Source organism: Ctenopharyngodon idella, chromosome 15, assembly GCF_019924925.1.
Source record: "Ctenopharyngodon idella isolate HZGC_01 chromosome 15, HZGC01, whole genome shotgun sequence".
In the NCBI taxonomy this organism is placed as follows: domain Eukaryota; kingdom Metazoa; phylum Chordata; class Actinopteri; order Cypriniformes; family Xenocyprididae; genus Ctenopharyngodon; species Ctenopharyngodon idella.
This window is the reverse complement of record NC_067234.1, coordinates 23,471,913-23,760,270: the sequence shown is the minus strand read 5'-3', so window position 1 is coordinate 23,760,270 and position 288,358 is coordinate 23,471,913. Positions and strand designations below refer to the sequence as shown.

Here is a 288,358-nt window from a genome sequence, read left to right as displayed (position 1 = left end):
ATGCTCAGATGGGAAAGCACTCTCTGTGGATGCTGCGCACTGCCTGAAGAGCGCAATGGAAAAAAGATGAAGAGATGTGGTCGGTTGAAGGCATGTAGGTCTGGCATGAAGCTGCTCACTTAGTGTACTCCAAACTGTAGCTCTTGTGTAACTAAGCGAAGAATCTGAAGACTAAAATGTAACTTTTTTTATTTTCAGTAAAATCAATGTAATATATTTTTGTTCAATAATATTTTTTCTTTTTTATTTAGTATTTTGGGAGAATTTTATGCCACTATTTAATATTTATGCAATAATTATGATCAATTTTTTTCCCATTGAAAATAATAAAAAAAATTCCCGTTTTTTCCCCTATTTTTTATTTTGCAATTTAAGCTGTATTTCATGTTAAAATATAAGAGACAAGACCTTTAAAATCCAATTTTTGAAGGCAGATTAGTGTCATCTGGTAGGAGTAAAAAAAAACAAACAAAAAAAACAAACAAACAAACAAACAAAAAAACCCATCTGTAATGCCATGGTTTAACCACTAGATTCCTATACAGCTCTATATAAAGAGGCTTGTAAATTCTGTTTTTAGACGTAAAAACATACTTTTATTAGGTTGTGTATGTGGCTATATATTTAGACATTCTCAAAGACTATTTTTTGTCATGGCTTAGATATTTTTTGTTTGAAATGTTGATTTGAAGTGTCAGTGTTTTTCCATTAATTTTACTACAGTCAAACCTGAATGCAGAGAAAGACATTTTGTTATATATAACATTCAAAATTCATATGTATAATAAAGTGTGTGTGTCTGTTTTGTACTGTTTTGATGTTTTAGAGTGTAACCCCTTCCTTGCTGTCCATTTTTTTTACAGCTTTCTTTTACTGCTTTGTGGATGAATTATTGATTTTATTTTACGCATTTGCAAAAACTTGCTTTGTGTTACAGTCACAACAGTTCATATGTTTGGGGGTGGGGTGTGGAGTGTGTCTATTTTGCACTCTTGATATTTTAGAGTGTCTTGTTTCTGCATTGTGGCTGATTTGTAGATTGTACCCCCAAAAAAATTGCTTTCTTTTTTCATATGTTCCGTATTTTCATTTCATGTCACTTCCTATGGCCATCATTTCTGACCATGAACAACACAACAACAACCATTTAGCTTATTTATTCTTTTTTTTTTTTTTTTTGGTGGTCACATATAGCAACTGCCACAAAAGTCACTGACTTTCATACCATTTCGATGAAGTAGCAATCTTTAAAAATTCTAAACATTTAGTTTTTTTGGGCCTAAAATGACCAAACACCACCAGAGGGTTAATTTGTCCAGTGATTTTTTTTATTTAAAAAAAAAAGTTTTATATTATATTATATTATATTATATTATATTATAACATAACATATTATAACATATTATATTATAACATTATATTATAACATCACATTTATTTAGGTTTATGCTTAAAACAAACTTAATTCAATACAAGTTTACACTTTATTTTACAGTACCGTAGTTACATTGTAATTACTCAAATTAGTACTGAGTTCTATTAATTAACTACATGTACTTTTTTGTTTGGTTTGGTTTAGGGTTAGTTGTAATTATGCATAATTACTATAGTAAGTACATGTTGTAATGTGTAACTACGGCACTAAAATAAAGTGTTACCCAATATTTTTTGAGAAAAGTCTGAAAAATAATTGGCACCATTTGTCAAGTAAAAAATGTTAAACGAGAAAAAAAAAATACTAACAAAAAAAACTATTCTTTCAAACTTTTTCAATGCTTGGGGGTTGGCTTGCTTTCATAGTCCTGAAGTGTCAAGTTTAGAGAGGTGCTGGATTGTTTTGAAAGGTGGATGACAACATTCAGCTCTTCAAAATGACAGCACTGTGGGCTGGAGGGAGACCACGGATTAATGGTAGATACATCTCTGAATGGAAAGACATGATGGTGCTTTTTGGAATGTAGATGTTCCACCACATGCGATCTACTCTCTCATATTGCTGAGGTTCATTTAAAGGATTTCCCCTGAATATAATATTCTGTACACGCTGAAGGAGAAGAAATTTGTAATTGGTTTATAAGAAAGTAAGGAAATGTGGTAAAGACGCTTGCAGCGAGTCCTGGCTGTTGTAAGGTAATAACAGCTTTCTAGTTCCTGCCTTGAGGCGCTGTGGATTATTCATCAGTGGAATTGAAGTTGAGCTTAAAAGTACAGGGACAAAGAGAGAGAGGGGGGGAGATGATGAGCTTTTTCACTAGCTAGTTGGTTATCGTCTTTGAGCTGCATGCTCAGAGACCTCCACCTGGTGGTAAGCACTGAGCTCCATACTGTGCTTCTCAAAACTGGGTCTGTTCTGATATAGGATCATGAATAGAGGGGGAAAAATTAAAATAATAATTATTTCAGCTAAATATGAAAAAATAGCAGTCATTTGCTGCACAGAGGTTGCAGCATGTTTCGTATATCATACAGTGGAACAATAAACAAATGTCTCCTTATCAGCTGTTTGCCGTTACTGAACTCAGTTTGCACGACATCCGTGATCTCAAAGCCTAAGGCCTCTGTTTCATATCCAAAGACGCCCAACTTCAGAGGATGTTATTGAAGAAAACATCACACATGTTTAAGATCTGTCCCTGCAGCACGCCGCATATGTGCTGCAGCATACAGACACATATCTAAACAGGAAATTGAGGGGCAGATGAAAAATCCTGCCATTTCTGTGTGTATATGATTATGGCCACAGACAAACACAGCAATCGATGTGGCTGACTAAATAGCTTCTTCCAATTTTAGACCTTGCCACAAAAATGTTGCGAAGTAGAGGAATGTGAAAATGAACTGGGCTCTAGAACGTGACTTAAAATAGCATTGTGTGGGCAGAAATTCTCCCACCCAATGTAATTAAGACTCAAAAATTATGCAACATTTCTAGAGCTCTAAACACACAAATTGAATTAAAAAAAAAAAAAAAAAAGCAAACTTGATGAACATTGCTATTTTCAAATCAAATATTTTCCCATGTCCAAGGAACTTGCTCATAAAATGCTATTCGGAACTTTGTTTTTAGCATCAAAGCTAATCTTGCTAATACACCAAGGATGCATCTTAAACCACTCCCTAGTTCAGCAGTCAGGGCACTAATCAGGAAGTCAGCCATTTTAAGGCCTGTCTAAAATCGCAAAATCCTTCCAATGAACTGAAACATTTGCTCTCTAAAAAGTCCCACAATGCACCCTAAAAACCAGAGAGAATAGATGCTCACCATGTTCCCTTAACTGAAATTCTAAAGAACAAAACATAAATCGTTCGAACCAACTCAATAGGTAGCTAGTTTATAATTAATTTACAGCAGAAATGTTGCAAGGATATGTAACAACCAAAGTATTTATCAATGTACTTTAATTAGCTTTAAAAAAAAAAAGAGTTATGTCAGAAAGATATCAGTGCTGCTGTTGTTCATAAATACCAGTAGTGACGTTGTACAACAAAGATGTTGTAATGGCACCGAAAATAGTCATCAGTCATCAGAATTTGTGTACAAGATATACAATTCACAACCTAGGGAGCTAGAGAGCTGATTGAGACGCACCCTAGCATTTTGGGATTCCTTAAAGTGCTGCATAAAATCTGTGGTATGCTGGTTTCTCCATCACTCATTGTGTTGAGAAAGGCAGAGGCTTGGTTACAAGCTAATAACCGGCAGACCACCTGCACAGAGAAAACACATGGGCAAAGGTCACCAGAACACCATCAAAGGCCTCTGTGTGCATGCTCATGTCAACGTCAGTGAAATATATAACCCTGAGATAAGAATCCAAGAGCAAAAAAAGAGCTGTATTGTTGACAACCAGCCAGAGAAGGTGGGGTTACACATTCCTACACTGGAAAAAAATACAGTTTAAGATGATAGTTGTGTTTTGGAACATAGCTAGTTTCTAACAGGTCTAATGAGTTGATAATTTGCCAGTTTTTAACAGGTTGACCATGTCCCAAAAATACAGCTTGACTACCTTAATTTGGTGCAAGGAAACCAGCTATCATGTTCCAAAACATTGGATTCCCAGCAGGGTAAATACTGACACAAATACATGACTTTACAGCACCTCTAATTGTATCAACATCAATGATAATTCACTCATCAATGATATGAGTGGGCACTGGGAGATCACACTACAAGACTTCCCCTAAACAGTAGTGAGGAAGCATGACAAACAAACAGGATGGCAGAAGAAGAGGATCACTGCTGATTGTTGAGTCTATATGTAGACTTCCTATCAGAGAGAGTTTCCTGTGGGATGAGGCAGTCAGAGAATGGCACATCACTCTTCATTTCTCCTCACAGAGGCAAATGTCAAACAATTTCAAAAATCTTCAATTTAATAATCTTTTTTTGCTTGTAAATTCATAAACCACATGGAATTGAAAAAAATAATGATTGTTCCAAACACTTTACCTCGTCTTCCACTCATCAAACAAAGTCATTTGACCATTTTTAAACTCATTATGCATAATTTCCTCTCAAATCAGCAAAGGTAAATTTAAATAAATAATTCCTGGACCTACTCATAACTCAAAATACAAAAAGTACAGTGGAAGCCAGTTTCACTATTGCAGAAATGAACCACATTACAAAATTGAAGGTCACATTATGAGATACTATAATGCTCCAGTTGTAAGATATGAAGTCAGAATTATGAGAAATAGTTGTACTTGCAGGATAAAGTCACAATTGTGAGATATAAAGTCAAAATTCCAAGAAATGAAGTCTCAGATGTAAGTAATAAACTCACAATTGCAAAGTTGAAAGCCACATTATTATAAATAAAGTCACATAATGAGCACTACAGTTCTGAGATTTATTAACTTATATCTGAGGTAATAAGTCACAGTTATTTTAGGTAGAAATAGTATAGCTTGAAGAGTGTGTTTTTTGAGAGCACATTGACTTTCAGGTGCAAATAATGCATCATCAGACTAATAATTTCCTGGCTTGAAGGCTACTATTGAGAGTGAGTCACTCTTTCTCTGGTCTGTTGAGGGGGCTGCAAAGGGCAGGGGCTCAAGTGAACACAATATTCCAACAGGCACTTGCTCAAATGTTCCGTTGACTTTGGCTGTTTGTTTCCTAAAGACACTGGGCTCAACAGGCATTCCAGTACAGCCGGCACAAAGAGCTCTTTTCACCGTGTTTAATCCTTGCAGAGGAGTGGCGAAGGGGCCTGGCTCTCCTCCACTGAGGACCACAAGACCCGAACTCCAAATTCATAGACAAGCACCCACACAGACCAAAAAAGCATGCAGAAAAGCCCTGTTTAACAGAGTCAGAGTTCAAGATTTAATTCTATATTTTTATACGCAAAGAATTGATTTACCTTTGCAAAGATGTTGATGAAGCCAGCACATAACACATTACACATGCTTGTATCCTCTGAACAGAAGCTCCATGATCAGTTCTTCAAAATCTCCAATGTCTGGTCCAAAGCCCAATGCCACCAAATCCAGATAAAAAGCTTTGTTTTGCACTTCTGTCATTTAAAAATCTTGGATCAGAAAGAGATTCACATGACTGTATGATATCAGACCTTGTTCAGGTGCGGCAAGCATCGTCAATGCCTTCGGTGCCAGTGAGCGACCCTCAACGCCTTGGCAAAACTCCTCAGACCATCTCTTTAATCTCCATTCAAAAATGTGAGAAGCTCAAAGCCAAGAATTTCACCTCAGCTGGAAAGTGGCTAGCACACAGGGACTCAAAGCCACAGAAGGAGAATGACGTCAACACCTTCTTTTGCTGTGCTATTAAAAGCTGTTGAGATACAATGGGTTGCTGCCAAAGCCTGACTCCTGACTCTGGGTCCCGTCTCTCCACACTCTTCCAGACATCAGATGATCTATGCACGAGAACTATGCACCGAAACCATGTTGTCTACCAAAGCTGGTCTACAGTGTGTATTCCCAGAGTTCTTCCCAGAGAGTAACTGAAGGAGGGCTGTGAGTTAGTAAATGGGAGGAGGTGGATGCAGAGCAAAGGAAACAGCTTTGGAAATCTCTTGGCCTAATGGAAATATTGTCAACAACCTCCTTCCTCCAGCCCTTCTTTTGTCTCAGACTCAGAAAAAGATGGAATACACTATACAACTAGCTGCTGAAAGCCCAAGCCAAGATATTGGACAGTCAGAGTGGACATCTTTTGATGGGCATAAACCCTGATCTTTTAGCTTCAGCTCAGATTTTAAAAGTTGTGAAGTGAATTCCAGCCTTAAGTAAATATTTTGCTGTTTTAGTATAAATGCATGAGGTAGACAGTGAGAAAAAGGAATGACATCACCCAAATTACACAGCTTTTCCAGCCACCACCTTTTGACCGCAGCTGGAGCCATACTTTCTTCTGACCTGACATTATGCAAGTCCGATAACAAATACATTTCATAAAATGACCCTGGCTCCATTTCCATGAGAGCTCTTTCAAATCCCAAATGAAATTCTGTGCACGGCTGCTGAGCACAGGAGAGTTAGCAGTGAATAATGATGCTCAGGAAAATGTGTTTAAGTGTCTGGAGGATATCTCAGACAGAGAGAGGAAGAGCAAGAGCAGGAGATGGGAAAGATCAGCTTGGAAAATCGGTCGTGAAGTGCAGATGTTATCGTTGGGCCACACACACATACGCACATCCTTGTTACATTTTTGGAAAATTCAAAACTCACTGCCGTGTTGATGCTAGGAGGTTGTTACTCAATAGTTGATTTCTGGCATGGTGCTATGCGGTTGCTGGGGTGTTTCTGTGTAGTTGCGTAGATGTTCGGAGATGCTATGTGGCTGCTACAGTGTTCTGAGACACTGTTCTGAAAGTAATAGCATGTGTATGTGCTACAGACATGATGCACAATTTGATGTAAACTACAATTAAAAGTCGTTCACACAGATCATTCTTTGCATTCCACTGTGCTGCTTTTCCATAGTTTTTCCTGTGTAAACATGCCTAAAATTAACACTCTGTTTCCCACTCGCTGTGGGAAGATTTCTGTGTTCAAACATCCAAAGTGTGCATCCAGAAAGACGTGTCTCAGACAGCACGTGAATATTGAATTTAGTCTCCTTTTGCTTGAAAGAACAAATGAACACAAAGTATCCTAGTAAACAGCCAGATATGTCTTAATGAAAGTAACTAGTTGAGAAAGAAAACGCATGTGTAAAGTATCAGTATATTGGATCCATGCAAGTCTTAAAGTGACAGCAGCCTAATAATCCTACTGCTGTTTTTGTTGTTAATGTTAATCAAACAACAAAAGACAAAGAGAAAACCACTCACTGCTTTTGTCTGAATAACTTTTTAACTTGAATAAGGATTAATCTATGTTTAATTTATACAGTGAATACTATGTAGTGTTATTTTACATTTCATTACTTTATTAAATTTCTGTACCTGAAAACTACTGTTAGACCTACCTGAAAAGTACAGTTTATTTAATTTGTATTTTTGTTCTGTTTTTGTGCTATTACTGACTGTTTATTTGTCTTTAATAATGTTTTAAATTTATATTAGTTAGGCTAGTAGTTTTAGCTGGTATCAAAATTACAATAGAGAGTTTTGAATTTTCACTGGTATCTATTTTGGTGTCATTAATGCCTGTTTTTGCAAAAAAAAAAAAAAAAAAAAAAAACAGTTTCATGGCCAGTAAAAGTATTTATGGCTGGTAAATTTTCTTAAGTTACCAGCCATTGGCAGCTGTGGTAAAAAGTTAGTTTTAGGCCCTGGCTAGAAGGACGTTTAACTATTGTGCTCGCGTCTTGTGTCTTTTGCAGTATATTGCTAATGACAGCATTCTAAAAACACATTACTTAAAGGTGCAGTGTGTAAATTTTAGCGCCATCTAGCGGTGAGGTTGCGAACTACAAGTAACGGCGTACACCCCTCCCTTTCAGAAAAGCTACGGTGGCCGTCTGGCTGTCGTTGTCTGAGAAAGCAGAGAGTAGCTTGTGTGAAGCAATGAGGTTTCTTCTTACTTCTAACAAAGAACGGTCTCTGCTCCTAATAAACCAGACGACGACTACTACTACTACTACTACTACTACTACTACTACGTGCGTATTTAACGTAGAACAACATAGTGACGAAACGTGCTCTGTAGTGTTTGTCCGTTTAGGGCTACTGTAGAAACATGCCGGCGCATAATGGCGACTTGGCATGGAGGGTGTATGTGATAGAAATGGCTCATTCTAAGGTAATAAAAACATAACGGTTCATTATGTAAGGTCTTTATGTACCACTGAAAACAGTTATGTATATTATATTGCATTTCTGTCAATAGATCCTCCCAAATTTTACACATTGCACCTTTAAGATAAAAGAAGTTCAATTTAAAAAACAAAAACATTTTCTGTGTGAATGGCCCCTTACGCACTTCAGTTAAATATTTAGTTCGAAGCAAACCGTAGTAATGAGCAACATCAATCGTTATGCTTGCCTTAGCAAACACGACTAATGAATGTGTCTGTATCCCACTTCCAAGCAAATCAATTCCAGCAATCACTGCGTTCTGAAAGATTCCAATAAAACACACGGTCATTGGCAGGGACTGTGTGATTTCAGCCCATTCTCATTTCTTTGGAAACAGAAATGACCTGGACAACAGAGGCTTGATTATCAAAACCAGTGGAGCATTTTTCACTCACCACTGACCCTCCAAAGTGATCATGGAAAGGCCCCACACTCCCCCTCTGCCTGTTTCTCTGTACTGGCTCAATGGGCTGCTCTGTTTTGGGTGGGAGATCAGGAGGAGAGAGAACTACTAACGTGGCACTTCCAGTGTGGTGCCTCTGGTCTCTTTCCATCTGTCCTCCTCTCAGTAAATGAAAGGTGAGGAACAGATCTAGTCTCTTCCTTGCTTTCTCACCATTTCTGTTGTTTTCTTGAGGCCATTGGCTGTAGTCTGAGATTCTCACAATATGGGTTACGTTGTGTCTTCAGCTCTGATAAAAACAAGGACATTTGTCTGCATTTGGCAGTGAAAAACTTTCAGGATCTCATGCCATATCTGCTGTGCAAAACATCATTCCACATGGACTCAGTCTAATATTTCTTTAAAAAGCAATGGTTTCTAAAAATAACCTATTGGATTTGACTGGACCAGGTTTTTGGATCAGAATCTCACAAATCCTGCCAAGAACATTTCCAGGTCATTTCACCTCAACATCAAGACACAAAATTAGTAATTATATATTATATACATAAAATGAAGCTTATTTTAAGATTTTGTTTGCATTATGACATTATTTTCATGACAATTATTCAAATATTTATACATCATGTTAGTATTTCTTGTACGGTCTTTAGTTTAATGTCTTTATAAATAAAAACATTTTATTACAGTATCTCTTATTGCGATACAGTAAGAAAATGTGTGAGAGTAATGACAATCTAATTAAAATCTCAGCTAAGAATAATGAAAATGATAAATAAAAAATAATAATTAAAAAGTATTAAGTAATATCCAGATGCATAATACAAATTTGAAGGGAATTTGCATAATTGCCACAAAATTGTGGATGCAACAACAAAACCAAAACAGTAAAAATTAAAATTTAATGGGAATTTATGGGGAATTTGAAGGGAAAATGGAAATAAGAATTTGAGGGGAATTTGCAAAACTGTCACAAAAAAAATATCAAAAGGGAAAATGAAAAAAAAAAAACCTAAACCCCCAAAAAGTTTGGCTACTTTTTAATAATTAACAGAATTTTTTTTTTTTTTTTCCTTTTGACTGTGGAGAAATTGGACATGTTATTGACAGGTTTCATGATATTCAACATTTTTAAAATCTTAAAAAAAAAAAATAGATTGCGTGACATGGACACAAGTTCTTAATATCCAACAACAGACACGTTTTTAAGTTCAAAACATTTGAAAATAATCAAAATAGTTGCACTTGTGCAGTTATTATAAAGCTATCGTTCACCAAGTAAAGTTTTTAAAATAGTATAAAAAGTGAAGTTTCTTACAAGTCCTTACCTGTAAGAACTTTCTGGCAGCCTATTAAACAAGACCCTCTGTAGGAAAACACATGGCTTCTCTCATGAACAAGACATTATGAAGATGGATAGAGTCTTGAAGATGGTATGCAAGGTTCTTTCTGGCACATTCGAACAACCATCACAGACACAAAGCAGATTCTCCTGCCCAGCACGGGACAAAAGTCGTCTCCCACTGTGACTGTCTCTCTCTTCCCCTCTCACTCGTTCAGCCTTCCTGTTCTGTCAACCACTCCTAGCCTGACACAAGGCACTCATTCTTTCAGTCAAAGAACTCCTCACTTGTTCACTAACCTTGCAGAGACCCCTGCTGCAAAAGTAAGTCCATTTCAGGAAAGGCTGAAACTCACTTTTCTGCAGAAGGTGCACAGAAATGCACTGGCATCCACAATGCTGTTCCTCTTTCTGAGGGTTCCTTGGGAAGGTGCCAGAGCACTGGAGACCTGAGGTCAGTCCAGCTTTTGTCACTGTTTGTATAGTCCTGTGTCAGTCCTGACTCTTGCTGGCACTACACCAAAGAAAAGCTGCTCTTGTAGGATCAGGTGCTTCTCTCCAATATGATACACTAGTCCTCTTCCAGCTGATGTCTCTAAGTGAGTGCGCTCTATTTCTCATCAGTTTGTGTTAGATTGACTCGTTTCCTTTTTTGATTCTCAGCATAATTTATCCCCTTTCCAATAGGAGGGGCACGTCAAGTGTTTTGGAGTGGTCTGCTGGCTCTAAGCCAGCCAAAAAGAGCTTGATGTTTCAGGATTATGAGAAATGCTTTAGAAGAGGGTTGTTACTCATCTCACTTGTTTATGTCACTTTGGATGAAGATTAAGAAATAATAATTTATGGGTTTTGTGGTGTCATCTGAATTGACTTTGAACTTCTGTGTTCTTCAAAATGACTCATTTCAATTTGTGTCTTTATACTTTCATAATTTTGTATGCTTTTCAAATAATTATGAAATTATGACATAACAATTATGACATAAAAAGTAAGGCATGATGCATTTATGACTCAGTAAGCCTACACTCTAAAAAATGCAGGGTTGTTTCAATATTTGGGTCAAATATGGATTAGCTATCTCATAATTTCGACTTTTATGTCAATTATGATTTACAAAGATTTTGTTTTCTGTTATGTGGCGTAAATTGGCTTCTTGGCTATACCTACAACAGGCTAACAGCACCATATTCACAAGTGAAGAAATAGTTGCGAAAAACTTATTTGAAATTAGCCTACTGTGACAGTGAACTTGTGATGAGGAGGGGGTTAATTAAGGCTTGAATTATCCAAATGTATTCTTTTTTTTTCTTAAAGTATATATTTTTAACTGTATTTGCAAACATTTCAATAACCACGGAAGTAAGATTTAAAAAAGATGCTCACAGAGCCTTTGCCTGAGAGAAGATTAGCTATATGGTAAGTTATTTGCTTATGAACAGTAGGCTACATTGAAAGAAAAAACAAACAAACATACGAGTAGGCCTACTGTTATTTTATCACTTCGATAGATTTAGACATCTTAGGTAGCCTACGTCACAAAAACTAAAATGTCTTTAACAGGCTAGTAGCTAGTTGGCGGTTAGCTAACTGCTCGGGGCTTCAAGACGTTTGTGTTGCACGAAGTTTAGAAATTTGACAGAAAACGTAAACCTCAAGTCACTGAATTAAATTGTTGATGTACCAAGAAAATACTGAGCTAAAAGATCTTCACAACTGATAAATCAGCAGGTTAAGATGCTTATTTTTGATATGAACAAGAAAACTCGCAAGAGATTGACTAATGTAGAAAAATAACTTCGCTTTGAGCAATATCACTGTGTATGGAGTTCAATAATAAACAACATCTGTGTGACTCAGTTTGGGCAATTTCCCTTTGAGACTGTACTTTGTTTTTAATTAGTGAAATAATGAGACACGCTGCCCTGGATGATCGAACAATTCAAAATACAGATTTTCATAATCAAAAACACAAACTGTGTCAGCATACAATTCTGAATGATGTGACAATAGTGCCCTCTAGTGACTGTTCACCACTTCTTTAAAAAAAAAAAAAAAAAAAAAAACACCAAATAGATGGACCAGGTAATCCATTCGGTAATCTTAATGCAAATAATCTAGAAATCACCATAATTAGCCTATATTAAACTTTAAAATACAGCTTTGGTCTGGCCAACTTTACTCTTCCCCCTTTCCTAACATAACATATAAGTGTCAAATAAACCTGTAACAGAAGCACCCAACTCCTAGGACAGTAATACTGCTGTTTGTTCTGTTTCTTCCTAAGGAAATTCCTCATGCTCACTCAGAATGCATCTAATTTCCTCCTGTGTGTCTCACATGTTAAAGGTCCAGCTCAAAGGCTTGTCACTACAGTGGGGGAAAAACAGGGCAGCTGGAGGGTCTATGACAGGTGTGGAAGAATTTAACTCTCGCTCTCACTTTTACTGCGGGAAAACGTCCCTAAAATGGCCTCTGTAAAAATGGGATTATTTTGTCAGCACCTTAAGGCCCTAAAACCTGCTTCTGGCTTCCAAGGTATGTTTAGCACGCAGAAGACACATATAGTAACTTCATTAGTGTAATACAAATTATGCTGTTCATTATAATGATAGTATTATTTTTATAATTTTTTATATATATTATATTATTATATAAAATGCAATAATATAATATATATATATATATATATATATATATATATATATATATATATATATATATATATATATATCTTTTAATATATAAATACAAAAATTATATATATAGAGAGAGAGATGGATAGAATGGAACTAACCTGAAATCGGACCTTCTTGAGCAACATATTAAAATCCTGGATGGTGGACGCTTGACTGCTGTCTGTTGGGATCCTGAACGTTCAGCACATGTCGTATTCCTCATTAGCCAACCTGGAAGAATGGCCTATTTCAGACTGAGACACAGAGCTATAACAAATCACCGACCCCCAGCAAACTCATAAATCATTAACTCCAAAAACTTAATCCTTTGTAAATAATTAAAATAAAGTTTTAATGAATCTCAGACTGATACCAAAATCCCATGTGACCATATAAATTCTTAGCCCATGCTAGTCCCTCTGCCCCCTCTCACTCTTTCATGTGACCCTTTAACAAAGCCTAGCTCAGTACTTATCTGTTTGTTCATTCATCCGAAAGAAAGACCCGCCTTCTTTTATGACCGGGATAGTGGTCATTAACACCCCTCCTCTTTTTTCTCAACCCCAAACAGGGATACACCCCCTCTTCTCTTCTCAAGGGAACCATATGGTCACCTACTGATTTGACTGTGACAGTGTGAGAACTACTATCCGTTTACATCAGACGTTTACGAGCAACCTTTACTTCCCCTCCGTCACAATCACTGTCCACGCATTACTCCCCCCAGACTTCACCTCATTATTTCTCTATTGCGAGCGATCAGATAGGAAATTAGGTCAGCACCAATACGGTCCCTATTCTTGCAGCCTACACCCTTCGGTCCCTTTATCAAATCCACAAATCAGATGTTAAATCTGCTTTCTCAGCCCCACCCTAAAACTTTCCTTGTGGATTAGAGTCAACATCAAACAGAGACAGATTCTATCAGATAAGACCTTGTTTCACATACAGATCATCCCCTGTAGATATGGGTCACAAACTTCAGACTTCAGCTGTGGTCAATGACTATGAATTTGACATTTAGTAAAATATGCAGTCATAAATTTATGATAGTCAACAAGGAAAGACTTTATTGCTTTTAGAATTGTCTTTAAACGTATAAAGAACAGTTTACCCGTCGTTTTCACCTATATTAAAATTCTATTGTAAAGTTTTGATAAATAACCGATATTAAAATTCTCTACTATTTTGTCTATATAAATTAGAAATTAAACAATTCTACAAGGTAGTGTCACAACCAGTATTATACTAGTATTATTGGTATATTATTACAGTATTTTTTAATTAGCTTTTTTTTTTGTAGTTTTTTTTTTATTATTATATTGTTTTCTATTTAACTCTATTTTTATTTCAGTTTTTAGTATTTTTAGTTTGACTGCTTATACCTCTCAATACTCAGTTTCCTCCAAAAGAAATAAATGAACTTAAAAAGATTAAGTTGAAATTATTTAAAGGACATGGTGATGGAAAAAATATGATATGGAAGGAAAACTACACATCAATGCTTTTGGGTTCTCTCACAAAAGTTTTGCATTTCCCCCAGAAACTTGGCATTCGCTCTCCAAACTTTTGCATTACCCCGAGAAACTTTGCGTTCGCTCGCAAATAACTTAAAAGTTTTGCGAACGAACACAAATTTTCTTGGTGGAATGCAAACATTTGCTACTCTGGGGAACGCAAAATATTTGTGACAGAACAAGCATTGACATAATTTTTCCTCCCATCTCATATTCATCATGTCACTTTATGCTTTGAGAAACCTAAAACTTCATAGCTATGAAGTAAAATATACAGTTTAGCAACTTTATACAAAAATATTAGAGTCAAGCATTCCAAAAAGCCATGTCAGAGCAGATGTAAATGATTTCTCTTAGTAATTGGCTGAGGAAGTGATTCATTGGCAGGAATCTCCTCTATTCAACCATACCTAATGCATTATCAACTCTGAATGCCATTGCCTTGTCTCAGAGATTCCTCACATGCTTGTATAAATCCATAACAAACTCCCAGTCCACTGGCTCTTGAAGTCCACCAAATCAGGACTGGGCAGTCAATTTATCATTACAAATTATACTCACAAATATTACACCAAAACAATGACAACATTCAACCATCTAAGAGGTTTTTAATTGTTTGCTGCTATTCGATTGCTAGGGTGTTCTAGGGGCTTAAACACACCACTACTCAAGTCACATGACTTGAGGCATAATTCATGTCTGGTGTGGGATGATTTAACTTTAATACATAGGGTTAGGGATTTAAAACAAATGCTAACTCTAAGCATAAGCAATAGTGAAGCCTGCCTTAACATAAATCAACCAATACACATACAGTATTCAAAATCCTAGATAAAAACATATTGAGGCAGGAAGAGCTCAGAAAATACACTTTTAATTTAGATTTGACTTTATTATTGATTAAAGGTACTCATAACTATCTTACAGCAAAATGGAATGTCGTAACCCTCCCCTTGGCGTTCCGTAATCATCTTTGAGTGTGTGCTGATAAATGTATTTTACGTTATGGAAATACAAAAAAATAAATCCGTTCTTAATAACATCTGGGAAGCCAGGGAGAATATATTTTCCTGTTTAGCCAAATAAATGCTGCAATGAATAAAAAGCAAGAAACATTTAAACGGATTATGTGTAACATTACTTACAAAAAAAACAGAATGAAAAATCTTCCTGTTTAGATTAATCTTCAAACTAATGATTACATAAATATAACAGAAAAAAACGGAAGATACTAAAAGGCAAAAAGTATGTGTGCTTTATGATGTAGACAATTATATCCATATTTACTAACAGCAGAGATGTCATTATGAAGAGATGAAAAATTATGTGAATTTGGACTGTGTCAGTTCTTATTGCACAAGCACAGCTGATTTAATCATCACCTACATATTCATTTGGTACTACAATTTTAGGTCCGTTTCCATATAGGAAACACTTGATTATTAGAAATAAATCCAAATTGCTAACGGGCCGATGCAGATCACGTGGTTTGAAAAAAACAAACAAACAAACAAACATCAATTAGAATGCAATTCTATACAAAGCCTTTGCAACAAGTATATAAGTTTCCAATTTTATTCTATTTCTTTGAAGGGTCAGGAGGGCTCATATGGACATATAATTAATCTGCTGTAGATGACACTGATCTTCCCTTGATGTCTTCAGGTGCAGTGCTGTATTTTACTCTTTTTTTTGTCTTTTCTGGCAGGTGTGGCTGACTGCACTTAGTAGTGAGCAGCTGAAAGTCCAGTTTATATAAAAGTAGATTATTTTCCTTTAAGACAAACAATCACAGAAGAACTGCAGCCCATGTCAGAGAATGTTTTTTGAGAGCTCTGTTAACGTACAGCACGCTCTCTGATCTGTTAAGCTGGCTGGCAAGTTAAAACGATCTTCCACCAGGAAACATTTACAGGATCTCATACTTATCCACAACAAATGACGTCTCTGAGGAGAATTTGACTGGACTGCCTCCTTCTACGTATGTCACCTTGGCCACCTGTGGAAATATAGTGGATATACTGTCATTGTGTGTAAGTGGATATATATGTCGATATATAGACATATAGTCATTTCCTTTCTCACTAGGACTAATTTATGTTGCAGTATTTCATAGATAAACCGACATAACTTGCCTGAATGTCACAAAAGTTACGCTTGGAGACAAAAGAAACATTGATTGGGAAGAAGTCGTTGGGTTTGCCATCTATGCTGAACTCCAGGCTGCCACTCTTGTTCTTCTCATCGATAACGGGAAGTGACCATTCCAGGATGTTTTTCCTGCTGTCATGGTTATACTGCCCATCCAGATCACCAACCACTGGTGCACCTACACCTGACCTGCATAATCACAGGAGCCAGAGTTTGTTTATGGGTAGAGGGCATGAAATACTTCTGTAAAGTTGACATGTCCTAACTCAAGACTAAAATTATTTTTAATTTTTGAATAAGCACTTACGGCACAGGAATAGTAATGATAACATCATTGAGTTCGAGTCCCTCGTCCTGAAGCTCATACTCAATGTTCACGTCACAGCCACTTCCACTTTCTGACGGCCAACAGTTAACTGAGAAGACAACAGAGGATGCCTGCATGATTGATATGTTCATGAAAGTGCTGCCATACAAAATCCTTGAGTATGAAAAAAGAGAAGACTCACTAGTTAAAGGAATGAGGGAATCATCTGTGGTCTGTAATCTCCATTTCAGCACCCCCAAATCACTGTTGAGAGGGAAGGACTTATCCTGGTTTTTCAGAGCAATCAGGGACTCAGTGGTGAACAGCTTTTTATCAACATGAGGGTGAGTCTAAAAGATAAATGAAAAAATATGAATCACATGGTCAAGACAAAAGATTTTTTGAAGATCTAAACAGGGTGAAAACTGAGTGTCCTTTCTAAAATCCCATATTGTCAACAACTTCCCCTTCAAAAAACATGCTGAGACCATGACATGCTGTGTCGTGTCTCACACACACCTGTAGTTGGGCTCCTTTCTTGTCATTATTGTTGAGGAGTATAGAAATGCGGCCATTTTTTTCATCTGTGACTTTCAGAGTGATCATACCCAGAACCTCCATGTTCTGCAGTCCACCATCCCGACCACAGGTCAGAGAGATCTTCTCTTCCACCCTCAGATGAACACTGGGAAACAAAAGTTCAAAAAATGCCATTAACAACAGGCATAATCTGAAAATAATATCATTATAATATGAAAATACACTACTGTTCAAAAGTTTGGGGATTTTTTAATGTTTTTGAAAGAAGCCTCTTATGCTCACCAAGGCTGCATTTATTAGATCAAAAATACAGTAATATTGTGAAATATAATTATTATAATTTAAAATAACTTTTGTATTTTAATATATTTTAAAATGTAATTTATTCCTGTGATGCAAAGCTTAATTTTCAGCATCATTACTCCAGTCTTTAGTGTCACATGATCCTTCAGAAATCATTCTAATTTGTGGATTTACTGCTCAAGAAACATTTCTTATTATCATCAATACGGAAACCAATTGTGCTGCTTAATAATTTTGTGGAAATTGTGATACATTTTATTTTATTTTATTTGTAACATTATAAATGTCTTTACGGTCACTTTTGACTAGCAGAATGCACACTTCCTGAATAAAAGTATTTATTAAAAAAGTATTTATTTTAGTGCTGTCAATTGAATTGAAAAAAAAATTAACAAATTAATCACACATTTGTCCTGTAATTAATCGCGATTTAAAACCTGAGGTTTTAATATTTGTATATTGTAATAATTTCAGTTACTCTCCAAATTAATGTAGAAACAACTTAAAGACATTATATTTTAAATATTTGTTTAATTGCATCTTTTTATGAATGAAGGCCAGTATCACTGATGCTAATACTGGTACTGATGTCTCTATGAAATAGATTTCTTAAAAAAAAGTATAGACATTGAACATTACAGTATAACTGAAAGCTATCAATTTCAACATTTAATAGGCTTTAAACAACAACAACAACAACAAAAACTTAATTTAAGTGAACTTTTTACCTGTGTTTACCTGTGGCCTTCCTACTTGTCTAACAGGTAGGAAATATACAGAAATTGAATAAAGTTATCAAACACTTTACAGACTTAACTGCATAAATGATAAATTAAATATAGATTAATCCTAATTAAAGCTTCAGTTTTCTCTGTTAACTTTATTCTTTGATTAACATTAATGACAGACATCACAGCAACTGCTTTTATTAGGCTGTCACTGCCGAACATGACGCGGATCTGACATTCATTTTGTTTCCTCACAACTCTTTAAGGTCTTTTAAGACTATATTTAACTGATTTAAAGGTCCCATGACATGCTGCTTTTTGGATGCTTTTATATAGGCCTAAGTGGTCCCTAGTACTGTATCTGAAGTCTCTTTCCCGAAATTCAGCCTTGGTGCAGAATTTCGGCCACTACGAGCCAGTCCCACAATGAGCTTTCCTTAGGATGTGCCATTTCTGTGTCTGTAGCTTTAAATGCTAATGAGGAGGAGAGAGGCGGGGCACGGTGGAGGGTGGGTGTGTGGCCTTAACCAGCTTGCGGCCACGGTACCATGCGCTAATGTTGACAGTGGATGTATCGCAATGGCTTGTAGACACGCAGTTGTTCGAGCTTTTCAGCTTTTCAATTATCATGATGTAGCTAATGCTAGCCTACGTTGTTGGCTTTTCATGTTGCTCTGATTTGCTATCGTATATATATTTACTCAGATAAAGGAACTAAAAAAAATACTTTGGTGTTCATTTGTACATCCAAACACTGAGCAACTGCAATGCTTTGCTCGTTTGCAAGCCATGATGTCTCTCGAGGAAAAAAAAATATTGCGCTCACCTCGCATGGTAGTAGCTCATTTTCTCATGGGCGGGCAAAGCAGAGAAAGGGGAGGTAACCTTTCCCCGTATGACGACATAAGTAAGATTCCAGACTGGGCCATCTGAGCTTTCATTTTCTCAAAGGCGAAGCAGGATACCCAGGGCTCGGTTTGTACCTATCGCCTTTTCTAGCCGCTGGGGGACCATAGGCAGGCTAGGGGAACTCATATTAATGTTAAAAAAACCTCAAAGTGAAATTTTCATGCCATGGGACCTTTAAGACTGCTCTTATGAAGATACTCGACAAAACGGGCATTTCGGCATAATTCTGTGTGTTACCGTTTGTTCAAGCGCGAAAGAGAACTCGATACTGGCGTGCGTCTTTCTGGGCATACGAGTAGTGTGTGTGACACACAGATATGACATTCACAGACAGTGTGTTTTCATTTGTCTTGTGGCGCTAGCCAAATTATGACGGAAAAAAAAAACAGATGCTGCATTAATTGTGTTGAATATTTTAAACGTGTTAAACTGAAAAAATTAAACGCATGAGTTAACAGCCTTAAGTTTCACAGCCCTAATTTATTTATATATATATATATATATATATATATATATATATATATATAAATAAAAATAATATTTTTGAATGGTAATTTACGTACATAATATAGGGAGTAGAATGTGCCAGATACTGAAATAAAATCAGTAAGCAATAGGCCTACCTCTCTAAATTCACTGGAGGCTGAAGGACTTTAGATGCCTCTGATGCCTTCCTTCCTGCACTGGATGAGACAATATTTTCTCCTTCTGACTTTAGTTTGTCCACAAAGTTATCCACCTCTTTCCCCTTGGCACCCAGCTTCAGTGCTTTACTCGAACCACTCGGCCTACAGGAAGAACAGGGCAGATTAACTTCTGTACACTTATATATATTTCAATGCATTATGGCCCACAGTTAAAGCTCATACCTGACAGGAGCAGAAGACACTTTGGGCTTCTCTGGCTCTATTGTATCCATGATGATGGTGGCTGATGTGACGCTGCTCATTCCTGAATTTCCAAAACCTCCGAAGCCTGGCGATTTCTTTCCAGAACGTTCAGCATCTTGTCTTGCTCGCTGCAGCTCTTTGGCCTTGCGTTTCATCTCGGCCTTTGCTTCTCTTTCTTGGGTCTGTTAAAGTGGAGAATTGAGAGAAACCCAGAAAATTAGAGTGTGTTTGATTTAAAGTGGAGAGTAATTTTGCTCTGGATGTTTCATCAATATATCGGACCTCTCTGACAGCCCTGAAGACTTTCTCTTCATGCGAGTCCATCTCAGTAAAAGTGCGAATCTGGGCCAGGTTAACATTCTCCCGGTATCCCAGAGCTACGATCTCATCAAATGCAAATATGAGATCAAAACAGTGCTCCGAGATCTCGCTTTCCTCCAATACTCTGCAATATTCAGGGATCTGAAGAAATACGGAAAATAATCACTTATTCAAGATACATCCAAGAAGTGCAATAATTTGGAGAATAAAAAAGTAAGCTTTACCACTCGGGAGAAAAGCCTTAGTGTCTCCAAGTCCTCCAGGATGTTGCTGTTTTTTGTAGTGATCAGAACCATGTAGAGCTTCTCCAGGGGCTGGTAGACATAGCGCACACTGTCTGTTTCCACAAAAGTGTGCTGCTTGCCTGTATTCATCAGTTTGGGAAAGGCAGCCAGAAGGCCCTCGACGCGGGTTCGCGTCATCTCTACGAACTGTCGTGACACTATGGCTTTTCCTGCCTTAGTGCAAACCGCCGCTGCCAAGAGCACCTGCAAAGATTTGATGGACATTCAAAATTTTATCAGACAAAGAACAACTACAAAGAAAATTGGGATTTTTGATTGTTATGATGATGACTGCATTCAGAAATTAGTCTGCAGCACAACATCTATTTCAGAAAAGACGATCAACTTGCATTACCAGTGAAAATAAAATAATACAAATGGAGAATCAAAACATTTAAGATGAAGTGATCCAAGTTTTGACTGGTAAGTTAAAGGGATAGTTCACCCAAAAATGTAAATTCTGTCATCATTTCAACCCTCAAGTTGTTCCAAATCTGTATAAATTTCTTTGTTCTGTTGAACACAAAGGAAGATATTTTGAAGAATGTTTGTAACCAGGACGCTTTGGGGCACCATTGACTTCCATAGTAGAAAAAAAAAAAAAAAAAACTATGGAAGTCAATGGTGCCCCAAAACTGTTCAGTTTCCCACATTCTTCAAAATATCTTCCTTTGTGTTCAACATAAATCATTTTTACAGGTTTGGAACAACTTGAGGGTGAGTAAATGACAGATGACAGAATTTTTATTTTTGGGTGAACTATCCCTTTAAACCAATTTTTTCTACTTAATTGATTATTCTTCAGTATTGGGCCTAGCGATAAATGGCATGCCCTCAATTGTAAAGTAACTTAATTAGTGTAACTAAATCTATTAAAAATGTTTTTATTGTTAATTGAAAGTAGCTGATATAAAATATTAATATTAGATGAACAACTTAAAGGGTTAGTTCACCCAAAAATGAAAATTATCCCATGATTTACTCATCCTCAAGCCATCCTAGGTGTATATGACTATCTTCTTTCAGACAAACACAATCGGAGTAGCGTAAGCTTAGAGTAGACGCCTCTTGTGGTTCAATAGGGCTGAGCAACAAACTCAAGCCCCTCTTCTTTTACATCGAAATCCTCCAACATTTCTCTTTAAAATTTCTCATTTTAGACTTCTAATTCATGACAGGTGTTTTGTTTTGCTCTATCCTCTGCACTTATGCATTCGTCAAAACGTCATGGGTCGGGTCAGAGGTCACTCTTCCGCCGTAACTCGTCTTGTGTTCGGCCGTCTGCCGGAAGCCAGTTATTATAGTTTATAAAGTTATAAATACGGATATTTTTCTGACAAAAACCCAGCGCTTCGCTTCAGAAGGCCTTTATTAACCACCTGGAGCTGTGTGGATTACTTTTATAATGGATGGATGCACTTTTTGGGGGTTCAAAATCTCAAGCCCCATTCACTACCATTATAAAGCTTGGAAGAGCCAGGATATATTTTAATATAACTCTGATTGTGTTCGTCTGAAAGATAGTCATTACACCTAGGGTGACTTAAGGGTGAGTAAATCATTGGATAATTTTCATTTTTGAGTAAACTATCCCTTTAAGCTTAAAAAAAAGTTGTAGAAATATTGCCTTGGCAACTAACTGAAATAAAACAAGTTTAAGCCAAAGAACTAAAATCACTAAAACTAGAAATAAAGCTAAATAGAATTATTAAACAAAAAACTAAAAGGCATATAAAAAAAAATATAAAAAAAATCACTAAAACGAAAGCTTTTATTTTTATATATCAAGTCAATTATATAAGTTAATAATATGAATAAATACTGAAGAAGAAATATGTAAAGTTTATGCTTAACAGTAAGACATGGGACAAAACAAAGACAAAATATATTTGCAATCACTTATATTTGCATAAATAATTGTAAATGAATAATAATATTATACGTAAATGCATGTTACGTTTTGTCTAGTGATTTTTTTTTTATTCAAACACCAGAAATAAAACTAAATAATAAACGATTCTACATAACTTCAGATACGAAAAAGCATTAAAATAATCTGCATTAGTTGACATGATACAGTAAACATGACTACAAAAATCTTTTCCCTACTGTTAATAAAGATAATAAAGTTCTGCCATACATAATTTAATTTGTATGCATTTCATGTATAATTATGTTTTTTATTTTTCATGACCCACAGGTTCTTTCTATTAAGTTAATATTTGGATTGTCAAAGTCAGTTAGCTACAACCTGTTATCTACATAGACATTCATTATATAAATGATAAAAGAATACAAAAAAATAGCAATTTATTATAGCAATATTTTGTCATATAGCTGATAATGACAGCTATTTACTTTCGTTAATTACTTGAACTGTAATTAATCTTGATGACAATCTAATTAGCTGGCTAACCTTTAGCAGGCTAGCTGTATCAGATATCAAAAACTAGCAACAATGTTTCCTTACTTGTATGATGTTTTTAAAACAAAAATAGATGGAATAGACACTTTTTAGTCATTGACACTAAAAAAATAAAAGAGTTTCAAACTGTATGAGAGATGAGCTACATCGCTAGCTGCTAGCCCCATCCTGCTAAATACACAAAACAAACAGTCATACCATTTCTGTTCCCTTTCACACGAGGATCCGTCAGTGGACTCAGTCACGGACACTGTCTGTCCAGATGTATCAAAAACAGAAAATGTCAGAGTGGTGCCTAACGCTCTGTTTCAACAGTAGCATATAGCTTGACTCGTAATATTGAAGAAATAGAGCCACGTCTCCAGAGTCCAACCGGAAAAAGTTGCGCCGTGTGTCAGAAGCAGATGAGAGCTGATGCAGGAGAGATGGCGACATCTAACGGCGGAGAACAGATACTGCGCATGCAAACAATAAACTTTACACATATTTTCAGAGATATCATCAGTGATTTCACGATAAGAAATAAGAAAATACACTACCGTTCAAAAGTGTTTTTTTTTTTTTTTAAAGAAATTTGTTATTTTACTCAACAAGGGGACTGTAAAGACATTTATAATGTTACAAAATATTTATTTTTCAAATAAATGCTGTTTTTTAATCTTTCTAATCATCAAAAATCCTGGAAAATGTATCTTGGTTTCTATAAAAACTGTTTTCAACATTAATAATAATATGAAATGTTTATTGTAATAAATGTTGAGCAGCAAATCAGCATATTAAGGTGATGATACACGGGGCAGCTTTTTGAGCAATGTTGCTAGGCAATTTTGCCAAGCGATACTGTTATGAGCACTTTCCCATTGAGAATGGGCAACAAATTTCTCTCTGGATATCCAGATAGAAATTTGTTGCCCATTCTCAATGGGAAAGTGCCCGAGCAACATCTTTTGGCAAAATTGCCTGGCAACATTGCTCAAAAAGCGAGATGGTCCTTACTGCAGAACACAAGCTCCAGGGGGCGGGGTTGGATCTAGATCCCACTTTACATATCCCTAAACCTACCCGTCTCCGCCCCCTGGATCTGGATCCAACTCCTCCCACTTTACATATCCCTAAACCTACCCGTCTTCGCCCCCTGGATCTAAACCTACCCATCCCCACCCCCTGGATCTGGATCCAACTCCTCCCACTTTACATATCCCTTAACCTACCCGACTCCGCCCCCTGGATCTCGAGTGTTCTGCAGTGAGGGGCTACTGCAAAAAGCTGCCCCGTGTATCATCACCTTCAGAATGATTTCTGAAGGATCATGTGACACTGAAGACTGGAGTAATGATGCTGAAAATTCAGCTTTACCATCACATTTACATTTTAAAATATATTCAAACAGAAAACAGTTATTTTAAATAGTAATAATATTTCAAAATATGCAGTTCTTTCAAAAAATTAAAAATTAAAAATTACAAACCCTAAACTTTTAGAAGAGTATCCTGTATGTAACATGTTGTTATTTGTATATAACAATTCATCCTCACTATAATATATATATATATATATATATATATATATACACTTTATTTACCTCACTCTGTTTAATTTCTGTACTTTCTATCTTCTATTTCAATACTTTAATTTTCAGTTAAAATCTTGAGCCCTGCTTTAACGTGTCCTGTAGTGTGAATTTTAAACTAAATGTGGGAACCATGGTTCCTCAAAGGGGGAAAAACAGTTCTTTAGTGGGCGTTTTAGCTTATTTGAATATCTTATTTGTTCTTATTTTAAATAATTTTAAGTCATCATGAGCCCCCCTTGGAAATTTCTGAATCAGACCACTGACAAAAAAAAAAAAAAAAAGTATTTATTTTATATATAATTTATTTTGATTTTTTTTTTTTTTTTAATTAAAACCTTTTGGTCGCAAGATAAAGTGAAGTGTTTTGATACAAGTTTAAAATCTTAAAATATTTATCTTTGATTTTTTAAAATGCTATTAAAATCCCTAACAAAGATAGGCTTAAAAAAAACTTTGTCATCTCTACATATAATGTGGTTCCCAGACACAGCTTATTTAAAATGCTTATTTAAAATACTAAATATGCAAACTGCATACAGTTCGATGTGGTTCCATACTCAAGAAGTAAAAACAACCTTTTTTTAATGCTGAAATTAGCAGTCACAGTTGCTTGTTAGTTATAACACATCACTTTAAGAGGTATGGAAAATAAAACATAAAGCACATTGGGAATGACAGTGGACTAAACAAGGGGAATTATGTCAATAACTACACCCCTGCATCAGCGATCCAAACTCAGGATGTGTTGTTTTTTTTTGTTTTTTTTTAAATTCTACCACATTTGACAATCAAATGTGATCCATGGCATCTTGTTACACCACTGAGGTAAATAAGGCACATTTGAGTGATTAATCATAATATAAATTTACAAAATCATCTTTATTATACTGTCCATTAAGTGCAACAACATTCAGCAAAACACATTCAACTTAGTCCATCATAGTTTAGACCCCAGTATCAAACAGATTAATAAGCACAGCATACTTTACATTCAGATGCACAACATATGCTGAGAAATCACAGATGAGTAAATAATACCACCATTCATCAGTATTTTGACCTGGGGATTTATTAAATTCAGACACAGAGGCCAGTGCTGCACAATGTCCCATTTCAATTCTGCTTCCTCTCAAAGCCAAAGTTACAATCATCATCCAAGTCAACCACATAATTACATACAACGTCCAGCTGTAGGCCATAAATATAACAAACCAAACCCAACTCCTATAACAACCTGCGTTTACAGGCCTAAAGCACCGACCCACTGTGCGTTTTGCCTGATACTGTATTGTTCACTATATGGACAGATATGTTTCTGTTTATATGTCTTTCTTTGGTTATGTGTTGCATTAAAGCATATGCCTGTTGAAATACAGTAAGTGATTCTGTCAGTCGTGGCTTGTTTGGAGACGAGGGGCAGGGGTGTAGCTATTGACGAGTTTACTTCTGCGCTGGTGGCTTCTCTCCACAGGTGATGGAGATGTTGCGCTCAGGGATGTCCAGCAGCTGGCGAGATGCGCAGATGGTCAGAACGCCATCAGAGGAGAGAGAGGAGGTGATGGATTCTGGATCTACACCAGCTGGGATCTTATACTTCCTGTAAAACTGCCTTGCCACAATTCCATGCTCATCCTGTAACAGAGACAGATACAGTTTCTTTGAAAGGAGGTACAGCAGTCACTGCACATTAACATATCACAGAGAATAAAGTGGAATTGACTTTAAATTGAGGAAGCAAACAAGAACTAGAATTGAAATTCAAAATTTGAGTTTAGAGAAGGGCACATTAAACTGATCAAAAGTGACAGTAAAGACTTTGATAATGTTAGAGCGCCCGATTGCCATGCGGGCGGCCCAGGGTTCGAGTCCCGTTTAGAGCAGGCGGTTCGAACAGGAGGGTTTAAATTGGTGCCGTGACCCGGATGGGAGTGAGGTTTAAGGGAGTGTGTGTAACAGAAGGTAGGCCAGTAAGAGCCTCACTTCCCCTCACTTCCATAATTACACTTCCTCACAACCTCACTTCCCTGATCTCAAGAGGTACGCTAGAGACTGCGGTCTTTAGCCTGCTTGTTAGAGTGCCCGTCTCCCATGCGGACGTGCCTGGGTTCAAGTCCCACTTAGAGTGGCCGGTGTGAACAGGAGGGGTTACACTTCCAATCAACGTCCTGCTGTGGGTGTGACCAGGGCTATGTTTCCCAAAAACATTGTAAAGTTTTTCACGTTGCCTTTGGAATATGTCTTGAATATGTCCAGCCTTGCTTTTTATAACACAATATTACAGTAAACATTATTTATGCTAGCAAAATACCCAGCTCAATTCATCCAGAACAGCAAAACAGTTTAAAATGGTGAATAAAATCTAGGTGGGTTTGAATACTTGTTTTGTTACCTGCCGCTCATCATGTTTCCCATGAATCTCAATAAAATCATCATTGACCTTGAGAGTCAGTTCGTCTGGAGAGAAGTGCTTCACATCCAGGTTGATTACAAAGCGATCTCTGTCCATTCTCATCTGTGTAAGAGATAGTGGCAAACTAAATACTGCAAAACACTGAAAACATGCATAGTTTCTGACTCTAATAATGTGATTGGCTCATAAAGAACATTCTGGTAATCTCAAGAATTTAAGGGTTACTCTTTACAATGAGATTCAATTTGTTAACTTTAATTAATCATGACTACTGTAACAATAAGCAATATTTTTACAGCAATTGTTAATCAAACAATCTAATAGTTAATTATAAATACACTAACGTCAATAGTTTGAGGTCGGTATGATTTTTCAATGTTTCAAAGTCTCACCAATGCTACATTTATTCAATTGAAAATACACTTAAAAACAGTAATAATGTGAAATATTATTACAATTTAAAATAACGGTTTTGTATGTTAATATATTTTAAAATGTAATTTATTTCTGTGATGACAAAGCTGAATTTTCAGCATAATTATTCCAGTCTTCAGGGTCACATGATCCTTCAGAAATCATTGTAATATTCTGATTTGATGCTTAAAAAACATTTCGTATCAATGCTGAAAACTTTTGTGTTGCATGACTAATGTTTTTGTGAAATGTTACCTGATACACTAATGATAACAAATTGAATCTTAAAAAAGGTAATAAAAAAGAAATAATAAAGTGAAGTATTAGCTATTTGGGTAATGGCTAATTTGTAGCAACATCAGCAGTTTATCTCACCTCTGACATGCCACTGTCCCACCAGTTTGGAAAGCGCCAGAAATAAGGTCGATAGTAAAACATGGTGTAGAAAGGTGAAAATAGGTCGCTGTCGGGTAGGTGCTCTCCAAAATACTGGTCATAAATTCGATGGGAAGAAGGGAAGAAACCTGGGAACCAGGGTCGGCGGTACCAGGGATGATGAATAGAAATGTCCATTGTATCTCAGCGAAGTGGCTGGAGTTGACAGCGGATCTGCTGGATGTTCTGCTGTGGCCCAGTATTTATGGCCCATCCATAAACCTTATGTCAGCTGCTGATCAGTCTCCAGTTATGAGGTAAAGTGTTTTTTGCTGCCTCTCTGCCCTCTTCCCCTCTGGCTCATTCAAACAAAAAACCTATTTAACCACCCTTCACTCTCTCTTAGATCATACAGTCTCAAACACTGGGGTCTGAATAGTGTTAATGCCGCTCTGCTCACAAGCCTGGAAAAATATTTGCCTGGCTAAGTTAGAATGGTTCTGAGTGAAGCCTCCATGTCAACTGGCCACATCCCAGCAAGCTCTTGTGCCAGGAGGGATTCTGCAGCCCGTGCCCTCGGGATACGGCCGGATACTATCTGCTCCCTCCTGGCTCCTATCAGAGGAGAACTCAGGCAGAAAGATAATATTATGCCCTAAAATGGACGGGACTGCAGGAATCAGCAAGATTGGTGATCCGCTGTAAATCAGATGTGATAAATGAGCCCTCACTGCATCACTGCCGTCCCATACGAGACATCTGAAACATTACTATTTTTAATGTTTTTGAAAGAAGTCTCTTATGCTCATCAAGCCTGCATTTATTTGATCAAAATACAGAAAAAACATTAATATTGCGAAATATTATTACGATTTAAAATAATGGTAAAATAATGCTAAATCTTCATCAGCCATTACTCCAGTCTTCAGAGACACATGATCCTTCAGAAATCATTCTAATATGCTAGATAGATATAGATTATTTTTTTTTTTGAAAGGATTCATTGATGAATAAAAAGTTAAAAAGGACAGCATTTATTCAAAATAGAAACCTTTTCTAACAATATAAGTCTTTACTATGACTTTTTCTCAATTCAACACATTCTTGCTAAAGTATTTAAGTATATAGAGGTATTCATTTCTTTCAAAAAAAGAAAGGAAAAAAATAAATGGTAGTGTATAGTTTTACAAAAGATTATATTTTAAATAAATGCTGTTATTTTTTTTTAACTTTTTATTCATCAAAGAATCCTGAAAAAAGTGTCACAGGTTATAAAAAAATATTAAGCAGCACAACTATTTCCAACATTGATAATAAATCAGCATATTACAATGATTTCTGAAGGATGATCACTGAAGACTGGAGTAATGATGCTGAAAATTCATCTTTGTATAACAGAAATAAATTATATTTTAAAGTGTATTAAAATAGAAAACCATTATTTTAAATTGTAATAATATTTCACAATATTACTGTTTTTTTCTGTATTTTTGATCAAATAGATGCAGGCTTGATAAGCATAAGAGACTTCTTTCAAAAACATTAAAAATAGTAATGTTTCCAAACTTTTGACAAGAATATTGAATCTTCTGGAATCAACAAGTAAATCATAGTTAAAGGATTAGTTCACTTCACAATGACAATTTCCTGATAATTTACTCATCCCCATGTCATCCAAGATGTTTATGTCTTTCTTTCTTCAGTCAAAAAGAAATTAAGGTTTTTGAGGAAAACATTCCAGGATTTTTCTCCATAGTGGACTTCAGTGGGGTACAACTGGTTGAAGGTCCAAATTGCAGTTTCAGTGCAGTTTCAAAGCGCTCTACATGACGAGGAATAAGGGTCTTGTCTAGAGAAACGATTGGTCATTTTCTAAAAACAACTGCTCATCTTGCACTGCTCTGCGATGCGCCACGAATTAGGTAATCACACTGGAAAGGTCTCGCGTTACTTCTGATGGTCAACCGATGAAACTGCATGTCCAACTTGGTTTTATATTATATTTTCATGTATATATTATATAAATGTACATCTTTGTCTAAGAATGTATTGGCAAGATGGGGGAAGTTCAAATGTAAGTGATTAGACAATGAACAAAATGGTCTACTTGTAGCCTATGTTTTGACTCACAATTTGCAGTTTGACTGTGGCTCAACTTCTTTGAATTATAAGTAGCTTGTAGCTTTATAAGCTTAATTTACATGCATAGTAGCTTTCCCAACACTGCCCTTGACCGTCTGAGTAATCTCTTCCAGTAATACTGTAGGTTTTTCTAATTCCCTTCCAAATCCACTGCCACTATCACCCTGCTCTGCACAAATTGGGAATGCAGCCATTATGAGATAAATGGGTTGTTCATGCATAACATGACCATGGACTTTCTTTTTTTATTCAACATTATTATTTTTTGGTTAAAATGTAGATGTAATGTATACAAACAAAGATTATTGTTTTACAAGAAAATACCATTTCACTCTACCTTAAAATTTGATGTTTAATTCAATTCCATTTCTTTGTAATTATTTGTGAAATCTACTAGTAATTTCTGAGTGAAAATTATATACACCAATTTTTTTTGTCAGTGTGGAGACAGAGTTGTGGGACAGTATGCTTTTCTCTGATTTCAAGCTGACGTGGTCATACTCAGCGTCCTCTTTCTCTCTTGCTCTCCCTCTCACTTTCACATGCTCACACACATTTGCTCTTTCATTTTGACATAATATGACAATATAAGATGTAAATCACACAATGAACCTTTCACTAATCATAACCTACATGTTTTTGGTTTTACAGAGCTCATTGTTTAAAGTGTGTCATCTTCACGCAGACACAACCCAGCAGCATGGTTTACAGGAGACGCCCATTTTTTCATCCTTCCCACACCCACCCCCCTCCATCCTGGAGCCCACTGCTCTGTGTGAAAGGGAGGGGTGAAGATGGAGGAGGGGAGGGTAAACAGAGCCGGGCTGAACCATGTCTGACTCCTAAAAAAGGAACAAGGGAGGGGGGAAGACAAGGAGAGAAGAGAAACAGAAAGGCAGAGGAAAAATACCTCAAAACCGCCTCGAGAGAGGCACAAAAACAGGGAGAATGAGAAACAGGAGTCATACGAGTCGCAGAAGACACTGTGGAGATTCAAGAAGGGGGACGACAGACCATTCAAAAGCCTTTTTCTCCCCTGTTATGGCTCAGAACTGAAAACAGGATTACCTCATGCTTATCATAGAAACACATGCTGCCTCTGATCTGGATTTTCAACGTTGAATCTGTGTGAAAACCCAAAAGGTCATTTAATCTGGGTTTACAGAACGAGTGTCCAAAGGAAGACCTGCCAAACAAGCAGGTAGGGTACGCACGAACCAGAACATTCACATGGTCTGGTTCTCCATCATCATCTCCAGCAGACTAGACTGGTGGCTACGTGGATACTGGGATTTGTGTGGCGGTTTCTGATGAGCACACCCTTTGGACTGGCGCTGTGCCGTCTGCTATGTTGATGACACACTGCTGCTTCCTCGAACCCCACGGGCTGGGCTGGATCAGAATGGGAGGTTAGAAGGGCAAACAGCATCATGGGAGCCAAACAAATGAAATGGTATGAATGAAATTCCACAGCTCCCTCTATCATTTTTTTTTTCTTTCCTGTTTCCATCTTCCATTCCATTTTGGATATCCCAGGAAATAACAGCATGTTGTCTATAAGTTGGACTGCAATATTGTGATATTGTATGTGGCTGTATGATATGATGAGGTTTAATAATGAGTGAAAGCGGCTGGCACATCACTGTTTTCTCACTCTGAATGTATGTCTCAATTGTGCACATAAGAGATTGATATGTGGGTGTTGCCTGCTATTGTGAAATCACCTAGCAACCGAGAATCACTGGCTTCAATATGGTCAGTGCCATCTGTGTGCTCTGTAAATGCTCAGATAAATGAATCCACTATTTGGTCCTTAAATGTGTTGACAGTTATGGGCTTTTGATACACAATACATCATAAAGAGGTCATACAAGTAGAGGAAATGACTAGGGAGAATATTTGTTCTCACAAGCAAATGTTTCATTATGTTAGACTCATTAATCTGTTATGCAACAGTACTTGGTCTGTTTGGACCAGCCTTGAAAAGAGTATGGAATGTGTGATTTATTGTATAGCAGCAGTTATTTAAGCAATATCACACAAGCAAGATTGCTGTTGTTCATATCAGCATAAGAGATTATTCATACAGAATGCATTTTTGCTTTGAAAAATGCAAGATGCAGGGTAGAGGAATAAAAAACGCAAGGTCTAGATTTTTTTTTTTTTTTTTAAAGTTTAACTTTTTTTTAACTTGAGTGCTGCGTTTTTAGAAAGGCTCGTCATGTGTGAGACATTGCAAAAGACATAAGATGTGACACACCATGTTTACATAGAAAAACAATTAATAAGCAACTCATTGGAACACAAAAATGTGTTCTGTGTGAACCAACTCTTAAGTGCGGACACATTTTCAATGGCGAAATCCAGTCATTTCAATAGGAATCCACACTATCAGGAATTTCACGTGAAGGTAAAAAATTGCCAAAACATATTTCGCATGGGGTTCAAATTGGTCATGGTGAATTTAGTTTGAAAGTAATTCTGTGTAAGCTAATGTAACCACACCTGAACACGACTAATCACAAGCGCTGATAAACATCACATTAATTTAGAATACCTTACATTTCAAATACAATATTGCCAATTAATTTGTCTATTTTTTGCTCCGCCAATGAAAAAAGTTCCAAATTAAGTAACAATATTATGTGTCCCGTTGCAAAAAACAGAATACTGGCCTTACTGAATAAATCAGTGTGCAATGAAGAGGTTGAGTGAATGATTCAATGATTCACTCATAAAGATATTTGTCAGTTTTATACATAAATGAAACAGTTTTAAATGAATCAGTTGAGTAAATGATTCAATGACTCACCCGTAAAGACATTTAGCCATTTTGTTCTTTAATGAATCTGTCGAGTGAATTGACTGTTCGCAAAGACCTGCCCCCTTTAGTTACTGTTGCTACGTCCGACAAGCCATGCCGATCTCTCACCACACATGCGTCGACAGACAAGACAGAGAAGGTTACTTTGATATGAAATAAAGTCTGACATTTTGTAATTTTTAAAGAAATTTAAACAATAAATACCGTTTTGTGGCTCTTTAATTTGTCGTGACGGATGAAACATCCGTTAAATAGCTTTCTGTTGCAAATAAACAAACCAACCCCGTTGTTCATAATGCATTAGAGGAAATATAATGTTCAGTGAGATATAAATGGTCTTAGATGAGCCAGTTAGATTATGTTTTGTATCTGGAGTGGTTTACTATAAACCTGCATGTTCCTCATTGTATAAATAATCAACATTCAGTAATATGACACCTCTCAGAGAAGCATTCTGCTGTAATTTCATGCATGTGTACACATCCCTTTATGTAGTCATTCTCAGAAGCTTAATCAAGATGTAATCCTGGTTAATAGCCCTTATCAAAATTATGACGCTAATCAACTGGGAGAGCTGCTTTGTCTTTTATTCTGTGTGACAGACTTCATTCTGTCTTTATTTCTTTGTTAGAGAGATCTCAATTTCAATATCATATTCACGTGCCAGAGGAACAGCTAGAGGTGTTTGAAATAGAGTCTCTCATTTCATCTTCACTGAAAACAGATGAATGACATGTGACTTAGGAATGCTCTGGAACTTTGTATTAGTGTGGTTTGTAACTAAAAACCTGGATTAGAAACATGACATGTCTATTGTAACAGGAATTTCCCTTCATTTTAGTTCAGCTACATGTAGAGAACACATTATACCTTATGTACAAAAAAGGCTTTCATTGTCATCAAATTACTCCAGCTGGTTACATATGACATATGATAATTATACATATCTTACTCAGTGATTCTTTGCAACATATCTCCAGCCTCAGTTCATCCAGTCCAGCACACACACCTAAGGAGGAGTATATTATTGCCAAATCTGAAGATTCAGGAGAGCTGGTGGGGAACCATACAGAGCAACCACAAAGCCTAGGTATGTATCCCACGCTAGGCCCTACAACGTATTTTTCTATACTTTTCTTGTATTTTGTTGTTTGTTTCCTTTGAAGAGGATGTAGTGAAATCCTCAGCCACCGAGCCGTCTCCTGGCCCAGAGCATGCTGGGAAAGAGGAAAGTAGCACATGGGAGGAACAGCTATGTGCCCAGCAGGAGCAGCTGGAGAAGGAGATGCAGGAGACCAGGAAAATGGTGTCAAGGCTTCAGGTGAGTTATTCGTAAACATTTATATATGGGTGTTTCTTCAACATCAGGCTTTTTATGTCAAATTATGCAAAAAGATAACATAATACCTTTCAAATGTTTGGAATAAATAGTGACAGTAAAGACATGTTACAAAAGATTTCTATTTCAAATAAATCCTGTTCTTTTGAACTTTCTATTCATCAAAGATTACTGGAAAAAAAAAATGGTTCCACAAAATTATTAAGCAGCTGTTTTCAAGATGGATAATAATAATAAATGTTTCTTGAGCAGCAAATCAGCATATTAGAATGTTTGAAGAATCATGTGACACTGCACTGTAAAAAAAGAATTGTTGGTTTAACTTAAAAAAGTAAGTTACCTGGTTGCCTTAAAATTTTGAGTTCGTTGAAATTAAAAATTTGAGTTAATACAATGAAGGCGGTTGGTTTAATCAACAGAAACTCAAAATATTATGTTATATCAACCACATTAATTATCCAAGTTGATTTGACAAAAGAAAAAATGTTCTGATAACAAATAATGAAAATATTTTTTACAGTGTGAAGACTGGAGTAATGATGCTGAAAATTCAGCTTTGTCGTCATAATAATAAATTCTATTTTAAAATGTATCAAAATAAAAGGCAGTTATTTAAAATACATAATTCACAATACCAAAATATTACTGTTTTTACAGTATTTTTTGACAAATAAATGCAGCTTTGGTGAGCATAAGAAAAATCTTACAGACCCCAAACCTTTTATCAGTGCATATTTGAAAATATTATTAAATGTATTTAGGTTACACATAAAATGCTAGGTATGGAATTAGCCTTAGTTAGACAGTTTTTTGCAAAATATTTAAAAATGTATTTTCCACCGCTATCATTTGAGATGTGGCGGAAAGGATCATGACTTTCACAAATAAAAAATATATAATATTAAAAAAATGATTAAAAATGACAGAATGCTCCCGTGAAGTATATTTATACACCGGACAGTAGTTAACTAGTGAGTCCACAGGGTCAACATTTTGGAAACACCCATGTGTAATACTTCTACTACTACGTTTTAAGCAAAGAATTTGTGCTTGTAAAAGTAAAGCATTTCATTCAGTCAGATTAAGATTTTTAGTCTGCACAGATTGGCAGACTTTCCTAATCCATCATGATTAATGTCACTCTTAACCAAGCTTCTGAACAGAACCAGTGACCCAAGCATTTTAAGTTTATCAATCCAGCATTTCAAAGCCTCCTTTTATTTGCCGGGTATCAACATTAAGGCATCTTTAATTCTCTAATGCAACGACAGAAGGAATAGAAGAGAATTAAAAAGATTGAAAAGAGGAAATACAGCTTTAAGAGAGAAGCTGGTAAATCTAATGATCAAACAGCATCCAAGGTTGATCACATGATGACTGTTTTTGGAACATTGCTGGTGCAATAGCATATGTTCACAGCGAGCGGACTAGTTTTACTCACAGTACCTCAGCGCTTTAGAAACCTCATGCTCACATGTCTTCATTCAGGCCTTACTGCTGCATGGGTCACTACCTGAGGATGAGCAGACATCTACTCTGAGCTTTGGAGACAGTACCAGCTCTGAGCAGCAGCTGGTAATGCATCATTCTGCTTTTTGTGCATGTCTCATTTACAGTCTATTATAGTAATGACATATCCTTTTTATTCTGCCATTGAAGATTTTAATCCGCAGCCGTCTGGACCAGAGTATGGAGGAGTCTTTAGATCTGAAGGTAAATTAGATTGCAGTATATATATATATATATATATATATATATATATACAAAGCTGAATATACTACAATTTATATATCGATTTCAAATAAATGAATGTGTTTTTTTTCAGAGAGAACTTTTAAGATACAAGCAGGAGGCACGTAATCTGCAGGCTATTAAGGTGAGACCAGGTGAAATTAAGTGTAGAATGTGTTTACAGATATAATATAAAATACAAAATATAATAAAACAAATGTTAATTTCTAATATTATATTATTAATTACAGAAGTGTGAATAATTATTCAATTCTTAAATTTCAACATTAGCTTTTGCAGTGTACACCAGATTTAATGCCATTTGGGATAATTAGGGTTTGTTCCTGCATCCATCTGTTTACCCAGGATGCCTTGCAGCAGAGAATGTCTGTGCAGGAGGACTCAGTGCTGCAGCTCAAACAGGAGCTGCTCAGATCAAGCATGGCCAGAGAGGAGCTGGAGGGACAGAATGTGAGTCTGACATCAACACTATACAAAAGTAGTAAAAAAAAAAAAAAAAAAAAAAATGTAATTGCATTTTGTTCTTCTCCATCAGATATATAAAGGTCTATTTGTAAACTTTTGTTTTTTTTCTTTAGGTGGACCTGGAAAGGAAGTTGAGCGAACGAAACAGATTGCTGAGTGAATACAAAGTAAGCAAATTCATCCTAATCATGCTGAGTATACTTGAATCCTATTTAGTGTTTTTTTAATCATCTTTAGTGTTTTCATTAATTAGATAGGCCTATTTTGGTTCTCTGCTGGTTTTCCTGCAATTGTTTTTGGTTGGTCTGTAAATTCATGAAGACCCTTTTTATGTCATATGCACTTATCTTTATAGAAAGAGCTTGGGCAGAAAGACAGACTTCTTCAGCAGCAGCAAGCAAAACTGGATGATGCCCTGCGCAGGATCAGTGAAAGCTATCACAGGGTAACTGAATAACTACTAGGGCAAAATGGGCCCATTTCTGCAATATTTATATTTTAATATTGTGTATAAACTCTCTGTAGCTCTCGTTTATTACACTAGAGGGAGTCATAGCACATCAAGAGTCTCAGAGTGACTTTTACTTCGTATTTCATAGATATTCCCATAAAATAGATATACTTAACATAGAAATAAAAACAGCTTTAATATAAACTATTTAAAGTACATAAGTAATGTTCTACATTAACAATACAAAATTGTTTGCTCCAGTTGTCAGGCTGTGAGAATAATGGCTACAGTCACATGATGGACACATCGTCCACAGTTTTCCAGCACAGAATGGTGAGTCACGTCATTCTTCATTTTAAAAAGTATTCAATTTCTACTAAATGTGTGTATTTTTTGTTCTTTGGTTCTGGCTGAATGAATGTGTGCGTCAGGGGGACGAGCTACAGCTGGTGCGAGATGCTCTGCGCAGCCTGAGGGACAGTTTCAGCGGTCATGACCCGCAGCATCATATGCTGGACACGCTGGAGCAGGGTGTGGCCAGTCTGGTGGACCGCCTTCACTCCACAGAGTCCAAGAAAAGGCAGGAGAGAAAGGTAAGGTCAACCATTACCTGTATGCAAGATGAACATGAGCTTGCAGGGGCAGAGTTTAAGTGGACTAAATGATTGAAAAAGTCCTGCATACGTCACCAGAGAGAAGTCTGTCATTTTCACCAGAAGGTCCAGTTATTAATTATGAGAAAAACAAAGCTTTTTGATACTTTGAATCAATCAAATTGCAAAATGATTCACTGTTTCCAAGTGCTCGAATGCCACACATTGGTGACGCCTGCTGTTAGAATGGTGTAAATGCAACGAAAACTCAGCTTAAAGGGATAGTTCACCCAAAAATGATAATTATCCCATGGTTTACTCACCCTCAAGCCATCTTAGGTGTATATGACTATCTTCTTTCAGACAGACACAAGCAGAGATATATTTTAAAATACCCTGGCTCTTCCAAGCTTTATAACGGTAGTAAATGGGGGACGAGATTTTAAAGCCTACAAAATGCATCCATCTATCATAAAAATAATCCATACAGCTCCAGGAGGTTAATAAAGGCCTTCTGAAGTGCAGTGAAGCGATGGGTTTTTTTAAGAAAAATATCTATATTTAAAGCTTTATTAACTATAATAACTAGCTTCCGGCAGACAGCCAAACACATCGATTTGCGGCGGAAGAGAAACTCCTGACGCATGACGCGATGATGAACCCGGAAGCGCAGAGGATAGAGCAAAACAAAACACCAGTCACGAATTAGAAGTCTAAAACGAGAAATTTTAAAGAGAAATGTCGGAGGATTTCGATATAAGAGGAGCTTGAGTTTGTTGCATTTGTTTGAACCGCGAGAGGACTCTAAGCTTATGCTACTCATATGCTACATCATATGTCATACATTGCGTCAGGGGTTAATCTTGTGGCGCAAGTCGACTTGCACAGTATGCTTACGGTCGTTTGCCGGAAGCTAGTTATTTTAGTGTATAAAGTTTTAAATATAGATATTTTTCTTACAAAAACCAATCGCTTCACTTCAGAAGGCCTTTATTAACCCCCTGGAGCCGTATGGATTCATTTTATGATGGATGGATAGATGCATTTTTTGGGGTTTCAAAACACGCCCTCCATTCACTACCATTATAAAGCTTGGAAGAGCCAGGAAATTTTAAATATATCTCCTCTCCGATTGTGTTCGCCTGAAAGAAGATAGTCATATACACCTAGGATGGATTGAGGGTGAGTAAATCATGGGATAATTTTCATTTTTGGGTGAACTAACCCTTTAAGCATGCATAAAAACACCTTTTACAAACCAACTGCAAATATTTTATTGAAAGTTTAAATCTATTAAATTAACGGATTATCTTATACCATTAAATATAAAGTGTCCGTAAAATGTGTTATTTTGTTTATTTTATGGAAAGCTCGGTTAATCAGGCCAATAAGAGTCGATTCAATATCAGGTAAAACCATACAGACACTGGTTCATGGGTTCACAGAGATCCTAGCGGTGAACTTTTTTGAAACAGTTACTGTATGTGAACTAACTGAAATCTGTGACTTTGGCGGTTTGATACATGCTCTGGTTCGAAAAAAAATATTTGCCAAGGTTTCTAAGCTTCACAAACCAGTATTTCGAAAATACCCATCACTACCAGTTATGATATATTGATTTAACATTATGAGGTCAAAACATAAAAAAAAAATGAAACACACGCACGGATGAATTGTTCATAGTAGGATCTATAACAGGCATTTAGAAAGTAGATATGGTGAATTTTCATTTCATGCTGACTTTAAAACCATTTGCTGTACCACCACAGGGTTCAACCAGGTCTCCTGGACGAAAAGCCAATCACACAGACCGAGAATCATGGCCATCCAGCTCAAGTAGGTCACTTCAATGCTATTCAGCAAGAAATTCATGCAGGGTTGCCACTTTTTAGACCAATGAATGCATTTTCTATAGTCATTTGTGATTACTGGACTTAAAAATCATTCAAATTCAAACTTAATTATTTAGATCTATCTGTGAAATGATTCATTGAAAAGAACTAACCCAAAAGAACGATTTGCTCACAAATTTAACATGCAAGTTTTAACCTACACAAGATCAACAACCTACAAATGAAATATTTTAGAGCAAAAGCATAACTATATATATATATATATATATATATATATATATTCACATAAGCAAATTGTTTTCTTTTTTCCAGAGATGGCTCATTCTCACAGTAGCCCTGTTCTTAGTGCGGCAGCCTCAACCAAAGTACTCTACTACACTGATCGCTCTCTCACACCCTTCCTAGTCAACATCCCTAAAAGGTGATGACATCATACCATCATCTTATAAATATTGAATCCACAAGTCTAAATTTGAATTATTTATTGGTAGGCTGGGGGAGGTCACGCTACAGGACTTCAAGGCAGCTGTGGACAGACATGGCAGTTTCCGATATCACTTCAAATCTCTGGATCCAGAGTTTGGAACGGTGAAGGAAGAGGTGAAAATCACACCCAATCAGGAATAATTCAATGCTCTGAATTAGTGAATACTAAGTGTTTTTCTCTAAATGTGCCTTGAGTATTTAAGAAATAACCCTAAATGCCGTCTTTCAGGTGTTTCAGGACGATGCTGTTATACCTGGCTGGGAAGGGAAGATCGTTGCATGGGTGGAGGAGGATCGTGGAGAGGGGAGATAGAACATGAGGGTTCTGTTCTGTTCAGAATGTATGTTTTACCCCACATATACCTCATCCCTGCAAAACTCTGAAGCCTTTGTCCTGTCCTAACTGTGAATCTCACCAAATCTGTTCACTATGTCATTACAGCAGGCAAGTGTTTGTAAAATAGATTATATGCATTTTGAAGATTGAAAGAAAAAAGAAATTTTAATATTATAAAAAAACAGTTTACAAGTAAATATTGATAAAAAAAAGTGTATTAAAGTTATGGTGCATTTTGTTTTCCAAAAACTAGTGTTTCAACAATGCCATTGCGATAACTGAGCAAGAAAAGAAGATTATTTACTGAGTATTTGTCTTGTGCAGTGTCAAATAATAAACATGTCGCGTTAGTTGCCAAACTGTGACAAGGACATCACACATTGTGTGCATGTATTGTCCTGCCAGAAAAATGCCATTTCAAGAGAACATATCATAACAACATATGCGCACATTCACTGTAATATATATTTTTCACTAACATGTATGCCAACCTTTCTTGACTATCCTTCGGGTGGTAAAAGCAGGGACCACTTTATTTGTAAAAATTTGTAACATTTGAACATATTGAAGTTTTCCCTTTGAAAATGATTGTACTTTTCCTAACAAGTTTGCATGTCTGTTATAGTGTTTGGTGACTGTTGTAAATGCAGAAGCAGTTGTCCACCCTTTTATTAAAGACATTATGTGCACAGGTGGAGGCTTATTTGCAATATGCAATTGTCTAAAATCGAAGCGATGCACAACATATTAGTTTCATATTGGTTATCTGCCAATATTAGAGATTGTTTTCATTTTTCCGTATTGGGTATATAATTGTTTATACTCATTTTCCATACTTATACATTTCAATTACATTTGCTGTCATGTAACATTCCGTTAAAGTTAATTTAGTAACACAGTTAATTGTAATCTTCAGCAAATCTCCAAATGAGCATCCATTTTTCATAAATTCACTTTTAAATGAGTGATTTTATTTTTTAGTGTTCTATTAATTTATTTAAACAAAATAGAACAGAATTTTAATATCAGGCATTAATCAGTTAACAGCAATAACATAAAATAATTATCATCTCTTCTTATAAATTTAAGAATAGATGTGATAGAATATATGCCTTGAGATGAGATGTGCCTTAAATTATGTACTGAAATTATGTTACCTTGAATTTGAATGCATGACTAATGATCGGTGAGGCAACAGTTAGTAATACAACTACATATTTCTCAGAAAATGATCTGGAAGGTGTTTATATCCTCAGTTTCTGGATTAATAAGAGTGAAGTGTTCTCATAACACAGTCACTAAAACATTTAGTATCTGTTTCTTCTTACTAAACGTTGCAGTGCATGTCTCCTCCTTGACCAACTCAGGAAATGGAAGATGGAGATAATAGATGTCCTCAACTTCCAGCAGAATATCATCCTAAATAATAAAAAACAACGCCTTATTGCACAACATGAATAAAAACCTTAAAAAATATGTACAATATAAGGGCTGTGGAAAGGTTAAATCAGAACTATGGAAAATTTGATACAGTACCAATAAAATAACAGATAAAAGGCATTTGTTTAGTAATTAAAACTTCACCCCACACAGCTGCCATACCGGGAATACTGACCTGAGAGATACTGAGCTGACATTGTGACACAGATCTCACTCCAGGAAGCTTCACACTCAGCTTCAGGCTCCTAGATGAGCCGCTGCTGTCAGGACAGACTGTGAGATGATGCCGGGGTTGTTGTGGCTGAGATTGGTCTGATTCTGTGCTGGAGATCACCTCAATGAGACCTGATCGGGCTGGTTTCTTCTCCTGCTCCATGCTCAGTTGGATGGATGAGTCCTCATTACTCTCAGCCATTCGCAGTGAGGAGATCTGCTGCAGTAGTGATGGGGCTATAAAAATAGCGGTAGAATCACTTAATATTGCAAAATCACATAATTTGCATTCTAGCAGGTTCATAATGAGGTTCTATGCAATAAGCTAATCTCTGTAGCTCTTAAACCTGTAAGATGAAGCTCAAACTAAATTTCTAAAGTATGTGCATTTTACCAGGTTCAGATTGTGGCTTCTTGGCAGAAGATTTGCATGTATGTGGTGACATGAGACGCTGCTTCATATCCTGAATGCTGCCTTTGAGTTTGTCTTTGGTGAGTTTGTAGCGTTGGGACAGACTCAGGTTGTGCTGTTGTTCGATGAAGTTCATAGCAAGCAGATGGAGCTTCTCCTTCTCATGTTTGTCTTTCTCTGTCATCTCCAGAAACTCAGGGTTGAAGGCCACATCAACGACACTATATTGCTCTGTAAAACACACAGGAAATCAGGTTGTCTCAAGATAAGACGGTGTTTAAGAATCAAGTCTAAGGAGATAGGATGTTAAGGAGAAAATCAAGTAGGTTAACTGGAATACAAGACTACGCACTATTGCATAACGGAACAATGCCGCCTAAAAGTGAGTCTTTTGTCAAAAGAAAATGATGAGATGGAGTTTTTGTACCTTTCTCTTCTGTTACTTTCTCCATTCGTCCTCCATACACAGGAACAGTATCACTGTAAGAAGTGGCCGCTGGTACACGTTTCCAACTGCACATGTTAATGTACAATATATCTTCCTTTAATCCCTGAAAAAGTAATCAGAAAATCTTTCTCATTTCATTTCATAATTTATGATTTCATAATTATTTGCACATGTCAGCCATTTTTAACTTTTACTGTGGCACCATGTTCAATAAAGGTATCAGATGCTGTTAATATGCCATACTGCAATAATGCCATACTAAGGCCTGGTTTCACAGACAGGGCTTAGATTAAGTCAGGATTAGTTCAATTAGGGCATTTAAGTAGCTTTTATAAACGTGCCTTAGAAAAAACTTTACTGGTGTGCATCTTGAGACAAATAAATGGCTCTGACATATTTTAAGATATGTCAGTGCAAGTTGCTTTCAGTTAAAACATCTCAAACATGCATTTTAGTCTGGGGCTAGCTTAAGCCTTGTCTGTGAAACCGGGGGTAAGTGATTATCTCATTCATAGCATCCCAGATAGCATCAATGATCGAAATAATGTTGAATCAGTGTTAAGGTGTTGTTTACCAGTACAGCAGTGCGGATGCAGGCGTGCGGCTGCGGCGGTGAGTAAAACTCCGCTCCATCCCGTAACTGGCGTTCAATGAAGGTCTTGTATGCCTCCGGATTATTCTCAGACATGTCATCTAACATCGACCAAAACTGATTTACCTGCTGCAGAGCTGCGTTATTATCATAGCCAGGAATTTCCATGCTTAAAAGCTATCAAAAGTACTATAACAACTAAAAGAAAAGCTAATACGACTAGCCTACGAAAACAGTTTGGAACAAAACGGACGTTTCGCAGCTAACGTTACTATATTTGTAACAAATACTTGGTTTAAAAAAAAAACTTAAACGATAATATTTTGTAGAAAAGCTAGATAAATATTCAGTCCCGGCTTTTCGCCTTGCTAAACTCAAAGGTTACCATAGAGACGAATCTAACACATGCACTGTTCTTCCGATAGATGGCGTTATTTAGTCAAAATAACTGTTTCAAGCCGAATCCCCAACTGAGGCTCTTTCAAATATTAGGTTTGTCTTACTGAAGATGTTTGTACTCTAAAAACCTATAATTGTTTAAATCTATTGATTACATCTAATGATGATTTAGCCTCTTCATGTAATCAATATTACACTGTGTAAGTTCACATTAATGAAATACACTTGATTAAGCATCCCAAATGTCACAACATATACTGTAACTTTGCAAAAAAGTAGTGCTCAGTAATGCCTGATAACTAAAAACTTTTCTGTTAGAATGAAGTGTCTGTTTTCTATTTGTAGAATGAAGAATTTAATTTAAATAGAAAATGAACAGAACAGCTCACATTGTTCTCTGTTATAAATATCAAACATTTATTTTAAAACCACAATTTTCTAAGTAACACAACAGTAAACATGTAATGTACAAACATCTAAATGTAATCTTTACCTTGCTTTGTAAATGTTGAGGCTTTATACATAATAAAATATAATAAATAAAATAAAAATGCCAAAGGTCAGGATATTCTTCTCTTCTCTTCCACTATCAAACATCAGTAGCTCTAGGACAGGAATCAAGATACAAGAGCACAACATGAAGTTAATAGCTGAGTTTATCTTTCAAGGGCAATTGTCTCTCCATTTAAGATACTTACCTCTATAATCTCATATATCCACCCTAAAAACTCAGCCACTTTGGTATAAACCCCTGGATGGTTTGGCTCAGCACAGCCTGTTCCCCAGCTAACAACACCAACCAGCCTCCAGACACTTTCATCCTGGCAAACCAGAGGGCCTCCACTGTCCCCCTTAGAAAATGAAGATCCATTACTATGTCTTCGCACACATTTATCATATAAATTTGTGAAAAACATTCTCCACATGACATGTATTTTGAGTAATATACATGGAGCTCACCTGACATGCATCTACTTTCCCCTCTGTATATCCTGCACAGAGCATTCGAGGAGTGATCTCTCCATTGTACATGCAAGAGCTATTGCACTTCTTTGTGCTTATTAAAGGTACAGGTGCCTCTTTGAGAACCTCTGGTATATGAACTTCAAAAAAGAATTGACATAATTCACATTTACGAACAGTACAATGTCTTATGACAGCTTTTAACACTCCTAAATCATAAAATGAACTTAAATAATATTTATGTCAGGATTATGGACTTGTTTTGGCCACTAGAGACCCTCATCATGTTTCATTTTAAGTTTCCTAGCATTGTATCATGTCATTGTGTGCCTTGTTTCCTGTGAGGTAAGTTGCTCTGTTCCTCAGTTCTTTGCTCATTGTTTAATAGGAGAACTTTGAATCAATTTGACCAATTGCTTTGCAAAATGATTCACTGTTTCGAAGTGCTTGAAACTACACACTGGTGAGGCCTGCTGGTCAGACCGGTGTAAATGCAAAGAAAACATGCATAAAAACCACTTGCAAATGTTTTATTGAAGGTGTAATCTATTAAATGCAGTTAAGAAATTTACTTTCTTAAGTTGACTGAAAATTATGAGTCTTAGAGGTTTATGCAACTGGCCTCAGATGTTTATCAGATGTTTGTACACAACAGATGTTTTCCAGATGAAGTGGTCTTTTTAAGACTGGAAAGGTCTGTACACGGTAATCATCAGAATATCTCTTCTCCTGTCTCTGAATATGCCTGAAATTTAAAATCATCCCAATGACTCTCATTTGTTAAACAGTAATGTGGCACATTTGCTGTTGGTAATGCCGTAAATGAGTCCTGAATGAGTTGCAACATTCCCTAGTCTGCCTTCTCTTAAAAAAATACATTTTTATCAAGCTAAAATCTACATATAGTTCCCAACGAAAGTATTGTTTAGTGTAAAACATGTTGAAGATTAGCAAACAGGCTGTCGATTAATTAAATGATTAGCTATTTCCCCACAAAAGCTGTTTAATCAGCATAGTCTCTCATCCATTGACATCCATTCAAAAAATGGCCTCTGGTCTCCTTCCCTGCGTACCCACCAGAGGCGGCGCGTTAGCATTAGCCGTTATGCTTTTTTGGCCAAAGGTTGCACGTACGTGTGCTATCTGGGTTATTTTGTTTGTTTTATGGAGAGCTTGGTTAATCATACCAATAAGAGATTATTAACTACAACTCTTTATTTTTATTATAATGTGCCATCAAATGTCTACAAATTTATAAAATTCAGCCGAGATCAGGTAAAAACTAGGCCTATATATACACTGGTTTATGGGTTCACAGAGATTATCACCCCTAGTGGCAAACCATTGAAATTTCGAAACATTTTGAAACAGTTATGACATAACAAAGCCTTGTTTACTAAAATCACGTTACTTTGGCTGTTTGATACACGTTCTGAATCACTGGTTCAAAACAAATGATTCACAAAGGTTTCAAAGGTTTACAAAGCAGTGTCTGGAAAGCACCCATCACTAGCTTGATGTGTTGTGACTAGCCTTGCCAATCTTTTTTGTTATTTCTCTGATTCTAGTGTATTTATTTGCCCTTGGACTATCTGACTTTTGCCTTCTGTGGACCTTATTTTAGTTTGAAGATCTGTTGTGGGGTTATTTATGGATTTTACTTATTTGCTTTTTTGGAATCACTTTTGATATTTCTGCATCCTCTTTTGGCATTTTTTTCTAACTGTTTGGAGTTACCATTTGGAGTTACTTCATGGGTTGTCTTGGATTTCCTTTTTTGGACTTATTAAAGACATTTTAAATATAGTCCCTGACTATGCTCTTGTTTCTGTACCTGTGTTCTCCGGCTTCTCCTGTATTTGGCTTTAGTTAAAACCCCGGTCCTGACATATTCGTATACACTTAAATATGCATTTGAAGAATAACGGTACCGTCATCTGGCTGTGTATATCCCCAACCAGAGATCCAGCACTGGGTCCCTCCTGGCAGATCATGGTCATACTGTGGTAGACACACAGGTCTGATGGTGTCTAAATGTGTAAAGAAAGAAATGGCAAATAGGCCTAATGAGATACATGACACACAGTGGCACACATACTAGACACGTGATTAATAAAGTATTGGTCACCTGAGAAGTTCAAAGGAGTTCTTAATTTCACCAAAGCGATATCATTGTCATGAGTCCTATGGTTGTAATTCTTGTTGTAGAAGATCCTCTCCACAGCAAAGCCTTGGTATTGAGCCAGTTTAGCTGAATTACTGGTTACAATACCAGCATAAACCACCCAACTGGACACTTGAGGTAGCCTGTAGCTTCAATAAGCAAGCAAATCAGATCATATACACACTTAATCTGTTTATAATAAAATACTTTGCAGAGCCCAACATGTAACTGTTGGAAACTTTACTGGCATTATGCATTATGTTGCAGTGCCTGTCATCTATTTAATCCTGACCCTTTTGTATTCACTACACCACATTCCAACACTACTGTAAACAACTACTGTACACTGTTCCAGTGGGTGAGTCTCACAAAAGCATACGTAACCCAAATATTATAACCCTTTTCCTGTTTTTTCTTTTGGTTTTGGGTTTCTTGTTTAGGTTTATGACAGGTTTTGTGAGATTCACCCATATAAGTCATGCCATACTTAAAGTCACCATGAAAAATTGACTATTTTTTATGCAATATTGCAGTATTTATTATAAAAGATTTATCCGTGCACATCATTATTTTAAAAAAAATTCATGTTCCTTCGTAATCATCAGTCAAAATAACTTCCCCTCCCTCTTGCAGCGGCATCTCTTCTCTGATGCAGCAATAGCAAACCACAACCATCTAATCAATTCTCAATGGACAAAATCAAGTCCCGTCCTACATTTTTTTTCTTGTTCGAGAAGCCGTTTGTCTCAGATATACGCAGTGTTGGGGGTAACGCATTACAAGTAACTTTAAGTTTAAATTTTTTTTAAGTAACTAATAAAGTAACGCATTACTTTTTCAATTTACAACAAAATATCTAAGTTACTTTTTCAAATAAGTAACGCAAGTTACTTTTTCACATTTATTGACTGACAGCTCACCTGTCCCCATGTTGAGAGAAATGAAGTGCAGAGGTGTTGTGTGCGCTGTGTGAACATGATGGTTATTGAAGTTCTAGACTAAATGTGAACATGCATTTACTCACTTCACTTGCATGAAAACATTCAGTATTCCTCAAAATGAATAAAAACACTGAAATTCAATCTCAGAATTTTATGCAAACCTGTAATAATTAGCTATATTAAATTACACAAATATACTTTATGTATTTAATCTCACTTTATTATCCAATGTCTTTGCTGCTGACCTTCAATGATCTAATTCAGCCATACTAATAAGCAAAAATTACTTTATATTAGATTTAGAAATAAGTGTTGACAAGAGTGTTCTCCTGCATCCTATTCTTCAAGCCCAGGATACACTGCACGATTTTTGGTTGTCCCAGACGAAAGATTGCCATCGTGAAACAATCGTGGCGATTTCTGTGATCGTGGCTCTTAATCGGTGGTCCTATTCAAAGACGTTCAAAGACGGCCGTTTCCCGGTCTTGTGACCAAAGATAGCCTACGATAATTTTCTGACAGTGTCAAAAATTCAGCATGATCATCGCACAGTGTGTTTGCGGCTACGACCAACGTCTACTGACCAGCCAGTAAAAATGCGACATGAAATCAACGCGGCATGGCGCTAAAACTTAAATCTGCTTACCTCAAGCTCTTTTCCCTTCTTTATTCGCCACTTCCTTTTTTTTTCAGCACACATAAAAACTACAACTGCCAAAGTGTGATTCAACTTGAGCTGCGTCCCAAATGACACAATATACACTATGCACTTATACACTATGTACTTAAGCACTATGTACTCATGCATGTAGTGTGTGAATTTTATAAGGTTGTTTTGTCATTAAACATTGGAGTCTGATCCCCTCCACAACGTAATTAAAGCTGCGACAGTTGAGTGCATCATAGCCTATGAGTCAACAGGTGTCATCATCGTACAGTCGACATGCATGTCGTACCCAAGTTTAATAGATCCATGTCGCACAGTGTGATTTGTAATGATCTTATAGGATTGCTAAAATTGTGCAGTGTATCCCGGGCTTTAATCGAATGGCAGCACGGCTGAAAGGTTTGTTTGAGCTGCGCCCTCTACTGTACAGGTGTAAATATGCATTTCCTTCAGGCTTATTCATTTCACTTTTGGTGTGAAAGGGCCTTTACATTTGCCAAAAAATATAACTTTTTTGTTGTTAATAAAAAACAAACAAGTAAGCCCAGCCCAGGTGAGAAAAAGTAACGCAAAAGTAATGTAACATTACTTTTCATATAATGTAACTAAGTAACACAATTAGTTACTTTTTTAGGGAGTAACGCAATATTGTAATGCATTACTTTTAAAAGTAACTTTCCCCAACACTGGATATACGTCACAATAGGGAAGAAATACTGCAACTATCGCAACTTCCATTTCATGCCGATTTTAATGTAAATGTAGAATCTTACTTGTGGACACAGTGAGCAGCTGTAACTATCCACTGGTTGTTGATGATGGATCCTCCGCAGATGTGGCGGTTACTGTAGTAGAGACTCACTTGCCAGGGCCATCTGCCCAGAGTAGCTTCCACACCTCCAATAATCCTAGGTAACTTTGCTCTGGTCCCGCACTCTATAATGAAGCAAATTTCGTGCACTCAGACAGACAGCGTATGTGGATAGTAAGTAACGTTATTATTTCAGACTTAAATGCTGTATTAAGTTAGGACTCACCAAAACATTTCAATGCTATAACCTTTCCTGTACTACAGCTTCCTCTAGAATAAAAAATAAAAAATAAACTAAACTTGTGACAGTTGTTGTTCTGGAAACTCATGTCAATTAAAATGATTTCTTCATTACCTGAAACGCCATAAACTCTCCAAATTGCTTTGGTGTTCTGAGGCGATTTGGACAAATCCATCTGTGTAGTTCGGACCAATATCAGTCAGATTCACCCCTTTGTGCTTTGATAATCTGAAAGGAGAGGATGTTTGACAAAACTCAGATGTTGCCACACTTGCTAAAAAAAACTAAAATAAATAAATAAAACTCCATCGACATCATAAACTAATTCTAATGTCATTCCAAATCATCTGTAGCCATCAGATCATGTTTACGCGTATGCTCTACTTTATGGCACTTTCATTGTACCTTTTCATCCCTTTTGAAACACTTTTCACTTTCATTACAGCAGCTCTAAGATTCTGCAAAATATCTCCTATTGAGTTCCACAGTAGAAATAAAGTCTTACAGCTTTGGAGTGACATGAAGGTGAGCAAATGATGACAGAATTTTCATTTGTGGGTGAACTATCTCTTTAATATTCTTGGAAATTTCTGTACTCAGCACACGTCATGCTTTGAATTAGAACGGACTTCAAAGTACATTTCAACACTGCTGTCACTCTATGAATGGTTGACCTACAGAAAACAGCCACAGCTGGTACTCAAGTGAAAGGTGCTGAGAGCAGTAAGTGTGTGTGTGTGTGTGTGTGTGATTGAGCTGTCAGCATGCTCACCTTAGATAGCCCAGCTGTCGACATACAAGCGTTCCCAGAGAAGAGTTCCACCTCTCGTAACATACGGGCAGCCACGTCTGTAGCTTCTCCAGCTGGATCTCCAGAAGAGAGTTCTCGACACTGATCCTGTAAAACACTGAGCCCCATTCAGTCAAAATCACTTCTAAAACAACAAATTGTAGCGCAGTGGATGGGACTGCTATCATGAGATATGATATTTTAATTGAATTTGTTTGAAGGATATATTTAAAATAAAAATTATGGTGAAATCATATTTTGCTGGCACAAAAACAATGAAGTAACCTCATTAGGGTGCATCAGGTACATTTATATTAACCTGAAGGAGGGAACGGAGACGTACATCAGAAGTGAACCGACGAATTGGGCTCTCGTGCAATATCCCAATTCGTCAGTTCACTTCTGACGTACGTCGAACATGACCGACTGAAAGGGAACTTAGATATTTTGTTATAAATTTAAAAGTAAAGCATTACTTTACAAGTTACTTGAAAAAGTATTCTGATTACATAACTCATTCTACTTGTAATGCGTTACCCCCAAGACTGCTTGCTACAGAGTATTGTTTAGGAGGAAAGATTCATTAGAATTAATCACATTTTCATTTAAAGGAGATGGCAATTTAGGACTTTCCTTCGCTATTTATGAGGGTAGCCTACTATTAAAGATGAACCGATTCACAAATAAATCAGACTTTTCAAGGCTATATGAGGGAATCAGGAAGAGGGCAGTTTAAGAAGAATGATTCACTAGAATGAATCAGAATTTCCATTGTTACATATGATAAAGGACTATTTAGCCATGTTTGACTGTTCCATTAGCTCAGACATACAAACAGCAGTGTGACGTTTTCGAAAAGCATACTGTAAAAGTTACACATTAAAAACTGTCACTTTCCTGAAAAATTTACTCAAAGTTAATAACGTCGCTTCTTTCATTTAGTTAAAACACCGGTTATTTATTTTTCACTTCCTCTCCCTTTAGTTTGCTTCTCTTGTTTATGTGTTTGTCACAGCTTTCACTGGGCATTGTTTATGTCACTTTGTTTGTAATGCCAGTGAGTTTGGATGAAATCCACTGTGCTGTTTACCAGCTGTGTGTGTCTGTTGTTTTTACAGAGTTTGCACACAAAGGCATGGGACAAATACCTTTCCTGGGGTCTGTCACAGAGATGTCCTCGGTTACGTTGCAGAAGGACGTGTCTTTGGCGTCTCCCAGGCTTGCAGGACTCTGAGCTGAATTAGGCCTTAAGAGAATTTTCACTGGACAAAGACATTAAATGTTCACTGGAGAAATATTTCCTTTGATTACGCAATATATGACTAAAGCTTTTCAATAATTTAACTTCTTACCAATGAACCAAACTCCAATGACAACACCTCCCAGCAGACACAGTACACACAGAGCTGCAAACACTCTCACCAGTTTATGGGCCGACACTTTGCCAGACACTGAATGAAAAAACAGCAATAAATGCTCATAGGATGACCAAAAATCAAATGGCAATACTGAAAACCATGCATGATTTTGTGAAGAGGATTCATAATGACCCTTGCAAATGTTTTTAAAGGAACAGATGTCTACTCAGGTGTGTGTTAGTAACCGACTTGCCTGGATGGAGAAACTGCAGTTCTCTGAGCCAGGTGGGATTATTCTGTCCCGTCTCAACCCTGTCCACCTGCAGATGCTCTGTATGGAAAGACTGTCTGACCACCACAGGATTCTCAATCACTGCCACAGCTTCTCTACTGAGACTCTGTAAGATATGATCAATCCCAGTGTCATATCCATAACAATAAGACAATAAAAGAGATCAGGGGGCATATTATATCTTAGGTCTTAACTTAAGATATAAGTTAATTTAGGATTTTTCACAAATTCGTATTACAGAAGCAAATCTTAACTTGATTTAGGATTCTTATCCTAGTTTACAAAATCTCATTTTATTTGTAGTTAGGAAATCTTAAACCCCTCCATCAAGTTCGGCAATCAACTGTCAGGTCTGTTACCAAGCAACCAACGACGCACAAACTGCTTCTGAGGTAAACCTAAAATCAAAATGGAGAAACCACGGCGTGCTTTTAATTTCAGTATGCCAGAGATTGACATTTTTGTAAGCTCAGTTGAAAAGGTAAGGCCTGTTTTATTCGGCAAGTTTTCACCTTCGCTCACTCATGAACATAAGGAAAGAGAGTGGGCAAAAGTTGCCGAAAATGTGTCTGCCGTTTCTCGTAGTGCATCCAATGTTGCGGCTCTTCGTCTTGTATAATTAATAAATGTAACGCCATTTTCAAAAAAGGCTTTTGTACTGTGATTTTTACCGTTGTATTTCAAAAAGGTTTTAAGTTAGGACACCAGTGGGGTTGTCCTAAAGTTAAGACAGCTTTTAGGATTTTTTTGTTGAGTTAGGATGCTTCTGTAATACCCGTTTCCTATCCATAGTTAAGATAGGATAATGCACTTAAGAAATGTCATTCTGTAATAGCTTTTGTCCTAAACACATAAGATAAGATAATAAAGCTCTTTCTGTAATACGCCCTCTCGTGTTATAAATACACTAAACTAAATGAACCACTATTGACTTGTGTTCAGAATAAAACCCTGTTTGTACTGCTTTTTTAAATTCAAAGGAAATCCTGATCACTTACTTTGTCAAAAGCTACAGAGTACAAAAGCTAAAAAAAGTCAAAACTTGAGTTCTGTTTCCCACAATGTAATACAACAATTCATCAATCCCAGCTTTTGTAAAAATGATTGACATTTTTTTTTGTCACGTGGAAACGTTTCAGTTATAATATATTTCTTTTTGCATATACTGTGTACTGTACCTTATAAACTACAGTATTTCAGAAAATAGCACAAATTTTAAAGTATAAATGATCAAGGAGCACATGAGTACACCATTACATGCAAATGTTTTGTTCTGATTTAGTGTGCTGATTTTGTGAAAATCAATTGTTTACATTTAAGTCGTCACATGTTACAGGCAAAAAAGAACAGTAGCAATGCAATAATAATGCTTTTTTCAGCTTATACCGTACATATGAAATAACTTAAAATTAGTTTCTCTAGGTAGCAATATTGTAAATATAATCAGTAATGTTATTTGACATTATCCAACATCACTAAATTAACTTAATTCACTGTAAAATAAAGTTATTTTAAGTAAACAGTAAACAAACAAATGTATATATTTTTTATAAATTATAATAAAACATGATTTTCTACATAAAATTGTGCCATTTTCATAAATCACCAACAGGTTTTTTTGTTGAAAAGAAAAACACATTTTAGAAAGACTTTAAGCTTTAATATTGCTAAAATCTAACAGATATTACACAATCTCATACTGACTTAACAAATAAACAGCATCTTTCCAAACCTAATAATAGAATAAAGATATACCTCTGAATTTCAGTACATGGGACTCACCATGTTTTGGTTGTTTTGATCCAGGGGTTTCCTGGCGGCAGCTGCTCGGACTCTCTCTCATCCACTCACCTCCATCACAGAGAGATGCTTCACACCAGCAGCTGTCTGACCATTGAGCAGAATGCAACTCTGGATTTTCACTTCACAAAGAGACAATGAGGTCAGCAGCGGAGCAAAGAATGAACCCGTTGTTTTACCAAGGGGGTCATGGGGCCTATTCTGACTGCCTGAACCAGCCTTTTGTAGGACCACACATCTCCAAAGATATCCCCCTGTCACTGATAGGATACAGGCTGCTTATAGCACCACCCTCACCTGAGCCAGCGGTGTGTCCACTGTGCCACACACCTGACACTTCACAGCTTCTGGGGAAAGGGTTGTAATTACAATATGTTGAAAAGTCTCATTTTAGGAATTTCAGACAACAATGCATATATGCTGTATATTAGCCATCACCAAGGTAGATTTTGGTGTCTCTGATTTGGAGGTCTGTCTCACTCACATCAGTTATTATCAGTTAATGTTCAATGAGTCTGTATGAAAGATATCACTGCCATTATTTTGTCTAATACTTCAGTTGTGAAAGAATGCATTTATGTTATTCACTCACTCCAGCAATGTACAGGATTTGCCTCAAATTATCACTCTATATGACCAGAAAATTGAAAGAGTGTCATGTTATAATTACTTGGGTTTTTTATTAGATGAAAAGCTCACATGTAGATAACCTGGTAAAAAAGCTGAGAGTTAAACTGGGTTTTTATTATAGAAATAAGGCTTGTTTTAATTTATAAGTAAGAAAGGAACTTGTTGCTGCCACCATTTTATCTGTTATAGACTATGGAGATATTCTGTATATGCATGCAGTAAAGTCTGTTTTATGCTCACTGGATTCTATTTACCATTCTGCTTTACGCTTTTTTACTAAAGCCGAGTATTCTACACATCATTGTAGTTTGTACAGTTTATCAGGTTGGCCTCCACTCTCAATTCGTAGACAGCATCACTGGCTTATTTTTATTTATAAGGCAGTGATAGGATTGTTGCCTTCTTATTTATCAGTTTTCTCTTTGGTAGAAAACAGTAGATACAATCTTAGGTCAAAAAATAGCATTCTTTTTACTATACCTGCTGTAAAATCTGAATTTGGTAAAATTGCCTTCCGTTATAATGCCCTTTCAACCTGGAATGCTTTGCAGAAACAGTTGAAAATAGGCACTTTTATCCCACTTAATGATTTTAAATTATACGTCACAGAAACCTTCAGCTATAAGTGTGATTGTATATAGGCTGCTGTTCTGGGTTTTTTTTTTTTTTTTTTTTTTCTGCCTTTCCTGGTTATTATGTTATTGTGTCATATTTTGTTTGTTGTTGTATTTAACTTTTGTCCTTGTTAGGTGTTGTAGTATGGTTTATGGGGTGCTGATTCATTTCTTAAGTGCTGCCTTTCTTGACCAGGGATCATTTGAAAAAGAGACTATAATCTCAATATTATTTCCCCTGGTTAAATAAAGGAATAATAATAATTTATATCTTTCCTAGTACTTTCAATAAACTTCTTTATAAAATAAAATAAAAGTTTGAAACTGTTACGTTCAAAGACGTATTTGTTTTTGTTTTTTTGGTTTGTTTTTTTTCCCCTTTCTCCGTTTTTCTCTATCTCTCTCTCTACTTCCCATAAGCAGGAAGTAATGGCTCCAATGATTGGTGATCTGATGTGATTGGAGGAGGAGAGGAAGCTGTGGGGATTCTAAGCAGCACTTCTCAATATCCCTCCTCTTTTCCTCACTCCTCCGTCCTCCATCCTATGACCCAGAAACCGATCAAGCTCAGCCATTTTGAAGGACATCTCAATTCTCTAATTGCACCGCAAGGAGGTGAGGAACGAGGAGTGAGGAGGCTTCCCGAGGAGTTATGAGCGAGGATGTATCCTGCACACAGGTGTATCCTTTGCGGAAGTCTTTCTCGTCGAGAAACGTGACGCACGCATAAATTCTCTTCCCCCTTCATATCTGTCACAATAATTTAAATGTATGCTTTAATGTATGCAGTTTAAATAAACTTTACATCTCACATATTTCAACGGGGCATCTTGCTTTATTAATATTTATTATATTTTTTTAAATAACCAAACTTTAACAACATATGGGTAGATCCCTCAAGTGCAGCTGATGACGCTTTGAAGTGACGATAAAGGGAGCGAGGATATCATTTCACTTGATTCAATTCCTCCATCCTCGTGTCTTTTCCTTGTGTCCTTCCCTCACATCCTGAAGGGGTGGAGCTAAGACGCGAGGAAAGGAAACGAGGATGCACAAATAAGAATTGAGAAGCACCCAGTGTGTGTGTGCGTGGCATCGTGAGGCTTCTTTTCTCAACCCAAAAGCTTTATTAGCTGTTGTTTTGATTTATACCTTGTTGATTGATTTCTCTTTTGATTTATTGTGTTAACACTCTTGTTGTACCTGGTGCCTACTACAAGAAATCCTTTTTTGTAAGTTATCTTGTTTGTATATACTTCTGTTATTGTTTCTTTACCTACTAAGTTTAATATTGTTAATTGTCTTTGGGAAGGGATTAGTAGAGAGGTGGGTGCCAATTTCTTTATGTTTTGTTTTCTCCTGTTTAAGCTAGTTAGGGCTTTTTTGTTGAGATTGAGTTGGGAATTGAACCTTGCTGCCTCCACACATCACACCATTTTATTATTCTGTTATGTGTTCCTCCAACCCTAGACTAAATAGGGACATAACAGAAACAAACACAGCTCTTTATTCAGATGTTTGTTCAGACAGAACATTTTACATGCAGTTTCACTTTCACAGGTACAGCAGAAAAAAGAAAATGGACTGAGCAAACATTTTAGCCTTTAGAAAAAAACAATTTATGAACAAAATTATACTTTATACAAATTAAGTACAATTTTATTTACAGCAGTACTTTCAGTAGATTTTCAAAGCTGGAAAACAAATTACTAAAAGAAAATGTGATGAAATGTCTCATCATTTGAAAACAGTATACATAGCAATAAAACCTTATTTTCTGACATGTGAGATGATCAGAGGTGCTGCATTTTTACCTTTTTCTTTATTACAAGGGCTAAAGAATGGAAAGAGTTTCTCAGTGAAAGACTGACCAGTGAAAGAATAAATATGAGATCTGGACTCCACATCATAAAAGGAGACCAGACCCTCCTCATAATCCACAAACACACCAACTACCTGAGGCTTCACTTTCAGAGACAGAGAAACAGGAGAAGATTCACGGGCCTCATACTGATTCTCGTTCCTCAGACCTATAATCCAGTATCCTGCCTCAGGAGTTGGTGTGATCATTCCCTTCCTGTTAATGGATTCTCTGACCACTCCTAAATCCCACTTAGTCTTTCCATTTACCTGCACCTCAAAATAAAATTTTCCTGAGCTGAATCCCTCTTTTGCCAGGACACAATAACAAGTGTCAAACCTCTCTGGGTTGTCTGGGAGTATAAGCATAAGGTTTCCACATTTGACCTGTTTTCCACCATTAGACAGGATGAGTACTGGATGAGATGTATCAGGATCCAGAGTCACATTCACTGAAAGAGATCAGATATGAATCATAACTTCACAATGCTATGTTCTGGATGTGTATAATGTCAACAACAACAAAAAAGACTTTGGGATATGACTTTAAATTTATTGTTACAATTTATTGTGAGACAATACTAAAACCACATACTACCAAAATAAATGTAACAATTCTCCCGATTCTTGCGCGCTTTTCAAAACCTTCTCTTCTGTTCTTTGCCCTCCTCCTACATCAACTCTTACAGCTGACGACTTTGCCACATTCTTCACAAAACAACAACCATCAGTGGCCACCACATACTGACAAACACATCTTAACGGCAAACACACGTTCTCCACTCCTTCTCTTCGCTCTCGGAGGCATTAGTTTTCAAACTCATCCTTTCCAATCACCCTACTACCTGTCCGCTTGATCCTTATCTTTCTTCAATTGTACCTGCACTCACATTATTAACACTTCTCTTCACACTGGTACATTTCCAACATCACTTAAGCAGGCTAGGATTACCCCACTGCTTACGAAACCCACTCTAAATCCAGCACATTTAGAAAACTACAGACCGGTATCCCTTCTTCCTTTCATTACAAAGACACTTGAGAGAGTTGTGTTCAACCAACTGTCTACTTATCTCACACAGAACAACCTCCTTGACAACAACCAGTCTGGCTTAAAGAGTGGCCACTCAACTGAGACGGCCCTGCTCTCAGTTACTGAAGCCCTGAGACTGGCACGAGCAGCTTCCAAATCATCAGTACTCATCTTGCTGGATCTGTCTGCTGCCTTTGACACAGTTCCACCAGATCCTCCTGTCAACCCTCATGACAAAGTGCATCTCAGGAACTGCACTCCAATGGTTCAAGTTATACCTCTCAGTTAGGTCGTTCAGGGTATCTTGGAGGGGTGAGGTGTCTAAGTCGCATCATCTTGCTACGGGCGTACCTCAGGGCTCAGTGCTTAGACCATTTCTCTTCTCCATCTACATGTCATCACTAGGATCTGTCATTCAGGAACATGTTTTTTCCTATCACTGCTATGCTGATGACACACAACTCTAGCTCTCATTCCAACCAGATGATCCGACAGTTGTTGCTCGCATCACAGCCTACCTGACAGCCATTTCTGCCTGGATGAAGAACCACCACCTTCAATTTAACCTTGCAAAAATGGAACTGCTTGTGGTCGGTGCCAACCCAACACTTCATCACAACCTCTCCATTCAACTTGGCTCGTCAACCATAACTCCTTCCAGGACAACCAGGAACCTTGGATTTGTGATGGATGATTGTTCAAGCTTCACAGATCATACTGCTACAACGCCCCGGTTCTGCAGATTTGCCTTATACAACATTAGGAAAATAAGATCCTTCCTATCGAAACATTCTACACAAATTCTTCTCCAAGCTCTTGTTCTATTCAGACTGGATAGAACAACTGTAATCCTCTCTTGACAGGCTTTTCAGCATGAACTGTCAAGCCTCTGCAACTGATCCAGAATTTGGGAGCAAGAGTGGTCTTTAATGAGCCGAAGAGAGCGCACGTCACACCTCTCTTCATCACTTTGCACTGGCTGCCAATACTCGCATCAAATTCAAGGCACTGATGTTTAGGGTTAAGAACTGAGAACCGGTTATTATTCAGAAGTTTTGGTTCTGAAAACGGTTCTGGTGTGATGGGTGGGCAAAGTGCGTATCCTTTAATAGAGATGTCTGATCTTATATTATAGCAATGAATGCACTGAAAAGCCCTCATGCTATACGTCAGATATAAATGCAAAGAGAGAGAAGCACAAAGCTGCATGATTAATCTTTAAAAGATAGCTTTTTTTTATTTTATCACCCACATGATCTAATTCCTAAATGACAACGATTCGCCTGTGAATATTGACAAAAATAAAATTGGGACATTCAAATCTGCGTTTGCACTGCTTCTGATCTAGAGAGAGCAGTTGTCATGTTTAGACTGCTTCATCTTTTCAAACACACAGTATCATTTTTTCTGTGTTACAAATATTCCAATTATCACAGAAGTAGGCCTATACAAAAGTTTATTATTCAGATATAAACACTGATGTCTACATACATTAACGATCAAAATAGAATAAATCACCTTTTGAAAGTAACAGGGTGCTTCAAATTACGACTGTTTCAATTGCATTGTTACGCCACTAGGTGGCAACAAATTACTGTTAAAAATGTATCTATCACTGAATCATTCTTTCAGAAACAAGTGAAGTCTTAATCCAACTTACAAAAGTATTGTTTCACCTGTCTAGATCTTCTAGATCTTACATGTGTGTTCAAGCATGTTATTTGTGTTGAATTTGTGGTAACACTTTACAATAAGGTTCCTTTATTAACATTAGTTAATGTATTAACTAACAAGAACTAATCATGAGCAATACATTTGTTACTGTATTTGTTAATCTTTGTTAACCTTAGTTAATAAAAATACAGCTGTTCATAGTTTGTTCATGTTACTTCACAGTGCATTAACGTTATCAAATACAACACTTGATTTTAATAATGTATAAGTAAATGTTGAAATTAACATTAACAAAATAAATAAATGCTGTTGAAATGCAGTCCATTATTAGTTCATGTTAAAGTAGTTAACTTATGTTAACTAATGAACATTATTGTAAAGTGTTACCGAATTGGTTGAGATTAGCAGTCTGTTAAATTCATTTTACAAGTATTACAAAAAGGACCGTTTGAGTTGACTATTGTGCATTTTTTCCCCTTACAAATTATTGGTTGTTTGGTTGGAATTGGAACCGGAATCAGAATCAGAACCAGATAATTTCTTATGATTCCCAACCCTACTGATGTTTGCCTACAAGATTTTGGTGCCATCCCATAGAGGCACAAAATCACTCTCACAGACCTTCTCCTTATCTGTTCCCTGCTGGTGGAATGACCTGCCTAGCTCTATCCAATCAGCTGAGTCTTTAGCCATTTTCAAAAAACTTTTTCGTCAACATTTGACCCAGTAATATTTTCACTTTTTAATATTTAACTTTGTAATATTTCTATTCTCTCTCTCTATTTATTTATTTTAAAAAAATCCTTGCTACCAGCATTTTGCTGGAATAACTGGGACTTGACACGGCACTTGCATACTGTTGCACTCATGTTGATTTGATTGCTTCCATTGTTCTCATTTGTAAGTCGCTTTGGAGAAAAGCGTCTGCCAAATGATTAAATGTAAAATGTAAATACAGTGTCAATATGGACATCACAGATTACCTGTATATTGCTGCATCCTCTTCAGCTCTGTGGATACAAACGACAATAAATCATTATAAGAGAAGTTTGTATTTAATATATTTGTTCAGATCATGTTCTCTGATGGACGTCTGTGTCTCTGCTGGTTCATAAATTACTGACATTGGTGAATAAACATATTTGTGGTCAGGTCAAATCATATTGTATTTCTATGGATATCTTTAGATGACTGAGAGGAGAGAGAGTATGTCAGTTGCCTTTACAGAGATCATGCACAATAGCTAATCAATCACTTAGCAAATGGGTTTTTAAAGTAGTTATTGAGAAAACCACCTAATTTTTAAATTTTTCATATCTGTTCACAGTATGCAGAGGGGAAAAATAGATAAAACAGCACATATTAACTGAACTACAAAACTACACACAAGAAAAAAATATTACAAGTGTTTACATATGTAGAGGACTAAAAGAATAAAAAAATCAAAGTTCTCTTATGGCTTTACTGATAATGGATTTTGAGATATTGAGAATTTTGTAAATTTAGTGCACAGTGTATGCTTGATTATTGGTCTCCTTCAACTGAAGATGCCTTTTTTTCTAATATAAGATCATTGCTGTCAAAATAAAGTCTGACATTCTCTTACCAGTGTTGCTGAGTTTCTCATCTAGAGTCTCCTTCAGTTGAGTCAGAGATCTCATCAGAGTCTCCACACTCTCATGAGTGTCACTAAGACTGATCTCAGTGCAGCTGCTGGTGTGAGCAGGTCTGCTCAGGGACGGGTAAATCTACAGCAGGAGAGAGCAGAAATCCCTCAGCATGGGGAGTGTTGTGCTGTGATGTGAGCAGACAGAAGGAGCTCCACTGACCTGTAGGAGGTGCAGGTGATCCTCAGTGTGTGAGAGCTGCTCCAGCTCAGTGTTTCTCCTCTTTAGCTCAGTGATCTCCTGCTCCAGCTCTTTAATGAGCTCTTCAGCCTGCTTCTCTGCTGCTTTCTGCTTCTGCACCATCATCTCCAGCAGCTCAGACTGACATCTCTCAATGGAGCGGATCAGATCAGTGAAGAGCTCAATACTCTCTGCTTTCTCTTTCTCTGACCTTTCCTGATAAATCAATGAATAAATTATTTTTTGTTACTTCTGCACCTTTTTTAGAAAGCAAATGAAAGCATCAAAATACATAGAATATTTAACTTCTATAATTATTATAATTTGACATAAAAAAATAAAAAATAAAAAATAAAATCACAAATGCAGTCTCTTTGGTATTTCAATTGTTCCTCCTAGACAGCAATGAGATTAAATGGAGATCAAAATACAGACTTGAATTTTCTTCTCTAAAATTTTTCCTTCAAAACATCCCAGTAATCTCACATCTTAAAGGGTTAGTTCACCCAAAAATGAAAATAATGTAATTTATTACTCACCCTCATGCCGTTCCACACCCGTAAGACCTTCGTTAATCTTTGGAACACAAATTAAGATATTTTTGTTGAAATCCGATGGCTCAGTGAGGCCTGCATAGGGAGCAATGACATTTCCTCTCTCAAGATCCATTAATGTACTAAAAACATATTTAAATCAGTTCATGTGACTACAGTGGTTCAATATTAACATTATAAAGCGACAAGAATATTTTTGGTTCGCCAAAAAAACAAAATAACGACTTATATAGTGATGGCCGATTTCAGAACACTGCTTCAAGAAGCTTCAGAGCTTAATGAATCAGCGTGTTGAATCATGATTCGGATCGCGTGTCAAACCGCCAAACTGCTGAAATCACGTGACTTTGGCGCTCCAAACCGCTGATTCAACACGCTGATTCATTAAGCTCCGAAGCTTCCTGAAGCAGTGTTTTGAAATCGGCCATCACTATATAAGTTGTTATTTTGTTTTATTTGGCACACCAAAAATATTATCATCGCTTTATAATATTAATATTGAACCACTGTACTCACATGAACTGATTCAAATATGTTTTTAGTACCTTCATGGATCTTGAGAGAGAAAATGTCATTGCTCCCTATGCAGGCCTCACGGAGCCATTGGATTTCAACAAAAATATCTCAATTTGCGTTCCAAAAATTAATGAAGGTCTTACAGGTGTAGAACGACATAAGGGTGAGTAATAAATGACAGAATTTTCATTTTTGGGTGAACTAACCCTTTAATGTCTCAACTGTGCTCAGATTAGCCAGGAAAACAAAGTGTGCAATAAAATGTCAGAGATTTTTATTTATGAACTCATTGGTTGACACTGGTTAATCTTGGATAACAAATTATCTTGGCTATCCACATTCACTGTACAGGTCAATATTCCTGTCACCATAGTTTCAATTTTTATTTCTAAAGAAATGTAACATTTCTCCAAAGGAATTTCACAAAACACATCATGAGAAAAAAATGTTTAATTAAAACATTTAGAGTAAGTACTCACTTTTCTGAGTTCTTCTATGTGTTTAAGGTCTTGAATCCTCTTCATTCTGTCCTGGATCATCTGCTGCATGTCTGTCTGCATCTTCATCAGCTGAGACTACAGACAGAACACACAGACAATGAACAGATTCAACACCATATAACACAAATGTCATGATACACCGTGTATTTATGTTGTTACCTTCCTCTCTTCGCTCTCCTCCTCTACAGAAACAGTGTTGTGATTCCTGTGATTTGTCACAGCACAGAGCAAACACACACATGTCTGATCATCTCGACAGAACAGCTCCAGAGGTTTCTCATGTTTCTGACAGATATAGTCCTCAAGTTTCTCCACAGGATCGATCAGTTTGTGTTTCTTTAACTTTGGGACTCTCTGATGAGGCTCCAGGTGAGTTTGACAGTAAGAGATCTGACACACCAGGCAGATCTTCAGGGCTTTCATCTTTATATCTTCACAGATGTCACAGAGAACCTCAGATTTACTCTGACCAGATTTTCCTTTAAAGAGCAGCACAACCTCTCTAAGTGCTGTGTTGATCTTGAGGTCGGGTCTTTTACTGAATGTTTCTTTACATAATGGGCATGAGTAGGTGTGACTGTTGTCCCAGCACTGGTTCAGGCAGCTCTTACAGAAGTTGTGTCCACATGGAGTGCTGACTGGATCAGTGAACACATCCAGACAGATCGAACACTGGAGCTCCTCTGACAGAGGACCACTGGAGGATGACAGAGCTGAATATGAAGAAGAAACACCATTTATCACCCACATTTAGAATTGATTTATACATGAATATTAAGTAAAAAAAAAAAAAAACAAACAAAAAAAACGCATCAACAATCAATTAGTATTTCACACAAGAAAGAATAAAGCCTAGATCAGGGTCATTAGATGCGAGCTCTTTCTTTTAGAGTTACTGACTTGTTACAGGTCTATCCAGACTCGTCCTGTCCTCGTTTTGTTTTGGTGATGTTGGTAAAGATTCTGCCATTGCTCTTTTCTACTTCTAAGAATATATAGGACAAAATCACCACACACAACACAAGATCTGCACAAAGTCTTATCATATAGGCCTACAACAGTTGTAATATGAAATTCAATATATCTTTTTTAATGTAATCAGAATTGTCACCTTCAGATTTCACTCCTGTTTCTTCGACAGCAGTTCATGTACTTCCTGGATCTTAAGTCTTGACGACACGCGCCACTTTTCTTTACAACCAATAAAATGACAACTTCTCAATACAATTCTAATATATCATTTTTGAACTAAGCAAACTAAACAAAATTCAAAAATGACCTATTAGTGCGTATTATCTGTGGCGTGGTCTTAGATTATGTGAATAAATCTTCTGTTGTTTAAGAGTAAAATAGGTTTCAGACTGTTGTCGTTCACTTTAGTCTCACTTTCACTATAGCTCTCAGCTCTTATGCTGCCTTCACGTGCACTCGGACTTATCGTAGCCTAAATACGAGTTTCCGAGGTAAAAATTGCACATGAACACCCTCCAATTTCGATGAGTGCCATAAATGCGATGAGCTCGTAATCACGACTTCAGAAGTGGAAATTGTCAAAATTGTCACGTGAAGGCAGCATTACTTACCTGCAGTGATGTCATAGCCCCTCTCAACTTTTCTCATGGAACTTAATAGAATTTACCTTTGTAGTGAATTGTAGCACCTGTAGAAAACTTCCTCCATATGAAAAATATAAGTCCTTAAATTCAATAACAAGTTCTTTGGTGAGCATAACTTGTGCCCACCAAACTAACTAATCGCAAAATCACTACATTGTTTCCTTCATGGCTTTTCAGCAGCACCACTTCGCGCTACATGCAAAAATAAACATGCCTACAAAGCAACCCATGTGGTCTGACTCACGAACAAATAACTCTAAATTCTTTAAATGTATGTAGAATTCGGGAGCTTAAATGGTTTGAAATATCTTGACTGAACTCTCCAAAATGTATCAGAGCAGTTTCTGTATCAACATATGACTCATTTATCGAACGACAAGTTTCAATATATCAGTAGCCTACTGCAGTATAATTAAGTATAGCTTATCTTTTTTTGACCATTATCCTAATTTTTATAATCTATCAAGTGTAATAAAAAAATAAAATGTTACCTAAAAGGAAAGAAATGTTTTTTTTTGTTTTGTTTTTTTGTCTCTCATATTTCACTCCAAAAACATTTTTGGTGGGTCTCTAGAGTCTAGAATAAATTCTTTAGGTGAGTCTTAGTATGAGAAAGTTGCATTTATGCTGAATTACAGTATTGTTTATGTCACACACTGTGGCTGTAGATATCGCACCACGATGGAGAATTTAACAAAAACAGTCTTTAATCAAAAATCCAACAAAAGAACATGCAGGAGATCACAGGAGAAAGTTTAGCAAAACAACCACGTATAACCTAGACAACAATCAGTAACCAAGAAAAGCAACTAGTGATGGGAAGATGAGAACAAAGGAAACAGGTATGATAAAGAGAACTAAAACAAAACAGAACATACATGTGACAGTTTACAGATGCTTAAGGTTAATAAATTGGGTCAAGTGTTTAAGATACTTTATGAATTTTATTATGTTGTTGATTAAAGAAATGTACAAAGTGCTAAAAAAAAACTATTAACATACAGATGCATCAGATAAGAGCAGATGGCTTGAGCAAACATTTCTGTGTGTGTGTGTGTGTGTGTGAAAAGCAGGTTTTTAATGCTGAAAAACAATACTAAAGGACAAAATATGATGATGACATATCCCATCATTTAAAAACAGCAAGTATTTATACTGTGGCACTAATGCAGACTGTACGTCCAAATCTGATTTTTGTGCATATCCAATTGAAATCCGATCAGATTTAGCAAATGTGAACAACAAAAATTCACATGAAATGCGATTTTTACAAATCCGTTTCGAGTTACATTCATATGTGATTTGACATCTTATTCAAATCACATTTCTGGAAATCTGTTTCAGTCAGACTTTGTTACAGGAAACATGCTGAAAGTCGCTGCAGAAACAAGGCTGTGTTGTTGCAGAAAATGACAGTACTATATTCCTGCAATACCAGAGGCTGCAGTTTCAGGACCGCATTTCTAGGACTCTAGGGTTTTTTTGTGACAGCGCCACCTATCTAATTCTACTCCAACTGAGCAGACTTGATTCAAACTTCAAACATCAGATGCAAAGACTAGACCCACGGAAATGTTTTTTTTTTTTATCTTTCCATCTTATTTTTAACGTACAGTGTAAGAGCAGGTGCGGCTATTTTAAACTTGAATGTGTGAGGCTTTCAGTGTCAGCAGTCTCCAGTTATTACGGTTTATTGTGCTGCTGGATGTTGTAAACTGGTAGGGCCTATTTGTTTTCAAATAATTTGAATTCATTAACATACTAATAAACACACGAGTTTGTAATGCAATTGTTTTATTGTTTACTACACTTTGTTAAGTGTGTCACACCTCAGGTGTGAAGCGCCACGCTGCGCTGCGGCAGATGAACTGGTCTCGCACAGACACAGAAAATAGTCTTTCTTTCCAAGAAAACTACATTTCAAACCAGAATATAATAGCTCATATATTGAAGCAAATTAGGTTAAATATTTTAAGAGGGTTACCAACGGGTATGTTAAGGGTTAGGAGTTGGTAGCCTTGACTGTCAATAATTTTAGATCAGATTCCAATCGAATACACACATAATCAGAATTGGATTGACAGTGTGAACGTAGCCTTATTTTTAAATTTGTGATGTAAATTCATTCACTGATCTGATGATCAGCGGTGCTACATTTCTACCTTCTTTTTTAATATAAGGACTAAAGTATGGGTAGAGTTTCTCAGTAAAAGACTGACCAGTAAAAGAATGAATGACAGCTCTGGACTCCACGTCATAAAAGGAGACCAGACCCTCCTCATAATCCACAAACACACCAACTACCTGAGGCTTCACTCTAAGAGACAAATGGACAAGAGGAGACTTTAATGCAAGATACTGATTCTCATTCCTCAGGACTATAATCCAGTATCCAGCCTCAGGAGCTGCTGTGATCATTCCCTTCCTGTTAATGGATTCTCTGACCACTCCTAAATCCCAATCCGTCTTTCCCTTTACCTGCACCTCAAAATAAAATCTTCTTGAGTTGAATCCCTCTTTTGCCAGGACACAGGGACAATAATCAAACCTCTCTGGGCTGTCTGGGAGTTCAAGCTTAATGTCTCTATATTCCACTTGTTTTCCGTCATCAGACAGGATGAGATATGGATGAGCTGTATCAGGATCCAGAGTCACTTCCACTGAAAGAGAGATAATATATGAATCACAACTTACAACATTTTCGTGTGTTTAACATAAAAATATTATACAGACTTTGGCATATGAATTTCAACAAATGTTGTGAGTAAAATTTGACCTTACAAGGCAAATTTTGGGCTGCAAAATGTTATGTGGTGCGACTCTCCAAAAAAATGATATTTATAAATGAATAATGTCATATTTGTTTTAAAAAATGATCTGAGATTTAAGAAAAATATCTGATTTAAAAAATAGTGGTTAATATGTGTACGCTCACACATATTCAATGTTATTTTTACTTGATGGTGACACCACAAATTGAAACTTTTCTTGAAAATGGTAAAAACAATTTTCAGTTCCATATAAAACAGATAAATACAAACACCACATTTCTAAAAACTTGGCACATGTTATTCCTTTTCTTTTTTTGAACACTGTTATTGGTCATTGACCTTGTACCTGCATATTGCTGCATTGTCTTCTTTACTGTGGAGACAAAAGTAAAAGATTATGATGCATATGGTAGACTACCCAGACAGCATCAATGATCAAAATAATGTTGAATCAATGTTAATGTGTCAACGTTAACTGCATTAAAACATCAACATCTAAACCTCTGTTAATTCTCAAAAAGAACTTCTGCTGAGATCTTGAGAGATTGATTGTCTTCTTTTATCTTCAGTTGATTTCAGGCTGTGTAGCTTTAAGTGTTTCATTTTCTGAGAGTGTAAGCATGATGTTGAACCAACATCACATTTTAACCCTGATTCAATGCCATTACCATTGATTTTTTGTTGAAATTTTAACATTGATTCAACATTAATTGCGGGTGCAAAAGTGACATTGATTCAATGCAGTTAACGTTGACACATTAACATTGATTCAACGTTATTTCGATCATTGATGCTATCTGGGAGGTTTAGGATGAAAATAATTTTGTGTATAACACTATAAATATTAATTTACTAATAACTGAAAAACTCAAAGATTAACTATATGTCACATAATATAGCCTATGAATAAATAGATTCTCAGACACTATAGGCCCCTTTCTTCGTGAGGGATTGCATATTTAGGAATATTGTCTTCCTTAATGTACAGGTGCACTGCATATAAATTAATTATTTACATAAGATACTGAACATAATTTTTGTAAACAATAAATTATATACTAGCATTATGTAAAGGTACTGATATTCCCCTACCAGTTTTGTTGAGTTTCTCATTTAGAGTCTCCTGCAGCTGAATCAAAGCTTTCCTCAGAGTCTCCACACTCTCATGAGTGTCACTAAGACTGATCTCAGTGCAGCTGCTGGTGTGTGCAGGTCTGCTCAGGGACGGGTAAATCTACAGCAGGAGAGAGCAGAAATCCCTCAGCATGGGGAGTGTTGTGCTGTGAGCAGACAGAAGGAGCTCCACTGACCTGTAGGAGGTGCAGGTGATCCTCAGTGTGTGAGAGCTGCTCCAGCTCAGTGTTTCTCCTCTTTAGCTCAGTGATCTCCTGCTCCAGCTCTTTAATGAGCTCTTCAGCCTGCTTCTTTGCTGCTTTCTGCTTCTGCTCCATCATCTCCAGCAGCTCAGACTGACATCTCTCAATGGAGCGGATCAGATCAGTGAAGAGCTCAATACTCTCTGCTTTCTCTTTCTCTGACCTTTCCTGATTTATGATTGACCAAATTCTGTTATATTTTTTAAAAATAGCTCACCCAAAATTGGCAATTAAGTTGTCATTTACTGTAAGTAGTGAGATGACTGGTACACTATATTTCAAGTTTTTCAAAGCCATACGTGAGAAACATACTAAAATCTTTGATAGGACTTATAGGAAAATTTGACTTAATTTGAGTCTGTTCCTCACAAAAAGCTATCATATACACAAGTCATATGGATCACTTTTATCACACTTTTTTCATTGTTTTTTCTGAGGTTTACAAACCCATTTCCAGTTCTTTTTTGTTGTTTGGAAACGAGCAGACAAAACTTTTGCTTCTTTACCAAAGGTAAACCATTATTCAATCTAGACTCACTTTTCTGAGTTCTTCTATGTGTTTGAGGTCTTGAATCCTCTTCATTCTGTTCTGGATCATCTGCTGCACGTCTGTCTGCATCTTCATCAGCTGAGACTACAGACAGAACAGAACAGACAATGAACAGATTCAACACTATCTAACTAAAATGTATCATTAAATATTATATTTACAACCTGGGCGTGTATAAAATTCACTGCAGTTTCCAGCTAAAATTAGCACTATAGTGCAAACTTCCTTTTCCTTTAATGATTACTCAGACTAGCAATAAAGCCTACTACTTATGCTGATACACAATACTATCATGACCTCAAATCACCTTTACCATAGTGCATGACTTGTAAGCTAACACATTTTAACATTTGCATAACATAACGTACAACACTTGTCATGTCGAGTAATTGAGTTAGCCCTGTAAAACACAACACCAACATGAGCTCTAAGCATAGAAGTTAAAATGGCGCCATTGCTTCAGCAGCTGCTTGCTGTTGCTCACAATATCAGTTAGGCTTAGGATAAGGTTTAGTTTATGTTTTATTTGTTTCAACCTCGATAGAGCATTAACATTAACCCTAAAAATGTAACATTTATCACCATTCACTGGACATTTTTTTCGAAACTGTGTATGGGGGCTGTGGGTAATAATGACCCAAAATCATGCATGTAACCAATGCATACATCAAAATTTGAATCTACACTGTAAAAAAAAAATCCTAATTTTACAGAAAATAACTGTAATTTTTTTTTTACGGTCATTTTCTTTTATTTTAAATTATACTCAAAACTCTGTAAAATTACAAACAATGTATGTAAATTAACAACTCGGCTGTTATTTTATGTATTATGACATTAATGAAAAAATACAGTAATTCACATATTTTTTATACAGTATTTTTTCTGTTTTCTTAAATTACAAACAAATGTATGTAAAATTACAAAAATAATCAGTAATTTAAACAGTAACAAAACAGTTAAATGATAAAACGGTCAAATTAATGGAAGCCAAAAAACCCTGTAGAATTAAAGTAAAATATCCTAATTTAAAAACAGTTATTTTACAGGTATTTCCTAAAAATTTTCCTTCATAAAAAAAATCATTAAAAAAAACTAAAAAAACGGTCAATGACTGGGAGCTACGGCTGCCAAACAAAAACCATAAAATTAAAGTAAAATATTTAAATTTAAATAAAGTGCAAAAAACTTTAACAAAATTTTTTTTTAACTGTTAAAAAACAGTTATTTTACAAGTATTTCCTGATTTGATTCAAATGACTGGCGACAACAGAACATTAAACACTAACAGATCTCTCAAGATCTCAGCATCTTCACTTATTACAGTCTAGACTTTCTTTCTTTTATACAAAGGTTCTTATTGAGAATTAACAAAGATTTAGATGGTGATGTTTTATTGAGAAAAAAAAAAGTTTGAAGTCACCGTTATGGAAGTGAGCGTTTACTTTAGTTGGGCTCATGACCCATGACTTTTTCATGTTAGTTGGCTGTTTATTTATAATATAGTTATCATGAAGTGGTCTGAACTGCTGATATCTCATAGTGTCAAATTTCTGAGTATATTATCTGTTAATTTCATATCATTTACTGGAATATTGTGGAACCATAGTATGATAAGCTGGCATTCTGATTTTTAAATCATTATGCTGGAAATGTTTTCAGCCAGTTTTTTTGGAGACATCAATAATCAACATATGAATCTCAACAATGGTGACAATCAACAAAACTTTTTTGTGTGGCAGCTTGTTTTGTGACGTTCTGAGTTGATCTGATTTTTTTTTTTTTTTTTTTGTCACCATTGTTGAGATTCATACGCTGATTCTTGATGTCTGTATGAGTCTGTCTGACCCTAACAAAACATTTTCTGCATAATGGTTTAATAAAATTGTTTATAGTGTCATAGTATAGTTTATTAGTGTGTGAAATAATATTGAGCTAATATTAAACAATTCAGTTAGAAACCAGACTCTTGAAAGATCTGTCAGTGTTTCATGTTCTGTTGGGATTTAAAGGGTTTCTGTATCATGTATTTTGTGGGTCACCGTTGTGCTGGAGAGTAGAGATGTGCTTCAGTGCAGGATGAGACAGAAAACTTTGGTATTGTGCTGCATGTTGCTTTATTTCAAGGGCAGTAACATATGGTTGCATTCATTCATTCATGTGTGCTTTTCTGGTTAAATACAAGAGATTCACATTTTACAATGAATGTGTTTTGTTAATAGCAATTCAGAATATACATATAAAGGTGTTTTACACTTTATTTAAATTAGGATATTTTGCATTTATTTTACAGACTTTAATTGGCAGCCGTTGCTGAGTCATTTGACGGTTTGTTTTGCAGTGAAAATGTTTTAAGATTTAATGAAAATTTCTGTTAAAGTTTTTTACACTTTATTCAAATTAGAATATTTTACTTTAATTTTAAGGTTTTTGTTTGGCAGCCGTAGCTGACAGTCATTGACCATTTTTTTACGAATTATTTTTTTTACAGTGTATTATAACCAGTTTATATTCATCATGACTGGAAACAGACTGTATACAATCCAGGTACCTAATTTAATTATATTTCATCAATTTTGGGTGCAATAATCTTCATATGGGGCAGATCATAGCCGTAATTTGCAGGTGGGACATGTCCCCACCACTTTTTGCCAGTGTACATATTGTCCCCACCACTTTTTGAAACATCTCGTGGCACGGGTGTATCTAATACATGGATGTATCTAATAATCTCCAGTTGATTAGCAATTTCTTCTTTTGTTTTAAATAACAGGAGATCTGGCGCTGGGATGTGTTGTTTTTGAAATCACGCTGAGTGCTCGTTGCTGAAAATTCTGTCATTAATTACTCACCCTCATGTCGTTCCACACCCATAAGACCTTCATTCATCTGAACACAAATTAAGATGTTTTTGATAAAATTCGATGGCTTAGCCTGCATTGCTAGCACGATAATTAATGTTTTCAATTTCCTGAAAGCTCTTAAAGACATATTCACAACCATTAATGTTATGAAGTGATGGGAATTTTTTTTTGTGCACCAAAAAACAAAAAAGGTCAATATTTAGTGATGGCCGATTTCAAAACACTGCTTCATGAAGCTTCGAAGCTTTACAAATCTTTTGTTTTGAATTAGTGGTTCAGAACTTGTATCAAACTTAAACTTAAAGAACAAAGCCGACTTTCAATAAATCTCATTAGGGAACAAAATTGACTGTCATTGAAATCTCATAATAGAAAAAAAAAGTCCGTTATTAAAATCTCTTAACCCAGCAAAACCGACCATCATTGAACTCTCATAATGGAATAAAACCAACTGTCATTAAAATCTTGTTAAAGAACAAAACATACCTTATTGAGATCTCGTAACTGAACAAAACTGATTGATAATGAAAACCAACTGTCGTTGAAATCTCGTAAAGAAGAAAAAACTGACCGTCATTGAGATCGGACGTAATCGAAGTCTCGTAATGAAACAAAACTGGCTGTCTTTAAACTGATTACAAGTGATGGTAAAGGAAACCTGAAAAAAGTATCACAGGTTCCAAAAAATATTAAGCAGCACAACTGTTTCCAACACTGATAATAAATCAGCATGTTTGAGCTCTCCTCAGGACGGCCACTACTGCGATCAAGCCATTGATAAAGCTGCCAAGTCATTTCGTGGTCACTACTGTTGAAATAAAACGCTTTTATTGCGTGGAAACGTCACCGTTATTTTCTATAAAATAAAATACTTAAGTTTTACGGAAGTGGGTCATACCATTGACATTACCTGAGCAGGTGAAGTGAAACCCCGCTTATTCAAGGGCGCGCATTTATTGCATGGACGGAGCAAACACATAATGTAAGTGTCTCATACGCACAGTTCCAATGAATGATAAATGAAATTTAACTTAATGTTGTTAAACTGAATGTGCGAAGGAAACTGCTGAAATAACTACAACATTAACAACACTGAAATAAGAGCGCGCGATTTATCTATCAATCAGATGCGCATTAAAGTTGTGTTCGTTACTATAGCAACAGTAAACAACCGGCGCGTTTTCTTTCCGAATCATCGTAAGGAAAATCATCAGTATAAAGAGAACAAAGAGGGCTTTTGTAACTATTCCATGAAGAAAAGTTAGTTTAGGATCAGTTGGGAAAGTGCATATTCTAAGGTAGTCTCCATGTAAGCATTAGTGTTTAATGTACCTGGAACACTTTAATAAGGTTGTGTAGCCATTAACACTATCCTACACTATAGTTAACATGAACTAACAATACTTTTAAAGCCTTTTAAAATTTTGGCTTATGTAAATTTCTACAAATGCCAATTTTTTTAGGCTATTAAAATAAAGTTATGTTGCATCATTATAACTAACACGAACCAACATTAACAATGGACAAAAGGGGTTTTTTTTTGCCCTTACTCTCCGACCTCCTAAAGCAGGCCACTGTGTAATTCGCACCCTGACTAAAACACATTGGGGAAAGCATTTCAAAAACTTTATGAATGCATATAAAAATGCAGAATCAAATTAATCAAATTTTAATGTGAATCATTCTGAATTTTCAAAAATCCTTCTTGAATCAAATCAATTTGTTGTCTACCCAAAGATTCACAGCCCTAAGCACAGCTTATCATTACTGTACTCAGACCCGCTGGCCTCTCTAAGACCATTTCCCGCAGCTACCCAGTCTACTATCCAGATATAGACTGGGTTCAACCCAGCATAGCTTCAGGTTGACCACTGCAGTGCTTCTCAAGCATCTTTCCAACCATAGACCCTCTTACGTAGAAATATAAATCTCAACAACGGTGACATGCTTCATGCCGCAATGCATTCTATAGCAGATTATTATTAAGTTGAAATTAACTGCATTACATCTACATGATCAAAAAAAACCACGCTGTGTAAGATTAGATCACTAGATGATGACAATCAAGTTGTTAACATCACCTGACCACATTTTCCCTTTGCTAACAGCTAACACAATTCAGCAGCAGGAGAAAAACTAACACTAAAGGTATGCTTACACGACAACAATGTACTAAAAATGGAAATGTTTTTTCTTTGTACAGATGACAGCGTTATCAAAAATCCCCATTCACATGGATCCGCGCAAACAACTACAAACAAGTAGTTGACGAGGTTACTTTGTAAAGAAAGGCTATGCATGCCTATTCACCTTAGGCTGGCCACACACTTGAAGATTTTAAACCCCATTTTGAAGGTTGCGGCCCGATTCGAAACTTGTCAAAAGTGAATTTTTGTCCAAAAAATTCTCTATTGTGTAGTATCATTATGATAACTTAACTCCTCCCAATCTAAACAGAGCATCTCCAATCATGTTTCACATTTCAAGAAACAAAACTACCTGCTAATGGAAACAGAAAAACAAGACTATTTTTCTTACCCCATTAGCAGACAAATTTGTTTGTTTTAACAACAACAAAGCACAACATACAACACAAAGTACAAAGCACACAAAAAACATCAAGAATCAGCACATGAATCTCAACAATGGTGACAATCAAAAGTGGCATGCCGCAATGTATGCTGGGAACAATAGTACAAAACTCCCAGCATGCATCACAGCATGAATAAATTATGCAGCTGAATTGTCCTATTATTTTCTTTAATTCTAACTATTTGCTTTTATTTTTCGCTGTGGTTTTTGTTATGTCTTTTAGTAGGTTTTTGTGATCTGATTGTCTGAATATTTTGTTGTCAACATTGTTGAGATTCATACGCTGACTGCTCATATCTGTGATTGTCATTATACTTACTGTTTTCTGCTCATTTTTTTTTCTTTTAACTGATTTCTGCAATACATTATGAGCTCATCTTGCAATAAATCAGGGTTCGCAATTCAAACGTATTAATGGCACAACATAATTTTTACAATCAATTGACATCAGTCATTCAGGCTGTTTCACAATAGTTATAAAATCATTGATAGCTAAAAATCATTAACTGATCTCATTTTAACTTACTTTGCTGCTATAAATGTGTTTGACAAACACACTATCACAGCAGCCAGACAAATCAAATGTATTATAAGAGTTAAGAGCCCAGCTGGAAACACCAATCACCATTATGGTAACCTCAAATGAAACTAACATTAGCAATAAACTTTTGCTAATTCTCAATAAGAACTTCTGTAGATGAATGACAGAAATAAAGTGTGGCATTGCTATGGCCTGCTTGTGGCTCAGATCTGGCAAACAGGAGTGGTCCACCCAAGTGCCATCATTCCACACCACGTGGCCAGATCATCATACCACACGTGGCAGATATAGGCTGGATCTGGGCCGGCACAAAGTTGCTATCTGGGTTTTTATAACACTTTTCACATTGTTAATATTCTTTCTTTATTTACTGACATAATGGAGGTGCATCCAGACTCTTTCTCCTGGTCTCAGCTGGTTTTGCTGATGCTGATGAAGATTCTGCCATCACTCGTTCCCTCTTTGAGTCTATTCACAGCAAACATAAAACACATCTTATTTCACAGCATGAAATATGATAATGAAACATAAATAGAGAAATGACAAACTGATTTGATTCATCTGTTAGCAGTCAAACATGTTGTTCAGGTACAAAGTACACATGAGTACAAAGTACACAGATCATTTATGTTACCATATAAAGGACTAGTTTACAGTGTTGACTTAAAAAATGAAACTGATTTCAACCTAGGCTGCATTTAACTGATGAACTGTTCATACAAAAGAAATGACAGATTATTGCAAACATTAAACTAATAGGATCATACATTTAAAAACTGCTGTGTCAAATTTTGCATTATATTTATCAGAAAAGTTCTACAGAAAAAAAGCATCACAAACTCCACCTATTCAATAGTGTATGTGGGCTGTGGGTAATATTGACCCAAAATCATGCATATATGCACACTATAATCTATTATAATCAATGTATTATCATCATGGATTGACTGGTAACAGACAGTATACAACCCAGGTACCTAGTTTAATCATATCAATTTTCTTGATGAAACTTGATTATCATATGATCCCATCTTATATACTGTATGGGACAGATATTATAGGAATTGTGATGCATCTTGAGCCCTGAAATGTGTCTGAATCTAAATGTTACATAAAGTTCAATTTCCTCCAAAAAACAACAACAACATGTGCTGTTTGAGTGTTCTCGAATAATGAAGTAAAATTTGCTATCTATCTTTGAAGTCTGTCTCACTCTGAATTTTCAACAGTTTTATTAAAAGTGCTTAAAGCAATATACAAATCATTGAAAAATAATTCACATGCACAATAAGTACTGCGGCTTTTATGTCTGACATTTGAGCTGTAAAAGAATGTCTTTTATGTCCTTCATATTACATTGAATAAACTCCTGGAATTTAGTCAAGGTAGACAACATATATATAGACATGCAATCTTTGAGTTATAATGTTTTTAACTTTGCTGTCAGTCACATTGAAAATGTCTTTTCCAAGTGTCTTTCCAAAACAATTCCTGGTGAAAAGAACAGTAAGACAGTCAAACTCTTTGTTTTCATAGTAAATATGCTGTTTATTGTTTATTAAATGTTCTTCCTGTATGTACAGTATGTGATGGTCCCTTCATCTCCAGTTATAGAAATAATGGCAGGACTTTATTCAGATTTTACATGTAATTTAAATTTTACACAGAAAGAGAAGCAGAAAGAAAATGGTTCGATTAATGTTTTAAGCTTCAGAAAAAATAATGAAAAAATGTACACTTTATTTTAAAAAAGTAAAAGCTGAAAAATTATTTAATAATTTTTGGCTCTACATGTCTTAACATTTAACAAAAGAAAGTATTCATAGAACTATGTTCATATTTGATGTAAATTTATTCATTGCATCTGACATGTGAGATGATCAGCGGTGCTGCATTTTTACCCTTTTCTTTATTACAAGGGCAAAAGTATGGGAAGAGTTTCTCAGTGAAAGACTGACCAGTGAAAGAATAAATATGAGATCTGGACTCCACATCATGAAAGGAGACCAGACCCTCCTCATAATCCACAAACACACCAACTACCTGAGGCTTCACTCTCAGAGACAGAGAGACAGGAGAAGATTCATAAGTCTGATAGTGATCCCCATCCCTCAGAAATACAGCCCAGTATCCAGCCTCAGGACTCAATGTAATCATTCCCTTCCTGTTAATGGATTCTCTGACCACTCCTAAATCCCAATCAGTCTTTCTCTTTACCTGCACCTCAAAATAAAATCTTCCTGAGCTGAATCCCTCTTTTGCCAGGACACAGCAACAATAATCAAACCTCTTTGGGTTGTCTGGGAGTTTACGCTCAATGTCTCTATATGTCACTTGTTTTCCATCATTAGACACAATGAGTTTTGGATGAGATGTGTCAGGATCCAGAGTCACATCCACTGAAAGAGATCAGATATGAATCACGACTTTTCAATACAGCAGGTTTCATGTCTTTAATATCTTGAAGAAAGTATTGTTTAGACTTGTATGAATGTAAACTCTTATCTTATGGCAATGTGAACATGCACATCACAAATTTTACCTGCATATCGCTGCATCCTCTTCAGCACTGTGGAGACAAATGACAATATATGATTATGAAAATCATTGAAAATCATTGAAAGTGAAAAATCTAATTATATATATATAATATTATTACACCGTAAAAACAAATTTGTTCAGTTTACTTAATTCAACTGTGCAAACTCGTGGCCTTAATTCAATTAAGTAAGCTTAACTTAATTGTATCAAGCTTTATTTTACAATTTTATTTGCTGTATTGTGTCAGTATTACCCCAACAATGACAGCACATAAAACTGTAATTGTCTTATTAATTAAAAAAAAAAAAAAAAAAAAAAAAAAAAACCCGGAGCCGTGTGGAGCACATATTTATGATGGATGGATGTGGATGGAAGCACTTTCTTCAGCTCATACTAATGACCCCCATTCACTGCCATTATAAAGCTCGGATGTGTCAGGATATTTATTAATATTTCTCTGATTGTTTTCATCAGAAAGAAGAGAGTAATATACATCTAGGATGGCTTGAGGGTGAGTAAAGCTTGGGCTAATTTTCATTTGAAAGTGAACTAATCCTTTAAGTAAAGTTAACTAAAAAGGGTTAGTTAGAACAACTGTTAGATGCAAACAGTACAGATTACTAAATTGTTTTAAGTAAGTTCAACAAGTTCTCAGACATTAAGTAAAGTTTACTAAAAAAAAGTTTAGTTAGAACAACTGTTAGGTTTTACAAGTTATGTAATTACATATGTAAAAGAATTAAGAATAAGAACAGTGTGTAGTAGGACAATCAAAGCAGTATTGCTCAGAATGAAGCTTTATATGTCACAATAAAGTCTGTGTTACGTGTTCAGATTGTTGTCCCCTCCCCTTTTTTTATTGGTTGTTGTGTTTCTCCCCTTTGTTATTGGTTGTTGTGTTTCTCCCCTTTGTTATTGGTTTCTTCCTGTTTTTCCGCTCTCCACTGTCTCTCTGTTTTAGGTGCTGTGATTGGTCAAGTAATCTGTCCATCATGATGAGTCATCTCGTATAACAGCCGATCATTAACGGGCTCAGGATAAAAGACGCCGTGGAGAACGGAAGAGGAGGGAGCTTGGAGTGTTCGTTGGCTGTGCCATTTGTTTAATGCTGCTGATTAGTGGTGGTTCGCTTGCTTGCTTGATTGTTTGTGGTGTTTGATATAGAGAACATCTTATCTGAACTAAAAACTTCATCAGCCCGGAGATAAAGAAAAGGAAAGTATGTCACGTGACTTACATCTTACAAACATGCAGGACTGACTCGGTTTAGACACACTAGGGAAGGAGCAGGTGCAGCCTTGTGTAAGTTTTGTTCTGATAGATAGTGAAGCTTTAGTTATGGCGTGAACGCCAAAGACTTCTTTATTTTTTGGTTTTGTTTTCAGTTAGTTTAGAGGGCGGGGAATTTGTTAGTGAATGTTTTGGTTTTGTTCTTTTCGTTTGTTTAGCGCCGCTCATTTTCTTTTTCTCTGTGGCTTGTTTCAATTTATTAAACTTTGTATATAGCTGTAAATAGGGATTTTTGGTTGGTGTTTCCATTTGTGTAAATTTATATTCTTTTTGTAAATAAAGCGAACCACTTTTTGTCACGTTGATTGTCCTTGTGTCACTCACCCACAGTACTCCCCAGAGACCAAGATTATAGGTTGTGTTTAAATGTTATTATGTGCGTCTTCCTCATACCTCTATGCCACCAGGGGACGTAACAGTCTGACATTCTCTTACCAGTGTTGCTGAGTTTCTCATCTAGTGTCTCCTTCAGTTGAGTCAGAGATCTCATCAGAGTCTCCACACTCTCATGAGTGTCACTAAGACTGATCTCAGTGCAGCTGCTGGTGTGTGCAGGTCTGCTCAGGGACGGGTAAATCTACAGCAGGAGAGAGCAGAAATCCCTCAGCATGGGGAGTGTTGTGCTGTGATGTGAGCAGACAGAAGGAGCTCCACTGACCTGTAGGAGGTGCAGGTGATCCTCAGTGTGTGAGAGCTGCTCCAGCTCAGTGTCTCTCCTCATTAGCTCAGTGATCTCCTGCTCCAGCTCTTTAATGAGCTCTTCAGCCTGCTTCTCTGCTGCTTTCTGCTTCTGCTCCATCATCTCCAGCAGCTCAAACTGACATCTCTCAATGGAGCGGATCAGATCAGTGAAGAGCTCAATACTCTCTGCTTTCTCTTTCTCTGACTTTTCCTGATAAAAAATCATTTATTACTTTTATAGATATCATATCTTTTATTTTTTATTTTTAAAAGTATTTTTACATTTGTCCTACATTTTAGAAAACAGTTAGTGAATGCCATGAAACATAACTACATAAAACCTCCTGCAATGAGGAAAGTAATGAATCTTCTTGGTGAGCCAAGCCTCCCATGGGCCATGGCCCAGAGAAATCCCTATATTTGAAACAATGAAACCTAAAACTCTGGACACACAGAGTTAGCTGGTCTTGGTTTATGTGATGGATGAAACAGTAGCCATGTGCTTCTAGATCTGTCATAAAGTCTGCATTGTTGACTATACACCTGAGCAGTAATATTTTCCTGAACTCACTTTTTTGAGTTTTGCTGAGCGTTTGAGGTCTTGAATCCTCTTCATTCTGTCCTGGATCATCTGCTGCACATCTGTCTGCATCTTCATCAGCTGAGGCTACAGACTCAGATAAGTTTTATCACTGAACATTGACTTTATATATCAATTGTTTGAATAAAGTTAAAACATGTAAATGTATGTCCTACCCTTCTCTCTTTACTCTCCTCTTCTACAGAAACGGTATTGTGAGCTTTGTGGTCTGTCACAGCACAGAGCAAACACACACATGTCTGATCATCTCTACAGAACAGCTCCAGAGGTTTCTCATGTTTCTGACAGATATAGTCCTCAAGATTCTCCACAGGATCGATCAGTTTGTGTTTCTTTAAATTTGTGACTCTCTGATGAGGCTCCAGGTGAGTTTGACAGTAAGAGTTTTGACACACCAGGCACATCTTCAGGGCTTTCATCTTTATACCATCACAGATGTCACAGAGAACCTCAGATTTACTCTGACCAGACTTTCCTTTAAAGAGCAGCACAACCTCTCTAAGTGCTGTGTTGATCTTGAGGTTGGGTCTTTTACTGAATGTTTCTTTACATAATGGACATTTGTAGGTGTGACTGTTGTCCCAGCACTGGTTCAGGCAGCTCTTACAGAAGTTGTGTCCACATGGAGTGCTGACTGGATCAGTGAACACATCCAGACAGATCGAACACTGGAGCTCCTCTGACAGAGGACCATTGGAGGATGACAGAGCTGAAGACAAAGAAACGTCTAGGTTAATATTGTAACCCCCGTTCCCTGAAGAAGGGAACGGAGACATTAAATCGAAAGTGAGGTAATGGGGTCTCGCCTGGGAGCCCAATCATCTCCAAGTGGCACAAAACGAGCCAATGGGAATTGGCCAGTGAGATTTACATGCCAGGCCACACCTCCGGCATCCGGGTATAAATAGGACCGGCATACTCACTTCCATTCATATTTTGCTGAGGAGCCAAGACAGGGAACCCGGCCATTCAGCGGTGATTCAGGGCTATGGCAAGGGGATGTAACGTCTCAGTTCCCTAATTCAGGAAGAAGAGTGAAGAGTGCTTCGGAACTCGATTCCCACGTTTTCTCAGCCATGACCAAAATGCCAGGAAAGCGTTCCCAGTCCAATGGAGGGAAAAGCTACGGAGACCACACCCTGCCCGAAGGGAGGTAGCATGTGGAAGACACATATGGACTGACCCATGGTGCAGTAACGCATATGGAAATCTCTGAGGTAGGACCTACCTAACCAGGGAGGAACACTACAGTTCAGAGACGGGGCAGAGCAAAGCCGCCCAGGGAAAGACACGGTTTACCGTCAGGGAAACCGTACCGTGGATGAAACACATATGGGATTACCCGCAGAGAATCGCATTGTATGGGCATCTAGCCCAGTACAAGGGCTGACCAACCGGGCATGCATGCAAGTACTGGACCTGGCGTCGGACGCCTCCGCCACGTCTGACTGCCGCAGGATGTAGGAGGAACTCCACAGTGTTCACCATCTGGGGAACTGAACTGAGGAGCAGAAAAGTGCTTGCATTCCCTCATCAGAGGAAAATGGCACAGCAAGCGAGAACCCGTGGCTATCTATGCGTAGACAGCACACGGGAGGACACCGGGTCCACTCGGAGATTATAAAATCTTGCGAATGTGTTTGGTGTCGCCCAGCCTGCAGCTCTGCAAATGTCTGCCATAGAGGTGCTGTGCGCCAACGCCCAGGAGGAAGCAACACCCCAAGTGGAGTGAGCTCTCACCCCGAGGGGGTACAGCTTGCCTTGGGACTGGTACGCCAAGGCGATAGCATTTACTGTCCAGTGAGCCAACCTCTGTTTGGAGACAGCCTTTCCCTTCTGCTGACCTCCAAAGCAGACAAAGAGCTGCTCAGAGCTTCTGAAGCTCTGAGTGTGGTCCACGTAAACATGCAGAGCGCGAATGGGACACAGCAACGCTAGAGCTGGGTCTGCCTCCTCCAGGGGCAGTGTTTGCAAGTTCACCACCTGGTCCCAAAATGGAGTGGTGGGAACTTTGGGCACATATCCAAGCCAGGGTCTCAGGATAACGTGAGAGGAAGCCAGCCTGAATTCTAGGCATGATTCGCTGATCGAAAATGCTTGCAGGTCCCCGACCCTCTTGAAGGAAGCGAGCGCAGTCAGGAGCACTGTCTTCCACCGCAAGATGTTTCGGCTCAACTGACTCAAGGGGCTCGAAGGGAGCTCTCCGTAGGCCCGCCAGGGCGAAAGAGAGGTCCCAAGAGGGAATGAGGCGAGGCCTAGGAAGATTTAACCTCCTGGCGCCTCTGAGGAACCTGACGATCAGGTTGTGCTTTCCTATTGACCTGCCACCGACCACATCGTGATGTGCTTCGATGGCGGCCACATAGACCTTCAAGGTGGAAGGGGGACAGCCTCCGCTCCAAGCCATCTTGAAGGAAGGAAAGCACAGAGCTGACCGGGCATTTTCGGGGGTCTTCCTAGCGGGAAGAACACCACTCAGTGAACAGACTCCACTTCATGGCATAAGCGCGCCTCATAGAGGGGGCTCTAGCCGAAGTGATAATGTCAACTACTGCTGGTGGTAGGCCACATAAGTCCTCCGCATCCCATCCAGAGACCACACGTGGAGGTTCCAGAGGTCGGGACGTGGGTGCCATATGGTGCCCCGTCCCTGAGAAAGCAGGTCCTGTCGCGAGGAGCATCGGCTCTGGGAACCAGGTCCGGTTGGGCCAGTACGGCGCAACTAACAAGACCTGCTCCTCGTCCTCCTTGACCTTGCACAGTGTCTGTGCGAGAAGGCTCACTGAGGGAAACGCATATTTGCGTAGGCCCAGGGGCCAGCTGTGTGCCAGTGCATCCATGCCGAGGGTCCCCTCAGTCAGGGAATAAAACCACTGGCAGTGAGTGGATTCCAAAGGAGGAGGTGGCGGGCGAGTTGTGACATGCGACAGGAGCGTAGTTTCATATGCAGCAATCTGAGCGGCGTGACCGCGGCTATGGATGCCATATGGCCCAGGAGCCTCTGAAATTGTTTCAGTGGAACCGCTGTCTCCCGCCTGAACGTATTCAGGCAGTTCAGCACCGACCGTGTGTGCTCGTTGGTGAGACGCGCCGTCATACTAACCGAGTCCATCTCCATACTGAGAAAAGAGGTGCTCTGCGCAGAGAAGAGCTTGCTCTTTTCCCAGTTGACCCGAAACCCCAGATGGCTGAGGTGCCTGAGCACCAGGTCCCTGTGTTTGCATAACTGATCTTGAGAGTGAGACAGAAAGGGTCAGTCATCAAGATAGTTCAAGATGCGAATGCCCACCTCCCTGAGCGGGGTAAGGGCAGCCTAAATGGGGAGGAGCTTGTACTATGCTTGACCCTCGAAGCAGAGCGAAAAAACGGTCTGTGTCGAGGTGAAACAAGAGTACGTGTCCTTCAGGTCACTTGCTGCAAACCAATCATGGGGTGAACACATATGAGGATGCATTCCTGCGTGAGCAACTTGAACGGGAGCTTATAAAGGGCCCGATTGAAGACACGCAGATCCCATATTGGCCCTAACCCACCGCTGTCTTAGGTACGACAAAGGACGCTTGCTGTAAAAACCTTCATCTCAGCTGGAGGGACAGGCTCTATTGCGTCCTTTGCCAGCAGGAATGCAATCTCCACTCACAGGACAGGAGCGTCCTTGTCTGCCATAAGGCAAACAGGACACCGCTGAAACTGGGGGACTGCCTGGCGAACTGAATCGCATGGCAGAGTCTGACTGTCCGAATGGGCCAGCGGGACTGGCTGGGAAGCTCTAACGATGCTCCCAAGGCCCGTACGTGTGGCACCAAGGGGACACAGATGTACCCGCAGGGGCAGCGAGGGCGCATGGGCCTAACCCGGGAAGCACAGCGTCCCGAAGTAGAGGCAGTGAGTGTAGTGCACTTACCTGGCTCTGTGGGTCCCGTGAGGGACTGGCTAGGACGCGTGAGGAAGCAGCGCGTCCTCTAACGCACTCCATGCCTGTGGCGAAAGAACAGGGGCTGGGAAGGAGGAAGCAGCACGTCGCTCACTGCCCACGCACACCCTGTATGACTGGAGAGTCAGGAAACCACTCTTTCTTGAGAATTTGGGACCACTGGCCATTGGGCCAATGGCGGAACAGTAGTAAGATTCTCCACCCGGCCCTCCTCCGAAGGAAGGAGTGGTGTGTACACCAACTCCTGAGAAAGAGCCGTTCCCTGCAACTCCGGGTCACCCGTCCCAGGGCCACCTCACCAACAGAAGGTGGTGCTCCGTGGTGGAGCACTGCTCGCAGGGGGATGTTCTTGGCGACAAGCAGACTGGACCTTGGTCAGAATGTCTGCTTCTGAACTGTCAGGAACTGCCATGCAATCCCCGACAGTGTCGCCAAGAGATCATCTTGTGAGATGGGAGCATCAAGAAAGTGCACTTTGTTGACATCTCGAATCACTACAAGGTTTAGCCAGAGATGGCGTTCCTGGACCACAAAGGTGGACATCATCTAGCCGAGGGACCGTGCCGCGACTTCTCTCGCCCAGAGGGCAAGGTCATGCGCGGATCCTGCATCAACCCCGGCTCAGAACTATCCTCGTGCATTGCCTTGGCCAGCAGGATGATTCCTCCAGGTGGCAGCACTTTGTGGGCATAAATTCACCGCAATTACACAGTCCACCTGAGGAACCCCCATGAACCCCCTGACCGCCCCACAGATGAGGGTAGTGAGAGAGGAAAAACAGATTTTGGCACTAATGTGCCTCCATACATCCAAAGTTCTTCACCGGCTCATAACACGCTGAGGCGCGGAGATCCGCGGGGGTTTTCCTGGCGAAAAGCTCTCACTGTAACCTTCAGTCTCACAAAGTGTTGAACAGACCCGCAGCTGTGCTTTTACACACAAGTGGCGGCTGGGCAACAACAAGGGGACTCAAGCCTTTACGAGAAAGGAGAGTCACGACCTGCGTGTAGACGTGATCATGTTCCCTCGAGAACATGAATCACCCACGAACGCTGTATCAACATCCTGGACATGTGACACAGCGACCGTGGCCGTCGGATGAAAACAGGAAACGACCGCATCCAGGAATGCACGGACAGAGAGGCATCTTTAAAAAGATACTCGCTGCCGTGCTTGCTCTTTCAGGGAAATACTCTTAGCCGAAGCTCCCAGGGGCGAATGCTGCCCTGTGTGCACAGCAAGCTAGATGCAAACACCGCTGGAATACGCCATCACACCTGCAGAGAGATCCCACAATGAGCTGCAAGCAAAATAGCAATTAAAATTGCTGTTTTCGGAGTGTTCTCCTGATAGCAATTAAAATTGCTATTTTTGCTCAGAAATTTACTCTCAATAGAGGTGAATTGTAAAGAGCGATCGCTGTACAACCACTCAGCTCCGAAGCAAAAGTATGAATGGAAGTGAGTATGCCGGTCCTATTTATACCCGGATGCCAGGGGTGTGGTCCGGAATGTAAGTCTTACTGGCCAATTCCCGTTTTGTACCACTTGGAGGTGATTGGGCTCCCAGGCAAGACCCCATTACATCAGTATCGATGTAACGTTGAACATGACTGGCTGAATGGGAACACCATTTATCACCCACATTTAAAATGTATGTATACATACAAAAGAATATTACTAAATCAAGAAAAACACTCTCTCATAAGTGATCAGCTATATTGTGTTTCATATAAGAAAGAATGAAGCCATATCAGTATCACTTCATGTGATTGCCTTTGTTCTTTCATTATTTCAATTACTGAATTACTGGAGGTGAATTCAGACTTTTTCTTTTGTCCTCACTTTGTTTTTGTGATGCTGATGAAGCCATTGCTTGTCCCCTCTTTAAGCCTATTCAGAAAAAAAAAAATCAACACACACAACACATTTCTTATTAGGTGCATGAAATAAGACCAGTGTCTAACAAAATTATGCATGGAGACAGAGTCTACTGGTAGGTTGATTTCAATAGTGAAAGCATTGCACTACTTGTTTGAGCAGCCCAATCATCCTGACACAGGAACTCTGACTCAACCAGTTATGCAGTTTTGAGGTGTGTATATCAATGATAGACTGTGGAAAAGTTCAGGAAACCGGTCTGAAAACATTTTTTGTGCAATCATATTTAGTGTCACTAGAGGCAAGGAAATTGCAAGCTTCACCTTAAAAATCTAAATAATTTAATCTCAGTCTTTTTATATTTTTATATTGTGCCAGATACCAAACAGTACAAATACTTTACACAACACCGAGATCTTTACACAACACCGCACAGTGGAAAAGTTTTTAAAAAGAGTTTGAACTTTTTCTAAAGAATATAAATATATTTTTATTGAAATCAGAATACCAAACCTGGATTCATTTAACTATTTATTATTATCAAACATTTCTTTTAACTATTTATTAACAGATCAAACAAGAAAAAACAAATTAATATATGCCCCATGCTGAGATTTTTTTTTTTTTTTTTAAACCAGTCTAAGTTGGTTTACTGGTCTAAAGTGGTCTCCCAGCCTGGTGAGGCTGGTCTGTTTGCTGATTTTGAATGGGCCTGAGCACAATTGTGACCCTGGACCACAAATCCAGTCATAAGGGTCAATTTTTTGAAACTGAGATTTATACATCATCTGAAAGCTTCATAAAGCGTTTGTTAGGTTAGGACAATATTTGGCCGAGATACGACTATTTGAAAATCTGGAATCTGAGGGTGCAAAAAAAACAAAATATTGAGAAAATTACCTTTAAAGTTGTCCAAATGAAGTCCTTAGCAATGCATATCCACTCACAAAAATACATTTTTGATATATTTACTGTAGGAAATTTACAAAATATCTTCATGGAACATGATCTTTACTTAATATCCTAATGATTTTTGGCATAAAAGAAAAATCGATAATTTTGACCCATACGATGTATTGTTGGCTATTGCTACAAATATACCTGTGCGATTTGTGACTGGTTTTGTGGTCCAGGGTCACAATTCTGCTGGCCAGTTTGGTAGACCAGCTAGACCAGGAAGCCAATCTACCAGGCTAGTTGTGCATTTGACTTTTGCATAAACTTGGTTTTGCCAAACTTATTCCTGTTACTTACACAGACCACTAACTTTAAAAACCTTTTCAGTAAAATCTCCTACAGTATATTTCCATCACTTACCTGTGAGTGAGTATCAGCTGAGCTGTGGTCTTAGATCACCTGAAGATTATCACCCTATAGATTATCTGTTGTTCATCAGTTTTGTTTCTGTTTCACTGCAAGGTTTCACTCACCTGCAGTGATGTCATAGCTCCTCCCATCTTGGAATGCAACAGAATTCCTATATATTCTGTTGTGAAACAGAACGTGTTGACAAACTGATGAAACATGTTGTGATGACATTAAACTTTCATAAGCGTAACAGAGTAGTGATAAAAAAGTAACTCTACAACATATTAAAATTGTGATGACACATATACGAAACATTTTAATTAATTATACTTATAGTATTAACTCTATATAGAAAAAAATGAAACGATACTAAAACCATTAGGTTGTGGCAAGTCTTTCATTTAACAGATTGAATCATTCATTAACAGATTCGTTTAAACCGGTTGATCATTCATGAATGAAAAGAGTGACTTTTATCTTTATGAATGGGTCATTGAATCATCGACTCACCTGAGTCATTCAAAACACTGAAACATTAGAAATGAAACACTCTGTGTTGCAGAAGAACTATTCTGCTTTGTTTGAAACTAATTATGTTGGCTAAATAGAGCAAAAATAGTAAAAAAAAATGACAATATTGTGTCTAAAATTAACTTTTTAACAACTTTTTCACTAATTAACTTTTTACCAACCTCCTCAAGTTAGGCCCAGGTTTACACCGCTTATTTCATCCATTAGATCGAAAGATCTGAAAAATCCCATAAATTTACATTTTTCCCCTCAAAGAAATCAGGACAGAAGTGGTTAAAAGTGGACAAAAGAGACAGATTAAAATACCAGGTGGATACCAGGTGTCTCCCTCGGCTATTTGTGATCCGATCGACCAAAACACATCTTAAAACCAGGTGTAAACAGAGCCATAGAGAATGTGAAGTTGACGTCACACTACTTTGAATTTTGGGTAGACATTATTGGGTAGACACTAGACATTATATCAGTGTATTTCTATGGGTTCATTTTCACTTCAGCTTCAGGAATATCGTAGCTCCTCCCATCTTCTCTCATGAATATGGAACAAATCCTATTTGTTTCTGTATTCAATCCTCACATACTGTTTACGTCTGCATGTAAGTGTTAGCAGCTAACTTCAGATTCATTATTAATAAGATTCATTATTAATAACAACTAGTGTGGCAGTTTCACTCTCAGTTTGAGATGCAATAATCTTTCAATCTTAATATCTTAATTTATAGAAATAAACACAGGACCTTATTCAATTGCAGAATTTTATATTTTTGTTGAGCAGTTGAGCAGAAAAAAAGAAAAATGGCTTGAGCGAACATTTCTGACCTTTCAGAAAAACAATGAAACTTCATATAAAAAATATTACAGCAGATATTCAAAGCTGGAAAACAAATACTATAGCAAAAAAAGTGACAACAACAAGTATTCATAGCACGGAAAATGATTTTTTATATTCTTATGTATTTATCTTTTTTGAAGAGAGACAGGGAATGACTGAATAGTAGAGACCGGAAATGGATTGGGAAAAATCATAAGACAGGACTCAAGCTTGGGTTTCCCGAAATGCTGTAGCACCATATATCAGAGATCTATATATAACAGATTTATAACTCTATTTATTATACCTGACATGTGAGATGATCAGTGGTGCTGAATTTCTACCTTCTTTTTTAGTACCAGGGCTGAAGTATGGAAAGAGTTTCTCAGTGAAAGACTGACCAGTGAAAGAATAAATGAGAGATCTAGATTCCACATCATGAAAGGAGACCAGACCCTCCTCATAATCCACAAACACACCAACTATTTGAGGCCTTTCTCTCAGGAAAAGTGGGATAGAGGGAGATTCACGAGCCTTATATTGATTCCCATCCCTCAAAACTACAGTCCAGTATCCAGCTTCAGGAGCTGCTATGATTATACCTTTCCTGTTAATGGATTCTTTGACCACTCCTAAATCCCACTCAGTCTTTCCCTTTACCTGCACCTCAAAATAAAATCTTCCTGAGCTGAATCCCTCTTTTGCCAAAACAGAGCAACAAGTGTCAAACCGCTCTTGGTTGTCTGGGAGTTCATGCTTAATGTCTTCATATGTTACTTGTTTTCCATCATCAGACAGGATGAGTTTTGAATAAGATGTATCAGGATCCAGAGTCACATCCACTGAGACAAAAATCAGATAAGAATCACAACTTCACAATACAATAAGTTTTCATGTGTTTAATGTCTAAATTAATGCATTGTGTAGACTGTAGTATAAATTTTAACTCCTGTTGTGTGACAATGTGAACATGTAGGCCTATATCACAGATTGTACCTGCATATTGCTGTATCCTCTTCAATTCAACTGTGAAGACAAATAACAATAAATGAGAGAAGTTTTAAAACTGATGAATGTGTTTGAGGTCTTGATTGATTTGAATTGATTTTTGAATTTAGTGAATTTTCTGTGGCATTTCATTGTAGCTGGAGTTACTTCTCTCCGTTTATGTATATGACAAGTAATATAGTATGAAAATAGTATGAATTTAAACATTTATAATAGGTGTTCCATAGTGATTCAGGATAAGACAAAAACACGGTTTGGAAGATGGATTCATGATATACCTGCTCATTATCTACATTTTGTAAATTTGAAATGAAAAAAGTTACATAGTGTACCTTTAAATAGTTATTTACATTGTATGTATTATTATGTATTTATTTCATCTGCATGCGCTTTTCCCTTTAAGTAAATTAATAAATAAACTGACATTCTCTTACCAGTTTTATTGAGTTTCTCATTTAGAGTCTCCTGCAGCTGAATCAAAGCTTTCCTCAGAGTCTCCACACTCTCATGAGTGTCACTAAGACTGATCTCAGTGCAGCTGCTGGTGTGTGCAGGTCTGCTCAGGGATGGGTAAATCTACAGCAGGAGAGAGCAGAAATCCCTCAGCATGGGGAGTGTTGTGCTGTGATGTGAGCAGACAGAAGGAGCTCCACTGACCTGTAGGAGGTGCAGGTGATCCTCAGTGTGTGAGAGCTGCTCCAGCTCAGTGTCTCTCCTCTTTAGCTCAGTGATCTCCTGCTCCAGCTCTTTAATGAGCTCTTCAGCCTGCTTCTCTGCTGCTTTCTGCTTCTCCTCCATCATCTCCAGCAGCTCAGACTGACATCTCTCAATGGAGCGGATCAGATCAGTGAAGAGCTCAATACTCTCTGCTTTCTCTTTCTCTGACTTTTCCTGATAAACCAAGGAATAAATTTCATTTTTTTTGTGTGTGTGTTAGCCTTACTAATTTTATAGATATCATATCTTTCAGTTTTTATTATAGTACAGTATTAGCTATAGTTATTAAAGTATTTTTATGTTAGTCCTACATTTTTTAAAACAGTTAGTGAATACTGCTATAAAACACAATTGCATAAAGCCTCTTGCAATGAGGAAAGTTTTGGATATTCCTATATTTGAAACAATGAAACCCAAAACTCTGGACACACGTGTTAGCTAGTCAAGCATATTTAGTAGCCATGTGCTTCTAGATCTGTCATAAAGTCTGCATTGTTGACTATACACCTGAGCAGTAAATATTACTGAACTCACTTTTTTTAGTTTTGCTGAGCGTTTGAGGTCTTGAATCCTCTTCATTCTGTCCTGGATCATCTGCTGCACATCTGTCTGTATTTTCATCAGCTGAGACTACAGATTCAGATAAATGTTATCATTGAACATTGACTTTATATATCAGAGCTGACAAATATTTCTTTGTTTATTGTTTGAATAAAGTTAACACATGTAAATGTATGTCCTACCCTTCTCTCTCTACTCTCCTCTTCTACAGAAACAGTATTGTGAGTCTTGTGGTCTGTTACATCAGTGCAGAGCAAACACACACATGTCTGATCATCTCTACAGAACAGCTCCAGAGGTTTCTTGTGTTTCTGACAGATATAGTCCTCAAGATTCTCCACAGGATCGATCAGTTTGTGTTTCTTTAAATTTGGGACTCTCTGATGAGGCTCCAGGTGAGTTTCACAGTAAGAGATCTGACACACCAGGCACATCTTCAGGGCTTTCATCTTTATATCATCACAGATGTCACAGAGAACCTCAGATTTACTCTGACTAGATTTTTCCTTAAAAAGCAGCACAACCTCTCTAAGTGCTGTGTTGATCTTGAGGTCGGGTCTTTTACTGAACGTTTCTTTACATAATGGACATTTGTAGGTGTGACTGTTGTCCCAGCACTGGTTCAGGCAGCTCTTACAGAAGTTGTGTCCACATGGAGTGCTGACTGGATCAGTGAACACATCCAGACAGATCGAACACTGGAGCTCCTCTGACAGAGGACCACTGGACAGAGCTAAAGATGAAGAACACCAATAATCACCTTTAGAGCTGATTTATACAGAAAAGATAAAAACAAGAAACAAACCTCATCTACATTTAGCAATTATTTCATGCAAGACAGAAAAAGACTGGGTCAGTGTCATTTGAAGTTATTTTATGTTACACTTTTCACATTGTCATTATTCTTTCTTTCTTAAGGTCACTGACTCATTGGAGGTGCATCCAGACTCGTTCTCCTGGCCTCAGTCGGTTTTGGTGACGCTGATGAAGATTCTGCCATTGTTGTTCTATTCACATCACACAAAACACATAGCCTGTCATTTCACAGCATTAAACATGACCAGTGGATAGAGAAATGACAAAGTGATTTCTTCCGTCCATTGACAGCTAAACGTGTTGTTCAGGTACAAGGTACACATCAGTACAAAGTACACAGTATGTAAAACATGAAAATAAAGATAAATCAGATAACAAAACATCAAACATCTCAGCACAAAATTTACTTAAATCAGATAATATGTAGCCTACCTTTAAAATAAATCAGAATTTTCAGAGTTTTCAGTTTATGTACATCCTGTTTCTTAAGTGTTTAGTCGTGCCAGCACACATCAAACACTGCATCAATCAAATGACATATTTTCAATGTAATTCTTATATAAATATCTAAAAATATAATTCTTATAAAAATATCTTCAGTACGTAAAATATTTCCCTGCTAGCCGTGCCTATCCATTTCCACATGTGAGAGATTATCATCAACTTACATAAACAGGTGACCAGCACACCTATCCTGAACACCCGCCCCCACCACACAATACACACCGCTCTCTACTGGCTGGTTATGGTAAAAAAAAAAAAAAAAAAAAAAAAAAAGTTCCTTTTCAGGATACTGTATTTTGAAGATAATTTTGTAAAATCCAAATAAATGTTACAGATCTTTATTGGAGAGGGTTTAAACAATGTTTTTCATGCTTGTTCAATGACCCTTAAAAATTATTGTACATGCATGTGGAACAATCCTTAAGACACTTACAGTAACAGTTTACAGGCAGTAGACATTTAAGATCACAGTTACAATAACTTAGGGAAGAGATCTCTCTACTGACTGAAAAACACCAGGCGAAAGTTTAGAATCCAGGTTGTAATGACTCTCCCAGCCACTAGTTGGTGCTGATGTATAATTACTCCCCCAGCCACTAGTTGGCATTTACACTTCTGCAGTGTAATGACTGTCCCTGCCACTAGGTGGCCCCATCTGTTGTAGAATTCATTGGGTTGCTGCCCATTATTAGTTTATTAGCTTCACCTGTGTTTTGGCTTAAGCATGGCTCTTTCACCAGATACCGACTCTTATGGTGCGTTCACACCAGACGCGAATGAAGCGTTAAGCGCGAGTGATTTACATGTTAAGTCAATGCAAAGACGCGAATAGACATCCTGCGGCGCGATTCGAATCGTGTCTGGTGTGAACGCCCCATTAGGCTGTGTCCGAAATCGCCCCCTATACCCTTAAATAGGGCACTATTTGAGGGGACAGCCATTTGTAGTGGTGTCCGAAACCATAGCGGACGATGTTGAGTGCACTCATTCAATCCCACAATGCACCGCAATAACGAGTGTACAACCGACGTACTCTCTACGGCTAGAGAATACCCATAATGCACTGTGAGAGTCGCGCGCTGAATGAATTCCCGCGTCTCGCCGGGAGATGAATCCCCGCAGCTGAATTAATCATCCATTCATTTTCCAAACCGCGCTGGTCCAGCATTATCATACAGGTATAAATTCCTTTTTAATTGATCATTAAATCGTTTAAAAGGTTTGAACATGCTAGTTTAACATGAATATTCATTACTACTGGAGCTGCCAGTTTGCTACATTTCAAAAGATTATTAAACAACAGCACAAACTATGCGAAATCGGCAGCCCTTCCGGTGCACTCAGTGTCCGAATTCACTCACTCGTTTCATTCACTCCTTCAAGTGGACTATATTAGTGGAGTAATGTAGAAAATAGTGAATGAGGGTATAGGGGGCGATTGCGAACACAGCATTACTTTTGATACCCCTTTGTTCAGGGACTCATTATTCTATTTCTGTTCATAAAATGTCTGTGAAACTTTTTCAGTTTTTTTCTCAGGTGTGGAATCTTTTTATGTTCATACAAATATTTACACATTAAGAAATCTGCTGGAAATAAAAGCAGTTGAAAGTGAGAGGATGTCTTTTTTTTTATTTTTTTTGCTGAGATTTATCAGGCAACTAAAAGTTACTATAGACACGGTTAGAAGTAAAAAATAATAAAGCATGTACTGAGAAGTAGGTATGAGAATATTGTGTAGGCTAATAGCTAAGTAACACTCCACATGTATTTTTGCTAGCTAATCCGTTGCAATTTAGCCATAACTATCAGTGAAACTGTAACAAGTTACCAAAACAGCCGTCTGTTCATTTTTCAATATTGTCTGTAATTATCAATGACAAAACTATTCACATCGGTGTTTGTTTTCTTGAACGATTTAAGTGACTCACTCAATAAAAAAAGCGAATCTGGCGGTTTCAATATTTAACATAATTTCTTTCTTTTTAGAATCACTCAGTTGTGTTAGAATTTGATGAATGATTATACATAAATTTATTAAGTATAGATATAAAAAATAACAGGTAGCAACACAACACAAAGCACAGTTTCATCAAGGGGAATAAGCTGTTTAATCAAAGAAAACCTTCAGTTTTGGGGGTAGCCTACCGTCATGGTTGGGAACCACTGGAGTAGAAGAGATCAGAAACGTTTAGAATAGTTAGATAGACGGTGAACAGTGACCTCTTGTGGTGAGTAAGAGATACTGCAGGAGCAGATATGACACTAACCTACTGATGCTGGTGTCAGACCACTGTTGTAATCTACTACTTGGTCACTGGTTCCACATCCAACTATGGGGTCACTTTAGAGCCATTTTGGTTTCTTTTATTTTCCTCTTTTATATATATTATTAACAGTAATACATTAATTGTGCCTAACCAACAACACATTTAATATGAACAGGAATTAGGAAAGGCAGTTTATAAGTTATCTGAATATTTTATTGTTTTAAAGCCTTGTGATAAAACACCAAAAACACAGTCTAGACTTATATCTTATATTGTAGGCCTATGTCTTTTTCATTGTCTGTTAAAATGTTAAAAGGGTTTTTCATTCTGAATAAATAATAATTTCATTCATAACTTATTGTCCAAAATTATACACACAAAAATTATGTCTGCACAATTTGGCATGTTTCATTGCTTTATTACAAATAAAACAATTGACTCCAAGCACAACTATGCAACATGCTAACAAAATTAACAAATTTTTAATAATAAATTTTGAATAAAGGGTGAAGATGTCAATTTTCCAAGGCTTGTAAATCAATTTTGGATGATATATATGTAATGCTATATTTGACAGGTTTATTTAGAGTTAGATTATTAAATATATTACAAAGTTGAATATTTAAACATTAAATTATATAATTATATTTATTAATTAAATGTTTTTAAATAAATATATTTAATAAACATCAAGAATATTTTGTCATAAATAGCATACCCGCTGCAAGCCAAAGTACATTTATAAACAAGTTATTTTATATGATTAAAATGAATGCTAAACATTAGTGCTGTTTATTTTAATGAAACAATATTGTGTGAGGTTTAATTGTGTATGGAAATGCTTAGAACACCTTTCAAGGTTTTACCATCTCTTATTTTGTGCTGATTATAAACCAAACAAATGCCACAAAAGGCATAATATCTAAGAGCATTATAAAACTTTTTGTCTCGTAAACCATAAACTAAGGGACTCAGACAACGAGGCAAGATCATAAACAAAACGAAATTTGAGTACCTTACATTAGCAAACAGCATGACATCTAATTTCCATAAAGGCATTTCTATATAAGGGATTATAAGCTGCGCCATACACAGAAGCAGCTGAATGCCATGGAGAAGAACAGTTTTTAGACCCTTATTTGTTGACTTCTTGTTCTCAGATGAGGCTGACCTGGCCGCGATCATAATCTTGATGTAGGTGGAGACAATAATACACAACATCATGATGAATAAGAGCTGTAGCGTCGCTGCCCTCATGTCCGCCAGCCATTTTACCTGTAACATGATCTCCACACTACATACAACATATGAGAACATGACACCTGGAGGAAGATAAGCAAAACAGACTATGAGAATAAACAGTGGGAGAACAGAACTGACACCCCATATGATGAGAAGCCCAATGGAGGTGTTTTTGGGGGCAGAGATGCTGGCATGTCTTAAAGGCAAACATATCGCCACATAGCGCTCCAAACACATCGCTACAAGAGTTATGGGTGAACAAAGAGAGAGCAACATCATAAGTGAGCAGATCATACAGCAAGGAATCATGCGCACGGGGTACTGGTAAAACATCCCCATAAGTGTTAAGTCAGTCAACAGCATAAGAGCAGAGTCTACAAAAAGAGTCTGAGCAAACAGAATGTAGCGTGTGTCCCTGAAGGTCTCCTTCTTCAGAAAGGTGAAAATCATCAGTCCGTTCACATAGAGGAGAATACCCACCACTACCTGCACAAGCAAAGGCTTCTCATTTAACGCTTTCAAACTAGATGTACTGCTCAAATTGTTTAGTGTTAAGTTCATAATGTTAGCAAAAATAAGCCATGAAAAAAAAATGAAAGTCAGAAGGTGGAAGTGGTGATGAGCTCAGAACCTCCGATCTCTCCTTTCTTTATAGAGCTTTAGATGGGCTGGACCTTATTTTGTTTACAGACACTCATATGTCATCAGTGCAGATGTTTCTATAACACAGTGCTGATTTCGTCATCTGGAATGAATCTGACAATAGATTTAGTCAAAGAATATCATAATGTTTGTTGGTGTTTTTTTTTATTACTACCTTTAGAAAAACATTAGGCAATGTTTTTCATAAACACTTTTTGTTATATTGGTTGAAAACTATCTTTACATCCTGATAGCAATCAATAATAGAAGTGGTCTAAATATTAAAAAATGTTTCTAGCTCAGTCTCGGGATCAGTTGTGCAAACACAGGGACCTGGTGCTCAGTTATCTCAGCCAGTTGGGCCTTCAGGTCAACTGGGAAAAGAGCAAACTCTCCCCTGTGCAGAGGATCTCTTTTCTCGGAATGGAGTTGGATTCGGTCGAACAGACAGCACGCCTCACAGAGGAACGTGCTCAGTCGGTGTTGAACTGATTGAATACGTTCAAAGGCAGGACAGCAGTCCCACTGAAATTCTTTCAGAGGCTCCTGGGGCATATGGCAGCTGCAGCGGCAGTAACCCCGCTCGGTTTGCTTCATATGAGACCACTTCAGCACTGGCTTCACAGCCGAGTCCCAAAATGGCGTGGCAACGCGGCACATTCCGAGTAGCAATCATTCCGGAATGACGCCAAGCCTTCAACCCGTGGTCGGACCCCTTGTTTCTTTGAGCAGGAGTGCCCCTAGAGCAGGTGTCCCGGCATGCTGTGGTGTTCACAGATGCCTCTGCCACCAGCTGGGGTGCCACGTACAACGGGCATGCAGTATCAGGGGTATGGACGGGCCCCTAACAGCATTGGCACATCAACTGCCTCGAGTTGCTAGCAGTACGCCTTGCCCTGATCCGCCTGAAAGGGCCGTTACAGGGCAAGCATGTGCTGGTCCGGACGGACAACACTGCGACCGTTGCGTACATCAACCGTCAAGGTGGTCTACGCTCCCGTTCCATGTCGTAACTCACCCGCCATCTCCTCTTTTGGAGCAGTGGTGTATAAAGTACTCGAAAACCATACTTGAGTAAAAGTATAGATATCTTACCAGAAAATGACTATGGTAGAAGTTAAAGTCACTGTTTAGAATGTTACTTGAGTAAAAGTTTTAAAGTATGTGATATTTTCTGTACTTAAGTATGAAAAGTATTTTTTATATACAGGTGCTGGTCATATAATTAGAATATCATCAAAAAGTTGATTTATTTCACTAATTCCATTCAAAAAGTGAAACTTGTATATTATATTCATTCATTACACACAGACTGATATATTTCAAATGTTTATTTCTTTTAATTTTGATGATTATAACTGACAACTAAGGAAAATCCCAAATTCAGTATCTCAGAAAATTAGAATATTGTGAAAAGGTTCAATATTGAAGACACCTGGTGCCACACTCTAATCAGCTAATTAACTCAAAACACCTGCAAAGGCCTTTAAATGGTCTCTCAGTCTAGTTCTATAGGCTACACAATCATGGGGAAGACTGCTGACTTGACAGTTGTCCAAAAGACGACCATTGACACCTTGCACAAGGAGGGCAAGACACAAAAGGTCATTGCAAAAGAGGCTGGCTGTTCAAGCTGTCCAAGCACATTAATAGAGAGGCGAAGGGAAGGAAAAGATGTGGTAGAAAAAAGTGTATAAGAAATAGGGATAACCGCACTCTGGAGAGGATTGTGAAACAAAACCCATTCAAAAATGTGGGGGAGATTCACAAAGAGTGGACTGCAGCTGGAGTCAGTGCTTCAAGAACCACTACGCACAGACGTATGCAAGACATGGGTTTCAGCTGTCGCATTCCTTGTGTCAAGCCACTCTTGAACAACAGACAGCGTCAGAAGCGTCTCGCCTTGGCTAAAGACAAAAAGGACTGGACTGCTGCTGAGTGGTCCAAAGTTATGTTCTCTGATGAAAGTAAATTTAGCATTTCCTTTAGAAATCAGGGTCCCAGAGTCTGGAGGAAGAGAGGAGAGGCACACAATCCACGTTGCTTGAGGTCCAGTGTAAAGTTTCCACAGTCAGTGGTGGTTTGGGGTGCCATGTCATCTGCTGGTGTTGGTCCACTGTGTTTTCTGAGGTCCAAGGTCAATGCATACCAGGAAGTTTTAGAGCACTTCATGCTTCTTGCTGCTGACCAACTTTATGGAGATGCAGATTTCATTTTCCAACAGGACTTGGCATCTGCACACAGTGCCAAAGCTACCAGTACCTGGTTTAAGGACCATGGTATCCCTGTTTTTAATTGGCCAGCAAACTCGCCTGACCTTAACCCCATAGAAAATCTATGGGGTATTGTGAAGAGGAAGATGCAATATGCCAGACCCAACAATGCAGAAAAGCTGAAGGCCACTATCAGAGCAACCTGGGCTCTTATAACACCTGAGCAGTGCCACAGACTGATCGACTCCATGCAACGCCGCATTGCTGCAGTAATTCAGGCAAAAGGAGCCCCAACTGAGTATTGAGTGCTGTACATGCTCATACTTTTCATGTTCATACTTTTTAGTTGGCCAAGATTTCTAAAAATCCTTTCTTTGTATAGGTCTTAAGTAATATTCTAATTTTCTGAGATGCTGAATTTGGGATTTTCCTTAGTTGTCAGTTATAATCATCAAAATTAAAAGAAATAAACATTTGAAATATATCAGTCTGTGTGTAATGAATGAATATAATATACAAGTTTCACTTTTTGAATGGAATTAGTGAAATAAATCAACTTTTTGATGATATTCTAATTATATGACCAGCACCTGTATATATTAAACGTACTTAAGTATTGAAAGTAAAAGTACAAATAAATGTAAAATACAAAAGGAGCAAAAAAATATTATTAAATTGTTCTATACACAGTTTGAGCAGCAAGATTGTATTCAGTTTTAACTCTTTCTTACATTTTGTTTCTTTGAATTACAAAAATGGCTAAATGTTTATTGTAATTTTTAAATATAAAAAATACTAATATATTAATTATACATTGATCGTTCATGTTAATTCATAGTGCATTATAACTAATGTAAGAGACAACTTTAAAATGTAACTGTTGAAATTAACAATGAACAATACTTTTATTAACCTTATTTAATGTAACAAATGTTACATAAAAAAAAAGAACTGAAATCGAATACATTTCTGATTTGTTATGTTTCTGTCGCTGCATGATGAGGATACAGTTTAAATATGCAACTTCGCTGGATAATGAATGCATAACAGCGAACAAATGGATATAAACTATAGCAAATGAATGGTAACAATTGTGACATTAAACAGTTGGTGTTTTTGTCACATTGTTTTAACCGCTTGAGGTACTAATGTTAGCATCCTCTCAGACTCGACGGCAAACATACTACTGTTCTCCACTAATGCAGCATCTAGTCAACAAACTACTTTATAATGATATGAAAACATGTACTGTAGTGTACACTGTATAACATACCGTTTTGTTGTCCTTTTTAAATCCGTTTTTGAAGTGTCCCGCTCTGTGCAGCGCGCAGCCTCACGTCACGTGTCAAAACAAACTCTACGAGGCATCAGTGATAGTTTTTATGTAGCCTCTAGAGGTCGCTCTCGTACTGTATAATGACAGCGCACTCTTCTCAGCCGCTCCAGCAACGGACGCAACCCGGAAAATGAAATCAACCGCGGTTGTGCGAGCACTTGTTTGCACATGCTTGCTGCAGTCTGTGTTCTTCTGACTTTATTTTGTAGTAAGTAACGAAAATGCTTTGGGAAAATGTATCGGAGTAAAAGTATACATTTTATTTAGGAAATGTAGTGGAGTAAAAGTAAAAGTTGACAGAAATATAAAAACTCAAGTAAAGTACAGATTCTCCCAAAAAATACTTAAGTACTGTAACGAAGTATTATTACTTTGTTACATTACACCACTGCTTTGGAGTCAGAAGCATCTGAGGTCGCTTCGCGCCATTCATGTTCCTGGTGTGCTCAACCGTGTGGCCGACGAGCTCTCATGAGCTGCGCTGCCGGGAGAGTGGCGACTCCATCCCCAGGTGGTCCAGCTGATTTGGAGAGAGTTCGGAGAGGCTCAGGGTAGACCTGTTTGCCTCACCAGAAACCTCTCACTGCCAGTAGTTTTACTCCCTGTCCAAGGGAACACTCGGTACAGATGCACTGGCACACAGCTGGCCTCGGGGCCTTCGCAAATATACGTTTCCCCCAGTGAGCCTACAAGCACAGACCTTGTGCAAAGTCAGGGAGGACGAGGAGCAGGTCCTACTAGTTGCACCCTATTGGCCCAACCGGACCTGGTTCCCGGAACTCTCACTCCTTGCGACAGCCCCTCCCTGGCGCATCCCTCTGAGGAAGGACCTTCTTTCTCAAAGATGGGGCACCCTTTGGCACCCGTGTCCAGACCTCTGGAAACTCCATGTCTGGTACCTGGACGGGACGGTACGGTGACTTACCCCCTGAGGTACTTAACACCATCACTTCGGCACGAGACGTGCTTACGCCTTGAAGTGGAACCTGTTCGTCGAGTGGTGCTCTTCTCACCGAGAAGACCCCGAAGATGTTCGATCAGAGTCGTGCTTTCCTTCTTGCAGCAAGGGTTGGAGCGTAGGCTGTCTCCCTCCACCCTCAAAGTTCATGCTGCCGCAATTTCTGCATACCACGACCACATCAATGGCAAGTCTGTTGGTAAGCACGACCTGGTCGTCAAGTTCCTTAGGGGGGCGAGACAGTTAAATCCTCCTCGACCCCCCTCCATACCCTCTTGGGACCTTGCTCTGGTGCTTCGAGCACTCCAGAATGCTCCCTTTGAGCCCTTGCAGTCAGCAGACTTAAAGATTCTATCTATGAAGACTTTGCTGCTGGTTGCATTGGCCTCCATCAAGAGGGTAGGGGACCTGCAGGCATTTTCGGTCGACGAATCGTGCCTAGCGTTCGGGCTGGGCGATGGCCACGTGGTTCTGAGACCCCGGCCTGGCTATGTGCCCAAGGTTCCTACCACTCCCTTCAGGGACCAGGTAGTGAGCCTGCAAGCGCTGCCCCCGGAGGAGGCAGACCCAGCCCTAGCTTTGCTCTGTCCAGTTCGCGCTTTGCGACTGTACATAGACAGAACTCAAAGCCTCAGGACCTCAGACCAGCTCTTTGTCTGTTACGGAGGCCAGCAGAAGGGAAAGGCTGTCTCCAAGCAGAGGATGGCCCACTGGATAGTGGACGCCATTGCCTTGGCTTACCAAGCGCAAGGCGTGCCCTGCCTGCTCAGGTTGCATGCTCACTCTACGAGAGGTGTTGCATCCTCCTGGGCGCTGGCTCGTGGCGCCTCGCTGACAGACATTTGTAGAGCTGCAGGCTGAGCGACACCTAACACGTTCGTTAGATTCTATAGCCTTCGTGTCGAGGAAGGGAATGGAGACGTACGTCCCGTCGCCACAGTCACTGTACCCCGCTGATGCTGCCGCCTAACCTGTTCGGCTCCTCAGCAAAAACCTGAAGATGCAACGCACCTGCTGCTAATTAAATACCCGCGCTGCGAGGCGAGCAGCTGATGCATATGATTGCATGCCAATGTGCATTGGCTTGTTTAGTTACACTCGAAGCAGATTGGCCTCTCTAGCAAGATTCCTATTCGTCGGTCTGTCCGATGTACGTCTCCGTTCCCTCCTTCAGGGAACGAGGGTTACCTATGTAACCGAGTCGTTTATAAGTTACCTGAATATTTTATTATTTTAAAGCCTTGTGATAGAACACCAAAAACACAATCTAGACTTATATCTTATATTGTAGGCCTATGTCTTTTTCATTGTCTGTCAACATGTTAAAATGGTTTTTCATTCTGAACAGATACTGGATACAAGAGATTCTTTGGTACAGAGTTAATAAATAAATAAATAAACAAATAACTTAATTGTCCAAAATGCACACAAAAATAATGTCTGCACAATTTGGCATGTTTCATTGCTTTATCACAAATAAAACAATTGACTCCAAGCACAACTATGCAATATGCTTACAAGATTAACAAATTTTTAATAATAAAATTTGAATAAAGGGTGAAGATGTCAATTTTCCAAGGCTTGTACATCAATTTTGGCTGCTATATATAGAGTGTGTATATATATATATATATATATATATATATAATGCTATATTTGACAGGTTTATTTAGAGTTAGATTATTAAATATATTACAAAGTTATTGTAAGTTATGTATTACAAATATTTAAACATTAAATTATATAATTATATTTATTAATTAAATGTTTTTAAATAAATATTTTGTCATAAATAGCATACCCGCTGCAAGCCAAAGTACATTTATAAACAAGTTATTTTATATGATTAAAATGAATGCTAAACATTAGTGCTGTTTATTTTAATGAAACAATATTGTGTGAGGTTTAATTGTGTATGGAAATGCTTAGTGTATCATTCAAGGTTTTACCATCTCTTATTTTGTGCTGATTACAAACCAGACAAATGCCACAAAAGGCATAATATCTTAGAGCATTATAAAACTTTTTGTCTCGTAATCCATAAACTAAGGGACTCAGACAACGAGGCAAGATCACAAACAAAATGAAATCTGAGTACCTTACATTTATAAACAGCATGACATCTAATTTCCATAAAGGCATTTCTATATAAGGGGTTATAAGCTGCGCCATACACAGAAGCAGCTGAATGCCATGGAGAAGAACAGTTTTTAGACCCTTATTTGTTGACTTCTTGTTCTCAGATGAGGCTGACCTGGCCGCGATCATAATCTTGATGTAGGTGGAGACAATAATACACAACATCATGATGAATAAGAGCTGTAGCGTCGCTGCCCTCATGTCCGCCAGCCATTTTACCTGTAACATGATCTCCACACTACATGCAACATATGAGAACATGACACCTGGAGGAAGATAAGCAAAACAGACTATGAGAATAAACAGTGGGAGAACAGAACTGACACCCCATATGATGAGAAGCCCAATGGAGGTGTTTTTGGGGGTAGAGATGCTGGCATGTCTTAAAGGCAAACATATCGCCACATAGCGCTCCAAACACATCGCTACAAGAGTTATGGGTGAACAAAGAGAGAGCAAAGTCATAAGTGAGCAGATCATATAGCAAGGAATCATGGGCACAGGGTACTGGTAAAACATCCCCATAAGTGTTAAATCAGCCAACAGCATAAGAGCAGAGTCTACAAAAAGAGTCTGAGCAAACAGAATGTAGCGTGTGTCCCTGAAGGTCTCCTTCTTCAGAAAGGTGAAAATCATCAGTCCGTTCACATAGAGGAGAATACCCACCACTACCTGCACAAGCAAAGGCTTCTCATTTAACGCTTTCAAACTAGAAGTACTGCTCAAATTGTTTAGTGTTAAGTTCATAATGTTAGCAAAAATAAGCCATGAAAAAAAAAATGAAAGTCAGAAGGTGGAAGTGGTGATGAGCTCAGAACCTCCGATCTCTCCTTTCTTTATAGAGCTTTAGATGGGCTGGACCTTATTTTGTTTACAGACACTCATATGTCATCAGTGCAGATGTTTCTATAACACAGTGCTGATTTCGTCATCTGGGATGAATCTGACAATAGATTTAGTCAAAGAATATGATAATGTGTGTTGGTGTTTTTTTTATTACTACCTTTAGAAAAACTTTAGGCAATGTTTTTCATAAACACTTTTTGTTATATTGGTTGAAAACTATCTTTACATCCTGATAGCAATCAATAATAGAAGTGGTCTAAATATTAAAAAATGATCTGTGGAAGTCTTAGGACCAAAAAATCCTGCCTGCCTGTCAACGTATGTATCCATGCCTCCGCAGAGCTGTAGACAGACAGTCCCTGAGCACCACAAACAAACAGCAGCTGCCTTTTTTCATGTCGTATTTGCCATAATTAAGTGAAAGTGACGTGATGTATAGCCAAGTATGGTGTCCCATACTCGGATTTTGTGCTCTGCATTTCACCCATCCAAGTAGGTTTCACACACAATAGTGGCGCCTGGGGAGTGATTGGGGGTTAGGTTCCTTGCTCACCTACATTTCCTGCTGGTACTCAGACTCGAAACTCACAACCTTTAGGTTACAATTCCAACTCTCTAACCATTAGGCCACAACTGCCCCCTTAAGAGATGGCAACCCATGACATTCTACTCGTTCACATCCTCGGAATTATGTGTTTTTATGGCAACAATATCAATGGCGAAATGAATCTGCAGGAGTGAGGTGGTACAAGCCAGAGTTCTTTAAGTTGTTTATGTTCATTTAAAGGGGTCATATAATGCCACTTTTACAAGATATAAAATAAGTGTATGTGAAGTTTTAGCTCAAAATACCCCACAGATCATTTATTATAGCATGTTAAATTTGTCACTTTTTGAGGGTGAGCAAAAACGCTCCGTTTTTGTGTGTCCCTTTAAATGCAAATGAGCTGCTGCTCCCAAGAAGAGGGAAGCTGGTGTTAGCAGCTTCGCTCACGCAAACTCACTGAAAATGTGAGAAACTGTCCAGCCTTTTATGTTCAAACTGGAGTCAGACAATGATGGAAAGAATCAAGAAGAAGTGACAACATGTAGAATGCAACAGGGCGTTTGTGAATGGTTAGATGAATTTATGTAGCTGATGTGGGATATCTTAAAGTCATTTATTAGCATATTCTGTCATGATAATCTATAAATCGCTCGTGTGGGAACTGTTGTAAGATGCCTACAGAGCCAGAGAATATATGCTGCATGAAGATAGAACAGGTATAGTTTAGTTTAATTACGGTTATAATTTGTCATGTTGTCATCTTGCTTTTATAACATGCTATTGCATTTGCGTTATGTACTATATTGCAATAACATGGCTTCACCCCCTTTGTTGTGTGTTCTCGGGGGCAGGGTTTATGTAAATTTTAGGGTTAGTGATGTCACTAACCCGGGAGGAAGCTCGTTGTAGTCCCTACCAGCAGTTTGTTGTAGTCCTTAAAAAGCAATTTCTCTAAAAGAAAATATCTCCCTTTGCTTTGAACTTTGAGCTTCCTAACTTTGCAGATGTTGTTTTTCGCTCAAACAGCAACATTACACACTAACTAAAGTTAAAAAAGTGAAATCATAATCAACCACCCCTTTAATGTTATGTGTTTTGAGACATGAGGTAATTTAACGCCATGATTCATGATGCTTTGCAGACTCTGCTCTGGCTGTGTAGCGTTCATGTGTTTTGGAGGAGGCGTGGCTTTGGAGAGCACTCTGAAGGGAGGGTGGGATTTTATGCTTTCAAAGCTAGCTTGCTATTGCTAGCTTCTCTGAAATTGCCTACTTTTTATAACTCAATCAATGTGTTTTAATATTGTAGTTTAGATTTATATACTGTAATATAACATAACATAAAAATACTTTTAGAAAAATCCAGCCATTAAATATGTTGTAGAAAATAAAAATTTAGCTGAAATATATAACCTCTGGCATCTAATTCAAATTTATTTCAGCCAATACACAGTAATGTGTAGGGGATATTTCACTTTAGATTTAAATGGCATTCTCTCATTTCAGATGCAGTGGGTTAATACCTTGTAATGTGGTAACTGTAAAATTCAGAAATTTAATTTTATGATCTTGTCTTTCTCTGTGTAAATAAATTACTTTTATTGTTGGTACATAAAATATTTCTTATGTCAAAAAATAAAATGCATATTTTAATTATTTTTATTTTTATTTTTTAATGAAATGTCCCTTAATTTTACAGTCTCCTTTTGAAAACGTATTTTTCAGACTGAGCTACAGTACTTTAAAAGATTGGAAAAATAATGACTTCCTTCAGATATTTGAGCAACCTGTTATTATGAAGGTATAATTGTAAATATACAGTATGTAGCCTATTATGTAACCCATTAACAAGTAGTTAAATAGGACACTTTATTTCGATGGTCCACTTAAGACATTCTTAACTATAAGCAACTTTGCAACTATGTAAGCTAACTCTGTCAGGGATCTATGAGGGAGGACTCAAACACAGGATGAGTGTTACAGGTTTATTGATAAGACAAGACGTAAGACAAAATATTGAGGTGAGGAGGTGAACAGTCCAAACAGTAGGAAGGGAATGAGGCACGATGACAGGAAGGCTGAGAGAGTGGCCGCTGAGTCCAACCCAGGATGACAGGAGGTTGGAGAGCAGAGATGGTATGGCAGTGCAAGACTGGAGAGAAACAGCGTAGTCCCGGCAGGAACACGCAGTTCGAGAAGATAGTCACTCATGGACTCACAGGCACTGCACAGGTCTTGCTGCTTGGTAGACCAAGAGAGCGGCCAGGGAAGCTTAGCCTGCTGGACAGGACTAGGGGAGACCAGAGACATGGCAACTAGGACCAGACTCGACAAGACAGATGGTTAGGAACAAGGCAGATCAAGACACGACTAGAATGACAAAAGGATATAAGTAACTCCTACAAAAACACTACAGACTTTAGTAACAAAAGACTAGTACACAGAGGCACAAGGTTTAACAAACTGGCAAAGACAAGAGGGAAAGAGTGCACAATACAAGGGAGCAAAGAACATGAGGAACAGGTGACAACACTCAGACTAACGAGAACTCAACAAGAAAGGGAGCAGGGAACATAAGGAACAGGTGAGCACACTCATACAAACGACGACTGAACAACAACTAAACAAGAGGGCGTGATAACTAGAAACAAGGAGGCGGGAACAAAGGAGCACATGGCAAACACAAACAAAGACAAAGCCATGTGCTGACACACAACACAAACATAGAAACATTAAACAAAGACAACACAGACAAGGCTGTCAGGGCAGAACCATGACAAACTCTCATCAGAGTATTAGTAGACTGTCTGCTTAAAGGGTTAGTTCACCCAAAAATGAAAATAATGTCATTTATTACTCACCCTCATGGCGTTCCACACCCATAAGACCTTTGTTAATCTTCGGAACGCAAATTAAGATATTTTTGTTGAAATCCAATGGCTCAGTGAGGCCTGCATAGCCATGACATTTCCTCCCTCAAGACCCATTAATGTACTAAAAACATACTTAAATCAGTTCATGTGATTACAGTGGTTTAAGATTACTATTATAAAGCAATGAGAATATTTTTGGTGAAAAAAAATCAAAATAACGACTTATATAGTGATGGCCAGTTTCAAAACACTACTTCATGAAGCTTCGGAGCGTTATGAATCTTTTGTGTTGAATCAGCGGTTCGGAGTGCCAAAGTCACGTGATTTCAGCAGTTTGGCAGTTTGATACGCGATCCGAATCATGATTCGACACAAAAGATTCATAACGCTCCGAAGCTTAATGAAGCAGTGTTTTGAAATATGGCCATCACCATATGAGTCGTTATTTTGTTTTTTTGGCGCACCAAAAATATTCTTGTTGCTTTATAATATTAATATTGAACCACTGTACTCACATGAACTGATTTAAATATGTTTTTAGTACATTAATGGATCTTGAGAGAGGAAATGTCATTGCTGGCTATGCACTAAGCCATCGGATTTCAACAAAAATATCTTAATTTGTGTTCCAAAGATGAACGAAGGTCTTACGGGTGTGGAACGGCATGAGGGTGAGTAATAAATTACATTATTTTCATTTTTGGGTGAACTAACCCTTTAATATCTGCTAACACTTTATTTTAATGGTCTCTCAACAGACATTATAATGACTATAAGTAACAAGTACATGTCAACTTATTTTACTAACCCGAACTCCACACATGTGGGTTTTGATTTAGTAACTTGTGGATCAGTGTTGACTTGAGCCACGAACTCTTCCGGATGTTTCGGTCTGATTTGGTGAACTGGTTCATCTAGCTCACTAAAAAGACCCGGTTCAAAAAAACAACTTGTTCACAAATCGAACATTACTAAGCTAAATCCAGAACTGTTGGATGAAAGCTTTTTCAAAGGTCACCTGCACAAAAGCAAAGTCTTCTGTGACTAAAGAAAAAGCTGGTACAAGTAAAACACTGTCTTTCGAGACTAATCATCTGTTTTCACTGTAGACCTCATTACAGCTCACAGGTCATTACAGCATGTCATTTGTTCAGTCTTTCCCCTGTTAACAGTTGGCAGTTAGTTAATGCCTCAGTCACACTGATTGCTTTCCAAACAAACATGCTTATTAGCAATTAAAAGGCTAAATAGAGGGTCTGTTTTAATAATTAATGACAATGTTAATTACTGTCATCAAACCTAATGAGCCACCAAGGCTTTAAAGCCATTCCACAGGTAAACATCTAAGTGAATCACATGGGATGAGGTTACGATTTGATTGGCATATTACTTAAAAAAAAAAAAAAAAAAGACTTTGTAGAGCTGTTGTTCTGAACAGAATATGATGCTTGTGAAATCACCTTGAAAAAGCTATTTTCCTCATACTTCAATAGTTAGTATTGTATTAATATCATTTGAGCCTAACACTTTAATGCATTTAAAAACATCAGCTAATTTTTTTTTTTTTTTTTTTTTTTAAATGTTAACCTCCCACCCCTTATTTGTTTCTCCACTAGAAGTAAGTAATGTGTGCAAAATTCCATCCAGATAATTTTTCATTTAGGGTATGCTCAAAGAATGCATCTTTTTATCAACAGGTACTTGATATCTGATTGGTGATATTAGCAAAGGTTTTGTTCACTGATAAACTTTTGACTGTTTCTGGTATCAGATGGCCACTTTGCGTAACCAGGATGAAGTATACTTGTTTGAAAGCAAGGAGTCTTTATCAGCAAATTTCCATGTGGGCAGTGATGGAGTCCGACAGATAACCCAACGGTTGCTGGTTCGATTCCAGCACCGGCAGGAAATAACTAAGGCATCCTTGAGCAAGACGCCTAACCCCTAATCGCTCCCCAGGTGCCACAGCATAATGGCTGCCCACTGCTCCGGGTGTGTGTGTCCACGGTTTGCAGTGTGTGTGTGTGTGTGTGTGTGTGTGTGTGTGTGTGTTCACTACTCACTGCTCCTAATGTGTGCGCACTAACTTGGATGGGTTAAAGACAGAGGACAAATACTGAGTATGGGTTACCATACTTGGCCTTCACATGTCACTTTCTCCTTTCACTTTCATTGGCAATGTTCTTTGAATAGGAAAAAAGAGTATAGTGAAGCATGAAGCATCAGTGCAGTCCATGAAGTGACCAAGACAAAGTTCGAAGACCTTGTAAAAAAATGGGAGGCCTTGAAGAAGATCAAGGGGCGAAAGAAGTGAAACACACCAGAAAAATGAAGAAGAATGTCGGATCGTCATAAATATCTAGATCAGATCTCATCTTTGTTCTAAGTTCACTTTCTTTGCAGTACAGTAATTTCACTTTTTAACATTCTGCTTTTATGTCTGCAAGAACTTTGTGGCTGAAGGATATGTCGGACTGTCATCATGATCTAGATCATATCGCAATTTTTCAAAGATCAGTTCTCATCAGCAGCATTGTAATTTAACATTTTACGACTAACAACACTGTTCTGTGTTCTCGTTTTTAACCTAATTCACCATTTACTAATGGTCTTGTATAATTATTAATTACATGCTGTTATGGTCATTAAGACGGAATTTCAATTTTGTTGAGCACACCCTAAACATAGTCCAGTCTCAGCGAAATTTGGTTTGTTTCCATTTCTCATGAAGGAGAGTTGACTGGGTATGTGTGAGCAGAAGATTTCAAAAGTCCAAAAATAAGGGCCACCCTAATATATAATATATATATACACATACAGTATATACATGCACATTATATACTGTAAACACAAACTTTTATGTTAGATGTGATTAATCACAATTAACTGATTTGACAGCACTAATATACATATATTATAGCTGTAAATTTAGCTCTCTGAGTAAGCGCTACTAGTTTGTAGTTATTGAGAAACATATTTCAAGAAAAAACATGTTTGAACAGTTTTTCTTAAAACAACTTAGGGTTGAAGGCAGCTACTTTTTTTTTTTTTTTTATAATAATTTGTGTTTAATTTTAAATTTTCAAATAATTTTATCTAACATACATTACATACATTATTGTTGTTAGGGTTGCAAAATTCCGGGAATTTTCAAAGCTGGAAACATTCCATGGGAATTAACGGGAATATATGGGAATTAACGGGAATTAATGGGAATAAACGGGGAATTTGCAAAATTGCAGGTTAGCCTATAACAGGGTACTTAAATGTAGTTGAAAAAAAAAAACATCTTGCAGCATAATTTTTGTTAAAACCACCAGATTTAATGCAATTTCATTTGAATTTTTACCCTGACATTCACACAGCACACGACTTACTGCAGGGCTATTGAGGCCACACCCCCTGCATGCACTGTGCATTCCCCCAGTCCATAACATACACATTTGATCAAAAATACAGAAAAAAACAGTAATATTGTGAAATATAACCACAATTTAAAATAATGGTTTTCTATTTTAATATATATTAAAATATAATTTATTTCTGTGATCAAAGCTGAGTTTTCAGCATCATTACTCCAGTCTTCAGTGTCACATGATCCTTCAGAAATCATTCTAATATGATGATTTGATACTCCATTATCAATGTTGAAAACAGTTGTGCTGCTTAATATTTTTTATAACCTGTGATACTTTTTTTCAGGATTCTTTGATGAATAAAAAAATAAAGAACAGCATTTATTTAAAATAGAAATCTTTTGTACCAATATACGCTACCGGTCAAAATTTTGGGGTCAGTAATTTTTTCCTTTTTTTTTTTTTTTTTTGAAAAAAATTAATACTTTTATTCATCAAGGATGTGTGAAATTGATAAAAGGTGATATTGTTAGAAAAGATTTCTATTTTGAATAGATTCCTATTTTTTTTTCTATTCTTTTTAACCTTTTATTCATCAATGAATCCTGAAAAAAGTATCACAGGTTCCAAAAAAATATTAAGCAACATTAAAACTATTTTTAACATTGATAATAACTGAGTATCAAATCAGCATATTAGAATGATTTCTGAAGGATCATGTGACACTGAAATAAATAACACATAACAATTGCTGCAATAAAAATATTTATTTTACATATTTACTAAATTAGAATTAATTGAATGCGAAAAAGAAATTTCATGTTATGACCAAACAAAATGTTTATATTTATGTTTGTATATGATACATTTTATATAAATATTATACATTTATATAAATTTCCCAAAATTTCCAATTAATTCCCATAAATTCTCATAAATTCCCGTAAATTCCCATAAATTCCTGTTAAGTTTCCAAATTGGAATATTTTCAAAATTCCCCAGGTTCCCGTGGAAAGTTTCCGGAAATTTACCGGAAACTTTCCGCCCCTTTGCAACCCTAATTATTGTTGATTCATTTAATTTATTAATCTACCACCTTTGATATTTGTGACCCTGGACCACAAAACCAGTCAAAATTCAAAAATGTATACATCATCTGAAAGCTGAATAAATAAGCTGTTAGGGTAGGACAATATTTGGCCGAGATACAACTATTTGAAAATCTGAAATCTGAGGGTCCAAAAAAAAAAAAAAAAAAAAAAATCTAAATATTGAGAAAAGCACCTTTAAAGTTGTCCAAATGAAATCCTTTGCAATACGTATTACTTAAATATATATATATATATATATATATATATATATAATATAATTTTTTTTTTTAATATATATTTACGGTAGGAAATTTACATGGTACATGATCTTTACTTAATATCCTAATGATTTTTGGCATACAAGAAAAATCAATCATTTTGACCCATACAATGTATTGTTGGCTATTGTTACAAATATACCCAAGTGAGTTATTACTGGTTTTGTGGTCCAGGGTCACATATGTCACATATATGTGTTATTTGAAGGATCTTGCTTCCTACTGACAAATTGCTTTAGCTTTTGCTTTGGAATGGCAAGTCTTCATTAATGTTGGTTTCAGTACATTACGTTGCCACTAGAGGACACACTCGCCAAATACAAACCCAACATTCCTGCTCTAGTACTTTAGTCAAACAAAAATGATCACATCTCCCCCCTCCTGTTGAAAAAAAATCAACAGTTCTCACACAGAAAGCTTAGAACGGTGAAAAAAATACTCTCAGTCGCATGACATTTCTGTTACAAGTTTATTTTAGAACACTGACGTATACAGAGATGTGTCTGAACCCACATAGAGAAGGGAAAAGGAATCTACACCTCTATCTGCAGCATCAAAAACACCACACAGTGCTTCAAAACAGCATCTCTATGCTGAAATAAAGAGAAGAACAAAAACCCTACAAGGCTATAATACAAAATTTATGCACAAAACAAAGTAACAATAATTGGGCACCTTTTAAAAGTTACACAAAGAACTGGTGCTGAGGTAGACAATACAATAAAGTAAAACATGACGAATGTAAAACCATTTCGACACCAAGAACACGGTCTTGTCGCTAGAACAAGGCAAATGGAGCGAAATGGCCATTTGGTCCCACGTGGATCCTCAGTCCGAGTATTGATTTGTGTAACAATGGCACAAATATGGGAGCACTGAGTGACATGGCTACTTCCTGTCTGAAAGCAAAGTAAAACACAGTGATACAGCAGCAGGGATGCCAAGTTTTCACTTACATGCTGACCTGTAGATTTATTGCTTGTGATGACTTAAAAAAAAAAAAAGAGTTAGTAGCTGAAAGGGGTTACAAACCTAAACACAGTATCCATAAAGACCGAAAAAGTAGGGTGTTTATCCTAAAATTGATATTTCTGATGTTCTGTTGGTAAAGTGAAGGCATCCCTGATTGCCTAAGAGCACAGTTCATATCAAGGTGACTTTGCATAAAGACACAAATACAAAGGGCAGAAGATGTATCAAATCATTACAGGGTGTCTGTGACAGCACCTCTCTGCTGCTAACTGGTGCATGTATTTAACACTGAATAAATTGACCACATTGACTCACACTGCACACACGAGGACCAGTACAGACCTTATAGGTGACTCTAATCTTACAGTGATCGGTGAACACAATACAAACACACAGATACAGCTTTATTTTTCACGTCTTACACCTCTCTTGTGCTCCATGACGCTGTCGTATACCTACAGCTCTTGGCATTAGTTCACTCAAAGTCATTTTATACTTAAAATGTGGAATCATCATAATCATCATCATCATATGAACCGACACCCAGCAGCAATGACTACAATATGTTTTTACAAACATCTACTACTTGTATATGTTTAACATTGTAAAATAAGCACAAGAAAACAATTTTCCACTCAAATCAAGAACAAGCACAAATGCAAAAGATACTGTAAAAATATTCGCCTCACTCAAAATGAACAAAAGAACAAGGGTCGCACAATACCCCATACAAAAATACAACATATTCCCTTATCAAAGTGCTGAGTTTGGCTCTTGTCGAGAGATTCATTTTCACAGAAAATCACCTATTCGTTTGTTTTCTCTAGCGAATATCCCCACGTAACTGCACGCATCAGATGACTCACCGCTTGAATAATTTTCACATAAAAAGATCATTTTTATTCACATTGTTTCAAGTTTATCCCCTCAAGTATCTAATAACTAAACATTTTCTCAATGCTACTCTAAAATTATCTAGATCGGATGCATCTACCCTTTCAGTCTGAATATGTTTCATTGTAAGGAGTGTAAATATAATAACGAACGAACCGGGATTTTTTTAGCGAATGGAAACATGAGATTGGGTGTAAATGAAAATGCTAGTTACAAGCAAAACAAAAGTGTGCTTTTGCTTTAGTGCAAAACTGAGAGCAGAGTAGAGGTAGCCCTGAAACAGATGGCCGAGAGACAGATATGCACACTTGTACTACGCTTAACGCTAAAATACCACTGAATAATGAGCAGACCCAGGCGGAATCCGCATGTGGGGTGCGGTCACATTAGTGAAATTTTGTGGGCAAAAAATCCTGTCCGTTGTCAATACTGTTGCGATGAAGCGCCACTCACACAGAAGTCAGCTTTTTGTTGGTCAAAGCAGCGAATTTACATGTCCAACTTGAACACGTTGCGAAATTTGCTTGGGTGAAAAATTTTTGTCCTCTCACGAAATTCACGATCACGTTGATTCCTATTTTACGAGGTGGCGATTACGTATGAATTCGTACGATGTGATTTATAAGGAAACGTAAAATTTTTTAGAAAAAAGCAAGCATGAAGCCCTAACCCCACCCCTAAACATAACCATTACTGGTTTGTAAGAAGATTATACGAAAACGTACAAATGAGATTACGAATTAAACATAAAATAGTTCCCATGAGATTGTGTTGGTATTTCAAACCCGACCTAATGAGAAAACATAACTTTTTATGAGGTGGCGATTTTGTATGAATTCATACAATGTGATTCGTACGGTAATTTATATGGTCGATTACGTATGAATTTGTACGAAGTGATTTGTAAGGAAATGTCAAATTTTTAGAAAAAGTAAGCATGAAGTCCTAAACCCACCGCTAAACATAACCATCACTGGTTTATAAGAAGATCGTACGAAAACGTACAAATGAGATTACGAATTAAATGTAAAATAGTTGCCATTATATTATTCTGAGGTGGTGATTGTGTATGAATTCGTACAATGTGATTCGTACGGTCAATTACGTATGAATTCGTACGATTTGATTTATAAGGAAACGTAAAATTTTTTAGAAAAAAGCAAGCATGAAGTGCTAACCCTGAACATCGTCAGTGGGGTGTAAGAAGATCGTATGAAAACGTACAAATGAGATTAAGAATTAAATCTAAAATATTTCCCATGAGATTGTGTTGGTATTTCCAACACAACCTAATGAGAAAACGTAACTTTTTATGAGGTGGCAATTTTGTATGAATTCATAAAAAGTGATTTGTACGTAACATACGATTTTTAGAAAAACTTAAGCATGAAGGTCCACCCTGAAATCTAACCATCAGTTGGTCATTAGCATATCATACTAAAATGTACAAATGATATCTTACAAATGAATACGAATTAGCCACCAATTCGACAAAACGTAAAATAGTCACGTATTGCCATTAGAGTGTATTGGGATTTTGCCCAAGAAAATTGGCTGAACCCCACAGATTTTTTTTTTTTTTGAGAATTCTTCAATAGTGTAGAAAACATTTAAACGTAGTAAAATGCTTTAAATGTAAAGAGCTACAGTCATCATTTGCCAATTAATCAAAACATAAACACATAAGGGTCGACAGATATATACTGTACTGATAGAATACATACCTTGAATGTGATGTAAGTAACTCTGGATAAAAGCATCTGCTAAATGTAAATGTAACGCAAATGTAATGCAAAGAAATGTAATATATAGAACATTGAGAATGGTTGTTCCAATTGTGCTTATATCTGCGGGATCTCTCGGATTCCGTGTGGGTCTGATGATGTGGTATTCTGATACCAATGAATTCCTTTGCACTGTACAGTTTTTAAACGCAGCTCAGCAGGAAATGAGAAACAAAAGCTAGTACAAAAATAAATCTAGCATGTGAGGTAACAAAATTAGGCAATTCAAGTAAAACGTTTGAACAGAAATGACAGAACTCAAACTATAACGTCTAGCTAACTAACTAACAAAGTATCCTAAGCAAAACATATCCACAGAAGCATATACTGCATTTCATTTTTTGATTCTAAAAAATAATCTCTTTTTAAATCTTAAACTGCTTTATGGGTACGACATTAACAATTCATTAGACTAAAATGCCTGCAATAGCAAAATGTTACTATGTGAACGTAAAAATGAAATCAACTGTCATACTGTTTTATTTGGTGCAAAAGAGACTGAAATGAAAGCAAATTACATAGAATAACCACTCTGTAGTGCTGAAAACAACAAAAAAAAGGGCCTCTGAAACTCTGAAAGTGCACAGTGTAGTTATTTAAGGTTGAATAAATGTCCCTGAACATCCACTACAGTTGCTTGGCAGCACAATTTGGATGTACCTCTGAGAAAAGCTGTTTTGTTAAGCACTTTATTACGCTTTAAAGAAAATGACTAATGGGTCCAACCCTGTGCATTTCCTCACACGTACTTATGAAAAAAAATCATTAAAATTGAGGACTAGAAAGCCTAATAATGAACTTAAGGGAGCAATTTACTAAAAAGGACATAATTTCATCTGCTAATGTGTTTAGCTCCTATATTTCATCATGTATATGAGTTTTAAGCTTTGGTCCATGTTTTCATTTGACTCAGAATAGCTCTGTTAAGACCACATGAAATCTAAATTTGAGGTTTTGAGTTCATGTCTGTTAGCTTTAAGAGGTTGCCAGTGTAGCGCCAAATGTTGACCTTTAACAGACCTTGACCATTTAAAATCATGTTTGTGATGTTTGTAACTAAAGCCTATTGGATGATCCCTATTATTCCTCTAAATGTCAACACAAGTGATTTTATAGGGTCTTAAAAATGTATGGCTTATGGGTTACATCCATGGAGGAAAAGTGCAGGAATCCTTATTTGAATAAAACAAGTATGATCATGTAGTGAATTTTTCCAATAAACAAGGTGGAATGCAGACAAATGGATTCCCGTCATAGTGGTGGACTGTACTAACACTTTCTGAAAATTCACATCCCTTTGTCGCATATCACATTTCCATTTCAGAAACATTTGTGAGTGCAGTTACATCCTAAAAATGTGCACAAATGCATATCACAAACAAAACGTCAAAAAAATCCACATCACATTTCATCAGTTTGACCACACGCCCTCGCTGTCTTTGGCCTGGACCAAAAGCAAACCTTTAGGTGAATTGTCCCTGGGCGCATCTTGCCACTTTCCCCGTTCCTGTTTGTGGCTCTGTCTCACACGTAGCAGAGGTACAGGTACGTCTTCTCTATCCTCCAGTCTGGGGGCACATCCTCGGGCTTGTGGGCCTTCATGTGCTTCTGCATGGACGAGAGGCTGGGGCAGTACTCCTGGCAGATGGTGCACTGGTAGGGCGAAGCGCCGTTGTGGGTACGCAGGTGTTTGATCATGGCGGAGTAGTCCCGTGAGCGCTGGTGGCACAGCTTGCACTCAAACGGCTTCTCACCTGTGGAGAACAAGTGTAGAATGTTTCAAACCACCAATAATGTGAAAATGACAGAAACAGCTGTGTTGATTAAAGTCAACGTGAAATGGGAATCGCAACGCATTTTACTTCCATAATGTGATGGATAATGTCTGGATCTATGAATGTATTCCAAGATTATTATTGTTCGATAAATCTAAAACCATAAAAAAACACTTTCAATATTTGAAATAAAAGTAAATTATAAAAAGACCTTAAACTTATTTTATTTCAGCAGTTCTCATTTTTGTTCTCAAAATGCAGGGTGGGACTTGATTTTGTCAATGGGGAATTAATTGGATGGTTGTGGTCAGTGTTGCAAACTGCTTTCAAGTGAAAGTAGCTAAAACTGGTAGCTAAATGTTACTAGATGACATCATAATGGCAAATTCACTGATCTATATAAATATGAATATAGATCAGTGGGCAAAATAAGAATCTAGATAAGGTTTGTCTAAGAAGTTGCTAGATTTGTTCCTAAACTGTAGTCTCAAAGGGGCGGGGAAGTCACTAAATCTAGTGACAAAATCGCTAAATTGGCAACACTGGTTGTGGTTTGCTATTGGTCGATCTCATGTGAGTGACAGGTTGTCCCACCCTTGGGCCAAATAACACATCATCAGAGAAAAGAAGAGATATTGCTGCAAGACGGAGGTTATTTTGATTAAAAATTACAAAGGCACATGAACTGTAAAAAATAAGGATGTGCACGAATAAATCATTTATAATAAATACTGCAATAGCCCATAAAAAAATTAGAATTGTCAGTTTTGTAGCTGTAAAAGAGGAAAATAACTAAACTTAAATAAAAATTAATTAAAAAATATATTGATAAATTAAAAAAAAAACTAATAAAAATGACAAAAGCATGCAACAATATTACTGAAACTTTAACTAAAATTAAAATGCAAATAAAAAACACTGATTCATTTTTGTAAAACACGGTGATTCAACTGTCCTGAAATCATAATGAAGAAAAAGGCTTCATAAAAAAAATAAATAAATACATAAAAAATAAATAAATATGGGAAAAGAGATCTTTTAAGTAATGAAGAAAAAGGCCTTCTCAAAAAAAAAAAAAAAAAAAAAGAAAGAAAAGAAAGAAAGAAAGAAAGAAAGAAAAAGGAAAGGAAAACTTTTGTGTCCTATTTCTTAGAAAAATACTCTTATGACAGTGTCAAGGTCAATATGTCTCGTAAAATAACAGAGAATTTGACCGCTTTATTTAAATTAATATTACGTGATATTTGTAATACATACTTTTTATCTTGAAAAACATATTTAAAAACGTTTTGGAAAATAATGATGTTCACTGTAAAAGAAAATGATGGCTGCGACTTCACATGAAAGATTATCAAGATAGCAACAGGCACCAGATTTCCCACACTAGCTCTGCTTCCTGGCTTGTAAGGTGGAGTTAAGATGCCACCTGCTGTCCAGGATGGGAACAACAGATGTGTACAGCTGTGGGTGTGCTGCCTGCCACTGAGCAGAGCAAACCGAGTATTGATCCGCCATTGACAGCAAGTGTAAATGTCAGTGATTCTCTGGCTGGTAGTGTGAAGGAGCAGTGGCCTTTCAGCTGAGAGTTTCTGCTCTTGTTATCTTCACCTGCCCAGTCTCGTGTCCACAGGCCAGCTTGACACAAAGACAGCAATTATTTGACAGGCCTCCTGATAGGTTTGCCTTATTGAGGGCCAGAGAGCAGTAACAATCAGCCTGTAATTCCAGCTCAGCTGAAAGATTTAATATGCCACCATGGTGAGACCAATACCGAACAAAATAGATACAAGGAATTTAATCTAGTGTGGACCTGAAAATGTCAAGATCTAAATTCTTCAGCGTAAAACTGGGGCCATACAATGTAATACAATTCATTTATCATTTTACAAAGCTGTTGTCTTGTTTTATTATATCATATTTGCTTGAAGGCACCATGCTGGGTAAAATATCTCCAAACGCAAAGCATGCAAGAAGAGCAGGTCAGTGTGTTCCAAGTGTGTGTCTATTAACCTGTGAGCTTCTACGGCTTTTGAAATCACTTTTAAAGTGAAGCAGTCATCAGCTGGACCGCAGGGCTGGGCAGATGAGGTGAATTGCTATAAACCTTTGGAATGAATGTGACTGACCTGTGTGGACACGGTAGTGGGTCTCCAGCTGGTGCTTGAGGCTGAACTTCTTTCCGCAGCCGTTACATTCATAAGGCTTCTCTCCGGTGTGGATGCGCTTGTGACCCTTCAGCGTGCTCTCGTCACGGAAGCAGCTCCCACAGAACTCGCACTCGAACGGGTGGTCACCTGTCATGCAGAGAAACAATGATTAAGTCTTTCACCTGAATACATTTTTTTGTAATTAAGGGAAGTGGCTTTTTTATTCTAGAGAGCCTTTGATCGGACAAAAATGTGTATCATGGTTTCCAGCAGCGCTGCAGGGAATAAACAACAATGGCAATGGCAATTTTATTTATATAGCACTATTAAAACAACACGTTGACCAATGTGCTTGACATCATCTCAGTATAAAAACAGTATAATACAATAATAATACAATATTAAAAAAAAAAGGTAATAATAATAAAAATGATCAAGAAGAAGAGTACGCCATGGCAAACAAGTGCGTCTTAAGTTGTATTTTAAAAAACATGTACAGAGTCAGCGTCCCTAACATGTAAGGGTAAGCTGTTCCAAAGTCTTGGCGCTACTACCGCACGTAAAACATGACACCAGTGTAGTGCGCTTCAAATGAGTCAGTTCTTTTTAGTGAATCAAAACCATACAGTGCTACCAGTGTAGACTGATTCATGAAAAAATTATGCTTATGAGTCGGTTCTTTTTAATGAATCAAAAACGTCGCCAGTGATTCCTGAACATATCACTCATATGTGATTATTCTTTTAATGAACAGTTCAAAAAGACGAGTTACTGGTTTGAATCATTATAATTTACAGCATTAGCAGAGAGAGGATTTCTTTCATATTTCATTTGTAAGCAAAATGGACATTAAATATAAATAATACCCAAATGAATTGGAACTAATCCAATCAAATTAGTGTTATTTTAGCATTATTATATGTTATTATAGTATTTTTTTATAGTATTTTGAATTAGCTTTTATATTTCATTTTAATTTTAGAAATTGCATGTGATTTTATTATTTGTTTTTGTTTTTTTATATTTCTATTTAGCTTACATTTATACTTAATTTCAGTTTTTTGTTTTAGTAATTTTAGTACTTCAAATTCAACTTATTTTATTTCATTTAGTTGCCAAAGCAGCATTTCTAATTTTTTTTTATTTTTTATAATTAATAATAACACTGAATTGAAGAAGAATCAAATCAAGAGTTTCCTATGAACTACAATTTAATCAAATCCAGTGTTGGGGAAAGTTACTTTTAAAAGTAATGCATTACAATATTGCGTTACTAACTGAACTACTTAGTTACTTAGTTGCGCTACATTACTTTTGCGTTACTTTTTCTCACCTGGGCTGGGCTTGCTTGTTTGTTTTTTTAATAACAACAAAAAAGTTTTATTTTTGGCAAATGTTAAGGCCCTTTCACACCAAAAGTTAAATGAATAAGCCTCAGGCTGAAGGAAATGCATGAAAACAAAGTAACTTGTGTTACTTATTTGAAAAAGTAACAGTTATTTTGTTGCAAATTGAAAAAGTAATGCGTTACTTTACTAGTTACTTGAAAAAAGTAATCTGATTATATAACTCAAGTTACTTGTAATGCGTTACCCCAACACTGATCAAATCTTTATCAATACCCAGTCCTATTTGTACATGGTTTCTAGCTGGTCAAAGATGGTCATTAGTTCCAAATCGGCTTAGTTGGCTGACAGGGGGCTAAGGTTGACCCGTTCGAGCTGGTTAACCATATTTCAAAACATAGCTTCAACTACTTGACCACCTTAGGCTGGTACGATTTTTCAGTCATTCTACAATAAACAACAAATCGAACATTTCCTTAGAGATCACAAAGAAATGTTTGTTTTTCACATGTATTGATGCAGCTCGCAAAGTTATTAATATTGAGTAAACATCACAAGGTGCTGAAAGGGAATTATCCGGCACATTTCTCTCCGCTGGCTTTTCTAATGTCAGTGTTCAGTACGAGTCTGATATGTGGTGATTTCAAACGCCGGCCGATTGCTAATTGCTTTCCTGCTCTGACTAACAGCCCCTCATATCATTTCCTCAGACAGCAGCGGCATATAACGCTTGTAATATTTAATACATTTCAGCCGGGGCGACGTGGCTTTAAAGTCATCGGCGGTGACCTATGCTCTTCATTATCTCCCTGTCCAAGTGTTAGCCGTGCCCAGGAATAAATTGCATCTCTTGTTATGTTCCGTCATGCTCCAACTTAAACCTTCCTCTTAAGAGACAATGCGGAAATTCCCAGAGCATGTTCTCTAAGCCAATCACGGCCAACCATTCACATTCAAATACACTTCTGGCTGAGATGAATAGGTTTCTATCTGGGCTGAGAGAAAAAAAAAGCAGGCTGGGACAGATGAGATCCCTAGTGAACAGATATGAGATGATAGATAGAGTGGCAGTCTTTATGCATCTGTATCAACTTATCCGATGCACCTTCTGAAAGCCCTCCAGCCTGTCTGTCATTAAAGTTAATTGCCCAGAGGCGGGCAGCAGGCAGGCCAGACTCACAACACCACAGGCATGCTAATGCGCTAACGCCGTCTACTGCGTGCGCATTCTGAACACGTCACTAGCATCAACTACCCGTTGGAGGAAATATCCACAGGTATCAGCTTCGGTGCGTTTCCATGTTTCAAAGTCTATAGTTGTGCCGACAATGTCGTACAGGAAGTAAAATGCAACGTCAATGTACATTAAAGTGTTTATTGATGATGGCATGTTTTAGGTTACTCACTATTGCTGCATAATAAATAAAAAGGAGTGAATTTTACATTGTTAAATATTGAATAAGCTTTGCCCTGCCTGACAAAATGGCTTGAAAGTCAAGGCCGACCGACCTGCAGAGACTGTCTGTGCCATAAGCAATGTGAGCTTTGTGCTCCGTACCATCAAACACAGCTGTGAACATAGACAGCCGCCACTGTCTGCAAATGGTCTGGCAGTGAAATGGAGAGCGAACAGGAATGGCATATTAATGAGAACAGGCTGCATGTGCAGAATAAAGAGAGAAGCAACTGGAGATGCACGGAGCCCATTGTTTGATTTGCCCCTCACAATGTAAATACAATGCAGATAATATGAAATATACAGGTAGATGTTGTCAGGTGTCTACCTACCTGTTATGTTGTGGGTAATTTTTTATTTACTGGTTATGATTTTGTTGTTGCATCCTAAAAATACGCTACTATTAGGGTTGGGAATTGTAAGAAATTTCCTGGTTCTGATTCCGGTTCTATTAATTTTTTTTTTTTTTTTTTTAAATAAAAAACTGTATGAACGATACTCAAACAATCCTTTTTGTATTTTTTCCTTACTGTCAAATGATTTTTACAGAACCAAAACATCAACCAATTACACACATTTAAAAAAAAAGAAAAAAAAAAAAGTAGTGTCATCTGTTTTATTTGTTATGGATTCTGTGATTTAGGATTTAATAGAAATGTATAATCAAAAACAGTGGTAGTCCATTTAATTCATGAACCTTTAACAATTTAAATCAATCTTTTCAAATGTATTCACAAAAATATTTACAACAAAACATTGCAACAGATATTTACTGTATACATAGGGTCACAGAGGGTTGTATCTACAGAGGGTTAATGTTTTAATAAATTTTATTATTATTATTACTACTACTACATAATTATCCTACGATTTAGTATACAATGGTAATATATTTCTGTTATAATTTCAAGTTAAACTGAACTCTTATTTTGGCAGGTTGTAGTGGAAGAGTTTCAGGTTTGTATCTGATGATAGCTTTATCAAATTAAGCCGTAAAATGCTTCTGAAGTGACTCTCAGAGCAGATACGGAGATGAAGTTCATGTATTTGTTTCCTCATAGTAAGACGGCATACGGTGAAAACACCACTAGCGTCACATGAGCATGAGTATGTGAGGCAGAAGAAACTACACTGCACATTCACAGACACGCGAAACGTGCAGACTTCATATTTAGATAGCAGTTTTTTGATCCTGCGATTCCATCTGTGTTTTCTGTATCAAGGAAATCACACAGCTCTACTACTAGGATACGCTCCCAGCGTTTTTGGAACTGCTTTAGGAACCGAAAGTAATGAATTTCATGCGATTCTGGTATTTTTCAAAAAACATAACTGGTTCTGGATAAGAACCGTTTCTCGATTCCCAACCCTAGCTACTATACTACATTATACAGCTATACTAAGCTGAAATACAGGTCATTTATGAAAAGACCAGATGATTTATTCTGGTAAGTGTTGGTGGACCAATATCTATCGTTGTTCATCAGCAAAAATGCTGGTTAACCACCATGTTTTTTTTTTTATAACAATGGTTGACCAAGGCAGGCTTGCTGGTTTAGCTAGTTAGGAGGCCTGGTAGTGACACTAGCATACTAGCCTCCAAAACACAACATATACTGGTGAACATGTAGCTTATTGAGCAAAGATGTGGATTCACATCAAATTTTGTGAACAGCTACTGGCCACTTATACCTTTGATATGTGGTATAAAACACCAAAATTTTAGTAAGTAATTACACTTAGCACAGTTTATGCACAGTTGTTACCGCAAGATTTTGCTTGGTGAAATAGCTACAGTAGTTGACATTTACTCAGACTCCGTTAGGAGTGTCGGAATGTCCTTTCAGATGTTGTTCTGGAAAAACCATGTACTCGGCGGTCTGTGGCGAGATGGAGCGCATACTTAATGCCTTGACTCTTTAAAAATCAACCTCACTTCATTTCTGGCCCGTCTTATCAAAAATTTACATGTTGAGTCTAGACTTCAACTGTCTCTGACAATCTTACTGGTATTTCAGGTCAGACAGAGAGAGCAAAAGTGAGAGAAAGATGCACTCTTGCAAGCAAATGGAGTAGGTCCATTTTGTGCTCTTTCTGTTCACTGTTAAACCATACAGATTCATTCGTCTCTGTTTGTCTTGTTATGAAAGAAAGAACAGAGATAACTGTGTTGAACATGGTTATACAAAGGGCACTGATATAGTCTGTTCTAACTAAATGTAATGAATGTTGATTCACATTTAGGAAACTGAGTATCTAACAAATGTTTGAAGGAGCATATTCATATACTGTAATCCTACCTGTTGCATTGATAAGAGCTTCTCAATGTTTCTTCCTACCTCATTAAAATTCATCTAACGTCCTTCCTCCACAAAAATTTCCTCTTTTTGTCATAATTTTCAAGTTATTTGATAATTGAATTATCACACTCAGACATTCTCATAATGTAGAATGGTAAAAAAAAAAGGTTGGGTTTGACCTACAGTCTGTAATGGCCCCTTTGATTTAAGCTTTAAGTTACCCTGAAGGAAACTGTCGAGAGAAAGGGGGAGGTGAGGAAGATAAAGAGACAAAAGACTGTCAGAAAACAGTCAAAGCCTCAGATGGGCCGCCCACGGACTGTAGGAAGGCAAAGTTTTGTTTACAAGTTTCCATGCTGGAAGAAGTCACTGGATTGACAAAGTTTGAGATGTTCTTGGCATTGAATCTTCATTGAAAAGATAAGTTTGAGCAAGTTAAAGAAATACTAGCCATTATTTTATTTTTTATTTTTTTGCACTTGCCTAGGTGGGTGGTTCTTGAGCATAAATGTGATAATACCTGACTTTTTCGATACTCAAAAATCTGGCTTGTCTGAGGACAAGTAAGAGGTTTATATAACCTTAGCAAGACTATATGAACATGCTCCTTCTGAACTCTTTTTGAAACTTTGCCACATCTCAGCTAGTGGCCTGCTTGCCCTTTTCTGCATTACAAAGAGGTGTGAAGTTGTTAATGTGCTTTTAGATGACTCAGATATCGGCAGTGTGAGTGACATTCAGGTAAAGCTCACCTGTGTGCGAGCGGAGATGGCGTTTGAGCGCCGTGTGGCTCGGGAAAGTGCGTTCGCACTCGCTGCAGATGTAGCTGCGCATGCCGGCGTGAATCTCCATGTGCTGCTGCAAAGCCTTCTGGGTCTGGAAACGCTTCCCACACAGAAGACAAAACACTGCCATGTCTGAGCCTTAAGAAGAAAGACAAAAAGCAAGAGGGTTTGGGAGTTCAATTAGTGTTTAGTGCAAAGAATGCAGAATTTGGACTTCATCCATTTTGTAGCTAAGTACAATGTTGCAAAATGAATGAATAAGTCTATATGTTTCGTAATGGATGGGGTTAAAGAGACTTAGACGTATTGCCTTAGTTTCTCTTCTCTCCACAACAAAAACAGTGCTTTCAGTATCTATGGCCAATCAATAATGTATCTTTCAAGTAAAGCTGTCCCTAATTTAAAATCTTTGTGAATGCCCAGTGGTGGGCTCGTGAACAGCAGGCTGGGATTGACTTCTCACTCAATCAATCAGCATTTACGAAAGAGCTCAGAGTAAAAAAAAGAAGCATTAGTGCCTCAGACACATAAAAATGAACCTCTACACTTCACTGACAGCTCGTCTGTAATGTGAGTTTTGTGTAAATGTACTCAGACGAGTTGCCCAATGTCTGCTATTTTCATTTTAAGGGCCGACATTGATTACGAAGAGCCATTCAGGGGCTGGGAGTGGATATTCACCCATGAAAACTTTTTTGACTAAAATGAAAGATCTGAAAGTACAAAGTTTTAGGACTTAGGGTTATTTAAAGAAGAAATATGAAAGAATGTAAAATGATAAAGAACCATTTCAAATTCTGTACTTTTCTAGGTCACTAATCAAATGTAATAAATTTGTGTCATTGATCAGGAACTCTGATGTATAGAAGGTTAGATGTTCTTGCAAAAAATAAAATAAAAAATAATATAAAAAAGTTGATATAATTTAAAAATATTAATTAATATTAAATTTGATTAGGAATTCTGAAATTTATGAACATTTTTTCAGGTCAATTGTCCTCCCAGACTGTTATTCTGAAAATACAAGTTCTTTTGGAAACCATTGTAGCTCCACGGCTCACAAATAAAGCAGAAGAAAAACATTCAAGGCAAATCGCACTGTGAATGCTGGAGAAATACAAATGATGACACATTCTTGAGCTTCATTATATCAGACACATAACAGATATTTGTGTTGTCAGCCCTTTTCAGAAGAAAAAAAAACGAGGCAATCCAGCACAGGCATAAATATATGAGGCGACTGTGGTAAAGAAAGAGAAAGCATGAGGGGAAGAGAGAGAGGGAGCTTAGCTTCACTACTGTTTAATGTCTTTACGAATAATTTACCTCTACAACTCCAACTATTTATACCATCACTCAGTTCCTCTGAGAGCATCCCCTGCTTCTATTTTTCCTCATTCCTCTCTCCTTCTGTCTCCCTCGTTCGTTTGTGTCTAGCTCCCAGCAGAGCTTTAATGGTTCTGAAGTGGCTGACAGAGTAGCTTAAGCCGGGTGAATAGGGCTGTTAATGGAGCTAGCTCCTCTCTCAAAGTGAGTGTCAGAGACTCGGCTCTCCTCAGCAGCTGCTGTAGCGGTGCTCTGCTCTGTTTCCCACAGACTCCAGAGCTGCCCATTACCCACACTACACCTCACACAACAGCAGAAAGAAGTGTGTCACCAGCTACTCCTGCAAAAAATAATGTGTTTACTGTGTTTCCAACAGAAGTGTTGGGCAAAATACAGAATTTAAGAAACGTCTCTTTCTTGGAATATGAATTATAGTGCTCACATGCTATAAGGTACTGAATCGGAATCTGCATTGGAAGTAATTAATGAATCAAACAATAATAAAGTCACAAGAGCAGCAAATCAGCATATTAGAATGATTTCTGAAGGATCATGTGACACTGTAACGATGTTGAAAATTCAGCTTTGCCATCACCTGAATAAATTACATTATAAAAAATATTAAAATACAAAACAGCTATTTTAAATTGTATTAATATTTCATTTTTTTCTGTATTTTGATCAAATAAATGCAGCTTTTTTGAGACACCTCTTTCAAAAACATTTAAAAAATCTTATAATCAAGTATTCCAGTATTCAAGCTGTGTAATAATTCATGAAAATATGTTTATATCTCTGTCTTAGTATTTTTAAATCTAAAACATAAGCTTAGTAAAACATAAAATTAAGAGAAAATATATTGAATGCTATCACATAACACATATGGGCTGAAGAAAGGATGAAGAAAGCATGGGAAAAGTTGAATTGGGGTGGTTTGGCTCATTGTGTGGTGTGTGTAAGTGGGGTCAGAGTTCAGGAGTGCATGAGGCAGATGTGGGAAGAATGCATTCATAAGAAAACAAAAATATCACTGATCACAGTAAAATAATCTCCAGAAGGGATTGAGTTATGATGTTTCTTACGTAAATTCTACAGTGAAAACACATTTGACTTAGTTTGCCATGATGTTTTGGTGTTCTGGATGGTTGTCAAGGTGTTGCTAGGTGGTTACTTTTTGGCCAGTCACCAAGTTTCTATGATATTCTGGTCCACGGACATGGTTCAAGGTTATTCTTTCATGTAATTCTATGGAAATGTTGCCAGTTTGCTTAAAAATGAGTTCAAATGCTCCAGGATGATTTAGTTTAAAAGGTTAGTTCACCCAAAAATGAAAATTATGTAATTAATTATGTCATTAGTATGTCATTAATTAATCACCCTCATGTTGTTCAAGACCTTCGTTCATCTTCTGAACACAAATTAAGATATTTCTGATAAAATCTGATGGCTCAGTGAGGCCTCCATTGCCAGCAAGATAATTGACACTTTCAAACGCCCAGAAAGCTACTAAAGACATATTTAAAACAGTTCATGTGACTACAGTGGTTCAACCTTAATATTATTAAGTGACGAGAATACTTTTTGTGCGCCAAAAAAAATAAAATAGCGACTTTATTCAAGAATATCTAGTGATGGGTGATTTCAAAACACTGCTTCATGAAGCTTCAAAGCTTTATGAATCTTTTGTTTTGAATCAGTGGTTCAGATCGCAGATCAAACTGCCAAAGTCACGTGAACTATTGAAATTTCGAAACACTTATGACGTAACAAAGCCTCGTTTACTGAAGTCACGTGACTTTGGCGCTCTGAACCACTGATTCGAAACAAAAGATTTGTAAAGCTTCGAAAGCAGTGTTTTGAAATCGTCCATCATTAGATATTGTTGAAAAATCGTTATTTTGTTTTTTTGCCGCACAAAAAGTATTCTCGTCGCTTTATATGTTAAGGTAGAACCACTGTAGTCACATGAACTGATTTAAATACGTCTTTAGCAGCTTTTTGGGCATCTGAAAGTGTTAATTTTCTTGCTGTCAATGGAAGCCTCACTGAGCCATCGGATTTTGTCAAAAATATCTTAATTTGTGTTCCGAAGATGAACGAAGGTCTTACGGGTGTGGAATGACATGAGGGTGAGTAATAAATTACATAATTTTCATTTTTGGGTGAACTAACCCTTTAATACTTAATTATAATCTTAAACATGAACAATTGTAAAGGCGATGCAACCAGTAATGAATGAAAAACTAGAGCAAATCATCTATTAACCATTTGGTCTAGACATGGAGCTTAAAGGCCATGTTTTTTCTGTTGTGTCTAGGATTTTGCTTTAGCCCTGCTTATGTAGAATTAATGAAGATACACTCTCTTGAAGATAACACATTAATCATAAAGCACGCTTTAAAAATTCATACATAGTAGAGGCTCCTATTTCACATTCAGAGCCAGAGCCATCTTCCCACATCACACCTGAACTTTAATGTCAAAACTTCGTTTAAACAGATTAAACTGCGTTATCCAGCGTAGAACATCTTCGCCTCTTAAAACGAAAATACACAAGAAGCCGAGACCGCCTGTTCTGGCCCAATATCATTTACAATGGAGAGAGAGGCTGCTTGCGTCTCGCCGATTCTTACAAATCCCCTTTAATCAGATATGAGAGGAACAGAGACGAGGAGCGCGGGGGGAGGACGAGCATTAGTAAACACGAGGCTGTTCGGTGGCTTCATTGGCATTCGAGTGGGGTTAGAGTGCTGCATTTAAAATGCTGCCTGATGAGGACTACAAAATCAAACCATTTGTTACCACTATTGAGGAGCCTGCAGGCAACAGGCAATTAAATTGGAATTAGTGCAGGGAGATCAGATACAGATGATTCACACACAGAGAGGGGGGAGCTGTCAAAGCCGGAGTTTCATTTCGTTTGGAGGGGACAAATACTTCAAGAGTAAACACATTTATCCCTCTGGCTTGCAAGCTTACCAGCCGCAGCGAATATAACTCTGCCATGATTCTGAACTGGATGCGATTTACTAACATGGATTGTAAATACAAGAAACAAACAAGCGTCTCGAGAACAGAATAAACACATCATCCTTGGAATGACTATGCTGGCTCCAAATGAAAGCTGCAGTGTAGCATTTTTATAACGCCAAATGTAAAAATAATGTCCCCTCTCTGCAACAGTTCGGCCTAAGGCGGGCTAATATACCTGGTGTTGGCATCACCATCATCTCAATGGCAGTTGCAGTATAGAGATCCAGAAATATGTGAATTGATTTCTGACATCTTTGCTTCATAGACACTAACCTATTTTTGGACAACTGCCAAATGAAATGAACAATTACCTGAGCCGTAAAAGCCATGTGACCGATAACTCTATATTGTTATATATTATACAACAGATGGGGAAAAACAAGTATATATGTATGTGTACACTGTAAACCCTAATGCTCAAAATAATTAATTGGTTTAAGTAGGGCAAACTCAAATTAAACAAAAAATTAGTTAAATCAAATGAACTTTTATGAGTATTTAGAACTTTTTTTTTCTTTTGAGTTCATGAAACTGAAACATTTTAAGTAATCTTAACTGTTTCATTGTTTTGAGTTTTATGAACTTGTTTCTTTTAATTTAGACACACTTAAATTTACCTGAAACTGGGCTGGGATTTCTATTTCCCAGCATGCTTTGCCATGACACTCGAAAGGGTGAATAAATACTAAAATTAAGTGTTAATACTCAAAATACTTATAAATTTCAAGTTAGGAGTAATTAAAATGTAGGAGTACAGAATTAAAATCTGCCAGTTCTGCTTACTTAAACTTTACATTTCCTAACTTAAAAAATTGATATAACTGATTACCTCAAATTTTTTGAGTTTCGCCAACTTATTTGGGTTTACAGTGTACAAATATGTGTATATATATATAATTTTATTTTTTAAAGATAATTATGTGTCCAAAAACTAAAATGCAGAACTGTTATTAAACCCTAACTATTCTGCCTGAATGACACAGTAATAACTAAATCATTAGACAATCAATATAAAAATTATATTTCATTTTAAACAATATATATTCTATAACATTCTATTTTAAATTAATATTATAATAACGTAAATATTGATATTTACTATATATATATATATATATATATATATATATATATATATATATATATACTAGCATTCAAAAGTTTGGGTTGGTAAGATTTTTTAATGTTTTTAAAAAAGAAGTCTCATGCTATACAGTAAAAACAATATTATTGTGAAATTTTATTTACATTTTTAAATAGTTGTTTTAATGTATTTTAAAATGTAATTTATTCCAGTGATGGTAAAGCTGAATTTTCAGCATCATTACTCCAGTCTTCAGTGTCACATGATCCTTCAGAAATCATTCTAATATCCTGATTTCATGCTTAAGAAATTTCTTATTATTATCAATGTTGAAAACAGTTGTGCTGGTTAATATTTTTGTTGAATCCATGATAAAAAAATTTTTTTTCAGGATTCTTTGATGAATAACAGCATTTAATAGATTTTTGTAGCATTATAACTGTCTTCACTGTCACTTTTAATCAATTAAATGCATCCTAGCTGAACAAAAGTATTAATTTCTTTTTTGAATGGCAGCATATGTAATATCTAATAATTCAGCTTACTGTATAATGCTACATGTCAAGCTGTAACTCTTGACACTTCTTGGCTGTCCTGTAAAAAGTCAAATAATTTATTTATTATGTAAATGATGACAATCAGATTTAAAATATATAGAAATGATGGCACAAAAGTAGAAATCTCCAACACCCTCAGTTACTATTGTACCTTGCTGTGTGAATCACATGTTCACACGACCCTTCGTCTGTCATTACTGTCCCCCCTACTTTCTCAAGAATTTCATTTACAGACGACAAATCGCTGACCGCTCGTGCTTGTTAATAATCGTTAGGACAGGGAAAAAAGCCCTGTGTGACTCTACAAACAGTTGTGCCTAAAGCCCCTCACTGGAATGCATTGTACCTACTGGTATAATTTATTCGGCAGGCCATCTGGACAGTGAGGGGACAATCAGGCTTAGAGTATGAATGACCCGCTCTATTGTTTACATGTCCACAGGTCCACCTCTTACTCTGCTAATCTGTGTGACTCCTCTGGCTTTTAAAGCGCACTGCTGCTGAGGTGGCTTTTCCACAGCACAAAAGACTCTCAGCAGTCCCTCATTAAGACGTGACCATGGGATTGTGTCTTACCTTATTCTGCTGTCGGAGGTGCACGGTTAATCATTAAAGAGTTAAATCCCAAACAATTACTGGACAATTAATAAATAGCTGGGGGAAAAAGATCCAAATAGTGACAAGAGAGAGTTAGAGGGTGTATTTTACTAGAACATAGTAAGGAAATAGTTGCAGGACCGCATCTTGCCTGAATGGGAGTATGCTTCACATGTGTTTGCTCATGACAACTTTAGTTAACTCTACAATAAGTAAATCCACTTCACCAGCTAATTACTCTTCGACAGCGATGCCACAGAAATATACAGTGTAGGGCTGCACGAAATTAAACCGCACGCGATTTAGCGAAGGCTGTGATTTTTTATGCGCAGCTTCTCAGTGAAGCACAGCTCTGTGATCAGTAGTAAATGCTTCTCCATCTGAAAGCCAGAGGGCGCTCTCGCACAGAAACTCCAAATATGCCTCGCAGACGTACGTCATTCCAGGCAAGCCCTATGGGCATCATACTATCGCTGTAGCTCAATAAACAGAACATTGAAGCGCTTTGATTAGTTAAACATGCCTAATAAACACATGACTACGACAATATATGGTTTATTTGAGTTCCTCAAGCCTTCTTGGGTATTTTAATGATAATAAAGTATATTTATACTTCAATGCTAATCGACATAGCCTTTTTCACTGTATCGAATACTATAAAATAATATGTTGTGTGCCTTATTCTGTGTAAGAAGCCACATCATCTCACAGAAGGATGTTTTCAAACACTCAACTGATGTTATGAAGTTTGGAGTAAAAACATATTAGTAAATGTCTTTTATTGGACAAGAGGTTCATAAATGCTTCTCATGTTTGGAAAGATGTTTGACGCGTGTTGCTTTTTTAAATGCACGTTATAAGTGACTCAAACTCGCAGTGCTTTCAGATGGAGCAGCATTTACTACTGATCACAGAGCCATGCTTCACTGACAAGCTGCGCATTAAAAATAATTGCAGCCTTTGCAATTTCATAATCATCATAATTTAAGCAAGATTTCATGTTAATTAAGTTTTATCGAGCAGCCCTAATACAGAGTTACCGCAAAAATGGAAGTTCAAACACAAAATTCTAAAGATGGCTGCATGCTTCTTTCTCTGGTGCATATGGTATATAGGGAACTATATAAACACAAAGAAACAATCATAAACTTGTCTCATGTAAAGGTGAAAGAACCTTCTGAAATCCATTACAGAGCTAAAGGTCTCTGAAGGTCTCTCATAGAGGGAGGTTTAGAAAAAAATTCATATATATAGAGAGAGAGAGAGAGAGAGAGAGTGAAGTGTACAGCACTATGGGATGTCAGTATTCATTCAGAAAAGGGATAGCACTTAAAGGGATAGTTCACCCAAAAATGAAAATTCTCCCATGATTTACTCACCCTCAAGCCATCCTAGGTGTATATAACTATCTTCTTTCTGACGAACACAGTCGGAGTTATATTAAAAAATATCCTGGCCCTTCCAAGCTTTATAATGGGAGAGCATGGGGGACGAGATTTTGAAGCCACAAAAAAGCTTACACTACTTACACTAAAAAAGCTTAAACTCACCTAAGCTTATGCTACTCCAACATCCTACGTCATATGTCAGGTCAAAGGTCACTCTTCTGCCGGAACTCTAATGTTGCCGGAAGCCAGTTATTATAGTTTATAAAAATTTAAATATGGATATTTTATTGCTTTTATGATGGATGGATGCACTTTTTTGGGCTTAAAGCTTGGAAGAGCCATGATATTTTTTTAATATAACTCTGATTGTATTCGTCTAAAAGAAGATAGTCATTTACAGCTAGGATGGCTTGAGGGTGAGTAAATCATGGGAAATTTTTTTTTATTTTTTGGTGAACTATCCCTTCAATGATGGTCAGGGCACAGAAAAAGTTGCTGGTAGGAGTTTCAAACCTGTGAGGATGTGAGCATGTAGGTTTCTACACTCTAAAAGATGGGTGATCAATGAAGGGCTCAACTTTAAGGATTTTTTTCAGCTGGATAATCTTGGTTTAGTTTTTATATGCCCTGCCAACATTTTTAACATTATTTTTAAAACTATAACAAATCATTACAATTTTAACAGATTTTTCTATTGATTTCCACCTTGATGACATGATTATATTAGCAAAATTCAGAACAATAAATGTTCAATACAATCACAGATAGCCACAGATAGCCAAAAAACACATGCACAAGATCCACAAATATACTGTAATGTCAGGGCGAGTGACAGATGCATCAACTGGCTTGAAACTCTCTCACACTGGCCCAGACTAACTGTTGAGCTCTGCAACGAACTGAATAAATATGAGAACATCAAGCAAAAAAAAAGTCATCTAATATTTTTATGCATTTATTTATTTTGTATGACGGCATATTTATTAAGGAATGTTTTCTGTTCTGTATGAGAGGTGGCATTTGCTACATGTCACGGACCCAAGGCCAGCAGGGGGCGCACTCTGTAACAACAACTCATGACGCAGAAGGTTTCCTTAAATGACCCCATCCCACAGCACAGTTCACATATATAAACCCCTAGCTGTGAGTCACGCTTCTGTCTGAACCATCTTAATGAGCAACATTTATACATTTTTGCATCTGACCTCATTACCGTTTCCATCCAATGAGAATCAAGAATGTTTTATATTGCTCTCCACATTAAGACACAGAGTTTAATGATATTACAGGATGATTTAGATGCAGACTTTTAATACTATGGCCCCTAATTAAAGTACATAAAATATAAAACCACTGGAGTGGATAATGCAGCCTATTAAACAACAGAGGAGTGTATAAAAGGCCATATGTATTTGTCTTTTATCAGTCTATAAATCGATACACCTCAAAGCTGATGTATTGACACAGCAGACTGTTTCTCACCCCTATTTGAACGTCCTGCCAATTAAGCCTTGTTTTAAAAGTTGGCTGAGACCTTTTCAGAGAGCGGTAGAAAATTAATTCCTAATTGACATGCTGCCTCCCCCATTTTTCCCAGGCTGAAGAGGGATGGCAGCTAAAGGGAAACTCTGCTCTGGCCCCTCACTGTACAATAGAGAGTGGATTTGCCTTTCACACTGGTCAGTTGACCCCTTGACATCCGATGACTACAAAGTTCTGAATTAGAATAAAGGCCAGAGACTTAATCCAATTCCCACAGTTCTAGTAAGCAGAGTGCGAGAACACCAAACTTTTCTAGGAATCAGAAGAAGGTTTGTGTACCATTCTAGGAAGAGGAAGGAATTTAAAACTCAGCAATCGCAACAATTCAGGCCTCAAATTACAAGTCAAAGAGAAGCGGCGTGTTGAATGTATGAAATGACATTGATGAAACTAATCCAAGACAACAACATTGGTGGATCTCATGAAACCTTTAAATAACACGGCCAGTATTTCAGCCATATTTCAAGTCACAGTTCACAATCCTTTCATGAAATTAAGTACATGTGACTCCCAATTGTCACAGTAATGCAAAGGAAACATTCTCATTACTGTAATGCAAAATGTGCTTAATTTTATTATTATTATTCTATATATTTATATATATACACAAAGTTATTCAGACATTTTTTATATATTTTTACTAGTGGGTGCAGGACACTATAGTTCATTTATGTAAGTGAGGATAGCAAAATAAAGTAAACTGTGTCATATTATACCCAAAAATTCTTCATACAGTGGACTACCAGTAAAATTGATACAAATTTGGAACCAAAAATTATTTAGACACTTTGACCTGACCATGTTTTGCTTAAGTGTTATCTGACATAATTAAGATACTTTTTTTTTTCTGACACAGGTTTAACACTTGTCATATTTTATTACCATTAAAACTATAGTTAATAAACTGTATTAATGAATGAAATGTTCAAGGTGTCCGAATAATTTTTTACTGCCTTTAATTTATGCTGATTTAAATAAAAATAGTTATATTACAAGAATTTTTACTACAATACATAAATCTAATGAGAATAATGGGATTTAAAAGAAGACTCTGGATGAGAATTTAGGGGAAAATGTGCTTATTTTCACCAAAAAAAAAAAAAAAAAAATGTTAAAATGCAAATAAACGATGTTCCTAAAACAGTTTTTTATTTTTTATTATTATTTTTATTTGGGGGTGAAATGTGACCTGAATATGCAAAAAGGAAATGCATATGAAAAAAAGCGCTTGAAAGTATATGCTTTCAAATCAAATAAGCTATATGATGTGACCACTGATTTGACCAGTCAATTCAGTGAATAGAAAGCATCTTCTCAGCAATGTTTGCTAAAAAAGGCCACTGTGAGAAGGAGATGTAAACATGACAGTTATACAAACAGGCACAACAAATACATCTAATCTCTTTATCTCAGAACAAACTGGGTAGATTCACCTGTTCTGAGCTAATTCAGTGAACAGAAGGATCTTTCTGATAAAGACACAGAGACATATTGTGAAATCCTGTTTCTTTTGTGGCCATTGGGAAGAAATCTGGTTGGTTTTTGAGAGTGAGACTGAAAAGTGACAATATCAGAGTGAAAAAGGATGAATCTCAGGTATCTATATCAAGATGGATTAGTGAAATATTAATTTTAATATACCTTGAAAATGAGTCTAAAGAGGATTTATTACATCAAAATCAAATACCCTCGTCTCCAAGCAACCAGAAGAAGGTTGAAGTGTTTCAGGATAATCCCAGCATTCACAAACAAGTCACTTCTTTTTGTTTTTTCCCCTCAGAGTCTATCAAAAAAAAAAAAAAAATTCCCACACTGAGATTCAGCCTTATTTACATTGTAAATGACACAAAAAGACGGCAATTTATTTAATTCAGCTCTTCTTAAAGGTCTCCGCAAGCACCTCCAGAATCTAATTACATACTAACTACTTCATCTACTAACTTTTGAATAGAGACACGGAGAAAATAGTAATCCTGCTGCTCTGACTCTCTCGGCTTGTGAAATCTCACGGAGAGAGGAATCACAGCCGGAGAGATGCACGTGAATATGTGCTTTTCCAAACAATGAATGACTTAGCAAAAACCGTGGACACCCCGTGATGCCAGCAGCATTTCATTCTGCCTCCTGACGGGCCGAAAGGACTTCATCTCTTTGCATTGAAGTTATAGCACAATAGGAATTAGTCATTGTGTGATCAAGGGGCATGCTGGGAAATCTGCAGCACCACTGAGACAATCAGTCTTATGTGAGCCGGTGGGGGTGCAACCTGTTTAGTTACAGTCGGGTCATGGAAGATGACGGTCTGTATCAATGAACATAACATCAATATTGGCACAAAATCAGTCTTTTAAGTTTACTAAGGCCACATACAAACATGTGGCAATGGAAAACATTTAAAATCCTCTAAATTTTCAATCTCTGTGTGTATAGAAAACAGGATTCACTATTGAACTCACAATGGCTGATATTATGATAACTTTAGCATCGTTTTGGTGTCTCAAGGCTCTACAAAGATGCCATGGATATTTAAATTGTTTGCTCTTAGATATTTTTATGAAACTGTTGAATCAGTGAGAACTGAATCATTCTGATTAGTGAACAAATCATTCAGGTTTTGAATGATTTGTTCACTATATCAACTGATATCAACTGATTCATTTAAAAGATTCAGAAGAATGATTTGCTCACAAATCAGATATGGACCAATTTTAGACAATAATCTATCAAAAATGATAGAGCCCTGCACATAACATGCAGAAAAATATATTTATAGAAGCCACAAATTACCTAAAATCCTTGTTTTAGATGAATCATGGCCACATTGTACTAATTTGTTCCATTGTTTAGGTAAATTGCAGCCATGTTGAAGTAATTTGTTCCCTAAAATAAGGAAACAAATGAATAAGTTGAGAGATAAACTTAGTAAGTCGAGGAACCAAATTCCTAATTCGTGGCCATAATATCCTGTTTTTTCCCCTCACATGTCATGTGCAAGCTCTATCATTTTTAATGAATTATTGTCCAAAAAATTTTAGTAAGATAGAAAAAAAAAAAAACATACCTTATAGTGGTCCATGATTTTGATTCCTGAGCAAACCATTCTTTTGAGAATCTTTTCAATGAATCAGTGGATTTGTTCATGACTCAGACTGCACCCTAAAAAATGCTGGGTTAAAACAACCCAAGTTGGGTTGAAAATGGACAAATCCAGTGACTGGGTTAAAACTTTGCCCAATCTGCGGGGTGGTTTTATTCAACTCAACTATTCTTTAAAAATTACTATATTGCCTGCTTAAAATGAACCCAAAATATGTTTGGGTTAAAACAACCCAATCGCTGGATTTGTCCATTTTTAAGCGAACTTTGATTCTCGTGTTCACGGACTCAATGATCCGGTCGCTTACTAACTCAATGAAGGAAGATTTTCAGTGAATACCAATGAATTTCAGTCTGTTCTTCCCACAAAGTGATCACATAATGCTTTATGTTCCAACTCTTCTGAATTCATAAGATAGCGAGTCATATGGACCACTTTTGAGACTTTTATGGTGCTTTTTGTGCTCTACATGAAGGTTAAAAGCTCCAATCTCCATTCATTTTCATTACATGGAAAAGAGCAACCAGGATATTCTTCAAAAATTCACATTTCGCATTCCTCAGAAGAAAGAAGGTCATACGCATTTGAAACAAGCTGTGGTGTGCATGTTTCCAGGGAAAACACATGCGTTATCATATGGAGCCGCTGTAAATGATTCCTTTAAAATGTATCAGAGGCACATGAGCTCAAATGTATTTTACTAAATATAACCTGGTCATTCCAGACAGATTGCTGTGTGTGGATGACTCTGACACATCAGCTATACCTCAGATGACCCCTGCGATTCACTCGGCTGCAAAGTGAGAGGCAGACGGGCCAATCTAGCAAAGTAAGGAACGGTCTGCTTAATAATTAACGCAACAAGAGATACATTGCTCTTATTTAACCACTGTTTATTCTGTGGGCCAGATCGCTGAAGTCACAACGTGTTCCCGGTGAGTAATTCCACTGTGCCCTCACCCTCACTGTAAACGCAAGTCACTTCCTGTGCAGCGAGATGAGCGTGATGGAAGAGTTTTAGGAAATCTGACGTCATAAGCACATAAGACAGATGGACGAGCGGTCGCCCCTTAGGCCAAAATCGTTTAAAGGCAAATCGCTTCTATTCCAGTCTCAAATAAAACCCCTTTAATAACATTTTATTTCTGCTCTGCGAAGGATGCGATAAAGCGTTTCTCCGTCGGGAGGGGAGAAGAGGAAAAGAAAGCTGTGATGTGCTGGCCTGCTTTTCCAGCCTGCCCGCCAGTGCAACGGTCCTGAGACACTAGTGAGTTTTATTTTAGGAGGCTTTTAAGTAGGTCAGCTCTCTAGTAGGTCTCGTCTATGACAGCACAGCGGCTGAGTGTAAACAACAGCACATGATGTTGTTTGTCTCTCGCTCTGTCCTGGCACCAAATGCCACCAGCTTCCCCCTTCAACCGGCCCCTGTCCCACGGGTCTCCCACAATCCTCTTTTCCATTTGCAACCCTAAAAACCTCAAAGAACCAGGCAGTTCACCTCTGACATTCTCACATATGCTGGCATTCGAGGACAAATGTCCTGCTTAAAGCCTGAGTCAGAATTAACACTCAAATGCATGTATAAACTGGCTATTAAAAATAACACAAACTTACTCACCAGTTGGCTGCTTTGTGCTATGAGGAACTGACAAGAGTGATTCAAATCAAAGACATACAAACAAGCTAATAAAAAAAAACTAGGGATGCACAATATATCAGTACCATATAGGTTATCTGTCGACATAAAGAGTTTTTTTTTTTTATATCGCATTGTACTATTTTTACCTTTAAATTACATTTTGCTGTAATCTAACCCTTAATGTTAATCCTTAAATATACTATCATCAAAATGAACATCCATTTTGTATACTGTAGATTATAATGTTGTGATGCATGAATTCACTTGTAGCATTTAAACTGATTTTGGTGTTTTCATTTTTAATGTACATGTATTTAGAAAATAGTATAATAAGGTTAATATTGGACACTTATTAGTTATTGGCAATAAAAAAAAAAAAGGATCAGTTTTGACTCCCCATTTATTTATTTATTACATTAGTGGAAAATTAACCATCAGAAGTTTTTAGATGTTAGTTTTCCAATTTTCTTCAGAACTCCATGTGGAGACACATACTGGAATATGTAGAATATTCCTCGTATTGTGCTACCAAAACAAAATATAAGAAACAAAATTGAAACAAAACTGGATCTTGAGACACATTTTCCAGGCACATTTTTTAATCATGTAATTGATTTGATTAAAATTTCAAATCGGTCGGTGCCGATAGCCTTGTGGTCAGCGTGCCAACATTTAGCGCTGTTGTGCTTCGGGTGACCCGAGTTCAACCTCTCTCTCCCACTTCGCTTCCTGTCTGCTTACTGTCCTATCATAATAAAGGCAAAAACGGCAAAAAAACCCCCCAAAAAAACAATTAAAATCCGTCGGTGCCGATAGCCTCGTGGGCAGCACCAACATATAGTGCCGTCCCGAGTTCGAGTCCCGACTCGCAAACCTTTCCTGATCCCGTCCCCCTCTCTCTCTCCCTCCCACTTTGCTTCCTGTTTGGCAAAAAAAACCCCACCAAAAATAAATGAATTTTTGCCTTTATTGGAGAGGATAGTCAAGGAGAGATGGGAAGTGATAGGGGAGGAGACAGGGGCACAGGATTGGGAAAGGACCACGAGTTGGGATGCAAACTCGGGTCTCCCGAAGCGGTGTTTCGCTATATTTCGGTGCGCTGCCCACAAGGAAAACAGTTTCATGGCCAGTAAAAAAACATTTCTGGTCGGTCTTAATGCAGTGAAAAGAAATGGCTGCTTCAAATGGAAACAAGGCCCTAGTTTTTCTTCACCGTTTGCATTTTCATACAGGAAGGCTATCTTAGCTCCATAGTATATTGTGCAGAAATTTAAAATTCCAGCTTGGTCAAGTCCAAAAAATGTAAAATGTATGCAAGTGATGACAACATCTCTCACTTCAGTCTTAGTGAGTGATGGCTGGAGCCCAGCAGTAAAAAGGTTTCTCAGAATGGATGAGCTATGTCCAACCATCCTCACGACTAAATGTGCTGCCAAACTGAAATAGAGAGCGGGATGTTTACAAGTTTGGGAGAGAAGGTATAAAATTCTGGGCATCGTTAACACCACCTCTATGTCGACATGCATTAAGAATTTATACAGTGTGTGCCACAGCGAGTTACAGTTACATGCCAACGTTTTAGAGAGGGTTATCGTCTTTCTCCCAGCGGAACACAGGCGACAGATATTGCACCCTCACTGTAGTAGCATCGTGTACACTACTGTAAAAATAATAGAAACATACTACAGAATCCTGATTCTGATCCAACAGAAATTCAGCGATTTTATGAGCTGGCTGCCATGGAAACATTTAGCACCTCAAATCCATGCAGATGACAAAAGTATGGCACCTTGTTTTAATTAGGACTCAACCTTTATATAGACTAAACATGTGGATCATTAGCCCCATGAAACGCTTTTATACCCAGAGAGCAAATTAATTAGTGCAGTCTGGAATACCTGTGACAGACTGTATCCTTTGATGGCAGTCTCATATGCCAATAAGTAACAAAAGTACAGGTAGAAATGATGGCTATATAGGACGAGGTATAGAGATTAGAGTGCTGTTATTGGATTAAAGTCCTCCCAAAAGTGTTTGGACACTTAAGGCCCCGATATACTTACTCCAAGTTCTTATTTGTTTGTCACTTAATAGTTCTAAATACCTCAGCAGTGCTATATACTGTTAGCGGACATTACGACACAGCCTACTGTATGTGCTGCACGCTTTCCTCTCAATAACAAAATAAACAACGATTGTCATGCCACGTTTACTTATATAGCACTTTATACAATAGATTGCTTTAAATCAAGCCGCTTCACAGTATTACATAAAAAACAGTGTCAGTATTTCTTTAAAAAAATAATTACAACTTCAGTTTCTAACCTAAAACAGCTCTCCAGTGTGTTCATGTTTTTTACTCGTGTCTGAACTCGATTGACCAAACAGAAGAAATGAACAGGAGATGATTTCCATGTCAAAGAAGGCGGAGCCTCAGAGCCACACGTAATTGCCATGGACCAATGGTAGTTTGAAGGTATTTACCAGCCAGAGCGAACTTTTCCGGAAAGTTTTCTTTGGCAAGCTGTTTCGAACTTCTGAAATGAACTTCATTTCGGTCAGATTTTGTTCAAAATGATGTCAAACCAATTTGTTATTCGATTTCGCCTGAAGTGTATAAAAATGATGTTATAATTAGAGATGCACCGATGTATCGGCTAACAATCGGTATCGGCCGATAAAAGCTATTATTATCAGCTATTAAAAACTGCTGATGGTCAGGGCCGATTATATCCTGTCAATCAAAAGGGTGCAGAAAAATGTGTTCAGACTGCAACTCATACATACTGTGTGTGAAGAAAAACATGAATGAACATCAAAGGGTATGTTGAAATATATTGTACAACTTACCAGAATGTCTCATGTCTCATGTAATCACAACCACGGAAAGACGTCAGTAAAACAGCTTGTGAACAATATGTCACATCATGTCACTTTTACCTCAGGAATGTTTTCCAATATTTACAGTTCCTTAGCTATCTACATATATAAAAAAAAAAACACTAGAGAGGAGCTTATTTACTGTTAATTATATGTTTGTGCAAATTTGCCATGAAGACAAGTGCTTATGAAAACTACCTTATGTGATTCTAAGTTTTACACATTTCAGTTTTTATTTGAGTGTAATTATTATATCTGAAAATAAACAGCAGCTGAATATAATACCTCTGTTGTTAACTGTAACCGCTAATATTGTAGTGTACCAAATGAGAGGGTTCCCTGTATAGTTTGCAACATTGAGAGAGATTTTTTTTTTCCTTAAGAAAAACCAAACTATCGGTATCGGCCGATATCATTCTGAATAATCGGCTATCGGTATCGACAGAGAAATTTAGTATCGGTGCATCTCTAGTTATAATGTTTCTCAGAACTAACTTCACATTACTTACAGTATGGCTTTTTCATTTATCATTTAAAATCTAATAAACTTTGATTGAAAAGTGTGCTTGAGTTATCTTTGATAACTGTTAATAAATAAATGCCACTTGTTTTGATTTTTTTGTTATTTAGGCAGTGACATTTAGACATTTTAAATCATGGCTTAGTTCTTTCTGGGACGGCTGGCACTGTATATAGATTCAGGGACATTTGTGGCATTTTTTCACTTTTATTGATATAAATACTGCAGTGAGGACAAGAAAAGATGTGGGAATGGGATCAGGAAATGTCACAAGCTGCACTCAAACTGGCAATTTATGACTATGGCTGTTAAACCACAAACCCCCCCAAACACACACAAATTGTATAATTACACATCAATCACACATTCTTTTTGAGTCTGAATAGCTTTCTGTGAGGAACAGACTGAAATTTATGTCGTTATTTCCTCCAGTGAGCTGTTAACTCGAGAACTGCTGTGACTGTATCATTGATTCAGTGAACGAATCAGTTCAATCAATAAATGAATCATTCATCCTGATTTGTGGCTCATTCACTCAGTTCAATCGGATCACTGAAACTGGATCAAAAGAATGATTTGTTCGGATGATCCGATTCTTGAGTTCAACTTGCTGAATCAAAGATCCAGTTGTAATGGTTCTCGAGTTAACAGCTCACTGGAGGGGAAGATGACTTGGATAATTTCTGGCTGCTCCTCACACAAAGCTATCATATGGCTTCTGAAGACTTGGACTAAGACATGTGAAAAAACAACAGGGTAAGTAAATAATGCCAGAATTTTCATTTTCATTAGAGTAGTTTGTACATGCTTCAATGTGTCCTGACAGAGTACACTCAGGTATGCAGCAGCAAAAACAAGTTTACACTTAATAAATCATCCCATGCCAACCCCTATCAGAGCACACTATTTACCTCACCTAAAATATGATTATTAAAATGTCTGTAGTACCACTGAAACCCAACCTTGCAGTCATCAGATGTCAGTAAATATGAATATTTGACAGGAGGGTGGCAGCTGAGCGCTGTTGGCGTGTTAATGAACGTGCCAGAGCGCCGATGACTCACAGGCTCTGGTAACTCAGTACAGTCGCTCTAACAAATGTACGTGCCATGTTTAGACAAAGTGATGGAGATTGGTGAAACATGGCACTACTGCTGTGCCAAAGCGGTGTGCCGCCCTGCCCTGTAACAGCACATATTATTGGCTGAAATTTTAGAGGGCACCGAAACCTTCCCTGTTGAATTATAGAAGACCATCAGAATGGAGTTTTGATAGGGTCATAAACATGATTGCTACTGGCACATGCATGACGCATCTCCACTTTACTGGTGTTTTTTCCATTGTGGTGAACTAGTGTTATTTAAAGAAGTGGCTTGTGGTTAGATGAGGCAAGAAGGGTTGTACCTGTATGAGTCTGTCGATGGGCTTCCAGGGCATCTTCCTTGGAGAACTGAGCACCACACTGATCACATACTAGTGCTTTTGGTCCAGCTGGAAGGAAGAAGAGTTCAAAAAAAGTAAATATCGGTTGGCCAATAGCTTTATTACGAAAGGCAACATTACACAGTGTCATTTTAGTATTATATATAGTAATTTATACATTTACTTGTCTTAAGCATATATATATATATATATATATATACACACATACATACACACACATGCACACACGCACACAGTTATTAATATTTTGAATTAGCTTTTATTTTATCAGTTTTAATTTTAATTTAAGCTGTAGTAATTTGTGCTTTTGTCATTTCATACACTTTTTAAATAATATTTATATTTAGCTTTCATTTATTTTTATTTCAGTTTTAGTAATTTTATTACTTAAACTTATTTGTTTCAGTTAGTTGCCAAGGTATTTCATCTAATAGTCAACACTGACATTACATGGTTGAAGTGATAGTCTGACCTTCACTGATATAAATATTGTGCATAATTCATATCAAATCCACTCAAGAAAATGAATGTCTCATACATTCAAAGGTGTATCTAGTATGCCTGAAGTCCCCCCCCAAATTAATCATCACATATGTGAAATATTCCTCCAATTAAGCCATTAAAACATTAAGAACATATTACATTATAAACTTGTACAGTGAACAAATATTCTCAATAGGAAAATGGTACATGGCAGTACGGTTGATCTGTCGAGTATACTTGTTATTTTTTTTTTTTTTTTTTGAAGCTCATGTTTAGAAAAATCAAACCATAAAATGAACTGAAAAGAAAACAGAAACGATGCCAAAGGCTGAAATTGTGTTATTTCAAAGTATGAGTTGTTTATGACATTAAACATCATTCATTTTTCCCCCCACACGTCAACAGGGTAACATACTGTCCCTTGACAGAATCAAAGAGATGTTCTTATCTACAAGAGCTGGCAGCTTTCTCTTGTCTTGTCTTGATAAAAGACCGTAAACCATAAGCCGAGGCAGAACAGACAGCAACATGTCCTAAAGGATATTAAAGCGCTTTGTATCTTCAGACTGATTTATGACATGTACAATGAGTCTCTTCTTACAAACAAAACACTATACCCATTTATTATGTGCTCGTAGAGATAACAGTAATAAATGATAATCATATAATAGAAGGGTCATATCAGGTTGACGCACCCTCAGGCAGGTTCTGCTCATGTCTTCCTGTAAAAGCAGATGATTTTGATCAATCATAATTTATTTATCAACGCTAAGGTTGGTTTCTTCAGGGTGAATCTCACAAAGCCTGTCAAGCCTGTTATATTGCATACACTATAATATACTCTCATTCAAAAGTTTGGGGTCAGTAAGATGTTTTGAAAGAAGTCTCTTATGCTCATCAAAGCTGCATTTATTTAATCAAAAATAGACTAAAAACAGGAATATTGTGAAATATTATTACAAGTTTATATTATTATAATTTTAATATGTTTTTAAACTTGTATTTATTCCTGTGAATTTTCATCAGCCATTATTTCAGTTTTTAGTGTTAATAGAAAGGTTAAAAGAACAGCATTTATTTGAAAAGTAGAACTTTTTGTGTTGAAACAGTCAATAATAAAATGTGACATTCTGTACTTCTGCCTCATATTAATCGTTTAATCATATTTATAGATGTCTTGACACCACATCTAACAGAGCAACAGAGAAATATTGTCTTTACTGTCCCAATACTTATGGAGGGCACTGTAAAAAAAAAAAAAAAAAAAAAAAAAAAAAAAAAATATATATATATATATATATATATATATATATATATACACACACACACACACACACATATACATATATGGGTCATTGACGAATAAAGTATTTAAAAGTGTAAAAAATCAATGGAGATATAATTAATTTTTATTAAGTTTTAATTAAGTTTTATTAAGTGTTAACAATGAGATTATGTGGTTTTTATAATCAATTAACACTGCTTTTGTCATTTATTACAAGATGGACAAAATTTGTCACCAAAAAAAGTCATTCGGTTTAACCAAAATTTCGGTTTTACCGAATGATACATTTGGTTATACCGAATGATGATATTTTCAAACAATGCAAACAGGCTGATATCTAGCTAGCTAGCAAAAGGACAATCAAACATTTTATATTTAGTACAAGTTTTTAAAATACTACATCATTTTCACCATGTTTAATGGCGGTTGTACCGAATGACCTGATGACAATGAATTTTTCAAATAGTTAAATAAGAGGTAGTTACTTTGCATCACGACCATGTGGTCCTTTGCAGGTGTCTGAATGATGTTACATCCTGTCACATGATATTCACCACATGACTTGATCCAAAATGGTCCCTTTATATTGGTTACTCCGAATGACATCAATGAAATTCATTTTTCCGGACATTCTTTCTCGTAACAAGGCAACGACTTCTACACATAATTTTAATACCATTTTGCACTATGTTGATATATGATGTTATAAAATCATTTTAAGATATTTTAATCACAAATAAAATGGCTGTATTGGCCTTTGCACGGTTAACCCTTTAAAACCGGATGTGTCGTCGGCGACACATCCAACCAAGCTGTATTCATGTTACAGTAACTCTTGAACCGTTTGCGCCATCGTAATAATTCAAATTGCTACAGATAGTAGACAATATGGGCTTTTCAGCAATATAAGGGTTATTATGGTAATTTCGTGCCTTCCGTCAGCAAATGGCAGCCGCTTTCGGGGACAGCGGGTGGAAGGAGGATTTGAACGTAGAGATATGGAGCGTGGCAGTTTAGGGAGTTTTGGATCGCATAAATAATAGAAGAAACAAACAAAAACATGGCGAAGGAGTACACAGTCAATTGGGATGATTTTTTATAAGACTTGGGAGGAGGCTAAGTGAGATTCGCATTTCGCATTTGATGTGTGCATCTGTATAATGTGTCCGTGCAGTAAATGTATGCGTGCTGATGCGTGCATATGTATGCGCGTATGAAAAGAATTTCTCCTGAATGAAAACTGTGCAACCAAGTGTCACAAAATGACTTGTATATATGTAATATAGTTGAATTTTCAAGTTTGAAGTGTTAGATTCTTTCGATCATCATTTTTCTCTTTATTTTCTAAATAAAAATAAGAAAATGTATTTTTTTTTTCGTCTATTTAAATTCTATTTACAAACTCACCATATACATTAATGGTCAATAACTGTAAAGTCAGTTGTTTTCTGAAAAAAATGACACCTTGCACTTGAAGATAGCACATTGTTAGAGAATTTTATAATAAAAAAACACAATATGTGAAAACGGGCTATTTTAGCTTTAGGTTCTAAAGGGTTAAACCGAATGACATTTTGACACTTCAAAGTCTTTAAAATACCTTTGTATGTAGCAAAATATAATTAAAACCTTTTGGATTCAATAAAAGAGATCCTTATATACTTTGGATGTCATATCTTTGTTTTTTATTATTATTAAGGCCTTTGGACAAAAAAATTATCCGTCATGTCATTGATATATACAGGTGCTGGTCATATAATTAGAATATCATCAAAAAGTTCATTTTTTTATTATAAATTATTTTTAAAAATGAAACTTTCATATATTCTAGATTCCCTACATGTAAAGTAAAACATTTCAAAAGTTTTTTTTTTAAATTTTGATGATTAGAGCGTACAGCTCATGAAAGTCCAAAATCCAGTATTTCAAAATATTAGAATATTTCCTAAAATCAATCAAAAAATGGATTTGCAAAACAGAAAAGTTCAAGTTCTTTAAAGTATGTTCTTTTGTGCACTCAATACTTGATCGGCAGGACATATTACAGCAAATGACTTGCTCCTAGCACAAATTACTGCATCAGTGAAGTGTGGCATGGAAGTGATCAGCCTGTGGCACTGCTGAGGCACTATTGAGCCTTCAGATCATCTGTATATTGTTGGATCGACTGTTTCTCATCTTTCTCTTGAAAACATCCCATAGATTCAGGTCAGGCATATTGGCTGGCCAATAAAGCACAGTAATATCATGGTCAGCAAACCACTTGGAAGTGGTTTTTGCACTGTGGGCAGGTGCTAAAGTCCTGCTGGAAAAGGAAATCAGCATCTCCATAAAGCTTGTCAGCAGATGGAAGCATAAAGTGCTTCAAAATCTCCTGGAAGATGGCTGCATTGACTTTGCACTTGATAAAACACAATGGACCAACACCAGCAGACGTCACGGCCCCCCCAAATCATTATTGACTTCAGAAACTTCACACTAGACTTCAAGCAGCTTGGATTCTGTGCCTCTCCAGTCTTCCTTCAGACTCTGGGACCATGATTTCAACATGAAATGCAAAATTTACTTTTATCTGAAAAGAGGACTTTCGACCACTGTTCACTGTCCAGTTCTTTTTCTCCTTAGCCCAGGTAAGATGCTTCTGACATTGTCTCTGGTTCAGAAGTGGCTTGGTAGTCCTTTTCCTGAAGATGTCTGAGTGTGGTGACTCTTGATGGGCTGACTCCGGCTTCATTCTACTCATTGTGAAGCTCTCCCAAGTGTTTGAATCGGCTTTACTTGACAGTATTGTCAAGCTTGCGGTCATCCCTGTTGCTTGTGCACCTTTGCCTACCCAATTTCTTCCTTCCAGTCAACTTTGCATTTAATATGCTTTGATATTTCACTCTGTAAACAGCCACCCCATTCAGTAATGACCTTCTGTGACTTACTCTCTTTGTGGAGGGTGTCAATGATTGTCTCCTGGACCATTGCCAAGTCAGCAGTCTTCCCCATTAGTGTGGTTTCAAAAAACAAAAGATACCCGGATTTTATACTGTAGGGATGGTCATTTAATGAAACTCAAATGTAAATATTCTAATATTTTGAGATACTGGATTTTGGACTTTCATGAGCTGTACGCTCTAATCAACAAATTTACAAAAAAAAACTTTTGAAATGTTTTACTTTACATGTAGGGAATCTAGAATATATGAAAGTTTCATTTTTTTAAATTTTTTACAATAAAAAAATGAACTTTTTCACGATATTCTAATTATATGACCAGCACCTGTATATATATATATATATATAAATGCATGTTTTACTTTTACTGTTTGTAATTTTCATTACTATGATTCTCATTATTTTAATTACTGTATTTCAGTCAGAAGATCATCTTGTCTGGGAACAATGGAGGCTGTGCATGTACAGTACTACCATTATATATAAATCTATTTAAATTGTGTAACATTGTTTTCATATTACGTTAATGAGAATCAGAATTTTTCACATTACGATAATGAGAAGGGGTGAGGGCTGCTTAATTATCATGAAAATAATGTCACAATGCAAAAAATCTTAATGGTCCTAAAAACAGGCGATGAAAAAAATCACCCCATTAAGACATCATTAAACATCTGAATAACCTACACAGATGGAAATACATATACAAGGTGTACAATGCACACACACACACACACACACACACACACAAAGAAAGAAAAGAATCATTTAACCCAGTTGCAACCACCGATCCTTAATAACTGGACTAAATAACTGTTCTGATGGCCATCAACTGCCTGAGGGAATCCATCTATTATTAGTATTAGATCCACCTGTGGAGCCGCTGGCCCATTATGAAGTAGGCCAGGATGTTTCCATCACTTCAGAAACACTCTCAATAAACCACACAGGCTCACCGAACGAGGAGAAATGGCCAGAGTGACGTTGCTTTTTCTGAACAATTCATGAGGGACAAGACCTCAAACAGAGAAGCGAACAATGTCTTCCATTCACCACACATGGCTTGGACACAACATCTACAACTATGGGTTCTGCTAGCAGGTTTTTACCATTTCCTGCAGACTTTGTATCTCAGACTCAGAGATAAAAAAAAATATCAATAAAATCCAAATGTATAATGACCATCGGCTCATCAAGTATCTTATTTTCACTCAACTGGCCTGAAATGGCTTTTTATGACTCATTAAAGCACCCACAAGCTTCGTGAAGTCAGCCAGCTAGCACCTAAAATTAGCCTCTTTCCACAAACACTTTCTTCTCCTTCCTTCTGGACGACAACCAAAGCCCTTTAAAGTTTAAAAATGCTCTCATTTACAGAATCATTACAAACCATGCTCAAAAATACTTTGATGGTGTGACTCATCAGCGCCAGCGTAAATTACGCCTGTGAGAACATTTCTGATGTGCTTGAATGAAAACGCTCTGTGTTTTCAATTTATTATTGTCATATTAGTGAAGGATAGTAGCTACTCTTCAGGGCTTGCTTTGAAATGCTTCCTAAATTCAAGTCAGCTATCTACCTAGACAGCATTTTTGGGAATCATGCATCATTTCAGCTTATCTTATTTGTTCTGTTGTGATGCTGACAGGCAAGGTGAGGCAGGATTCTCTCATATGTCTCTGCGCGCATTTTTCCAAACGCTCGCACACATTTAGAAACCACGAAGCAGATCCACATTCAATAGGCTTGTGTTCTGTTTCAGACGGCACATTGTGCACTGTACTGCCCATGATAAACAGCCCAAACAGCCTCCAGACTGGCTGCAATCACCCTCCATCAAAACACTTTGCCTGGCATACAAAAATAAGATTCAATCTCGTGCTGAATACCAAATTAGAGCATTAGAAAACAAGGGCTTCTGCTACTTGGCAACCGTTGGGATGTAAAGCAGCAAAATCCAATGACGGGCCAGAAGATCTAGGGCTTTGATGCGCTATAAAGACTGAATTAGATTTTTTTTATTTCCCCCCATTTCACTGGCTTTCAAATTAAAGACTTAAGTTAACAATCATAAATTGTAAGTGATTGGACATTAACACTGAAATAACGTTATTTATGTTGTAATTTGTGAGTCAGTCGAATGATAGGTCACAATGGAAAACAATCATTAAATAATGGAGGCGCAAAGGTCATAATATTAAAGCAGCTCTATATATAAACACAGCAGGGTGGTTTAATGCTTATTAAAAACAGCCTTCTGTCAATCTTTGTGACAAAGTACATAGAAAGGTAATTTATTAGTATGCTGACATCTGCAGGTCTGTGAGGTATGAGTGGTTAAATCCACCTGATAGAAGCCGGACGGTGAAACAGAATACACTTTCCACGAATAAGGTATCAAATAAGGTCTGACATAACTCCTACAAAAGTCCTCCCCCCCCTAACAAATAAGTCAGCAAAAGGAGCTTCCTAACCATGGCAAAATAATAATAATAATACAATATAAATTACAATAATAATTATTATATTTATTTATTTATATAAACTTTATTTTCTGAGGTTTGCATTTTTTTTCAACCCTGTTATCAAAATATAGGATGATTTTCTACCAATAAGCATTAAACATCAAAATTAAATAGACAAAATGTTTTGAAATAAAATAAATAAAACAAAATTCCACAAAAATATACTGTTTATTGTATAAAAATACTGTATTCCTGTAAAGTACAGTAACAGGGTTGAAAATGTAAGGAAATTAAGTCAGATTATTTACCTGGGTGTTCCAATTTTGAGGAATGTTACAAATAAATATTACATTTTTGGTGAATAAAATTAGTAAGTAATTAAAAATTATTTTGATGACAAATTTAGGTAACACTTTAGTTTAGGGTCCAATTCTCATTATTAACTAGTTGTTTATAAGCATGCATATTACTAGAATATTTGCTGTTTATTAGTGCTTATAAAGCACATATTAATGCCTTATTCTGCATGACCATATTCTACATCCCTTAATCCTACCCAATACCTAAACTTAACAACTACCTTACTAACGATTAATAAGCAGTAGTTAGGAGTTTGAGGCAAAAGTCGTAGTTAGTTAAAGGGTTAGTTCACCCAAAAAATGAAAAATTCGGTCTTTAACTACTCACCCTCATTTCGTTCCACACCCAAAGGACCTTCGTTCATCTTCGGAAAGTCACGCCACCCAGTGGTGAACCATTGAAATTTCGAAACACTTATGACGTAACGAAGCCTCGTTTACTGAAATCACGTGACTTTGGCAGTTTGATACATGCTCCGAACCACTGATTTGAAACAAAAGATTCGTAAAGCTTCGAAGCTTCATGAAGCAGTGTTTTGAAATCACCCATGACTAGATATTGTTGAATAAAGTCGTTACTTTGTTTTTTTGGCGCACAAATAGTATTCTCGTCGCTTCATAACATTAATGTTGAACCACTGTAGTCACATGAACTGTTTTAAATATGCCTTTAGTAGCTTTCTGGGCATCTAAAAATGTTAATTATCTTGCTGGCAATAGAGGCCTCGCTGAGCCATCGGATTTTATCAAAAATATCTTAATTTGTGTTCTGAAGATGAACGAAGGTCTTACGGGAGTAGAACAACATGAGGGTGAGTAATTAATGACAGAATTTTCATTTTTGGGTGAACTAACCCTTTAATGGTGAGAATTGGACCAAAATCTAAAGTGAAACCCAAATTTAATATCAATTTAACAGATTATGTCAAAATTACAACATTTTTATAGATTTTAATTATTGGATACTAGTCAAGACCTCTGAGGCTGGACAGGCCAAAATTCCCATTTTAAGGGGGAGGACATAGACATAGTTGTTTTTCATGCTAGGTTAATTTTATATTTATCGAACATATCTAAGTGACAGCACAGGATACTGTATTGATAGAAAAAGTGCCAGAAACTGGCATGGTGGCACATGTACTGTACATGCCCTCAGAAGTAACCTTTTAACACTTGACCACAGGCGCAGACGTCTGCTCCATCCTCTCGAGTCTGCCTCTAAGGGCTTGCAGTCAACATTTCTGTTTTCTTTCTGCATTTTTGTTTTATTTAGGACTCCACCAGCGTCCTCCCTCCACCCCAGCGCTCACGCTATTTTGGAGAGCAGTGGCTTGGAGAGCAGTCAAGTTTGATTAATTTTGGGATTTGGGTACAGTATGTTCCTGGACACACATCTGCGAGCAATCATAAATGCTCCAGAATGCTGGCAGAACATCCAGACCTGCCGGCAGCTGATGATGTCATCAGTGCGAGGGAAGAGCTGGCGTGTCGCCAGGCACAGAGCGCAGGGCTTCTCCCAGACAGAGAGAGAAAGACAGAGAAAAAAGAGAAAGAGACATTAAGAGAAAACATCTTGACAGGGCTTTCAGCCCGAACGCCGCACATGATGAAGATTCGCTCTCGTTCATGTCGTGCGTGAACAGGTGCGACAGCGGATTACGAGCAGATTAAATGTGGGAGGAACTGAATATTGTTGCCAGTGTTTATTGATTTATAACAGATTAGGAGGGTTGGATTTGGGAGGAAAAATAATACACCTTTTCCTCTCACTTTCATAAACACAAAAAAGAGACAGACAGAGAACAAGACATAAAAGAGAGGATTCTTTTTTAGTTCATTTGGAGAAGAGCACTGTCAGAATCTTGACAAAAACGTGAGCTGATAAAGTCAAGTGAGGTGGGCTTCACAAACCCTCCAGAGAGACGACTATAGACTTAATCAGACAGATGGACACACACACACACACACACACACACACACACACACACACACACACACACACACACACACACACTCTGCTGCCAGTTTGAGTGTATTTCCCCTCCACTTGAAACAGGACATTCCCCTCTAAAGCACAATTTAGTGTGGGCAACTACTGAATTCAATAAGCATCAATCACGTTCCTGAGAACTGAACCTGGAGCTTTGGCTTGAAGAAGCAGGTTTGAATCCTGCCTGCAACTTGTTTCAATGTCATTCTTCCATTTTCCCCCCAAAATGTCCCTTCTCTGCTATCATAAAGGTGACAAAAACGTTTCTTGATATTTTAAATCAATCATTGAACCAAAAGTAATTGGTTCATATATAATGCCCAGGATGATTTAATGGCTGATATTTTATTTTTTATTTTTTTTTGAGTAAATATTGGGTTAAATAAGTGTTCTTTTCTTGTTGCCATACATATTGTTTGATATTTTATTTCTTAATTAATTAATTTATTTTTGAGTAAATATTGTGTTAAATAAGTGTTCTGTTCTTGTTGGTATATATTGTCCAGGATGATTTATTGGTTGATATTCTCATTTTTATTTACTTATTTATTTTTTGAGTAATATTGTGTTAAATAAGTGTTATTTTATTGTTGCAATACATATTGTTTGATATTTTATTTCTTAATTAATTAATTTATTTTTTAGTAAATATTGTGTTAAATAAGTATTATTTTATTATTTGCGTATATATTGTCCAGGTTGATTTATTGGCTTATATTTGAATTTTTTAAATTTACTTATTTGAGTAAATATTGTGTTAAATAAGTGTTCTTTTATTGTTGGCTTATATATTGTACAGGCTGATTTATTGGCTGATATTTTAATAATTTCTTTCTTTTCTTTTTTTCTTTTTTTTGAGTAAATATTGTGTAAAATAAGTGTTCTTTTCTTGTTGATATATACAGTATATTGTACGGGCTAATTTATTGGCTGATATTTACATTTTTATTTATTTATTTATTATTATTATTTTTTCTTTTTTTGAGTAAATATCGTGTTAAATATGTGTTCTTTTAATGTTGGCATATTGGTGTTCATCTAATTTGTAATCATAAAATTAAAATTGTAATGCTGATAATATAATTTGTAATTAACAAATGTTTACATTTTTAATTAAATTTGTAATAAAAATTAAATTGCAGCGTTTTCACTAGTGGCATTTTTATATGAAAAACCAATGTCGGTAGACCACATAACACACTCTGTAAAGCAACGACTGAAAGGGAAACATCTTTAAAAAGGAGCTACAATAAAAAACAGGATGACAGCTGGACAACATAAGCCAAAACACAGAGTTTCAGCACTAAACTTAATTTTGCAGTCTGTGCCTGGTTTATTTCATGTCTACGGTTATGTAACAGACCCTTTTGATAACCAAAATCTGATGGCAAAAGTTCGAACTTAATAGCACACATCGGCAAGAAACAATACCACACACTTACATAACATGCAACAGCATCATTTCAACATGATCGCTTAATTATGGGTTTGGGTGTGTATAAACAACTGGATCCGTCCCCTCCCTTAAATGTGTTTCTGTCCTACACCTCTTCATTACAATGAGAAAAAAAAAAACAAGTTGGCAAGATTCACTGTACATACTGTACTAATAATGTGGCAAAGTGCCCAGACTGGATCTCTGCCAGGCTTGAAATGTAACAGTTGAGACACACATGAGACTGGAAAGGGAAGTGGGAAGACGGGGATAACCAAACACTGCGTCACTAACAGAAGTGCAATGTTCCATCTGTTAGAGCAGGTTAAGCGTGCGGTACATAGTGGACAAACACAGGGCAACAGGGGGGCTGACACTTGTTGCACAACACAGATCACGTATCACTTGTGCAGTGGTACTGTAACCTATGTTTTCATCCTTATCGGGACTACATTTGTGTGTGATCATGTCGTTTATGGGTTGGGGTGGGCGGGGGGCGGGTTACCTGAATGAGACAGCATGTGCATCCTCAGTCGTAAACTATCCAGGAACTGCTTTCCACAGAACTCACAGCCAAAGGTCTTCACTCCACTGTGCAACTTCCTGTGGATGCATATTGAGAGATCAAACAGGTGTAGCTACACACAGTATCTACACACTTTGACCATTACAATTTGAGAGGGGAACAGCTGAACATTTTCTTGACCTTGACGTCAAATTTAACAGGTAATGTGTGCTTTCCAATGAGTAAATGGCATCAAAATGAGTTTGACTGAGATATAACAAGATATAATCTATAGTCAAGCACATTACATATTTTAAGTGAATATGTATATTAATAAGTAGAAAGAATAACAAAAATGAATGATGGTTTTCTTCTTCTTCTTCTTTATTTATTTATATAGCACTGTATAAATACAACTAAGTTGCCCAAAGTGCTTTACAAGGTGAACACAGAAAATAATACATCAGCATGATAGTAATAAATAACATTTAAAACTAATACAATCATAGGCCATCAGCCACTTTTAAAAAGCCATAGAAAATAAGTGAATTTTTAACTTAGATTTAAAAATAGCCAGAGTCGGTGCCGTTCTAATAACTAGTGGCAACTTATTCCATAAATTAGGACCAGCCACCGCAAACGCACAATCACCCCTGTGTTTAGATCTAGTTCTTGGCACTGTTAAAAGTGCAAAAAGATCACTGGATCTAAGTGATCTAGGAGGAACATGACTTACGAGGAGGTCTGCGAGATAAGATGGAGCAAGGTTATTGATGGACTTGAAAACCATGACCAGGATTTTGAACTCAATTTTGTATTTTACAGGTAGCTAATTCAACAAGACAAGAATGGGAGTAATATGTTCATATTTTTGTGTCTGTGTCAGGAGTCTAGCAGCAGCATTCTGTACTAGTTGCAACAGATTTCAAACCCTCCCTAGTCTGGTTTAGTCAGTTGGGGAAATCATAGGTTGGGTGAAAATAAAATAATAAAAAATAAAATAAAATAACCTATGATGCCAAAATGCCAGATTTGTCAAGTATCCTCATTAGAGCAGTCTTAAATGAACTTAAAGACTTATGAGGAAATGAGACGCGTCAGATCCGCGTCATGTTCGGCAACGGCTGTTCTTAAAGTGACAGCAGCCTAATAAACCATTTGCTGTGATGTCTGTCATTAATGTTTATCAAAGAACAAAGGTAACAGAGAAAACTGAAGCTTTAATAAGGATTAATCTATATTTAATTTATAATTCATCCAGTGAAGACTGTAAAGTGTTTGATAACTTTATTCAATTTCTGTATATTTCCTACTTGTTAGACAGGTAGGAAGGCCACAGGTAAATATGACATTTATTATAATGAGTTTACGTGACGATTGTTTTAAGTACACTTAAATTAAAAGTTATTTTTAAAGCCTAATAAATGCTGAAATTGATAGCTTTCAGTTATACTGTAATGCTGAATGGCTATAATTCGATTTCATAGAGACATCAGTACCAGTATTAGTATCAGTGATACTGGCCTTCATTCATAAAAAGATGCCATTAAACAAATATTTACAATATAAAATTACATTTTATTTCAAATTTATATTACATTATAAAAATATTAGAAACTCCAATGTTTTTAATCACAATTAATTACAGAAAAAATGTGCAATTAATTAGTTTTTTTAATCGATCGACAGCACTAGTATATACAGTATCTCACAGAAGTGAGTACACCCCTCACATTTTTGTAAATATTTTATTATATCTTTTCATGTGACAACACTGGAGAAATGACACTTTGCTACAATGTAAAGTAGTGAGTGTACAGCTTGTGTAACAGTGTAAATTTGCTGTCCCCTCAAAATAACTCAACACACAACCATTAATGTCTAAACCGCTGGCCACAAAAGTGAGTACACCCCTAAGTGAAAATGTCCAAATTGGGCCCAATTAGCCATTTTCTCTCCCCGGTGTCATGTGACTTGTTAGTGTTACAAGGTCTCAGATGTGAATGGGGAGCAGGTGTATTAAATTTGGTGTTATCGCTCTCACTCTCTCATACTGGTCACTAGAAGTTCAACATGGCACCACATGGCAAAGAACTCTCTGAGGATCTGAAAAAAAGAATTGTTGCTCTACGTAAAGATGGCGTAGGCTATAAGAAGATTGCCAAGACCCTGAAACTGAGCTGAAATTTACACTGTTATACAAGCTGTCACTCACTACTTTAAATTGTAGCAAAGTGTCATTTCTTCAGTGTTGTCACATGAAAAGATATAAATTTTTTTTACAAAAATGTGAGTGGTGTACTCACTTCTGTGAGATACTGTATATATATATATATATATATATATATATATAATGCATTTGGCAGATGCTTTTATTCAAAGCTACTTACATTGCATTTAAAATATACATTTGATCGGTTTCCCTATAATATAATGTAATGTAATGTAATATATGGTATAACAATTTGGATTGGATATACAAGATAAGTTCACTCAAAAATGTGGGCCTAATTCTTTCATCATATGATATGTGCATGCATGAATGAGATCTGAGAGTTATGTCGCAAGAGGAAATTTGAACATTCTCCAAAACATCTCCTTATATGTTTATAAGGAAGAAAGAGAAGCTTTTAGTTAAATGAACTATTCCTTTAAAGTTAAAAATGCACTTTTATTTAGGAATGCAGCTTCACAAATCCACGCTTGATATTCAAAACACGCCTGCGTCTGTGGCTCATAGTTTATTTTGATGATACTCTCGACAGGGTGCTGTGAAAGGTTTAGGGCACATACTTCAAAGACTTCAGGCACTCGAAATATTCATCAAGCAGGTCTGAATCAATTAGGTCTAATACAGCAAAAGCTATTAATGAACTGAATAGCATATGCCTTAAAATAAACCTAGACCTGGATTGAAGAAACGCAACTAGCTTGTCTACAAACGAACATTCGTAACAGAACTAGCTTCAGCAGAGCTATGAAATATTTACCGTCCAGACGTAGTGACCTGGTGGCTTGAGAGAAAACATTTATGGCTTTGTTTTATGAAAAATTAAACACGCCTCAGAGAAAGGGTACACAAAGAACCTGAACAAATATATACACTCCATTTCAATGAAGTAGCCAGGCCGGGAGTGAACCATAAGGCCAAAAGCCACCAGTCAAAGTTAAACATGCCAATTGTCCATTTAATCTGTCCTCTCGCTCTAAATATTTGTTTTAATTGAAACATATTAAATGCTCCTGAAATACCCCAGCAGTTCGGTATGTTTAACTGAGTCACGCTGTACATATCAACGACTCGTCCCCCACCCACTCCTGTTCTCTTCTCTCGCCCGAGTCCTTTCATGTGAATTCCAGCCACACACACACAGACGCACCGTCGGCGCGTGCGCTGCATCAACGAGCAGTCGAGCGAGCCCGCCGCAGACGTAACCTTTATTCCTGCTATAGAGCCCTTAATTATCACCGCTCCGCAACCGGGGCGCTGCCAGACATGCACAGGCTCATTATGAACAGGGGCATATTATTTCACCTTGAAAAAAGCTATTAAAGCAAACTCTCTCTACCACCAGGAACGGTCGTGTTAAAATATTAATTCCAGGACATTCTGCTTAAGATCATTCAGAGTAATGGAAGCGAATTAGCTTTCTATTTGGATTCAAAGACTAGAGTCAACACGCTCAGGTACGGTCATTTTATTTGACCAAGGATGTTTGCTCAGGTCATGTGCCCTTCGGTTGAGGGCGCAGACAGAATGCGTGTTAGCCGCATTTCACAATCTGTAGCATCTGCTGCGTCGTCCCCCTTTGCAGCCACAACACAGGGTCTGAAATAGACCGCCTGACAGAGCCCAGCCTCCCATAAACAATATCCACTCAACCGCAGTGGACACGCTGAGCACCGCTGTCGGCAGCCAACAGACGTTATCTACAGATTTGTGTGTTTGCTGGAAAAATACTAGTGTTATCTTACTGAATGTTGCCTTTTGGCTTGAAAATGACATATTATTGTGCAGCTAAGCTTTGAAAACAACCAAACGACTAGGGTTTTTAACAGTACCGCATTAATGCAGACATTAAATGGATGACTTTCAGTTTATTGAGGTTGACTAGTGAGTTCATCTTGTCTAGCTTTACTGTATATAGCTGAAATGCCATTTTAAAGGAGATGTATTAAAAGACACGCCTTCTCTAATGGGTTTTAGCATGCTTTGCTTTAGTATGCTAACAGTAATAGTAACTGTAACAGTAATTGTCTTCATCCAGTTTATAACATTGCTGCCATGGCCATCAAAACACCTCTTTTGTAATGAATCTACAGTACTGAACACAATATTTCAAGACAATTTTTGTCGGATCGAAAAATTATTAATTAAAATGTCATTAGCACTATGTTTTTAAGAATTTTCAAGTTTAAAGGGTTAGTTCACTCAAGAATGTAATAAATTCTGTTATTAATTACTCACCCTCATGTCGTTCCACACCCATAAGACCTTCGTTCATCTTCAGAACACAAATTAAGATATTTTTGATAAAATCAGTGGTTCGGAGCGTGTATCAAACTTCCAAAGTCACGTGATTTCAGTAAATGAGGCTTCGTTGCGTCATAAGTGTTTCGAAATGTTTCGAAATTTCAATACACGACCCGAACCACTGATTCAAAACAAAAGATTTGTAAAGCTTTGAAGCTTCATGAAGCAGTGTTTAGAAATCGCCCATCGCTAGATATTGTTGAATAAAGTCGTTGTTTTGTTTTTTTGGCGCACAAAAAGTATTCTCGTCGCTTCATAACATTAAGGTTGAACCACTGTAGTCACATGAACTGTTTTAAATATGTCTTTAGTAGCTTTCTGGGCATCTGAAAGTGTTAATTATCTTGCTGTCAATGGAGGCCTCACTGAGCCATCAGATTTAATCAAAAATATCTTAATTTGTGTTCTGAAGATGAATGGAGGTCTTACAGGTTTGGAACGACATGAGGGTGAGTAATTAATTAACAAGTCTTAAAGGGATAGTTCACCCAAAAATGAAAAATCTGTCATCATTTACTCACCCTCAAGTTTCTTTCTTCTGCTGAACACAAAAGAAGATATTTTAAAGAATATGGATGACCAAACAGTTGATGGGCCCCACTGACATCCCTAGTGTGGAAAAAAATTACTATGGAAGTCAATGGTGCCCCACAACTGTTTGGTTTCCGACATTCTTCAAAATATCTTCTTTTGTGTTCAGCAGAAGAAAGAAATTCATAGAGGTTGGGAACAAATTGAGGGAGTAAATGATAGAATTTTCATTTTTCGGTGAACTATCCCTTTAAGACTTTTTATTGAGCAATTATTTTAAAATATGCTTTGTGAAAATCTTAGAAAAAGTGTCTGATTGGGTATAGTGGATGTCCTTATAGGGACAGTTTACCCAAAAATCATTTATGCAATTCCAAACCTGTATGAATTTCTTTTCTTTTTTTTCTTCTGTGGAATACGGAAGATAAATATTTTAATGTAAAAATCTGAGATTTTGTGTTTAACAGAAGAAAGAACAGTTTTGGTAAGGGTGAGTAAATGATGACAGAGTTTTCATTTTTGGGTGAACTACCCCTTTAAGACATCAGTATACTAGTCAACCCACCAACTAGTCAGTTTTGCATATCCTTACTAAAGAGTCAAAAACAGTTTACTATACGGTATGTGAATGCTTCTGATAATACGCAATTGAACATTTTACTTTTCATCTAAATAAAGTTAATTGTGAGTTGCTCGTATTAATCGATGTATCATCAAACCTGCTCAGCAATTTGATTGCTCAGTAACAGAGCACCTTTCAGAAACCCCCTATTAATCTCATTGCCTCTGTTCACTTGAAAGACACGAAAGATTGAACAACAACACTGATGTGAAATGTGGAGAAATACCTGGTAAATTGAACAATAAGAGGAAAATCAATACTACTCGTCTTGATCCCAGTCATTGTCAAAGCAAATCCAAATAGACACAGACATAAAACATCATGACAACTCACTGCATTATTCAAATAGTCTAGTTTGTGCTCCAGTATCTGACACTGATATGCAGATACAGACAGCAACAAAAGAATATTAAATAATCCAGAGTCAGATCAATGCTAAACCAACGTTAAACATGGAAATCGTACCTTGGAAAGAACAAAGTGTTAAAACTCAATCTTCTGGTCGATTTAAGTACACCTGCCCTGAACAAAACAGTTCAGACGGGGTTAGAGGAGAAAAACCAATCTGTAAAGATGATGGTCCATTTGTCTCTACAGGCCGCTGTTATACATTCCTATTAAAATGCAGGCATTAAAATGTCGACTTTCTCTAAGGAGACAAATTGTCGAGCTGTCTGTTTGAGACAGGGCAAGCGCTTGTGTTTCTGGAGTGGGCCACTGGAAGTGGCTTTGATTAATGGCAGGCCAGAGCTGAGCTGCTAGAGTACCTTTCCCACTGAGAGAGCAATTCAGGGGCTGATGTGTGCAATCGGATACTAGAGCACTGCCAAATTACCAATGAGGCGGCTTTAAAGGGAGTCTTCCCCAAAGCAGTATGAGAAAACCCTATGAAGCATGAATGAGAAAACAGAAACACTTCACACAAACCCACAAACAAATGTTCATTTATCAAGATAGGTTAGCTGGAACCATGACACAAATGATCATATTTATGTGCAACGGTACTTATAAGATACTAAATAAAGGACATCAACGTAGGTAGTTTAAAGGCAGATATTACAGTACATGGTAAAACTAAAAAAAATATGGTAATAGTAAAGTACTTTTTTGATAGTAACAAAGTCTATTTGGTAACACTTTATATTGATAGTCGGGTCAAAGGTCTCTGTGAACGCACGCACACATGGCCGTTGCCGGAAGCCAGTGATTATGGTTTATAAAATTTTAAATATGGATATTTTTCTTCAAAAACCACAAAATGTTCTTATCTTTTTTTCTTAAGATTGTTCTAAAGACAACACTTGTCTTTAGAAAACACAAGATAAAAACAAGTCAAATATAGACCTTGAATAACTATATAATAATAATTTATCAGGAATTGTACTTAGGAACATTCTTATGAACTTCTTATAATTTATCTTAAGACATTTCCTAGCTTCTTAAAAAATTAATGAATCCGGCCCCTGGTCTCTAGACAAGGCTTGTCCCTTCTTTTAATGTAAGACTATGGGATTTTGTGTTATCATCCACCAGTCGAAAGTTGTTTGCTAATCACTTATTGAGTAACAGCACAACTCTACTCAACAAGTAGAGTTAATTCATGTCTGTAACAAACAGAGAGGGATAAGTTGCACACATATGTTTAATCCTGCTCGTTTTGTTAAGATACCTAACAAACCCCAACAAAATGTAACAAAATAATTCAACATAATGTGGGACAGGCTGTATATATAGTATTAAAACCATGTCTGGCAGCGGCTTCAGTGACATTCTTCCTTGCAAGGCTTGAGAGGGAAACTGGAAAGATTCTCGGCAAATTGGGAAGTGTTCAATTTCCCCGTGCAGCGGATGCTCAATGACCTGACGGCATTGTGCGAGCGAGGCCAGTGCCATTATGACAGCACGAGTACATCCTCACAGCTGACTGTGCTTCCCTCAGGGTCTTTTGAAAGATCGCTGCTGGTAATTTCACAGAGTTCTGTCTAGAAAGCTTCTAACGCTGTTATGCAGGTTGGAAAAGCTGCCAAATGTTGTCTGGGAACATGGTGTAACAACAGTGTGATGTTTCCGTGGATGATTTACTGTAATTTTGTACGGAAAACGTAGATACTTAGTGGAGCACCATCGGCCTCTCAACAAATATTATTATTCTATTAAACTCAGCTTCCAGGTAAGGTTATGTGTCTCACTCAAGGTCAATGTGACACTGCACAAACAAGTACTATGACAGCAATAACCAGTCATTTTTTTACGCAACACACTGCTCAAATTTGCCACAGTGGCCTTGATAGTATGCTGAATCCCTGACCTTTAAACTTATCTGGGTATTTTTCTAATGTTTAAACATTAAACATTTAATTTTAGGGTTTACTCAGTGTACTGGAGTATCTCTCATATATCAGTTTAAATGGGTAATTCTTTGCAAAAATTTGTAGATGACACTACATATTTGATGTAAACAATGCAATAGAATCATTTTCTTATTTTTTATCTAGATAGATAAACAGACAGACAGATCAAAAATAAGATAGACAGATGGATAGATAGATAGATAGATAGATAGATAGATAGATAGATACAGTATATAACAATATTTATCTACAAAAATGTTGTTTTACTTGAAAAAAGTTACTTATAGATTTACTTTATATATATAGATAGATAGATAGATGAAGAAAACATATATATGTATATATATATATATATATGTTTTATGAGACATACTCTCATAAAACAAGTCTTAATCTTATGTAAATTTGCTAAAAAAAAAAAAAGGATTGTAGACATTTTACTGGAAAACAAGACAAAAATACTAATTAACAAACTTGTTTTTGACCATTTAAGTATTAAAATAATGTGTTACTATTAAAATACTGAACTGCTTAAGTTTTACAGTAGTTACATTAAACAAACAAGTTATTTCTGACATCTTTGTAAGACTGTGAATGATCCAAAGCCCATCTTTAGTCCGAATACTGTGTATTTCTGCATTTTCTTCAAGCTTATATACACTATAATGATCATGTAGGTATCCTTGTGTAAGCCTAAGACTAAAGCGGATGTAAAAGCGGACTAAAGTGGCTGGATGTAAACTTTGACTCTTTCTCTCAGTGAGCCAACAAGAGCTCTGGCACAAGGGCCACATTACGCCTACTGTGTGGAATTAGAGTGAAATGCAGGCTACCGGTCATCATCCGAGGATTAAACTAACCTTTTACTTTGATCAGGAGTTTGGGTTACAAGGGCACAGACAGCAAAACATGTGGCTGAGCCAACGAAATCAAAGTTGTTTGTATTTTGGCATATTACGCTAGAGTTTAGGAACTGTGACTAAAGTCACTGTTTTCAGCTGAATCTCAGAGTGGCCAATCAATAAGTCACCCAACCCCCAAGGCTACGGCCAGAGCTACGAAAACAGGCACGCACACACTCAAACACACAAAAGAGGGTTTGAACACAAGAACAATGTGAGAAAGAGAAGAAAAAACACCCTCAGGGCGCCAAAGGTCAGAAGTTTGACCCGACCCTAAAGAGTTGACCTGTATAGCCATGATAAGGGCTGAAAGAGTCCTGTCTTTGCGTGATAGCAGGCTTTGGGGTGAAAAGATACTAGAGGGCTTAAAGTCTTGACCAACTGGATTCCAGAGGTCCACGGAGAAGACAGAAGTTTAAAGATCACTGGGTGGCCATAGTCTTGTGGGACAGGAAGGGCTTGAAGCGCTAATGAAGCTTGACCAGGGCAATGCTCTCTGAAAACATATCTTCTCCGGAGGCTGGGTTATCCATTAATGGGCTCAATGTGTTTTCTTTGGCCCCTTCTACACTGTTGATCCTTATAAATGTCATGCTAATCTTTCAGTAGATTCATTATCTATCACTAGAGCTATCTTTACAAATCTGTTATAAAATATTTCAGTCACACTTTAGTATGGTGAACACATTCACTATTAACTATGACTTTTGCCTCAAACTCCTAATTCACTGCTTATTAATAATTAGTAAGGTAGATGCTGTAGTGGTTAAGTTTAGGTATAGGATAGGATTAAGGGATGTAGTTAAAGGGATAGTTCACCCAAAAATTTTCTCACCCTCAATTTGTTCCAAGCCTGTATGAATTTCTCTCTTCTGCTGAACACAAAAGAAGATATTTTGAAGAATGTCAGTAACCAAACAGTTGATGGGCCCCACTGACTTCAATAGTATTTTTCAATAGTCAATGGGGCCCATCAACTGTTTGGTTACTGACATTCTTCAAAATATCTTCTTGTGGGTTCAGCAGAAGAGAGAAATTCATACAGGCTTGGAACAAATTGAGGGTGAGAAAATGACAGAATTTTTATTTTTAGGTGAACTATCCCTTAATATGTGCTTTATAAGTACTAATAATAAACAGCCAGTATGCTAGTAATATGCAAGCTAATAAGCAACTAGATAATAACGAGAATTGGTCCTCAAACTAAAGTGTTACCAATATTTAATTTATTATAAGCATAAATAGCCAAAACTGAGGTTAATTCTTAAAACAGTATTTGCCACACAATTCTGCTTCTCAAGTAAATGTATCTTTAATAAAAATACATCATTAAACCTAAAAATACACCTATCGTATGCTAAAATGTGTTAACAAATGTGTTATTCAAGTAAAAAAAAAAAAAAAAAAAAAAAAAATATATATATATATATATATATATATTCACAAAAATAAACGTGACTTAAGGGGTTCAAATCAGATAAAAATAGCTTTTCACATTGTATTTTTATAGGCATATAAAAGCTCAGATCCTAACATAGATAAAATAAACTGCAGCATATGATTACCAGCGATAATCTTAATCAGGTCTACCAAACGTCCTGTTAAAAGTGGGCATATACAGTGTCCTCTCAGGAGACTACTGGTATGTAGTTAGGGCTGCTGTTGTAGTTAACAGAGGATAAAGGGAGAGGCTGAGTAAACAAAAGGTCGTCTGAAGCAACAGTTGAGAAGACAATAGATGTGCTCTGAAGCCTGGTGTGTGAAAGACACTTATTATCTCTGTGCTTTAGTTTCTTTACTCTGTCGAAAAGTCGGTTACTGATTTCAAGTTACATGATAAAAATTGCAGTTAGTACCGTAATCCATTACATTACACCTTTTAGGTAATATAATCTGATTACTTTTAGATTACTTTTGACCTAACTCGTTTATCACATTGATTTGAATAGGATAATCTTGTACCATATTGAGATAAAAATACAAAGAGAAAGAAAATATATTCCATTCTTTGTTATCAACAACATAATGTGCATTAAACATTACATTACGTCAGGGTTTCCCAAACTGGGGAAGCTAACAATTAAATAAATCATAAAAATTTAATAATTAAAATAAATATTTTTTTTGTGAATGTGTTAGAAAGAAAAAAAACTTCCAAAGACATAGCAATACATGGTTAAATGACTGAGTGATAATACTAATTATAACACGAATAATTAATGTGTTCGTCAGAATTTGAATCGATATGCAATGTTGAGAAAACACTCCTTAAAAGTGAAATGATTTCTGTAAATCCAGTAGTCAAATGCTTTGTGGCCTCTCCATTTTCCATTAAATTATAGCCACCCAACTAGTGGCTGGTCTCTGTGTGAAATTTCATTCACATTTCATTTTCAGTGTATAAAAGCGATATGCTTTTAGAAAGGGAAATTTAAAACATGAAAAAGAATTAGGGAGAATCAATAAATTATTAATGATTTACTGCCATTGTGTGAATTAGAGTTGTCAAAAGTACTGACTTCGGTACCAAGTTGGTACTGAAATTTTAAAAAACGTGACAGGTCTGGTTCGTGATAGACGCCTGCTTTCAAACGCTCCCGTGTGTATCTGTGTAAGCGCTCGGTGAAGAGCATCCTTGATGACTATTTACAACAGGTTTTTGAAGCATTGATCATTGTAGCCAATCACAGACATATCCGAAGAGCGCGTGAACACAATGGCCAATCAGAGGTGTTTATGAATCCGCTCAACAGTGCTCAAAGCGTCACATTTTTAAAATTTCAGTACCGACTTGGTACCGAAGTCGGTACTTTTGACAACTCTAGTGTGAATAATATGTAATCATGTAATCAATAAAAAGTAACTGTAGTCTGATTATGAGTATTTTAAAACGTAACAATCTATTTACAAGTACTTAATTTTTTGGAATCTGATTACATAATCCAGATTACATGTAATCAGTTACTACCCAGCACTATACATATACAGAGCTGGGTAGTAACGGATTACATGTAATCTCTGGATTACGTAATCAGATTCCAAAAAATTAAGTACTTGTAATTAAAGTAAACTACTTTTTAAAATACTCATAATCAGACTACAGTTAATTTTTCATGGATTACATGATTACATATTATTTACACAATGGCAGTAAGTTGTTCATAATTCATTGATTCTCCTAATTTTTAAATTTTTTAACGTTTATATTTTTTTCATAATAAACCTGCCGCTTATTTACGTTTGTGATTCTTCGAGTTTTTCCGGCGGTGAGGGGGAGGGGTGTGGAATCGTTCACAGAAATCAGCAACAACAAGAATATTTGTTTTTGTAATGTTGCTGTTTTCTAAATGTACTTAATTTTAAGTAAATACATTTTAAGATCATAAGATGTGATTTTGTTTTATTCAATGTTACTATCAGCAAACACTAACAGGTACATACATTAGTGTTAGTATTTTGAAGTATTAACTGTCCATACATTGCACTTTAAAAAGAATCTGTTGAGGCTCTTGTTGGTGAATAGAATATATTTTTTGGAATATATTTTTTCTTTGTATCTGTCAAAATAGTACAAGATTATCCTACAATATATGTGACATCAAATAAGGGTTAGCACAAAAGTAATCTAAATGTAATCCAAAAGTAGTCAGATTACGTTACCAAAAATGTGTAATCTAAGAGATTATATTACTGATTACAAATTGTCATGTAATTTGTAATCAGTAACTAATTACAATTCATAAGTAATCTACTCAGCTCTGTACATAAAACACAATGAACATTTCATTTATTAATTCAATTTATTCACTATAGTTAAAATTTGGTTCCAAATTTTTTATCAATTTTACTGGTAGTCCACTGTATGAAGAATTTATATATATATATATATATATATATATATAAAAAAGACACAGGAAGTAGCTCCATTTCATCTGTCTTTCTTGACCTCTATCTGTCTCTCAATCTCTCTCTGTTTGCTCTATAACAAAAGATCTAATTAGAGCTGTGAGCGCCAGGGCCAATACGAGTGCTCTAGGATCTCCCACTTTCAGGGATTCCTAAGCAGCGGAGCTGATCTGTGTCCCTAGAGCCCCTGCACGCATCACTCGTCTCCCTGCCGCCCGCGGTAGATTGTGAGTACACATCAGCGGCAGATTAAATCCACTCAGTGGAAAGCAGCACATTCCTCGGCTCGACCACGGGGCAGAAATGACATGCATGACAGGACCGAGACCAAGCACAGCAGCTTGCAGAGGTCTTAATCCAGAGGAAAGTGTGTTTGTTGCACGACTGTTGTGATGTCCACCGCTATTGCATTTATGTCAAACGGTTGGCTATGCTTAGACTCGTTCTAGAGAAATGGGAAGGCGTTGGCGGGTGCATCTGGGTTAAGATTCACGACTTTGAGGGCCTCTCGCAATTAGGGCAAAAGTTTAACTGTTATTGGTATTGGGTCGCCTCACCATGACCACAATGACCCCGTGGGGCCCCGGGCTTTCATAACGTCCTGTGTGCAAGTCAGATGTCGGCGGATCTTAACATCTGTCACTGTTCACAAACCAGAAAAAGGGCAAGTTGAGTTTATGCACAAATATTAGTGACTGGCTAACCTACTGACCTACTGTCTGGATGGGATTATTGCACTGTCATCCTAACTTTGTTACCGACTTTGAATTAGCGAACATTAAAAAAAAAAAAAAAAAATGTAATTTTGTTAAAATATGTTAAGAAATAATATAATAAAACAAGATTTTCTTTTGTTTTTTTCACAAAACGTAAAAAAAAAAAAAAAAAAAAAAAAAGGTGTATTCAACTCATTGTATGTACAAGTCGATCTTTTTATGTATTTCTAAATACATCAATAGATCCGGACAAATAAGGAGCACCATGTGTTTTAGCGCCACACTGGAATGGAGAAAATCTGATAGGATGTGTTCGTCAACCATCAGACAGGAAACCCGGGTTGGTGTCACTGGGTTCAGCATTTGTGGGAATGAATGAAAGAGTATCAGGTGCACTGCAATACACACAACGTGTGGCCACTTTATCTGTGTCTGACAGAAGGCTAAAGTCACTATCAGACCATCTTCACCACAGAGACTAAGGAGAGCGGAGCAGGGTTATCTTCCACTCTGATAAATACAGATAAAGCACAACCTACTGTTTGAGAGTCCAAGTTTAACCTGCATGGCCATCAGTCAAGCCCAAACCAATAAAACTGCAATAACGACGGGCTTTGCTTGACGAATAATGGGTTTCATATGTCAACTACAGCAATAAATATTTTATTTTGACATACGGCATGACGCCAGTTGGATGTCCACCAAGTGAAAGTGTGAGGACATTCTGTGCAACAACAAAAATGGACAAACAAGCCTGATTTTATGAATATGTATTGGTTGTTTAAGCTTAGAAAAATAGTTCTTCTAATCCATCTGTCGATCTGAGCAAAGCTGCTTCTGGCCGATCATTTTGACAGAGTCAAGCCACAGGTTATGGAGGGAAGGTCAGGGTCAAGCTGTACTAAGAAGCACTTCTTTTCTGCACAGGAAGTCCTTGCCCTTTCATTTGTGAAAGGACGAGGCCTTCCAGTGCAGATCTGGCAGACGTTTCTAACCTGATTTCAACAAGCCTGAGGAAGTAAAATTAAAGGGACAGTATACCCAAAAATGCAAATTGTGTCATCATTTACTCACCCTCATGTTGTTTTACAGTTGACCTGTATGACTTACACACAACATACAAAGCACAACATATTGTACAGTAAGTCTTCGAATGAAGTCTTCACCATTGTGCTCGTGTTTTGCATCTCATATCTTTTGAAGTGTCTCTCACATGACACAGCATTCTAAAAATGCAGGGCTCAAGTTAAGTTCAACATTTAAAAAACATGTCTTCGAAACCTTTGCTGTGTCCGAAATCGAATACTTCCCTACTATATAGTATGCAAAAAACAGTACGCCAACAGAGTAGTATGTCCGAATTCATAATATTCGAAAAACAGTAGGCAAAAAGTCCCCGGATGACCTACTACTTCCGGCGAGATTCTGAAGTGCGCATTCGATAGACACTTTACTATCCTATGAGGCCACGGGAGAGGATTTATGAATGGAGGTGAAGCGACGCAACTGACGCTGGTAGGTCACGTGACAATGACAATGTAGTACGTCCGGATTACATTACTACCCACATTCATACTATATAGAACATACTTTTTTAACGGTTGTGAAGTAAATTTAAATTCAAATGTAGTACCTACTCAGACATATTTACTCAGACATATGCCATATTTTTTTTCATAGTTTTTAGTCACCATTCACTTTGATTGTATGGAAAAGAGCAGCGTGAACATTCTGCTAAATTTCTTTTTTTTGTGTTCTACAAAACGAAGAAAGTCACAGGGTTCCATACCTTATATAAATATAAATAACATGACAAACCAACAGGAAAGCCACAAAAAACACATCTTCGAGACTTGGCATTTTCTCACATTCCACTGCTCGAATCTCACATTTTTCAACATAAAAACACCTTCGCTAGACGGATGACTTTCACCATTGTGCTCATGTCTCGCATCTCAGATCTTTTGCAGTGTCTTGCGCATGACACGACATTCTAAAAATGCAGTCAGTGCTCAAGTTAAAGGGTTAGTTCACCCAAAAATGAAAATAATGTCATTTATTACTCACCCTCATGCCGTTTTACACCCGTAAGACCTTCGTTCATCTTCGGAACACAAATTAAGATATTTTTGTTGAAATCCGATGGCTCAGTAAGGCCTCCATAGCCAGCAATGACATTTCCTCTCTCAAGATCCATTAATGTACTAAAAACATATTTAAATCAGTTCATGTGAGTACAGTGGTTCAATATTATTATTATAAAGCGACAAGAATATTTTTGGTGCGCCAACAAAACAAAATAACGACTTATATAGTGATGGCCGATTTCAAAACACTGTTTCATGAAGCTTCGGAGCGTTATGAATCAGCGTGTCGAATCATGATTCGGATCGCGTGTCAAACCACCAAACTGCTGAAATCACGTGACTTTGGCGCTCCGAACCGCTGATTCATAACGCTCCGAAGCTTCCTGAAGCAGTGTTTTGAAATCGGCCATCACTATATAAGTTGTTATTTTGTTTTTTTTTGGCGCACCAAAAATATTCTTGTTGCTTTATAATATTAATATTGAACAACTGTACTCACAGGAACTGATTTAAATATGTTTTTAGTACATTAATGGATCTTGGGAGAGGAAATGTCAATGCTGGCTATGCAGGCCTCACTGAGCCATTGGATTTCAACAAAAATATCTTAATTTGTGTTCCGAAGATTAACGAAGGTCTTACGGGTGTGGAACGGCATGAGGGTGAGTAATAAATTACATTATTTTCATTTTTGGGTGAACTAACCCTTTAAGTTCAATGTTTAAAAAAACATGTCTTCGAGACATTCACTGTGTCAGAATTAGAATACTTCCCTACTATATAGTATGTGAAAAACAGTACGCCAACAGAGTAGCATGTCCAAATTTTTCCAACGCAAATGTCTTTTGTTTTTTTACGTCGCCAAATTTTTTTCAACTTTTCTGGTCACCATTCACTTTGATTGTATGGAAAAGAGCAGTGTGAACATTCTTCAAAATTTCTCTTTTTGTGTTCTACAGAACGAAGAAAGTCATAGGGTTCCATGCCTTACATAAATATAAATAACATGACAAACCAAGAGGAAAGCCTCCAGTAACTTCACTCACCTGTGTTGTTCAGCAGCTTCATTATCAGGCAGCTCCATATCACACACCTCACATCGTTCTTTCTGGGTTTGGACCTCGTGCTTCACATTTGCTGTGAAATCTCCAAGCTTGCTTAAGAACTCCCTCTGAATCAAGCTCTGATGAAAGAGCCCGCCATATGCACTGAAATCCATCGACATGGCCAGGGAGGATGGCACATGTAGTGACGAGGCCATGGATACAGGCAAGGGCAGCATGCTTTCGCTCTTATGGTTGGATGGGACAGAGCACAGTGAAGCGAAATGTCTATCAGCCAGACTGGCCATATTGACCAGACCCGCTTGGCTGTTGTCTCCTTGGGAATCAGCAGAACAATCGGCGGAGTGGAGCTCGCGGGCGCTGGTGATGACGCTGCCTCTGGTCGGGGTTCCAGGAGTGTCCCGGTGCTGCCTGGAGTCACCGCCACCCTCCCCGTTCCTGGGGAATCCGCCATCGTGTTGGTAGTCCTCATCTACCTGCATCATCTCAGTTTTGATCTTATCAAGCAATGGAGATGCCTTACCAAGGTTATGTGAGAAACTCTGGGCCATGTTGCCTTGGAGGACGGACTGACCCATGCTCATCAGGCCCTCAACGGCTGCTTTAGTCGGACTGACGGTTGAAAGACCCAGTTGGGCGGACTCTGAAGATCTCGTATCGACCATGCTAACCAGGGCCAGTCGATGGCGGGCGGCGGTACCATAGCCGGCGTCCTGTATGGAATGCTTTTTGGAGATAAAAGTGCTCTTAAGGTACTTGATCCTGCGGTCATCGGCATCCTCTGCACCGTTCTCATTCATGTTCACATCCGTGTCATTCTCTTCGGATGCCTGGATGGTTTCCAAGATCTTCAGGCATTGCTCCTCCAAATATTCGATCTCTAAAATCTCTGCGGCGTACAGCAAGTCGTCCAGGTCCTCCAGCTTTGCTTGGAGCGTGGCGGTGTAAGCGTACTCCAGAATCTGCTGGAAGGTCTTTGGTGAGAGGAAGTCCAGAGTGTAATGCTGGCTGTTGCGGTGGAACAGGATCTCAAACATCTTACTAGCACACGCAAGCACGGTTCTGTGGGCATGGAACTCCTGGCTGTCGACCATGATGACCACATCACACAATGTCCCAGAGAGGCGCATCTGGTTGGCCTTCTGCAAGAGCGATGTGGGGTGGCCGGGGTTCTGGAGGTGGATCGCACCCATTTTAGTCAAATCCATTACATCGACATTTACCGAACCATCTCACAGATTTGCTTCTCTCCTTGAGTACTCCTGTAAACATCAATCAGTCATGTAACAAAAACAAGAATGAGCACAAAATACACTACGTCATACTGTATGTGCAGTGCTCAGTTCATTCATCTCAGTTACACAGGTCATGTTAATCATCACTCAAACAGGGTAACTCAGTGCTTTGAGAAAAAGACAAAGGGGCGTTGTTGTTGTTGAACCTCCGTACAGAGGCACTAGCCAATCATCACAAAATGTACTTAATGTTACGCAATCGCAGTGATAGTAGTGGAAAGCTGCCAGGTGAAACTGAACCGACGGCATTCGACACATGCCTGAAATTCTAATATGGTTCTTCAGGCAAGAAGCATAATTTGTTTAAATTGTACCCCTAATTTTGTAGTAACACTGAGGGACATTCCTGCAGAAGAAAAGAATAAAAACTCACCGCAGGAGTGACATTTTAATAACACATCTGTTGCGGCGTACAGCTGCACTATAATAGCTGATAAGGTTAACTGTCTAAGCAGTTATATATTACTTAAAGTTCAACTAATGTCAATACAGATTTTTGTGATAAAGTGTTCAATAACCAATTCAGATTTTTTTATGACACAAAGATAACTAATAATGATAGTGAGAGATAAGAGAGTTAAGTTTCACTTAAGCATCAATGACTGTTATGTACAAAGCCAAATTTATAAAAAAAATAAATAAATAAAAAAAATATTTTACCTGAGAACATCTATTACAAATAAATCAATAAACAGTGTGATCCATTAAAAATAATAATAATAATAAAATCATATTCATTACTTTATCTTCTTTGGTCTCACCAAATGGTGCCATTTATTGCTAGACCTGATATTAAGTGATAACTGATTAGGGAGAAAAGTGTGTCAGTCAAAAGATTATCTTTAATATATGTTCTCACGTATTATTATTGCTGTATTTCAGCATAACATCAACAAATAGTGCGATAGATAAAACATAAAATATAAAAAGTGAGGCTTTTATATCAAACCTCAAGATACTTATTAGATTTTTTTTTTTGCGCGCGCGCGCCCGAGCGCGTGAGTGAATTGCATTCGAGACAGTACGGACATCTGATATGGTCTTTAAAAAACTGCCGCTGGTACTAAACACTTTATTTAAAAACAGCGATATGAAGGGGGAAAAGGTACGGATGCACCTTGTCCTACATGACAATCCCGAATAGGTTGAACATTCATAACCTCGTAATCACACAAATATACCGATATTGAGTTAGGCTACAGTTTATTGGACACACATATCTATCTATCTATATTACATTTACGATTATATTACGCTTGCAAATTATGACAGAATAAGCAACAGATCTGTGGCAGCGAAGACACGTTTCCTCCGTGCAACAGTCTGTTTCAACATTCTGTCTTTACTGCGTGCACCTGATTGACAAGTTGTTTTAAGCAACATTTACAACAGTTTGTTCATAAACGTAATCATATAACACTTAGTGTACGTGTCCTGAAAGCATAAATGAGCATACAGGAGACAAGAACAGCGCGTGCTGTATCTTAAAAGACAAGAAACAAGTTGCATCTTCAACGCAAAATTATCATTCTCCCAGCACTTTACCAACTAATAAGCATTTATATGGTCGGATTCAGCATCTGGAAGAACAATTTAAGCATAACCGGTGAAGTTATTTACACTTACCTGCAATTGGCGCGTAAATTGAACACTTGTTATTAAGGCATCAACATACTGAGGTTCACAGGAGCCGCTTCACGCGCACTACACTCGCCGTTCGGATTCCAATCATCATCATCACCGTGACGTCAAAGCAATGGCTCGCTGTTTTCACTGAGGCGCGCCAAGACGCCGCGCGCATGAACCCTATGATTATTAGGGCTTTTAGGATGGAGCTGGTGTAGGAAAACATCACTGTGGTGTTCCGTTACCAAACTTCAAGTAATTTACATATGACTGAAATTAAAGTATTAAGACCAACTTACGGCGAAATACTTAGGCTACACTTCCCTCAGAGGATGTTTAAGTTTAAAGGGCATGACTGCATTAAAAGAGCTTAGCTTGTCCATGAATGGAGATAAAAAGAATGAATGAAAATAAAACCACACACAAAAGCACAGTGCCAGAAAATGTAAGGATGGGAGTCTTATTCATTTCCCAGTCTTATCTGAAGACATGCTGCTTCGTGCAGGATAAAATAAAGAACATTAGATAGCCTCAGTATTATCTTGTTAAAACGCCAACCCTTATGACTGATGAGTATGTTGTTCCCTTTAGTTTCTACAAAAACAATGAAACCACAAAAAAGTATGATCTTCACCTTCAGCCAGCTACACGTAGCCTAGTTTTGCTACTTTAAGCACCACAGAAAAAAAAAACCTTTTAATTCAGAATCTGAAAGATTGTATTCAGGACATAAATTGAACTTCATTTAATGTGTTTAAACAACCTACGAGATTCTGACAAAAAGATTCACTGTTCCACATGTTAGTGTTTGGTAAGTATGTTTACGTGAAAGCACGCGACATCTGAGGCTAATGAAATGGTGCCACCTGCTGGACAACTTAAATAATTGATACACTCTGAAAAATAAAAGTTCTTTATTGGCTCTATTCATGAAACCTTTACACTGCAAAAATGTTCTTTATACTGGAAAGAGGTTTTTAAAATGTTCTTTGCACTAAGAAAAAAAAAGGTACTTTTTAAGAATTCTTGACTCAAAGTTCTTTGGTGGAAGGTTCTATGGCATCACTTTTAGAACATTTTTTAAGAGTTTATGTAGATATTTTCTCAATGACAGGGAGGGAATTTAATCAATTTTTAAGCAATAATAATAGTAATAAAATATTAGTAGCGGAAAATAAATATGGCTCATTTTCCACTATTATTCCTCTACACTGTAAAAAAAGAATTGTTGGTTTTACTTAAAAAAGTAAGTTACCTGGTTGCCTTAAAATTTTGAGTTCCTTGAAATTAAAAATTTGAGTTAATACAATGAAGGTGGTTGATTTAATCAACAGAAACTCAAAATACTATGTTATCTGAACCACATTATCTAAGTTGTATTGACAAAAGAAAGGTGATAACAAATCATTTTAACAAATTTTTACAGTGGATCTCCTCCAAACATTGGAATACGTCTTCAGAATCTTTCTGCCCTTTTAATTTTATTTTTGATGACAGTGTTGGCCTATAGCCCAAGTTACCACCGTTTTATTATAGCAACAATAACCATAGTGACTGTAGCCTATTTTTGATGGTTACCATGCAAATATTTGTACAAACATATATAGGCCTGGTTTCACAGACAGGGCTTAGACTAAGCCAGAACTAGGCCTTAGTTAAATTAGGACATTTAAATAGCTTTTATAAACGTGTCTTAAAAACAAAAAAAAACATTACTAATGTGCATCTTGACAAAACAGTGCAAGCTGCTTTAAGTTAAAACAGCTCAACCATGCATTTTATTCTGTGACCAAGTCTAAGCGGCAATACTTACATTTGTTTATAAAACGGTTAGTTCCTGTCCTTGATTCTGATTGGTCAATAGCTGTGTTTTATTCACGATAAAACACGGCTATGACCGTTTCACCCAACGGTTCTGTGTATCACTACACAGCACCCTTAGCAACCACTCTTAGCAACGTAAACTGTATGTTCTCAATTGATATTGTTAATTGAAGCTTACTGTATTATGTAGAACAGTGTTGTGAGAAAAAGATGGAGTGAGCGAGTTTATTACCTGCATTCAGATTTAGCATTTTCCTTCAGGTCAGTCCTATGTTCATAATAAAAAAACAGTTTAAATGTCAGATGTATTATCTTGTCCTTTTAACAGTTAAAGGGTTTTCCCGTGACTGACAGCGCAAGTTAAAGCATTTGTCAGTTGCATCTTGTTCCGTTTTCAAAACAATTCAGTCTTTTCAATATAAAAGTCTTCGCTACTGACTGACACACTCATAAAGACAGTCTTTGCCGCCATCTAATGGCGTAATAATGTAACTTCTGTTGCTGTTCACGGTCAGGGACTATTTTTTCTGGTGGAAGGAAGGCTTTTAGTGAAACTATACTTCATAAAAGTTGCATTGATACATATTTTTGGCTTTAATATTTGTATTGTGTGGTAACAGTTTTATAAAAGCAATACGGTACTCGAGGCTAGTGCTGTATTGTGGATAAGTCACGACTGAAGCGCTTTGCGTCATGCCTAACAACACCCTTCAGCCATGACTTATTCACGATACAGCACAGCCTCTCGCACCTTATTGCTTACTTATAATGCTTAAAGACATTTTAAAACATTTATAAATCCCCTAAAATCAAAACAAGATTTGCTGTTAGGTCACATTATCTAAGCTGGAAGGCTATTACACAGACACAACAAACTATTAAGAGAATCTTTAATGTTTTAATGAGTTTAATCAAAATGTGTTAGAACAACACAATTTACAACATGTTCTTTGCTTATCATTGTAAAGCTCACCCATACTGCTATTTCATGGGTCAAATCCCCATAAGCTATACATGGAACGATTTATAGTTTTGGGGCAAACTGGCAGTGAACAACTTGTGTACAGTGGGCAAACAAAAGTATCTTCCATTCTCCCCAAAACTTAGAAAGCATAGAAATCATGAAAACACCCAGAACAGACACCATTTCTCCACCAGACTGCCATGAACTGGCTCAAGTGAGGTCACACAATTCAGGCCAGAGATGGGCAAGCAGATCATGCAATGAGTGATGGCATAAGAACTCTTGTCAGAGTCACATGTGTGTCCCATCAGTCCCAATTCATACAGGACTGTTAACATAGGTCATGTTATAAAAGGACAATCAGTGGTTACTGCAAAGCTATGCAAATTTCTTGAATAAACAAAAAAGACAACAACAAAAATCCATCTCGATAACACAATCACAGTGCACAAGCTTGCAGGTGACAGTGTGAAACATCTCTCCAGAGGTAAACGGTATAAAAATCATCAGATATTTAGTTTAAGTTGATGCTTTAGGAGCAAGTTGGAAGAATGATTTAATGTATAAATCCCAAATATTAGAAACACACGATAACTGTAAAAACTGATCTAATAAAGACTTCAGCAGAGAATCAAATGGATCATTTGAAATCTTTATCAGACATTCGGTCATATAACAGTACATGTTAAAATATCTTTTAAAAGATATTTTTTTTGTCTTTACATAACTGCCATTATCCCATTATCATCATCCAAGAGGCATCCAAAATAGTTAAGTGTAAATAAAACATAATGGTAATAAAATACAAAACTAACAACGAATCAAACCTAGCCCTCAAACACTCAAGATAAAAAAATAAGAGAATTCATTTACATTTTAACAATGTACTATGCAAATAAAACGTTCATGTATTACTGAATAGATAATTCTCCTGAATAACTTGATGCCCTGTTGTAATAATCATCCTTTTGATGTAAACGTACAAAGGAACAAAAGAAAGAACATCTTTGAATTATATGAATTTGATGTCCGTTTAACTCCTCAAACAGAAATTTCTGAAAGTGTAGCCTACTCAAATCAACAAAAACTAAAAGGAAATGCATACATGAATTCTGTCTGTAGAATATACACCGTTTTGTTCAGAAATTCATTAAGGGCACTGTTAAACAAACACGCTCATGGTCACCACGACGCTTTTGCTCCTCCATTCGTCTTCATGCTTTACTTTCAGTGTTGTTTGTTTGCGAGAGGGCGTTGGGTTCTGCTCCCGTGCCGGGCGCAACTTTCTTCAGCTCTGCGTTTTCAGTCGTACTCCTCTCATCATCCAGAATTTTCCTGGGATTAAGACCATTAAAGGGACAGTTCAGCCCCCAAAAGAACATTTTGTCATCATTTACTCACCCTTATGTCGTTCCAAACCTGTATGACTTTATTTCTTCTGTCCGTTTCATGAATTAATCGGTTAGTCGGGTTGACAAAAAGGTCTGAAAGATTCGTTCACGAATCGAACTGATCCATTTCTCAAGTTCAAATCACTGACTCGAGCAGGTTGGTGTGGTTCACAGCTCACTGGAGCGACGGTTCTCAGCTATTTCAACGCTGATTCACAAACTCTTGTTATGATTCGATTCAATTCGGATTGGTTTAGGCATATTGCGCTTACATATGAAATAAATTCTCTCTCGGCTAATACTATAAATAATACAGAGTAATGTTTCAGACTGACTCAAACCCAACTTTTTGGACTACATTAAATGTTTTTATTCGCTATGAATGACAGGCTCGTAAGAATCATCCGTTCATGAATCAGACTACACTGGTGCGTTGTACTTTAGCTTGTTTTTGCATGTATGCCGCGAAGACAACTTAATAAAGACATTTAAAGTCATTATTTCGTAGTATTTTTATTATGCAGATAGCAAACTCACAAACACAACTCATTAAAATATAATGGACCCTTTTCACAGACTGTGATGACACGTTTTAACAGTAAATCTTGCCAGGTTTTTTATATTTAGTATTGTATTACCTTTTCATCAAATTACAAAAAACAAAACAAAAAAAAAACACTGCTGTGAGGGTGTTTCTAATAGAGTACCTCAGGGATGACATGTTTTTGTAGGCCAACCCGGAAGTTAGCAGAGCACGGGTTCCCTCGATCGAAAGCCTATGCATTTTTCCCATAGAATTTTGGAAAAAAATCGCAAAAAATAAGCTCTGTGTTTAACAAAGGGTTATGACACTTACACGTTTTGCATGTTTACAGCCGAAGTCCCTTTAAGACAAGTCATTTCACTCAGCGGCCATCTTTGAAACGCCTCTTGGGCATTGAAGTGCAGCTCCTATCTCTTTGAATGGGAAAACATCAAATTCTCCAAAGCTGTTTGCCAAGCTTTCAATTAAATTTCATATTTGAAATCACCAGTGAAATCTGGCAACAACCGTCTCATAAATTTTGTTTCTAAACGCTTGAATCATGACAAAAAAAAAAACGGTGTTATTTAGGCTGGATCAAGCTAATGTGCATGCGCAGTCCTAAAAGCGCGTCTCTTTCGGAAGCGCGCGTCTGACTGTTTCTATAGGAACCGGAGCTTCTAATGGCCGCTGCAGTGACGCGATGACTTTACCAATCGGCGATTGGCTCTTATTTAGAAGGCTTGACTTATTCCGCCATATTGCGCGTTGCACTTTCTCCCATTCAGAACAATATGAGTGACGAGTCTTGTGTTTGCTACAGCACACCATGATCACGGATCAACATCACCACCACCAAGCTTCCTCAAACTTTATTTAAAAACATGCTTGCTGATTATGATCTGCGCTGTGTATGAATACTTATCCATTTTTTCATGAGAAATGCTGTCCAAAATATTTAGAGGCTTTGTTAACCACAGACCTTATTTTTAGGCGATTTAGCAAAAACCCATTGACTTTAGTGCGATGGAACCGTAAGTCCTAAAATGCTAACTCGCTTCTGGGTTTTGCATACAAAAACACGTCATCCCTGAGGAACTCTATACAGCGGCTGTGGGAATGACCGTAAAGTTGACATCTTTCTCTCTTCTGACTGCCGTTATCAATCTCTCTCTATTTTTTCCTCTTTTTAAAAAGTTGTGAAAACATTGTTGCTGAGTTTCTTTCGCTATCTGAGAAAATGGGGACATAAAAATATATTTAATGTATTCTCTCATTCACCACCATAGAATTTTACGACTTCTGATTTGAGAAACCCGGACATGTGAAAAGGGTCTACAGGGAACCTCTTAACTTGTTACATTACAAAATATTAATTTTAAAATTTAACAAAGGAGTCCAAACTATAAGTTAAGCGAGTTAGTTCAGCAGAACGCAGTGACATCTGCAGGATGGGAAGTGCTGTACAAATGAGTTTCCACACAGATTGAGCAGAGGCGTTTCTAGGCTTTCATCAGTACTAGGGCACAGGTCTCCTATCAAACAAGTGTGCCCATATTTTTAATATATAAAATTGTCTTTACCTGCAGTAAAGTGTCGTTCACGCGCTGCACGCGCAATAAAGAGCTGCTTTGTCGTTGACAAGTTTTGTTTCCTACAATAAATTGTAGATATCCACCTCACCCAGTTCTCTCTTTGTTTTATCCAGTCAGTATACTGTAATCTCCATTGATAGACAAGGATTTATCAGTAATATTTTACTTGGGCACAGTGGTATTTCACTGGGGCTCGTGTCAATAAAAAGACTCTAGCGATACCCCTGGAATAAAGTAAAAGATTGATTCTAGGATTTTAAAAACTATTCTTAAATTTGGAACGACATGAGTGAGTAAATGACAATTTTATCAACTTTTAAATGACTAAAACTATATAACACATGCACATTCACCGATTCAGATGACCACATGCAGTGAAATTACAACAACTAATGGCTACAACAAACACACACAATCTAAGAGAACATCTAGAGAGCATCTAGAGATCCATACTCGTCCTGTGCTGGAGCAGATGGGCCACTGGAGCCAGCTGTCCCCACAGCATGTGACCCATCCTGCGGGATGTCTGTGTCTGAAGCCAGTGGGAGTTCTCCATCAATCTCAAGTTCATGATTCACTAAGGGGATAGCGACACTGCCCTGTGGGCTGATGGGATTTAAAGTGGCATGAGATGCACTCTGAACAGACTCGGGCGACTCTACTTCATTTTCTGTGACTTTTGAGTTTATAGCACCGGGTTGGACAACGCTGGGAATGGAAGAGGGGACCACTTCTGACGGGACCACTGGAGGAACCTCAGCTAGTGTTTCTAGGGCATCACCCAGGTCTACCAGGAGAGTAACATTAGCCGGGTCGCAAGACGAGGGAGATGAGATGGAGGGTTTGGTGTGAGTTTTGGGTGTGCTGCTGTCGGGGGGTGTCATATGGACAAGGTTAGGAGGGTCAGAAGGAGGTGCTGTGATGCTGGAGGTGAGAGTGGTGCTCTCGCTAACTGGGCTGCTCTGGCTGAGGTCAAAGGTGTCAGTGACTGTGTCTGAGTTAGTGGGCACAGAAAGAGGCAAGTCCACCACTGCGGCGGCAGTTTCCGTCACTTGCCTGTGAGAACAGGGAGAGAACAGAGACACAGACGGGTGATGTTGACACAGAGGGGAGGCGTTGAGGGAGAGACACCAAACCATTGCAGGTACAGTATGTAGTTACAACACATGCAATACCGATTTGAAATACAGTATTGCATGTATTGTAAGAGAGGTTTTACTATCAGTGGTCACTAGAGGGAGTACTTGATCTAAAATATGAAATAAAGGGAAAAGAGTGGAAAAATCAGCATAATGTCAAAGACAACATGAAATCAAGATTGATTCCATTTACTTGCCTGTACACATAATTTTTTTTTTTAAGTTAGTTTTTTTTTCTCATAGTTTTCTATTAATATATAGGCTACTTTTTTCTGCTGATACAACAAAGGAAGCATGCCAATAAGCCAATAACACTTTTAAAATGATTTTTTATGGCTTTTTGCCTTTATTTGAAAGGACAGTGGAGAGGTGACAGGAAAATACATTGAAAGAGAGGGGAAACAGGACTGGGATATGACCCAGGTCAGACTCGGGTCCCCACAAGTACAAAAGCTGTTCATTTCATGAGCCACTTTCATGACCCAATAAAAGTCTGATAGACATTACCAGTCCCATTCCAGATAATTTCCTACTGATTATTCATTTAGCTCAAAAATACAGTACATCAGATTACATATGTTACAGCTGCTGTATATAATGTTTTAAAATACTGTAATGCTTAAAGATGCAATTATTAAAATGCTTTACACAAAGAAATAATAGTCAAAAATATTTTAATCATATACACTACCATTCAAAAGTTTGGGGTCGGTAAGATTTTATGATTTTTTAGAAAGTAGTCTCTTATGCTAACCGAGCCTGCATTTATTTGATCAAAAGTACAGTAAAATTGTGAAATATTATTACAGTTTAAAATAACTGTTTTCAATTTTAATATATTTAAAAATGTAATTTATTCCTGTAATGTTACTCCAGTCTTCAGTGTCACATGATCCTTCAGAAATCATTCTGATATGCTGCTCAAGAAACATTTCTTATTATCAATGTTGAATGTTGAAAACAGTTCTGCTGCCTAATATATTAATAAATTTTGTGGACACCCTGTTCAAAAGAACAGCATTCATCGTTTGATCAATTTAATGCCTCCTTGCTGAAATAAAGGATTTTTTTTCTTTAAAAAAAACATACTAACCCAATACTTTTGAAAGGTAGCCTTATAAAAACTAGCTCAGGATACTTTTTGCTTGTTTAAATGAACTAACTTTTTTTGTGATGCTACATTCACACCACTAGGTGTCAGTTATAAGCTCAGGGGAAACGTGTTTGAAAACAGTTATTTTTCACAATTCCATTTGATGCCTAGTGGCACAGACATTAGACATTGCAGCTTTAAGAATGCACTGCAAATGTGGTTTCATGTTGTCTTTAAGTGTGAGAATTAGTGAGGTGGTTTGTAATGGGTATAATCAGGGTGTAGGAAATACTGATTTAATGGCATTGCAGATGTTCTGTGATGATGCCAGTCAATAGCATCAGTTAAAAGTGATTAAGCTCAGTACTAACACATAACATTAAGCTTACTCTGGTTCGGTCAGTGGGGTGGTCTCATTGGGCTCAGGATGTCCTTCTGCGTCATGATTAGCTGTGGCCTCTTCCTCTGTCCTCACTTCTACAATGGGTTCTTTAGACACATCTTGACTGCATGCAGAGAGAAGGCACACACATCTGCTCATTATACAGCAATGAGTAGAGTTTGATGAGGTCACTAGTCGTGGCATAAGAGGAGCTCTTTCATGGTGGTTTGATAATAGAACAGCTTCTGTGACTGGAAATAATTCATGCTCAACATTCATATGCTTTACAATGCAGGGCCCTTGACTGCTCTCGAAGTGTTATATATGAGCTTGTTTGAGCTGATATAGTATTGTGTGCAAGAGCATTGTGGATACTCACACAAAGGCAGCTTTGCCCGTCTCTATGTCTTTGCCCTTGGTGCCTTGCCCGGGTTTACCGCAGATGCACATGAGGATGCCACACTTGTTGACAAAGCAGCAGGTGGCGTCCACGATCAGCAAGAGCAGCACACACACCAGTATAAGAATACCAACAATTACTCCAGTGTTCAAGCCTGTCCCATCTTCCATGGAGTCTTGAGGAGAAAGAGGAGAAATACAGAGACACAGACAGAGCAGGAGGGATCATCAACCCAAACTGGAGATACATGAAATGTATTGCACAAAATACATGAAATGTAACAGCCAAGCAAGCATGAGTAATTTTCAGATCACAAGATTCAACAAAGCAAAGACAATTGGTGAAGCCAACAAGGCAAAGCTAACAACTCCCCCTTCAGATGTAATTGTGCACTCGCTGAATATAATACACATACACATGTTTGGACTTAAAGGGATAGTTCACCCAATAATTCTGTATTTACTCACACTCATGTCGTTTTAAACTATGGCTTTCTTTTGTAATATCCTGGCTGTACTTTTTAATATAATGAAAATGAATTAAAGGGTTAGTTCACCCAAAAATGAAAATTCTGTCATTAATTACTTACCCTCGTGCCGTTTTACATCCGTAAGACCTTCATTGATCTTCGGAACACAAATTAAGATATTTTTGTTTAAATCCGATGGCTCCGTGAGGCCTACATAGGGAGCAATGACATTTCCTCTCTCAAGATCCATAAAGGTACTAAAAACACATTTAAATCAGTTCATGTGACTACAGTGGTTCAATATTAATATTATAAAGCGACGAGAATATTTTTGGTGCGCCAAAAAAAAACTAAATAACAACTTATATAGTGATGGCCGATTTCAAAACACTGCTTCAGGAAGCTTCGGAGCATTATGAATCAGCGGTTCGGAGCGCCAAAGTCACGTGATTTCAGCAGTTTGGTGGTTTGACACGTGATCCGAATCATGATTCGACACGCTGATTCATAACGCTCCGAAGCTTCATGAAACAGTGTTTTGAAATCGGCCATCACTATATAAGTCGTTATTTTGTTTTGTTGGCGCACCGAAAATATTCTCGTCGCTTTATAATATTAATATTGAACCACTGTAGTCACATGAACTGATTTAAATATGTTTTTAGTACCTTTATGGATCTCGAGTGAGGAAATGTCATTGCTCCCGATGGAGGCCTCACGGAGCCATCGGATTTAAACAAAAATATCTCAATTTGAGTTCCGAAGATTAACGAAGGTCTTACGGGTCTGGAACGGCATGAGCGTGAGTAATGACAGAATTTTCATTTTTTTATCTAACCCTTTAAGGGGGACTGAGGCTGTTGAGCTCCAAAATAACAAAACAATAACTCTTGTGAATGAGTCAGACTATGAATCCACTGAAAACTGAATGATTCATATCATTCAGACTTGAGTTCTCAAGTTCAATTCGCTCGATCCGGTCTGAACGTTTCCTGAGTTAACAGTTCACTAGAGGGGAAGATTATCAGTGCATGATTTCAGTGTATTACTCACACAAAGCTACCATATGACTTCAGAAGACTTGTGCAGTACAGACTACTTTAATGATGCTTTTTTGGAGTGACAAGCATGTGAAAGGGTTAGTTCACCCAAAAATGAAAATTCTGTCATTAATCACTCACCCTCATGTCGTTCCACACCCGTAAGACCTTCGTTCATCTTCGGAACACAAATTAAGATATTTTTGATGAAATCTGAGAGCTCTCTGACTCCTTCATAGACAGAAATTTAATTACCACTGTCAAGGCCCAGAAAGGTACTAAATACATTGTTAAAATAGTTCATGTGACTACAGTGGTTCAACCTTAATGTTATGAAGTGATGAGAATACTTTTTGTACGCCAAAACAAAACAAAAATGACTTTATTCAACAATCTCTTCTCTACCCTGTCAGTCTCCTACGCTGTTGACGTAGCGAACGCAGTACAGTGCTTCCGTGTTTATGTCAGAACGCCGGCTCACACGAATGCGTCATGCTGCTCACGTGAACAGCGTTGGCCAAAACTGAGCCGGTGTCATGAGAATTCGAGTCCCCCCAGAAATTGGGTCTCCTTTAGGCTCCAGGCGGTAATGCCTGATCAAAAGTTGTTATCGTGATGTCTTGACTAATTATAACCTATTTCACTATTGTATGATGTTTATTACATTAAAGGATTAGTTCAAATAGTTTCAAATGAAAATTAGCCCAAGCTTTACTCACCCTCAAGCCATCCTAGGTGTATATGACTTTCTTCTTTCTGATGAACATAATCGCAGAAATATTAATAAATATCCTGACGCATCCGAGCTTTATAATGGCAGTGATAGGGATTAATGAGTATAAGCTGAAGAAAATGCTTCCATCCACATCCATCCATCATAAATATGTGCTCCACACGGCTCTGGGGGGTTAATAAAGGCCTTCTGAAGTGAATCGATGCATTTGTTTAAAAAATATCCATATTATACAAGCCAGACCGCCTAAAGTCTAAAGCCTTTATTAACCCCCCGGAGCCATGTGGAGCACATATTTATGATGGATGGATGTGGATGGAAGCATTTTCTTCAGCTCATACTCATTGCTCCCTATCACTGCCATTATAAAGCTCAGATGTGTCAGGATATTTATTAATATTTTGTTTTGATTTTGTTCATCAGAAAGAAGAAAGTCATATACACCTAGGATGGCTTGAGGGTGAGTAAAGCTTGGGCTAATTTTCATTTCAAAGTGAAATAATCCTTTAAATGCTCAAACAACATGCTTGAAATATAAAATGAATGCCTATGTATTGCATAATAAAACAAACTGGAAACAGATATTGGAAGCAAAAAACATACATAATATAATATAAGCTAAGCTAGCAGGCTAATCAGGTAGATGTATGCTATGCAAGTACATAAGGTAACTAAAAAAAACCAGTAAGAATGAGAAATGCTTGATTTCACAACCTATAACTTATATACAACAACTGTTATACAACCATGTAATATGAACCATGTAATTAATCTATATAAATCATAACGTGATTTTGCAGGAATTATAATGGAGGCGCTAAAAATGTTACCCATTAAAAGCCTGTTGAACCAATGGGATCACTCGGGGTCCTAAAGGAGACACGATTCCTGGGGGGGACTCGATTTCTCACCACACCACCGTTCTAATGGAGAACCTGGATGGGCTAAACGTAAACAGCGTAGGAGACTGACACGGAAGAGAAGAAACTGTTGAATAAAGTTGTTATTTTTGTTTTGTCTTTGCGCACAAAGAATTCTCGTCGCTTCATAACATTAAGGTTGAACCACTGCAGTCATGTCAACTGTTTTAACAATGTCTTTAGTACCTTTCTGGACCTTGACAGTGGTAATTAAATTTATGTCTATGGAGGAGTCAGAGAACTCTCGTATTTCATCAAAAATATCTTAATTTGCGTTCTGAAGATGAACGAAGGTCTTACGGGTGTGGAACGACATGAGGGTGAGTAATTAATGACAGAATTTTCATTTTTGGGTGAACTAACCCTTTAGTTAAACATTTACCCGTGTTCCACAGAAGAAAGCAAGTCACATTTGGAACAACATGAGCATGAGTAAATGATGACAGAATCTTTGCCTACATTTTTGCAACAGTTATGCTTTTGTTTGACCACCAGTAGTATAAAAATAATACTTACCAACAAACACCAGTGACAGTTAAGATGATGATATGATGACAACTGGCACAACATAAACACTATTTATGACAGATTAAAATCTTAGTGTATAATTTCAAATTACATATACACTATTGTTTAAAGAGTTGAGACCAGTAAGATTATTTTTTTAAAGAAATACTTTTATTCAGCATAGACGCATTAAATTGATCAAAAGTGACAGTAAAGACATTTATAATGTTACAAAAAACTTCTATTTTAAATAAGTGCTTTTCTTTTGAACTTTCTTTTCATCAAAGAAACCTGAAAAAATGTATCTCAGTTTTTACAAAAATATTAAGCAGCACAACTGTTTTTCACATTGATAATAATTAGAAATGGTTCTTGGGCAGAAAATCAGACTATTAGAATGATTTCTGAAGGATCATGTGACAATGAAGACCGGAGTAATGATGCTGAAAACTCAATTTTGACATTACAGGAATAAATTACATTTTAAAATAGATATAAATAGAAAACAGTTCTTTCAAATTGCAATAATTTCACAATATTACTGTTTTTACTCTTTTTAATCAAACAAATGCAGTCTTGGTGAAAATAAGAGACTTTAATGTTAATGTTTTAAAAACATTAAAAATCTCACCGACCCCAAACTTTTAAAGATATCAGAAAAAGACACTACAACATTACATAAAAAACTGAATTTAATAATGCCACATGTGAACAATAGCCCCAGTGATGACTAAAATACACTAGGTCTCATTCACTAATAATTGCGTGGATTATTTCATATTTGTACACACAAGAGAACTTCCCACGAAATATCTCCACATAACTAACAACACGTGCGTATTGCACATGAATTTGTTCTTAACCTCGTTCTAATGTTAGTGAATTTGGAGTATTCTATATAAACACAAGGTTAGACATTTGCATAAAACACGCCCAAAACATCTCCATATAAGGGCTTTCCGCGCAACTTTTCCTTTACAGCCTTTTGTCGGTCTCTGCAGACGCGCTATCGCCAGATCCTCGAGCAATGCCAAGTGTGCCATTCTCAAAACCAGTTCAAACACAATAAACACATTTAATACCGACCCAGATTACAGACCTCTGATTAGCCAGCAGTAAATATGCATATATCTGCTAATTATATCTGGAGTAATTGTTATTTAGAGAAACCTTGCAGCTGAAGCTAAAGCACAGCTTTTCTTACTCTTTCATTGTACAGTATATGCTGAAACATATTTAAGATTAAATTAAATTGTATTTATTAATTTAAAATATAATTTTATAATATAATATAGTCATGATAAGATGAAATATAACTTTTTAACACGATTATAAGGCCGCACAATTTTTGTGTATGTGTGGTTTCAGTTGTTTCTATATTTTTTCTACATTAAGATTAAATTTTAGTATGAAAGTTTTTGGTGAATCATCATTTGTTCATGAAAACATTCATACACAGATTTCACATACAAATTTGTATGTACGCATGCTTAGTGAATGAGACCCATTGCTTTTTTCCCAAAATATTACAGTAAGTAATTCATGTAGAAGCCTCAAAAAGTCTTTTAAGTAATAAAATAACATCTGAAAGTTTTGTTACAAAGTTTGTTCCCAAAGGACTGGTACAGTTTTAGTTCAAACATCCGCAGAGCAAAAGAAGTCTATTGAATATCAGACAGACAAAACATATTTTCTCTCTGCTTTTAACTTGGTGTTTCTCTCATTCTTTAAGGTGATATGTCATTTCTGCATCATTAGCAGCACTATATGGAACTGAAAAAGTAAGTGTTGTTTCCAAACATATAGAAGCCCACAGAGGCCATACATCATTATTATTATTCTGTCTCTAACAACTTATTATCACTTCTATGGCCTTCTGTTTCATTATTTCTTCACTGTTTTTGCAGCTGACAAAGCTCCGCCCTCTAGGTTATTAATAAATAGCATTTAAAACTACACGAAAACAGATCCTCCATAACCTTGCATTAGAAAAATCTAAAACTTATCTGAAAAAAATTGCTAAGGTATGATTAATAAGCACTGTTTTAAGGCGAGGCTTAGTGTCTAGTCAATTCCTTCTGGTGCCACTGAAATGACACACTGTATCTTTACTTACATAATACAGTGCAAATGTCTATAGACTGGATACGATATTTTTTTTTTTTTTACTTTTTTTATTGACAAAAACTAAAAAGCAGTCATTTTTAAGCATTTGGTCATCTAAAACGGAAATAAATGTATTTTCTTTAGTTGTAATCGGAGTTACTTTGTCTACGAGGCTCAGTGTTCCCAGCACATTAGAGAGATACAGAAACAAATCATGCAGAGGATCCTCAACATGAGGAGAAGACATTTCTTCGACTCTATCAAAGCAAAAGCAGCAATAACGGAGAGAGCAGGAGGGACACTAGAGTGCAGGACACTGAAGAACCACTCAGAGTGACTACAAAATATAAAGACGCACACAAGATCACAGGCAGAACACACATTAACACAATAACCACAACAAAGGAAAGGAGGAAGAGTATTGGCACCAGGACGTTTGCGTTATGAGTGCATGTGATGATCCGTCCATATCCAAGCCCAGGAACAACGACAGGACAACAGAGAAACAAGGTAAAAGGGAAATGGGAAGAAAGAGAGAGAGAGAGAAAGAGAAAAACAAGAGGCAGAAAAATAAGTCAAACACAGAAACAAAGTTTCAAAATGAAAAAATAAGGTGGGGATAAAAAGGAAAATGAATGAAAGCATAAGCTGAGGGAGAAAGAGAATATGTGTGACAATAGTTGGGTCATTCTCAGTACGGCTGCCATGTGCATTCCTAACTTACTACTGTCGAGATTCAAGTGCCCCTATTATGCTATTTTAAAGGTTCCCAATTTTGTTTTGGAGGTCTCCTACAAAAGGGTTAAATGAATAGTTCACCTGAAAATGAAAATTATACCATGATTTACTCACCCTCAAGCAATCCTAGGTGTATATGACTATCTTCATTCAGACGAACAAAATCAGAGTTATATTATTAATTATTAAAATATCATGGCTCTTCCAAGCTTTATAATCGTAGTGAATGGTGCTCCTGATTTTAAGTCCAAAAACGTGCATCCATCCATCATAAAAGATATCCACACGGCTCCAGGGGGCTAATAAAGGCCTTCTGAAGTGAAGTGATGGGTTTTTTTTAAGAAAAATACATATATTTAAATGTTTATAAACTAAACTAACTAGCTTTGCAACGCAACTTTGAATGCATAAACTTTGAACGTCAAAAGAGTAACTTCTGACGTGACGCATTGACGAACGTGGAAGAATAGAGCAAAACAAAACACCGGTTACAAATTAAAGTCTAAAATGAGAATTTTTTAAAGGGAAATACCGGAGGGTTTCGATATAAGAGAAGAGGAGCTTGAGTTTGTTGCCCAGCCCTGTTTGTTTTAACCGCGAGAGGCGTCTAAGCTTATGCTACTCCTATGTCATACATTGCGTCAGAAGTTACTCTTTTGGCATAAGTCGACTTGCGTAGGCCATCTGCAGGAAGTTAGTTATTTTAGTTTATAAAGTTTTAAACATGGAATTTTTTTTCTTTGCTTCAGAAGAGCCGTATGGATAAATTTTATGATGGATGGATGCACTTTTTTGGACTTCAAAATAAGGAGCGCCATTCACTACCATTATAAAGCTTGGAAGAGCAAGGATATTTTTTAATATAACTCAGATTGTGTTCCGGTCTTTCTAAACCCCTCCTTTCCGAGAGCCTGCTCTGCTCTGATTGGTCAGATGGCCCAGTCTGTTGTGATTGGTCTACCGCTTACATTGTGTGTTAAAAACACAAGACAGCATCTTCTTGAAATTTCGACAACACAAACCAAACTCTTCCAGGCCTCAGCTACAACTAGAGTTTGAGGGTGGGTAAAAGTAGATGGCAGCCAATAGCTATGTTTCCATCCACCTATTTTTATGCGCATTTTGGGATATCACATAAAAAAAAACTGCTGAATGGAAACGCCAGGATGCACATAAAATCTAATAAAAACGCGCATAAAAAAATGTATGTGCTCGTTTGAGTTGGATACATTTTTTTAGCCGATAAGAAAGCATGCACATGAACTACAATGGAAACACATTTACCGAATAAAGTCCTTGATGCGCATCAAAAAAAATCATGTGACTTTGCACGATGGGACGACATAACTGGACTAACCAGCGGACCGATCTTTTTGCACAGCATCTGAAATGCTGTTTTGGTTGTTCTTAAATGCCTGAGCAAAGTCTTACATAACTGCGTTCCCATACAGCAGGCATCTGCATCCGAAAGCAAGATAACACGTTTATTGCATTTCGTCTGCGTGCTCTGAGACGCAAGTAATTTCTTATATATGAAAATTATTATGTACAGTGGTTTCTCCTACTTTTCTTAGTGATATTTAAGGCCAGTTAATCAGGAAGTGATAATTTTGTTCTCTTCGACTCACTGGATGGAAATGCTTTTTTATTCGCACATGTTTTATACGATATTCCGCTATTCCGATATTAATTTTTCGCATAAGTTAAATTCGTAACTTTGGATGGAAACATAGCTAATGAAGACCAAAGGCTGGCATTATGCTTATTTGTTACAAACCTATGTAGGTTCATGGAAGAAGTGAGACTGGAATTACTAATGACTCATTTCAGGCAGTTCAAAATTGGTTCTTTCTTTTGGAAGACAATAATTTATTACTTTGCAGACCTTTTTACATTAACACTGCATGAAAGATAATATCTGAAAAAGAATAATAAGGGCACTCTAAATTAAAATTAAAAAATTAAAACTATACAATCATCTATTAATGCCACTGAAACCTCTATGACTTTTTTTCACGGAACACAAAAAGAATTAAGCAGAATTATTTTCAGTGATTACAACCCCAAAACGTTTAGAATATATTTTAATTTCTACTATCTATGGTGGTACCCTGTGTATGGCAGTTACGGCCTTAGTACTTTGGGCCCGAGGTGGGAAAATATGATTTCTCAAAAGTAGTTCAGAAGTAACTTCAAAGGAAATTATGATCAATACAAAATACAATAAAATAAAACAACATTAAAAAAAGAAATTAAATAAATACACAAAATTCCTAAATTCCTAAAATGTTTTTGTATAAATGGCACCATGTCCTGAGGATGACCCAGTTAACAAAACAAGGCATGCAAAAGCCCAGCAAATGGTTTTGATGGGATAGTAGGAGTTGTTTATTGCACCATAACGAGGATAATAACAGAAAAATACTGAAGATTATGCAGAATTAGCACTTAACTTTATAATGTAGTCCCTAAAACACAGTGTACCACACAGCCCACACAGTGAGTAGCAAGGAGCAAGCTATTCATTATATTTTAAACTAATTAGAGAATGCATTTACCTCACTGTATGACTTTTTAACCACAAAAATGGTCTGAAAAAGCCCTCGAAGACTGCAAGGTGCTGCATTAAACAAACAATGCTCTACTGACTGAGTAAGCAGTTAATGAAGATGTCAGTACTGTGTAGTTTTTCTTCAAAGTACACAAGAAAAATCTGGAATAGCTGAATGCCCACAACAGCAAGGCAACAGAACATTCCGGACCTGAGCTCATACATCTGTGACTAGAGAACATTTGCAACATTGCAAATATATATACATATATTTTAAAATACATGTAATATTATATATATATATATATATATATATATATATATATACACACATATATTTTAAAATACATGTAATATTATATTATATAATATATATTAGGGCTGTCGATGTGAAAAAATAACGCGTTAAAATTAACGCATTTAACACACTCGCCCCGCCCCACCCTGCACCAGACCTACGTAGTTCATTTACATTACATTTCATTACATTTCCTTACATTTCATACAGTTGATTGATGACGAATATGATGCAGGGCAACAACCCACTGCATGATGGAGTCTATAGAATGCACCAAGAATGGCCCTTAAATTCAAGATATCAGGGTAAAAATGCCCCATATGAGTGTGTCTTATATTTATATATGATATGATATAGTTAAGCAATATCACACGAGTAACAAGCGCAATATCACACGAGTGCTGTTTTTGTCCCGAATAGCACAAGTGCAAATATGATACTGATTTTATACAACAGTTCAATAAATGATTTAATATTTTTTTATATTTTAGGCACAATATTGTCTGTTTTTGCTCAGTTTTGCCAACAAAAATATTACCTGTAAAGCCAGAGCAGAACTGTCGTGTGTCTCTGAGCAATACACGTTTTGAGCGAATCAATCGTGTGAACAAATGATTCAATGGCCCATTCACTAAGAGAACCATTTACTTCATTTCTGAATGAATCAGTTGTTTGAACGAATCGAATGAATGAATGACTCAATGACTTACTCATTAAGACATTTACTGTCACCTACTGGCAGTTTTAGTTGCTTATATCATTTCATTAAAAAAAAATCTTTTTATATTTTCATATTAATAAAAAAACCCATTTAAAGGTATAGTTCACCCCAAAAAAAGTTTGTCACCCTCATAAAGCCTAAAAGTTTGTGTAATAAATTTTGTTGAATCAAAAAACATATATAGATTTCTTTGTAAAGCTGCTTTTTGTAATGTTATTTGATGCTTTTCTCATTTAACACAATAATGATTTTAAACAGTGTTGCCAAGGCTACTTTCACACTGTTGCCACTAGTTGTTTTTCATGTCCGTGGGTTGAAGCGACCCCAAATAACATGATATTTATCCCCTGGAATGCGAATTTCACCAAAACCCCCAACAAAAACACGGATTTTACCCCCCGAATTGGGCTAATTTTGAGAAGCAATTGTGCGGGTTTTGTTGTGAAAACCTGGCAACCCTGACTTTAAATGATCTTTTGGGGGTAATTTTTTTAGCCAAAATTTGAAGTCTGGTTAATTTACGATTAATTAATCGCTAGATTGTGTAATTCGATTAAAAACTTTAATCGCTTGACAGCCCTAATATTATGTATATATATTTTAAATTTAAATTTTGCATTTATAAATGTTGCAGAATTGTGCAGCTAAAGAAAAGCAATTTAATTTATATTTATACAATTAGAGACAAAAGACTTGTGATAGTTTTTTTTTTTTTTGACTGTGATTTGTAAATTAACAATTACATTTTATATCATTATTAACTGTTAAAAAGTGAAAGTGAAGTGAAAGTGACATGTGAAGTCCAAGTAAGGTAACCCATACTCAGAATTTGTCCTCTGCATTTAACCCATCCAAGTTAGTGCACACACATTAGGAGTAGTGAGTAGTGAACACACACACACTACAAAACCTGAACACATCCAGAGCAGTGGGCAGCCATTTTTGCTGTGGTGCCAGGGAGCGACTGGGGGTTAGGTGCCTTGCTCAAGGGCACCGCAGTCATTTCCTGCCAGTATTGAGAATCAAACCCACAACCTTCGGGTTTCCAGTTTGACTCTCTGACCATTAGGCCAAGACTGCCCCCTAAATAGGTAAAAGGATATTATTTGAATATGTCTGGGCTGAAAAAGACCCACTGTGGCCAAAAATGTCACGCAGAAACTATTAGTATGGCAGACAGGGACAAAAAGTCTGTACTGCAATGAATTATTTCCCACAAGTTTTCCATAAGCAGGGAACAGATTCGTTGTGAAGGTTGTGCAAAGTGGGCCCACATTAAACAAATCTCCATTGTAATTGGAGCAGTTGTGAAATATGCCTGTACTAGCATTATAGCTCCAAGATGAACGCAGTTCATTAACAAATAGCAGAATAATGCATGAGTTCTTATAAAATATTCAGTTAAGAAGTTATGAAATGCCAAATATGATTAAACAAACAAAAAAACTTGCATACAAGTTGCTGAAATGGTTATTTCAAGCAAGTATGTACTTTAATTTTACTCAAAAAATAAATAAAAATATATGAACTAGTGGCTAACGACTACATTAAATCACTGCAACATGTTGTAGACTTCTATAACGCCAACATCCAAGCTGTTCTCGGCTTTAACGTGAGTTATCACAGTAAAAAATAAAAACACTTGAAACATGTTAATGCCAGCAACTTTAGTAAAGTTCTAGTTGGGAGGTGATATGGTCTCATTAGCATGCTGCGAGGAGTGCGCTTCTGTACTCGGAGGTGTGAGTGAGACAAACAGCCTTTGGATGTGGGCCATTCGCAGCCTAGTATGCCAAAGAGAGCGGCGATTCAGCCCTCCTACGTCCAGAGGGCCGTCTCAGAGTGTTAATGAGGGAGAGAGACAACGAGGGACAGACAAAGTCTCTCTGCATTAAAAAGCACCAGATGCTTGTTACATTACAAGTGAAGCAGTGAACCCCAGCTGTGGCCCTGGCACGCCTGACCAGACCGCAACCCTCTCTGCTAAACAGCCGCAACACACTAGGGTTCATAAACAGGAAGTGATTCTCCATGAGGCAGGGGGAAAGGGACTACTGCCCTGCTGCTAATGCTGAGGGTTAGCCTGGTCACAGGTGGATGGAGGCCAAGTCAATAACATTAAATAGACAGTGACTCAGAGTGTACCTGCATGTGAATGCAATGGGTCTGTTGATTTTGTCTCTGTAATTCAATGTTAGTGAAACAAAAGCTTGTTTTGCAAAGTGAAGATTGTGAAGTGAAGTGAAGTGAAGATTTAATAATAAATGCTGATTTATTTGAAAACGCAAAATGATTAGATTAAAATAGGGAACATATTGGTACAATATCGGTTACTGGCCATATTAGAAAAATAAGTGATTGTTTTTCTTTGTGTTTTTTTTTTGGATGTCCATTATTTAATAATAATAATAATAATAATAATAATAATAATATTATTATTATTATTATTAATAATAAATACTATATAAATACTATCAAAATATAAATACTATCCATCCATCCATCCATCCATCTAGTATTTATAATTATTATTATTATTATTATTATTATTATTTATATAATGGACATCGAAAACACACAACATAATTATATATATATATATATATATAATTATGTTGTGTGTTTTGGATGTCCATTATATAAATAATAATAATAATAATAATAATAATAATAAATACATAAATAAAAATGTATCTATCTGTCTATTTGTCTGTCTGGATGGATGGATGGATGGATGGATGGATGGATATTTTATAGATTATTATATATAAACTTAAATTTATTATTATTATTATTATTATTATTAAATATTGGACATCCAAAAACACAACATTTATATATATATAATAATAAATAAATAAATAAAATATCCATAGATATCTATCTATCTATCTATCTATCTATCTATCTATCCATCCATCCATCCATCCATCCATCCATCCATCCATCCATCCATCCATCCATCCATCCATCCGGTCCACTTTATTTATTATACTAATTATAAGTAACTTTACAGTTAGACTTAGTAGACTGTTAGGTTAGGGTTAATAAGTTGACATGTAGTTGCAAAGTTACTTATAGTCAGTAGAATGTCTGTTGGAGGAGCATCAAAATAAAGTGTTAGCAGATATTAACCAGACAGTCTACTAATAGTCTAATTAGAGTTAGTTGACATGTAGTTGCGAAGTTACTTATAGTTAGTAGAATATCTAAAGTGGACCATCAGAATAAAGTGTTACACAGTATTATGTCTTTTTAAAAAAAATAAAATAAAAATGAACATAACTTTAAAAAAAAAATTCACAAAGTAAAACAAATGACACTTTTTGTCAGGCAGAAACAGAACTCTCTACTTGTTTGTGATCAAAATTGCCCCTCTGTCTCCCCACTTGGCTAAATTTAAAACAGCTTAAATGGCCAGCTTGAAGATTGGTATCGGCGTCTCACACAATCTTATGTTATAGAAATATGGCATTAAGAATCCCATATGAACAAGCCAAATGTTTTGTCCGTGTGATTCGTGATCTGCCATGTAGCATGACTCACTGTTTATCATGCAGTGTAAGTGATGGCCCAGACTGCATTCGCATGTTTGGTGTCATTACAGCTCTGAGTCAGCTGTTAAAATCAGTGTGCTTGAGATTGGCGGTGAGGGTGAACACAGAGAAGGAGGGATGAAAGGAGAGGCGGAGGGAGGGAGGAATGGTGGTTACCTGTGGTAGCTGCGGGCTCCGATGAGGTTCTGAAGGTCAGGGTGCCGGGCTTGGACTTGCCCTGCTGGTTCTCTGCCACCACAAACACGTCATACTCAGTGTCCCATTCCAGACCGGTCAGCATTATGTACTCGCTCACACTGGGCAGACGGATCTCAGGTTTCCAGTCAGGATCTTCCCTCTGTGTACCAAAAAGCAGCCATGAAATGGTCACAAAAGTTGCAAAAAAAAAAAAAAAAAAAAAAAAAAAGAGGAAGGAAAATATTAAATATACATATTTTTTTGTTTGGACACTCACAGCTTTGTATCTGACCAAATAATGGGTGATTGGTGACCCTCCATCATCTTGTTTGATCCATTTCACTTTGAGAGAATTGCCTTTGGGATGTAGAGTTCCTTCGAGTATAGGAGGGCTGGGTTCTCCTACAACAACAAACCAGTGACAATGATGTGAGAAAAAAGCACCATAACTTAAAGGGATAGTTCACCTAAAAATAAAAATACTTCATCATCATCATCATCATTTACTCACCCTCATGTCATTCCAAACCAATAAGACTTTCTTTCATCTTTGAAACCAAAATCATCCACCAAATCATCTGTGCATCAAGCAAGCTTGTGTTTACCATATTTGATGTGCTCTATCTATGGGTGTTAATCAATGTTTATATGTGAATAAAATCCTAAATTAAATCTGTTCGTAATATAAAGCGATTGTGTCTCTTCAGAATACTTGGAATAAACCAATCGATTGCTTTTACAATGTCTTTATGAACTTATTAAAGCATCAAAGTGTTGGTGGAATGGACTTCAAATGGAGGGATTCAGGTTTCAATAAAAATATATTTGTAAAAAAGTCTTATGGGTTTGGAACAACATGAGGTTGAGTAAATAACATATGACAGAATTTAGATTTTTGCATGAATTATCCCTTTAATAAAGAAGATGTGGAAAAGGAGGAAAGTTCTGAACAAGGAAGTAAAATCAGCATTTAGGCCATGTTTCCACCAAAGCGTTTTTAGCCAGCTGAAAACACTAGGTGCTCTGCTGAAAACGCCTAGCTGTGAGCGCTTCGGCAGCGCAGCATTTTTTTCAGTTGAAATGCTTTGTTGCTTTGATACGGAATACCCGCGGCACTGCTACTTGTAACTGATTTCGCAGATAATTTGTTTCAGACCTAAAATGTCGACACAATGTAGAGTACTTGCTATGTATGTACAAAGTCCAGCAATATTAATTTTTCATCCATTTTGTTCCATTCTCTGCTTGTTGATGTCATTGTATAGCAAGAATGTTGTGACAGTTGGTTGGTGTTGTATTTGTCCCGCCCCTCCTCCACTCTGATTGGACGGCTGGCTAAAAAGTGACAGTGATGAATACATTGTCTTACTCAAAGTTGAACATTCTTCAACTCGAGGCGACCGGTAAAAAACGTTGAGCGCTCAGTGCTTGAGCGTGAAAAAGACGCTCAGCGCCTCGTTACGCTCTTACCGTTTAAAAAACGTGGCGGACCCACTGAAAACAGTTTGAAAAAAAAAAAAAAAACATTTTCCTATAGTACATAGTGTAAAATAATTTCATTTCAATTGTTTCATTTTAATAATTTCTTTGTACATCTCTTTTGCTGTTAGTGAAGCGGCAATGCGTAATTTCCCTGCCAGCAACAACACCAAAATAAATAATTAGGTTTCTCAAAGAGTCCTCCATATGTTGTAGTTCAAATAATCAGGTAGTCAACCCAAATTACAAATAACTCATAATAACATTAATGCAATAATATTATAAATAAATGCTGAAAATAAAATTCAGCTATTTTCCATCTAATTAGTTAAATTATCAACAGATTAATCATCAAAATGGTTGCAGCGCAACTCCAAACTCATGCCATTCAGTTTGAGCCAGAAGTTGACAAATGGGGCCAACACTGAAAAACTGACATGAAGCAGCTTTAAACTGTACTATGCATACATCAGCATTATACCAGCTATTGGCCACCCAGGTCTGTAGATATCAATTCTGACCAATGAAAAGCCACCACTAATTATGTGTATTAAAAGGTGGCAATTTTCTAACTCCCATAATTCTTAGCCTCCTACACACCAATGATTCCATATAGGCAAGTAATAGAATAATATGACACATGCTGCTTGACTGGGCCTCCTTAGATGAGTAGGCTGATATTTGGAGGTCATGGTGAACTGTGAACATCCCTATAGAGCATTCATGTGTATGAGCGCACTGTGAATTGGGAATATTTCAATGGCGCTGTTCACTGAGGCCTCTCCTTCACGGGCCATCATGATCCATTTCATTTTAATGACCAGCGAATGCTCGTTTGATTCACTACATTAGTTTGACGCCGCAGAGTGACACGTAACAACATTGCAGGCAGAAGCTACGCGTGTTCACGGTGGATTGAAAAATGAAGGCATTTTACTCTCATTAAGGAAGTAATTAGCTATTAGCCTGTACGAGAGAGACACTTTCATTCACACAACCTAACTTTTCAGCTCTTTTTTCTTTCATTTTGTTTGGACTACTTGTTCAGCCTGATATAAATCATTAACACTTAATTTTGTCTATATGCTGTAGTGAAATAATGTCATCAATACATCAGTTGCTTCACTTATCCAACAAAGAAGGATACAATTTCTTAGAGAAGTACAATACACATCTAATTCTCTTTAGATCTGCTACAAAACACCACAATAACTGCACATGAGATGTGATAAAAATGCAGTAATTAATCTTAATGTGTTACGAGGTTATAAAAGTGCACACATAAAATGGTAGAAGCACCACTAGCTGGTGTGAGGAATTACAATCCCAAACAATCAGCTCAATTAACAAGCAGATATTCTACTCGACTGACAGTTTAAAGGGTCATCAATAAACGCTCATCTCTTTAATAATGAAAGTTCAGCACTGCATGATTAATTCCATCCTCCTTAGCCATCTGTCCCTGCAGGATACAGTAAATGAAGTTATCTCATACACAAGAGAGCAAACAGCAGTAAATTAAATGAGACTAAAAATAAAAGTTTTACACGTTTGCAAATTAACTCTTAATGGTAACTAGATATTCTTGGGGGAATTCTCCAAGAATTAATTGCTCCATTTATTTGCACATGCTGTCCACATTGTTTTAGCACATGATTTGCTAAAGGCATTATGCAAATTTGGTAATGCGCAAACACGCCCAAAAAAACCCAATTTGGTTCTAAGTACTACACTTATTTTCATGATTTATCAACATTTTTTCTTTTGTCAAATCAACTTCAATAATTAATGTAGTTCAGATAACATAATATTTTGAGTCTGTTGATTAAACCAATCGCCTTCATTGTATTAACTCAAATTTCAATGAACTCAAAATTTTAAGGCAACCAGGTAACTTACTTTAAGTTAAACCAACAATTTTTTTTTTTTTTTTTTTTTTTTTTTACAGTGTAGGTTGCAGAATTGAGCAAAATTCAGAATTTAAAATGTTTGAATTTGAACTGAATTGGCCACACCCACAGGAAGCTGAATTAGAATGACAGGAATTGAAATTCAAAGATGGTTGACTGGTTGGTGTTTTAACGCCACGTCAGCTTTCTTGGATATTTTCTAGTTGGATAACAGGTTTAAAATACTACAAAAGTGCAATTTAAAAGCTGTTATTTAAAGAACTGGAACGTGCTATTCAGCATTAAGTATATATGATCTGATGCAATTTAAAGAAATTCAACACAGATAATGTATTCTAGGAAAGGAAATGTTCTTCTATGCTGGTCTACATTAAATATGATGAAACACAAACTAAATCAAAATAAAAATAAACTTCTCGGTTTTCAAGTCCTAAAAACCTTTAAAAACTTTTTAAATACTTTTTTTTTTTTTTTACAACAATCAAAATTTGTCTTGATGCACTTTACATTTTTAGCAAAAATTATTGCTATGTTACATTCTTTGAAATGCATTTTAATTTCTTATATTAGAATTCAAATTGAAATTCTGCATCCTGTTCACTATCTCAATCCAAATTCAGGAATCAAATTGGATTTAAAAGGCATTGTCAATTTAATTTGAACCGACAATCCATCATGACCGTAATTCACATAGAAAGAATGCATGTTGTGCTGAAAATAATAACAATTACATAATAAAGGCTAAAAGTTCAACCAAAAATAAAAATTCCGTCATCATTTACTCACCCTCATGTCATTCCAAAACCGTAAGACTTTTGTTCATCATTTTAGGATCAAACGTGCTTGCTTGATGCGAGAGAACCAATCAATCAGTTTTGTTCTTGAGCGTCAAGCAAGCATGGTTGAGCTTCTGTTTACCATATTTGATGTGCTCTATGTATGAGTGTTAATGTTTATATGTGAATAAAAGCCTAAATTAAAGCCACTCATCATATAGTGCAATGTCTTAACTTAGATCAACTTAGAGTAAACTGCTCAATTCATATGGATTACTTTTACAACAAACTTTTTGAAGCTTGAGAATTTTCGTCACAAGGATTTTCAATGGATGGTGAAGAATGATATGAGCATATTAAAAATATCTATATTTGTGTTCTAAAGATGAACATAAGTCTTATGGGGGTGAATAATTAATGACAGTATTTTCATTTATAGGTGAACTACTTTAATTTAAATATGCATGGCACTACTTGTGCAGGTATCATTTGGTTAAAATGGACTGCATATGGATTGTGAATAAGATGCAAAGTGGTACAACTGTTAAATAAACTGTTAAATGACTCTTTTACTCATAAAAAGACAAGCTAAATGCAGCCTAAACATACTCCAATCATGGAAACTTTGTAAAACCAATTTAAATAATCAAGGTGTGTACGCAAAGTAAGCAACTGTGCAATGAAAAGAAAGTCGCAATATTTTTCTGTACCGAGTCATCATGAAATTTACATGCAGGTAAAAACAACCGGAACATCAAAGGACATAGTTTGGAGAGGAGGGGAGGAGCCCTGTAAAAGGTTCAAAAGGTATGTTGAAAGGAAATGCGGTACTGTGAAAGTTACTGAAACATGCTTGAAACTGGAGAATAAATAAACCATTGAGATCAACCACTTGCAGCATCTACTGTAGCATTTTTAAGGGTTTTCCTAATTTGGATATAATTGTACTCTGGTATCAGCATATCCAAAGCAGCACAAGATGAAAGGACGTCAGTGTAGCGAGCGTCTGTAAACCCGCTGCTTGTCAAAATGTTTAGACTGAACATAAAAGAGCGAGATCGTCATACCCAGCGATCGCTCTGGGGAAATGTTTTTCAGCTCCAGAGCTTTTGATGTCATTTCCATGGTTGGCAGGACACGACATCAACTTTTTTTCTTTTTTTTTTTTTTGATTCCATATTCAACACGGAAGATAATTTGTGCAGTCAGAGCGCAGTGGTTGCTCAAGGGTAACAGTCTCCGTTAAAAATTGGGAATGGATGAATTTTCATGACCTGTCTGAGGGGATTTAATTCTAGAAATGTGACAGTAGAGAGTTATAATGGCTGGTTAGGGATGAATGCAGTGATCCTGATGTGAGTGAGGGATAATCCTATACATGAGAGGATGAAGCTGGGCCCGTGTGTTTACCTTCTGCTCATCAGTGTGGATGACATCACCAGCACCATGCAAGCCACATGACACAGTCACATCATATGCACGCACATGATTGGTTGAAAGGAAATTGGAAGAGGTTGCATGAAAGATACAAAAAATACAGACACAAATGTAATTATGTGAAAAAAGATCAAGTCAGGGTTAGAACAAACTGCAGAGAAACATAAAACCAAGCAAATCAAAAATGGTTTTAATCACAAAGATCACAACATTAAGCACAGAAGCAGAAACACACTGAGCAGGATTTCCTCTGAGAGACTGAGCATATGGTCTGATTTTAAACAACTGAAAAGCTAAAACTTTATTTTTTACATATTCTAAAGAAAATGTGAGTGGTATGCACTTATACAAAACTTGCAACATTTGCTATGTGGCTGCTATATTGTTTCTATTGGTTCTTAGAGTGTTGCTATGTTCTTGGTGGTTGCTAAGGTGTTGCTAAGTGGTTGTTCTAGATGGTTGCTCAAATCAAAAAGGGCCCACCCCCAAGTCTATATGACATTCTGTTCTCTAGATATGGCTTGGGTCCCTTTCTTAATGCTCTGGTGCTGTCATTTTGACCGAAAAATTTAACGTTTTGTGCTTTTATTCAAAAAAGTAAAAAAAAAATAAATAAATAAATAAATAAAAAGTAAAATGTGTACTAAAATTGGAAATGAATGGGAAATGAATTTCATCTAGTGGAATCTTTTGGTACTGCGCCCAAACAAAATCTTACTGAAAGCAAATTTTTTGAGATATCAACCTCAAATTTGGAACACAACTTCTGTTTAGATTTATGGCTTTGATTTTCTTGCAGTTTTATATATATAAAATATATATTTCATATAAAAATTAAAAATAGCATTTTTGCACATTTTTCCATAACAATAAACATAAAATTCTATAACTTTTTTTTTTTTTTAAAAACTTTTTCACTTCAGCAATAATCTGTCAAGTGTCATCTTTAAAAAGAGACCAAGCATCCAAGATTTACGACAGTTTAAAGGTGCAGTGTGTAAATTTTAGCGGCATCTAGAGGTGAGGTTGCGAATTGCAACCAACGGCTCAGTCCACAGCTCACCCTCCCTTTCAAAGCACATAAAAGAATCTACGGTGGACGACACAGGACAAAGATGTTGTCGTCTGAGACAGAAGAGAGTAGCCAGTCAAGCAAATGTGCTCTGTAGAGCAGTTTGTCCATTTAGGGCTACTGTAGAAACATGGCGGCGCAAAATGGCGAATTCGATGTAAGGGGACCCGCGGTGTATGTAGATAGAAGTGGCTCATTCTAAGGTAATAAAAACATAATGGTTCATTATGTAAGGTCTTTATACACTACTGAAAACATAGTTGTGTATATTATATTGCATTTCTGTCAATAGATTCTCCCTAAATATTACACACTGGACCTTTAAGTTGGAAATGTCATTTTCAGGTCTACGCTCAAAAAGTGAATAAATGGATTATAACTACTGCATAAATATAATTTAGTACCATAAAAGTCCCCCTAAAATACAAAATATTAAATATAAACATTACTGAACTAAAATATAGTACATTAATTTCATTGAAGAAAAAAAAAAAAAGGGTAATTTTTGACCGGCACGTAAAGAGCACCAGAGGGATAAGGTTAAACTCTTATGGGACCTCTGTAACCGCCTGTTTTATCATCCGCCAAGTGAAAAAAAGCTCTTATTGCTTATTAAAGTAATAACACTGTTTTTGCCACATGATTTGATGTATTGTTCATGTGCTCAGCAAAAACAGTACGGGATAAGTTAGGCATCTAAGTTTAATACTTTAGCGTTACAGGTTTGTTCAAATCCTATATAAACAACTGTGATAGTGATGCTTGCTTTAGCAAAGTAAACAAACAATAGTAAAAAGTTGTCAAATCATATTTCTCAATGAAAAACAGAGGAAACACTTAAGTATTCATATAATAGGGATCATGCACTAGTTTTTGGACAAAGCATGTGATACAGTAAGCACATAACACTGCATCTCAATCTCTAAAGAAATATTCAAAGCTGATAAACTTTAAATACTTCATATGTACTACTAATTGGATTTACTGTGCGTTGCCTAGAGATAAAGACAAGTGGAGGCTTATCTGCAGTCACAAAACCACAGAATCATGTAATATAACTCTTATATTACATACAGAAGGATCTTTTTGGTTTCTGTTTTAATATAATACAATAATAATGAAAACCATCATATAGCTGCATAACAAACCTGTGTCCTCAGAATGAAAATGAAAAATCCCATCTAGGGAGCATATGAAAAAAGAAAATGTTCACTTTGATTTAGTTTGATAACTGTAACTGAAGAAACAACTAGTATATTAACTTAAAGACCCCATGAGAACATATGACGAGTCCAGTTTTCTTTAATGTGTTGATGTACATCCTAGTGAAACAGTAAGTAGCCTTTAGTTTATGTCACAGCCATGTTGGTTTGATATTTGCTACTGCTAACTAGGTAGTATTAAAAGACATTCTCATTCTAAAGAGCATTTGACTGGACAAAAATGTATGTGTGTTAATTTGCTCAACTTTTACAAGTACAATAACATACAAATGCCCTCATCCTAGACATGGACTTGAAGCCACTCAACTCTCATTTTGATTTCATGGGGTCTTTAAATGCTACAACCACTAGAAATAATGTACAACCCAGAAAAGTTGGGACATTTTTTAAATTTGAATAAAATGAAAACTAAAAGACTTTCAAATCACCTGAGCTAATATTTTATTCACAATAGAACATAGATAACATAAATGTTTAAACTGAGAAATTTTACAATTTTATACACAAAATGAGCTCATTTCAAATTTGATGACTGCTACAGGTCTCAAAATAGTTGAGACGGGGGCATGTTTACCATGGTGTAGCATCTCCTCTTCTTTTCAAAACAGTTTGAAGATGTCTGGGCATTGAGGTTATGGGTTTCTGGAGTTTTGGTGTAGAAATTTGGTCCCATTCTTGCCTGATATAGATTTCCAGCTGCTGAAGAGTCCGTGGTTGTCTTTGACGTATTTTTCATTAAATGTAAAACCTTTATATACCTTTCAGCATTCATAGTGCCTTCCAAAACATGCAAGCTGCCCATACCGTATGCACTTATGCACCCCATACCCCTAGAGATGCTGGCTTTTGAACTGAACACTGATAACTCGCTGGAAGGTCTCCCTCCTCTTTAGCCCGGAGGACACGGCGTCCGTGATTTCCAACAAGAATGTCAAATTTGGACTCGTCTGATCATAGAACACTTTTCCACTTTGAAACAGTCCATTTTAAATGAGCCCACAGGACACAACGGTGCTTCTGGATCATGTTCACATATGGCTTCCTTTTTGCATGATAGAGCTTTAGTTGGCATCTGCAGATGGCACGGCGGATTGTGTTTACTGACAGTGGTTTCTGAAAGTACTCCTGGGCCCATTTAGTAATGTCATTGACACAATCATGCCAATGAGTGATGCAGTGATTGAGGGCCCGAAGACCACGGGCATCCAATAAAGTTCTTCGTCCTTGTCCCTTACGCACAGAGATTTCTCCAGTTTCTTTGAATCTTTTGATGATGTTACGCACTGCAGATGATGAGATTTGCAAAGCCTTTGCAATTTGACGTTGAGGAACATTGTTTTTAAAGTATTCCACAATCTTTTTAAGCACTCTTTCACAGCTTTGCCCATCTTTACTTCTGAGAGACTCTGCCTCTCTTTTATAGATAATCATGTTACAGACCTGATATCAATTAACTTCATTAGTTGCTAGATGTTCTCCCAGCTAAATCTTTTCAAAATTTCTTGCTTTTTCAGCCATTTGTTGCTCCCATGCCAACTTTTTTGAGAACTGTAGCAGGCATCAAATTTGAAATTAGCTCATTTTGTGCATAAAATTGTAAAATTTCTCATTTTAAACATTTATGTTATCTATGTTCTATTGTGAATAAAATATTGGCTCAAGTGATTTGAAATTCTTTTAGTTTTCATTTTATTCAAATTTAAAAAAGTCCCAACTTTTCCGGAATTCGGGTTGTAATAAAATGTGAAAATGTATAAAAATGAATATGATGATCACAGGGGTAGATGAAACACTTACTTGTGTAAGAATAACCTAAAGGATCCCGTGGGAAAAAAGAAAAAGAAAAGAAAAGAAAAAAAAAAAAAAAAAACATACAAATGGGAAACAAAAAAGGGGAAAAATCACATAAAATGACAGGATGAAAAAAAGAGAAGTCTGAAAATGTCAAAGGGTAAGAAGCCGGTAACAAGATCAGACAGAAATACTTTCTCATCACTCATACTTTACCTGAATTAGATTCATTACTCTCTGGACTACATCCTGTATATTTCGCACTAAATGGGTTTTGTTTCATGTACTGACAGGAAATAAATCCCAGTGTACAATGTGTTTAGTGTATTATGTGGTAATGGCATCTCTGAAAGTTCAAAACATCCTGCTGATCACACAAACAACCACCAGGAGGAGTAAGAGGGTAGATGTGTGTGGGGTGTAATCGTGATGAGAATATCAACATAAATCACAGGAATATTCCTGTAGTGTGCGGTGTTATGATTGATTTTTATCGATGTTTTGTGAAATGTTTGCAGAATTTTATCTCCTGTGTGAGAACAAGATGTTCTGTTTTTACCAGATGGATTTCTCAATCAATTATTGGTATAAGAAATAATTTATGTAAGGCGTGACCAGTATATATATATATATATATATATATATATATATATATATATATATATATATATATATATATATATTCAGTATGAACATGCTTAGCAGCAGTAAAATTGCCAAGCATATATTATTCACAGTGACTGGCAAATGCGTCACAACCCTTAACCAATGTTCTCAATGCACTGAATTACAAACCTTACATTATTTTTAGTCCTCTGTGATCTTTATTTCTATCCATTGAAAGTCATAATGACTATTTTTAATGTCATTTTTTTTTGTTAATATTCTTATGTTCTGAAGAAGTTCTTAACTTACATTTATAGTACATCCATAAGCTTCTACCTATAAATAATTATTAAATAACCACCAGGTTTCTCTTAATGATGAATAATACATAACCTGCATACAATGCAAAACAATGGATAGAAAACTGGAAAATGTTTTTTTGGTTGTCAAAAAGGCAAATATATTAAACCACCCAGGTATCGCCTAGAAAAGGTTGTCCTTCAAAACGTAGAGACGCCACAGAGAGGCTAACAATTACTCTGAAGGAGCGACAGAGTTCAGTTTAGTTGAGAACAGTGTAAAGCTGAACCAGTCAACCATATCAAGAGCTCTACTGTTCTGTATGGGAGGGAGGCACAAAAGAAGACATTGCTCAAAAAGATCCATGCAAAAGCATGTCTGGAGTTGTCAGATGAGGCTAAAATTGAGTGATATATATATATATATATATATATATTCCATAATAATTTAGAAAAGCACACACTTAACTTTTAATAAAATGTTGTGTTGTAATGCTGTGTTTCATTGGATTTGTAATTCAGTGAAATGAGAGAATTGTTCAAGCGACTGAAATGTTAATATTCAAACTACTTAATTCATTACGCCCTACTCTTTAGCACTATGAACACAGCGTCTGCGTCAGCCGAAGACTTCACACTAGCTGGTTGATAAGGTGTGTGGGCCGTCACGCCACGCTGCGCTGCTGTTGATGGAACCGTGTGCTCCTAAGAGAGAGAAGTGGGATACTCACGGACATGCTCGGTTTTGAAGACCACTGACGGGCTGCTGTCGCCTTCGCCCTTGCCGTTGATGGCAGACATCTTGACTTCGTATTCGGTTTCGGGTTTAAGCCCGGTGACTTTGACTGAACTCAGTCCTGCTGGGAAGCAGCAAGAAGCAGATTTAATCAAAAACCCATTCATTAATTCATAAACAACAGCATGCAAGTTAAATGGGCAACATAAAACCTTGCCACTGAACATGGCGGAAATACATTTGACATTTAAAGCTACGGGCATACAGTGATGCTGACATTCAATATCATAGTAAAAATGGATATTTCACTAAAGAAAGAAAAGTTTGTCCTCATTTACTCACCCTCATGTCGTTATAAACCTGTATGAATTACTTCAGCGGAAAAGAAGATATTTTGAAAAAAATAGCTTTGGTTACTGAAGAACACATTCACATTTCTCAAAATATCTGCTAAGTTACACAGAATAAATAAAGTCACACAGGTTTGGAACAACATGAGGAGTGAAGACAAGTGATGACAATTTTAATTTTTGGGTGAACTATCCCTTTAACATGTAGAAATAACATGGACCATTCATGAAACGTGAGCAGATTGCATTACTAACAAATTGTACATGAAACCATTTGGCTACTTTTATTTTAAGGTGTTCTTGTTAAAATGTAATTAAACATTTAAGTACCAAAAAATATGAATATAACTATGTATATAAATATGAAATAACTTTGTACTTACTATAGGGGTTAGGATTAGGGTTTGGTTTAGGGTTAGTTGAATGTAATTATGCATAAATTACTGTTTTTCTAAAATAGGTATATGTAACGTGTAACAAGGACAGTAGCTATGTTTATATTGCATAAAAAAAAAAAAAAAAAAAAAAAAAAAATGCTGAATAGAAACGCCAAAATGAGCATAAATTCTAAAAACGCACCAAAAAAAAAAAAAAAAAAGTATGCTCTCAATTGAGGCGATATATTTTTCATCCGATAAGACATGCGCATAAACTACGATGGAAACACATTTACTAAATAAATCCCTCAAAGCGCAAAAAAAAACAAAAAAAAAAACAAAAAGCAACAGCAACTGCACAGCAACTGAAATGTTGGTTTGATCATTCTGAAATGTCTGAGCCAAAGTCTATCATCAGAATGATTTGGTATAATTCCCTCCCATAAGTGTCTCACATGATTGCGTTCCAAAACACCAGGCATCCAAATGCAAGATAATAATGACACTGTTTATTAAGTTTCATCTGCACACTCTGAGGCGCAAATCATTTATGATGGAAAAAAAAAAAGAGCCACAGTGGTTTCCATGATTGCAGCAACTTACATTTTTATTACAGATATTTTGCGTCAATTTCCCAGGAAGTGACGATTTTGTTCTCTTGAACACATAGGATGGAAACGCTGCTTTATTCAAAAATGTTTTATGCAATATTCCAATTTTGCACACAAGTTAAATTTGCAACTTTAGACGGAAACATAGCTACTTCAAAATAAAGTGTTACTATTTTGCACATAAGTTAAATTTGCAACTTTGGATGGAAACATAGTTACTGTAAAATAAAGTGTTACCAACCATCAATTGTTTATTTTCTGCTTATGTTTCATGAATAAGGCCTATTACATCCAAATCTAATTCATTACAACAGAAATGACAGATTCTATTGTAACAAGTTGCTGAAATAACTGCATATTAAATACTGTACACTTTTATAGAAAGTAGATTTTTCCCTTCAATCCAGTTATGTCGTCAAAGTTCTGGCACCCAAAAAAGACAATTTAGTTTTTTATGATCATTTTACTTGAGTAATGGTTGCTGAAAATTCAGCTTTGCCATCACAGAAATAAATTACATTTTAAAATATATTAAAATAGAAAGCAGTTATTTTAAATTTTAATAATATTTAAAAATATTTCGGTTTATACTGTATTTTTGATCAAATAAACATAGCCTTAGTGAGCATTTTGAAAGATTTCTTTCAAAAACATTAAAAAAACATTACCGACCCCAAAATTTTGTACGGTAATGTGTTAATTTGACTATAGGTATGACTTTAATACCATAGCAATTTCTAAATTAACCATTTTTAAAGTATAGTTTCCAAAGAGGGTCTGTAATGTGATTGTTAAAATACTATACTGACCTCTTATTTTAAAAGTGCTGTTTTCCACTATATAAGTCTACAAACCATACAGGGGTTTTGCCTTTTACATATAATACAGATGGCTTCCCGCTTCGGTTCATGTGACTTACCGTCTTTCACCTCATAGACTCGCTGCACCCATTTCCCTCGGCCCACCGCTCTCCACTCAGCTTGGTACTTGAGCACAGGAACTCCTCCAGTGGACTCTGGCTCTTCGAAAAGCACCTGAGCCGTGCTGGAGTACGGTTGCACTTGAGTGATGGCCGGCGCCGAGGGCACATCTGCACCACAGGGGAGACACTTTACAATACGCAGTGGGAAAACTGCACTTTAACAGCTTATGTCTGATAATATTGCCTGATTGTGCTGCTTTGTGCTGAGCAAAAGTTTACACAAGGAAAATTTGAGCTATTGTATTGCACTTTATTGAACAAAGGCTAGAATTGCAGTTAATTCAAAAATACAATACCTTGAAAGCAAAAAGCATCCAAACACTATACGATTTGCTACCGCTGTAAATTACTATATTGTGTACATTTTGAGATCAATACAGAGAAACAGACCAGCTGGGATCATGATGAACTCTCTGTATTCGGTTCCGATCTCATTGGAGGCAGTACAGTTGTAGGGGCCAAAGTCGCTCTGAGACTCTGGATTGACCTGGGACAGATCAAGTGAATGTATTAACCTCTAGTCTCTATCTCATCATTTATCTATTTTACCACTGTCATTCCATTAGATGTGTATTTACTCCTGACGGTGCGCTCACTGTGCTAAAATATTGATAAGAAGCACAGGCTGCAGTAGTGCCCTAGAGCAACCCTACCCTTTCCTGGGTAAAGCTCACAAAAAACAGGTCCAGGTCACATTTCACCCCTAAACCAAAATGAATAAACTAGGTATAATATTTCTGATACAGAAAATTAAGCTTGTTTAAAACCATTATGATTGTAGATGATGAACAAATCATCATATTTGAAAAAAAAAAAAAAAAAAACAAATCTTTTAAGTGAACAAATCATTTACATGAAATGTGTGACTGCTTTCCTTCCTTCAAAAACTATAGCATGAACCAACAGAATTTAAGTTTAACTGAAGGAGTCTGAATAAGTGTTATTTTAGTATTATTTACAGTATATATTATTGTATTTATTAACAATTTGAACTAGCTTTTATTTTTAGTTTTCATTTTAGTTAAATTTTTAATAATTATGCTATGTGCTTTTGTCATTTTAATTTTGTTTGTTTTTTTATGTTCTTATGTCATTTTTATTTATTTTATAATTTAAAAAAAAAAAAAAATTACAATTTGAGTTTAATTTTTTTTTTTTTCTAGTGAGAAACTGTAGTACTTAAACTTCAACTTATTTCCAAGGCAACATTTCTAATGTTCTAATATTCTATTTTTTTTTAATAGTTTTACTTAATAATAACCATGGTCTGAATGAGATTTTGAGCGGCACTGAACATGTTTGTGAATGAACTGGGAAATGTCATTTATAAACAAAATGCAGGGATCGAATAACTTGTTTGTGCCTGAGAATCTGCTGATCAAGAGCATGTCTTTCATTCAGTTTCATTAGAATTAATATTTTTTACAACAAGGAGCAAAATATTGATAATAACTGTTGTGGTTGCGAATGTGTTTAACAAATCAGTGTATGAATCAAAACAAATCTGTTTCATAAAAAGATTCAACAGTCAACTAACCATTAGTTGACAGGAAGAGGCTTAGTCGACCAAAATTTTAGTTAATTTTATAACATGCGATTAGTCGACTAATTGCTTAAAATGAACAACTACTAGTTGATCAGAAAAATCTTTAGTCGAGGGCAGCCCTAATAATTAGAGCTGCACAATCAATCGTTAAAAGATCACAATCTCGATTCAAACACCCACACGATCTTAGTTCTAAATGACAACGATTCGCCTGTGTCTATTAAACCTTTGACAAAATCATACTGGAACTGAACATTCAGATCTGTGTTCGCGCTGCCGCTGATCCAGTATAGGTGCGAAACAGCTTCACAAACAGTCTTTTCAACTACACATTATCATTATTTCTGTCTTACATTAATTCAAATTATCACAGAAGTACTGGGATAAAAGTTTGTAGTTCGGATATAAACACATGTCTACAGAAGCGATCATAATAGAGCAAATCACCTTTTGAAAGCAACTTAATGCTATTGATTACATGTTATAAAATGTATTTGTCACTTAATCATTGATTCAAGACGTTCAAAAACACTGATTCATCCAGTAATGAAACAAGTGAAGTCTTTATGAGTGAATCACTGAATCAATGATTCAAGAGATTCGTCCAAAAAAACTGATTCATCCAGTAATTAAACAAGTGAAGTCTTCATGAGTGAATCATTGAATCACTGATTCAAGAGATTCCTTCAAAAATGCAGATTCATCTAGTAATGAAACAAGTGAAGTCTTTATGGGTAAGTCATTGAATCATTCATTCAAAATATTTTTTTAAAATAATTAATCCAAATTAATTAAACATTTTGAAACAGACTGCAGCAATTAATAATATAATATAATATAATATAATATAATATAATATAATATAATATAATATAATATGTCTTTCTTTTGATTTAGGGTTGAAATATAACCAGCACATGTTCTTTGTCCAGTTTCGTTAAATTTCCCATCTGTGTATAAAGTATTTGTGTGTTCATGTGTATATAGAATGTTTATGTTCTCAGGAAGGCGTCTGTGTGGGCCGTACCTCCAGGTAGCTTGCAGAAGGCGTGTTGTAAATCTTGATATTGGAGGTGTTAAGATTAGGCAGCTGGAGGCCGTCTCGCAGCCACGTAATAGACACATTGTTGGGGTGAGCCAGCACTTCACAGCTGATATTGGCCGGGTTGCCCTCCCACGTGTACACCGTTACTGATCCCAGGATTTTCGGGGCATCTGTGATGAAAGGCAAAGCATATACAACTGAAAAACAAACAAACCTGCTGGTAGCGCTGACCCTTTTCTACCTACCGCCCATCTACATCCGCTAAGGGAGAACAAAACCTCCATTCTCATTATCTTTGAAGCCTTAATTCTGAGGATAAGGTGGTTAAAGATCAAAATGTCCATGGCTTAAACATAGAGCTGAAAGTGGAGTGCTTAAAACACAGCGCTCTGCGATGTTGAACACATCTGTTCGTGGCAGTACATAAAAGCCAATCACGCTTCACTGGCTTCAAAAGGCCCCTCCTCCAAGCAGCATCCCTGAATAGCATGCTGGGGGCCGACTTCAGGCACGAAGCTCCCGTGACGTATGCGGTCGGCCCGCGTTCCCTCACAGACTGTGTGCGAATAACTGTCGGCCTGCTGAGATACTGTTCTCACATTCATCAGAGATTCAGATGTCATTAGTCCCATCACAGCAATACACGGCTGGTACAAATGCACAAACAAGCGAAGAGGGAGGCTGGTATTTTCACAGCATACGCCGCAGCTAATTTGAAAACAAATACAAACAGGCGCAGTGGGGGGAGCGCAATGAGAGCAAAAATGGGCGATAATGCTTTGCTTGCTATTGATTGCAATAAAGTTGAGGGAAGGTTAATGCTCGGTTTTTGATGTCACAGCAATATATGAATCGTGCAAACAAGTAAATTAGTGCATTTTTGGTCTGAACTTTGTCTTTGTTACTAGACTTTAGTCAGAGTAAATGCTACTGTATTTTTCATTTGAGACAAACCAAAACGATTGTTATGACTTTTTTTGTTCATATAATATGTAATATGTCCACTAACAGCCTTGTTTTTATTCAAATGAAATATGGCATCTACTCTGACCCCATTGTCCTAACCAGGCATAAAAAAAAAATAAAAAATTAAATAAATTCGGTCTCTTCCATGTAAATCCTAACCATTATTTTACTAACCAGCTTTGATGAGCAACAGGACATTTTGTCCGTCACGGGGTTTCTGTCTGTCGCGTCATGCTAGGTAACCCCGCCCACTGTGAAATCTCATTGGTCTAAAATTCAGCTCTATATAGCTTGCTGACCAATTAAATTACCCTCAAAGTGAAGTTCTAATGTTTCACAAACAGGGCTTAGATTAAGCCAGGATTAGGCCTTAGTTCAATTAGGGCATTTAAGTAGCTTTTATAAATGTGCCTTAGAAAAAACACTGATGTGCATCTGATGTGATGTGAGACAAAACAATGACACTAACATATTTTAAGATATGTCACTGCAAGTTGCTTTCAGTTAAAATAGCTCAAACATACATTTTAGTCTGGGACTAGGCTTAAGCCTTGTCTGTGAAACCAGGGGAAAGATTTTTCTACATTTTCAACATCAATATTAGCATTTCTTAAGCAAATTTTTTAGGGATGCACATTATATATGTAAGCAATAAGGTACAAGAGGCTGTGCTGTATCGTGAATAAGTCACGGCTGAAGGGTGTTGTTAGGCACGATGCGAAGCCCTGGCTTCCGCCGTGACTTATTCACGATACAGCACTAGCCTCGAGTACCGTATTGCTTTTATAAAACGGTTACCACACAATACAAATATTAAAGCCAGTTGCTAAGAGTGGTTGCTAAGGGTGTTGTGTAGTGATACACAGAACCGTTTGGTGAAGCAGTCATAGTCAATAATATTGACCAGTCAGAATCAAGGACAGGAACTAACGTTTTAAAAATTATATATACATTATATATATATATATATATATATATATATATATATATATATATATATATATATATACACATTATATATATATATATATATATATATATATATATATATATATATATATAGAGAGAGAGAGAGAGAGAGAGATAACATTTATATTTTTTCTTATTCATTTCATTGGCCGATATCAGATATTTAATTGTACATGCTTATTTATTCTGTGTTTTACATTTATATTACTTTTGCCATCATCTAACACTCACTGAAAGTTAAAAACAATAACTTGTTATAATTACTAAAATTAATATCATACATCATGTTATTGGCCATAACATCAAAAAATATTGGCATCTGCAAAAATGTAATATGCATGTGCATCCCTAATATTCATTTAATTTATGATTTGAAAGTTGGACACACAAAACCTTGTCACATTGCACTTGGTTAGGACACAGTGTGATTCAAGTCTATTGGGAGGCTGTTTTCGTATCATTCGTGTCCTGTGGTGGTGGGGGAGGGGGGTGATAATGTTGGGGGGTGGCTGTGGTTTTGATACATTAACTACCATTCTCTTCTGAGTAGCCATATGCTCTCTGGACTGCAGCCGAGCAGCAGTGCTGCTGTGAATTAAACATATGCCTTTGAGGCATATCAGTGTGGTATCCAACAGTACGTTTGACTGATAGAAGCTAATGAGGCTACAGATACTATAGACTCACAGCGCACTTCCAGATTCACAAGCTGCGAGGTCTCTCCGATGGCGTTGCGAGCAGTGCAGAGATACTCGCCGGCGTCGGTGTACTGAGCGTACTTCAGGGTGAGAGAAGACACGCGGGCGTCACTGCGAACCAACACGTCACCATCAGGACTCTGAACACAGAGACAAGGGAAAATTCACTGAAAAATTCATACTTTTCACTTCCTTCAGCCATTAAAATAATAGTTCTCCCTCAGATGAAAATTCTGTCATCGGTTACTCACCCTCATGTCATTCCAAACCTGTATGGCTTTCTTTTTTCTAACACCACAAACTGTTAAACTCCAAAAAGGACAAAAAAAGCACCATAAAAGTGGCTTCAGAAGAATTTAAACATATTGCAAGACACGTATGAACAACTTTTTGGTACTTTTATGGTGCTTTTAGATAATTTTTTTGAGCTTTTGGTCACATCATGCTTTCATTTTACTGAGAAAAGTAACTCCACATTTTGTAATGTAAAGTATTTTGTTTTCTAAAGAATGAAAAAAGTCAAATGGACTTTTGGAACATGCGTCAACAAGAATAAATGATGACAGAATGTGAATTATGGGTTAACTATTCCTATATAGTTTGCAAGTAACTCCACTTCAATGCAACAAAGGGTTAGTTCACCCAAAAATGAAAATTATGTCATTAATTACCCACCCTCATATCGTTCCACACCTGTAAGACCTTCGTTCATGTTTGGAAAACAAATTAAGATATTTTTGATAAAATCCGATGGCTCAGTGAGGCCTGCATCGCCAGCAATAACACTCCCTTTTTCAATGCCCAGAAAGCTACAACACATTTAAAACAGTTCATGTGACTACAGTGGTTCAACTTTAATATTATAAAGCGACGAGAATACTTTTTGTGCACCAAAAATAACAAAATAGCGACTTTATTCCACAATATCTAGTGATGGGCAATTTCAAAACACTGCTTCATGAAGCTTCGAAGCTTAACGAATCATTTGTTTCGAATCAGTGGTTCAGAGCACCAAAATCATACGATTTCAGTAAACAAGGCTTTGTTACGTCATAAGTGTTTTGAAACTTCAATAGTTCACGTGACTTTGGCAGTTTGATTCACGCTCCGAACCACTGATTCGAAACAAATGATTCGTTAAGCTTCGAAGCTTCATGAATTCATGTTCATGTTTTTTGGCACACAAAAAGTATTCTTGTCACTTTATAATATTAAGGTTGAACCACTGTAGTCACATGAACTGTTTTAAATATGTTTTTAGTAGCTTTCTGGGCATTGAAAAAGGGAGTGTTATTGCTGGCGATGCAGGCCTTACTTAGCCATCTGATTTTGTCAAAAATATCTTAATTTGTGTTCCGAAGATGAACGAAGGTCTTACGGGTTTGAAACGACATGAGGGTGAGTAATTAATGACAGAAATTTCATTTTTGGGTGAACTAACCCTTTAACAACAAACTTACTAATTATTAACAAGCAGTAAATTAGGAGTTTATTGAGGGAAAAGTCATAGTTAATAGTGAATATGCGTTCCGTATACTAAAGTGTTACCAAAAACAGTTCTCTACTTTCAGAGAAAAATGGCCATTTGAACAATTCTTCATTTTTAAGTATGTGAGTACTGAAAGATATCAGAGAAGCAAACCTGGTGAAAAAGGAGGTTTGGTGAACGGCAGACATAAATAAGAGTCTTTTATGTGCTGAGTCTTTTCTAGCAGAGATGTGAGGGGGGAACATAAATAATGCAGACCATAAGGTAGGGGAAGCCATTTCTACACCGCTGTTACTTCATCAAAAGCTACGTCACATGATCTCAGCTGGCTTGGACCATTTTACAATGTCCCAGTGCTCATTTTAAAGACAAGCATAGATCTTAACATGCCATGCTTGCAGTTTCTTTTAGCTTGCTGTTCCACTTAACCTTGTGGATCTTATGAAGATGAGTGGCATCTATAACCAACGTTTCCTTAATGACAGCACAATTTGCATACAGTATAGCAGGGGTTTCAAACACATGGCCCGTGGCGTGGATACAGCCTGTGGAGGAGACTAATCTTGCCCAAAGGATGATTTGAGAAAAGAAAAAAAAAAGAAAAAAAAAATATGCAGCTTTATACATAGATTTACAATTTATCGAATGTAAGGATGTTTAGATATTTTTACAGGAAAATGACAAAGTACAGATTATATACACTACCGCTCAGTAAAATTGTTCATTAAATATATTGTTCATTAAAGAGAAAGACTATTTGCAGTGCAGTAAACTGAATACTTGGGCTGAACAGATCTCAGAATGGGTGGAATGAACTCGCTTTCTCTTTCCAACATTCACACACACACACACACACACAATCTCAGACAGGACAGTAATGAGGACAGGAAATGCATTGAAGTTTCGAAGACTTCATCAAGCACAACATTAGTATTCCCTGCTCCACTTGGAACAGAAAAAACTCCTCTCTCTACATTTCTGGTCAGCCGCTGCCCCTTCCACAAACTTTGCTATGAATGAACTCGGCAGAAGCGTTGTGTCAGAGACAATAATTATGCCGGTGTTGTCCCAGGACTGAGTCACGCTTACATAATGCTGAGCCTTTTCATCCAAAAACCACCCAACAGCCACCCAGCAGAGCTGACTGGGCTAATTGAATAACCCCCTAATGGGAGCGCTGAACCCAGTCCAGCCCATTTCCGGCCTTCTTTCCCACAGTTTTCCCTGTCTGCTGTGGTCAAATGGCCAGACCGTGACCCCATGTGCCATGGGACGTGCTCTCGTCACTGGACTCTGGTTACTATGTGGTACTGGGGTCAGATCATTGCCCGGATCGCTGAATCTCTATGGCAAACAGCTATACACTTCAATCAGCACATTCAACTGACTTTATCTCCCATTCTTCTAAGATAAGGCTCTATTTATTCATTTGCAACGTGAGAACGCTATATCATTAAAGTTTTAGAGCCATAGTTTTCAGCAGAAAGGTCTTTTTAATAATGCACACCAGCCTTCTGCAAAGCTTGGATGGAGGTGGTTTGCTCAAATGTCTATTTTTGTCAGGGCGGGAAAGGAAAAGGCTCGGTGTGAACAACAACAAAAGCATTTTGTGCAACATTAAATGCTTAAAGGAAAAATCCATCAAATCACAATAACAACTTTGGAAGGAATAACATGGTCAGACATTATAAAGATTTTTTTATATATATTAAACTTTGAGAATGCAGCCTTGTGGCGTCATAATGGAATAAAACAACGTCATAATGACTTAATCGATTAGACAGAATGAAAAAAAGAGGCCATGCACTGAAAAGAAAGTGGAAACTACAACTACACAATTTCACTCTCAGGTGAAACAAAGCCATCATCATAATTCAGTTGATGGATCTGATGAGATTTCAGAGATTTGATCTGATAGGAAAGAGGAGGTTTATGGAGTTGATGGCTATCTTCATAATTTAGTTTATGGAGTCATGGATATGGAATCTCTACCTTGTGCTGTTCGGGCCGAGTCCAAGAGGCCTGCAAAGAACACAGACAAAACACAACACAAAGAGGCAAAGCAGTCCTTTAGAAGGAATCCTCTGTTATTCAGAACAAAAGCACTGCACAATAAACACATGTTTACTGATTAAGCATATGGGCTAAAAAGTGTAATATTACAAAGTGATGCATATTACAAAAAATAAATTAAGAAGCAGATTAAATGTTCAATTGTTTTGCTCTGTTTTTAGCATTACTCACTCATTCAGTTAAACAAGCTTGAATAGACTGGTCATTTATTCTGGTTAATTAAAATTAGCTTACACATTCATCTTTTATAGTTCATAAAATAATAAATATAAAAATACTTGTTGCTTTATGAAAAAGCATATGGCAAAAAAAAAAGTTTCGGAGAGTCTTGAATTTGAAGTAAAAAAAAACATTTAAACATCCCTAAAACAAGATAAACTTACATGAAAAGCAAAACTGTGAAAGATAAGAAGACTTTTTTCATTTTCAGAGAATAAATCTTTTATTAAGTGTATTTTTGTTACCTCATGGCAAATTGTTTCTTTCTTTTTTTTTTTTCCTAAAAATATTTAGTGAGGTTTAAACAAGTTTTACTATCTGTAATTCTGCCTCTCAAGTAAATAGATTTTGTTTTAAGGGTATTTAGATATTTACTGGAAAACAAGGGGAGAAAAAAAAGATTTTTTAGAGCATTATTTAAAAAGCATGAGTTCTTAAAAAAAAAAAAAAAAAAAAAATGCTAAAAAATAAAATGCTGCAAGTAATAACTTCTTTTTCAATTTGCAGAGAACAGGACCACTTCATTTCTTGGGATATACTGAATACTTTCATACCACACAGATAAACACTTCATGCAAACACTTTCCCCATGAAAGTGGCTGAAGTTCTCTGTGGACTCACGTCACTTCACGTGGAGGCTGAGCGTGCACATGCTTAGTAACACGATGCAATGGACAGGAAATCACTTGACATGCTAGAACACACTGAGATTATCACCAAACAAAACACAAGAAGAATAACAGTAAAACACGGCATTCTGTGTTAAGCCCCGTTCACACTGCTAGTCTCTGTACTGTGAAGACACTTGTGTGCGTTCCTAGCAGTTTTGGGGGTAATGCATCACAAGTAACGCAAATTACATAATCAGATTACTTTTTTCAAGTAACTAGTATTGTAACGCATTACTTTTAAATGTACAAGTCACTTTGCTTTCCCATTAACTGACTGACACCTCTCCTGTCCCATGTTTAGAGAAATATTCTAGACTAGTTCTAGACTAAATGTGAGCATGCATTAACTCATTTACTACTTCTCCTGCATCCTCTTCTTTTGTATTCCTGAATGGCAGCACAGCTGAAAGGCTTGCATTTTCTTCAGTCTGAGGCTTATTCATTTCACTTTTTGGTGTGAAAGGGCCTTTACATTTGCCAAAGATATAACTTTTTTGTTGTTACAAAAACAAACAAACAAACAAACAAACAGACAGCCCAGATAAGAAAAAGTAACGCAAAACTAATGTAACGCATTACTTTCCATAAAAAGTAACTAAGTAACATAATTTGTTACTTTTTTAGGGAATAATGCAATATTGCATAACATTTAAAAGTAACTTTCCCCAACACTGATTCCTAGTGTTGTCACTCTGTTTTTGGTAGACTGCACGTCTGGCCATATATTTCGAAAATGCAATCATATAATATATTTAAAACTAAGATCTGACTAAGAATTAGACTTAAAAGAAATAAAAGTAGCATTCTGCTGTTGGAGAGTGTTGTGATATAAACTACAGCAGTGCTCAGTGCATTAAATCATTAACCAGAATAAAGATCGATCAATCAACAAACTGAAAGGATTAGTTCACTTTGAAATGAAAATTAGCCCAAGCTTTACTCACCCTCAAGCTATCCTATGTGTATATGACTTTCTTCTTTCTGATGAACATAATCAAAGACATATTAATAAATATCCTGACGAATTCCGAGCTTTATAATGGCAGTGAATGGGGGTCACTAGTATGAGCTGAAGAAAGAGCTTCCATCCACATCCATCCATCATATATATGTGCTCCACACAGATCTGGGGGGTTAATAAAGGCCTTCTGAAGCGAAACGATGCGTTTGTGGAAAAAAAATATACCCATATTTAAACAAGTTATGAAGGTAAATATTGAGCTTCCGCCAGACCGTCTTCCGTATTCAACGTACGAAGAAAGTGTAAACTGGCGTCACACTTTTTCCGTAAGTTGAATATAGGGAAGGCATAGGACGTAGTGTAAGCTTTGTGAACTGCAAGAGTTGTACAGTTTCTTCGTACATTGAATACGAAAGGCAGTCTGGCGGAAGCTCGATATTTGACTTCATAACATTAAATATGGATTTTTTTTTTTTTACACAAATGTATCGTTTCGCTTCAGAAGGCCTTTATTAATCCCCCGGAGCCATGTGGACCACATATTTATGATGGATGGATGTGGATGGAAGCACTTTCTTCAGCTCATACTAGTGACCCCTATTCACTGTCATTATAAAGCTTGGATGCGTCAGGATATTTATTAATATTTCTCAGATTGTTTTCATCAGAAAAAAAAGGTGTCATATATACCTAGGATGGCTTGAGGGTGAGTAAAGCTTGGGCCAATTTTCATTTGAAAGTGAACTAATCCTTTAACTCACTCATACTGTCAAAAATTACTAAAACATCATTCGAATTTGACAAATGTGACCCATGCTGGCAAAATGAGTCGGAATGCGCACTGGCTAATTTCGAGCTACAGGCAAAACAAGTGAAAAATGTCAGTTTTGGTCAAAATTGAGGTTCTCACAAAAATGAGTTCATTAAGCCCTCGTCTAGCGATCTCAATGCTCCAGATAGCAAATAAACATCTAAAAGTATTTTTATTTGTATGTTTTCTGAGAGGAGTATCTTTCCTTCGACCATGAAGTATCTTTTCCTTCGACCTGTTTTTCTCTGCTCACTTTTGGGTGACTGGCGCTTCCCCTCAGCAAAAGTTTGGTACTGTTGTAAAACGCAGCATTCCAACTTTGTAAATATTCATAGCGAATTCTCTGTGGCATGAGTCTGAACCAATGAAATGTGATTTTCAAACTCGTGCTGATGTAAACAAAACAATCTTACTCGTCTGTCTTGGCGAGTATTCACACAAACATGGTCTTAAGTCTTAAGTGAACGTTTGGTTAACTATTGGGGAAAAACATCTGATGTGTAACATTATATTAGATCTGTGTGATAGGTCTTAATATATAGGCTGTCTGTTTCATTAATGTTAATCAAACAATTGTGGAATTATGAGGAAAAAAAGTTGAATATATATTTCTTCCTATAGATATTTGGTTTTGACTTGGTTTGTGCCAAATTTGGTGGTATTACCAGGGATTTTAAGGTATGGTTGTTAGGTGATTTTGTTTGGAACCTTCAGAAAACTTTAACTCGATTTTTCTCAAAATTGACTTTGGTGACTCTATCGAATTCAAACAGGTGTTGCTCAGTCATTGTTTGTCGGATTCTAAGAAACCTGACATAATTTTGAAGGTTTTTTTTAAAATAAGAATAACTTATTTTTGATAATTTGCTCATTGTGACTCATTTTGCCAGCATGGGTCACAAATAATCAATCTTCTTTTCCCTAATAATCAACATAATGCAGGGGAAACTGTAATATGAACTGCAGCAGTGCTAAACTGCTCACTGCATCATATAACTAACAACACAAACTATCAATGTATGAACTATCAATGTATGACAGTTTCTTTTCCACACATCATTTTATTATATCCATGTATGTGGTTACAGTCAAATCATATAAAACAGTGAAATCGCTCAGGAACTCTGTCCTGTCTTGCCTGCACTCGAGACTTGTGAGCTCCACTGACAGTCTTTACTCCTATTTATTATGAAGGTATTTTTGGAGCAAAACGACTGAGCACCAGTGACAGAGGAATTTGTAGTTATAGAGAAAAGCCACACATGTGCATCAATAAATTTGAAGTCACAGAGAAAAATCTTTTCGGTGTTGCAAACTCTCTCCAACAAACACAACACAACATTTGCACGTTTTTAAATCAGCTCAGTTGTTTTGCTCCAAAAATTTAGCGAAATTCGCTGCTCATTTGCATAAAGTTAACATTTCTGAACATTTGTTGCATGAATCGCGTTGCTTGACATGCCTACATTCTGTCGCCAATGGTCACTGTCGCTCGTGTCGCCAGCCCTCCACTGAAAAAGAATGGGATCATGTTGCTTTGTCGCTGGCGGTGTGAACAGGGCTTTAGTGCACTTGAGCACAACAATGTCTCTCTGTACTGTGCTTGCAACAACAAAAAAGGCAAGAACTGAACAGCTCAAGTCATTTTGCAAGAGCATCAGAAAAAAAGCGAAACCCTTGCAGGGTTGTTATGATGACAGCAGGCTGAGTCTGCTAGTCTTGCAGCTTTCATTTGGCTAACTACCTCCCTGGAGACCCGCACGGGATAAACAGTTATGATCAATGCCTTTTATTCTGCAACGCTGTGTAATTGCTACTAATTAAAGTTAATATCTTAGTATAAACTAGAGCCCTAGGCTAATGACGAATGTTTGAACGATATTTTCAAGCCTGATAAAGTACCAGAACAAAATGAACAAGCTGCTTATGTAAATAAAATGTTCAGATTATTGTTGACATTATTACATGATGATCATTCAGATTACATCAGGTGCCCGACGCCTCAGGCCTGTTCTGATCTCTCGAATGCACATAATGAACCTGGAGAACGAATCGCAGGTATGTGTATAGCAGATCTATAACTGGCAGCTTATTCAAGCAAGAGTTTATGAACTCCTCACATTAAAGCTAATTCGAGGATCACATTGTGTTTTGGCGATACCGTGAGGGTACTGTATTTCCAAATGCAGGTGTTAATTATAAAATGCAAAAGAAAACTTGGAAAAGTTTTGTGCAGTGCAGTGAAGGACTCTAGAGCACACATGGGACAGTGGTATGAAAGTGCCTTTGTCAAAATTTATTACTTTCTTAATATATTATTTTTTCTAAATTTTTCATTTTTTTAGTAAAAGTTTTTGAGGCAAACACTCATAAGTTACTTATAATGGTGCACAGAACATTAAAATCAGATTGAAATGATCAGGAATCTTGTTAAAATTAAATTTAGTTGGGATCATTTTGGAGAATAGTACTGTTCAAAAGTTTGGAATAATTAAGATTTTTTTTATGTTTTTGAAACAAGTCTCTTTTGCTCACCAAGGCTGCATTTATTTGATCAAAAATACATATTAAATATTATAAGTATTTTTTATTTTAAAGATCTTAAAATGTAATTTATTCCTGTGATGGCAAAGCTGAATTTTCAGCATCATTACTCCAGTCTTCAGTGTCACATGATCCTTCAGAAATCATTCTAATATGCTGATTTGCTGCTCAAGAAACATTTATTATTATCAGTATTGAAAACAGTTGTTCTGCTTAATATATATATATATATATATATATATATATATATATATATGATACATTTATTTTTAGGATTTTCTGACAAATAGTTCAAAAGAACAGCATTTATTTGAAATAGAAATCTTTTGTAACAATAAAAAAAAATGTGTTTGTCAATTAATCCTTACTGTTTAATTAATCCTTGCTGAAAAGTTGTTTTTTTTTTAGTCTTCTGACACCAAACCTTTAAATAGTAGTGTATGTAAGCAGAATGGAACGACATTTTTTAAATTATGTGTTTGATAGTTTTCTTTCCAATAGTATTGCACATCGTCTTTCTTTTATTGTGACTACTAACAGTCTATTAACACCATAAATATGCAGCAAATTTTTACTGAAATTACATTTTTGGCTGCTAACCTGTTAACCTTTCATACGTGTAATGGAGTGACAACGGGGCATTCTTTAGGCAAGAGAAAATACTGCTGTGTTGAAAAAACGCTTCAAGCTAAATCTTGGAGCTCTGCTTCCACTCCACACTGCTCACTTCATTTATTTGGGAGGACATGCAGAGCAACAGCTGCTGCTCAGCCAGAAACAAAACAAGTTTTCAGCTGCTGATTTTACTCTTATAGTTAGTGTTTTGTTGGTTGAAAGAGAATCTATTCTGCTTTCTCCTTATAATCTTGACTGGGCAGACTAAATTTCTGAATCAGCGTCTTTGTCAGAAACGAGACATTTTTGCAACTTGGTTCTTAAAGTTTCTGTATTTTCATAGCACAATGAATTATTCAATCTCAACAGATCAAAAAGAAATTGACTTCTCGTTTGAAGTGAACCCTTTAATACATTTCTTACAGTTTTTATCAAATGTAATCAGCAATGTGCCACAGACACTGATAATAGCGCAAAAGTTGTATTTAACCTGGAAGATTGCTTTAATCGATTCCCTCATGCAGGACAGTAAATATCAACATGGCCACTGTAAAAATCTTATGCTCCAGTGGAACTACCATGAGAGGGACAGTGTCCATATCTCGGTTTCATCAGATCAGCCACAATTTGCAAGGAAACACTATTTACCAAGCTCAAGGATTAGGTCGCTTTTCACTCGCTGTGGGGTCACTGGCACGAATGGACAAAGCTATCAATGACGGCACTACCAGAGGGCACTGATCTGAAAGAGCATTGTGTCTGAAAACAAGAGCTGCCCTACACATGCCCTGCTCTCTCTGGAGTGTGTCTGTGGGGTTTAGGAATGAAACTGCTCTGATCTGACTGTGTGATTTTACCACACTGTGTGTCTGTTTTACTACTGGTCTTCATTTATGTTAAAGGGACAGTTCAGCTAATAATAAACTATTCTGATCATTTATTCATCCTCATGACATTCCAAACCTATATGACTTTTTTATTCTGCTGTGGAACAGAATAAAGGTCTATTTATTTGATTAAAGAATACAGTAAAAAGTAATTTTGTGAAATATTATTACAATTTAAATAACTGTTTTCTATCTGAATATATTTTAAAATGTAATTTATTCCTGTGATGTAAAAGCTGAATTTTCAGCATCATTACTCCAGTCTTCAGTGTCACATGATCCTTCAGAAAACATTTTAATATGCTGATTTGCAGCTCAAGAAACATTTCTAATTATTATCAATGTTGAAAACAGTTGTGCTGCTTAATATTTTTGAAATACTCTTTTTTTTCAGGATTCTTTGATGAAGAACAGAAAAGAACAGTCAAATGAACAGCATTTATTTCAAATAAAAATCCTTTGTAAAAATATTTTTAAAAAAAATTAAAAAAAATGTCTACAATTTAAAAATTAAAAAAAATTAAAAATACCTAAAAATATCCTTAAACCATAAAACAAAATAAATAGATTTTGACGCAAAATTGTGAATTAATTAATTTAAAAAAATATATATATATATATATATATATATATATATATATATAGAGCATATACAATTCATACAAGACTATTATTTTTTATTTTTCTTAAATACATTGGCAAATATTTTTTATTTTTATCTCAAATGTTGCTATATTTTGTTTTAAATGAAGAAGAAAAAAAAAAGAAAAAAAAGGAGTTTACATTAAGAAAATTATTATTTGCAAAAGCAGCTTGAACAGGCTGCTCAATAGTCATACAGCCAAATAAAAAGTCATACAGGTTTGGCACAACACAAGGGTGAGTAAAAGACGACATTTTCGGTTTCATTTTTTAAAAAGCTCTACAGATTCCTCAAAAGAGACCCAGAAAGGGAGGCACAGCTGAAAAAAGACAAGAGAAAAAGTGGCTGATGTACTGGCTCTTGTTCAGAGGTTGAATTCTCCTCTTGTCTTTCAACCGGATTGTGATAAGCTGTGGTCCGTGGCCAATTCTTTATCGCCCTGCGGCGCTTCTACCCTGCCATTTTTATGACCCGCTCATTTGTCTGGCACCTTGGTAAGTGGCCCAGAGACTGCAATATATGACAGTCCTCAACTCATTTTTTATTGACCCAACTATTACAATCAGAAGATAAGATATGAGTTGGGTCTTTCTGAGGGAGAAAACATTCATTTAAAAACGACAGGAAGCTCAAGACAGTGAACGATTTCAGTGCACATACGAACGCGGGTGTAATACATGACACCAGCTGTGTAAAAGAGGGCACGGAGAAGGTAGAAACATGCATCATGCAGAGCAAGAAGATCTAAAGGTCTAGTAAATATTTTCAATAAACCGTTCTCACATTCTCAAGCAAAGAAATTATAGCATGACATTGAGTTATTAAAAAGGAATTGCTCATCTGAAGCACCCAGTAAAATACTGTTGTGAAAAGAAAAAGGTTGTGCGAACAAAAAATAATAAAGTCCCACTTCAAGCATGTGATGTTCTGTATAGCAACAGAGCAACAGCAAAGAAACAGCAGTGACACATTCAAAAATAATTAGCAGTTACGGCAATTTGCTTTTCACAAGTGACTATTAGAAACACTAACTGTTGATTGTGTTTTTCCAGACTACTTAGGTACAGTCAGCATGAAACAGAATTCACATTTACCTTTCTGAGCGATATTGATATGCAACAAGGAAAAGAATATGTAGAGTGGGATTTGAATTCACCCTGGAAAATTTTGAAATCTTATTTGTTGTTATGTATATAGTACATCACTGTTTAGTTGTACATGTAAACACATTCAAATCCTGATAGCTATTTGGTAATTGCTTTATATTTTCCCGATGGAAACAAATCAAATCATTCTGGAATAACATGTTCTGATGAATCACACACACAATAAAACCAGGAGTGTGTTTTGAGGAAGTAAATATGATCCATTTTGATTTCATGAAAGACAATCAGTTTTCCATTTGAATGTTTTTTAACCCTCTGGAATAACACGCACTGATAAATCATGCCTAATAAAACCAGGAATGTGTATTAAAAAAGTAATATGATCAATTTTGATTTCATGTTGACTGAAAGACAATCAACAGAGACAGCTGGTCATACTTGATGCTAACAAACAAAAATTATACAGCCAAAGCAACCTGCTAATCATTTTTGTAACCATGAAAAAATACATGGTGATCAACACAGGCCAGTGAAGAGATGCTGGCAATCGTGACAACCCAACACCCACATGAGATGAGCAAGACTGGACAAGAAGACACACAGGAAATGACAAAGCGGTCCAACAAAGCGCTTATATAAAACATGCTCCTTCAGGAACCCTGTGATGACGGTGACTCGGCATGATCAAAATCAGGCTTATTTTTGAGTCTTCAAAGAAATCCTTTATTTTGTATTTACCTCAAGGATAAAGAACAATGGCTCTGTTCCAAAATCTAGTGGGCTTCTTCACTGTCGTTAACTAAAATATTGTTATAGTTAGCTAAAAAAGAAAGAAAGAAAAAAAAAAAGAATAATAAAGCTGGAATAAAATATGTTTGTGTGTTTATTGTAGGTATTGCATGTGTATGTATTGCACTTATGTATTATGTTATTTATTTAAGCAGCAGTCACTGGATTGTATGTGTCCAAGACAAATTTCCTTCGGGATAATAAAGTTTATCTCATATATATATATATATATATATATATATATATATAAAAATTGCGGGATCTGTGACATCACACAGGCAAATATATTTGCATATGCCTGCCTCCGGACAAGACATCGACGAATAGTTATACATCATTTCACCATAGGCCCTGCCCACTGTTGACTTTGGCAGTTTGATATGCACTCCGAACCACTGATTCGAAACAAAAGATTCGTAAAGCTTCGAAGCTGCATGAAGCAGTGGTTTGAAATAGCCTATCACTAGAAATTGTTGAATAAAGTTGTTATTTTGGTTTTTTGGTGCACAAAAAGCATTCTTGTCGCTTCATGACATTAAGGTTGAACCACTGTAGTAACATGAACTGTTTTAAATATGTTTTTAGTAGCTTTCTGGGCATCTGAAAGTGTTAATTGTCTTGCTGGCAATGCAGGTCTCACTGAACCATCGTATTTTATCTAAAAAAAGAAATCTTAATTTGTGCTCCGAAGATGAACGAAGGTCTTACGGGTGTGGAATGACAAGAGGGTGAGTAATTAATGAATTTTCATTTTTGGGTGAACTAACCCTTTAAGGATCCTATTAAAGTAATAATAATAAAAAAAAAATCCATGTCATGACCCCTTTAACAATACTGAACTGAAATATTTTTTATAAATAACCTTTTCTTCTCAATCTTGGATTTATTATTCACTGAGCCCATTGCAATATATTCTGGTATTGCCTTCTCTGCAAAGAAGAAATGCTGTGCTGCCTTAGAATCAGGTTAAATCAAGGTATCTTAGGCAGCAGCATAATTCATTTGCCTAGTGTTTGGAACAGCCTTAGCGTCGGGAGCGGGCCTATGGTGCCAAAAAAGCACAAAGCAGCACTAGGTTGTGGAACAGAGCAAATGTAAGGCAATTTTTAGAGCTCATCCATCATCACTTTTCCTGTCAGGAACTGTTGCAATAGTATTGCAATTTCACCACCATGCACGTCTTTTTCACATATCAACAATTGCAGATAGTATCATGACTTGAAGAACTTCAGGAAATTGAAACACCAGACGGTCGATTAGCAAACGGCTTAAGTACGCAGACAACATCAGAGCCATTTTTGGAAAAACTGGAATTAAGAAACAGATCTAAGTGGCTCGTTACTATACCTGACCTTCTGATCTCATACCTGATAAATCCTCTTTTGGTGCTCCTGCAGACAAAAAGAATTGTATGCATGAAACAGCCAGAGGCAGGTGCACCATGACTCCATCACTGAACTAGCTGTTCCCTGTCTGTCTGTACGACCATGATGAACATGCTACTCTTCTAGCCCCTGGTCCCTCTTCTAACCAGTGAGGAGACCCCGTGCCTGTGCGTGTGGTGTTACCTGCTCTCCCTCTGTGAAGACCCGGGTGCCGAAGCTCCAGGTAATGGTGGGCGTGGGGTCTCCGGTGGCCTCGCATGTTAATGTGACCCGTTCCATTTCTGTGGCAGGCTGGCTTTCCAAATATGTGATTTTGGGTTGCACTGAGAGGACACATTTTAAATGGTTAGATGACTCCAAAATTATATTCTTTGTTTATTCAATCTAAAATTGAAAATATATGACTTTCTTTGTGGAACACAAAAGATGTTTTGCAGAATGATAATTCAAAAATGCAAATGTCAGGCCAAATTTGAAGTCAATGACGAAAACAGTTTTCATGTCTCTTGCCAATTATTTTGCAATTTTTGGACGTACGGAAGTGTGAATGTGATTTGAGAGCAACTTATTTCAGTCCTTTTCTAACTCAAACTATCTTCTGACTTCAAAAGACTTATAATATGATCATACCACTACTGATTTTTTGTCATTTTAGACCTCTGCTACATCCTTCTCTGTTCACTTTCATGGTATAAAGGAGATAAATACCTCCCTTATGTTCCACAGAAGAAAGTAAGTTACTTAGTTAATGTTTAATAGAAAAAAAAAAATTCCAGGTGAAACCTTTTTAAAAATATCTTTCAAAGAAGAAAAGAAAAAAATAACTATTTCTTTAAGGTAAAAAACAATATAGTCATGCAACTACACTTTGCTCTCTGCAGAATACAACTGATTTTTATCTGCTGAATTTCCAACATCGACAAAGTGCTGTCAAATCTCTAGACTCCTGTGAGACTCCATCTCTCATGGATTCTTACCAAAGACTTTAAGGCTAAGTTCGTGTTTGCTCTCCCCAGCTTTGTTCATAGCAATGCATGTGTAATCTCCCTCGTCCAGCTTTGTCACATCTAGTATTGTCATCTCTGAGCCATCTTCATTGAAGCTGTATTTATCCCCACTCTCCAGTTGAATGTTGTTCCTGAGAGGAAAGAAAGTGCTAACTTATTGAAACAATTCAGCAATAGGGAAGACAAATCTGAATATTTTTCCTTTCAAAGAGCCTGTTTTGTTAGGCATGCAAAATTCTTTGGAAAAATAGTGAAAAATGAACTAAAATAATGCTATATATAAATATATATATATATATATATATATATATATATATATATATATTATATATATACACACATATACACACACACACACATATATATACACGCACACATATATATACACGCACACATATAAATATATATACACACACACATATATATACACACACACACACATTATATATATATATATATATATATATATATATATATATACATATATATATACATATACATATATATATATATACACACATATATACACACATATATACACATATACATATATATATATATATATATATATATATATATATATATATATATATATATATATATATATATATATATATATACATACATACATACATACATACATACACACACAAATATATATACACACACACATATATATATACATATATATATATATATATATATGTATATGTATATATATATGTGTGTGTGTATATATATTTATATGTGTGTGTGTATGTATGTATGTATATATATATATATATTTATTAAGACATTCTTTATAAAAATCTAAAAAAAATAAAAATAATAATATTTATAATATCTGGTTTAATAAAAAACTACAACAATAATAATAATAATAATAATAATAATAATAATATCATTATTAGGGCCCAAGCCCTGAAAGGGCAAAGGCCCTACTGTTCTCCTAAGGATTATTATTATTATTATTATTTTCCAAGGTTTTGGGGGCTTATCGTGCTCAAAAAATCTTGAAAATTTGCACACGGGTCAGAATCCATGGCCATTAGGGCCAGGCCAAAGTTGGGACACGGGCGTGGCAGGGTAAGGTTATATTTATATAATTCACACCAAACTTTCTTAACTTGGTACAAAGGCATTGAAGATGTTAAATTGCGAACGGATATTGGATATCTCTAACTGTGTTGCCATGGAGAAGTAATGTCATTGTAAATGTGGCATATTCAAACTATTTTCAAATAGTCTTTTTACATTTACCCAGTTTAAATGCACATTGCCCATTGTGCACAGTTGCCCTGAAGCCACCGAGGTGGCGGTGCCACCGGGGCTTGGGCCCGTCATCGCTGCTTGCAGCTATATTTATTATTACTATTATTGTATCCTTGGCCAAAAAAAACCCCAATGGAACACCAAATTCCATTTAGATCCCTTTGTGTCAAAATAATATTTTCTATATAAACACTTTTCCATGCAGCCCTATTTTCAATATTCACCTACTGAGATTTTCCTGATGAAAAAAAATGTATAAAGAAAATCGGAAACTCTGTTAGCCAACCTCTTTCAGCTGCATGGCTTTTATTCTACTTCTATTTGCCCCTCTATTAGCGGCCTTTGTGTAGACGCTCTTGAATTCATTGGATTCTTGACCATGGCGGTGATCCCTTGATTTAAGGTCAAACAGGTAATAAATATACCATAACCCTTGTCAGAGGAGAGGACCTGAGTTATTCTGAGCCAAATAAACACCTCCTTCACCCCATCCCCCCCAGCACGACTGAACAAAAGATCCTTGAGGCGTGCTGTATCATCCCGAGGGATTTGTGTCTCACATTCTCTCCTCCATGAGCAGAGAGAGTACCCGCTGAGAACACAACGCTGGTTGAGGAGAGATTCGTACTTTAAAAGTACTAATGGTGTGCTTCACTATTCTATGTCATCCACAAAAGTTCTTCATTTATTCAGAGGTTTTTCATCTTGCTTTAAACTCCTAATCCAGAAAAAGTGGTGCATGCAGCAAAACTAGTGTTTCAGTAGTGCCTTGTTTCTACTGGGGAGATTTTGAGGAAGAACGTGGGCTTACCGCATCCAGGTCACCATCGGGTCAGGAAATCCGTCACCATCACAGGCCAGCAGGGTTGAGAGGCCCATGTCAGCGGTGGCATTCGTTTCTGCTTGACGGATTCTTATAGTGGGCAAGACTGAGCAGAAAAAAAGAAAATTGCAGGTTTGATATGTGGAGCCGAATATAAATCTTAACACTACATAAAACTTTTCATTCTACTTAAAATAGAACACTAATATACATTTTCAAATAATTTCTGCCTTAAGGCAACATTGTACCATTCTCAAAAAAAGATGTTTTCCTACTAAATAAGAAATAGTTTTTTAATAATATTTCACACATTGATAGCCAAATCAATTTAATGAAATATAATCTAACATTTAATCAGAAATCAAGTTTTATATATACACATGTGCTGCCTGCGGGCAACACCATAACATTGCAAAACAAGAAATTAGCACTTTACAGAAACCTTCTTTGGAATACTAATATAAATATGTGCATAATGGGCACAAAAAAGAAAGAAAAAGTACGTAATGTGCAACTTTGACTACATTATGGTACAATGTTGCCTCAAGCCTCAACATGTACATTTTCATACATTTTCAATTATGCATATCATATAAAGTTATTTAAAATTCATGTTTACTCTTGCACAAACATGGATCAAATTTTGATTTTATGAAAGACATCAACACTGTTCAAAGGTTCACTTTGATAACATTCACAAAGAGAATATGGCACTGCAGCACATCTAACACCTGCTGAAAAAGGAATCAAATTGGCTGCCAATGGATAATATAACCAATTTTTGTAGTTCTGTTAGTAAATATTTGTTCTTTCTCTCTTGATAAAAAGAGACTCACAAATTAAGTACTGCATTTGTTGGTGTGGCCTGCACTGTGGTCGCTCAAGCAGGAAAAAACAACATAACGAAAACCACTAAGGAGTCAAATTAGACTCAAACAAGAAAACAAACAAACAGAAATGCAGACATAAGAGGTGAAACTATATTACCAGGTTTACCGCAGGAAGGAAAAAGACAGCAAATAAAAAAGAAATCAAAAGGAGATGAGAGAAAAATGCCTGTAGAGCAGTTTGAGAACAGCTACTTCAAAAACCGACTGATCCTCAACACAAAACACTGAGCTTTATACTCAACCTCAACACCAACACAGCTGCTGATCAAATACGTTGCTCAGTATTGTGGTATCTTGTTTTAGCTAATCAAAAGAGCCAGTTAACGCTATGCTAGGCCAAGCTGTTAGCTTGCAAACTGAAAAGACAAAGAGAGAGAAATATTTCATTTGACCAATTAAGCTTTGGTAACCTAATTTAATATGTGATCTGTTATTCAAAAATACATTCACTGATTTTTCATGTGGATAAAAACAAAACAAAAAAACTTGAAGAATAAAAACTTTGTAAAGCATATTATGAAAGGTTGTTTCCACCACTAAATAAAAAAGGGAATTGTGACTGTTACCTGGCACTTTTCCCTCACAATTGCCAGTTATAATGTCAGAATTGCGAGATATAAACTCACAATTGCGAGGAATAAAGTCAGAATTGTAAGTTATAATGTCAGAATTGCAAGATATAAACTCACAATTGCAAGAAATAAAGACAGAAATGTGCGTTATAAACTCAATGGCGACATATAAACTCACAATTCTGACTTCTTTTTTCAGAATTGTGAGATATAAACTTGCAATGGCGAGTTATAAAGTCCAATTCTGAGGAAATCAAGAATTATGTCGCAATTCTGACTTTTTTTCTCAGAATTTCGAGATATAAACTCACAATTCTGGGAAAAAAGTCATAATTGCGACTGGCAATTAAAAAAAAAAAAAAAAAAAAAAAAAAAAAAAAAAGTCAGAATTGACTTTATAACACAATTGCGACTTTATATCAAACAATTGTGACTTTTTAACTCACAATTGAGTTTATATCTCGCAATTGTGACTTCATAACTAGCAATTGTGACTTTATATCTCAATTCTGAATTTATAACTCACAATTGCTAGTTTATATCACACAATTCTGACTTTATAACTCGCAATTGCGAGCTTATATCACGCAATTTTGAGAAAAAAGTCAGAATTGCGAGATAAAAAGTCGCAATTAGACTTTTTTTTTTATTATTCAGTGTCGGAAACAAGTGGCTTCCATAGCATACAGTATGTATGTCATTTGAGACAAGCACTGCAGGTATAGTAAGGTGAATAAGAGCTCACCATTAACGATCACTTTAATGCTGCGGAAGTCAACCTCTCCACGGGCTTTAATGCGGCCCTCACAAGTGTACACCCCCTCGTCTGTCTTCATGATCCCTTGGATTCTGAGATGGTTGTTATTCAAAATCCTGAAACGGACTGTAGAGCAGAATAAGAGTGAATTCATTTCTTGCGGGTTTGAACAGATGTCTCTGAAATGGCGTATTAAAATCACATGCAGATTTATCAGTTTTAACACTTTTTTTTCATCTGTTATCCCATGGATTAATAAAGTGCCACATTTCTGAGAAAGAAGCATTAGGCTGCATTAATGATCTCATCAATTTATTAATGAACGCAAACAGTGAGAGTTAAGCAATATAAATCACCCTTCTTATGCAATGCATCATTTTTTACATTTAAAGTGGAAGATAATACCTTTGACTTACCATCTTTTTCAAACTGGATCTTTGCACCTTTGTATTTCCAGAGGACAGTGGGTGGGGGTGAGCTAATGACGTCACACACAATAATGGCATCGTCCTTCTCATTGAACTCTTGAGGTGATGGGACATTTGTGAAGGTGATTTTTTCTAGAGGAAAAAGAGGAGTTCAGCAACAACTTCAATTTATCATGCAATCATTTATTTTGTATTGTTGTAGCCAAGAAAACAGTCCAGAACAGTCAACTGAATACTGTTAAATTTAAAGGATTTGTTGTGGAGTGAGGGGAACTCGCTGTTTATAGTGTTGATAATGTAGAATACCAGAAAATAAAACAGTGAAAATGTTTACAAACATTATTTCTTAATGTAATAATAAACTGTGACTTATACACCGATTTTGGCCTGGTGTGACTTATTTTCTGGAAAATACGTTAAGCAGTAGGGCTGGGTATTGACAAATTTCATGATTCAATTCAGTTTACAAGCTTGCGATTCGATTCCAATTCGAATGCTGTAGACCAGTGGTTCCCAACCACATTCCTGAAGGCCCACCAACACTGCACATTTTGCATGTCTCCTTTGTCTGACACACCCATTTTAGATCTTTGAGTCACTACTAATGAGCTGATAACCTTAATCAGGTGTATTTGATTGAGGAGACATGCAAAATGTGCAGTGTTGGTGGGGCTCCAGGAATGTGATTGGGAACCACTGCTGTAGACTATACATGGGGACTACATTACTATATAATATTGAAGGTTAAAATTAACTGATTTGTTTACATTACACTCGAGGAAGTTTTTATAAAAATGAAAGTTATAATACTAACTTCACAATCACACAATTATATTACTTCTCCAGATCGTTTTTTTAAATATAAACATTTAAATGGTCATAAAAACTTGATGGATTTATTCAAGCATGCATTAAATATCGAAGAACATTAAAAAATTATAATGAATATGTAATATGGTGCACATATTTAGCAAAAAGCTCCTCTCTGGAGATCTTTTTCTAGCTGACTAACAAGTTTATGGTCACTGAATATGGTTTTTCTGAGGTAAATTTGACGTTATGTGACATACTATAAGCTGTTGTATTCACGTCTTTCAGAGGTTAAAACAGAGCGATTACATGAGACATAATATGGATTTTGGTAAGATGTACTGTATCTTTTAACCTTCAGATGTTCATTCATATTTATTTTGCACTGTAACTGGTATTAAAGTGGAGGAGAAGATCCGTTCACGTGCACTTCGCACTGCCTCTTCTCTTGAACTGATGCCCTACAGCGATCTGTCACGCCACATTAAACAGCGCCAAAGCGGTATTTAATTTCTAAATAAATCATAATAAATGGACAGAATTTGAAATCTGAGACGTTGTTTCATATCAAAAGTAACAATGCACAAAGCTTTTTGTGATTTATTGGATGGGAGGTGTGCTACAATGTTCTGTTCATTCATCAATTGCAAACAGGATAGACTAATCAATTCTTGGATTTTAAGAATCGATATTGGTTCATAAAAATCGATTAAAGTCGAGAAATCAATATTTTTTACCCAGCCCTAGTAAGCAGAAGCATAAGTGCGAATTTAAACTGTTGATGGTACTAGAGAGATTGAGACGGACCCCATAATTGGCACCAAGAATGTTCAGACCCTCTCTAACTAGTGTGCCAAACTTCATAAGTGCTTGCCATACAACTACAAAAAATGGCACAATTAAATTTGTGATGTCAACTTTTAAATTCATGTTTTCCATATGTTCTATCAGCACAGATGAATCATAAACAGGTATCTTACGGTATATCTTCAGATTGACTGTAGCTTCAGCGTCCTGATCACCATTGCTGGCCACACATCTATACGTCCCAGCGTTGTCAACCTTTGCGTTGTAGATGGTGAGAGTGGAAGACGTCTCGTCGTTGCGAATCACGCTGACGTCTTGTTTGCCAGGCTCGATTTTCTCCCCAGTTGGAGCGAACCAGTCGATTTCCTTGGCCCCACCAATAACTACAACCCATACCAAATGAACATATCAGCATTCATGGGCTGATCTTGTGTATTAAATGTGTCATCAAATAAAGTAAAAAATAAAGCTGGTTTAACATCCACAGAGCAGAGATGAATCAATCAAAAACGAATCAGGCCTGATGCGATTGAATTATTTGCGTGAATCGGTTGGGATTAGGTGTCGCTGGCACAACAGCTGTCAGAAAGCACAACCTAAAACTTCAACCGATTCTCAGGTTACCAGTCTATTACCCAAATCAGTGGACCGTAGGACACAGCTCTGGTGAAGACTCGAGTGTTGAGAGCAATTATCAGAGCCGCTGTTCCACGCCTTTGAGCCTTCAAATGAAACCCAGGAGAGTGGAACCAGGAAAAACGGTTTTCAAAGTGAGATATATGCACACAAAAGGTTTAACGTATTCCTCTTGTAAGCCTTATTCACATGGGTCTCATTTACTGGGTCCTCAGTGATATTGCTGACACAGGACACCATCAGTGACATTAAAGTTGAATTCACAGTAGTGTACTATTTCAGTAAATGAATCATCTAGAAGATGCTTTTTTAGGTCACAAAAACCAAACAAACTTCCATTCAACCTTTTAGGATCAGACATCAGGCCACTAAAACGGTTTACCAGATTTTTAGAAGGGGACACACATCTTTAAATACTGACAGAAAATGACTATGTCAGCAACAGGCGATCAACAAGTGAACAGATGATGAATATGATGATCCCGTCAGGGGTCTTAAAAGGAAAATATATATTGTAATACATAAAACCCCTATGTTCAATTGGCAAAAGAAATAAAAAACAGGAAATAGTATTAAGTTTGTTTTTTGCAACCCACTATCAGTTAGATGTAAATCTGTTGAGAAACATTATCAACTCAAATTCAATTTCCACAATAAATATTGTTCCATAGCAGTTTTACAAAGAATATTGGCTTAAAAACCCCAGTAAACAAGATAAAGGCAACAGTGGGCGAGGGCGAACTCCCAAGAAAGATGCCTACATTAAAAAAATAGTTTGTATTTGCTCTCTTTCTACACACACACACCACCGTTCAAAAGTTTGGGGTGAGGAATTTATACTTTTATTCAGCAAGGATATAATCAATTTATCAGAAGTGACAGCAAAGACATATATAATGTTACAAAAGTTTATTTTTTAAAATTTCAAATAAAAAAAATAGCTTCTAAAAATGCAGCTTTGCTATCACAGGACTACATTACATTTTACAATATATTAAAATAGAAAACAGCTATTTTAAACTGTAATAATATTTCAATATATTACTTTTACTGTATTTTTTTTAAAAATAAAATTCTTACTATTAAAAACTCTTAAGAATGAAACAGTAAAGTTTAGTCAAATTCAGCAAATGACACTTTTTTTTTTTTTTTTTTTTAATACCTTCTTTTCTCTGAAATCGTCCACAAACCCATAAACAACCCCTTTCCTATAGCTTGACCCATTCTAAACTAAATCTGCCTTTCCTGAAGGAAACACATTTGCTCATAAAGCAGAAAATGAGCAGTGTTAAAATTTCTGGTTAAATGACAGCAGGAGAGAAAGAAAGATTGACAGTAATATGCAATACAGATGGATAAACAGACCCATCACAGTTTGGTAGGCAAAGAACATAATGACATGTTTGTTTGAATGCCAAATATTTTATCAATATCTGATTCTGAACCAGAAGTAACCTGGTTGCCTGCCACTCGCTTCGCCCACATCGGAAATTCATTGGAACAAAATCTTGCTCCTCCTTGCTTACAAAAACCAAGAACATATGGCATAATGAAGGCTGAAATTATCTATAAAACAAAGCCCTGCGGTAATCGGTAGAAGCTGAATTAATTGAAGAAACTCCTCAAAGCACTGTAATGAGGGCTGCAAGGTTCCTGGTCAATATGAGAACTTACCTTCACACAAAAAGAACCGAGACTCTCCAACACTGATCTCACTCTGTGCAGGTGTAATATCGACCTGCAGAGAAACTGAAGAGAGAGAAAAGTAACAGTATTAGGATTCAAGAAAACATCAAACAAACCTGCTATAACAGAGCTAAAGTTAGTCAAAAAATAATCATACAACTCACACCTGAGAAACTTTTCAAACTGTATTTCTCCACATGCATAATTCAGCAGTCTCTGAGAGCACTTTTCATTAATTCCACGCAAGCAGCTGATCTCTTCACTTTTACAGCCGCACAAGTAACTATGGAAACCCCTCTGTCATAGGCTCTTCAGATAAACAACGGCGCGTCATTTTGATCCGACTAAACGAGAGGCGACAACAGAGAGTGAAGCTAACAAGCTCATTGTCAACTCGGCCATTTCACCTCCTTAGAGTTTTGCAGGTTCATTTATTGCCTTATTGTCGCTGCGTCTGACGGTGGCTTCAGCGCATTCAGCACTATGTCATAAATGCATCCCATTACGCTGAGATTTATTTCGGAGAAGCTCTCAATCCCCACTTAAACTCATTCTTAGCTAGGCCAAAAAGCCTGTTTGGTTTGTCTGTTTTGTCCTCAGAAACTCTAGGAATGGAAAGAGTAAAACAGATCGATATGTTTCAATTGAGGAAACGTAAAACCCAGAGCTTGGGCGTTAACTTCAGTGAGACCGTTACTCATTTCTCATTCATATGTCGGAACACAGGGGATATTTGGGAAATGAGTAAAGACAAAGAGAGCAGACTGAAGACAAAATTGATCCGCTCACAGATGGTGGCCTTTAGTCTTCTAGGTAATTTAATAAATGGACAAAGCCGGACGAGGGTAAACCTCAATTAAATCAGCATATTCAATCAATACAATTGGATGTTTGTTGTTCTTTGTGGAAGGGCCATTTATTTCATGTGTCTTCACACATTTATACTCTTTATTTAGATAAAAAAACAACTTTAATCTGTGAACTTGGCAAAGCAGTCAACTTTGGGAATGACACAAAAAAGCTGAAGTTCTGCTGAGGACAGGATTTTAAATTAATTAGCCTCTCATTAGCAGGGCATGCTGGGAGATGCATGGTGACACTGGAGTCGTGTGTGTAATGGACACAGACCGCTAATCTCTGAAGTCGCCGCTTGAAATCACTTTAAGGAATTACAAGAACAATGCTGCCTACAGTGATCGGTTTTGTTCTACTAAAGACAGATTTGACCTCTACACTATTAGAAGGACCATATACAGGATATAAAGGAAATTATCAAGCATAATAATCAAATTATGCTTGAAAATGATCATCTGAAAACATGCTGTAACTTTCAGAACTGAAAAATTCTCTCTATAAAAGACAACTTACTGAAATAAAGCTACAAAAACAGATTTGTTCAGAACTTCTGCAACTATATTTATGTCAGAAAGATGAATACATTAATGCCCACATTCACATGTCAGCAAAGTCTGTTTGGTGATCAGAAAATTGGGTTACCCAGTTAAGGAAAAAGAAGCTGCTCTTGGCTGTGTGTAGCACATACAGCTCTTATGAAGGATCCCAATGTCCCAGTGTCCCAAGAATCCCAATGAGAGGATCCTGATAGCAAATCAAAATATATTGGACCTGCTGTTAGTAGGCCATATGAACACAGAAAAGCATTTCATTTCACATGTGAAGAAGGTGTTTACATACTGAACGGCAGCAAAAAGAAAACTGGCACTTTAAAGTTGCAATGAAACAAGTGGCAACAGATCTTTTCTTCCAAATTGTGATGTACATCCGAGTGTAACTGCTTATTGAGAAAGTAAATGTAGGACGGGGACTTTTTTATGCATTATTAGAGAATTATTAGAGAAGTCCTGCATACTTCATCACAGAGAAGTCTGTCATTTTTCACAGGAAGGTCCAGTTATGACATTTTGATTAAACATTACAAGGTCAAAATGTTTTTTTTCTGATAATGAAACATGCTGCATGGATGAACTGTCCAAAATATGTTCTATAACATGCATTTAGAAAACAGGGTGAATTTTCATTTCATGCCAACTTTCAAGGAACCACTTGAAAACCAATTAGCCCTTTGCTGGGAGTTTGATTGACAGGCAATCTAACCAATCATAATGCCGAATCCACCATTATGTCTGACAAAGCAGTCAGGGAATTCAGTAGATTAACGTCGGTGGACTTGAACTTGAAAAAAGGTGTGTACTGACGTCTTTCCGCGGTTGAAACAACATTCCTTCTGATGTTCATTCATGTTTATTTGATTATTTGGTTCACAATCTGTCACGACACATTAAAGAGCCACAAAACGGTATTTATGGTTTAAACTTCTTTAAAAAAAATTGTCATTTGAGACTTTATTTCATATCGAAAGTAACCTGCGCTCGGTCTTGTCTGTCGACGCGTTGTCAGTGTCCTCTTTGCTCCGTGCTGTATATTTTTCACTGTGTGAGAACATAATGTGTAGCGTGAGAACGGCAAAGCTTGTCAGACATAACAGTAACGAAAGAGGGCGGGTATTTGCAAACGGTCAATTGAGGCTGTGGAACAGAATATTGCATACCTGGAACGAAAGCAATCCATTCTACTTGTGGAAGAGAACAGCTATTGATGGCATATAATTTGCCTGTTATAGTATTATAATGCATATCTCATTGCTGCTGACCTCTGCAGAAAATGGCTTACAAATCAATTGAACCAAATTTGACAACAGCCTTAGTGACCGAAAAAAAACAAACAAAAAAAAAAACAGCAATGTACACGACACTTCCTAATTTCTGGAATTTCTGTTTCATGTTTAAAGGAATAGTTCACTCAAAAATTGAAAATTGTCTTTTCATTTACTCAGCCTCATGTCATTTATGTGACTTTTTTTCTTTCGTGGAACACAAAAGTGAATATACAATGACTTTTTTTTTTTTTTCAATATAATAAAAGTGAATGAAGCCTGGGGTGGTCAAGCACCATAAATGTGGTCTGCATAACTTGTGAACTAAAGTCGCCTTTATGTGAGAAACAGACTAAAATTGGCTGAAAATCTTGACATTTACTTCTGCTCAGATCTTTTTTTGTTTTTTAATGACTTAAGCTGTTCACAAAATCAGTCTAAATGATTAATTCATGAATCAGTCTGATTCAATTCTTGAGTTCAATCCGGTTTCACTGGAAGGAAAGAAAGTCAGTGAATATCAAGTTGAATATCACACAATAGAAAAAAATGTGATGAACAGTGAGAAAGGTTATGGTAGTTTTATGATACTTTTATGGTGCTTTTGCATCATTTTTGAAGCTTGAAAGCTCCAGTATCCATTCATTGTAAAAAGCAACCAGTACACTTTAGAAAACTATCTTCTTTTGTGTTACACAGAAGAAAGAAACTCACAGGTTTGAAACGACATGATTGTGAGTAAATGACAGATGTCTTTATCTGAGAAATCAATGGATGTGTGAATAGTGTTTCATGCACTATTTTTCAGTGAGTCGTGAGTATGTGCTGTTGTGATGAGGGAGCTCTCTCTGTATGTGTGTGTGTATATTCGTGACTGCAGCTGGATGTGTCTCTGTCCTCACAGCCCCACCCACCCAGACACACATCATCTCACTTCATCTGTTTATCACATCCAAAATGACGCAAATGTAAAACATTTGAACATTGTTGACAGGATTATTTTTTGTATGTCATGTTTTGTATGCAAATATTTGAATGAATCATCTTAAATTTTAGCATTTGACTTCCCATATTATTTGAAATCCTCTTTCATATTTTCCTCTGGGAAATCAAATGGCCCTGCAGAACTGTCACACTGAATCTTAAAGTAAGAGATAAAGAGATTCACAGGCATTTCTTCCTCAGCATCACTGCTGGAGACTGGGAATACATGAATTTGTGCTATTTTCTACTACATAACTGAACTGCATGTAACCAGCTGGGTTAGTACTAGATGTCGATTTCAAATCACTGCCTGCAGTCTGACGGTGGTCTCATGGGTAGGTTACCATCCCTTAAGGAAGAGTTTCTTCATGACAAAAAGAAAAAAACTCCATGAGAAATGTCAGGGGGGAAACCACATCTGAAACCAACCGTTTACTAGCAGTGCGGGAAATCAGAAGCATAAGAGACTAAATCTAAAGTCTGGAGTGAATGCAGAAATGCTACATTCACACTGAAAGCTTTAACTAGAATTAAAGGTGCAGTAAGCAATTTCTGAGAAATGCTGTTGAATGTGGATCAGACCAAACACAGGGGGTGTATACACTCATGATGGGGGAGGAAAGAGTGAGCAAGAGGGAGATTTGAAGAAAGACTGCAGAAAGAGAAATGGCTGGAGACATTAACAAAACAGAAAAAGTCAGAGGAATATCACTGGAAGAAGAAGGGTTATGATCAGGCTAGAGCATTAGGACCCGTGTTAATATTTAAAAAAGCTTTCCAGCACTGGAGAGACTGAAGCGGGAAGGCCTGAAAACGGACGCTGAGGTTGCGTTCTTTCTGCTCCATACATGAGTAACATTGGTTTTGCTGTTTCACAGAACCAAGATATGCTGTTGTTGTAATGTAAACTATAGTAACAGGACAGTTTTGAGTTTGATTGTTTGTCTGGATCTGGTGTGCTGCTGGCGACTAAGAATGAGCTCTAGCTTGTATATACTCTTGTGTACTGTATGTTCATTTTTGTTTTTCCTTGTTCATTCGTCATCTTTACTTAATTTTTCGTGACGCATTATTTTGCGACATGCGATAAAAAGTATCTTTTCCATGTTACTCTGAGTTTTTGTCCTAACCAGCCGCAACGGCGACACGCAAATATTCTATTTTAGAAACGGTTTCTATTTCTCAGCGACTGAAACAACAACACAAAGTATAGCAATGATAATATCAGGTACTGTTTATGTGCTTTATTTAATGTTAAAAGCGTTTGAATATCATTCTGTGTTCCCAGCTTTTTAGCTGTAATGAAAACAACTGGCTAATTCACCTCAGATCTTGAAAATAAATAAATGTGCACAAGAACGTTCAAACTGTCAACTCAACGCGAACAAACAAGTGTATTCTATGACAAAGATTGGTTCAGTCACTCCGTATGTACCTTAAACAATGTTTAAATTGTGTGATATTTATAAATTTTATTATATACTTGCCCATTTCATTGGGTCTGCTGTGCTCTTGCCGAGAGAGCCCGCCCACACTCTCTTCTGATTGGCTGTGGTTTTTGATTGATTTTATCGCTTCTCATAGTCTAGTGTGGACAGTCAAATTGCTCGTCGCTGAAATCTTATCGCATCGCGACTTTTGTGTTTCGAAGCTAGAACATTGTTTGCCAAACACACTGTTATTCAAAAGTTTGGGACAAGTATTTTTTATTTATTTTTTTTTTTTTGAAAGAAATTAATACTTTTATTCAGCAAAGATGCATTAAATTGATCAAAAATGACAAACGATATATATTGTTTTTGATATAATGTTACAGCTTTGCCATCACAGGAATAAATGTTATTTTAAAATAGAAAACAGTTATTTTGAATTGCAATAATATTTCACAATATTACAGTTTTCACAGTATTTTTGATACAAAAAAAGCCTTGGTGAGTGTAAGAGATTTCTTTAAAAAAAAAAAAAAATTATTAGCAACGCCAGACTTTTGAACGGTAGCGTATACGATTAAATAATAAATTGACAATTCATTTGGAAATGACATTCAGTAAAAATATTCTGTTCTAAAGGTGATTTCAGTTGACCTATTTAAAAATAAATGACAACACCATGATAAAAAAAATAAAAAATTCCCAAGACAGTTTTGTCAAATAACAAAAACACAGATCTGATTTTAATACGATAAGAATTTTAACAAAATTGTAAACAAAGTTGAACAAGCAACTAAGGTGACAAAGGAATATAACTGTTAAACATTAGCTATTTTAAAAAGTAACTTGGAAATTATCAACATTATAACACTAGCACTGTGCAAAAGTCAAAATTCAGATCAAAACAAAATATATTCTGATTGGCTGAAATTGCATTACGTTATGCAGCAGTTTCGCAGTCTTCCTTTTGCAAACACGCCTGATTAGGACAAAATCAATGACTTCACATGAACTACGGGGTTTATTTTTAGTTGAGACAAAGTGGGGGGAAGATTTACAATCTGTCTCAGACATTAATTGAAAATGACATGTTTAAAAAAAACTCTTTTTGTAGCTTGATTAATTGTCTAATTCTGAAGCTTCAGTACTGTGTGTGAGAAATACATCTCTGAGCGAACTTCTGATCTCTGCCTAACACAAATTTACATTGTTCAAATGCAAATTAGTTAATCATTTTAACAAGTTGTCCGATACCTCAGTTCTGATTTAACTTAGATTCACCACGAGTGGCTTCTGTGTTTACATGCTTCAATGTTAAATGCTCTGTTCACCAAAAAAGGAGGAAACAAAAAAAAAAAAAACTGATAGCAGGCAAGAAGAGCTCTAAAATGCATTCTGAAACCTTTTAATCCCAGGCTGCACAAAAGAGCCATGATAAAAGTGATAATGGGGAGAGAGGGGACTCAATTATGAGGCATTTTATTTGGTACAGAACATTCATCTGCTTTTATTCGCACTTCCAGTTTCAGCTTTTAAGGTGCATTTGGGTGCACGTAAACACGGATAATATAAACTGAACCAATAAGGCATGTTTGCTCTGAATTAGATGCTCCTCGGGTCTCTGAAGGTGTTGTACCTTTTTCCACGAGTGCAATTCTAAAAACACAGCTCACAACATTCTCTATTTGATGTGGCGCTGTTGCTTGGCAACGTGACATCCCGTGTGTGTGCAGAGTATGCTAATGAGCCGAGTGGCAGGGGCGTCCGGCGATCCACCGGAGCAGAGCCGTGGGCTATGTAACATATGTAATGAGAACGCAGAGATGATGACATTTCCATGCACAGCGCTGCGTCGAATTCTACATAGTGTTGTATTATTTTCAAAGCTGTGGGGCCGTTGTTTTACATAGTGGCATTTGAAGACGCAGCCAGATTCGGAGCCCCATGGGTACCACGCTGTTGTTTACACCCCGCTGTTCCATTCACCTGGGTTGACTCATTTCTACAAAAGCCACAAACAACTAAAAGTCATCTGAAAAGGTTACAGAATGGTACATTTGTTCTGAATGAGGCCAACTCTGTGAAAGAACAGGGATGTTGGAGAAAAAAAACCAATCAGCTTGGCTCAATACACCACTGGTCAATTGTTTAATCCAGGGGTTTTCAGACTTCTAGTGCCAAGGACCTCTAAATATGATGATCCCCTGCAAGGGTCTGCCTTTTGAAAACACAAAGACAGGTATTTATTTTCATGTATAAAAACTTGTTTATAGTGTGTGAGAAAAATAGTAAAGGCAATAAAATATAGGCAGCAGCTATAATAATAGCAATATATTCTATTTACACTAAGTGACAATAGCAGCATTTTCTTAGCCATATGCTATTTACACTAGGTGAAAATAGCGTAAGATTCTATTTACTAGGGCTGGGTAAAAAGTATCAATTTCTCGATTTTAATCGATTATCATTTTTACGAACCGATATAGATTCTTAAATCCCAAGAATCAATTAGTCTAGTCTATTTTCATTTGATGAATAAACAGAACATGTTGCGCGCCTCCCATCCAATAAATCACAATAATCTTTGTGTTTTATTACTTTTGATATGAAGCAAAGTCTCAGATTTCAAATGACGTCCATCTTATTATGATATTCAAAAAATAAATACCGTTTTGGTGCTGTTTAATGTGACGTGACAGATCGCTTTAGCGCCGTTAAAGAGAAGTGGCAGCACGGAGCACATACGAACATCCTCTCCTCCGCTTTAATAGGCTACCAGTTACAGCGCGAAATAAACATGAATAAACATCTGAAGGTATGTTAAAATATACAGTACAACTTACCGAAATCCGTATCATGTCTCTTGTAATAGCTCAATCAGTGTTTCAACCTTGGAAAGACGTCAATAAAACAGCTTGTAAACAGTGTCACGTAACGTCACATTAACCTCAGAAAAACAGATTCAGTGACCATAAACTCATTAGTCAGCTGGAAAAGTGAACTCTAGAAAGCAGCATTCTGATAAATATAGCTATGCACCGTTACATATTCGTTATAATGTTCTTCAATATTTAATGCATGTTTGAATAAATCAGTTATGACAGCCGCAATTTAAATGTTTATTTTTCAAAAAAACGAACTAGAGTAGAAATATGATTTTGTAATTCTAAACTTTATTTATAATAAAAACATCGAGTGTAATTTAAGTGTTTGTATATAAATAAGTTAATTTAACCTTCAATATTATTATAGTAGATAAAATTATTAAATGGATGCTGCCTTATTGGGAGAATAAAAACCCTCCCTACACCTTCCCCTAACCCTACCCAATAAATGCTTTAATATTATTAAACACTCGTTCGCAGTTTATTTCCACTTTTAGAACATTATTTTGATTTTTATTGAAAATAAATGTGAGCTCAGCAAAAGGCAGATTCAAACCCGAGTAGATCGTGTTAAAAGCCAGGTTTGCGAGCCTTACTCTCTACTGCTGCGCCACTGAAGATATTGAATTCTGCATGTCTTTCTTAAAGCTTGAGTGGCCCAACCAGACATTGGTGGGCAGAGCTAGTGTAAATAGCATTTGCCAACAAGGGGTGCTATTTGCACTTAGTGTAAATAGAAACTCCATAAAATATAAGGCAACAAAAAGACCTGTTATTGTTTAATTCTGTTATGTTTGACATTTAAAAGAGTTTCTGTTAAGTTGAAGTTTTTGTAGTTATCATTGTGCTGAAGAGTAGATACATGAAGGTAAACACTTTATATATATCTATTGACTTTATGAGCAATGACTGTGGTAATGCCAGTGACAAGTAATATCTTACTTTTTCATTAAATTCACAGACTAAATAAGTTACATTTAACATGTGCTCTACTAGCTGTGGATTTTAAATGAAAGAGATAAGATTAATTGGTTCCAGGTCTACAACTCAAGCAGTTGGAGCAACTTATTTTTTTTGTTAAGTAATCAACTTAAAAATTTGTGTTTATGCTACAAATTATTAAGTCCCTCTAACTCTGCGTAGTTTGTTGTTTGAACGTAATTTAATTAAAAGTTGTCATAACTCAAAAAAATTAATTTAAAAAAAGTTAATTGTTTTTGTTGAGCCAATATATTATTTTTTAGAGTGTAGAATAAAATAACCCCAATCAACCTATTTCTAAAGGCAACAGTAATATTATTTGGTCAATGAGAATGTTTTAAAAATTCTTTAAACATACTGTACTGTATTACTGTATATCTCGAAAGAAAGTTAACTAATGTTTTCAGTGGTGCATATTAATCCAAATACAAAAAAAAAAAAAAAAAAAAAAAATGAAACAATATGTAAAAACTTTCCTGACATCACAAAGGCTACTTGCGTTCAACCAACGGATGTTGGCAAAGTTTTAGGAGATCCAATCATGATCCAATTCAATCAATTCCTGATTGGTAAAGTACCTCCCCTGTTTTGTTTTCATGTATAAAAACTTGTTAGTGTTTAATGCTGTTATGTTTGACATTTAAAAGAGTTTCTGTTAAAGTTGAAGTCATTGTGCTGAAGAGTAGATACATAAGATTATCTATTAACACTATCTATTAACTTTATAAGCAAATGACTGTGCTAATGCCAGCGACAAGTAATACCTTACTTGTTCATTAAAGGGTTAAATATCTCCCCTTTTCCCTTCACTGAAAATCATGTTTTTACTTAAAAATACATTACATTAAAAAAGTAAAATGGGTTACAAATGTCATTCCATGTTACCTATATATGAGATTTTGTGATAACTGCAATCTAATTTGTTTGCAGAAGGATTATTACCAAAGTCTATCATTTTGCACAAATTCCTCGAGTTACCTCACGGTCTGTCAATTTGCGACTCTCGTTGGGTAAAACATCAAGTAGCACAGTGTTTTCCTTCCACTGTGTCGATGACGCTCACCACATAATTAAGTTGATTCCAGTCACATCATTGCTCGGTATAAAGTGCTGACGTGACAAGTTAATACTGTACAACAAGCTTTACAGTTTCTACTGTTATCACAGTTTTAATACTCGAGCTGCTGTTGCTGCTATTTTTGCAGGAGCTACTGTATGTGTAAGACACCTGTCACGCTGCACTGGCTCATGGGCCAGCTTAAGCAGATTACCGCTGTGTATTTACAGTCGGCACTGCACCCAGAGAGATGCCACTGTGTGGAGAATATGATGAGCTACTTATCCGCAGCCCTGGGGCGGGAGAAACCCTCTCCCAAATGAGGGCGCCATCGGCAATCTGCTGAGCTACGGGTATTTCAAGCTCTGACTTTTTTTTATTGATATAAAATAATACACGCAAGCTGTACAAACTGGCTGTGTGAAACAGCATGCAATAAATCCAGGGAGTGACGTTACATAATATGGTCAGTCGCTTGCATATGGGGGACAATCCGGGGTAAACCATCAGGCTGCAAGTGGTTGCTAAGTCAGGCTTGCATTTGCTTGCTGATCATGCCACAACCACAGTGATCGTCCCTGCAACCCGTTGCTATGGAAACCACGCCCCCCAACCCCCATCCCTCTCTGCTCGTAAAATCCATGTGAATAGGATGCAATAGACCACCACTGGAAAAGTCCACCATGAGCAGAGCCTGAGCAGGGACTGAGGAGAACAACATACACTTAGCCAAATGCTAGTTGTCCTAATGGCCAAAATTTTTGATATTTTGGATAGTTTAAGTGGATGGATTTAATTTATTATTAATAACTATTATAAAATACTATAAACAATAAAATAATATACACATATAAAATAATATACTTTTTTTTTAAGAAATACCTAGTGGAAATCCAGTGAGACAGTATTATCTTTTTCTTTTTTTTGCCTTATGCTAAAAATAGCCCTACCCACATCTTGACATTATATAATAAAAGTGCCTCTGAAGTACAGCATGTACTGTTTACAATGCAAAAAGCAGACAAAAATGCTGACATTTTTAAATGATTACCCTTTAATGTCTTTTAATATCTGAAACATCACAGTTTTGTCTTTTCCATTAAACTACAATATACTTAAATGATGTGAATTATATTAAGTTTAAGTGACAAAACACAATGCATACTAGCTGAAATATACCATGATTTTACATTTGGCACAAAATCTTACACCTAAGTCTCTATTATATTCGGGTCTCTAAATCTTTCTTCAAATGTAAGTCTATGCCTTCTACCATTCTCCAGTCAAATATTGTAAGTCTGTTTGCTTGAAAAGTAATTGTACAGCTTTCCTTAAAGATGAAGTAAGTGATTTCTGAGAAATGCTCTTAATTCAACACCTAAACAAACAATTCTGTGAATATTTGCTAGATGTCTGTTCTGTGTGTGCTGAAAAAAAGTGTTTGTACATAGTCCTGCCTGTGTAAATAGAAGAAAAAACAAAGTGGATTGGACAGATCCACAGAGCACCAAAATACTCTTATAGCCAATCAGCAATAGGGGGTGAATTCACTCATGATGGAGGAGGAGAGAGAGTGAACAAGACGGACATTTGTAGAAAAACTGTAGAAAGAGAGAAACAGATTTCATAAGGGTGGCCTGAGGGCCCGACATCCTCTAGTGGGCCCTGTGCTCAGTGCCTGGCACCGTGAAGCTCGATTGCATTTGCCATTGAACACCAGAATTGGCAGGTCCGCCACTGGCGGCCTGTGCTTTTCACAGATGAGAGCAGGTTCACCCTGAGCACATGTGACAGACGTGAAAGGGTCTGGAGAAGCCGTGGAGAACGTTATGCTGCCTGTAACATCGTTCAGCATGACTGGTTTGGTGGTGGGTCAGTGATGGTCTGGGGAGGCATATCCATGGAGGGACACCATGGAGGGACGCACAGACCTCTACTGTTATACATATTGTTATATGTATAACAGTTAGTTCTGATCCTCGAATCTGACTGGACAAGAGACTGCTGATATATCATCAGTATAAGCAGAACTACTCATCTCTGCATGTTCATTATTTTTGTGACAGAGGAATGGCAGGATCAACAGTGTTTTTCAGAAATCGCTTACTGCACCTTTAACAAGCCACATAAATAAAAGTATTCATGCACGTAATAATGTAGGGCAAGTACATATGCTAAAGTTTGGGTTTGAGGGATCAAAAATTTAAACACTTTAGTTTGACTGAAATCATACCAGCAATTTCTCTGTAAAGTTGTACTCACAGACTTGTATTCAATACTCCAAATAATAGATAACAGATTGTCACTAAATGATTGAAACAGATTGAAATTAATACTTTTATTCAGCAAGGATGTACTAAATTGATCAAAAGAGAAAGCGAAGACATTTATGTTAAAAAATATTTCTATTTCAAATAAATGCTTTTGAACTTTTCATCAGCATGTTCATTTTCCTACCCATACTCATGGTCATATCCTTGATCTGATATGTACATCAAGGGTTGATATCTCTTCCATCTCTTCTTCTAACACTGGTATTTCTGATCATAAATTTCTTGATTTTAGCTTAAGTCTGCCTATGCGTAAAAAAATGCCCTACGACTGTTATATCATACCGCAATCTGAAAGCTATTGATACTGCATCATTCTGTACCTCTATTGTTTCTTCGAACCTCTCTGATGTCTTTGATCTTTCTTCTCCCTCCCTGATATTATCTAACTATCATTCCATAATTTCTGAAATCTTACAGGAGCATGCTCCTATTAAGACCAGAAGTGTCCCTTCCACCCACTCTTCTCCTTGGTACACCTCTGAGCTCCGTATTCTTAAGGCTACTGGTAGACGGCTTGAGCGTCTCTACAGAAAAACCGGTCTTACTGTACATTATTTAGCTTTTCTTGATCATCCTTAAAATATACAAATCTGCTCTCAACTCGGCTCGCTCTAGTTTTGTCTTTGCCACAATTAATAAATCAAGCAACAGGTCAAAAGCATTATTTAATACAATAAATAAGCTTACCAAAGCTCTAATGAGCTTTGCTGTTCCTTTCTGGATCATTTACTTGAAAAGACCGATGCCGTCCACCACTGCTTTTCTACTGATGCTACAAATCTTAGCTATTTACCAAATCTTTCCGGTCAGTCCCTGTCTTATTTTTTCTCTGACTACCCCATCTTCTGTCTCTAAGTTAATCTAGAAATCCAACTCTTCATCCTGTCAACTTGACCCTGCTCCTACTTCTCTCCTGAAACTGTGCCATTCTTCCATCTCTGCACCTACCTCTCACTTCATCAATACATCTCTTACCTCTGCTTCATTTCCTCTGCCACTCAAAACTGCTGCAGTTACCCGTTCTCAAGAAACCCCACCTAGATCTAATTACCGTCCTAATTTAAATTTACCCTTCATTGCTAAATTACTGGAAAGTACTGTTGCCTCCCAGCTTTAGTCTTTTCTAGTTGAAAATAATCTCTTTGATCCCTTTCAATCTGGTTTTCGCCCCCTCCATAGTACTGAAACTGCACTTGTAAAGGTAGTGAATAATCTTCTACTTTCTGGTGACTCTGGTTCTCTGTCTGTACTTCTGCTACTTGACCTCAGCTCTGCCTTCGATACGGTCTCCCATGAATTACTTATTTCTCATCTCTCAGATTTGGGTATTACTGGTACTGCTCTTTCTTGGTTTTCTTCCTATCTCTCTGACAGACAATTCTACATCTCAGTCAAGGATTTTCGATCACCTACTGCCCCCCTGAAGCGAGGTGTTCCGTTCTCGGGCCATTATTATTCATAATATACATAATACCACTTGGTCAGATATTACAACGTCATGGTCTTAACTATCACTTTTACGCTGATGACATTCAATTATACTCAATTATATCTGTTCACCTGCTCTACCTGCCCAAACTGACAAAATCTCTGCTTGTGTAAAAGACATAAAAGATTGGCTAAATTTAAATTTTCTAAAGCTAAACATGGACAAAACTGAGATTATTTTTATTGGAACTCCCTCACTCACTAGCAATATTCCGACCAATTTCACCTGTGAGATTGCTGGTTCTCACATCAAATCATCTAGTACTGTTAAAAAATTAGGGGTAACCTGCCAGCTCCATTTCCAGATTACAATACATTCAAAACTCTGCTGCTAGAATAGAATACGTTCTGCTCATATCAGCCCAATTTTGTATGATCTTCACTAGCTTCCAGTTGCTTACCGTATTAAATTCAAAATTCTCTTGGCTTGGCTCCCTTATCTTTGTAACATGCTCGTCCCCTATACACCGACTCGCTCACTACGTTCCTCTGACTCTGGCCTTCTCGTTGTCCCTCGGCATCGCCTCTCTTAAATTGGGGGGCAGATCATTCAGTGTTGTTGCACCAAAACTCTGGAATTCTCTCCCCGGCTCACTCTGTTATGCTAATAATATCTCTGAATTTAAATCATTACTCAAAACTCACTTATTTTTTTAATGTTATGTCTCTGAATTGGTGGATTGATTTATTGATTATTTAATGAATAATTCTCTGAATGTTATGTCTCTTAAGTTCTGTTTTGTGTTTTGTTGTGCTTGATTCTATTCTTCTGTATGCTGTCCTGTCCATATAATATTCCTTTACTGTATCTTCTAACTATTGTTTGTCATCATTGTCTACTCTACTTGTATTATCTCTTCCTTGTTAAATGTACATTGTAAACTAAAAAATAAAACTTATTATTATTATTATTATTATTATTATTATTATCACAGAATCCTAAAAAATTACTACGGTTTCCACAACAACATTAAGCACTACAGTTTTCAACATTGATAATTAATAAGAAATGCTTCTTAAGCAAAACAAAAAAAAAAAAATCAGCATATTAGAATGATTTCTGAAGGATCATGTGATTCTGAAGACTGGAGTATTGATGCTGACAATTCAGTTTTGCCATCAAATGAATAAATTACATTTTAAAAAATATATTAAAGGAGTGGTTGATTATGATTTCACTTTTTTAACTTTAACTCATTTTACGCCGGACTGGTTCACAAACGAGGGTCAATTCAACGCTGAATTTGCACAAAAGATTAATCAGCTCCACAGCAACTACATAAATTTATCCACTAACTGTTCAGAAACGTCCAGAAGCATTTTAAAAGTTGTAACTTCTTCCTGAGTCTTTCCATCAGTGTCCAACTCTGGTTCTAACATGTAAGGCTGAACACCGCTATTGACAATTTCGGCTGCGTGAGATTCTCCAGTTTTGTTGTTATTGAGTATCTGAAGCGCGAGCTGTTAAAGCCCCGCCCTTTTCTGGAAAGGGGTCTGGAAGCAGCAGCTCATTTGCACTTAAAGGGACACAAAAATGGTGTGTTTTTGCTCACACCCAAATAGGGGCAAATTTGACAAACTACAATAAATGATCTGTGGGGTATTTTGAGCTGAAACTTCACAGACACATTCTGGGGACACCAGAGACTTACATTACATATTGCAAAAGGGGAATTACAGGTCCCCTTTAAAAAAAAGATAACCATTATTTTAAATTGTAATAACATTTCACAGTATTACTGTTTTTACTGTATTTTTGACCAAATAAACTCGGCTTTGGTGAGAAGAAATTTCTTTTAAAATCCATTTTAAAAATCCTACCAACTCCAAACATTTTAATGGTAGTGTTTGCACAATGCGGAAGAAAAGATCTGTGACTACTTGTGTTTCATCATAATGTTAAAAGTCTGATTTTAGTCAAAACCTGAATCTAAACTTGTGTGTAAACGTACCGAGTACTGATTGCCTTAGCAAGTACCGCTAATTAATTTATCTTAGCGTTGGCAATTATAAAACATAAATCACAGCCATTATCGAAGGCTTAATATGTCTAATCACAACAGCACACTTCAAACGCTTGCAAAACTTGCTTCCCCCAGCCTGTTGAAAATGATCAGTGAGTCAGAGCACAGAGGCAGCGCAGATCTGAGAGTTACTCGAGGCAGATGAGATCTGACCATATTCAGGCAATTTGCGCTGAGTGCCCATCAACATCTGCGCATAACTTTACAGGAGCTCTCCAATGCAGCGGAGGCCAGAGGATAATTCCCTCTCCCTGCCCGTAATGAGACTTTATTTAAGTGGCAGACTAAAGAGAGTAGGGAAGGCAGATATTCGGAGGCACTTAAAAAGGCTGGATAACAGCATCAGACCCCTCCTCCATCCTCTTCAATCGCAGCTGCTGCCTGTGAAGGCAGGACTGTTTGTGCTAAATTCAAGGGTCTCATGTTGCATTCTGGTAACAAGAGGAAAACATCAGCCATTGAAATACTAGGCTTAGGCTCAATAATTTGATAAGTCCTCTGGAGCACAAGGCTATTATGATATCAAGCATTCATGCCTGTAAATGATGAGGGGGTTCATGACCGGACCCTGAGAAAGGGGGAGTGGACAGAACCTTGTGCTTTCCCATAATCCTCAGTTGATCATACACTAAAAAACGCTGGGTCGTTTTAACCCATGTTTGGATCAAATGTGGACAAACCAAACTACTGGGTTTAAAATTTTAATTTTAAAGGGGTGGTTGATTATGATTTCACTTTTTTAACTTTAGTTAGTGTGTAATGTTGCGGTTTTGAGCATAAACAACATCTGCAAAGTTACGACGCTCAAAGTTCAAAGCAAAGGGAGATATTTTCTTTTACAGAATTCTCTGTTTAAAGGGTTAGTTTACCCAAAAATGAAAATAATGTAATTTATTACTCACCCTCATGTCGTTCTACACCCGTAAGGCCTTCATTCATCTTCAGAAAACAAATTAAGGTATTTTGATTAAATCCGATAGCTCAGTGAGGCCTGCATAGCCAGCAATGACACTTCCTCTCTCAAGATCCATGAAGGTACTAAAAACATATTTAAATCAGTTCATGAGAGTTCAGTGGTTCTACCTTAATATTATAAAGCGACGAGAATACTTTTTGTGCGCCAAAAAAAACAAGGCCTTTTCAACAATATAGTGATGGGTGATTTCAAAACACTGCTTCGGAGCTTTATGAATCGAATCAGTGACTTGGAGCACCAAAGTCATGTGATTTCAGCAGTTTAGCCGTTTGATAGGAGATCCGAATCACTGATTCGATTCATAAAGCTCCAAAGCAGTGTTTTGAAATTGCCCATCACTATATTGTTGAAAAGTCGTTATTTTGGGGTTTTTTTGGGGCACAAAAAGTATTCTCGTCGCTTTATAATGTTAAGGTAGAACCACTGAACTCACATGAACTGTTTTATATGTTTTTAGTACCTTTATGGATCTTGAAAGAGGAAGTGTCATTGCTGGCTATGCAGGCCTCACTGAGCCATCGGATTTAATCAAAATATCTTAATTTGTGTTTCGAAGATGAACGACGGTCTTACGGGTGTAAAACGACATGAGGGTGAGTAATAAATATTTTCATTTTTGGGTGAACTAACCTTTAAAGACAAACGGCTGTAGAGACTACGACAAGCTTCTTCTTGGGTTGGTGACATCACTAACCTTAAAATTTACATAACAGAACACGCAACAAAGGGGGTGAGGCCATGTTATTGCAATATAGTACATAACACAAATGCAATAACCGTAATTAAACTAAACTATACCTGTTCTATCTTCATGCAGCATATATTCTCCGGCTCTTTAGGCACCTACAACAGTTCCCACACGAGCGATTTATAGATTATCATGACAGAATATGCTAATCAATGACTTTAAGATTGTTAACTCCACATCAGCTGCATAAATTCATCAACGTCCTGTTGCATTCCACATGTCACTTCTTCTTGAGTCTCTCCATCATTGTCCGACTCTGGTTTTGAACATAAAAGGCTGGACAGTTTCTGACATTTTCAGTGACTCTGCATGAGGTAATGTGAGGTGCTGCTAACACGAGCTCTTGAAAAACTCTGCTCTCTTCTTGAAAGCAGCAGCTTATTTGCATTTAAAGGGACACACAAAAACGGAGCGTTTTTGCTCACCCTCAAAAAGTGACAAATTTAACATGCTATAACAAATGATCTGTAAGGTATTTTGAGCTAAAACTTCACATACACACTCTGGGGACATCAGAGACTTATTTTACATCTTTTAAAAGTGGCATTATATGACCCCTTTAAAAATTGGTTGGGTTTGTCCATATTTGACCCAAACATGGGTTGAAAAAACCCAGCATTTTGAGCGTATAACTACTTACCTGTTGCAATTCCTAGTTAATATATGATGCTTGTTTGCAGTAATTCAGCAAAAAAATAAATGAAAAAAATCTCCCCTTAATTATTTGTTATAAAATATAACTTATTAAATTTGTGAAAATCAGTAATTAACCCAGACAAACAAATCAAAAATAATACTTTTGCCTTTCTAGAACATTAATTTCACTTCCATTGTCATTTGCTGGACACTGCAGTCTGTTTTCGCATTTGTTTTTTTGAGATCAAAACATACTCAAAACACTGCTTTGCATAAATCATTTCATGTTTTTGTTTTTTTGAGCAGCTTAAAAACTCAGATGCACAACCCATGCCTACTTCAGTATGTAAAATGTAGCTCCCTTTCCCTAGTGAGCTGCCAATACAGCATTTTAAGACATCATATCCAAAGCGAAGGCTGTTCCAAATAGGTAAGATGCAAGATGCAATCCCAGAGTGGGATTGCATTTTCACTGAGCAAGCTCAGTAAAAAAAAAAAAAAAAAAAAAGATCATCCAAGGTGGAAAATATCAACTAACATTCAAATCAATACTAAAAAATTACACATAAAATAGTTTAACCTAGCTAAAATTGATTCATTTCTCATTTATGTGTGTGTGCTTGTTTGATTTTGGAATCAACTGAGTCTCTTGCACACTTCTCACCAGTACAGAGTTTCTGCCTATAAAATGTAAAGTGTTTCAGATCAGTCATGTATGAGGTTCCTTTTAAGTTAGAATTCTGTCTTAGAAGATCGCTGCATATTGGTATATACAGCGAGGCAGCTCATTAGGTTTGGAACAGAGCTCGTTTCACACATTTTATCACCTGCTAGTAATCAGGACATAATTGAGCCATCAAGTGCAACCACTGATGAGATATCACCGTGGCATTTTTCATTCATAACAAACTATTTCAGGGAAATAGACCTTTGTGTGTTTATGTACGATCTCCAAACGGTTCCTTTTTTCTATCTTAAAATGACGGTGCTCCTTTAAAATAGCTGCAGCACAATAAAAGATAAATGTACTGTCGCCACTGCGAAATAAAGATTTAGTACCAAACCAACAGCGTCGAATGTTTATGATCTTTGAGGCTTATGTGCGCAAACAGTGTCATATGAGTAAGTTAATTACGACCAAGACAATATAGAGAGACAAAGAAAAATACAAAGGGTCATGTATAATACAAATCACCTTTTAGCAACTGCTCTCTTCAGTCATTTTCTCTCTCTGTTATTATCATGCAGCAACTGTGGTGATAAAGATATATTAAGCTGCACAACAAATAAACACTTCAGAGCCCCTCCCCCTCATGCTGGCAGCCGGTTGCCCACTGAGAGAAATGCGTGGAGCTACTTGGTCTGAAGAAAACACTGTGCGAGTCTGAAAGCCCAGAACACACCTGCATTTCATCTTTCGCTCACAACCCACTTTGTTGGCTTTAAATGGCACAGCCAGACACCTACGGCTCGCCTATAACCACTCTGTGTGAGTTATCACTTTAAATCAGCAGAAGTAACGTTCATTGTCATAGTTACTGCTTACCACCACTGTGTAAAAGTGTTATTTCATCAGAAATGAAAAATGTGCCATCATTGTCTCCCCTTTATGTCGTTCCAAACTTGTATGACTTTATCTTCTGTGGAACACAAAACAAGGCAATCTAAAAAATGTCTTGGTGTTATTTTGTCACTACAATGAAAGTCAATGGGCTCCAATGTCATTTTTGACCCCATTATTTTTCACTGTTCAGACAAAAAAAAAAAAAAAAAAAAAAAAATCTTCAAAATATCTTTTAGTGTATTTTCACTACTTAAAATCTTGAAATTTACCTTAGCTCATGCTTTGGATGGTTCAAGGCAAATGTAATAGAATTTAACATTGGTTTGCATTGGAATCCATTTTTTTTTTTTTTTTTTTTTATTAGTCTGCATAAACTCCGCCCCTTTTGTACTATTGACCTCAAGATTGCATTCAGACCTGCCTCCATCCAATCAGCAACCGGTGAATAGAACCAAGTCCGCGCCGTACATTTTTTTTTCTCCATAATTTGTTTCACTCATATGTACGTTACAATATGAAAGAAATTCTGTCACCACTTTTGTAACTTTAATACAAATATAATATAAAACATAAGAGTATGATTTACTCATTAATTCAGTTCACTATAATGGTCTGAAGATTCATTCATAAATGGACCGATCCAATTTTTGAATTCAATAATCCCACTGCAGCAGTTAATAGTCCACTTGAGAGAAAGATAATCACTGAAAAACACTTGCTTTATTCCTCATATAAACGATCATGAATTCAGACTTGGAATATTGTGCACGAGTTGTGTGGACTACATTAGGTAATTTCACGTGTGTTGAAGAGGCTATACAATCAGATTTTTTTTTTTCTCTTTTTTAAGGCTGAGACTAGTTGCTGACCAAATATTTAGTGGCTCAAATAACTCAAATCACATAAACAACTCAGAGTTTTTTTTTTTTTCAGACTGTCATTGTGACTGCACAGTGTACAGGAGAAGGGTGAGCCTCGTCAAGCTTGGACATGACCAGTGAGGGGATCAGCTGGTGGTAAATTACTGATCCAAATCCGAAGAGACATTGGATTGACTGTGAGAGGATTCCTTTAAAGCGAGCTGTGAGTGGGCAGACACTGTATGTGGGATACTGTGAGAGCCTCTTAACAGCAGAAAATCACATTTGGGCCAATTTGTTTTACAAGGTACTGTCTGATGGTATGGCAAATCACCCAGGGCATTTTCTCAAACACCTGGGTAACAGTGGGTAATGATTAGGACTGGACAATATGTCAAATATTCAAAATAGACTCAATACTTTGTGAATATTGCAATGATTGTATTTGGTCATTTAGTTTTCTAAAGACCATGCAAGCCATTAGGCCGTTTTTACCTCTGCTCCTTCTTTAATGCACAAAGTTCTTGATTCTTCGGCACAAATCTATGGAAGCTTGTTAATAAAAAATATAAAAAATTGCGACTTCTCACAATTCTGACTTATTTTTCTCCTCAGAATTGCGTGATATAAACCCATATGCTTTTAAATGCTTATTTTAAAAGTATGTATATTCTCCAAGATTTTATACAGTTTTATTATTGTTATTACTTTATTATATTTTGATGACTTCCAGCATTAAAAATATTTGAACATAAATATTGAGATATTAAAATTCTTGCTATCACCCAGCCCTAGTAAAACCAACAGTGGTAAATCAAACTAGTAGGATGTCTAAACGATATGACTCATATTTTGAGTCAGCACTGAATCTATATTAGTATAAAGAACTCAGAGAGGGGGCAACCCCTGTGTGTAGAGAATTTCCAAACTCTTATATCACTGTTATTTTCCAAAAAGATAGGGATTTTCTCTTCCAATAATTTTCATTTCATCTAGGCATTTGCAAATAATACGAAGCTCTGACATTTAAGAGGGCATAAGGGCCTATTATGCAACATTTTTGAGCACTTCTTTACAGTCAACTCAAAACTACTAACTGAATGAAATCTCAACACAGAGGCTGCTGCCTGCAGTATATCTTACCACTGAAATACTACGGTTAATATATTTAACCACTGAAATTGCACTAGAATGTATAACCACAGAAACAGCTTTCCTTAAAATGTGCAGATTTACTTCCGCCAAATTCACGCTGAACTGTAGTGCATCTACTAAGAGCCAAATTAAGAGACTGGAGTCATAAATTTGGAATACAGCTTCACACACAGCAAAAAAAAAACAAACAAACAAACAGATAGGGGATTTCTGAGATTGTGGGTATTCCCAAGTAAGTCTGATTAATGCACTGAACAGCCAGTAAGTGAAGGAGGAGACGGATCACCGGGAAGAAAGCTGAATGTAATGTAAGGTTCAGTATGGCTGTAGAAATGGAAATACGGTCTTTCAGTTAAAAAGGAAAATCATATTTTTGATAGTTTGTTTGTTTAAAAAAAATAAATAAATAAAATAAAAAAACAGTTTTGCACATTTCCAGCTGCTAGTAGGTGTTATTCCTGCTAGTAATGTTTAGTAGTGGGCAGTACAAATGTTTATTAATGGGTGGAATCTGTTTGTATATAAATGTCTATATACAGTATGCATCATATCATATTAGACGAATGGTAATCAGCGCGTGCTCTTTGTCATTGCAGCAGTCTACTTGTGGCAAAAATTCAAGCGCCAGACTATCTGGGTCGTTGCAAAGCCACCGGCTGGTGCAGAATCTGCGGCTGGATGAGGTCAGATTCTTGTAGTAGTTCAGACAGTAAACAGCTTGGTTTGATGAGCTTTTGATGGTTTGTTATTGGCAAAGTCTCTCTATAAAGCAAATCTGTTCACTTGGTACCAACTTTATGCCCTGGACAGGTATTTTTCCATGTACTATTCTCTAAGTAACATGCAAGTAAAGCATCAACCTATTTGAATAGGTCAAGATCGAAAAAAAATATTACATTCTTCAATAACATTAATGTAAATACACCAATAGATTCAGACAACAATGGCAAAAATGAATTCAAGCTTGAAGCTGATTGTGGAGGGATGGGATTTAAGCAGAATACATGACTGGAGAATCCGATATACATCAGTTTTAACCAGAAGATTGAATTTTTTTTTAAAAACTTAAACATAAGTATGGATAATTCGTTCACAATAAGATCTATAACTTTAGATCTATAACTATACACTTTCAAATGGGTGAATTTTCATTTCTTGCCATCTTTAAGGAAGCTTTGCATAATTGGGTACAATTTATGCTTTTTAAAGAAGTCTCATGCTCACAAAGGCTGCGTTTTTTTAAAAAATAAAAAATACAGTGAAAATACAGCAAAGATTTGGATCTTTTAGTGAAAATACTTTTATTAAAAAACGAAAACAAACAGTAATCCACAACAGCAAAAATCATCGTAACAGCTTTACACATGGCAAAGACAGTACCAGACAAAAGGCAAAACTGAAGGCATGCATATAAATACACAGGTTAATTGGAACTAAACAAAGCACATGTGAAAACGATGAGAAACCATGAAAACAAACTAGTAGAAATGGGAACACAAACTCAAAGTCCAAGGAACAGAAATTGAAACTAAAACTGAATGTGACAAAGTAACATGCAATGCTAAATTCATGGGACGCAAAGGCTTTCAAGGTGATCACTGTGCAAAATCCACACAGCTCAAGCATAAAATGGTGTCATCGTTCTAATTAAAGTATTTTCATTGCTAATTAGTAGTTTGTAGTTCAATGACTAGTCAGCCATCTAGGCCCACTATTACTAGTGACCAAACAGTACTGGCGATCTGCAGCCCTGTGAACTCACCTTGTGAAATGCTGAATGAGAATTTTTAAATGTCTCACACAGTATTCAAGGTTGGTTGGCTGCTTTGATGAACCAATGCATCTCAATATGCTGCTATCTGCCGTTTGCCATAACAAATGAAATTAATGTGCAAATTAGCTGATGAGCAGGGGAAATGAAAACTGGCAATTTCTGAAACCATTTGAGAACTGAGTGAGTCTAAAAGGTTTGAGAACACTTGGGTTAAACGAGGCCCAGGCCGGGGAGCAAGACACTGACCCCACTGACCCAGCGTGGGAGTTCAAATGAACGGTCTTCATGAGCTACTTAATATAATGTTTGAATCCAAACCCACACGTCAGCACAACTGTACGTTCTACTTTCCCAAGGCACATTTTTAAATATCATGAATAACAAACTGGTGGGCGTCTATTCAAAAGAGGTGATGACTTGAGTTTGCACCGTCTGTCTCAAAATAGCCATACGTCTGCGTTCAGATGTCCTGTGCACTGGCACGGAGGAGATGCTGTGGAGATGTGGGAGGAAAATTCACAGAAAGTAATTTACGAAAATGTCATTTCAACCAGTGAAAACTGTTCAATGTCATGAGGCTCGTTCTATTTCCTCGGCTGCTCATTTCTTTGTCACCTGAGACGTTATTTCAAGATGATTAAGTGCCATATTTAAAAGGGGAGGAAGGAGCGAATTGTTATCGAATGGGAAGTGGGGGGGGGGGGGGGGGGGATGGGGGGGGGTAACCAGCAGCCAAGGAATTACAAAACAGTGTATAAACAGTGTCATTTTTTCAATCCTCAAAGTGTCTTTGAGGAATTTTGGCAATCCAGAATATTTATGGCTTAGCTTCAGCCTAACACCGTACCGTGAATTAATGCTGTCTGAGAATGAATAAATCCTACTTCTGATACAGTTCCATATTTCTGAAAAGAAATTAGATCATGATCATGGTGGGAAATGCTAAATGTGGATCATCCAGTCACCATAACTTTTATTAATCTGATTTTTGGATCCTCATCATCATATGCATTGGACCACACAAAAGTGAGAGATGAGTGAGGTAGAGTCTACACAAAGATCATTTGGTATCAAAATCTTATTTTGATATATAGGTGGTAATGCTTATTTTTAGATAATATGTAAAGGTGTAAAGGATAATCATTTCTAAATAAACCACAAGGTGATTGGAAGGGGCGTGTCTACTGAGAGACTGTGACAAAATCTGAAACAAGTCATTTTCGGGGCTTGGTTTCAATAAAAGCTGTTTTTGGACTAACGAGGAAGTTGAGTTCTGAAACTTACAGGATGTTTTTATAGTACAATGATCTCTTACATGTCAAAAGATCAAGGAAAATTTGATTTCTCAATTCATGATTTCCCCTTTAAATAAATAAATGAGCATGAAATATTTATCCGAGTTCAATTATGTGAGAAAAGACACCGCAGAGTCATACAAGAGATGTGAAATGACAATTTAGCAGTAATTCATTTCACAAAAATATCTCCCAATGCAGTGATTGACCAATCAGAATCAAATTCCAGAGAGGCGTGTTATAAACATAAATTCAATACTTTCAAATTAAATCTACTTCATCATTTGATTATTTTCTTTGTATCTGTAACATAATAGTACATTTTAAAATCACTTGAGGTGGATGTTGCTGGGCTCATTCTTTGGCTTTCATGCTGCGATACAACAAAGATTGCAGAATATATACTTGCTTTGTGCTTGGTGTTGGATTTGAAAAATATAACCATGTTCACATATCAGATATCATTCACATAATTTTTCTTTTGTTTACCCAGTCTTGCTGGTTAAGGAAATCTGTGGTGAACAGGGTTACAACAGTCAACTTGCCCGCCATGTAAGGTGATAGCCTGCTTTCAAATGCGTGAACACAATGGCCAATCAGAGGTGTTTAAGAATCCGCTCAACAGAATTTGAACTGATAAGCGCTGTCATTTCTTTTGCTTATGAGAAACATAAATGCGCCAAAAGCGGAACGAAACAGAGTTACACGTTGAGTCGTTTGAACACACAGACCATTTATTAGCTCTGCCCAAAAGACAGCGCAGTGCAAGTTCAAAACAAATGTGTTTACTCGCTGACCGGTCTTTATCACATGACCACTAAACAGCCCAGTGAGATCCAGTGAGAAACGTTCTGAGTTTACGTGGAGGTCTCCGATACAAACACCAATGTTTTGGTGATTTAAACTAGTTTAAAGCCAGGAGAAACACTGTGCGACAACAGTCCAGTTAGAATACCTTTCAATCTACAAATCACAAACATTTACCATGGATTTACTGTAGTAACACTAACTTTTTTTTTTTTTTTTTAACTTTCTTTTCTTTTCTTTTTTTTTTATTATGCTAAGCTTATGTATATAATCAGCAGTTCTGGTATTTCCAGCAAAGTATACTGGCTAGTAAAACTAGTGATCAGTATCAATATTTGTTCCATTTCTTCCAGAACTCTACAAACAATTGGCAGCACAGAGCTGTTTTTCATACATCAAGTGCGTCAGGGACATCTCTCATTAATCCATGCCATTCCTAATTATGCTAATCTACCACAGTCTGTCTTCTGGGCTCTCGGGCAACTCGGCATGTACCAAGCAATACCCCTAACTACTCTTAAATCAGACCTACTGTAAAAATACAAAACAAACCACAGCAATAAGCATCAGCACAAGAAGGACCTGAAAGGAACCCCAGAACAGTGACAAAAGAGTCAGTGGATACGTGCAGTTATTCAGTTTTATATCTGTTGTAACCTAATTTTCTCCTGCTGTAGTCGTGGGAGTAACAAGGCCCCTAATCTCATTGTGAGAGCACAAAATGGCAGCATTCAGCATCAGAAACTATTGTAGACTTCTGTGTTCAGTTTTAGCAACAGATGGCCCTGTCTCCATTTCTTAGCCATAAGACCTTTACTGATGAAGGAAAAAAAAAAAAAAAAAAAAAAAAAAAAAAAAGAACAATTTGGCCTTTCATATCCAATGAACTTTTTCAAAACATACCCAAACTGAACTGAGGCCAACTTGAGGCCAAATTCAGTTACTGTATGAATTAAGCGTTGTGAAGTACAATACTTGTCACGCCATATAGGAACAGAATTGAACCTCTGGAAAACATCAAGATGAGACGGGTCCTAGGGTCAATAACATGATGCTCTTTTTTCACAAATATAGTCAAAAATATACTGTCCTGATATCCTGATAATGTAGAAGAAAAACATAATTAAAAGAATAAAATTCTTAGAAAATCTTAATCATATATGACTATTCATAAAGTGCTTTACTGCTTATTAAAGGGATAGACTTTGAAGTCTGTCCATCCATTATAAAAGATATCCACTTCAGGGGGTTAATAAAGGCCTCCTGAGTTGAAGCGATGGATATTTTATTAATCCCCTGGAGTCGTAAGAATTACTTTTAAGATGGATGGATGCACTTTTTTGGACTTCAAAATCAAGAGCACCATTTACTGCCATTATAAAGCTTGGATATTTTTAAAATAAACTCCGATTGTGTTCGTCTGAAAGAAGATAGTCAAACACCTATGATGGCTTGAGGGTAGGCTTGCTACGGTAGTCGGTGTTACCGGTGTTCAGTCGCAACACCGGTTTCATCACTTGCCCACCGTGGCACCGAGGTTAATTTTTTTTTTTCCACTGTAATGCGTTAAAAATATTTGCATTTAATGCTATTAACGTAGTATCCGTTTTCTGCGTTATATGATGAAGCTCTTATTCATGCTAATGCTTTTAAACCATTCAAGCGCGACAAGGCAAAAGAGAACGCGCTGTCTGTGAATGTCCTGCCTATGTGACACACACACACACACACACACACAGACACACACACATAACGCGCGCGCGTGCCAGCATCGAGTTCTCTTCTGCTCTTAACGAACCGTAACACACAAATTATGCCAAAATGTCCGTTTTGTCAAGTGTTTTTCAGTAAGAGTAACCCACCATTCAAGCAATTGCCGTTAATTTGAAAGTGAAAGTCGGCCTTTCCGTAACAAAACATCGAAAGCTCAGCCGAACAGCTGATCATAGCTGTACAGTTTTACAGCTGTTTTATTTTTCATGTCAAAAACATTCCTCGTCGCGGAGAGCGCAGTTCATGGTTGCATAGCAATGACAGACGCCACGGGAGCGCAAGTGCTTTGGAAACAAGGAGAAGCACGTGGCCGCGCTTTCCATGCGTTTTTAGACGCAATATATGAACGGCCCCATAAGCAGTTTAAAAAAAAAAAAAAAAAAAAAAAGGAGGTAGAGGCCCCGCCCCCCGGTGACACCGGTATTACCGGTGTTGTCTCATGTCGATTAACCGGTGGGAAAATTTTCTCACCGTCACATTCCTACTTGAGGGTGAGTAAATCATGGGATTATTTCATTTTTGGGTGAACTATTACTTTAAGACATGCTTTTTGTATGTGTTAAATGTCACAAATACCTGTAAATTGACTAGCGCAAACCTTAGTAAATCACATTATATGATTCATTTAAATACAAATTTTGTGCCTGAAAGGGAAACTCCTACATATGCAATAAGGTCAGCTGCAAAAATAACTGTCCACGCCTTTACATTGCTAATTCTTCACTGCGTGTCTTTAGTAAACCTAACAGTAGTTTCTTAATGCCAAAAGAGTTGTTAGTAAATCTGACCCATAGACTACATCTCTGGGAACCTAGCTCATATGTTTTAAACTAGATTTTTATTATACATTACTTTTATCGTGGACATTAATAAATAATGGATATTAATAACACCCCAGCTGGCATTTTTACATGTTCAATAAACAGCTTCAAGTGTAAATATAATGCCAACAAAGCTCAGAATTGATTTAGTCAAAAATCAATGCCCCACAAAAGAGTGGAACAGGATCTGCCAAAAAACTGCTGTTATTTGGTGAAAAAGCTGCTGGAAGAAGCATGTGTCATATCTTAGTGACAGGGCAACAGATGGCGGAGAGGCACCTCCTCCCCGTAAGCCAGCCGTAGGCAGCCACAATATTTTACAGTCATGCCAACATTACAGCAGCACACTCAAATGCACGGCTCAACCTCATTCCTGGACATCTTGAGATATGCAGTGTCTTACGACAAAGGAGAATCAAGGATTCCCTTCTCTCGCCTGGTCCAGGTCTGTGAGACTTTGGGCTTGACTCCTGGAGCTGAGGGAGATTATCAGAGCTCTCATTACGAGAGAACAGAGATGATCAGAGGAAACAGATCCATGGCTGGAAGCGATGCTCACATCCAACCATTCCTCTTGTTCTAATTATAGAATAACAAGCAAAGTGTCTGCTGAAACATTCACATGCTTCAGTAAATGGGAGCTGTGTTGTATGAAAGATGAGCTACCAACTAAATAAACATTAATTTATTTAACAACTGCTTGGATATTTCGACATTTAGCATTGAGTGAGTCATGCCTGCCAATGCCAAACTCAACGTCACAATGCTGGGGTGTCATGGGTGATTGCTGAGACGTTGGTAGTGGTTGACTGGATGTTCTGGGTGATTTTAGGGCATTCCTAGGTGGTTGCTAGGTTGTTACTTATTGGTAACACTGGTCCAAAACATAGGATTCATTTAGAATTCAAATTCTCAAGCTCCCAATGTGATTTCGATTTCAATTAATTTGGGTATACTTACAATTATGTTATACATTTTGCTTACATTTAAAATAATTTCTTACTCTGCTAATGCTGAATTGGCTAATTTGTGGAACTGGGTCACATTGGTTGTCATTTGTTCATGAATTACTGTATAAATACATTTCACACAAAAGACTGCTCTTAGGATTTTAGGATAATTCAAATTAAAATCACAATTGAAATTATTTGATTGGTCAACCTCTACAATAGAACCAATGTGGATTTTTTTTTTTATGTCCGATAGCGAGGCTGGTATCATGAAGAACAGGGTGGCAGTTAAGCCCATATACTGTATATAATATAACATTTTTTAATTTTTATAACTTTTTTTTTTTAAATTTAGCTAGCAAATAACTACAATGAAATTTAGATTAATTTTACATATTTTCTAAATTAAAAATCATTTGAAAATGAATCAATATATAAAAAAATAAACCTGTAAAATAAACTTTAGCAGCTTGTTGATTCTGTGATCCTATTGTAGTATTTACTAACATTCAGTAAACTAATGAAGAATGAGTATGGGAGTTCCTCACCTGCGCTTAGGTGCTGACATTCTCAGCGCTGTCAAAATAAAAGCCCCACTTCTGACAACTACAGGATTAGTTCACTTTGAAATGAAAATTAGCCCAAGCTTTACTCACCCTCAAGCCATCCTAGGTGTATATGACTTTCTTCTTTCTGATGAACACAATCGCAGAAATATCAATAAATATCCTGACGCATCCGAGCTTTATAATGGCAGTGATAGGGATCAATGAGTATGAGCTGAAGAAAGTGCTTCCATCCACATCCATCCATCATAAATATGTGCTCCACACAGATCCGGGGGGTTAATAAAGGCCTTCTGAAGCGAAGCGATGCGTTTGTGGAAAAAAATATTCATATTTAAACAACTTATGAAGTAAAAGCTTCCGCCAGACCACCTTCTGTATTGATGTTATGAAGAAAGTGTAAACTTGGCATCACATCAGACTCAGTTACACTTTTTCCGTAAGTTGAATAGGGAAGGCATAGGATGTAGCGCAAGCTTTGTGAACTGCAAGAGTTTTACACTTTCTACATTGAATATGGAAGGCGGCTTGTGCGGAAGCTAGATATTTTACTTTATAACTTGTTAAATATGTTTTTTTTTTTGTTTTGTTTTTGTTTTGTTTTTTACACAAATAATTAAAAAAAATAAATAAATACTGGCCTGGCGATATATTGGTCAACAACTGTTTTGATCAGTAGCACAAGATGAGTTACACATTTCAAGTATGAGCAACAGTAATAGAGATGCTTAAGCACCACTATAAACACAGGATTAAATATATTTGAGATCGAATATATATGTTTCTAACCTAAATGCATCATTCCTGAGGCTTCATGGCTGTTCTGTGCAACTATATTTGATGATTGAGCTCAGAATGAAAAAAAGAGGTATTGACCCTGTTCCGTCATCATGTATTTACAGAGCGGTGGACAGAGGCAGTGAAGCAGAAAGACTAATGCATGTTCTCGTCAAGCTGTGGGTCTTGGATGACGCACTCGCTGCAGCCTGACGTAGCAAATTTTCTGCCATCAGACCAGAAGGGACATTCCTGATTGAGTGCCTCGTAATGCTGCCTGCTGGTCCACAGAGCCAACCGTTAAAAAAAACGTAACTATTCCCAAAATAAACCACTCTCTATTGGTAAGTACACTTTGAGATGAGCATGAAGGAAGCCCCACAAAAGCTGCTTGGTTAGTAATAATACTGGTATCTGTAATATCACTACAGCACTAGTAATACTAGGGTGCTTCTTGCTGAAAAGTGAGATTGTTTGCCTTATTCATTTGCGATTCTGTTGTCTCTGATGGTCTGACTGCCCATGGACATTTTTATCAAACTCTACATGGAACATCCGGGAGAAAAACAGACAACACGGCAGGGGTCATGACACATCCAGCTTCTGTTGGCCGAGAAAGTGTGAGGCATTTCAGGCAGGGGAGGTCACCCAGTCACACTGGACTCTCCATCTGTGTGTCTGTGCATGAGTGTGTTCGGGTTTGTAAGTGGGAGAGAGAGAGAGAGGGAGGAAAACAGACAGCAAGAGAAAGAGGCAGAGAGGGGATGTGTGTGTGTGTCTGTGAGTCAGAGAAAGAAAGAATAAGTGAGAAAAAGAGAGATGAGACACAGTAAAAAGACACATGTGTAGACACTCATCTTTTAGCGTTACATGAAAAGTACCGCTTTTCACAAATAAGGTACAAAATGGGCCTTGAAAGTGACTTTTTTTTTTTTAAACAAATGGTAAGAAAAGTGTTGATCGTCCACATCAGGAAGTCACACTAAATAATATATGGAGGTGAAAAAAAAAATATTGCAAACCTAAAAATAAATGAAAAGTGAAACGGTTTCAATCTTCATAACATTTTAGGACATGTAAATACAGTATGTGTGGTTTCAGGGGTCCAGACTGTGACCAAATGGTCGCATTTTGTGCCTTTTTTCCTGCCATATTGACAATTTTTTTTGTGCGACCACCACGTTGCCCAACTGATGAGAGCTGCCATTTCTGTTGCACATAATGCACATGAGAAACATCAAACAGCAAACGAAAAGAAAGCGGAACGAAACCGCGATACTCGTTTGAGCTGCGAAGCGTGGGACCATTTATCAGCTCGGACAATAATAAACAGCGCAACCTATGAGCGCAACACTGCAAGAGCTCAGAAGGTTCTCATGTGCCAATCTAGCAACACTGTTACTACAGAGCGCTAGGAGATCCAATGAGAAAGTGCTGACGTGGAAAGCAGGAGAAATACTGTGCCATGAATGAACAAGTTATATAAGGCTCTCCAGTGGGTAACGCTAACTGTAACCATGGTTGCAGAAATAGTGAAATGTTTTTACATTATTCATTTCAGGGTTCATGCAAACTTTTGGGAGTGAAATTCAAGGACTTTTTAAAGTGCTTCACACTTTTTCCAGCACTTCAAATCTCTAAATATGACCCAATTTTAATGTTATTTTTAATGTCATGATTTGTAAAACTTAGGGCCCTATTTTAACGATCTAAGCGCATGGTCTAATAAAGCGCACGGTGCTTTAATCCACTTTTGCTAGTTTAACGATAGAAAAAATGGTCGGCGCATGGTCTAAAAGGGTTGTACCTATTCTCCTAATGAGTAATGGGTGTGTTTTGGGCATAACGTGCAATAAACCAATCAGAGTCTCATCTCCCATTTCCTTTAAAAGTGAGTTGTGCTCGCGCCATGGCGGATTTGTTATTTACGTGGCGGAATTTGCAAGTGGAAAAACTGAACATGGTGTAGTGAGGAAACAGATCTGCTCTTGCACGAGGTTAAAGCGCGTGAGCAGACCATCTATGGGAAAAGCCGGATTCCACCAAAGCATTTTTATCTTTATGCACACAATAATAATCTTTTACATTGTAATCCTTTTATTTGTAATATTTAGCATGTTTGTGTGCTGCTTTGCTTCCCTGTTTGTGTAATAAGCAGAGTGTACGTGCATATTACTAACGCGCTCTTTAAATAACAAAACAAATATTGTGTCGTTGACTTTAGTCAGGTTTCAGTTGGTCAATGGCACAGTCTATTTTTAGTTGCCTCAAAATAGTAATGTACCAACAATGCGCCTGAACACACCTCGTTTTCTGACCAGCACGCCCATGGGTGCACAAATGGGTGCAAATGCTTTTGCTATTTAAACAACGTGGCGCAGGATGTGAAAATGATAACGCCGTTGGGCTGAAACTAGCAAAAAACACTTGCATCGCACCTGGCGCTGCATTGCTCTGGGTGTATGATAGGGCCCTAAAAGTTTAAAGATGAAGGAGCACTTCTTGGCAAACAAAGCTCAAGGAAAGTCACAAAGTCTCATGGAAAATGGAAACCTTTCTTCAAATTGTGAATGAATTACACAGAAAGCAAGTAAAGAGCGCTCATTTTATAATCACTGAAGCTGTCATTCAGTTCACGGTACATTTAATAAGAGTAGAATATTGACATTTTTCACATTTCTGATAAATAAACATAATATTATTAGTAACTGCACTTGTTAATACAATACAACAGTAATATGATTAAATTACCCTGTGGTTTTATTATTTGTTGGTTTGCAGTTATTAAGTTTAAACTTACGGTTTTCAAAGGGCCTGTTTACACCTAGTCACTTCATCCGTTTTCTCTGATCGGATAGCTGGTCTGAGATGCATTCCAGACAAAACTAGACATGTTATAGCCAGATATGGCAGCGCTACTGCAACATGCATTGGTGCAGATGAGCGGAGCATCTCTTCAGCAAGAGCACGCACAAACTGCTGCAAATAAAACTGACAGTTCGGCATTGCAGAGTCACAGACGCTCAACACACAATCATCATCTTTAAAAGTAGTGAGCCTAAATTATCTTACCAGTGCTGATGCCGCTCTCTCCTATTGCGGTCTTTGATCTTAAAATTAGCTGATGATAAATAACATGCAGCTAATATTTGTTGCTTCCGTTGACGTGAACTAAATTTGCATATAGTGCAGGAATTGAAGATCAGATTTGTATTTGTTTTGGAGACACATTTACGTGGCAAAGTGTAAATGGAACAATTTTAATCTGATCAGTAAAAACATGTGATCAGGAAGTGACCAGGCCCATAAATACCATAAAAAATCTTTTTTGATCATTTCACAATAAATCGGGTAACTAGGCCTGTCGCGATAGTCGATATATCGACTTATCGCACGATATATGGACATGACCTCGATAATTTTTGGCTTTTAAAAAAACAGCATATTTATGGTAAGTGCCACATGTTGTCTGGTTTTGAGAGAAGGCAGGAATGCAATGCAAATAATAATAAAGGCAAACAATACTGAGGTTAACTATGGTTAGAAATATTATTGGTGTAAATGGCTGCAAGGACAAATAACTTTGCAAATGCTTCAGGAAGAATTAGGCCTAGGCTACATAATTTCATAGGCAAAAAAAAACAAAAAGCTCAAGTGACCCTTGAAACACAAATTCACAATGTTGCTCATTCCACATGCAAATCGTGTACGTGAATAGTTAGCCATATTTCACTTACAAAATACAGCCTTTAATTGCATTTCTTCATTCAGTTTCTCAATATTTTTCAGCAGCAGACAGATGCTATAAAGACATCAAGCACTGTGGAAGAATTAACACCAACCCTGCAAAGAGAGAACATACCCTCGGGAAAGAAGAAGCTAGTGAATAAATCAGAACTATTAATGAAGAAAAGAATACTGCCAGAGAACTTATGTTTTTGAATGCAATGTGTGCAATACATTTGGACATTTCATCATGTATTGTGATTCATTTAACTTGATATTATTAATATTTTGGTTGAATTTTTACATCCTTAATGTTTTAACAATATTTATACCATTGTCTGTCTGAATACTCAATTCAAATTGGCTGGAAGGTGTGCATTAAAACTGTTTAATGCACATAAATCACCATTCTATATTAATGTATGCTTTGCTTTCATTGAAGCACACACACCACTTGTACAGAGAGATTTTGCTTTATAATTTAAGACACTGGACATTTCACCAAAATAAAGAAATATTACCAAAATTATTGGTAACTGCAAAGGTTTCTCTTGGATTTCAATTCAAATCAACACATGACTGATATGAATGCAGGAGTTAGTTTGATAACACTACTAATCAGAGCCAGATGTGACAATGTGGATTGCGAAGATTACATGGGCTGTTAACTGCAGACATAAGGCTCTTAAGAAATCATTTATGCAACAGATGATGCACATTACCCTGCTTGCATTTTATGAGTTACTAAGCCTAATTATTTAATTGCTTACAAAATATACACAACTATTCAAAAGTACAGGATCACTATGATTTTGTTTTTAAACAAATTTATAGCTGATTGTATGTCAGTAATTAAAAATTCACTGTATAACGTTACAAACAGTTTCTATTTCAAATAAATGCTCTTCAAACTTTATTATTAAAAGAATCTTTAACACTTCCATACTTCAACTGTTTTCAATATTGATAATATTAGAAAAGTTTCTTGAGCAGTTAATTTAAAATCTGACGACACATCTATAATATGGCTTGTTGAAAAAAAAAAAAAAACACGTAAAAAAGACAGAGTTCCAATGTATGTTTATGATGATGGATATGCTCCACATGCATTTCATGTGAGAGTATCTGTCAAAATCACTTGTAACACTAACGAGTCACATGACACCGGGGAGAGAAAATGGCTAATTGGGCCCAATTTGGACATTTTTACTTAGGGGTGTACTCACTTTTGTGGCCAGCGGTTTAGACATTAATGGCTGTGTGTTGAGTTATTTTGAGGGGACAGCAAATTTACAATGTACACAGCTGTACACTCACTACTTTACATTGTAGCAAAGTGTCATTTCTTCAGTGTTGTCACATGAAAAGATATAATATTTACAAAAATGTGAGGGGTGTACTCACTTCTGTGAGATACTGTATGCTATTGCTTGTAGTTTGATTATTTGTTCTTATTTTCTTTATTTTGTATTTGACAGTAGTCCTTTTTTCCCTGAACACAGCACATACCGAACCATACCAAAACCTTGATTGTCCAGATCTATTCATTTTCAAAAAGAAGTATTCAAAATTACATGTAAAAAATGCAATTCATGACCTGAATACAGCTCATGAGCATGTTAAATTAAAATTCATTTGGAGTGTTTTATTATTTCTTAAAAAAATACTTCACTGCTTATTAATATTTTATGTAAAGGCATGTGGTTTGACTAAAAAAAATGTCGTCCAATGACAAGCAGAAAAATGCAGGGGAAAAAACATCATAATACAATACAACAGGACCAATGACCCTGGATTGTGCGGATGTATTAATGCATTAATAAAAGTATAGAGCTCCGGACATCACGTGACCCATTCTGTTTACACCACCACGCTGGCAGGCAGGGACAGCCGGGAGCAAATATGAAATGAATGGCACCAGAGGCAACAGAGTTCACTACGCACTTTAATTCAAAAAACAGACCTGTACATAGCAAAACATAATATATTATAGATCCCTATAATGCCCCTGGGGTGCTTTTAATGTGTATCGATAAAGGAACAGATAGCTTTTCAGACCTCCAGTATCCTGATATCTATAACTACCTCATCAACTTTCCCTCATCCTACTCCGGAGACTCTACTTAAAAGCCTACAAAAGCCTGGAGGGGTACAAATGGACACAATCTAATTTTGTGATGAATATTCAACTTTGTAGTCTGCCGGCTAAAACCTGCTTCGTCGTCATTGGAGACCCTAAAACCGTGATACAAACCGAACCATGACTAATTTGAACCGTTACACCCCGATTCAAAAAGAAAACAGATACTTTAAATTGCAATAATATTTAACAAAACCAATGTTTTTCATTTTGATCAAACAAGTGCAGCGTTGGTGAACATAAAAATATTCTTTCAAAAACATCTTACTGATCCCAAACTTTTGAACAGTAGTAGTACATATCTTTATGGACAAATTTAGATGCAGAATAATTTATTTCCTAATCAAGCGTTCCAAAGCATTGCATTTTTATCAGTGGTATTAATCCATAACACTCTGAAACACCTCTGAGTTGAAGGATATCGTAGACCAAAACTGAGAGCTTGACAGTAATTATTTGCCAGTGTTCAGGCCAACACTGTTAGACCATGTCCATAACAAATGTGCGTTTGACAGAAACTACATTTCAGCAATCTCTTACTGAATAAAAACAACAGCCACATCACTTAAGCCACCCATTTTTTTGCAAACCTATGACAGCGCATAGAAAAACAGAAGTCATAAATAATATATTCATTACAGGTGATGTGTTGAGGTAAAGGGCTGGTCTCATTAAGAAAGAATATGCTGCTGTTCCTCCAGCATTCTGCAGGCCTAAATCTGCCAGCTATACTCATAATCAAAGGTGAGGCCAAGCAGAAGAGCTACATCCCAGGGAGCCATTTAGTCAAACAGGACGTCCCGCAAAACTCAGGGCTCATTCCCAGACATTTCCATTTACTACTGGTCATGCAACTCCCATCCAACATCACTGTCAGAAATACATCCAATCCCTATTCCATCACAAACACTAGTTCATTTAATAAAGCCATCATACTGTATAACATAGGCATCAGTAATATGTCATAAAACATCTGCTGCAGCTCTCTGGAAAATTATGATCATGGACGTTTTAAACCATCTACCAGGACACAACATGTCAGACAACACAATAAGCTTGTGACCTCTGTTGTACAGAACAATCATGGCTGAAGGCTTTAGTTTCAATGATTCAGTTGCACATATGGGGGGGCCCTATACATGAATTCACCACCAACCAAATGGTGTAGAAACGCTGAATGTAACATGCTTTTGCCCCTGAAGGCCTTACCGGATTATCCAGCTTAGTGACATATGCTATCGCTACACTGGTTGAACCTTGAAATAGAAACGGGCCACCAAGAATGACCTCTTGGGAAAAAAAATGGTTAGGCAGTTTTATGACTACAGGAATCATATGACACAACATGCCAGGATAATAACACATATTATGATATGGTACAACAAGATTAATGAACCTTGATTGACCAGATATATTAATTTTCATAATAAAGTATTCAGAAATACATGTAAAATATGCAATTCATGACCTGAATACAGCTCTTATGAGCAAGTTAAATTAAAATTTGAGTGTTTTATTATTTCTTAGAAAAAAAAAAAAAATACTTCACTGCTTATTAATATTTTAAAAAACTTTTTATGCCAAGTCAAAGGCATGTGGTTTGACTAAAAAAAAAAAAGTTGTCCAACAAAATGCAGAAAATGCAGGGGAAAAAACATCATAATACAATACAACAGGACTAATGACCCTGGATTGTGCGGATGTATTAATGTATTAATAAAAGTATAGAGTATCAAACTGCCAAAGTCACGCCCCCAGAGGTGAACCATTGAAATTTTGAAAGACTTATGATGTAACGAAGTTCATGAAGCAGTCTTTTGAAATCACCCATCACTAGATATTGTTGAATAAAGTCGTATTTTGTTTTTTTGGCGCACAAAAAGTATTCTCGTCGCTTCATAACATTAAGGTTGAACCACTGTAGTCACATGAACTGTTTTAAATATGTATTTAGTAGCTTTCTGGGCATTGAAAGTGTTAATTATCTTGCTGTCAATGCAGGCCTCACTGAGCCATCGGATTTTATCAAAAAATATCTTAATTTGTGTTCTGAAGATGAACAAAGGTCTTACGGGTGTGGACGACATGAGGGTGAGTAAATAATGACAGAATTTTCATTTTTGTGTGAACTAACCCTTCAAAATATCACAAAATTTGACCTAGAATCAAGAAATGGTTAGTTCAGACTGTAAAATGTCATGTGGTGTGACTCCCTGAAAATTAATAATATTGGTGAATTAACAATATACATTGAAAAATAGCATTTAGAACTTCTGAAAAAAAAGGAAAAAAAAAAAAGGAAAAAAAAAAAGAATAAGATATGTACATTCACGTGCAATGTTATTACTTTTAGTTGATGGTTACACCACATGATGTTTTAAAAATCATTAAATTGAAACTTTTCTGGAAAATAGTCACTGGATTATGGGTTAAGGCTAAGAGCAAATGGTAAATCCAAATGCAGACACAAAATAAGTGTTTCTATGAAACATCAAATGCAGATGCACAAATCTCATCAGCAATGAGGAAACAGATTTCCACCCAGTCACACTCTGTGCATGACAACCACTCTGCGCGTATTTGTGTGGGTGTACGGTGGTAATGATCAAGGGAAATTGATCTGTCAGCACAACATCTGTCCTGTTAAATCCTATTTTCTTTAGGCCACGTCTCCTCAAATTCAGAACCAAGAATGTGAGATCAGCCTGTCGTGTTTCCGGATCAGTGGCGGCGCTGTGGGTTACATCATATTTATTGTTTTTGTCTTACTCAGGCCCTCAGAGTCATGGCAGGCTATCTCTAGCACAGCTAATTAAAAGCCCAATAAGAGCTTAACTGCATATCAGGAGATTACATCACAAAGATGACTCATGCCCACAGCCTGGGGAAGTGCATCATGTGACCGCAGGGCTCCGCCCATCTTGTCTCTCAGATGACACTGATGAGGTCCCAGAGCATTTCCAGCAGAACAGCCTTGTGTTTTCCTCTTATCATCAAAACAATGACATAAGACAAGAGGATGCACAGCAAGCATTTCATTTGCTCATTTTGCTTAATCAAATATCCTAAATGAGAATTAAACTTTGTGTGTAACTTACCCTTTACTAAAGCCCCAGGTACACTTCACACACCCTCCCTGCATCCCAATGTGCATACTATCCACCCTATCCGCCCTAAATAGTATTGAATATTACTAATGTCACATACTATTTAGGATGGATAGTATGCACATTGAGACGCAGGCTCTGTCCTGCGTGCAGCCCAAATTTCAAGACCACGCGCAACAGCGCACGCGCAAGCAGGACAGAAGAGTCCACTAGGTGGCAATACGCACAGGACTGAGCACAATGTGCAGTTGTCTAAGAAGAGTGTGTAAAGAGCGATTCAAAAACAAGACGAGTAAACTCAGAAGCATGCCTTCTCCATCATTTTTGATTCCTGTTCTCTTGATGTATCTTCTGAACTATGTTTCAATGGTGGATGCACTATTTTTCTTCTCTGATCCTGCCCAGGGAATGTCCGGTTGATGACACGATGTCTGGTAAAGAGTATAGAAAAAATTGTACTGCGCATGTGTCGAACTCTGTCATCCGCGCGCATCTGTGGTTTAGTATACTTTGAAAGATGCGCAAGACGCGTCCAGGCGCGGAAAGTGAAGTATGCCTGGGGCTTAAGGATTGTAATGATACCCAAAAACTGACATTTTTGTCTGCCATACAATAGAACAGGCAAAAAAATTATATATTTATGAAAACTAAATTGGGGGTCATACTACCCCCATTCATACTTTATAGAACTTACTTTTTTAACAGTCGCGGAGTAAGTTCAAATTCAAATGTAGCACCTTAGTACGTGACGTACGTGATTTTGACACACCTTTGGGAGTGGGCTAAACCACATAAAAACCACCCAGAATAACTAAACCACAAAGCTAGCCACCCACAACACCCTGGCACTGTGGTAGAGAGTCTTGAACTGGCAATTCTTTGCAAAATTAAAATCTGTTTCTTGATTGTTATGCCAGGGTTTAAGTAAACTAAAAAAAAAAAAATTATATATATATATATATATATATATATATATATACACACACACACACACACACACACACAGGTATTCAATCTGTTTAAAAGGTATAATTCAAACAAAAAAACAAAAATTCTGACATCATTTACTCATCCTCATGCTGTTCAAAAATTGTTTATCTTCGAAACACAAATGAAGATATTTGTAATATTCTCTTGTTCTTTTTGTCCATCCACTGAAAGTCCACACAACCAAAACTTAAAAAAAAGACATAATGAAAGAAAGCCATATGAATTGAGCAGTTTAATTCAAGTTTTCTGAAGAGACATGATCGCCAATGAAGTTTGTTCTTGCGCATCAAGCAAGCACGTTTGAGCTTTTGTTTACCATATTTGATGAGCTCTATGCATGTGCATTGATCAATGTTCATGAATAAAAGCCTAAATTAAATCTGTTCATTATATAAAGCAATCTTTAGAAGACTTTGATTAAACCGCTCAATATGGATTACTTTTACAACGTCTTTATGAACATTGCTTTAGAATATTACAAGTGATTTTAATTAATTAATGATGGAATTTTCATTTTGGGTGAACTAAATGTGTTCATTTATCATTGCTCTGCCAAAGTCTGTAGTCTTAAAAGCCAAGGGTTTCAGAGGAATTTAAAGGGTTCACATTACTTTAAGAGATTTTCCTGTTTTCTTCTATGACATAAATTACAGTTATACATCAAACATGCACTTTTAAACCAATTAAAAACAGTACATAAGGACTACAACTACCACAAAGTTGAGAGTGTGCTTGACAAATGAGACAACTGTTAGTAATGACCAAGCGACGACCTTTCCGGTCACCCTCTTGAATCCAACACGGAAGTGCAATTCATTGACTGGCCGGTAGAGACAGGCTTCAAAATGGAGTCAATCCCAAATACCCCGCCCCCCCATGTTAAAATGCCCAGCTTTACAGCAGAAAAAAAAAAAATGTTTACAGCCTGGTACAAAAAGTGGTTTTGGTCTATATAGTTAATTTTTCCCTTCATGACAACTGTGAGGGGGTGAATTTTTTTATAACTCATTTATTTAAATTATATTAAGCCTTAAATTTCTGCATAATTAAGGGCGTGGCCACTTGAGTGACAGGTGGATTCCCGCTGCCGTCACTACCAGCCGTTTGTCTGCTGTCTGTCAGCTCAACCCACGTCCCGCTTCTTTGCCCATTTTCAGTTATCCGGGAGTGATGCGCTGCCAAGATGGCGACGGCCGGCTCCGCCCACTTTGAGCTTCAAGAATGCTCTTCACAAACCTATGGGTGATGTCACGGACACTACGTCCATAGCTTTATACAGTCTATGTTTTGTATAAACATTTGTTTCAAAATGCACATTCAAGGTTTGGAATATACAGAGCCCCTAACAATACTTGGTAAAGGAAAAAAATGTGAGATGGGAACAAAAAAAGTCAACGCTTTTACGGAAGAAACTTTTGTGTTCTTTGTGAGCGCTCATTTTATTTTGTTCCCCATCACCATGTCCCTTTAGGCGCTCTGTAGAAATGTAATTTATGTTGTAATTAAATGAGGAAGTCTCTCTAAGTAATGTTAACCACTGATTTTATTTCGCTCATAAATACAAAACACTAATAGCCCATAGGTAATTCCAGAGGGAAATATATTGTGAATTAGGGTCCATCCCAATACCCACACTTATGGTCTTGGCCACTTGAAAGCATGTGCATGGCAAGCCACAGGAAGAAAGTGTGCAAGACTGTCCTATGCCTGAAAAATGCCACAGCTCAGTGCCTTTAACGCACACTAAATCTTTTCCACACTACCTCTCGGAGCAGTATTTCAGGCTATGCATATCCCATCATTCACCATGTTCAGGAACTCATGTGCACACTTTACAGTGCAAGTTAAATTAATTATACATTACATATAATTATTTAGTACAACGTAAAGTGTTGCTCATAAATAAAATACAGAATAAAACTTCACCTATGTACCCAACAGCGTCTGATGTAAAATTTAGCATAATTAATATAAATTAATGAATATAAGATGTATTAGTAAAATTAATAAATGAATTCATTTATGGACAAAAGCAATGTTAATTAGGCATTCATTTATATAAAATGACTTCTGAAGAACAGTGATAACACCCTTCATAACTGCAATGTAGTTGGGATTTCTTGTTGCGTATGATGTAATACACAAAACAGGTTAATTACATCATTTACAGTTCCCGCCCGAACTCGCTGATTGGATCTTTCTCGACTCGTGCAGCAGGTGGATTGCCAAGAAATTCATCCCACAACAGTCCCATAAGGATTTAGAAAGGATCAATTTAAATCAAAGCGATTCTTACGAATCCTTCTGCTATCCTATAGACGCTTTAACACAGAGCACAAAGTACAGGACTGCTTATAATATTAGCTCAGATAATCCTGTCTTGTTAAAGGACAGGTTCCATTGCCAAAGCCCACTGTGTATAGCCTAGCAATTTAGCTCAAAACAAACAGTCCAGTCCCTATAAGCTGTAATATAAGGATACCTGCAATAAAGTAAACAACACATTGCCTCTCACAAACTGTTACAGAAACATATGCAACAGTGCTGATCAATGAGCACAGCAGAATTCAAACAGGTCCACAGATGCACCTGCCACCGACTACATTACTGGCCATAAAAGTAGAATGCAAATCAGAAAAATGCACAAAACCCAAGCTATTTATTATATAACAGTTTGTATTTCGTGTACGGTTATTGCATAATACTTGAACGCGGTCTTACCTGCGCTGCCAAAGAAAAGAAGCACCAAGATTATCGCCTTGGTCGGAAACATTGCAATCCCTTTATGAAACACAGTGTGTTTACTGTTTATTACTGTCTTCCGTGCTTGAAATGAAGAATTCGTAATCCGTAAAATTATGCCTGCGAAGTTTCCACGAAGTTTTCTGGACGGGACGTGAATATGTGCGAGGATTCTGACCGTTGGACAGTATTGATATTGTTGCGGTTTAAATTCGCGTGCCCATATGTCGCGCGCTGAGAATGAGAGGCAAGAGCGCGTGCACAAGCCGCTTCAAGATGCACGCGAATTAATCCGCCCAATCAGCGGCGCCTCTGAGGAAAGACAACGATATCATCAAATAATGCTCTGAACCCAGTCTGGAAACTACATACGACTACCACATACACCTGGACTGCCCAGAGAAATGAATGGGAGGGGAAATCGATATATAGCCTAGTCTAAACAAATATTTTCCACATAAGAGTATTTCGGGTAGATTTAATAGACACGAATATTTAAAGGGATAGTTCACGCACAAATGAATATGCTGTGTCCATTTACTTTCCCTCATGTGTTCCTGTAGCTATAATATTCTTTCTCCTGCGTAAAAAGCGGAGATATATCAGAATGTCAATTTCGGTCACTGTTAATGTATGGAGAAAGATGCAACGGGAGTGAATGGTGGCTCATTCCTTGACATTAGCTATCTCTAACAACATGAAGGAGGAAATTATGACAGTTTATTGTTATTATAATTGGGATACCTGTTCTTGTAAGACACCCTTTGCTAAGGAAAAATATAATTTAGCAGTCATCTTTTCTCAATATGTCGAAGTGTGGATAATGTGCAGGCGGCGCCCCATTTTGTCATTCTGGAAATAATGATCTCCCTCATGCATCAGTTCACTGATGTTTCCTTTATCTAGCTCTCTATATCCCATGCAGGGCTGAAGAAGAACTGCTTTTCACTGTGGCTTTAGAAATGAATCCATGGTGAACTTTTAGAGAACAAAAATCATCTAAAAGTAGAATCCAAGTAGCCAATTTAAGCTAGGGGCTGGCCAAGTGTTTAGTGTAGGCCTAAGTGAGAACTGGCAATAGGCTTGTTATTGTCCTCATGCATTACACATTTAATTTTATTTGCAATAATGATATTTTATTCCTCCCAAAAAGTACCTGAAACACATTTTACACAGTTGATGTATAGACAGATCTAGTAAAGTGTATATTGCATAACTTACTGTTTATAATTTCATATTTTTATTCATATTTATAAGTTCATGATATGATATTTGCTGTTATAATTGTATAACATGTTTTTCCTATTCTAATTTCTCTGTAAATGTATAGGCTACTCCCTTTTTTGTGGTGTAAAGACACCAGCAAAAACTTAATGTATGGGAAAAAACAACCTGAAAGAGGCGAAGTGAAACAAAATAGTAGTTCATCATCATTATCTTATTCTTCTTCATTTTGGCTATCATCACTATAGAATAATTTGAGTACAAGTCCTGGACAATGTTACTTTGTTAGTAAAGATCTCGAAGGCTATCAGATTACCACCACAAGCAATCATGTCATTAAAAGCGGGTGTCATTGTCATTTGAGACATCTTGCATGTTATAGTAACCTTCTTTGTGTGATTTCTGTGCGATTGTGATTGTTTCATTGTACACCATAGAATTCGATAGGTGTGTCTATTTTCTGCCTCCCAAATTTTCCTCTGCCTGAAAATAAGCTGATATACAATTTGGTACTTAGCCTACTGTTAGCAATAGGCTAAACATAGTCTTTTTAGGTAAATTATAATGAAAAATATATATTGTATGTTGAACACAAAAGCAAAATAAATTAAGTGGATGATAGAGTAGAGGTGCCTGGGAAAATTACAATTTTTAACCTTTTTTTTTTTTTTTTTTGAGTAAAATAGTCTTGTAGTGGTTTAAAAATAATCCGTTTGGAAACTCTCTTATTTGCGTTTCCACAGAGGAGCTGGAAAGATTTGTACAGATGGCACTAACAGCTAAGGGAAAATGTGTTTCTGCCAAAGTTTTGTTTGATGAGTCCTCAAGTATGAGAATATCTCACATTTCACGTTTGGGCAAGAAAATTAGTGTTGACAATAGCATTCATCACTGTCACGCTTAATATGCCTGTTCCTACAGTAATAATTTACTTTACTAGGCCCTATGTGACAATTATTCTGACACAAATAGTCTATTCTTTCCCCTGTAGGGTATTTTCTAACATTATTAATCGTGCCATTGGCGTGGAGAGAATGGGTGAAGGCGCCGAATGATGAATTGTTTGTATCTGCTGACATCTGCTGGTCAGATCATATACTGCAAGCACGATCCTGCTATTTGGTATATTTTCCTGTAGATGGCAGGCTTGTAACGCATTTAAAATGCAGACTTGAGGTCTTACTCTTATATAGAAAGTTCTGTATAACATGTAGAGCATGATATTGAGTGATCCAAAAATCTGATTGGCTCCTTTACAAGAACAAAAGAAGAACTGAAAGTGGGCAACAATATTGATTTCAAATCTCAATAGATTCTCACGTTCCAGATAAACAATCTGTTTTTCAGCATAATGAACAGTGAAAGTACTGTAAAACGCTTCCTCTTGGGTTGTGTCTGGCAGCATATAATAATTAATTTAAATGTTAATTAACTTTTAACGTAATTTTTTTGTGTGGTTTAAGACTGATATTGTCATAAATCTTGACAAATGTCCGCGTTTTTCTTTATTTTCACTCCTGGAACTTTGCCATTAATATAACATAGGCTATTTTTTTGTTTGTTTGTTTGCCATTTGTTGCCTCCCTTTACACCCAGCATCACACATACATTAGCATTTCAGACATGTACGCAATTTATGATAATCATAATTGGAGCTACTTTTAATTGTAAACAGTTTCCAGATTCTTTGGATTTCCTGTATGTTCTGAGCACAAATATCTTGCAGTCATTTTCATTTTCAAGCTAATAAATTCCCCTGTTTGCAGAGATAAACGCCTAATGTAATGATGTTTTCCGGAGAAGAATCGCCCCACTGTGACAAATGAGAGAAAGCTGAATTACTGCCATTGGATGTAGCTGCAATACGACTGTCTAATAAAAAATGAACCAAAACAACAGAATCCATTACATGCCTCTAAATGCCTTGATTTAAAAAAAGCAAATTGGAATAAACAATTTTAGTTTGATTATGGTTACTTGATTTTTTTTCCCCCCACATAATGCAAATTAAAGTCTGAAGTGTGGGCTGGTTGACAATAGAAAGTGACATTAGGGCTCGTGATTCTTAGTTTGCATTTATATGACAACAATAGACACGGTTTTCCATGACAAAAAGGTTTAACGCGCACAAACGCGTAAACATGTCAACAATAAACGTATCTGCTCTTTGTTTGCACAATGATAGCGTTTTATTATC

The 288,358-nt window shown here is 36.7% G+C and overlaps 13 protein-coding genes and 1 long non-coding RNA gene across 44 annotated transcripts in view; 2 read left to right on the top strand and 12 right to left on the bottom strand.

Moving 5' to 3' along the window:
- phldb1b (pleckstrin homology-like domain, family B, member 1b) overlaps positions 1 to 13,371 on the bottom strand; it is an 86,213-nt gene extending 72,842 nt beyond the window's left edge. For 4 of the 20 annotated variants that reach the window (XM_051864010.1, XM_051864011.1, XM_051864012.1 and 1 more), the window contains exon 1: positions 5,373 to 5,861. In XM_051864010.1, the coding sequence (XP_051719970.1) occupies positions 5,373 to 5,417 (45 nt within the window). In that variant the 5' untranslated portion in view covers positions 5,418 to 5,861. Of the gene's footprint in view, positions 1 to 5,372; positions 5,865 to 10,007; positions 10,215 to 12,815 lie in introns of those variants that run through there. The other 16 variants (XM_051864019.1, XM_051864017.1, XM_051864026.1 and 13 more) reach the window with 11 other exon arrangements.
- A 1,708-nt stretch (positions 13,372 to 15,079) lies between these two features.
- arcn1b (archain 1b) lies at positions 15,080 to 23,502 on the bottom strand. The gene is made up of 10 exons (XM_051864031.1): positions 23,270 to 23,502; positions 20,587 to 20,850; positions 20,324 to 20,503; positions 20,021 to 20,223; positions 19,775 to 19,939; positions 17,191 to 17,356; positions 16,874 to 17,021; positions 16,672 to 16,780; positions 16,349 to 16,553; positions 15,080 to 16,212 (listed from the first exon to the last, which is right to left on the bottom strand). The coding sequence occupies exons 1-10, from the start codon at positions 23,270 to 23,272 to the stop codon at positions 16,123 to 16,125; spliced, it is 1,533 nt and encodes a 510-aa protein (XP_051719991.1). The 5' UTR covers positions 23,273 to 23,502; the 3' UTR covers positions 15,080 to 16,122.
- Positions 23,503 to 25,143: 1,641 nt separating this feature from the next.
- On the bottom strand, positions 25,144 to 28,262 carry cryaba (crystallin, alpha B, a). Its single transcript, XM_051863037.1, has 3 exons — positions 27,844 to 28,262; positions 27,034 to 27,156; positions 25,144 to 26,276 (listed from the first exon to the last, which is right to left on the bottom strand). Exons 1-3 carry the CDS (start codon positions 28,039 to 28,041, stop codon positions 26,085 to 26,087), a joined length of 513 nt encoding a protein of 170 aa, XP_051718997.1. The 5' UTR covers positions 28,042 to 28,262; the 3' UTR covers positions 25,144 to 26,084.
- A 2,533-nt stretch (positions 28,263 to 30,795) lies between these two features.
- On the top strand, positions 30,796 to 40,774 carry dixdc1a (DIX domain containing 1a). The gene is made up of 15 exons (XM_051862537.1): positions 30,796 to 31,438; positions 33,790 to 33,899; positions 33,976 to 34,130; positions 35,637 to 35,723; positions 35,808 to 35,861; positions 35,974 to 36,024; positions 36,246 to 36,350; positions 36,479 to 36,532; positions 36,721 to 36,810; positions 37,078 to 37,149; positions 37,248 to 37,409; positions 39,179 to 39,245; positions 39,575 to 39,683; positions 39,754 to 39,862; positions 39,978 to 40,774. The coding sequence occupies exons 1-15, from the start codon at positions 31,416 to 31,418 to the stop codon at positions 40,059 to 40,061; spliced, it is 1,332 nt and encodes a 443-aa protein (XP_051718497.1). The 5' UTR covers positions 30,796 to 31,415; the 3' UTR covers positions 40,062 to 40,774.
- A 249-nt stretch (positions 40,775 to 41,023) lies between these two features.
- Positions 41,024 to 43,368, bottom strand: pih1d2 (PIH1 domain containing 2). Its single transcript, XM_051862538.1, has 5 exons — positions 43,173 to 43,368; positions 42,578 to 42,701; positions 42,133 to 42,381; positions 41,701 to 41,975; positions 41,024 to 41,504 (listed from the first exon to the last, which is right to left on the bottom strand). Exons 1-5 carry the CDS (start codon positions 43,356 to 43,358, stop codon positions 41,370 to 41,372), a joined length of 969 nt encoding a protein of 322 aa, XP_051718498.1. The 5' UTR covers positions 43,359 to 43,368; the 3' UTR covers positions 41,024 to 41,369.
- A 689-nt stretch (positions 43,369 to 44,057) lies between these two features.
- tmprss5 (transmembrane serine protease 5) lies at positions 44,058 to 53,723 on the bottom strand. The gene is made up of 13 exons (XM_051862536.1): positions 53,599 to 53,723; positions 51,778 to 51,922; positions 51,519 to 51,617; positions 51,315 to 51,428; positions 50,149 to 50,284; positions 49,491 to 49,604; positions 49,362 to 49,405; positions 49,098 to 49,260; positions 46,681 to 46,865; positions 46,484 to 46,582; positions 44,550 to 44,692; positions 44,288 to 44,440; positions 44,058 to 44,194 (listed from the first exon to the last, which is right to left on the bottom strand). Exons 1-13 carry the CDS (start codon positions 53,599 to 53,601, stop codon positions 44,186 to 44,188), a joined length of 1,407 nt encoding a protein of 468 aa, XP_051718496.1. The 5' UTR covers positions 53,602 to 53,723; the 3' UTR covers positions 44,058 to 44,185.
- LOC127495599 (uncharacterized) lies at positions 44,642 to 53,771 on the top strand. Its single transcript, XR_007925141.1, has 5 exons — positions 44,642 to 44,897; positions 49,822 to 49,901; positions 49,977 to 50,099; positions 51,285 to 51,924; positions 53,623 to 53,771. It is a non-coding gene; the product is annotated as an uncharacterized LOC127495599 (long non-coding RNA).
- Positions 53,772 to 56,349: 2,578 nt separating this feature from the next.
- On the bottom strand, positions 56,350 to 64,159 carry LOC127495595 (E3 ubiquitin-protein ligase TRIM39-like). The gene is made up of 8 exons (XM_051862535.1): positions 63,956 to 64,159; positions 63,745 to 63,829; positions 63,004 to 63,557; positions 62,824 to 62,919; positions 61,257 to 61,490; positions 61,034 to 61,175; positions 60,411 to 60,437; positions 56,350 to 57,172 (listed from the first exon to the last, which is right to left on the bottom strand). The coding sequence occupies exons 2-8, from the start codon at positions 63,812 to 63,814 to the stop codon at positions 56,631 to 56,633; spliced, it is 1,665 nt and encodes a 554-aa protein (XP_051718495.1). The 5' UTR covers positions 63,815 to 63,829; positions 63,956 to 64,159; the 3' UTR covers positions 56,350 to 56,630.
- A 727-nt stretch (positions 64,160 to 64,886) lies between these two features.
- On the bottom strand, positions 64,887 to 88,212 carry LOC127495583 (zinc-binding protein A33-like). The gene is made up of 13 exons (XM_051862518.1): positions 87,399 to 88,212; positions 86,046 to 86,093; positions 80,423 to 80,976; positions 80,238 to 80,333; positions 79,644 to 79,877; positions 79,421 to 79,562; positions 77,697 to 77,723; positions 77,017 to 77,553; positions 69,114 to 69,241; positions 68,542 to 68,775; positions 68,324 to 68,465; positions 67,578 to 67,604; positions 64,887 to 67,120 (listed from the first exon to the last, which is right to left on the bottom strand). Exons 2-13 carry the CDS (start codon positions 86,071 to 86,073, stop codon positions 66,564 to 66,566), a joined length of 2,706 nt encoding a protein of 901 aa, XP_051718478.1. The 5' UTR covers positions 86,074 to 86,093; positions 87,399 to 88,212; the 3' UTR covers positions 64,887 to 66,563.
- A 471-nt stretch (positions 88,213 to 88,683) lies between these two features.
- Positions 88,684 to 92,834, bottom strand: LOC127495594 (E3 ubiquitin-protein ligase TRIM39-like). Of its 2 annotated transcripts, XM_051862534.1 has the most exons (8): positions 92,266 to 92,834; positions 91,945 to 92,024; positions 91,200 to 91,750; positions 90,991 to 91,086; positions 90,397 to 90,630; positions 90,174 to 90,315; positions 89,728 to 89,757; positions 88,684 to 89,573 (listed from the first exon to the last, which is right to left on the bottom strand). In XM_051862534.1, exons 2-8 carry the CDS (start codon positions 92,015 to 92,017, stop codon positions 89,026 to 89,028), a joined length of 1,674 nt encoding a protein of 557 aa, XP_051718494.1. In that variant the 5' UTR covers positions 92,018 to 92,024; positions 92,266 to 92,834; the 3' UTR covers positions 88,684 to 89,025. The 2 variants fall into 2 exon arrangements, with proteins under 2 accessions (XP_051718494.1, XP_051718493.1); XM_051862533.1 differs by having other exon boundaries at positions 91,945 to 92,834.
- Positions 92,835 to 93,907: 1,073 nt separating this feature from the next.
- On the bottom strand, positions 93,908 to 96,410 carry LOC127495582 (odorant receptor 131-2-like). The gene is made up of 2 exons (XM_051862516.1): positions 95,507 to 96,410; positions 93,908 to 94,008 (listed from the first exon to the last, which is right to left on the bottom strand). The coding sequence occupies exons 1-2, from the start codon at positions 96,408 to 96,410 to the stop codon at positions 93,908 to 93,910; spliced, it is 1,005 nt and encodes a 334-aa protein (XP_051718476.1).
- A 6,493-nt stretch (positions 96,411 to 102,903) lies between these two features.
- On the bottom strand, positions 102,904 to 103,884 carry LOC127496084 (odorant receptor 131-2-like). The gene has a single exon (XM_051863696.1). It carries the CDS (start codon positions 103,882 to 103,884, stop codon positions 102,904 to 102,906), a length of 981 nt encoding a protein of 326 aa, XP_051719656.1.
- Positions 103,885 to 112,579: 8,695 nt separating this feature from the next.
- zbtb16b (zinc finger and BTB domain containing 16b) lies at positions 112,580 to 175,956 on the bottom strand. The gene is made up of 7 exons (XM_051862319.1): positions 175,793 to 175,956; positions 172,854 to 174,133; positions 156,159 to 156,256; positions 144,654 to 144,740; positions 125,554 to 125,724; positions 119,679 to 119,846; positions 112,580 to 117,531 (listed from the first exon to the last, which is right to left on the bottom strand). Exons 2-7 carry the CDS (start codon positions 174,077 to 174,079, stop codon positions 117,302 to 117,304), a joined length of 1,980 nt encoding a protein of 659 aa, XP_051718279.1. The 5' UTR covers positions 174,080 to 174,133; positions 175,793 to 175,956; the 3' UTR covers positions 112,580 to 117,301.
- Positions 175,957 to 178,494: 2,538 nt separating this feature from the next.
- ncam1b (neural cell adhesion molecule 1b) lies at positions 178,495 to 285,253 on the bottom strand. Of its 11 annotated transcripts, none has more exons than XM_051863110.1 (21): positions 284,917 to 285,252; positions 241,663 to 241,737; positions 239,526 to 239,735; positions 237,724 to 237,867; positions 237,296 to 237,433; positions 235,077 to 235,194; positions 232,964 to 233,124; positions 232,170 to 232,309; positions 231,969 to 231,992; positions 221,275 to 221,304; positions 217,783 to 217,933; positions 215,143 to 215,330; positions 212,960 to 213,056; positions 212,507 to 212,677; positions 210,245 to 210,373; positions 199,198 to 199,322; positions 198,900 to 199,080; positions 185,083 to 185,278; positions 184,711 to 184,827; positions 182,543 to 183,145; positions 178,495 to 179,915 (listed from the first exon to the last, which is right to left on the bottom strand). In XM_051863110.1, the coding sequence occupies exons 1-21, from the start codon at positions 284,966 to 284,968 to the stop codon at positions 179,795 to 179,797; spliced, it is 3,171 nt and encodes a 1,056-aa protein (XP_051719070.1). In that variant the 5' UTR covers positions 284,969 to 285,252; the 3' UTR covers positions 178,495 to 179,794. The 11 variants fall into 11 exon arrangements, with proteins under 11 accessions (XP_051719070.1, XP_051719071.1, XP_051719074.1 ...); XM_051863111.1 differs by having other exon boundaries at positions 210,245 to 210,370; XM_051863114.1 differs by lacking the exon at positions 221,275 to 221,304 and having other exon boundaries at positions 284,917 to 285,253.
- Positions 285,254 to 288,358: the final 3,105 nt, after the last annotated feature.

What these genes read in the sequence shown, in the direction of transcription:
- arcn1b (XM_051864031.1), bottom strand. An exon ending in TAAGGCTTTTCTCCCGAGTG is followed by an intron (nt 20,504 to 20,586) that starts GTAAAGCTTACT and finishes GTATTTCTTCAG; the next exon opens with ATCCCTGAATATTGCAGAGT. An exon ending in TTCCCTCATTCCTTTAACTA is followed by an intron (nt 16,781 to 16,873) that starts GTGAGTCTTCTC and finishes TTGTCTTCTCAG; the next exon opens with TTAACTGTTGGCCGTCAGAA.
- cryaba (XM_051863037.1), bottom strand. Translation starts at nt 28,041, where the DNA reads ATGGACATTTCTATTCATCATCCCTGGTACCGCCGACCCTGGTTCCCA. An exon ending in GGGACAGTGGCATGTCAGAG is followed by an intron (nt 27,157 to 27,843) that starts GTGAGATAAACT and finishes TCTCTTACACAG; the next exon opens with ATGAGAATGGACAGAGATCG. An exon ending in GGAAACATGATGAGCGGCAG is followed by an intron (nt 26,277 to 27,033) that starts GTAACAAAACAA and finishes TCTCTGTTACAG; the next exon opens with GATGAGCATGGAATTGTGGC.
- dixdc1a (XM_051862537.1), top strand. Translation starts at nt 31,416, where the DNA reads ATGGGAGCCAAACAAATGAAATG. An exon ending in AGGAGCTGGAGGGACAGAAT is followed by an intron (nt 36,351 to 36,478) that starts GTGAGTCTGACA and finishes TTTTTTCTTTAG; the next exon opens with GTGGACCTGGAAAGGAAGTT. An exon ending in GATTGCTGAGTGAATACAAA is followed by an intron (nt 36,533 to 36,720) that starts GTAAGCAAATTC and finishes TTATCTTTATAG; the next exon opens with AAAGAGCTTGGGCAGAAAGA.
- pih1d2 (XM_051862538.1), bottom strand. Translation starts at nt 43,358, where the DNA reads ATGGAAATTCCTGGCTATGATAATAACGCAGCTCTGCAGCAGGTAAAT. An exon ending in GCATCCGCACTGCTGTACTG is followed by an intron (nt 42,702 to 43,172) that starts GTAAACAACACC and finishes TTACTTTTTCAG; the next exon opens with GGATTAAAGGAAGATATATT. An exon ending in GAAAGTAACAGAAGAGAAAG is followed by an intron (nt 42,382 to 42,577) that starts GTACAAAAACTC and finishes TGTGTTTTACAG; the next exon opens with AGCAATATAGTGTCGTTGAT.
- tmprss5 (XM_051862536.1), bottom strand. An exon ending in CGACAGCTGGGCTATCTAAG is followed by an intron (nt 49,605 to 50,148) that starts GTGAGCATGCTG and finishes CTCTCCTTTCAG; the next exon opens with ATTATCAAAGCACAAAGGGG. An exon ending in AACTCCTTTGAACTTCTCAG is followed by an intron (nt 46,583 to 46,680) that starts GTGACCAATACT and finishes TTACACATTTAG; the next exon opens with ACACCATCAGACCTGTGTGT.
- LOC127495595 (XM_051862535.1), bottom strand. Translation starts at nt 63,814, where the DNA reads ATGGCAGAATCTTTACCAACATCACCAAAACAAAACGAGGACAGGACG. An exon ending in TCTGGATAGACCTGTAACAA is followed by an intron (nt 63,558 to 63,744) that starts GTCAGTAACTCT and finishes CTTCATATTCAG; the next exon opens with CTCTGTCATCCTCCAGTGGT. An exon ending in TGAGAAACTCAGCAACACTG is followed by an intron (nt 60,438 to 61,033) that starts GTAAGAGAATGT and finishes TTGTATCCACAG; the next exon opens with AGCTGAAGAGGATGCAGCAA.
- LOC127495583 (XM_051862518.1), bottom strand. Translation starts at nt 86,073, where the DNA reads ATGGCTTCATCAGCATCACAAAAACAAA. An exon ending in GCTCAGCAAAACTCAAAAAA is followed by an intron (nt 79,878 to 80,237) that starts GTGAGTTCAGGA and finishes ATTTTTTATCAG; the next exon opens with GAAAAGTCAGAGAAAGAGAA. An exon ending in TGAGAAACTCAACAAAACTG is followed by an intron (nt 67,605 to 68,323) that starts GTAGGGGAATAT and finishes TTGTCTCCACAG; the next exon opens with TAAAGAAGACAATGCAGCAA.
- LOC127495594 (XM_051862533.1), bottom strand. Translation starts at nt 92,017, where the DNA reads ATGGCAGAATCTTCATCAGCGTCACCAAAACCGACTGAGGCCAGGAGA. An exon ending in TGAGAAACTCAATAAAACTG is followed by an intron (nt 89,758 to 90,173) that starts GTAAGAGAATGT and finishes TTGTCTTCACAG; the next exon opens with TTGAATTGAAGAGGATACAG. An exon ending in GAGGATACAGCAATATGCAG is followed by an intron (nt 89,574 to 89,727) that starts GTACAATCTGTG and finishes TTTTTGTCTCAG; the next exon opens with TGGATGTGACTCTGGATCCT.
- LOC127495582 (XM_051862516.1), bottom strand. Translation starts at nt 96,410, where the DNA reads ATGAACTTAACACTAAACAATTTGAGCAGTACATCTAGTTTGAAAGCG. An exon ending in TTATGCCTTTTGTGGCATTT is followed by an intron (nt 94,009 to 95,506) that starts GTTTGGTTTATA and finishes CCGTGTCTATAG; the next exon opens with TAACTTTTAGTTGCCTGATA.
- LOC127496084 (XM_051863696.1), bottom strand. Translation starts at nt 103,884, where the DNA reads ATGAACTTAACACTAAACAATTTGAGCAGTACTTCTAGTTTGAAAGCG.
- zbtb16b (XM_051862319.1), bottom strand. Translation starts at nt 174,079, where the DNA reads ATGGATTTGACTAAAATGGGTGCGATCCACCTCCAGAACCCCGGCCAC. An exon ending in GAAGCTGCTGAACAACACAG is followed by an intron (nt 156,257 to 172,853) that starts GTGAGTGAAGTT and finishes ATGCATCCACAG; the next exon opens with GAAGTTGCACAGTGGAGTGA. An exon ending in CCATCGACAGACTCATACAG is followed by an intron (nt 125,725 to 144,653) that starts GTACAACCCTTC and finishes TTTCTTCTTAAG; the next exon opens with GCTCAGACATGGCAGTGTTT.
- ncam1b (XM_051863110.1), bottom strand. Translation starts at nt 284,968, where the DNA reads ATGTTTCCGACCAAGGCGATAATCTTGGTGCTTCTTTTCTTTGGCAGC. An exon ending in AGTCAATCTGAAGATATACC is followed by an intron (nt 237,868 to 239,525) that starts GTAAGATACCTG and finishes TTTTTCCTCTAG; the next exon opens with AAAAAATCACCTTCACAAAT. An exon ending in GGAGCCCGCAGCTACCACAG is followed by an intron (nt 185,279 to 198,899) that starts GTAACCACCATT and finishes TTTCTCCTCAAG; the next exon opens with ACTCCATGGAAGATGGGACA.